Source organism: Lagopus muta, chromosome 10, assembly GCF_023343835.1.
Source record: "Lagopus muta isolate bLagMut1 chromosome 10, bLagMut1 primary, whole genome shotgun sequence".
NCBI classification, from domain to species: Eukaryota; Metazoa; Chordata; class Aves; order Galliformes; family Phasianidae; genus Lagopus; species Lagopus muta.
In genome coordinates this window covers 11,518,103-11,804,294 of record NC_064442.1, presented here as the reverse complement: position 1 = coordinate 11,804,294, position 286,192 = coordinate 11,518,103, and the positions used below count along the sequence as shown (strand labels likewise).

The following is a 286,192-nucleotide window of genomic DNA, read 5'->3' as shown; positions in this document are numbered from 1 at the left end:
ATGAGGCTCTGTATCAGCATTTTTGCCATGAGCAGATCAGTCTCTAAGGAGCTAAAGGAGCAAAAACTCTGATGAATCCATACCTGGACTGGGGCTGTCCCCAGAGCCAACACAAGGAGGCCTGGAGACACCAATGCCAGTTGAGGAGGCCTGTGACCACCAGCAGTGGAGGCTTCCCAGCATCATGGGTCTCAGAGCACCACCTTGGAGCCAGGAGGAAGAGCTGCCTCTCCTCACCAGGGCCTGCCCCTCTGCACACAGCGATAAGCCAGATTGCTTTTTTGCGATGTGGACATCTGTCCACTGGGAGCTGTCTCACAACCACACTAATTTCATGTAAGGCTCTGAACAACCACCAGCTGGGAGCAACTTTCAATCACTGCTGACCTGGGCTGCATTTGGACTGGCAACTAGAAGGTGGAAGGCAGTCTATATCCTTGCCATGATTCAAATCTCCTGAGCTACCCAGTCCTCCGCAAGGCTCTGAAGTTCATAAAGCGCATGTCTATTAAAACATACACAGCTTTGCACTCACAGATGTGCGTGCTGTTGTTTTCTTGATTGACTCAGGAAAGAAGAAATTTCTCTGATCCTGTAGAAATCAAGGACTTGCAGCTACAAGCAGTGCTCACGCACACATCAAACACCTGCTAATGATAAGGAAAAGATCTGGCAGGGAGAAGCAGCCTTAGCTACCAGCAGCCCGATGGATGGTCAGAGGTTTGCCTGCTTCACCAGGGCAAAAGGCACCAGCGGAGAGTGGGTGTGGGGGTGTGTGCCAGGCAGGGAGGGGAGAAAGGCCTGGCACATCCACCAGCAGCAAATTGGGCTCCCGCACGGTCTAATTCCTGCTTCACCACAGACTGCTAGCACAGCTTGGATAAAAAGGGAAAAAGGGAGAAAAAAATCTATGCAGGAGGCTGCAAGAGCACATAGAGTCTGTTCTGAGCTCCTTCCACAGGCAGACAGAAATCAATAAATCAATAGGAAATGTTCGCTGGCTGTAAAATGGGTAGAGAAGCCAGTGTCAAGCTGCTTTAAGATGGATGGACAGTAGGTTTGCAGTTTGCAGAAAGGCTAGAGGTGACGATCACCTTGAGATGGGATCAGCGGCCAGCAGCCCAGCAAGGCTCTGAACCTCGAGCTGATGATTAAGGGCTGGGGCATGGACTGAAGCACCCCTGTGAGGTGCTGCCCGCGCCTCCGGCTCCTCCTCACCACGCGGGGCTGTGGCTGGGCAGCAGCTGCCGGCACGGGCCATGCTGAGCCACTGCATTGAAGTCAGGGCCAGAGAAGACTGAATAAAAATTGACTAGATGCCTGGTGGTGGTGAGGATTGATTGAAGACGGGCAGGGGTTTTTCACCCCAGTCAGATTTTTTCCTTTCTATGAAGGATTTAATAATTATTAGACAACAATTCCTATTCAGAGCATTGTACCTTAGTAAAAGAAGCACAGGGACAGAAAGCGGTGCCAAAGATGCTTAGGAAAAGCTGGCCAGAGTGGTGTTCTTCATTTTTTGTTAAAGGGAGGATACTTATGAGGGGTGGAACAGCTGTACCTGCAGCTGGCCACCTGTGTCCTCCAAGTGCCCGTTCAGAAGGTGGCTGCCACTCAGTCACTGTGTTTCAGAAGCAGAGATGAAAGCCTTTGCTGGGACATGGCTCCTGCACAGTCAGACATGCAGCGTGGCCTCAGGCTCCCCACTGCCACAGCTTCCACTCCAGGACTTGTGTTTCTTTCAGTTTCCATGAACTGCTGCTTATCCTCTTCTCTGAGGAAATACAGCCTCCTAACCTCTTATCCCCAGTATCCTCCTCATCCCCCAAAACAATGGATTTGGACCCTGCTTCTTGCTCTAGCCAACAAGGCCCTCTGCAACACCTATGCTGGTGCACGCAAAGCATCACTGCTGCTCACACAAGGTGTGCTGGCAGAAAGGTCCCTGATTTATTTGCCTGCGTAGTGATCTGACTTCAAGAACTGCTCCCCAAATGCCCACTCATTGTAAGAAATTCATGAAATAATAAAATAAATTCAGATTTACTTAATCTCTGTTGGACTGCCCAGTGCTGCTGTCAAAGTTGTTGATGATGAAGGAATGGAGGGTGCTGGAAATGAAGCTGGCCTTGCCAACACTGAGCCATTGCACTGCAGAGCACTGAACCCCTGCAGAACCCTTCTGCAGTATCTGGACCAGAATCAAACTCCACTGATGTCAATGGGAGCTTTAGATTTGAATGGACTTTAACTCAGTCTCTATAAGGAAATCCCTGGTTGGTCCTTTTTCACTCTCACTTTAGTACCCAGAACAACAGGTACAGCACATTGCAAACCTATTTCACACCAGGTACACCAGTGATGAGAAAAGCCAGAATTTTTCACCTGAATGCCCACTCCTTGCTGCCAGGAGGGCATGGAGCAAACCACAAAGACACTTCAGTACCAATTCCGCTTTGCAGCACCGCCAGAGGCGTCAGCGATGTGCAATAGCTCTGTCAAATACTGAACCTGAAAGTCGTTCATTTACATGAGCTAATTTCACTCTTGTACCATGAAAATTTGGAGATTAAATTGAGAAGAAGAGAAGGTTCAGTTCAAAAAATTACATATATATGTTATATACATACATATATTTGGTGAAGGAGACCAAGACACAGATTAGATGCGTACTACTAGGATCCGATATCAGTTTGGGTTTGCTTTTATTTTTTAAGCTGCTGCCCGTTATGAGAATCAATACACACAGAAGGAGAAATTTAGACCTGTGTGTCTGAACTATCAAACAAAGCTTTGAGCAATGGAATAACTGGCAGGCACCTCAGAGTTCCAGTGCAACCAGTGGGTGACACAGGACTGCACGAGCTGCACTAAGTAAGCAGAGCCTTAATGAGGGCTGCAGCCTTCCCGCTGCTGGGGCTTACCCAGTGCCAGCAGCTGGGAGCAGCTGCTCCTCAGGTAAGGAGGATTTTCTCTCTCTCGAGCACTGCACGACTGTTTTGTAGAGTTTTTAGTTCATCTGTGGCAGAGCAGAGGACCTGTAATGAAAAATTCATTAAATTAGTTACTTTCGTTCTGTTTTCAAATCGCTTGGAAATAGATGTTGACTTTGATTGATTTGTTTGTGCCTTGAAGTGGTGCTGTGTGCTCCGTGTATCCTGGCATCTCCTTCTGCTGGCCCCGTTATTAAGTTTGCTTGGTGAATTCATACTGAAAACTGTAGGCTGTGTTTTCTGGATGACTCGCAAGAATTTCAGTTCCATCGGTACCTCTTACAGCAAAATATTTAATTGATAAGAAACTAAGAAAGAGAGTAAACTTCCATCTGAAAGCCATTCAAATAACCATAGAATCCTGCCTTTCCTCACCCAGACATAGGTGCTGCTCAGATTTGCTACAAACATTACAGCTTTGGGCTTAGGTCTTGTGCTGAGCCTGCAAGGGGAGCACTGCTAGGAGCTCGGTGAGTAGTTCTGTCACTGGTGGAATCCACCCACAAAATCCATTAGAATTTTTCCGTTTGTTGCAAATTAGCTGTAAATCCCTATAAGGCACGCTTTGTCTCAATTTGACTAGAGCCTGATGCCTTTATATTCTTAGGTTAAATTTGAGTAAGTTGGGCCTCTTTCACCAACCCTTCATTCATAAATCTCATCAGGAAATTGGTTTTCCTCCTCAACCATCAGAAAATACTGAATGGGGTGGAGGGGAGAATTTTAGATTATTATATAAGTTATTGTTACGACCTAGAGGTTCTTTTTTAAAATCTCTTTTTTTTTTTTTGGTAGAACACAGTTGCTTCCAAATGCTTCTGCTCTGTTTAAAAATATTGCTCGTTTCAATGATAGCTATAACAAATGAAACATTTCAGTTGTTTCCTGTTAGTTGCTAGCTGTCTGGCATGAGAAAACGAGGTCATGTCTCTGACTTCACAGTGGCCTGGGCACCACCTTCAAGTGGAAACAGATTCATAACACAGACATAGGTAGCATCCCTCCCCAGCTCTTCCTGCCATCTCAATGCCTTTAGTGCCTGAGCCCTGTAAGCAGCAGCTCCAGGCTCGGCACCAAAGCCCTGATCAGGCTCTGCACTGAGCACAGTGTGCCGCTTGCTCGTCCTTGCCCATCTGCACTGTGCCTACGTGCCTGCAGACAGAAGCAGGGCCTGGCCAAGCACTGCCATAACCATAGAGAGGTGATCTTATCGGGCACCTCTTGCTGATAAGTGCCCGCTTCTGTCTTACAAGCAGACCGGCATGATGTGGGCACACAGCCAGGCAACAGCAACCTGCCCACACTGCTTGGGCCAGCAGTGCTCAGAGCAGCAGAGCTCAGAATGGCAGCACAGGCCCTGCCTTGCCCCCGCCACCTCCCTCCCTCTGCCATTTGCTGACGCCATTTGCCTGGGACTGGAAGTGTCTGCAAGCTCTGAAAATTGGATCACAGGGAGAGCTCTTTGCCGGCCCCGGTCACGCTGACGGCAAGACTTGATCGATCAATACTCTGTGTGACACTTTCAGAATTCATTGGAAATGATGTCCTTTTTGAATGACACCCACATTTTATCGAGGGCAGCTCCACCGGAAAAGCACCAAGTGTGTTTTTGCAAGATATGTTTTGTTAGTAGTAAACTTCACTTTATTTGTACAGTTCTCTGTATTTGGGATTTCTCCTTCCCTCCCTTCAACCTCCCTTTTGAAGAGGGCAGAGATTTAATCTTTAAAGGTAGCTTTGTAGGTTGACATTTAGAGTGTGAGCCACTCCTGAGCCTGATGTTTATTATGACATATGGCCTCTTCATGTAAAAAACACTGAGCTTTCGGGGAGAATTTAAAAAGTGGCCTGAGGCTCACCACGCACAGCTAAAACTGATTCACAATTTTAGCCAAAATATTATGACCTCTGGGTAAAACTGCTGCTCTGTTCTGGGTCCCCACAGGACTGCTTGGCGCTGCTGTATTTGAGCCTGGTTGTGGGGTGGCTTGGGGCATCCTGAGCAGCGTGGCAGGGCAAACATTACTCCTATTGACAGGCTGCAGGAAGGATGGTGCTTGCAGCTGGATGCTTTTGGAGAGATATGGCGAGAAAAGGGGAAATGGTTGGGAACCTGCTTGGAAGGGTTCACAGAGCGCTAGGTAATGTTTCCATTGAATGTACATGCCGAGGAAGGGATGTTCAACCCTTGTATTTTGTTACTGAGAAGTTAATAGCTCTGGTTGCTTGCTAATGGGGCCCAAATGCTGCATCCTTGGGGTTCTATCTGGGGTACATCTGGGACTCGGAGGACTCAGAATGGCTTGTCATTAAAAACTTAGAGGCCAGGTGTATCACTCAGATATTACTAGTCAAACTAACAAACAGGCACAGGAGATCAGCCCCAATCCTTTTCTCAAATTCAGTGAGAGAAAAAAAAAGAAAAGCAATTTCCCAAACAAAATCCTGTATAATTTGGGACTGGCTACATGGTGTCTGCAACAGGGTGAGGCTGTAGCTGCTGTAGTATGAGGGTAGTCCCACAAAGGCAGTGTTTATGGACCCAAGACACATCTATGGAGTGTAGGTACAGAACTGATGGTACAAAGGCAGCTAACAGAGAAAGATCATTCCCAAAGGCATTTGGGGCATCACTCCGTGTGCACACAGAGTTCACCCTACTTTGCTGGCAGTACTGCTCCAACATAGGCCTCTGGCTGTGCTTGGGTGCAGCCTCCCTGCCCCGCAGCCCCGTGCTGTCTGTGCTACCTGAGCTGCCCCAGAGAGCAACTGAATGTTGCAAGGTCCAAATCTGGTGATAGGAAGAAAGAGAATATCAGAGGAGAACTATGGACTTATTAATCTGCCTGTATGGTTGCCAGGAAACTATCAAACCTGTCATAAATTATTAGATAGCCATTTACAGGGAAGTTTTCAGTTGCTAATCTTGCCCTCGTAATAATACCTAATAGTTTCATTTACTTTCTTCTTAAGGAATCTGACCTGGCAAATTGGATAACTACTACCCTGAATTTTAATATGAGGCTTAAGTGAGAGATAGCAGATATAGAGATCAGAGTGACTCCAGCCTGTTTTACTGCTCCTGTGGCTGGGTGTGCAGCAACGACATGATTCCTGGCAGGTGTGTCGTGTGAGTCCTGCAGAGGGATAGCTTGCTAAGCTAAAAAGTCTGGGCTTGTAATGCAAGGCATAGAGGCTAGTGCTTCTAGTTCTGGTGGCTGCCAAGCAAATTGAATTTGTCCAGGTGAGGATTTCATTTGCTCCTGGACAAGCGTCCTCTGGCCAGAGGCAGCATCACCCTTCCTGGGCAGGAAGCTGGAGCTCGTTTCTCAGAACACAGCCATGAGAGTGAGCTTAAGGCATCCCTGTCCTTAGCCGTCACCTTTACTTCCAGGTCAAATTTTGCTGTTAGTAACTGCAGAAAGCATTTGCAGAGTAGGGACTCATGAGCCATTAGAGCTTCTCAACAGAAAAGTATTTCTGTTGTGGCAATAGCTCCTGCATCTCCCTTAATTGAATGTTCAGTTTCTGCTGTGACTTCCTTACTATTTTTGCTTTGATTTCTTACCAGTTTAATTTAAAGCAATCTAAACCCCTGAAAAATAAAAGCTTAAAAACATTCTCATGTAAGAAGTCTGTCCTGCAAGCCAGCTTATAAACGAGCCCGGAGACTGGTGCTTTCCTTGTGGGCAGACAGACAGCACTGCACTGTGCCAACACCCGGTGCCAAAGTCCTGCTGAAGTCCTGTTCTGCAACGTCTTGCTGAAGATCTGGTGAGAAACTCGGTAGCAGGAAATGATGGTGGTGTGCTTCAGGATTAGATAAGGCTGTCAGGGTTACAGATTTGTATTCCAACTTTTCTTTACAGAGAATTCAGAGTGATCTGTGGCATTCCTCTCTAATTGCGCAAATGGCCTGAATGCTGGTCATGGAGGCACCTGATACCCACGCTTTTTATGAGGGGATTAATGAGCATAAGTCTACAAAGGTCCCAGATGGGCCATAAAAGCGTGGGAGAGAAAAAGCATCTCACAAGCATCCTGCAACCTCCAGCTCCCACATAATGGTTGGGCAAGAGGCACCATGCTGTTTGCGGGAAACGAAGGGGCTCTACTACTACTATGTCACTGGGCTGGCAGCAGTTTTTTTATTGGTATGTTGTTGATCTTATCTCACTAATTCTTGTTTATGGCTTTCTGATTAAAAAAAAAAAAAAGCACCTCTTAAATGGTGGACGAGTCCTACATTTGTGACAGTGGCTTGGTTCTGGTGCTCACTGCCTCAGGTGATTGGTCAGAAAAAGTTAAGCTGGAAGCACATGGGGTCAACAGGCTGACTGCAGTGCAGGGGCTGATATAAAGCAAAGCTGAGCTAGCAAGCAAAGCTAGCTAGTGTGCTTTGAGTTTTTTGTCCAGTAACACTGAGAGGAGCACAAATCACCTAGAAGAAACACTGTGCAGAGCAGGAAGAAAGCAAGATACTGAAGAAGCTATCATACTCTGTGTGCTTTAAAAATATCCAGGAGTCTTGGAAAAGCCTGGTTACTGGAAGTAAGCTTTAGTACTTGGGGAGATGGGTATGGCATCGTGTTCTGTGAGCAGTGGCACAGCCTCTGCAGGCACTGAGCCTGCATTTCAAAGCACATCCTCAGACATGGGCATGTCTATGCTCAGGTTGGCTGAACTAGCAAAGCAATCTGAGTGGGATCTAAACAGGACTGAGATCCCTTATATGGAGGCTCCTTGGTTACGCCTTCCTAGATCTCAGATAAAAAACCTATATTCTAATTGATTCCTGATTTACTACATAGCCTACAGATACAGTGTGGTGTGCTGATGGCTCTTACACCTCAAATGCTTGAGGTACATCCATGCTGCACAGAGGGTGCCTGTACCATCCACATTTCCATACCCTGAAGCATAAACCCAGACTGCTTTCCAAAAGACCCTCCTGCCTGCTGTGGCTCAGGCTTTGCTGTGCTGTGCTGGTTGGTTTGGTAGGGTTTTTTTGCTCTTTTGTTTGCTTGGGTTTTGTTTTTATATTAAAATAAAAATAAAAACGAAAATTAAAAAATGAAAGGTTTATAAAGAAGCTGTCAGTGAGGAGCTAATGGACTTGTCGGGCCCCTCCTGCAGATGCCGAGTCTTGCTGCAGGTTCCTAAATCCCTTATCCATGATCAGCTCTAACAGCACAGCAAAATGCAAAGCTGGCAGAAGGAAAGGATGTTTATGGAGGTTCTAAAGCAAATATCTTAGGTCACTCAAAGTGTATCAAAGGTAAAAGGTTAATGAATGTTCCTGATCGAACACACTGGGTGTTGAGAAGTAACAGAAGATCTCTAGAAAATGTGCCCACAGGAGAAACTGCTCAGGGGAGAGCTGTGCCAGTGCCCCCAGGGTCTGGAGGCAGCAGCTTTCTGCCTGCTGCAGGGAGGAGCAGAGGCAATGGGATTGCAGTGACCAGCATGTGCCACCTGCCCAGCGCACGCAGAGCTGCCCTGTTCCAGCACCTACACAGGGGCTGTGGGGGTTACTTCTCATACCTAAGGACAGCATCAGGAATTTTGTTCTCAAGCCATAACTGATGAAGCAACGGAAAGAAATCCTGAAGGAATGTTCCTAAAGGATGTTCCTAAAGCAGAGATGTAGGGGTGCCATACTTTGTACCAAACCAGCTAATTTCAAGAAAACTAATGGATTTGGTCTGTGACTGATGTAAATTGGAGCACAGCACAGACACCACTGTGGGCTCTGCAGACAGACAGGCTCACAGAAACGCTGTCCTTCCATATCTTCTGTTGACTTCGGCTTCTATTAAGATCAAGAGCAGTTTTACTGTTAGCTTAAGCAGATGCAAGGAAAGGTTCAGCATGACAAAGCAGGTGCTGCAGAGACAATCAGGCTGGCTGTGTGCATGTTACATACCTCTAAGTATTTAGACACCTGGGTGCACTAGAAGCCTTAAGAGCTCCAGAAGTGCTTTTAGTGAAAAGTGCCTTAAATCTCCCCTTGGTGTGTCCTGTACAACTGCCCAGAACATTGTCAGCAAGGTGAAGCTTTTAGCTTCAAAGTGCAAGGAATCTTTTAGTCCTGCTGAGGTTTAATGAGTTGGGATTCTGAGCTGATTCAGCTCTTAAACAGTCTGATCATTAGTGCTGTATCATCTGTCACCTTTGGGTGATAATTAGAAAAAGAAAGTCAATAACAATAGTACATAACACTACTTTACCAAGATTTAAACAAGTTGTAATATTGTTGAACATCTATTGATGAGTCCAAATGTGCCACAGGCTATTGAGCACAAAGAGTGCTTTGATGTGATGTTTTCCATTATTAATTTGATGTGGTAGAGTTTATAGAAGTGAGAACATTTGTTTTCATTTTATTACACGTGGGAAGGGACTGAGATACTTTACATATTCATTTTCCTTTTTTTCTTTTCTATTGTTTACTCCACTAAGGCTGTTGAGGAACAAGCACAGAAGAAAAAAGTAGGAAAGTGATCAATTTGACTCAGTTAATAACATAAGGCAGTCCATTTACCATATCTCTGGTTTGTTTCAATTTTTATTGATCCTATCTGACCTCCAAAAGGTAAGTCCTATACATATATATGATAGCAGCTCCTGTATGACAGGGAAAAATTTAAGCGGAACTGTTTTTACCCAGAATAGAACAAGACATCAGAAACTTGCCGCAGCGATAGCAGCGTGGGTCAGGATTCATTATTGCAGTACTTTAGCCATCCGGATATGGGCCTGATGTGTGCGAGATACCCCAGTAATGCAGTGGTCACTTATTGTTTCTCATTGACCACTTCCTCATCTGCTAGTTGGTTCTTCCTTTAGGTGATTAAACTCATTTGTAAGGAGCACAATTATGGAAATCTCTAAAGAGCAAGCGTTTTGGAGTCTCTTTTATTGCCTTCTTTTGTCTAATTAATCCCTTAATGAAAATTCTTTCTCTTCCTCTAGTCTGTCCTTTTATGCTTTCTGCGACCACAATATGTTAACACTTTGTCTATGGATCTGCAAAATGCAATTCTGCTTAGCTGATATTTTGCAGCGATATAAACAGGAAAGTTGTTAAGCCAAAAATAGAGCAATGTGCACAAAATATCCAAGAGTAATGCCTTTGCAGATTGACTTAGGTCTTTTCAAAGAAACACAGCTGAGACGAGCTGTTTTCATCTCAGAAGTATCTGTATGCAGCACACTTGAAAGAGGCTTTAAATCACTCAAAACTGCGAGGCATGTTTTTCCTTAACAGTTAAATGAAGATATTCTGCTCCTCCTTCCTCCTTTTTGGAAAGAGCAGTATCAGCGCTGTTGGGGACGTGGCACATCCCCAGATAGTCCTGGCCAAGTCTCACTGATGTGGGGTGCAGAGCAGGCAGCAGCTGGGACCATGCGGGTGGATGCACTGGCAGCCACACCACAGCTCACACTCTGAAACAGGGAACCAGACTGGGGTGTGTGAAATCCAGTCTGCATTTTGGACACCAGCCATGCCATGCTTCACCTCTGTTTCAGGGCTGTGCAGTACAAGAGCAACTGCAGCTAAGCAATTAAACAGTAACACATGATGTCTCAGGCTAACATTAATAAAACATTAAAAACAGGAATTGCTCATATAAAATATTGAGGCCCTACATGCTGCCATTCTCAGCATGAGGTAGAAGCACTTTACACGGATCAATTACTTCACTATAAAATATAAAGGGGAGCCCAAGATGCAAGTTAAAACTCAAGTTTGGCCCTGGCTTTAGAATATTTGGGAGTTTTCAGCCCAAATGTTTTGAATGATTAAAATGGAAGTTCCCTTACAGTTGCATCCCTGCTGTAAACACAGCGCAGATTATAGGCACTTGGATGGAGGTGAAAGATGGAGGTAAAAGCTACTCGGCTTATTCCAGTCGCCAATGTCCGGATTTAGTGAATGGAGATCAATGAAAAGCAGGAACTTGCATTGGTAAAATACAAACCATACACTTCAGGCTTTGGTCACCTACAAATCTCTGTGACACTCGGCCCGTTCACCTGTGCCCCTGCACTCACTGCCTCCCAGCACTCAGCTCGAGGAGCCGCATTCATTACTTGTCCTGCTGAGATGTTTCCTAGCTGAGGTACCCACTGCTGAATGAGGCTGCAAAGTCCACTGTGGAGGCAACGGGCAGAGGAAGGTAACTGGGTTCTCCCTTTGATCAGTGAATTCTACATAATCCTCAGAGGAGATAAAATTTGTCTAAAGTCCAGAATCTGGGTCAGATTCCTGTCTGCCTCTGCAGCAGTCACACCGGTAATACAGTTGGACCTCAGACTTGAGAACTTCAGATATTCTTTGACATACATTACTTAATTTTGACTGGCACATTGAAAAGAAATCAACTCGACCACCAAAGGTCTGTGAAAATACACAGCAAACCTTTCAATAACCTGAAGCACTTCCATGCAAACCAGACTTAACCATCTAAAAATAAATGGAACCATACTTTAAAATAATAACGTGGTAAGAACTCTGCAGAAGAACTGGTCAAGGTGTGTGCCATTAGTTCATGTAATGTAGCAGTCTTCTGAAGAATTGGTTAGAAAAAAGCTTTGCTGTTCCGTATCTTGGATTTGGGCCTCTGTGTCAATCAGCCGTGCAGAACGGCTGACCCATCTATTATTCTGAACTCTGAACAAATTATTTGGGGCTCTCCTGTGTACCAGCCTGTCAACTTGCTGTTGGATGGCTTTGCCAGCAAAGGCTGTAGAGCTGTGTGGTGTGAGAGCGTGACAGTGCCTGGCCGTGCCTCACTGACCTCCTGCTCCCCACAGCTTGGCTGAGAAACAGCCACATCCACCTGCAGCTGCTCCTAGTGCTGCTTTTCCAGCACATCCTGCAGTGTGAAAGCTGAGCCAGCTTGTAGGACAACCAAGCCCTGGTGCAGCAGTGCAAAATGTCCCTCACCTGGCTGTGGGTGGGCCAGCACCCTTGGAAAGCTGCTGCTGGATTTGCAGTATGCACAGCAGCTCCATTGCCCTTCCCAGAGAGATGGAGAGCTGGGCTGGGCAGGGCAGAACCTAACTGCCCCATCTCAGGCTGCTGAACAGCACTGTGCAGCACAGGGCTGAGCACCTGGAGCACATAAGCTCTCACCACTCTGCTTGTGGGAGTGCAGCCTGTAGCACTGGCTGGCAAAGCAGCAATACCCACGTAATGTGAAGTAGCTTGCTAGATAAACCGGAGTATATCTCATTAAGCAAACGTCTCGTGCATATATTTAGTGTCATTAAGATAAGAGTGGCTCTGCTTGTGTTTCTTAACTCCTACTGCTTTTGCACATTGCAAACTTGCAAAAGGAACTGCCTGGAGCCTGGTCAGTACTGTAAACTCATTGCATGATGGTTCACAAGGCTGCAGGTGCCATGTGGTGCTCCAGGACAGGCGCTGCTCGCAGGGTGCCGCCTGAAGCCCTGCAGCTGCACAGTTCCAGCACTGCCTCAGCCCACTGCTGATTTGGGATCTTGAATCATTAATTAGATCATTGATTAGTTAGCGCTTGTACAGCACGCTCTATTTTGTGTTGCGTAAGAGCTAGGAATTGCTGTCATTAGTAATAAACAACTTGTTTATTGATGGCTGTACTGGAGCTGTTGGAGCCATCCCCACATCCCACTGCATGCCCGTCTCCCTCCCTCAGCCCTCCATGAGGCATGGTGTGTCCAAGTGGCAGCTGAGCATCACTGCTGATAGTGGGAAGTTGGGATTCGATCTGCGTGTGGCTGCCAGACTGCTCCTCACCCAGGAGCTGGGCCGGGACACCAGAAGGCACAAGCCAACATTAACTGTGCCTTCTGATCTCTGCACAAATTGTTTGGTATCTCTACAGACACAGCCTAAAAGTGAATCTCTGCAAGATTTTCTCTTCCTTTTATTCAAAACAGGTCTGTGTCAGTGCATGACAAACAGCAGCCCAGGTCAGAGTGTTTTGGGCTTTGCACAGCTCTGTGTGCAGCAGGAGGAATTTCTTTCCTTTCCTTGTTCCTGGTGTCCTTTTTGTTGCAGATTTTTCTTTTAGAACTTTGTGGGATTGCAGGTTGTGTTGTTTTTGTAGTTTTCCTTGTAGTTCATTGATCTGCTCAAACCTAAACCCCGGAGCCAACCTGTGTGGCTTGTCAACCTCTGGCTGAGGAAGGAAGTCTGCCAAGCTGAGCAGACAGAGCAGACAAAGATGGGCACAGCAAGACTGGGCACTACCTCCAGGCTCCCCAGTGTTCTGCCACAGCGCAGGGCTGCCCCTAGAACTGCCACAACCTGCCCCATGCATTGCACTGGGCAGCCATTTACACCACATGGTGGGGTGGTCCCAGACCCTCACCTCCTCTTGCTGCAAGCTCTGAAGGATTCCTGGGATTGATCCACCTTAAAATCTGACAGCTTAAAACAAAGCCACTGGCCAGTATTTGCACTTTGATCCTTTTTTTTTTTTTTTGGAAAGTAAGTATGGTTAGAAACACCAAAACAAGATTTGATTGATGAGTTGGTTGTTCCAGCGCTCAGAAGATCCTGGACTAACAGGGAAGCAACAAAGCTGCTTCGCAGAGTTGGCCTCATAACAGTAATCATTTCTGCTCTGTGGCTCAGGCTGCCTGTGGCACAGAGGAAAGCAGCTGGTGGAGTGCCCCGCTCTTTGTGTCTGTTCTCACCGACAGCCCTCGCAAAGGCTCCCAGCGCAGACCTGAGACCCAGTGCAGGGCTGGGGGCTGCCCACACAGCAGCCACTATGCTTCATTTCCCACTTGTGCCACTTCAGAGCCTTTCTTCTTGCCATTAGCAAGCTCACAAACCCCAACCGCAGCCAAAATGCCTGCAGCAGATGAAAGGAGGTAGATCCATTTTCTCTAAACTGGCTTCGTGACATTTTATGAAGAGCCTCTTAACAGGTCCAACACTAAGAATATTTTCATCTCTTCTGCTCAAGAATACCTTTTGAAGGCCAGCAGGGTCTGTAAGTGGGACTGGGATTAATGTAATCCCCTCCTCGCCCCATCTGGGAGCTCTCCTGGAGCAGCCTTATCTGCTACCTCGATTGCCTCCTGCCCAGCCCGTGGCTCCATGCAGCCACTGGGCAGAGCTGCCCCTTCCCCCTGCACAGAGCTGCCCCTTCCCCCTGCACTGGGGTTTCTACAACAGCCAACACTCACACATGTCTACAGGAGAAACACGGGGCTTTGTGCATCTGTTGGAAAAACAATGCTTTGTGATAGATCATCCTTACGTGAAGAGTGGCTTAAAACTCAGGAGAAATCTCTATGCTTACTTCCCAATCTTTACATTGATAACTGAGGTTTCTATGACTACCACATAGCGATATTCTGCTTTATTCCTCTGTGCTAGTGCATCACAAGGCAGAGAATGAAGATGTCTGTGATCCGTTCTGTTATGCACGAGCTGTAGCCATTAAAACACAGGGAAGACCGTCAGCTTATAAAGCCATAGGTGATGCTGCTGTCTTGTCCTCATCCCCGAGCAGGCAGGTTCTAGAGGTAACCAAGTGGGGAGGCTTTTTACACATTATAAATAATGTATATCCCTGCGCTTTGTATATAACTGTTTTTCTTAGAATGCCTTTTTCCTGGACTGCCTTTGCTGCAAATAAAAAAATGGGGAATTTGAACAGATCTCAGGACAGCTCCTACTGTGGATTTTATTTCTCTTCTTCTGTAGAGGCAAAATAAATTCTTTAAAAAAATGATGTATACTTTCTAATACCAAATATGAAACATTTGTCAGCAACCTCACTTTTTTCAAGGCAGTGTACACATGTCTGGGAATGGCAAAAGAAAGGAAGGGTTTCTCATGTTGAGACATCTCGACTGAGACATGCGGGCTGCAGGCACAGAGAGGCTGATGCTGGCAGCTCCCAGGTTCCCAGCAGCAGACAGGACACAACCTGCTCAGCTGGCCATCAACCTTCCCACCCAAACCAGAGCTCTGAAGGGACCCAAGTGGGATCAGGGTTCCATTTGCACCTGGGACCACAGGGGCTGGCTCCAGCACCAACATGTTTCTAATCTCCTGGCTGATCTTCTGATCGCTTTTGGATGGAAAAGGGTTCTTTCTCACAGGTAATTATTATGTGGCAAACTGAATGCAAACAATTTTTGTTCATTACATCTTTGTAGGAAGAAAAGGAACCTGTAGCAACAGAAATGGCCCCACAGCACCTTCATACTTCATGGCAAAATCCCATATGTATAACCCCTTAGGATATATTCATCCAGCTGCTTTAAGTCATTCTCAATGTCTCTTTCAGTTATCTCAGTTTACTTAAGAAACTTAGCCAAAAGATTCACAAAGATGGTCTACGTGGAGGATATCTACATGAAATCTGCTTTTAAAAGTTGTTTGATATTTGATAAATGTAGTCATATTTCCAGCTTTACCAGCTTATTTCCTTGGCTTCAAGAAATAAGTTAACTTCACATTCTTGATATGCCTAAGCAAGATAAAAATAGGTTTGTTATTTTTTCTTTGCATCTCATAGAGAAGTTAAAATCTGCACAGACTGTTTCTCTGTAATCCTTGAAATTGCATCTGCGACAGCTGAGGAGTAAAGTTCAGTGTGAATGCAGGGAGCGGATGGGAAGCACATGTCACAGCCCTAGGGAAGCAGCTGTGCAGCCAGGCCCTGGCACAGGGCAGCAGTGCAGTGTATACCTGCGGGTGGCTCTCCCAGTGGCCCCCAGATCCTCTGTATACATCTGGGTGCCCACCAGCCCTGCTGCCCTCAGGAGGTGCCCTGCTGCCCTCAGGAGGTGCCCTGCTGGGACCAACCTCCAGCCATGCCCAGCTGAGGGCTCTGATCCCACCTCCACCTTCCCAGGGGCATCCAGGGATAATTCAGGAGGGAGGCACGGAAGAGAAGGGACAAAAGCTAACATCTTCTCAGAGCTGGAATTGGTATCTGATGACAACTGTCTTCATTTAAAACTAAATGGTGGTAATTTTATGGGTATACATCTGTGCTACATTGCTTTCAATTCCTGTTCTGTGTTAATGCACGCAAGCTTGGCTGCATTTGCATTCTGCAAAAACATGCTGCCAGAAGGTGGAGTTGGATTGGGCTCCTGTTCATCCTATTTGATATTTAACATAACACCCTGTTGTGAGGAATATTCCCAATTCCACGGGAATCCCGATGAATGGTTGCGTTTACCTGGAGTGAAATGCATCCTAGGAGCATCATTTGTACCAAATGTAGATAAAGACCAGAGAAACTACTCTCAGGATCATTCAGATTTCAGGTTTCTCCATGGCTCCTTCGGCCAGGAAAAGTACAAGATCCAAAGGGTGGGCTTCTCCTCCTGCCCCTCTGCTCCTCCCTACTGGGGTGGGAACTGGGTGCCACACAAACTCACTGGTTGGCACTGCAGTGCAAGGACCCAGGGCTTTGCTTACCTCTCACCCCAGAGGTAACTGCCCTAAGCAATGCTCTCAGTCCTTCATGCAGCGTCTGGCCCGCCATGACACAGCTTCATGCCCTCCTCTTGGTTCTGAAGCAGAGTATGAAAAGGAGGTGGTCAGATCTCAAATGAAGGGAAAAAAATTAAAGGGGGATGAATCAATTTATAGGTGTTCTTTTGATACTCTTCCCCTCCATTTCCTCACTTCTCTTTCCAAGCTCTCTGCAGCAATTTCAATGGGGGAGCTGCTAGCCACATGGTTAAGATTCAGCTTGCAAAAATGTATGCTTGCAGCAAGGAAGATTTACCCTTTAACCTTTAGCAGCCATTTCCTCTGGAAAGCACAGGTTTCATTTTCACTTACAATGAAAATGTGTGGAGGGGAAAGGCGGGGAGAACCTCATCTCTTTATAAAGCAGCTGAATGGCCCCATTTTCATCCTCCACACCAAACTTTGCACATAGCTCTTTTTGCATTATGCAGTGTGCCCTCAGGAAAGAGATCTGGCAGCAAAAGCAAATGCAAACTCTCTCGTTAGTCTTGAAAGACCTGTTCATGAGCATTTGGGGTCAATCCCCTTCAGCAGGTTCATTTTTCTTCATTGTAGTTTCATGAATTTGGCCATAAGCAAAAAACAGCCATATATATATATATGGTATTTGTTAAACAAAGGTGGAAATTTCGTGGTGAGTGGAAGAGTCAGGAAGGTGGAAGAAATTCCACATCCCTGCAATTTATCCTGAAGTCTTAGAATGAACACTTGCATCACCAGCAAACGGGGCCATGCTTTCACCTGGGTAGATCCATGTAACTGATGCTAGCAGTTCTGAAAACAGGACAAAAGATATATTTTCACTTGAATTTCTCTCGCTTCGGTGCCTTCCTGCCTGGAAAACATGCTCTTTTTCAGGTTTGACATGACTTGAAAGATGGTTAATAACGTACCAGAACTATCAGCTTTATTGCAAGTCAGTGATTTTGAATTCAGCTTGTCTTTCTAATGGTCAGAAATTGTGTCCAGAAGAGAAAGTGCAGTTGCCTGTTTGCTGTGCATGCAAGGGATGGCCCAAAGCTGCCCTGCTGCCTCCTGAGCAATGTTCTTCAGCCCTGAAGGCTCCCAAGACCACCACAGTGGCATCTTAGAAGCTTCTGTATGTTTTTAAGATGAGTTACTAGATGCCTTCTTTCCTCCAAAAGTTTTACAAATGAGTTCCATGTGCGAAGTCCATGGTCATATAAAATTTTCAAGTTTCTTTCTCAAGTCATCACCACATCTTCTCACTGAAGGATGGTCTGAACAGAACCCTGTTCCCCTGGCTCTCAGGATGCAGCTTGGTCCCCAGCCTCATCCCACATGCCCGTGCTGGGGACAGCAGCTCTCCAGTGCTATCTCCAGTGCCTTTCACAAGTGGTCATTTCATGCCTAAATGGAAGAAATAGCAAGGTATTACAGTAAACAAGATGAAGAACTTTAAAAGTGAAAAGGTAATACATGAGTGCTGGTAATGTAGGGATATTAGGGAAATTCCCTTGGTGTTCTGTGAACTGAGAGATAAATGTTAATTCTTGCAAATTTGTTTCTAAAGGAAAATGCAATGGGTCAACTCTTGTCAAGGATAATGTAACTGAGGCAACTGTGTAGGGTAAAGATACCAGGGAGGGGGCCCAGTGCGTTGGAACGATGCGTGACATGCTGGCAGCAGCACACAGCCAGATGGGTGGGGGCTCGTGCACCACCTCTGTACTGATGGGTGCTTCAGCCAGCAGTAAAAAACTGCTCTTGACACTCATCTGCAGGGAAAAATATCCATGCAGCCCTTGCTGCAGGACCAATTAGCCTGTGAAAGCCATGTGGGGGAGGGGGAGGTGCGGGATATGAATGCGGGATGCATCCACACTTGATTACTCTAATGAAATGTCCATTGATTCCTATAGATTAATGTGAGAAGAACGGCAGCTGCGGAGTGGCTAACACCTCTAGGTCAGCAGCTGCGCGTGTGGACGTGGGCGATGGAGGGGCAGCACCAAGGTGGGAGGAGAGGGGCGGCCCGGCTACGGGTTGAGGTGGTCGAGGTGCAGGGATGGGAGGGGATCTGCGGGGTGGCTTTGCTGCAGGGCAGCGTGGCTGTGGGGCAGCATTGCTGCAGGGCCACTACCACTGCTCCCTGCCTCGCTCGCCGCCACGGCCCCTCGCTCCCATTTGACTTTGCTGTAAGGCAGGCTGAGCTCACAGGTCATCTGTTTTTGTTAGATTAATTTGATTCAGCATGTAGGAATAGAGGGCTGAGTGGGCTAATGGCTCTCCGCAGGTGACATTGGGAATGGGCAGTGCTCTCATCTTCCTCCCCCATTTCCCCAGCTGGAAAGAGAAGGCAGCAGCCAGGACTGCCCCCACACCCCATTCGCTAGCATCATCAGAGCCTTTCCCACTCCTCATGCCTTTTCTTTTGCCATGCCATGTAGGAGGAATTAATTCTGGTAGGGATGGAGGGATGTGCTAAGTGAATGCAGTGTTCAACACGAGGTTGTTTTCATCACATAGAAAATGGGTTTATAAGGCACCACAATCATCACAGATGACACTGCGCATCCCATTGTGGGGTGGTCCTTGGACCCATAGCCACATCACATTTTGAGAAGAGTTTGATGTCTTTGGCTAAGGACATGTAACAGTTGAACTTATTGCAGTTGCTGTTTCGGTTGTTCTCAGCACATGCTTTACTGCTACTTTGGTACTTGGTCTTTGAATGTTAGCTGAAAATGGAAGACACAGTGTTCCTTAGCAATGTGTACAAAGGGCTCAGACAGTTCTAGGGCCTCTACAGTGCTGGAGTACCACAGTCCCTGGAAAGGGCAGGGTCAGAGCTCTGGGTATTAACATTACTGCTGTGCCTCACTAACTGGGGGAGCTGGGTCCTACCCCTAAAGTCACTGCTCTGAGCAACTTATCACTGTTTGGACAATATCTGTGTCAAATCCCTGAAAGCAATGCTGAGGGATGTCTGTGCTGAAATTTTCCAGAGGTTTCCTTTAACTGTGCAATTATACAGCACAGGCAGGAGCTGCCCAGCCTACTCCTCAAACAAGCACAAACACCAGGGTGTGGGTCGCATACTCCCAGGCATGGCCATGAGTCGCTGACATGACCAACACTGGCTCTCAGAGCCGCAGACGCAGCATCCATAAATAATCACTCTCTTTAGTTCCAGATTTTCTGTTGTTTTGACTACCTCTTAATTTGCTGTGTTCTCTGTGGAAGCACCATGCCTAAACACAGGTTTTGCCGCGCCAGTCCCTCAGAAGGACACTCCATCAGCCCATGCTGGCTGTGCCTTTCAGCCTTCCTGCTGTACTTCCAGCCAGCACAAATGGGCTGTGTTCTTCTTGCTTGCTGTCCAAGACACAAAAAGGAAGGGCTTTCTGCTTTCTTCAAGCCTCCTTCCCCTGCTGGCACCATATATGTCTGTCTTTTAAGCAGTACAGGTCCACAGCTCTTTTTTTTATTGAGGAGCAGCAGAACTCTAACTGGTGGTTCAATAAATTGTATTACATCCCCTTCGTACTGAATGCCCTACAAGCTTTGGCTTTCCATGTGTAATTGCAAGCTGTTATTAGCCCAGAGCTTTGTCCGTTACTGTGCCACACTATTGCTGAGCGGTCAATTTTTTTCCCCTGCCATTTCCTTTGCTCACACCATGCTGACCACGTTGGCCAGGGGCTGCCCGAGGTTTATAGTGCAGCATTGATTTTTCTTTTCTCTCAATACTGACAGAATCATAGATCCAAGGCAAATAAAGAAATGCATTCTGTGGTGATGAAATGTCTTTCGTTCAGCCTGGATTGAATCAAAGGCCATCACAGAAATGTTCTACTCTAAAATGCTAGTGAAGCTTAAGGCATTGTTGGAAAATGAATTTTCCATTTTCTTAGCTGTAATTTGGATTCTCAAACCGCTGTGCTAAAAATAATCAGATAAAAATGAATATAGACTGCAAGCCTATGTAAAATGTTATTTGTTGGGTTTTGCAAGCTGCTGCTGATATGAAAGGAATCTGGCAATAGATCAGAAAAGTAATTGCTTAGGTGGGTTTCTAGTAACTACATTGGATTACTCTGAATACCAATGTGTAAGATGACTACTCTGTAATTTGTAAAACCATAATAATACCATATAATTTGGTAAATAACCAAACCAGAAAGACACATTTTGCATGTCTACCAGAGGTAGAAACCCCAGTGAAAATAACCCCGTGGTATCACCTGCACCTCAGTGACAACGTTTCTGCTTTCTGACCACGGCTGTTCTGGACAGGCAAGGGTCACCATCCCTGCCGCACAGACGGAGGCAGAGCTGTGCCAGGTCGGGGACAGAGGGCAGCCAGGTGAGTCCTGGCAGAGCCTGGAGGAGAACTTTGATCCCCAGAAGCTAAACGCCATTTGCAGCGCAAAAGGAAAGTAGCCGTGATTTCCCTGGTGTGCATGAACAGGGCTCGTTCCGTACTCCCACTGCCACAGGCTGCTGCGGAACAGAGACTGTCTGCAGGCTGCTGCAGGCACCTTCACTAATTTTTAGGCTTGGGCGTTTGTTTTGTTGTGGTAATTTTTCCCTCCGTGTTACTGCAATTCGTGGCCTAACATCCTGGCCTATGTGGGTACTAGAAGCCTAACACAAATCAACATCAAGGGCTTCGATACTGCCTTCCCTGAAATACTCTGTCAGCCGTGCAGAAAGACAGAGCAGGGAATGCTGGTGTCCTCTCCCCCACAGCCCCCTCTGTGGCCCTGCGAAGGTGAAGCTCAACTTCTGTGGGTCCCACCACTCACACCGGAGCTCCCCTGGCTCCACGCCTCAGGGAGGCGCCGCGTGTTTTGGTGAGGTACCAGCAAAGACGTGGCAGCACAATGGAGCCCGGAGGATGGAGAGAGCGAAGTATTTATGAATGAAAATAACAGATGGGTTCAACGAAGTTAAAACTACAAATTGAAAAAATGAATGTATCTGAACATAGCCCTTGGGCAATACTGCATTAATTCCCAAGCTTTGGACCTTCCTTTTCCCTCCTTCTTAATGACTACATATCCAATATCAATATACGCTGTTTGCAGCTATTCTTTCAGCATCACATTCCCAGCAATGCACAATAGGTCTTTACACTGCATAATAAATCAGATTGTTTTTCTTCACTGATGAAAAAAAAAGAGAAAATCTGAAACAAACATAAAGCCTTTTGGGATCAAATTCATGTTTTACTCAATCTGAAATGCTTTCAAATAAGACTTTTTTATGCAAAAATCTGCTGAAAAATTGAATATGTTAAAATAGGAAATATTTCAAACTTCGAAAGGCTTCCAGAACCCCAACTGTTGCAGGAACTTTCCCCACTAAAACTCTCAGAAAGTTAAGGTGTGAATGAATTCACATGGCTTACTGTGAAAGACTTTGTTGTACCAACTGCTATGGAGCATTTGTTTGTAATTTTTAAGAACACTTCTCAGTGGAAACACAATCAGAGTTATCTTCCTCCTGTTTGTCTTCCCTGTGTGATTTCTCCCCTGAGGTTTAGAAACATTCAAGAAACTCCTTACTTTCCCCCATTCTGTCTCACTGCAGACTCATGGCATTCAGTTTTACGTAAACTATAGCAAAGGCTCTGCAGAGTGACCTGAAATCTGCTGCAGACTGGATTAAGTCTTGCAAAATGTAGATCCATCTGATGGCCTCCACATGGGGCCTGCAGGGATTTCCAGGGTGCTTGCACCAGCAGTGATAGCAGTCATTATAGCTGCTTCCTTTTTCTGGTCAGATCCTTTGCTTGCTGGTATTCCTGCTACAGGTAAAGGCAGACCTTGGCAGCAGCCAGAATGAGGAAAATTAACTGCTATTTAAGTGTGCTGAGACCTTTTAAAACAATGCTGCTCTGGTGCGTCTATCGTTCGATGGAAAAAGCTCTTAACCAGAGGGCTGGCGGACTCTGGAACAGGCTCACCGGGGCAGTGGTCATGGCCCCAAGCATGTGGGTGTTCAAGGAGTGTTTGGACAGCACTCTTAGGTAAATGGTTTAACTCTTAGGTCGTGCTTTGTGGAGTCAGAAGTTGGACTTGGTGACCCTCATGTGTCCCATCCAACTCAGGGTATTATACGACAGTGTGGATTTGCAACATCACTTACAGCCAAACCCTTCCCAGTTGTGCCAAGTGTGCCAAAGCCACTGCTCTGTACACAGTGCAGGCAGGAACCTCCACAATGACTCCCAGGAAGAGAGAAGCAAAGAGAATCCACAGAGAGGATTAGTGTCAGGCAGTGCAAGCATGGTGAATACTTCGTATATTACCAAGTCACAGATAATAGCCTAAGTGTGTAACAAGTCACTGTCAGGGAAAAAAACCTGTTAATTGGATCACATATGAAATGTGCTGTTTTCTTAACGTCTCAGCTGGTGAATAAGTGCTTGTTGACTGATGCGTGATCTCTGTTTATATCAAAAACCCATCCTAGCAGGCAGCTTTGGTAATTAATTTTTAAGGTGGATGAAAAATATCAGCTCTGCTTGCAGTCCCAAATGGGTGCCTTCTCTCTGATTCACTGGATTCACAGTCTTAAGTGTAACAGGCAGAAATGGTTGAGCAAGCAAAGAGCAGAGAAGACTAAGTGGCATCAAAATACAAATCAGCTCCGTCGTACAAAGCAGTTTGGAGTAGGGGGGAAGCCATTTGCACAAAGGCCATCTGCTATTCCACACAGAAAGCATCCATCTATCTGTCTGACCTGTTCTGTCCTGAGCCCACTGTTCTGGCATCTGCTGCAGGTGTTCAGGAGCTGCCCTGCAAACCCAGCCTGCAGAAGCTGTGGCAGCAGTATTTAAGCATTTGGCGGAATAGAAGGTTGTTTGTTTGGTGAAGCACTTTATTTGGGAAAGAAGAGCACTGCAAGTGTAGAGCCAGCTCTCCTCTGAGGAGCTCATCTTCCTTGGCCTCTTTGAATGTCAGCTTTCAGCCAAAGATCAATGAGGATTCCTTGGCTTATTTGTGTTCTTTTGCAGTCATCACCCTACGAATATTGAACCTGTACAGGGGGGCTGATGTCTGTTGCCCTCAGCTCTGGGCTGGGACATCCCTCGGCACCTTGCCCGGCCTGATGGGTGCGTGGCTCTGAGCAGCCACCTGTGACCTCCGTGTGCATGGAACTTACAGAACACTCCCGACTTTAGGATGTTCCTTGGTATGTTCTGTCTAAATTGAGACTTTTAAGCACTAATAATAATTAACTACTTTCTTAGCAACGAAAAAGTCTTAAATGCCTATTTACTTAACGGTCCCCTAGGGTGTCTTTGTTCTGAATGGGCTAAAAAATCTTAGCTGCAAAATAAGCAGGCGATTCCAATCAATAGAGCCAGAGGACTATATTGATTACCAGAACTCCATTCTTTAGTCATTAACCCTGTGAATTCTTTACAAAAGCTGTACAGGACAATCCCTAAGCACTGCATGGATGGAGGAGCCATTCAGGTATTTAAATGTCGTTAAACTTTCATGGCTTGTTTGCAGCCCCTTCAGCCACGCCTGAAGGATTGTGCCGCATGACTCAGCCACGCCACGCTCAGCCCAGCAGAGCTGACAAACAGCATTAATCAAGCTGGGGAATTTGTCCTGTGGATATGCTCTTCTTTTTGGTTATTGCTAATATTGCTAGGGAGGCAGATCACAGGAGGGGTGAAATAATATCCTTAATTTTTCCACATTTCAGCTCCAAGCCAGAAGGCGCTCGCTGGTGGTAAAGGTGTCTTTTGCTCATCTTTGTATGGAAAACTACCCCGCATCCTATAGGTCCCTGCCTCCATGCCAGTAGGGAAGGGTATGCCACTAAGCGAGGCTATGGGAAGGGCCCTCAGTGAGAGGTGGGAGGAGGAAGAAGAGGCAGGGATATTAGGAGAGCTGCAGGTCTCCCCAGCTCCCTCCCCTTGCTGAGTCCTGTGGGACCTGCCCTGCAACACCTCCTGCTCAGCAGCCCCGTATTTAAGAGAAGATTCTCACATTTCAGATTAAGAAAGTTCATGACACACTGTAATGGCTCTAAATGGTAAATTGAATCACGCTGCCACCAATTGAATCGCAGTGGCACAAATGAGCCAAGCACCAGCAATTGCAGGGGATGCTGAAGGAACTCTGGTCGTCGTGGGCGCACTGCCAAGACAGCAAAGTTTGCATGGTTCTAAGAGTGTAAAACATGCAGTAAGCGCAGCTCTGTCTTTGCTATGGAAACTGCTAACTGGTCAGGTCTTTGTAAATACATGGAATGGGAATGGTTATTTCTGAATATTTTCAAAGTGTTTTATACAACTTTCAGCCCCTGCTCATGCCTGGGTTATTTGCTCCAACTGTTCTGTATTGCTGATGGCTCTGACCCAATGCCTGGTGGATATGGGGCTTTGGCTTGCACTGCTTTGTGCTGGTTACACAATACACACATGGGATTGTTCCTTGCCCCCCACTGTACAATGGGGATTTTAGCCACAATGCAGCAGATCAACACTGAGCAAACAATGGCATGAATTGAAACTGGGAATGCTTTAAAATTAAGGAACGCTTTGAGAAATACTCAAGAATCTGCCTGAACACTTCCAAACAGGGGATGTAATGTCACAGTTATAACTGAGCAATATTCCTGCCTTTAGTTGCAAAAATTGCCCTGTGTCTTTTTTACAATTAGTACTTGATCCACTCCAGTTTCAGTGTTCTTTGCTTACCCTTATCTATTTGAAAACTCCCCAAGAGAGCTATAATGAGCCAGGACCATTCTCATGACTATCGATTTCATGGCTAAAATTATAGCATTTGATTGTTATTTGACCAAACTGAGATTATTGCATGTTTTGAAAACAAGAGCAGTGACAGCAAAACTCATGTCCCCAGAAAAGAGAGGTGTTGAGAGTCACAGAACAGCAGAGCTTGGATCCCGGTGCTCCAACAGATGCAAGCAGAAGGTGCACAGAGCTTCAGGAAACTTCCAGAATTGCCCCATATATTGCAGGGCAGCTCTGAGCCTTCTGGACGTCTCCTCGCCTCCAGCTGATGCTTGGCTTCATGCAAAACTGGTGAAGACTCTCTTAGGGCTGGAATGCCTGAATTGTGTTATAGCTTGTGGCTAAATAACTATCCACTGGACAGCCATGTACATAGTTTATATTTCACTGCCATGGGATATTTAGAAAGCATCCCTAAACCTGAAGGCTCTTGCTCCGGCTTCTCACCAGAATAAACTGATGGCAATTAGTAATGGATTTCAGGAAATCCAGGAATGCTTTAAGCAAGTTCCTAAATGTGATGAGAATTCTGGGTGCCCTTCTGAAAAGAATATTTCAAAGGACTGTTTGGACAAAATGGTGCTGGTGTATCGTGTGGCCAAATCCACTGTTTCTGTTTAATTTTTTCAGGATGAGACCTCTCTGTATTTTATGCCACTGGGGACAGATCCCACCACCCTTCCCTTTATGAGCAGAATGGCACAGCTGTTGATCTTCAGACTGTGCTGAGCCGTGTGGGAGCTGATGAGGCTGTGAGCACTGCATAGAATGGGCACCGTGGGGGCCAGGCAAGCACTGAGCCATTGCAAAGAGAATGAAGCAGATACTGCAGAACTGCAGACTGCAAGATTTTATCTTTTTCTATCAATGCAGTGGAAATAATCACCAGTTTAACAAGTAAACTTAAACATCTTGACTGCAATAAGCACTGCTCTCTGCATCTGCTGCCCACTGACGTGCCCAAGCAAAGGGGGGGAAAGGACACAACCTTCTCTGTGCTGTATGGTTGACCCTACTGCTTCTGTTGGCAGAAATGCTCCAATATTTGGTAAGGGGGGATGGAGGAATGTATGCCTGGTGCTGTGCACACAGCTCAGCAAGGCACAGGGATGCTCCATCTGCTTGCAAAGCACCTGTGCTGCCAGCCCAGGGAAACCTCCCCTCCCGAAGCACCCTGTCCTGCTCTCCGCTCCAACCCGCAGGGCTGTTCAGCCACCCCAAGGCACTGCCACCTCCTGAGCTCCCAGCCCCGCAGGAGGAGCAGGGCTTAGCGCCCGATTACATCTCCGCGCACAAAGCACGGCGGCGCAGCTCCAGCCAGCAGTCACCCGGCACAGACAGGGCCGTGGCAGATCAGAAGCCGGGTTGTAATCCTCTCATTGCCCCAGAGTACATTTTCTTCCTGGCATCAGGGCTTAGTGTTAAACGTTCAATCTCAACTCACGCTCAGCTTAGGAGCGCACGTGCAGCACTGTGAGGGCTGCCTGGCACTGGGCAGTGGCCGTCCTTCCACACGTCCCCACAGCCAGAGCCAATGATAACTGCATTCCAGAGGCTTCATGCTGGCTCCCATGCTGGCTCCCAGCTGCTGGCCATGCCATGCTGAAGGGAGTGGGACAAAGCAGCTCCCCTGGAAGGGATGGCTCCACAGTGGGTTTCTCCATCACTGTCACATCTATCTCTGATAATATTTGTTTACTGTTTGAAAAGAAAATGGCTTTCTGCAGCCATTATTTCTTTCCCCCGTCTGCTGTCACAAAGATCTTTATGATGGAATGGTGGAGGATCCCTGTACTAAACTGAGCAGAGCTGGAAAACATACCAGGACATAATGATATCTCAGTGTAGGGTAACGTAAAATCACCATGTCTGTAAGCAGCGGTCACTCCCATTGTATCTGCAAAGACAAAAAATATGACCTAAAAGAAGACAGGGAAGATAACACTGATAGCTGAAGGAGTTGGAAACTGCGTTTTAGCTTCAATGGAAACTGGGTTTTAGCGGTTTTTATTCTTTTAATGTTGATGTTTTATCTCACCCCTTTTCCTCTCTTCCTTGCTGTCAAGTCTGAACCCCAGCCTTAACTCAGCACTCCCTGTTTGTCGCTGGTGGAGGCAGTGTTAAGGCAGCAGCAGCACTAAGTCAGTCACTGTGTACATCACAAGTTACAGAGAAAATAGGGATCCTGTTTTACCATGCTGAAGCTATAAAGCTTACGCTAATACAAAATATTGCTGGCAGTTACCTTGTTTTATTCTTCTTTTAACGACTTACTAACAGCGTGTAAATATTAAAGCAAACTTTGATTTTTCCATCCGGATACACTGAGAACTCTTTCAATAAAAATGCTCGGGTGCATTTAACACTGTGACCAGAAATATTGAAATTTGACAGTTAGGAGGTTAAAGGTTTCAAATTTATACACAGAGGTGTTTTGCTCCTGTCATGGTCACAGCAGCTTGCTCAGGATAACCCCTTTTGCTTACTGAACCTTTGAAAAGCAGAGAACATTAAGCAATACATCTTGGCAGATGCCCTGGGATTTCATACCACCAGCAGCAGCCCAGATGCACACAGAAGTGAACCTGTCAGGGGGAAGCTGGTCGAGAATTTCTCCCTCTTTCTGTTCCTGCACTGCATCTCAGCAACACAGCTTTCCTGCACCGCTGCCAGCACTGTCCTTGCACTCAAATTAAGGCAGAGCATCTACAACATTTTTCAGCTGCAAGGTGCTGCTGCTTTAATTTTGATGTAGTTTGCTCAAAAGGGTGGCATCGAGAGCATGTGTACAAAAGCTGCTCCTGGGAGAGCTGAAATGAAACAAATAGGTCATCTGTGTTCCTGCCATGAAATAGTCACATAAGAGGTAAAATAAACCTTAAATGCACCTAAAATGCAAGGGATTTAGGTATCTTCTTGTCTTTATTTTGGGAATTTTAGCCTGTGGTGTATGTGAGTAATCCAACATTTGCTTCTTTATTCCCATCTGAGGTAAGAGATGCAGCACAGAAGAGCAGGCAAAGTATCATGGTACATCCAAGCGGGTTTTTTAATGATATTACTCAAACTCTATTAGAAATAAAAAATAGAAAAAAGTGTTGATTTTCTAAGAATTCATCACACATCGACCTACTTGAAACATCACAGCTGTTCACATCAAAGCACAGTGAGGTTGGGGTGCACCTTGTCAGCCTCTCACAGTGGGACTGTCCACTGAGGCTGGCGCCCAGGAGCACAGCTTTCCACACCACTGGCACAAACATAGCGCATGTCCTGTACGGCTCCTCGGAGCGACCGCTGAGTTGCAGCACTTGTACCACTGGTCACAGTTGAGCCATTTGCCTTCAGAAACTTCAGACCAGATCAGAAATGTCAGTTAATGACATCAGAAACGTTAAACTCCTCTATTAAGGCCTCCATTGGTCCCAAAGGCTTTTGTTGTGCCATTTGAGTATGAGAACGAGCCTGCTGTAAGCTTCCTGCACTGGGTGAATCCCCCAGGCTGTCTTCAGGACACGTATCATCCAGGCCTCCAGAAATTCAAATTGAATACTGTGAGGTAAATAAATGTATTCTCCTGTCTCTAGTCTTGTTATAGCTGGTTTGTTTGCTTTCTTCTGATGCTTCTTTATCAGCGTGTTTACCTCTCTGACACAGAGACCAGTCTGCACAGCCAGCAGCCTTCGGGGTCCTGGCTCACCACTGGTACAATCATGCAAAAGAAGCAATTTTTCATTATTGATAAAATGTAATGTCATAATGTCATGGCCTTTCAGGTCATCATCTTTGTAAGTCAGCCATGACATTATCACAATTTATAATGATAACAAATGACCATAATGTTTGCATGTAATTTTCATTGGCTATTGCGGAATTTTAAAATCACTCCTTCACAGGATGGATTTCATTAACAAGCAACTGCTATTAGAGGGCACTAACTGCTTCTACTGGATTTTCTTTGCTAATGTGAACCCCATTCTCTCCAATATACAAGATTTGAGGAGTTAGTAGAAAGTTAGTAGAAAGGTTTGGAGGTTTTGTTAGTTAAGTACTGATGCAAATTCAGAGAACGTTTTTGCCTTTTTATCTAAATAAGTGTTTTATAGTATTCCTGAAGGCTAATGATTTTAAAGGATTGATGTAAATATGTACCCCATGAAGAATGCTGGCTGTGAGGGCTGGTGAGTGTCATTCCTTCCTGAGTCTACTGTTGGCTCTACTCATTTAATATTTCATGATAAACTTAAAAGATTTACAGCTTCAGGAACTGGTGAGAATCATAGGACATTCATTTTCATGTGATATTTAGAACTCCAATCCCCAAACACTTCAGCCATATTCTCAGCTTTAACGCCTGGACCCAGAACATCAGTGTGCAGGTTCCCCTCGCTCTGTAGGATCAGGACCTCGGTGTAAGTGCATCAAGTTCAATAGAGCTGAACCCAGAGCACTTGCAGGGAGCACTCTGTCAATCTAATCCATAAATAAATACTCTGCTATTTCTGAAGCCCTCCGAAGCTAATGCATGAAAAGCAATGAAACGCCTGGGCACTCCAGGGCTCTTGAAGGAGCAGAGCTGGGCTTTGTGTCTGTGCGTGCACATGTGCATAAAAAAATTAAAAGAACTAAAAAACATGAATGTTTCTGAAGGAGCAGCTGTGAGTTATATTCCAGCAGCCTCCACGATGGGCCACCAGGCAGAGGGACTTGAGCTGCACAATTGGTCCCCAAGGGACGCCATGCCTCAGCGAGGACAAAGCATGTGCGGGGACTCGGCCGTGCTTTGTCTTGGCCTACGAGGCCATCAGACCCGTGCCGGGGTTCATTTGTCACCTGCAGCAGGAAGCTCGCAGGAACGTTTTCCCTTTTCTTTCATTTCTTGAAGCTGTTCCTGTTTTCACTGAGAAGCATAAAATGGCTGCCTTGGCCAGATTTGCTAATTCACATGGCAGGAGATACCCAATCTTCTGTGCCATTGTCTATATGATAAACGAAGATAACTTCTCCATCCGCTTTTATGGCGTGGTCATCAGCAGAGTATGCAGAAGTGAGAAGGAATTGATGTTCTGTCTTGTGTGTATTCTGAATTCATGGAGGTTTTCTTATGGGAAATAATAGACTAAGTTTCTTCCTTCATCAGCATGACACCAAGAGTGTCTGGGGCATTTTGTATTGTTTTAATATATGTAAATAGCAGATTCGCTTTTCTTTGAAATGGGTTGCATATAAAATATCTCACCATTTGGGGGGTTACACTTTGTGGGATGTTGCCCAATTATATTCATGGCCATTCATTTTGTAGTGCTTCAACATCTGTCACATGGGGATCTCCTTGTTACTGTCTTGAAATCTCTGCCACGAAGACTGGTTTCATCAATTTTCCAAGCTTACTGGTCTACAAATGACCCGAGAAGGTCATCCTTAGCAGTTCAGTCTCCATATTGTAATTGCTTGGATAGACCACAGACAATCATTTTGTATGCTTAAAAGAGTGTCTTCATTCTTGGCAGCAGAGGAGGCTGAGCGCTCATGGCAGTGTGCAGGCACACTTGAGTGGAAAACTGCTTGAGCTAAGAAACTTAATGCATGCTGCAAGCAGCCAACACTAACTGAGCCTTGGGAGGCACTGAAAGCAATCCAGGTGTCCGTGTTTAATTGCCCTTCCTGAAATACCTTTTTATTACTCTTCCTTTCTATTCACTTAATTTCCTCAAATTGTTTTGGGTTTTATTTTCTTTCTTGGATCTGTTGGAAGCTCAAAGGCTTGCTCAAGCTTAGAGCTTAGGGAGATGGGGCAGGTTACCAGCACAGCTCAGGTTCTCACAATGTTCCCAAAGATCAGACATACAGGGGGGCAAGGATGTTTGGATGAGTTCCTGTTAAATTCTTTATTACCCCAAAATACTGTTCCTTCATATTTCGAAAATTATGGATACATCACACCACTTAATTGGTGCTTTAATGATATTTTATTTGATGACACGTTAGTGAGGTGTCCGTGAGCTCACGTGACCCCACTGCAGTGGTCCACGTAACTCCCCAGGTGATTTCCAGTCCTCCATCACTCTGTGCTTTCTGGCAGCACCGCCTCAGGTCAGTGCTCACCACATAACGAGCTCCCTGATCAAGCCTCCTTATCAGCTGTTTGCAAAGGCACCCCACCCTGGGTTTCCTCCTGGTGCTGTTCTAGCCAGCTCTTGTAGGTCTCCTCCCAGCAGGTGCTCGTGCCAGGGCAGAGCAGGCACCGAGATGCTGGAGCCTCCCGAGGCACACTGCCTGCCTTCCTGACAGCTCGGTAAGGAGTGTTGGAATGTGTAGAATTAGCCCAGCTTTGCTGCGCTGTCATTAACACGGTTCTGCCGAAGCAGCAGCCCTGCTGCCGGGGGAATGGCTGTTTGTACTGCTGGGCCTCGAGCCACGCTGCGCTAAAGCAACCGAAAGGGGAATTATACAATATTGAATGTGGAGCTGTCTCTAAATGCATTGAAAATGTAGGTTATTGTCTTTTGGCATTTCCTAAAAAGCCTCTTGAGCTCCTGTTGGCAACCGCTGATATTGAGGGTACTTTTAGCTGTTTAAGTCTTCCTGTTCTAACAGGGGTCAAAGGGCTGTAAAGATCTTCTCAAAAGGATATAGAAGGAATCATTAAAAGGGAGGAGGAAGAAAGTGACAGAAGGTCAGCCTTTTTTTTTCTAATGGGTGCATCCCCGAGGGGGTCAGACACAGTTGTGCATTATACTCCAGCTCCAGTACCTGACTTTTAGAAACCTACAGCAAATCTTATTAGCGCTTCCATAAGCATAAAATACAGGGCAGAGCCCGATGTTCCAGGCAGAAGCAAAAGACAAAAACCGTGAAATAAATCAATTTAGTCTTTCGGATGAATTTACATCAACATAGTGCGAGGACATGACCAAGATGCGGGCAAATACTCAAATATGTGCAAGGCATTTTATGGTCCCTGGAAGCACATGCGTGTGTCTGTGCGTGTTTAATTCTCTTGTTGATCTTCTTTTCCTTAGAGACAAATTTGCTGTATGCTCATTGCTACAGCGTGTCATGTAGCTTTTTGTAAGGACTGGCGTAGGGCAAAAAATTTACCTTTTTATGTGACACAGCCAAACAGAATTGTGAAGGTTTTCAGTGATTTCTAGACAGCAAGCAATAAACTGCGTTTGCACCCACACACTTACTGCCTAACACCCCATCTGGTAACATTTCCACGTCTCCAGGAAAGAAATCAATAGCAATAATCTGTGAGGGCCTCATAGGGTGTATATTTTTTTATCGCACTGCTATTTGGAATTTTTTTCCTATCTGCTTACAACACTAGATTGTTCTTTTTTGTTAGCTAACGTTGAGATCTTGGAATTATTATTACATTTAATAAGAAGCGGTAACTAACACAGGGGTTGGAATAGTATGTTCTAAACATTCATATTCAACAATATCACGGTGTTCAGACAGCAAAGTGCTGTTCAGTAAAGGCACCGCAAAATCCCGTACGGTAAGAACGTGTGCATTTAAAATGATATGCTAGCACACTTCAAAGGCTGGCGTCCTAAAAATTCATGATTACTTAAAGGTAGTTTATATTAAAAGGGAACATACCTCCAGCTTTCATTTAGCTCCAATGCAGAGGAGAAATTGTCCTTATATTCTGAAATTTAGAACAGTGTCACTGTTGGTTTTCTGTGTAAGGAGGAAATATGATGCTTTGTTACTGGTCTTATTTATTGCAGACCTTGTCTGGAATCTAGTATTGAAGCTGTGCTTGATGAGTTGCTGCCTTGAACTTTTCCACTGATCAATGCTGGTGCTATGGCTGCATGAAAGAATAGCTTTCCTGAGGAGAAGCTATCACATGGGAAACACGCTACACAGTAAGCTAAGAAATCTGCTATAATCTTGTATGCTTAAGCTTAGAAACGTGTTTCCCAGAAGAAATGGTGATAGTGAATGACCATTTAAAAACTGAGATGTTACACAAGCAAGAGGTCAGGTCAAGAACAGTGAGGTATTAAAAAAAATGAGAGAGAAAGAAAGGAAGATGGGGGGGGGAAGAAAGAAAGGAGCAGAAACCCTCCTCTCACTAACGTGATAAGACACAACTGGACAAAATGCATGGCTGGAGAAGAGGGCATTACAGAGCCAGAGCCAGGAATCGTATTTCTTCCTCTTTCTGCAGTGACAAATAATAGGTTGTTTTGATTTTTGCTGTACAAATAATAAGCTTTACTCAGAAACTGTAGCTGCTGAGTTCTTCTCCCCAAAATATTTTTCTCTTTCTGTATTAATGGTAACATTAGAAGAAAAAAAAGGGAGCTACTCTGCCATCAGCATCTACTGTACTTACTCCAGTGTTGACCTATGCATCTGCTAGTATGGGTGGGAGTGACAGTCTGAACACAAGGCACAAGGCATGTCCTTTTGAAATGGATTTTCAGCAGCTTTCAGCCAGGGCAAATCTGGATCGGCGCCTACCCAGCCTTTTCCTTTGTGCCAACAAGGCTGTCAGTGGTGTAGCGCTTCATTTTCTGGTGTTGTGCTGCACCCACTGAGCTCCTGTCTTTTAAGTCTCCAAATCTCTTTCTCATTTGGTTACCAACAGGGCACACAGTGGGTCCTTCGCAGGGCAGAAGATTCTGTTTCTGCCTCCCTCTTAAAAAAAACAATTGGAGTGTGTTTACAGCTCTGGAGCACTGTTGAAATACAGATCTTGTAAAGACTAATTAGGTAGATGTGCAGGGTGCCTTTACTAGCAAGCAAAGATTTAGATATCATTTTATTTTGGAAGTTAGCTCTTCTAAGCACCAAACCTAAACTGTCTAGGTGTGCCAAGCTTGCTATTGCTATAACTGACTGCTCAGACCTTGTGCCTGCCCCAGCAAGTCACACCTTGCATCTGCCTTCACTTGCACTGGGAGAAGTTGGGAAGCCAAGTCTCAGTATTGAACAAATGATTATGAGCACTGTGCATAAGGATTCAGCAGGTTGCATCCTTGGTGGAAAGGATAAATGGTTGAGAATCCTGGTCAGCCTATAATAGCGCAAACAAGAGCTGCTGGTAGGTTCACACAGATAGATTTGGGCAGCTTGTCTTTAATTTCTATTTGCTTGATTTTTAAAATCTTACCCTCGCTGTCTTTGCTCTTGAGTTAGGTGGAAGGAGAAAAGTAGTGCTCTTCTAATTCACGTTGCTGTGATAAAAATAAATCCACGGTGACTGGGGTATTCAGGTACCATGGGAATGAGGGCTATGTAAATATCTCCAACTGTTTTTTTACCTGTGGTGCAAGGACTGTGAATGAGGGCACTATAAAAGATAAACAGGAATAGCAAACCTATTGTCAATTGGCTTGTTTGGAGTATAAAGGTCCCTACCTCCAGAAGTAGATTTTAGGTGTATAAACATTAAAGATATTGAAAACCACACACGTAAATAGGCAATCAGGACATTGGAGGCATGGAGAACAGTATGTTCAGTCATCATTATCTCAGTTTGAACATTTGAACCTATTTTTCTAATACGACTGAATTTAATTTGGCAGTCTAAATTAAAACACAGGAGTGAAAACGTTTTCAATAAAGTTATATCTGAGCTCAGGCTTTGATGATAAATAAGCCATTCACTTATGTACATCTGCCAGAGCATTCATAAGAAGCACTGGGCTTAAATGAGTTGTGACCTTATGAGACAGTCTACTGTTTGGAGACTATATAGGTGACTGCTGGGTTTTGAGTCTTGACCTTTCTGTTTATATTCATCATGAATGTGCAGATACTTTTATTCTTTCCGGAAAAAGGCTGTCAATCTTCACACTAATTTTAATGCCTGTGCAATGCAGAGCAGTGGTGGATCTTAGCAATAACAATCACCAACTGACTAAAATTAACTAATTCAGACCGCTATGCTAAATTGAGTATGAGCTGGTTTGTTTCAGGCTCGGCATGGAAGCACAGGTGCAGTCAATAAATAGGGACACATACGGTGCCTAAATACACTCTCCCTCATAGTGACCTCCCAGCAAAAAAGCTCTGACAAATCACTTGTGACTTTCCGGAGCTTGTCGAGCTGCTGTTCAGTTGATTCGTGTTTCTCTAGACTGGAAGTGACAAGAAGAGGCACTGATATTTGTGAGCTACGAAGCAGACTTAAATTCCTATCCCAAATGGTGGTGCCCTCCAAGGAGCCACTATGCGAGCAGCCTCTGTCCTTCATCGCAGCCTCTGTCCTTCATCACGTCTCCTTCCTTCTGTCCCCAGTTCTCCATTGCTGAGCTTCCATCTAGAGAGCACTTAGGCTATCAGCCCCACTGGGTGGTGAGAGCCTTCCCTCCACCGCTTGTCTCCTCGGGGACACGTGGGGGCAGACAGCCCCTTCCTCTGCCCGGAGCTGCTGAGTGGTCCCATTACCAGGGGATCCCATGCGGAGCCACCCGAATGGTACAGCAGAAAACTGCCTCGAGCTATGATGATCCTGTGGCAGGAAGGGGGTGTGGAGCTGCCCTCGAGGCTCTGCAGCTGCTGCCCCCTGCCCTGCTGGGGTAGGGGTAGGGAGAGGAATGTTGGTTTGTAATTTTAACCCAGCCTAGTGCTGAATCAAGTAGGAAACTGCTACTGGGGGTTTGGTACCACGAGCAGAAGTGCTTTTCACAAGGCAGATGCAGATTCTGCAAGGCAGAGCTGTCCTAGGCACTCATTTCCCTGTGGTCATGGGTACTGCTTTGGCATCAGCTGCTCTTCCCCTAAATCCTCCCTCTTTTTGCCACCCCTCTGGCATTTTCACCCTCATTCTCATCCTCCCCAGGTGTTTTCCTCACAAGTGGTATCTTCACATTTAGCTTCTCTATCAGAAAAGTCTCTCCATTGTTCTTCAGAGAAAGTTCAGCTGGAGAAATTTTTTATTTTTTTTTTTTAAAGAAGGAATTTTCATTGGCTGACAACTTTGCAGGGGCCAGGTCAGCCCTAGCCAGGATACACAAAGGTATTTTTCAAGCAAATATTACAGTGCTCTTTCACTAAAGGCATATTGGCTTAAAAGAACTCCAACCCTACTGATGTCTGAGCTTTGTTCCCCCAGAATTGCTCAAATCGATGCAAGTTATATTGTTCCCTTCTCCCACGCTAACCCAAGTGAGCTCTTATTGCTTTCCCTGCCCTGCCAAATCACGGTGATCCCAGCCCATAACCAGGCTCTCACTGCTGGCAGTGCTTCCCTACCTGGTGTGCCCTGGATGGAGAATCATGTACAAGCAGTTTCTTAAGCAGGGTGAGAAAAACACCACCACGAGGCAGCTTCAAACCACTTTGATCACTTGTTTCTGCCAATATCCTTGTCCTTGTTTGGTTTACCAATGGAAAAGGGTAAATTAAATTATAGTAATATCTTCCTAAATATGCTTCCTCACTCCTCCTCCACATATACAAGCACCGCAGACATGGCGAAAGATTATGTATCCCAAAGGAATTTGGTGCAATATTTTGTAATTCTGATTGAAATGTGTTCTGTCTGGTCCCCATAGTTTAATTTAGAACAATTAAGGTTCAAAGTACATGAGCTTGCAAAGCACATTACAAACAATGGCTGCAGAATAAACTGCAAATCAATCCACACTAAATCACCCTGAAAATCCCTGCAAACACAACAAAGAGAGCTAGATTCACAGTCCTTTCATACAATCTGCTCCCTCTTTGTAGCCATAAGTAGTTCAGCTTCCTCCTTTACGGAAAAAAATGCCATCAAATTATTTCAGGTTTGGCTTTTTATTTGGTTGCTCCCTGAAATAAAACAATTAAGAATTGTCTATGCGTGCTTATGCCAGCATGTCAAATCGAGCTGGGAGAGAGGAGCTGAGCTCCATTCCCTGCTCTGCCTTGCGACGCCTCTGTGCAGTGATTGCCTCACTGCTTTTATACAGGATATAGATGAGCAGTGGGCACTAATGCAATTAAACCTGATAAGAGGGTGTGCTGAATATCACGCATGTGCGTGCGCAGCCTGTGTAATAGGGCTGGTACCTGCCACGCGTCAACTTCCCATGATTTTTACATTACTTTTATTGCACTGGCTAACACCCACGTTCTCTGCTTTTATGACAGTCGCTTTTCATTAACGCTGTACCTGAAAGATTATTTTAAGTGGGGTGAAGCCAGGTTAAAAAAAAAAATAAAAAAAAAAAACAATAAAGCTCCTCTGATTTTTGGAAAAGTACGATTTTATACCAGATTAAGTCTCAGCAGCAGGGGACAACATGATGTTTGCGCAGCGTATTCCCGTGTTCAGATGCACACATAGGTGACACTGCCATCACACACAGCCCTGGGGAGACAAGTGTGGTTGTGTCAGTTCCGAGCACCAAGAGAGCTGATGGGGACGCACGCAGGGTCTCCCTGCCAAGACAATAGCCTGCTCCTCACAATCAAAGTTCAGTGAAGGGAAATGGCTTCCAGGAGAGCGCAGCAGCCCCGCCAGCCCCAGAGCAATCGCCCGGCGTGACAGAAGGCGAGGCAGCAGCCATCAGGGTAATTGCCTCTGGAAATGACCGCGGGGGAGGGCCTGGTCCGAACCCCCGCCGGTCAATAAGAGGCTGTGCTGATGTGGGCTCACATCGTCACCGCTACAGCCAAAAGATTTTTTTTCCAGAACAATGTTTCTGATGGGAATGTGCTTTGTGGCAAACCACGGCCATGGATAGCTAGGGTGCAGAGGTGCTGGGCTGGCATACATGCCTGACCGGTTCATCAGCACCGCCTTGGGGCGCACATCCCTCTGCACAGCCCCAGGACTCTCCGCACTCACCCTGGCCATCACAATACTCAACACTGCTGCCCACACAGCACGGCCATGTTGGGCACTCAGGTGCAGTCGTGACACCTCGGTGCGCCCTGCACAGAGCACAGCCCTCAGCCCCAAACCCCTCAGCATATTGGGCACATCCCTGTGCTCAGCTCAGTCTGGGTTTCATGTTTTGCAGTGAGGGCAATGCACAGCCTCGCTGAGGCCAATCAATACGCTCCAGGACCATTATCCTACAAAATGCCCACTTATTTAAAAAGAGGGTGGGGGGCGCGGACCTTCCGAGCTCATCCAGCGCTGTTAAAGTGAATGGCCAAACTTCCATTGATTTTCAGATGCAAAGAGTTGGCACGAGCTTTAAAATATTCACAACCCAGGAATAATAGCAACAAGCAGAAAAAATAGAGGAACAGCGTCCTCAATCCATATGCCATGGTCCGCATGATACTGCTGTCATTAGAAATAAACAGTCCAGTGCTTGGCAGAAAATAAGGGTGCATACGCAATTGTGCAGCTCAGAATCCCTCTGAGCACAGGCGGAGATTATAAGGGCACGGCACAAAACCTGGCAGGTGCTTTATTTGCATGTGCTCACACTGCTTTCTGAACCACTTTTTCCTTCCCCTCAGCTCATCCTCGCTGTTGTGCTCATTAGCTTGGTTAAGCTGCTCTGCAGGACTCGGGTTGTTATTTTAAGTGAAATAATTGAATTAATCTGGGATTCCATAATTACTCCCTTTTTGGAGATAAACATATTTAATTTGGGTATTTGTTCCTTAGCCTGGGAGCCCTGTCTTTTACCCAGAGCTTGCAGATGATGTCCAGAGAAGTGTGAGCCCCGTCTGTGCCGGGCCTTAATCCCACACTGCTGCTGCGCAGGAGAAGCAGCAAGCACTCAGTTCTGCAGGCCTTTAGGAATTATGCAGCTTCCTCTTTATGGGGTCATTACGAGGTGATGGGCATTATAAGGTGCTGGACATAGCATGTGCTGGGCATGTCCTTGGGAATGCATGGTGGTGATAGGATGTGCAAGCTCCAGATAGAGAAAACTTGTCTCTTTTGCTCTGCAGCCGTTCCTATAGATGTTTCTCCTTGCTCCACTCTCCAAGCACTGCTCCCTCTGCGTTCTGCCTCCCTTCGCTGCATCTTTCTGGGGCTCTGCTGCAAGGAAACATTTCTGTCTTAACAGCCAGTGACCCGGGAGGTTTATATCTATATGGGAGGACACTAACCTTTGGTCTAAATATTTCATCCTTGTTCTCAGCTTGGAGAGGGATTTTTATTTCCTCTAAACATCTGTGAAATACTTCTTGGCTGTTATAGAGCCCTTCACATGTGGGACTTGAAAAGGCACTTCCTCCTCTTCCAGTAGCATTTCAGACACTTCACCCAAGCGTTGTCAGCAGACGATGACTTGCATGTGTCCTCTTTAATTACACAGCCCTGGATGGAGCACACAGTCAGAATTTGGTGGAGCTTCCACATGGTCTGAGAGTGTTGTTGTGTGAGAATGGACAACAACATGTGCCTAAAACATGAGCATAGGCACAGATGCTCCTTTGAACAAGGGGCCCAAGAACACATCGAGGCACTTCTGGCCAGGCCTGCACCAGCAGAAGGGGCACGGGGCGGGCAGCAGGTTGGGATCTCCCTACGAGGCACGGGGCTTCTAGCAGAACGCAGCGTTCATGAGGGATTGATTGGAAACAAGGCTTGGGATTGAATTATGAGGTAATTATGAACTGTTTTCTTGTGCTACAAGGCTGGGCAGCTTGCCACCGGGCAAAGCCGCTGCACATCGAGCAACCGCGGGAGGAGCTGCCAGTGCTGCCAGCCCTCCCCCTTCAGTTAAACCCTCCTGACCGCCCGTTACACAAATTAAACTGTTTTAGCCTCATTTACAATATCAGAAGTGAAGAGCGACAGGCTGAAACCATCAAACACCCTCTGCTTTCAGCAGCCTTACTCCTGCAATGACCATATGCTTGCACACTGTTGTCTTTCTCAGCTGATTTGATACAGAATTAATTGACACTCCGATTTTAGCCTTAACATACCAGCTGTTAGCTGCAAAACAGCAATCAGGGCCACTCCTTAACCACAAACTGTACGGTTCCTTAAGCATCTCCTATTTTTGACTGCTCTGAGCAATGCCTTATGCCTACATCCAGCCATGATTCTAGACAAAGTTAAATACTGCTAAAGGCGCTGCTTGGAAGGCGCATCCCCCCTCCCTTCCCCTTGGATGGATGATGTTTGGCAGTTGGCAGAGAGGCAGAGGTGGAGCCGGAGGATAAAGGCTGAGCCACACGGCAGGGCTGGGCTCTCAGCAGGAAGCCCCGCGCAGCCCTTGCCGGCCCTGGTCCTGCCAACAGGCGCCCGCCAGCCCGGTGTTTCCGTGCACATTTGGGAAACCTCCTTGGACCGATTCTCAGCTGGTATAATTGAGCACGAGTGATTTCCCCCAGCTGGAAGGCTGGGCTCGGATTTGGCAAATGCGTTTAACAAAGAATGACTGCTCTTAAAAAGCAATTGTATCACAGGATAAACTAAGCCGCAAGGGCACAGATTGGATGGCAATATGGAGTTTTGCGCTACTTGGACATCTCACGTGGGCAGCTGATTGCTGAACTTGGGCATCTACATCTCAATGTATTTAGAAATATGATATTTCTTGTCTCCTTTCATTTTTGCTTATCTTTCATTCCGCTCAGAATTATATCTTTCCTCGAGTTCTAATAAAATGAGTTAAATAATTAATGCTACAATCCAATAACTGATTATAGAATTTTTTTTCAAAATTGCATGTGGTGCTGTTCACATACTAAATCTTTTTGATTAATGATTTTTAAAGAAGGCTTGTTGCATCCATAATGTAAAAAAAGTCTAGGGATGTAAGCTGCTGGAGTAACATTCTGAATTTCTTTCGTGAACAGCAATTAATTTTAAAAACTTGATTCTGATGTGTAGATAGGAAATATTACCAAGGAAAAAATATTCTAAAGAAACTGGAAATAGAAGCTCTCTCTTCCTTACCCCCCTGAAATCTAGTTTATGTCCATAGGTGAATTGCTGCTGTGAAGCCACTGCAATTTGACTTTGTACAAAAAGGGTCATTGAACAGAAGGTCAGGCAGCTGGCCATTTCCATTTCAAAGATGCTATCAAAAGGGCAAGAGGCAGTTCATCCAGCAGCCCTTTAGCAAACAAGATTTTCTGCTTTCTCATTTATGATATTTTTTATGCTAAAATAGTTTATAGGCTACCGAGAGAGGATCCTTGATTCATTTTCTTTGGAAGGAAAGTGGGCTAAGAGGAGCTTGGGAAGGACTTTGGTTCAAGAAATCAGAAGATCTTTTGAGTAATGAGGAGCCATTTGGTGTCCACTTATCAAGAGCCTGGCAGTAAGGCAATAAATCATCATGGAGAATCCCGGTTTCAGCTGAAGACAATTGGAAAAGGTAGCTCTTTTATTACAAATTATGGCTTATCGGCTCCTTAATGGCAGGCCTCAGCCTCGTGAATACTTGCTTTTATTAATGAAGATAAACCCAGCGAATTTGGAAAAGTTTGGGGATGCTGCACGCCAGTGTGCAATTGTAGAGGAAATTCCACGGCGAGGTCTGCAGCAGAGCCGCCAGAGGCACCATCCATCCCTGCTGCTGACAGCTGCGATGATGCCGCTTCTGCTGGGACTGGAGAATTGCCTCTCGCCAAGGAGCAGCTCCCATTCGCCCACTGCAGCAGTTAAAAACAGGCTCTTCATCCCCACATATTTAGTGGGCTTCCATAGCAGGAAACACAGAGTGCGAGGTTCTCAGCAATGCTTCACCCAGGCTGGAGATTTCCACACAAGTGTCCCAGTTCAGGGAAACTTGGCTGCTAGCTGACAAAAATGTATTTTGCCCCACGCCCGGCCCCCAGGAGAATTTAAGCTCAAATATTAAAACCTGTGGAAAGAAAATGAAAGAACCTCTCTGTAGAAACTGCAGAGAGAATTTAGTGTTTCGGTGACTCATTGTTTATCAGCGGAATGAAGGATGATGCATAGGGCAAATTTTGAAAGTGGGTCCCCACTGCAAACAGAGTCCTGACCTGTGCTTGGGCTCATACATGCAAAACAACTGATAACAGCCCAAGCTTCAGTGAATCTCTCATTGTCCTCCCAGCCCTTGCCATGTCAGAGATAACCCAGTGAGCTCCCAGCTTCCTCACCAGTGCAAATATTTTCAGAAGCGTGTCAGTGAAAGTCCAAAATATGTCATTGTAAAATGTTTATAAAACATGGAGCTGAACACCTATCGATGGCTCTGTGCTATACCAATACATTCTGATAATAACAATGCTTCGTCACAGTGGGTCAATATTTATTGGAGTAAATCAACCCCTTGCCAATGTGGAAATTGAGGTTTCCGTTAGTGAAACTGGAAGGGTCATATATTCAGTTATAAAAACTAACAAGCAAAGGCTGTGGCTGCCATGCAATGCCATCACTCCATTGACTTGACAGAGCTTACGGGAGATGAGACTGGTCTTAAAAGCCTTCCCAGAGCATTGGGGAAGGGCAGAGAGGGTCTATGTGCCATGTGATCACAGGAAGCCCAACATGCAACACATGATGGAGGAGGTGGCACTGCTGCTGTGTGAGCACTGCTCCTGCCTGGCTGCTGGTACAGGGAGCACCCTGTGCTCCTTGGATGCACACCAGAGAGTGGGACTGGGGATACAGAAAGGGAAGGCTGGGAGAGACTGCACTAGGAGGAATTGGAATCATCCCTCCATAGCTTTCGCCCTGTTAAAGGTATTGAGTGTGGAAAGTGAAGGTGAAATATAGAATTTTAATACAGCTGTTGCAAGTCATGATTCAAATACGAAAATTTCAAAAGTGTCTTAAGTATGGCAGCAACCATCAGCAGCATGGGGCCACTTGAAAATATGGCTAACAGTCTTCTGAAAATCTTAAGGTAAATTGCCAGCTAAAGGAGAACAGCTGGAGTGCTACAGACTGGCATGCTTCTAAGCAACGAGTGTGATCACAGAGCCATAGAAGTACGGCAAGATGAGGGGAAATGGTTTTAAGTTAAAGGACGGAAGATTTAGGTTGCATATCAGGGGGAAGTTCTTCACTATGAGAGTGGTGAGGTGCTGGAACAGGCTGCCCAGAGAGGCTGTGGATGCCCCATCCCTGGAGGTGTTCAAGGCCAGATTGGATGGGGCCCTGGGCAGCCTGATCTAGTATTAGATATGGAGGTTGGTGGCCCTGCGTGTGGAAGGGGGTTTGGAGCTTCATGATCCTTGAGGTCCCTTCCAACACAAGCCATTCTATGATTCCATTATTCAATAGAATGGATTCAATTGGAAGGAATGATTCAAGGCCTTCTATCCCAACTCCTCTGCACTGAACAGGGACACCTACAGATCCATCAGGCACTCAGAGCCCCTCCTGCCTGACCTTGGGTCTCCAGGGACAGGGCACCTACTCCTCTCTGGCAACCTGTGCCAGTGCCTCACTGCCCTTATCCTAAAACCTTTTCCTTATTTGCCATCTAAATCTCCCCTCGTTTAGTTTGAAATCATTTCCCCTTGACCTGTCACAACAGACCCCACTAAAATGTCTGTCCCTTTATCTGTCCCATTTATTGTGGTGCTCTTTGGGGAAGGAGCAGTGCTTCCCACTGCCCAGGTCCTCCCAGACAACTGCTCACAAGCCACTGCCTCCAGGGACACGTGCTTGGCATTTAGGTTATCCCCAGCCCCATCAGATCTGAAGGTGCTGTGAACATCAAACTGTCACCTTCAATGCTTAATAGCGTCTTCTCCTTAAAGTTCACCTGTGGTTTTTGTACCCATCAAAGTCAAGGCGAGGTCTGTCTGCTGGACCGAGCTTATGTAAAAATACTACTGAAGGGGAGATCATTTTGAGGTTTTGTATTTAAAAGGTGTAAAACAGAAAGACCTTCCTCTCTACAAAGCAGTAACATGTCAGAGAACTGTAGACTTATAACCGAGGATCTATACCAAAACCTGTAAAGGGAAAAGATAACAAGAGGCTGTAAGAAAAGGTCGATGAAGCTGCACAAAAGGGTAAATATTCTGATGGTTTCCCCTCTCAGATGCATTGGTATTAGGTTCAGAAAGAATTCTCCAGATATGTCTGGTGCTCAGTTTTCCAAGTAAATACTGCTTATCTCTGCTTTTAATCCAACGTAACACACTGGCTGAAGGTCTGAGCAGTTTCTTAAATTCCACCTAAAATTTTCAATCTTTTTCAGCATGAATTCATTCAGCCGCAGAGATGGAACAATTGCTATTTCGTTACATAAAATGAGAACATTAAACTTGACAGCAATTCCAGGGCATACAATTTCATTGGAGCCATGGAAGTGCTGGAGCAGCTATCTTCAACCTTTGGTCCATCATAAATGGGAAAAGAGATGTTTGTCTGAAGGGGAGCAGCATGCCCCATCACTGTAGGGGAGAGTGGGGGAAGCTGGCTGAAGTGAATTTAGGGCTGGCTTTGCCACCAGACCTACAAAAGGAGGAGTCGTGATCCAGTTCCTCACCTTTGTGCCAGTTGTGTCAACTCTGAAACAGTTGAATTTGGCCCTTCCTGGTAACGCATCACATATTTCATGCAGCTCTAATGACAGATGGAATATCACAGTTAAAATAAATAATTGGCACTTCTAAAAGCACTATGTTATTTCAACCGTGTGCTTATGGCTCAGGTACTTCTATGGAATAGCCGTATTTCCTTCTGACACCTTTACAAGTTGGGTTCAAAATGTATCACTACAAAATATGGTCGGATGCATTAAAATTATAATTAAAAAATTGCTTTTCACCCTGACATAAAAAATTTAAAGCTGGTACCAAGGAACAAAGTACTTTAACCTACTAGATAAAAGGAAAGCAATGTATTATTTTTTAAATGAATTATTTTTCAGGAGTTTATTTTATAATGGTATAACGACATCTGTGGACCCTGAAACAGAAATATTAATCTCAGCGGTTAATTAGCTCTTAGTGGGAGTTTTGCCCACCTACACTGTGAGTTATGGCTCCAGGTTTGCTGTGAGGGCACCAAGAAGAGGGGAGCAGCTCCCAGACCCATCCGGAGCTCCTGTGGGGGCACCCCAGGGCAGGGCTGGTTTGGGGCCCTGCCTGCTGTGCTGCGGCCATCCTGCTGCTCTGTGCACACACACCAACAGCCTCGGTTCTACCTCTGGAGAGCCATGGCCGAGGCCACGTAACATGTGCAAAGTCAGGTTTCTTTTTTCCGTGATCACCCACTGAAAAATAAGAAAAGGAATTTTGCTGAAAAAAGGTTGCACATAAAGGTTAATTGTGAAGGGGCTCGGTGTGGGCAGGAGGAATGGCTGGATCCCAAGCACAGCATGAGGCCGCAGACAGAGACAGAGCCACCTGTCTCTGGCGGGAGCTGCTCCATGCACCCGCCATGGTGGGCTCGTGGGAGAGACGGCCGCAGCCAGGGGGAAGCCAGAAGAGGGTGCTCTGGGATCTGACAATGTGGGAACTTATTTTGGTAATTGAATTTTTCCTGGGCAGAGCTGAGGAGCCCTCATCCCCTGTGCACGCAGCACCACGGCTCCCAGCTGGCTGCTGGGCAGAATTTGGTGCACTGGGATCGGACCCAGTGGGGCAGTGTGTTATGGGCCAATGTGCTTCATGATCCACTTAAACTCATCCAACTTAAAGCCTCACCTGACCACGAATGCCATCAGATGTACCTTAAGAGATGTTGTTCATTGCTTAGAAAATAGTTGATCACAGGAAGGTGGGATGGTCCCCTTCGCAGCTCAGAAACTGTCTGTGCCTGCTGCCTGCTGGGAGGGCACAAGAAAGGATATGGCACAGGTCTGACGTGCTCCTCTGCTCGGACCTGGCATGGGGCTCAGTTGTCTTCCAGGAGAGGAAATCTGTCGTCATTTCGCAGAGATAATTCTGGTGGTGCAGAGGGCCAGCTGAGAACAGTGCACTGCACAGTATTTCTGGGCTGATGGTGTATAAGTGGATGATTTGGAGATAAGGTGAGATAAGCTCTTCTTGCAGGACATCATGATGGTAACCCTGTCTGATACAGTTCACCCTCAGATAAATGTGGTCTGATGCATACTACCTTGTGAGGATGGTGTGTTACACCATATGCTCAGACACCTGAGCAGAGGCATTGCAGGCTCTGAGGCACCCAATGTGCTATGTGTGGAGGTGAGGCAACCTGCAGCCACAGCCACAGAGTAGCACTTGTTGCTGGCAGATGCAGATGGACAGATATGTAAAGATGATGCATCATGAGCTCCACCGAGGAGCTTCCAGCAGAAGCCTCTGCGTTCACATCAAACTTGTCAGAGGGTGACAGAACCGCATCACACAAACTCTGGCAGTTTAATTTGGTGTCAGCTATTAGTGTTGACTTTCAGCACTGTTGCCGCTCGGTGTTTCTGCCAGCAAGGTGACACAGCCTCGCAGATTGCTAAATTTCTTTGTTGTAAGAAATAGGGTTTGCTCACTGCGCAGCACTCCGCTAATAGAGGGAATGCAGAAGGTCAGAACACTGATTTTCCAGGCTGCAGCACTCCATTGCGTGACCCAGGTTTTCATTACATTATTTTTGGTTAAGTATTTGATTGTGTTGCTACAGAGAGAAAATATCTTGTGGGGTTTTTAATTACTCTTCATTGGTTGGAAAGGTCCTGTTGGCATGAGAGGCTCTGCTCAGCCTTAAGGGAATTCACAGCTGTATGGTAGGGCTGCAGAAGTGGGGAGGACCCAGGGAATTGTATTTTCCATTCAGAACATTTTCAAGGCAAAGCAGTGTTTGTAATATGTTTTGCTCATCAGTGGGCGCTGCGGACATGGTTTGGGGAATAGGATCCAAGATAGAAACATTGTAGCCCTCCTTTTCCCTATCCCTTATTTGCTTTTGATGAGCCTTGCAAATGGTTGAAAAAACAAAGAGCAAAGCAGAGTGAAAGGGGCTGAGGTGGGAGTACTGGAGAACAAACTCTCACCAGACATACCTGGAAAATTCATCTGAATCTGATGCTGTTGGGTCTCTTGCTTGTGCTGCGGTTGAAAACTGGGAGAATTCCAAACACCAGTACTGTGACCATCAGTCAGCTGGGCTCCAAGACACTCCTCCATGAGTTATACCTAGAGCCAACTTACTTCCAGCCTAAGGCTTCCCCTCTCAGCACCATCTCTCTGGCAGCACCGTGCCCAGGCCTGGCGGGCTGCAGCAGCCCTGGCACAAGGATTGCTGTTGGGCCACACGGGGCCGCACTGTGCTCCCAGAGCTGGAGGTGAGAAATACAGCTGCAGCCACAATGAGGTTGTTTAATACATACTCTCTATCATTCACCAGTGCAAGTTTAAGCAGCACATAAGCCACTTTGACACAGCAATATATCACTCAAAAACAAAACCTGTGCACTCTGCACCAGGCATGGGCAGATGGATAGCTCATCAGAGGGAGAGAGAGTCTTTCATCAGCTGCCTTTCACCGAGTGATGACAATAATCATTTCAACATAGAGTACACAACCTAGAGTGATGAAGGCAGCAGAACACATCTGGCCTGATCTCTTTAATAGCGAATATTTTAAAAACCTGAGAACATTTGTCGGCACGGTTCAACACAATGCCTAAGCCATAGGAGAAAAGGTTACATTTATTAAAAGAGCCAAGAAAAAAAGAAGACGGACTGCCCACAGCAGGGAAGAGTGGCCCACACTGCTTCCAGCTCAGAGTGTGCCTGTAAGTCCACTCCAGGGGTGCCCAATGGCAAAAAGGATTTCATAGTTGTTAGCATCCGATCCAAAACCGGCTGTAGTCGATTCAGCACTCCCACCCATTTCAACAAGCTTTGGCTCTGCTCACCATAGCTACAGCAGCCAACTGCTGCTCTGCACAGCAGCGCTCAGCCTCCAGGTATGCTCATCCTCAGGGTGCAGCAAAGTGCTTCACGGAGGCAGTCAGCAGCGTGACCACAAGTCACTGAGCAGAGCAGTGAGTGTGCTTGGCCACCAAGGTCACCCAGGACACATTCATGCCTGGAAACAGGAAAGCCGAGCCCCGAGGCAACAGCCAGGTGCCTTTGGGCAGTTTCAGACCACAGGCAGGCGGCCAGGTGCTGCAGGGCTCTGCCAAGCAGTGTTTGATGCCAGCGGCTCCGGGCCCTACAGGTGTGTGATCCCACGCGTCACAGCACAGGGACAGCCCCCAGCCACTGCCGTGATCAGCATTTGGAGGCCCCAAGGCCAGCTCCCTGCCTGTCCCCTGTGTTCAGACCACACACAGGAAAAGTGGGGCAGAGACACAGTCCTTCTGCACCAGCCTGCGGTGATGGAGCAAACGCTGCCTGGGGGGCACGGCATGAGCTTCCGCTCCCCGAACTGTGTGAGGCAGGAGGGGCAGCCTGCCAGCAGCTGCTCTTGGCCTCCAAAGGGACAGGACAGCTCTTCTTGCACATGAGGTAAAATATTGCCCCAAAGAAGCTCATTTGTGTGCAATTAAGTGGCAGTGGGCATCAATCAGGGTGCTGAGGGCCTGCTGGCAAGCAGGAGAACCTCAGCAAGTCCAGAGATGAAACACTAAAATAGAGTAAAATGACCTCCTTGAGTTTCTCGACAGAATTCTTTAAAGCATCATCTACAGACCTGCTCTGCCCATTCATTTTCCGTGTTCAATATAAAGCTTTTCCTAAAAATCCTCTGCTATAAGTCTCCTAAAAGCACAGTTAAAATTGATTAAAAATGACTTAGTGTATTAACATGTTGCTCAGAAAGAGGAAAAAGGGATGGAGAAGGGCACAATAAACAGGACAATACGAGCAAAGGCAGCTAATTGCCAGCCTGGGAGAGCTGGGCGGCACACTGCTAGTAAGCTGTCTGTCTTAAACCCTCTGGATCAAAAAGTGATTAATCCTACAGACAAATGTAGCCTTGATGGTAGAGATACACCAAATCCCCTACACAGGGTGGTGCAGTGTTCTACTTACTGCTCTGAAGGCCTCAATTAAGGGAGGTTTAGCTCAGCCTTCCTGCTAGGATCCCTGATGCCCCCGGATGGGCACAGCTCCTCACCCATCAGCACACATCCCCCACAGCCCAGCAGTGAGGGGAAGAGCAGTAACATGGGGCTCCAGGCACTGTGTGGGTTTCAGAAAATTAGCTCTTTTCTAGAGAAGAATCCTTTAAACAAAGCATGGCTATTTCCCTCTTTAAAAAATACTGAGTTTATCAATGGACGCTGCTGGGTTTTTACTCAGGGCATCTCCTGTCTAGCTTATTAGCCATTGTGTTAAGTGAATCCTTTTAGACTCATCAGTACATCGCTGGTGCAGTGCACTAAAAGGCTTTGCAAAACGTATTGCACTAAAAATACGGGTGCCAGAAAATGCTCGAGGCACTGTATGGCAAAGCGCAGCCCTGAGAGAAGCCCGAGCAGAAGGAGCCCTGAGTTCAGCTGCTGTTGCTTTGCCTGGCTGCTGCTGCAGGCATAGCACTGATGGAAATCCTGAAGGGAAGATGTAGACTGTGTATAAGGAAGAAGTTTTTACAATAAGGGCAGTGAGGCACTGGCACAGGTTGCTCAGAGAGATGGTGGTGCCCCATCCCTGGAGACACCCAGGGTCAGGCTCTAGAGGGACTCTGAGCATCTGATGGAGCTGTAGGGGTCCCTATTCAGTGCAAAGGAGTTGGACTGGATGGCCTTTAAAGGCCCCCTCCAAGTCGAATGAATCTATGATTCTATGTTAAAGCAATTCACACAGAAGGTATGGGGTCATGCCAGAAATATGGGGCTCTTGTGTCCAAGGAAACAGCCCTAAAATATGGGACAAGTGCATCCCATGTACCCAGTGCCAGGGCTGGGGATGATCAGGGTGAAGTAAGCATATTGTTCCACTCCACGTGACAACCAAAGCAGGAATTTCCATGTGTATAAATAAGGCCCTGGGTTTGCATGAGACCCCAGTCTGTCCCACAGCACTGTGTGGCCACACACCCCAGCCCCACTCAGCTGCTGTGACACTGGAAGGCGGCTCCTGGGGGAGGAGGGCAGGCAGGCAGGCAGCCTCCCTGACCCCTGCAGTTGCTCGTTTTATGCCGTGAAACATGAAATTTGATTACTCTTATCATTAGCTTAGCTCACATAGCTACAAATGTTATTAGTAGCCATAAAATTATTGAGGCCCTTTTAAAATCCATTTTTAAAGAGTGTGTGACATGTATTAGCAGATCTGAAATCCTGATTTCAAATACCCTCACTCAGACTTCAGAAACAAAATGTGGAGCTAAGCAACAGTGACAGGGCTGGAGAGCACTAATGAAGAGCAGTGTCATTGCCTAAGAGAAACATTACACATTATTAACACATTAGCCCACTAAGGCACTGTGCCAGCTGTAATAAGCAATGGATTTGGCATGTGAGCGTAGATACACAGGGCCATTCAGAAAACCTCCCTCCGTTTTTTCCTCCTTGGTGGACAAACACGCAGTGCAACCCACTCCCTGCTACAGCCAGAGCATCGTCGTGAAGCGGGCCTCAATTCTGGGCACGGCACAGCAGCGCGCTCACACCTCCACACCCAGCTGTACGCTGCGAGGCCTGGCCTGCAAATTGGCCACATGCATTACCCCTGCGTGGGAGCGTGGGAGGGATAAATCATATTCATTATTCACATTCATGAAATTCCAAACGCATGGGAAGTACTGATGGCGTCCTTGGGGAACGAGAAACAGCTTGTCAGAGATACCCAAGTAAAAGGGGTGCAAAATCAATTATGAAAGGAGGTGTTTCCTGCTCTAACAAGCTAATTACTGTACATCAAGTCAAAAGGGAAAACTGATGCTCTTTATTTTTTTAATGGAGGCGCTGTCAGATTAAATCAACTCGGCAGGACCACGGGGTTTAATGCATTCCCTCAGCTGATGCTCAGTTTAACACATTTACATATGCAAACACATTAATATTCTGTCTGAATCCATGAAATAAGGCCGACGGGGCAGAACCTAACAAAATGCTTATATGACCCTGCCCCTGCGGCTTACTTACAGCATTTACATACACGGCAACTGCAGCTGGAGCCTAGTGATTGCCTGGGAGCCACTGCAGTGAGAGCAGGAGCATCTCAACAGGGAATTGACACATCCTTACTGCTGGAAGGATCCATTTTAGGAGGCAAACCAAACGTATAAATTGCTAATGAACTCTCCCTTCCTGTGCATCCCAGGCAGTAGAGCTGCAGATGGCTGATTGCCCCTGGGATGGGAAGCAGGTGAAGCTGGGACTTACTCAATCCTCCCAGCTTGCTGCAGGAGCACAGCATGCAGCTCGCTGCCTTTGGCCGAGCAGGGGTTTCTCCCTCAGCACACACCCAGCTCAGCTCAGCAGTGCAGCCAGCCAGCTCAGCGTATCAAGGAAAGTACATGTTGTTCTGCGTGCCTGCAGGACAGCCAGCCCTGATCTTGGGTCTCTATTGCTCAGGAAGCAGCTGTAGCACTTTGCCTGGTCTCCCAAAGCTGGAGGACAAACCCCCATGGACAAAGAACTTGAAAGGGAATGGTGCAGGCAGTGCTGAGCCCAGCACGGCTCTGCCTGGCAGCATGGCAGGCGACGGCGGGATGGCAGCACCCAGCTGTGCCGACCTGCTTCCACCTCCCGTTGCCTGCAGCTGAAAGACAGATGACCTGCTAAGTATTCTCTTACCTTTAACTATTCCCACATGATTGGAGTGTTTCTAGGATATAGATAATAGGTCCAGTCTTGAAGTCTTTATCAGGGCCAGGTTGTCACTGGTCCCTGCAACGCCAGGTGTATGGGGGAAGATTAGAAGGAGCGGTCAGATTTCCCTTTCTTCAAAGCAGAGGCAGGAGGAATTTCTATGCTTGGAGAAGGTGGCGAGCTACTTTCTGCAGTACTCACAGGAACTACTTTGCTCCAAAGGAGCTACAGCATCTCCCACTGCCCCTCATCATCCTGCAGGGCAAGGCAGGGGGGAATGTCGCATTTTCCAGGAGGTGTTCCCACTTGGACACACTTCTCACATTGCTCCTTCTGAAGAACACCAAGATCTCTGCTATTCCTTATTCAAGCAAAACTCCCAGCATAGCTCCACCTAATTGCAAAAGTGCTAAAGGTTCAAAACCTGGTCCAAGAGGAGCCAAACATCTGTTTATCTGCCTGTTGCCTTCTCTCCTACTGTGTAAGCATGGGCAGCACTAAGGAAACCATGTCGTTCGTAGAGTGATGGCCTTGGAGCTGTTCAGTGTGTTCCTGGGAAACAAACAACCTGTGTCTTACACTCAGATGGATTCACTCACTTGTGGAATTTATCCCTTGATACCGTTGTCTGACACAGGCTTTCCTTCACACACATCTGCAGACAGCAATTTCCTATTACAGATGCTGCCCATCACCTCCATGTTCTTTTCTTCCACTCACAAGGCATTCAGATGTGGGCACTTCAGTGCAAACCAGGGCAGTCAAGGGAACCAGGACAGGGGCCACTGGTGGCTCGGCAGCGAGCAGGGGACATGTCCTGTGGCCTGGGACAACGCACATGGTGCTGTTGAGCCCAGCCCTCAAGGCTCCACTCTGTGGTGCTCCCTGCTGCCCCAGCACAGACCCAAATGAGGAACAGAGGTGGTGGTGCTGGGCAGTGCTCACAGTGAGGTGTGATGACTGAGGCCTCCTGAAGCGGCAGCCCTGCACATGTAGTCAGATGGGAGCCAGTGTTGTCCGGGGAACTGCCCGAGGGCAAGTGGGAGAAGAGAAAATGAAGGACAAGTGGTCTGCAGGGCATTCCAACCCCTGCTGCAGTGGGCAATGCCCACTTGCTCCTCCACAGACACCAGAGATGAGTTTGGCCTCTGGCAGCACTCTGTAGAGCTGTGTTGGCCCCACACACTAAGATGCTCTCCAGTGAAGTCCGACTTCTCAATAAAGGAGAAAATGGAGAAAATGGAGACATCTGCTGGGAAGCTGTCAGCTTTATTAGATACATGCGGGCTTGGGGACGGAACAGCAATAGAATCTCAAGGAATCTGAGCTCAAAGAAATAAAGGCAACTTCAAAAGGCACAAGCAGACTAGAAGAATCACTTAACAACAATAATTTTTTGCTGGCAATACAATTGAAAACACCTGAGAATCGAATCAGGATTCGGCTTATCCTCCTCCCTGGAATTGCAGCTGCTATCAATTCTGGGCGCTAGATCTTAAGCAAGCTCCTCTGTAAACTCCTGACACTGATCATTGCAAGCGGTCCCAGATGTGGAAGGATTTATGGGATCCCCACACTTTAAAATATGCACGGATTGGAGACCACATTAATAGTAAAGCTGGAGGGCACCAGCGCCCGGTGCCAGAGCTCAGTGTGGGCACTGCAGGGCCACGGCAACTCCTGGGTTGCCTCCAAGCATCCTGGAAGGGGACTGGGACAGATCAGTCTGTAAGTGCTGTACTGCAGTCCACCTGAAATGGCTGCACACCTCCTCCAGGGCAGCTGGAGCCATTCACAGCGCACCTGCAGCCAGTAGGCCCTCCTCTGCGGAGCTCTTCCCAACAGCTCACACCACATCACCGTGGCACAAGGAGGGCTTCGTCACTGCGCTCTGTGGGCATCACTGCAGTGTCACCACAGGCAGACCAACATTATGTAGTTTCCTCATCATTTGTCTTAAACAAAGCTGCTGTGTTTAAAGCAAAGCAAAGACAAGCTGCCTGCCTGGGAAGCGACGTATGCAACCACTCAGTGAGGCCTGGTTTTGGGCAGTGAGCACAGCCAAGCTTGCTTGTGCTCACAAACATCTCTGAATTGTCTGTGAGGCCTCAAAACTGAGGATCAATACGTTGTCTGTCACAGCAAACAGAATTTTTTTAACAGATTCCTGCTTCATAGTCCACAGAAGTATTTGATTTCCATGCCTATTGAATAATGATAGATTTTATGACAGCAAATGTAAGATCTGTCATGTGACTGAGATTAACTTTTGTTGATAATCCAATATCTGACCCTATAGCAAAGTAACTGCTGCCACACGCCTCCTCTGTAGTACTCAGTCCCTTCTGCTGGCTCCTCCCTTCCCTGCAGCCTCTCCAGCCTGCCTCTTCCCCGCTGGGCAAAGGAGGAACGAGCACAGCATGCGCCAGTGCTTCCACATATATGGAATGGCTACAGGAGGGCAGCTGGCCTTCCAGTGGGCAACATCGTCTTGCATCCATGTGTTTTTTGACATAGGGATCAGCATCAAGCTTGTGCTATGCTCAGGTAGTAGGGCTCAAAGTTATTGCCACAGCACACACAGCCACCCAAGCTCCAGGGCCCTTCTCCTCAGGGCAAGGAGAGAAAGACTACATAGCAGGCACCACAAGCTTCTCATTAGCAAATTACCAGAGCTCATAATAGAAAGGCAGCTTCCTAATGCCTACTTCCCAGCGTGAGTGGCACAGCTGCCATACCAATACTGTAAAACTGCCAGGCTGACTCCTCCTGAACTGGTTGAAACCCAAACGTTACTGCACAAGTAACGTTTTATTAGTAATTTAATGATTTTATTATTTTATTTATTATTAACATTTATGCTGCCTTCTAAGTTGAATAGCTTGTAAACCTGTCATGGCCAACACAATCCAATAGCTGCTCCACAATTGCAATCAAATACCTGTGGTGTGCTACCACACTGATGGAGAAAACCCCTCCCCTTCAGCAGGGGACATCAAGGAAACCAAACAACAGGGTGTATCAGGTGCTGCCGAGTGAGAGCTGTGCCATCTGTCCCCAAAACAAAGGCCATGGGGTTCTCTCACTATGTGCAGCCCTGATGCAGTGTCACTCGTTGCAGGCTCACTCAGAGTAGAACAGCTGTGGGGTTGGGCTGCTGGCACTGTCACTGGAGCATGGCACCTCCGGCCAGCTCACAGCTCCCCATAGCTCTGCAGTGTGAAGGAAGGCAAGAGCCAATTCCCCTGGAAAGGAGCAGAATGCTTCTTCCTCCTGGCCTGAACCCCAAGTCAGGAACCTCTCCTTTACCAAACAGAGGTGAGATTTGCCACTGGCAGCCAAGCAGCCTGGAGGCTTGGAGCATAGTGTGTTTGTGTCCTCTGGGATGCACCACATCTCTGCCTCCATTTGGCCTCTCTGCACAGTGAAGGCGAGGAAGCATCAGGGAGGCTCTCAGGAAGTAGTCTGATGCAATGACCCCCCTCTTCTGGACCCCCCGGGGCTCCCCTGGGAGAGGACAAGGCAAAGAAGGGGATGCTAAGATTGCCCCGGCCACTTCTGGGGCAAACATTTACTTTAGATTAAGTGGCACGTAAAGCAGAGAGGAGCCCTCTCTGGCTGGCTGCTAGGGCAGGTAGTTAAATATTTATAGTGTCCAAATTAGCATAGTGAAAGCTCAATTAATCAATTTGCTCTGCTCCAGCAGTGGCAGGGGAGGGTGGCACAGAGCCCCACAGGACCACAGCTGCGAGCGGGCTTGGGCTGGGGCTGGGGCAGGTCTCCCCAGCACTGGGATGTGCCCGTTGCAGCAGGGCTGGGGATGATGTGGGGGTAGAGATATGGAGATGGGCCTCCCCACCCCAGGGGCCACCCCAGGCCCAAGGATACTGAGGGCAGTGGGAGCAACCTGGGGCTGCTCGCCTGGGGGTGCTGTGAGGGTGTGGGCTTCCCAGGAAGGGTTAAGGCTTTTCAGGCCAAAATCCTCCAACAGAAGGCAGGGTCAGCCTCAGAGCTGAAATCTAAGCGCTAATGACTGATGCCCTTCACCCCTCCATCGCCTCCAAAGGCGACTGCCCTGGATGAGCCGGGGCCGGAGAGCATTTAACATTTGAACTTCTTCACGTCTGTGAGGCAGCAGGCCGTTGTGCACGGGGTCGCTGACCCCCAGCCCCACTCCCCAGCCCCTCAGCTGCCTCCCAGCCCTAATTGAATGACAGATGGTCAGCGGCAGCGAGAGGGCAGGAGCCAGCCCCGCGCCCCCCGCACTGCTGCCCACGCGCCCCCAGGGCCGCCTCGGCCGCCCACTAAGGGACGGGGCCTGGGGCAGCGCAGGCCAAGAGCCCGACGGCCCTGCCCATCTCTGCCATGCAGCAAAACACCACGGAAATCACGGCACAGGGCTGCCAAAGCGTCCTGTCCGGGCTGGCAGAGCAGGCAGGGGAGGCAAGGAGCTGGCTGGGGCAAGAGGCCTGCTGAGCCTCTAGGCCCCATGTGCCACCTGGGCAGGGGCAGCAGCGTCGTGCTCTGCTCCGAAGGAGAATGCGAAGGGAGGGCATTTACGCCCAGGGTTGGGGACATGAGGTGACAGGAGGGCCGTGGTGCAGCCTCAGAGGGGCACCCCATGGTAGGGCAAGGTCCTGCCTCGGCCTCCTGCCCGCTTCCATGCAGACAAAGCCGTGGCCCGTGGTGCCGCTCCACACCCCGCTGCAGCCCGCTGTCCCTTTAACAGCGAGCCGTGATTCCCACAATTACCGGGATTACAAGGAAGGGGTTATCGATTGGCAGCCTGTGCCGTGTGATCAGCACCCACACAACCCCCCCCCCCCACAGCCCACCTCTCCTACTGTAAGCACGGAACCATTTATAAATGTTTTATTTCGCTGATCGCCTCACCCTTGCTGCATAATAACAACCCGGCAGCACGGCGATATATCCCTGCGCTCCCCCTTCGCTTCCCAGCCCGCAGCCAGCAAAAGGCACCGACGTGCCGCGCAGCAGCCCCTGATTTGTGTGTGTGTGTTAATTACCGCCGCAGAAACCTGTACACAAGCATAAAAAAGGGCGAGGGAAGGGGAGAGCAGGCCCAGCGATGGCAGCCTAATGCGGCGCTGCCTGACAGCGACTTCCGCTCAGGCACCTTCTCCAGATCGAACCCTTCGATTGTAACCGAAACAATTTGCATACTGATTCCTCTGTAGCCTCCCGATCCATAACCAGGCAGCAGCTATTCAAATGCAAGTAGCATCCCTAAATGCAGGGCTACACTGACCAAAATGCGCTGTCCAACGCGCAGAAGGAGAAGAAAAAAGCCCTTGATTATGATTTCTCTTTTTGCTCCTTTTACCCGTTAGGAGATGCAGCTGGAGGCTGTTTGTTTATGGCCGGGGATGGAAGGGAGAGCACTGACCCCGCACTGGACTTAAGGATGGAGCAGAATGGGGCACTGTGGAGATTTTTGGCTGTTTTTTTTTTTTTTTTTTTTTTTTGATGTTTTTTTTTTTCCTGTTTTTGCTTTTGCCCAAGCTACAAACTGAGGCTCTTTGGGGGTGAGAGGCTCCGTCCTCTCCCACTGCCGCCTCCGCCAAAAGCAGCTCCTGCGGAGCCGGGAACACGCAGCCCAAGGCTGATGAGGAACGTGTAATTCTGGCTGTAAATTCTTGCATTAAGTTGGTCCAATAAAAGATGTCTCCTACACCTTGCGAGGGTTCGGTGCTTTATTTTTGAACGGGACTGGCGCGGCAGCCACGGCGCTCGCCTTTTTTTCTTCTTCTTTTTCTTCTTTTCGTTCTCCTTTGCAATTATGCAGATAGAGTTTGATTTTGATTCTCTCCTCCTAGGGGGCCAGGCCAGGAGGCGCCCGCAGCGGATGCCCGTCCCGGCGGCGTGCGGCGGACGCGGGGTAAGCGTGCCCCGGGCCACGGGGCCGGGGCGGGGCGGGGCGGGGCGCGCAGGGGCCGCGGGCGCGCAACGGAGGGCGGAGGGGCGGAGGGGCGGCGGCCGCCCCGGGGGGAGCGGCAATGGAGGGCCCCGTGCGGCACTGCGGCCTCTCCGCGCCCGCGGAGCGAACTGCGCGCCGAGGGGCCCCGCCCGGCGGCTCCGCGTTGCGCGGCCCGGGGGTCCCCGCTGCCGGACCGGCCCTCGGCCCCGCCGCCTCCCGCGGAGCTGCGGCCGCGGAGCGGGGATCCCGCCGACACCCGCAGGTCTGCCCGCGGCCGCGGCTCGGGCCGCTCCTCTCTGAATTCTGTGCGGGTGGCCCCGAAATCGATGCCGACGGTTTTCGTGCAATACGGGCACGCTTTTGTTTTAGGTCGGGCAAACGGCGGTAACGCGCATATCGCGGGTCCCCCCCCGATCGATCGCGGGCGGTTCCTCCGCAGGTCCGCGCGGGGCAACGAGCGGTGGCACCGTTGCGTGAGCTGTGCCCGCAGGGCCGCCGCCCGGGGAACGAACGATGCCGGTCCGCAGAGACCGTATTATTTAGCGGCGGCCGAGAAGAAGCGTTCAGGGCTCTGAGGAGCCGCCTGGCCCTCCGTCTCCCTGAAATTCCCACTTGCCCTGAGCTACGACCCGCGCGGTGACCTCTGGACACCCGAAGGGCAGAGCTCTGCTCTCCGGCACCTACAGCCCCAGCGGTCGGTCCGCTCCGCGCTGCGCGGCCCAGCTCCAACCCAACCCCATCCTTATCCCCAGCTTCATCCCATCCTCATGCCATCCCCACCCCACCCTATCCCAGCCTCCTCTCTCCCTCCCGGCCGCTCTCGGCCCCACGTGTGCGCGGAGCCCCGGGGCAGGGATGGGGCGCGCACGGCGCCGCGCGTTCATTTTGGTTTCATTCGAAGCCGTTCGCTGGTTGTAGATCTTTCTCTGGTTTGTTGCATCACCACAGCTCACCCCTTAAAACAGTAATTCAAGATGTAAGTAAAAGTGTTTTCATTTTTATTGATCCTGCTAACATCTTTCATTACCCAACGTGTAACCACAACAAATGATTGCTCATTTGATACGCACAATTATATCGACGCTCTCCCTCCCGGTCGGGGCGCGGATCCCAAATCCCGGCGGCACGGGGCAGGGCTACGGGGGCAGCTCGTCCAGGGCCGGGGCCGTCCCAACCGACGGAGCCCGACGGGGCGCACACGGGTGCGGGAGCGGAGCCTGTGGGGCCGGGCTGCGGCTGCTGCGTTCGTTCCCTCGCAGCGAAACTCAGAGAGGAGCGGGGACGAAGCCGCCGGCCCGACACCGCTTGGGCCACCGCGAGCCTGGGGCCGGCTGCTTCGAGTGCCTTACAGAGCGGGGCTCCCCTCGCTTCTCTTTCTCTCTTTCAGTTTTCATTTTACTTCGTTTCAGTACGTTAAAGTGACGCCGAAATAACAATAATAGGAATAATAATGGTAACAGCTAAAATATTTTATTTAATTAAAGAGAAAAAGAAAAAGAAAAATGAAAGGAAAAAAAAAATAGAGCGAACCAAGTAGCAACAAACGAGCCGTTCGAATTAATGAGGCCGCTGCACAATTCGAGGGTTCCAGGCGATGGGGACCGGCGGGCCCGTTCCGTGTCCGTGTCACCTCCCGGCTGACGGCGGGGTTCCCCTCCGAAGCCCCGCACCTCTCGCTGGGAGCCGTGCTTCTGCCCTCGCGGAGAGAACGCCGGGAAGGGCGGCCGAGCGGTTAGGTTCGGTGCTGAAGGCCGACGGCGAAATTAAACCGGGCGGATTCTTTATTAAATGATTTTCGTCTTCTGTGTTTTTATGAAAATAAAAGGCAGCACTTTGTCATTTTTAACAATGTAAGGAGCCAATAAATCTAATTTTCACATTGATTTCTGTAGGAATTAAGTGATATCCGCACTATCTGCTGTGAATTGGTTTTGGAAACAAGTGCGACTTTCTCCCGGAGGAAGCTGGTTTAAAATTCGTAATTACAAATATATTTTCAAATTAAGAAGGAAAGAAGGAAAGAAGGAAAGAAGGAAAGAAGGAAAGAAAGAAGGAAAGAAAGAAGGAAAGAAAGAAGGAAAGAAAGAAAGAAAGAAAGAAAGAAAGAAAGAAAGAAAGAAAGAAAGAAAGAAAGAAAGAAAGAAAGAAAGAAAGAAAGAAAGAAAGAAAGAAAGAAAGAAAGAAAGAAAGAAAGAAAGAAAGGATAAGAAAGAAAGAAAGAAAGGATAAGAAAGAAAGAAAGAAAAGATAAGAAAGAAAGAAAAGAAAGAAAGAAAAGAAAGAAAAGATAAGAAAGAAAAGATAAGAAAAGATAGATAAGAAAGAAAGAAAGAAAAGAAAGAAAAGAAAAGAAAAGAAAAGAAAAGTGCTTACAGCCGGCAGATTTTTAGAGCGATAAATAGTTCTACCTACGAGGTCTCTCCGCGCATAGCGGCTGCACCTCCGCCCCGCGCCTGCAGCCGCTCCGGCCGGGCAGCACCGCGCTGTTCGCAGCCGCCGGGCCGAGGTGCTTCTCCTGCAGCCCCCCCAGCCGCTCACCGCAGCCCCCTCCTCCCCCTGCAGGGCTCCGGCTCCGGGCCCTGGCTCAGAGCGGGGGGGGATCGGCCCTGAGCGAGCGGGGCCGGGAGCGTCCGTCTCTGAATAATAAACCTGAGTAACAGCGCTCGCACGAGCGCCGTTGATCCCCGTCGTAGCGCAGCCGGGGTAGGCTCGTGTGTTCCAACGCGCACGGCTCCGCGGGCGGATGGACGCAGTCCGGCCCGGGCCCGGCTCACGGCTCCGCGGGAGGAGAGCAGAGCCGCGGGGCAGAACCGGGACAACCGCAGCCCGGAGTACGAGTGGGGCCGGACGGGACGAAACGGGACGGGGCGGGCGGCCCCGCGTGTTCGCGGTCCGGTGGAGTCGCGCTGCGGAGTGAGGGCTCGGGCCGCTCCCGGCCACCCCTCGGTTCTGCCCGGGCCGGACTCCGCGGGAGAGAGAGGGGCTGCGGGGGGTTGCGGAGCGGCGGCCGTCGGGGCCCCTGCGAGGGTCCGCGCGTGCCTCTGGGCGGCCGGGAGCGCGGAGTTAAAAGCGGCACGCTGGCAGCGCTCGTTTATCCGGTTTCGTAAATAACGTCCTTATTAGCTGCGGCCCCCTTAACTCACGCTCCCGTCCGCCCGATTGCGGGGTTTCGGCAGATAAAAAGTTTATAAGTCTGTCGGGCTCTTGTTTTCCTTTTTCCATCATTAACATCATTAATATCAGCTATCAATAACGCTGTCGTTGGGAGCATAGCTTCACAGTATTGATCCGCGCGGCTATTCATCTCTGCCATGGAAGACACGGAATAATTTTCGCATTACAGTAGCTCGGATTTGCTTTTAATTCATATTTAAAGCTGCAACTGGCTCTGCGGAGCTCTCTGCGAAAGACTGGAGGCGCCTAATTAATAATAAGTTAGAAACGAAGGAAGGCACCGGCGGATAAATAATTAATACAGACATCTCTGTCTCTTTGAATATTGCTACTTTAAAAATTCAGACTTACCAGGGCCATACTGTAAGGCTGCAAGTTATATTGAGGAGATGATTTAAGAAAGCTGTTTTTTTTTTTGGGTTTTTTTTTTTTTTTTTCCTGAAATACGCCGCTAAATTATTTACGGTGTTTTGCAAAGCTTCTCTAAGTCCCTTCATTACCAGCACTGCGGTCGGCGCGGGGCGCGGCGCGGAGCCGGCTCGGGGCGGTGGGGCCGGGCAGCTCCCGCAGCCCCTCCCGGTGCCCCCCCTCGCCCTCTGCGGGTCTCCGGACCCGGGGCTCACACCCAGCCGTGGGGACTCACACCCAGCCGAAGCTCACACTCAGCCCGGGGCGCTCACCCAGCCCGGGGCAGCCCCTCTGCCAGAACATTCCGTTCGGTGCACGGGGCGTCCGGCAGCGGGAGCGGCCTTCCTCGGCTCGACGGCAGCGAGCGGCGGCAGCCTGGCACGTGGTGGAGGGTCTGGGGGGTGAGCCCTGCCCTGTGCCCGGGTGGACCTCGGGCAGCACCGTGGGCCGGGCCGGGCCGCCGAGCGCCGTTCTCCCCGTCGGGGCCGAGTGCGTGGCTGCGGCCCAGAGATGCGGGGGCCCGGATCCACGGCCCGGCCCTGCTCTCTCCTGAGGGCACGGCGGCCATCCCCCCAACCCTGCGGCCCCCTTAATGCCGCCCCCCCGCGTGCCCCAGCCGCTAAAGCCCTCTTTTCTCTGCCTGCCCCGCGACAGATGTATATGTTTTTGTCGCCGAGCAAGTTTCCAAGAAGCTCAACAGGGGAAAGTCTGGAAAAGTTAATCCCCCCCTGGCAGCTGTTGGCTTCGGGAGCCTCCGAGCGTCACCTTTGACACCGTCCCCGTGCGGGGGGACCCGGGTGTCGCGGCCGCCGCAAGCTGTCACCGCGAGGGGGGGGGACGGGAGATCTGCGCCGAGGTGGCGGCGCGTGCGGGGCAGCGGCACACGGTAAAAGGAAAGGAGGAGGGGGGAAGGAAAAGAGTGGAAAGAAAAAAAGAAAAAAAGAGAGAGAAGAAAAGAAGAAGTAGGGGGGGGGGGGGGGGAAAGAAAGAAAAAGAAAAGGAATGAATAAGGGGAAAAATAAAGAAGAAAAAGGAGGGGGAAGGAAAAGTAAAGAGGAAAAAAGTAAAAAAGAAGAGGAAGGGAAAAAAAAGAGAAGAGAAAAAGGAAAAGAAAATGAAACGGGGGAAAAGACGGAAAAGAATGAAAAAAAAAAAAGACAGCCGCACAGCCGCGGCCCCGCCGCCGGACACCCCCAGTTGTCCCAAGCCCGGCCGCCCCGTCGGGGCTGCGCCGTCGCAGGGCCCGGTGCCCGCTTGTGTTGCTGTCAGCGGGAGCCGGCGGCCGTTCCGTCTGTCGTCGCACGGATTTAAAAAGCACAACACGCGGCGCAATTCAAACAACCGAAGTTGCGTTTTAAGTCCGCGCTGAGTATCTGCTGATCAAATAAAGACTTAAGGGCGGTAACGATTATTCTGTTAAATATATGGTACTTGACTGCAAAGCGGTAATTGATTAAAACACCGAAATGATGCGTCCCCGGCACTCCCCCTCCGCCGGCAGTGCGGGAGGCTCTGCGCCCGGGGGGGCCGGTACTGGGCCACCCCGACGGCTCCGCAGTGTGCGGGCAGTGCGGACTACGTGCGGGGTGCGGTCCCCGGACCGTTCCGGGGCGCCCAGAGGGAGTCGTCGAAGAGCCACATCCTCCCCGCACCGGGAGCGTACCGTTGCCAAGATCTCCCCGGGAGCTACGGGAAAATATTGTTACGAAAAAGCGGCGGACGGGCGGGGTGCAGGGCCCGTGACCCGCGGCCGTTACTCCCCGAGCCCCGAGCCGCCCCGGGCCGCGGTCCCGACGTGGGGTGTGCGGGGACCGCGTTCCTTTCTCGAAGAAAAATCGGATGCTGTGATTTTCCCCAAACTCGAGCAGGTGACTTCCGCGTGGCCGAGTTCGCGTTGGCAGCTGCTCGCCCAGTGTTGTACAGAGGAACTTTTGATTAATTTAAATTTAAATATTTAAATTGTACACAGATACGGTTATCGAGAAGCTGAGCGTCCCCATCAGATCCGGAATTCCTCGCGTTGGCCCGAAGAGCGACCGCAGCCGCTCGTCTCGCTCTAGAAATGCTTCGATGATTTCATTTTATTTTTTTGCCCGAGGCCACGAGCAGCTTTGGGTGCTCCTTTCCCGTTCTATAAGGAATGGGGCAGCGCCGTTCGGGCCGCGCAGATTCGGGCGTTGGGACGGCGCTGCGCTGCGCGGAGTTCGGTGAAGGGACAGCGGAAGGGCTTCAGGAAACACTCGGCGGTGGGCAGCGGCCGTCCCTCGGAGGCGCGATTCAGCGACTCTGAGTTTTGCCGTAAACGCACGCAGAGGTGCGTGGGGTTTTCATTTCAGGGAATCGTGTTTTTTTAGGGATAAAGACCCAAAGGCATCACCTTGGAGGGCCGCGCACGCAGCTCTGGGCACGCAGCGGCAGCGAACTCGAAGTCCCCGCACCCGCCTGGGGCACGAGGTCAGTGCCCCGCTAACGCCGCAGCGCGACGCGGGGCCGGGCCCGAGCGCGGGATGCGCCGAAGCGCCCCGTCGGGCTCCGCTCTGCGCCGTGCCTCGGCCCGGTGCTCCGTGACGGGGCGACGCAGGAGCGGCCCAGGGTTCCCCGTGCCACGCACCGCGCTGACAGCGCCCCGCAGCGCGGCCGGGGCTGCTCGTGGAGGCAGAGCCCCCCGCCTCCTCTCAGGGCTGCCCCGTGCCGGAGTGCTGAGCCCGTCCCCACGCGCCGGCTCTGCCCCGACCCTCCCGGCCGCGGCCCCGCGGCTCTCCCGCAGCGCGCCCGCCCCGCGCCGCCGGCGGGGTCCGTTATTGTTAATGGGCGGACAATGGGCACATCTGCCCGTTCTGCCGGGATAAAGGCACCTCCGCTTACGAGGGGCCGGCGGGGGGGGCCGCTTTTCTCTCTCTCCTCCTCCCTCTATTCTTTATTTCGGGGGGAAAAAAGGACCCAGCGGCCGCGCTGGGGCAGCTGCTCTCCGGGCACGGGCACGGCCCCGCAGCGCCTGGGGGAGGGGGGCGGTCACCGCAGGGAGGTGGGGTGGGTGGGCTGCTGCAGAGTGGGGGCACGGCTCACGGGGCGGGATCCGGGGGGAAGCGGGAAACCCCGCCCGGGCGGCGACTGCGGGGCTCCGGGTGGCCGCGCGGTACCGCGGCTGTGAGCGCCGCGCGCGGGGCTGGCCCCCTTAATAGGAGTGGTGACGTCACGGGGCGGGGCGCGCGGAGGCGGGGCGCGGGCGGGCGCGGGGCGGGGTGGGGCGGGGCGCGCATGCGCCGCGCGGAGCGCCGCGGCGCTGCAGCAGCGGAGCGGCGGCCAAACGGCGGAGCGCAGAGAGAGCCATGGCTAGAGATGGCGAGGGGCGCGGGCGGACGGCCGCCGCGGCTGCGGAGCCTGGCCTGAGGGAGCGGGGGCCCTAGGACCGAGCCGGCGTCGTCCCGCAAAAAATAAGAAAAACTCAGTTAACCACCAAAAAAAAAAAAAAAAAAAATCAAACCCAAGCGCCACCAACCCAGCGGCGACGGCACCGAGACCCCTCCAGAGCCGCCGCGTCCCGCGGGAGGAGCCGGCCCGCGCCCGCCGCACCACACGGATGTGCGCGGCCCGCGATGAACGCGCAGCTGGCGATGGAGAGCATGGGCGACCTGCACGCGGTGAGCCATGAGCCGGGCGCCGAGCTGCTGGGCGGCCCCGCGCACCCCCGCGCCGCCGCCGTGCCGCCCCGCGGGCACCTGGGCGGCCCCGCGCGGCCCGCGGGCATGGCGCTGCTGGACGGCGGCGACTTCCACCACCACCACCGCGCCGCCGAGCACGGGCTGGGGGGGCCGCTGCATCCCGCCATGAGCATGGGCTGCGAGACGCCCCCCGGCATGGGCATGAGCGGCACCTACACCACGCTGACTCCGCTGCAGCCGCTGCCGCCCATCTCCACGGTGTCGGACAAGTTTCCGCACCACCACCACCACCATCACCACCATCCGCACCAGCGCCTCCCGGGCAACGTCAGCGGCAGCTTCACGCTCATGCGGGACGAGCGGGGCCTGGCGCCCATGAACAACCTCTACGCGCCGTACCACAAGGACGTGGCCGGCATGGGGCAGAGCCTGTCGCCGCTGTCGGGCTCGGGGCTGGGCTCGGTGCACGGCTCGCAGCAGGCGCTGCCGCACTACGCGCACCCCGGCGCCGCCATGCCCGCCGACAAGATGCTGACGCCCACCGGCTTCGAGGCGCCGCACCCCGCCATGCTGGGCCGGCACGGCGAGCAGCACCTGAGCGCCCCGCCCGCCGGCATGGTGCCCCTGGGCGGCATCCCGCACCCCCCGCACGGCCACCTGGGCGCGCAGGGCCATGGGCAGCTGCTGGGCCCCGGCCGGGAGCAGAACCCTGCGGTGGCGGGCTCGCAGGCGGGCGGCGGGAGCAATTCAGGGCAAATGGAAGAAATCAATACCAAAGAAGTCGCTCAGAGGATCACCACCGAGCTCAAGCGATACAGCATCCCCCAGGCCATCTTCGCCCAGCGGGTGCTGTGCCGCTCCCAGGGGACCCTCTCGGACCTGCTGAGGAACCCCAAGCCCTGGAGCAAGCTCAAGTCCGGCCGGGAGACCTTCCGCAGGATGTGGAAGTGGCTCCAGGAGCCCGAGTTCCAGCGGATGTCTGCTCTGCGGCTGGCAGGTGAGCGGAGCCGCGGCGGGACGGGACGGGCCCCGCGCCTGTGCCCGGCCGTGCGGGGGCGGCTTGGGCCCCGTTCGGGCCGCGCTCGGCCCCGCGTCCCCGCGCGGTGCCCGCAGTGCCCGCGGGTTGCGGAGCTCACGCCGGGCGCCGACGCACGCGGTGGCCGCAGGTGCGGAGAAGCGCCTCCGGGAGGGCCGCAGTGCAGCTCCGGGCAGTGCCGCTGCCGGTTCCGCTTTGTCCCGCCGTGACTCGGGCCTCCCGCAGCGGAGGAATCGGCGGCGTTGCGCGGCCGGAACGGGGCCCGGGCTCTGCGCTGCCCAACGCCGCGCCCACGGGCTCGGGGACCGCAGCGAGGCCGGAGCTCGGAGCGGGTCGGGGCTCTATGTCCGCCCGTGCCCGGCGGGTGCTGCGGAATGAGAGTCGCGCACAGACGTGCGGGCCCGGCGTGCAGGAGCAACGCCGTCGACTGGAGTCGTTCGGTTTTTAACGGATTGCTGTGGTGATCGTCGCGCGGAGCGTGGTGGCTTTGGTGTGGGGATGAAAGGAGCGCCCCGCGGCCGTCCGGGCAGGTCCGGGCCGCGGACAGGGCCCGGCCGGGCGCCGTGTGCGGCGAACGAAGCGGAACGCGTCTCCTTTCCCGTGGCCTCCCCGCGCCTTCCCACCCCCGGCTTGTGCGGGACACGGGTTTAATATGCCGTGAGCAAGGGGCTGTTAATTAAGTGATAGGTCTCCACTAATTTGTCCCTGGAGAACGCGAGACAGTCGATCCGCCGGGGTCACCAATCCGTTCCGGAGAAAACAACGAGGGAAGCCGCTCGTCTCCCCACTCGCAAACGCACCGACGCGCGGTGCCGGCAACCGGGGGACCCCCGGGGTGCGCTCGGCCCGGCTCTGCGCTCGGGGCGGGGGGCGGAGCGGCACCTCTGAGACGCGGCGCGGATCCCTGTTCCTCCCGCGCCACCCCGGCTTCGGCCGCGCTCGGCGTCCAAGGTCCGAGCTCGGCAGCGCCCTTTCCGCCTCCTGCGCTCGTTGGGAGCCGCGCAGCCCCGTCCCGCGGGCGCTGAAGAGAGGCGGATGGGGGCCGCTTCCGACGTCTCCCAACGACCTCGGGGCCGAACCGTACGAACCGTGTCGTACGCCCCGAGCCCCGCTCGTGTGCGCGGATCGCTGAGGAGCGGCTCCCCGCGGGGCCGCGCGGCCCTTTGTTCGCTCCCGGTGCGCCCCTGCACCCGGGCGGCAGAGCGGGGCGGTCCCGGCAGAAGGACAAAGCCTCGTCGTTTCGCGTCCCCTTTCCGACTCTACTGGACGGCCGGCACCGCGGAGAAGCGGCCTGCCGGGGTCGAGCCGTTCCGGCTGCCCGGGGCCGAGGGGACGCGGGGAGCAGCGCCCGCCCCGCCCCGCCCCGCCCGGCCCCACCTGGGCCGCCCGCCGCACGTGCTCATTTGCATAGCGGCGTATCGCAGCCAATGGGGGCGGTCCTCGCAGCGCTCCTCCGGCCCGCAGGATTTGGCCCGCGCGCTGAGCGCCGCTGGCAGGAAGGGATGCAGGCGGGCGTAAGAGAGGCGGGCGGCGGGCGACCTCTGCGAGTGCGTCAGCTATCGATCTCATCTCGTGCAGGTTTTACATGTGTGATGACCTTACCGAATGGTAAAAACCTGCCCGGACTGATAATGATGTATGAACGTCAATTCAGAATATCATAAATTACTCCAGTCGGCGGCAATTAAATTTCACGTCCCAATTATAGCTCACTCCCGGGCGTTTACGGACAGTTGGCGGCGGAAAAACGCCCGGCTTCTTCCCGCCGGTGTCCCAGGGCCGCAGGCGGTGGGGGGATTCGGGGGGGACCCTCCCTGTGTCTCCGCCTCACACTCCAGCAGTCAGAGGGCTCGGGGTCTGCGTGGAAGCTGCTCTGGGGCCCCGGCGCTTCCCCGGGCTGCGTCTCGCAGCGTGAGCAGCGCTGACCTCTTTCAGCCTCCATCTTATTCACCCTATGTCCCCTCTCCTCTCCATTCTCTCTTTGTCTGCCCTTCCACTCCCCCCCATATCGCTCAGTATGTCTCCGCTCGGCTGTTTCTCGCTTGCTCTTCCTTCGGCCCCACACCGCCACCGCTGACACCTGGAGGGCAGCGAAGGGGCTCCAAGAAGAAACGCGGTTCGAAGGAAGCACCCGGCACCGCCGCGGCCCGTCGGCATTTCCGAGCGGTTCTCCTCCGCAGTATTTCCCAGTGGTGCGGGCCGTCGGGAGGGGTTCGGGGGTGGCCTCTGCTCCGGGGGTGCTGAGCGCGGCGGTACCCTCTCTTCTCCTTCTTCTCCCCACCCGCTGCATTCCGGTGACCGGGCTGTTGCTGTCTGTACCTACGCATCTTTTCTCTCCTCCCCGTCTCCTTTCTCTCTCCCAAACGAAATCTCGGCCAAGCCAAGCTCTGGGCAGCCTGCGAGGGTTTCTCACCAAATTAACTCTAAAGAAATCAATACCATAATCAGAGCGTTCTCCGCATTTATATGGAATCTGACGAGGGCCGCCCGCCCCGCTCCGGAGCCCGGTGCCGCTGTGGGCCCCGTGTTCTCCAGCCACGTCACTGTGGCGGGACCGACTCCCAGCCGCTTGCACGCACCGCATTCGCCCTTCGTTAGTGTCGGCCCGGCGGCTCCCGCCTCTCCCTTGTTCGTCCGTTCGTTCATTCCGATCCGCTGCGATTTTGACGAAACGGCTTCGGAACCGCTCCGTCCCTTCTGCTCGCGCCGCCCGGGGGCTGCCGTCGAACTGCCCCGGCCAAGTGCCTCCCGCCGTTCCCGTCGGCTTTGCGCCCTCTACTGACCGCCTCCGCGCCGGGCGGCGGTTGCCCGGGCCGGGACACCCCGACGGGGCGGGCGGACGGATGACGGCGTGCGGCGCCGTGCGGGCTCGGGAGCGGCCCGGATGGCGGCTGCTTCAGCACTGCGGACAGTTACCGGCGGCGCGGGGCCGCCCGGGGGACTCGGCCGAGGGTTCGTGGGAGCGCGCGGAGCCGTCGGGCGGTGCGGCTGTGCGCACGTCGCCGGGACTGACCGCGCTCGGCTTCGGCTGCGGGACCCCGCGGGCCCCACGCAAGGACGGAGTCGTTTCGAGCGCGGGAGCCGCGTGCTCGTGGCCCGCCTCGGGGCAGCGCGGTACCGGGTGTGGCTCTGCCCGGTGAGCTCCGGGCTCCCGCTGGCTCTCTGTGGCTTCCGCACCTCCGCGTGCGCAGATCCAGAGCGGCGATTTCGCCGCAGACATCGATGTCTCGGGGTAGATCACCTCCCGGCGGAGAGGCGACGGTCTCAGCGAAATTCTTCTGCAACGAAGCTCACTCGAGGCGTCCCGCTCCCGAGGAGGTCGGCCCCGCGATGCTTCTCACACCGGCACCGCTCGGGCACACGCTGCGGGGGACACCGAGCAGAGCGGGGGCTGCGGGGGTCCGCCCGGGGCTCGGGGCACGGCCGCAACACGGCAGCAGCCGCACTGCAGTGCTCCGGCGTGGGGACCCGGTGGTGGCACAGCCGTCTCAAGGACGCAGGGCAGCTCTCGCTGTTTGAGTACTGTCGGAATTGACGAAGGGCTTTCCAACTAGCGGGGGAGAAGTGGGGTCGGGCCTCAGGAAACAAGTCCGAGTGCCGCCCGCTCGGTACGTGCCTTCGAGGGCCTTTAAAATCCCAGCGAAGCTCTGGGAGCGGAGCGCGTCACTTCCACAGCCCGGAAACCCCATCTCGGCGGCTGCGGCGGAACCGGGGCTGGGGCGCCCGCACGGCAGCGAGGCGAGGGGCTGCGGGGGCGGCCGCAGCCGGGCGCTGCGGGGCGTTGCGGAGCTGCACGGCGCGGAAGCGGCGATCCGAGGTCGCCACCCAGGGGCCGGCAGCCGCCAGCGCTCGTAGGAAAGGAAGGGCTAACGTGATTAACATATTGATGGAGTCGCAAAAATCATTCATTAAGGCAATTTAATCTTTGCTATTAAATGTCCTTTCAATTCATTTGGGGTAATTAAGATGCCGTTAAAGTGATTAAATTCTAATTACTTATGCTAGACAAAGAAATATTTGTCACAGTAATATGGTTAACTAAAGACCCGGCTCCAGAAATTCAGCATTTGCTGTAAATGATATAGCAGGAATATCGGGTGCTTCCCCCATTGATCCACTTAGCGGCAGGCCCTGGGTGGCCGTGGCAGCTCATGCAGGTGCTCACGGGTCTGTCAGCACTGCGGGCATGTGGAGCCCGGAACCCCACTGCAGAGTCATCACGCCTGAGCCCGCCTCGCTTTGTTATTCCACTGGCAGCAAATTAAGGTCAGATTTTAATACAGTGCAAGCAGTGAGGTGTTTGGCACTGGCAGTCTCAGCTGGGATCCATGCGTTGGCAGGGTGATGTTGGGCTGTGAGCTTCCCTTGCAGATACATCCTTAACTCTTCTCATGTTGTGGAACAGCAAAAGGGGCGTGATGGCAGAGAAATAAGATCCAGAGCAAGTGATGTAAATACAGATTCCCAGAGAGACAAAGTGCTGGATGGTACCGGGAGGATCTAGAGAAGAGAACTGCCTGCCTTTAGCTCATGTGGTGAGGTCTCTGGCAAGGTAGCTTGTCAATTGTAGGCCCCTCATCTTGTCTCATATTCTCTCCAAATAGGAGGTTTTAGCAATTAGGAAAGATCTCTCTGCCTGCTCCAGAGGTGTTATTCCCATGACAAGGATGGAGCTTATCACCCTTAATTGTATGTTATCATCACTCTGAGTTTGCCATATACTTTTGGCTACTCACTCCCAGCATGTCCTGTAGCCATGTGACTGGGACCACCTCTGATGTCTGAACCAGGCTCAGCCTCTGATGGAAACCCCACTGGCCTGCCAAAGGCAGCCCCCTCTGGAGGAATTTCCCCCCAGGATACTTTCTGGGCTGTACTGCTGAAGGCTTTTCCCTCTCTGAAATTGCTGTTGGATGTGTTGCAGCGTTTCAAATGGAAAGCAGGTGATTTAGAGTCCCAGGGTGTTGGTGGGCCCCATTTGGATTGCCAAGGCAGGTGCCAGATTCTACAGATGGAACGTGGCAAAGATCAGAAAATGCATTAAAGAAGGGAACTCTGACAGGGTTTTGATGTCTGTGACACATGCCCTGCACAGATGGAGTCAGAATAGCAAAAAGATTTCATTTTGCCAGAGGAGGGGGAAAAAAGGGACCCTCACAAAACTTGTGAGAACTCTCATGTCAATCTCCCGCATGCCTGCTTGTGTTTCCTGCAGCATCCTGGTCTGCAGCACTTTGGCTGGTTCCTGGTGCAGCGTGAACTCCACACTGCTTCCAGAGAACCCTGCACTGGAGCCTCTGAGAGAGGCATAATGCTGTTTCGTTTTTTTTTTTCTCCTGCCTGTCTGAAGGAAAAATGCTGTGCTTATGGACAGTGACGTTTTGCTGTGCTTTGTCCCAGTGGCTGTTCCCCCACACCAGCAGTGTCTGGTGTCTCAGTGTTCATGGCTGTCTTTCCATCTTGAAAAGGAATCATGAAGCAGGGAGCCCTCAGGGTGCTGCGTGCTCCCTTGCCGTTACCCGCTGCACCTGCAGATGTGTGTGTGCCTCAGCTCCATCTCCCCTAGGTGCTTGAAAGCGGCTGTGCCACTGAGGGTTCCTATGGCCTCCTCCTGTGTGTAGTTCCTGGCTCAGTCTCCTGGACACGGCTGTGGTGGGACTGCAGGATAGCATGCTCAGAGCAGTGAGGAGATGTGCAGAGCTCCCCAGCGCCAGCAAGTGAGCGCAGCCACATCCCTCAGGCGGCTCGTGAGGAACAAAGGGAGACAAAACTGGATTGATGGGCTGTATCAGGAGAATTGCACGTGTCAGAAATATCTGCTGCTCAGGGCACAGGAAGATAGAAGTGACGGGGAGAGGCCAGAGTTCAGCACTGGATTTATAGGGCTCCTTCTAGCACTGATAATATTGCATTGTCATATCTGCACCTGTGTTGCCAGACTCAAAGGGACTATACTCTGCTGTGTTGTCTTTTTTAAACTAGGCTTTCTTTAGGCTCTTTCCAAAGGCATCGCGAGGTGCTGTGCTGTTGGGCGGAGGGCAGGGCTGGCTGCGCTGTGTGCTGTGCATGCTGCGCCGTGCTTACATCCGTGCATCAGTGTGTGGTAAGCAGTTCTAAGATGGGCTCTGGCGTTTTACCAAAAGAGGTGCCAGCTGGTGTTGGTGAGGCCTGTGCCTCCAGCAGCTGCCCGTGCCACAGGAGCTCTGGCTGCAGCGGGCACTGCTGCTGTGTGGGCATGGCCTGGGCAGCGCTGCCTCGCAGCAGGCTTCACCTCACTATGCACATTTGTTCCCTGGCAAGCTGGAAGCTATAATTTATTATTAAAATTGATTGGCTCCAATGCAGGAAAAACGATCGTCAGGAAACCCTATTACGGTTTTTCATTATCACCATTATTTATTTTTAAGTGCTATTAATATTCCCGGGCCCAGACAAGGCAGAAGATGGAGGCGGGAGCCGCCTTCCCCGCTCAGGCAGAAGCCTGGCAGCCCTGCTGTGAGCTCTGTGAGCCAGGGAGCTTTACCATGGGCCAGGCCTTGGAACCAGCAACCTGTGTGATAGTTTGTGAAAGTTCCACGTCCCCGCTGTTCTGTTTTGGTCTCTTCCCTTCATCAGCCAGCATAACAGCTCATAGGAAGTCAGTCTCAGCTTGTATGGTATCACCGGTCACCTGTGAAGTGAGGTGCTGGACAAACTGAAGAGAAGCAGGACATACTGAACTCTGAAATCTCTGACATACTGAGCTCAGCTTATTTGCATCATGGAACTGACAGAATTTGTTCTATTCTGCTCAGCAGTGGGCACTTTTTTCTTACCCATGGGATGTTGCTAGCAGTAGTCATACAGCTGAACTTTGAGAGCAAGGTATTGGGTAACTGCTGAGACATTTTCTAGGGAAATAATTATCCAGGAATATTAGATCTCAGAAGCAGAAGCTCAGGTAGACATGATACGCGAGTTTCACAACATGTGGCTGTTTTGTTCTCTGTGATTTCAGAGAACCCTTGTGCTCAGTGGTGATGGAAGCCCCGAGGTCAGCACAGCCAGGTGAGCCAGCTCTGTGTTCCTGCTGATGTGGGCCGCACTGCTGGTGTAATTGGGGCTGCGTGGCAAATGATAGTCTCTCTGCACAGTCTGTCCAGGTGAAAACTGGGATTTGTGTTGTCTTTGGAAAGGTGTAAAGCAGTGTGAGTAGAAATGAGCTGTTGGGGGCAGCTAATGTGGAGTGGGTTCAGCTTGCCTCTTTAGCTTCTCCCTCAGGAGCTTCTGACCTCAAATGTTGAGGGGTATAAAAGTTGAGATTCCGTCTCTCTCTCCTGCACTCCTCATTTTGAATACCAACTGGTTACTAACAGACTATTCCTGCAATAGTATTTTTAACCCACGAGTTATCCATGTTTACTTCCAGTTGGGACCCAGAATTATTTCTGAATTCAGTGTAACTATTTCACTGATCCCTGCAGTGGGTTCACCAGCTTAGTTTCGTGAGAAACCTGTTGCATCAAACCTGTTTTTCAACCCAGAAGTGATACCATATTTTAGAGGTTAAGATGTAACTTCAAAGCACTCTTCAAAGGTTTTCAGATAAAAATAGCCATAGAAGATGTGAGTCTGGCACATCAGTCCTTATGATCATATGGAGGGGTGCGTGGCTGAGACCCACACCATTAGCCTCTGCAAAAGCATCTGCATGGATGGGGCTGGAAGGCAAGTGGAGGGGCAGACGGTGTGTGACCGTTCTTCTGTCTCCCTCAAGCAGATACACCCTCGTGACAATGCTGGCCCTGGGTAACAATAAAAGGTGGAGGAAGGATCTTTGTAAAATAATTTGTTGTCTTCATTCTATATCCATGAGATAGGTGGTTTTAATATGATCAGCACTGATCTCCACAGAAATAAGGGCTAGGATCTCCACAGAAACAAAGGCAGAACATCCATATTCTTTTCAGAAATACCTCCCTAAATCAGCATTAAAGGACACTGTTAGAGTGGAAAAAAAAAGAGGAAACAGACAACTTCAGACTCTTTTGAAAGTGAGGCAGACCAATCTGTCCTCCCAGGGAACCTTTTTATCCTGGCTAAATGCTAACAATATGAGCTGGCAGGCGGTCAAAGGCTGCAGGGGACTTGGAGCTGTGCTCCCAGCTCCCTGGTTTCTGCCGAGCAGGTGATCTGCAAGGCAGATCTGGGGTTGTATGGCCTGTCAGTGGTGTGTGGTGTAACAGCTCTCTGAAAGGGAGCAGAAGGGAGAGAGAGGACAGAAGAAAGTGGAATTGCGTAAGGAGGAGTTGGTGTGCCATTGTTCTGTGTGAAAAGATGGTTCTTTCAGTCATCATTCTGAGCTGTGAGGTGGTATCAGGGTCCTGTTTTCTCCCAGTTCCTTATTTCTCAGCCAAAAAAAAGAGGAAAACCATCAGCAACAACAAAACAGAAATGGATTCGCAACAAATAGGGAGGATTAAAAATGCAGGAAAGATTGGCTTAAGAGCTCTGTGAATTTCCACTCTACGTTCGAGGGATGTTGCATAGTTCAACCATGTCAAAATTTAACCTCTCAGGGACAGCTTCACTGAGTTTTAGCAGACAATGGCAAAGGCATTTTTTAATTTATTTCCCTTAATTTTTCACAGCTTATAGTGTGTTAAAAAATAAACCCTTAAACTTGTCTTTAAACTGACTTGTGCAAGTGCCTGTCGGTGGACCCACAAAACCTGCATGTAAGTGCATGTCTTATCCCACGCCACACATCCTCACCAAATGTAGAAGCCAAAGTGAATGCTCCTTTTATTCTGGTTGTCTTTTACCACTCTGCCAGACCTCTAACCAGTGCTCCGCTTTCTTGCAGCGTGCAAGAGGAAAGAACAAGAGCACGGGAAGGACAGAGGGAATACCCCCAAAAAGCCTCGGTTGGTCTTCACGGATGTCCAGCGTCGAACTCTACATGCAATATTCAAGGAAAATAAGCGTCCATCCAAAGAATTACAAATCACCATTTCCCAGCAGCTCGGGTTGGAGCTGAGCACCGTCAGCAACTTTTTCATGAATGCACGGAGGAGGAGTCTGGATAAGTGGCAAGACGAGGGCAGCTCCAATTCAGGCAACTCATCTTCATCAAGCACTTGTACCAAAGCATGAAGGAATTACCACAAACTAAACCTCGGTGGAAAAGCTTTAAAAATAAATAAATAAATAAATAAAGACAGACCGGGACCTCAAGATAGCAGGTTTATACTTAGAACTATTTGAAAAAAATGTTATTTATAAGTCCAAAGAAACCAAAGACTTATTTCACCTGCATTATGACTTTGTTCTAAGACACACGCTTTAGTAGGATGACAACTTGCAAAAAATAAAGAAGAGAGTGAAATGGAATGAACAAAGTGGAACACGGAGAGAAGAAAAGTAGACCACTGGCCTCACACCTTCATCCATGATCATCTCCACCGTCCTTGGCTGTGTAGTGGTTTGGAGCATAGTGATTTCTTGTCATTGAATGGACATCTTGTCAGATATGGCTCTTCATTTCCACAGCGATCGCCATGAAGGTGTGCAGTGTGTCCGTGCTGTGTACACACCGGTGGTAGGGACTGAATCAGAGCTGGTTGGCAGAGAGGGTCGTGCGCGGCATGGCCAGCAAGGCGTGGAGTCGTCCGAATGCATTTGAATGGTAGTGTGATTTTTGCTGTTTTGGTGTTTGAGCTTCCCCGGCGCGATGCCCGGACACGAGTTCAAACTAGGCAGAGAAATTTTGAATGGTACCTAAACCAGTGCATTCTCTTTGTTTGTTAAGGAATGTTCAGATTTAAAAAGGGAAACTATTCCATCCATAAAAGTTGACTAGCTACCAAAGAACACATTTAATAATTATATTGCAGGTATTTTATTGCAATGATTTTAATATTCCAAAGCTATTTTTACACAAAATACTATGTAGAGTTATAGGTATAAACTAATCTAACTGTATAACACATAAAACTTGTAATCAAGACTGTTATTTGCCATTAGTAATGTCACGTTCTTGTTTCTTTTCACGAATGGCAAGAAAGAATGGCACAATGGGGCTGGGGCCCAACACCTGGTCAATGCTCATTGATGTTAGGGAGCTTTTTTTCTTTCTTTCTTTCTTCTTTTTTTTACCTACTGACTTCTAGGCAGAGGAGTAGCGATATATGTGAAGACTTGGGGGTCTTTTCCCACTGAAAGCTGGTAGGACATCGGGTAGTGTGGATGGCAGCAGCTCTGGCAGGAGCTCTGGACGTGCCATCGGGAAGCCAAGTCGTGGCTCCTCTGAAGTTGATAGCAGTGTTCCCATGACACAAAGGCACAGCCTATTGTCATGTGGCTTCCTGTCCACGTGCATCAGGCTGAGCTTTCTTCCGTGCATTCTTTCTTGCTCATCTGTTAATCCAAATACTGCATGAAGTAGTTTAAAATTCATAGTTGGAAAGTTTAACTGCTCTGTTGCTGATAGAACCTCAGAAGATAAACCGTCCCATCCCTACTCTGATAAAAGTAAAAAGAAAAGCATGCAACATCTGCAAACTGAATTTTAGTGTAAGGGGAAATTAGACTTTAAAAACCAATTGGACTTTAAAAACAAATTTTAAATACATGTGCTTGTTAGATTTCTACTGGTGTCCTGAATTTCTGTCATAATTCTACTAGGCATATTAAATTCCAGAGTAACCAAATACGCAGGTTAGGCCCAAGAAATAGGCAATCTTACACTCTTTTTTATTTCTCTTCTCTTCTCTTCTCTTCTCTTCTCTTCTCTTCTCTTCTCTTCTCTTCTCTTCTCTTCTCTTCTCTTCTCTTCTCTTCTCTTCTCTTCTCTTCTCTTCTCTTCTCTTCTCTTCTCTTCTCTTCTCTTCTCTTCTCCTCTCCTCTCCTCTCCTCTCCTCTCCTCTCCTCTCCTCTCCTCTCCTCTCCTCTCCTCTCCTCTCCTCTCCTCTCCTCTCCTCTCCTCTTCTCTTCTCCTTTTAAGGGAAATTAAAATTCTAGGTAAACTAGAATTCTTCCAACGTGAGCCATATACAGATTTTTGTGATGCAGCCCCTCAAATACCAGTGGCACCATTTATTTCCCAAGATGACAGGGTCTAGTCAGGTTTCAGGGTACATAGGTAACTTCCAGTAGGTGTTTAGAATTAAACCAAAGTATCTCTTTATTAAAACACAGTCAAGTAAAACCAAGTAAAACAGATATTTCTCCCCATTTTTCTATGTTAAACCCAGTTTAAGAATGTCAAAGCAAATGCCTATTTAAACACAATCTCCAAGGCTTTAGAACTTCTAGCTTACCTTAAAATTTAGAGAGCTCTCTTTTAAAGTGTTCCATTCCCACCAGAGTATAACTGACAAATACTAACAAGCTCACCTATAAAGCATCTTATGAATGCAGTTTCATTAGTGTGAGATTAAAAAAGGACAGTGATAACTAATGTTTTAGGGTTTTTTTTGTTTTGTTTTGTTTTCCCAGCAGAACACTGCTTTGTAACGTACCTATAGTTTAGAAAAGAAAGCCTTATTTATTTAAAACTTGAGAATTTAAAAATGCAGGGAAATTCAAAGTACATTGCCGCATTTTTTAGCATTTCCATTGTATTGTCCTCAGAGTCTGCTTGCTGAAACCAAAGAGAACTTTCATACCAGCATTAAATTTGCACCCAATATGCAATTTCAGGATCTCTGATACACACCCACCCGAGCCCCTGAGTAGATCTATGTGTCCATATATGCACGCACATGCCCTGTATATGTGTGTATACATGCACACGTATCCACACACACCAAAACTGATGCACAAGTTATAGATTTTAAGTGTTGTTTTGTTTTGTTTTTCTACATGCCTGTTGAGGTATCTGTAAACCTTTTGATTTTTTTATAAGCCATGGAGAACAAAACCACCCTTGCCACAAGCAATACGCGCTTCGTACTCAGAACAGACCAAGAACTCACTTTTCTTTAATCGCGTTCAGCCCGCGCAGTGGATCCCTACGGGACTGCTCCCCTGTGCCCAGGCACGGCACAGCCCCATCCCATCGCTGCTGCTCGTGGCTGCCGTCCCTTCCCTGTGCCGTGCTGAGTTCACACCCGTCCTGTTCCCGTTACGTTAGTGTCCGTCTGTCCACCTGGATGAGATCGGGGCTTCACGCCCGACAAACTGGAAATTAGTTTCAGATTCCAAACCCAAAGGACCTGAAAGTCTGCCAGGAATATTTAGGAGAGGAGCGGAACCCAGTCTGCCATGGCTCCATGGGGCTTCGTGGCACGAGGGTGTCAGGGGCGTGCGTTCGGCCCATGGGGGCTGCCAAAACCGTGCCGACCCCAGGCAGTGTGGTTCAGAGGTGAAGCAGCTGTCCCACCCTAAGGGCGCTGTTGGCTCTCTGGGGAGCAGGCACAGCCCCGGATGGCAGCGCTGCTCGGCTGGGCCCCAGGAGGCTTCCCAGGGCCTTGTCCTCCTCTCCTCACTCAGGTAAAGCCAAGCGAGCCAGCGGGGCCGTGCCGCTGCTCCTGCAGGCGGTGCCGACAGCTGCCTTGGGTGCGGGGCTGGCAGTGGGCACAGCCCTGGGTGCTGCTGGAGGGCACAGCCCAGGGGCGCTGCTGCTGGGCACTGCCCAAAGGAGCCCCAGGGCCTTTCTCCATGCCGTGAGCCGCCTTCTCGCCCCTTCCTTCCATCACTCTTCCTCCTCTCCTCCTTTGTACATAAGAATGAAAACTATGCATTTAGCAAACAAAGAGAAAGCACTTACCCTTTTCTATCCAGCTGCGTTTGGGTGCATTCAAAGGTCCAGAGGCTAATTTTGAGACTTTGCTTAGCCTTCTGGTTTATTATTGTGGTGTGGTTAGCTTTACAATACATTTGGTAACTATTTGCTAAAGACAAAGAAGCAAAAGGTAAGGAATAGCTACTTCCACGTGTTAAAAAAAAAAGAAAAAAATGAAAAAAAAGAAAAAAAAAGAAAAAAAAAAGAAAAAAAGAAAAAAAAAAAAGAAAAAAAAGTGTGTAAAGATCTACTATTTATAGTGTGAACCAAAGACGCTACCTCACTCGATTTCCATTGGTGATTTTAATCACATTGATGATACCAAAGAATACCAAAGATTTTTCATGCACGGCCTCGGTCTGTGAAGGGAACTCCTCCCCCCCCTCCTCGCCTCTCCCAGTGCGTAGATGCGTCTGCTCCTTGTAGCGATGACGGTAACCTGATGAATGCTTCTCTTACTACAACTCTACTGCTGACGATGATAAGGATAATAATAATAAAGCTCTAGGCAAACATGTTGCAAACTTTGTAAACTCCTAGGACGAGTGCCTTGCTTGAACCAAAGTGTTAAACCGCTGTTGACCTCTTTATCTCTCACCTTATACTCTTTGAATACCTCAGCCTGTTAGAAAGGCCACTAATGAAAAAAGGAATAATTCTTCACCGTGGTGCTTTTTGCCGTGCAACCATGCAATGAAACTTTCTTTGATACCAAAGGAAAATGTTTTTTTCCACTTTCTTGCTGACAAACCAAAGGTTCCTTCCTCCTTCCCCCGCAAGCAGCGTGAGTCCCTCAGCCCAGACAGGCCGTGCATTGCTTTTACCAATTCCTCCAAATACCTCATAGTAATAAATCGTTAGGGTTACGTTGTATAGAGAGTCTATGTGATAAGGCAGAACTTACTAGTTTGATAATTGTTAAGGTTACTTAAAAGAAGCTTTATAATTCTTATTTATTTTGTAGGGGTTGTTTTGTTTGTACATTCCTTTTTTATTGCTGTGGTCGGGTTTGGGTTTCTTCTAATTCTCTTTTGGCAGAACTTCTCTGTTATACTCAAGGAAGATCCTATTCCTGGAAACGCTTCTAAGTGGGTAAAGATCGCTGGTTGCAATGAACGCGAGAAGGGGAAAAGCGGCTTTGATTTCTTTTGTTTGGGTTGGGATGCTTTGTGTTTGCTAGTCGACGTTCTTTTCACAGGGTAAAAAAAATATTATCTGCTGTGATAAATGGTTCCTATTTTTTCTCTATAATGTGCTGTGATTTTTAATTTAATTACATTTTGTATACACTTATTTAATCACTGCTTTAATTTATGACTATGTAGTTTAAAAAGAAATTGTATATAGTAGATTCAAAAATGGCCAAAGCTTTATGTTACAATCTTTTCATTCTCGATGCCGAGATAAACTGAAGGAGAGTGCTTCTCTTGACTGCAGGGTGTGTCTTCAGGCTTGTCTTGGCATGCACTTCCACGCGTGTCCCAAACACTGCCAGGTTATCCCCCAGCCTCCCTCCCCTCGGCCCTGTTCATGCCAAAATGAGTGTTCCAAGGTAGTGCTTTTGTCACATAGAGAGCAGAAAGGCATTATTTAGCACATTCTCCTTTAATTTATTTGTCTTTTTTTTTCTAGAAAGGTTCCTTAGGGGGTCAGACCCGCGTGTCCAAAGCATTTTGGTTGGTTAATGCTTCGAGGCACCGGCGTTTGTGAGACCCGGGGCACCCGTGGGGCGGGTGGCTGCTGCCAGCTCGGTGTGTGCCCACGGGCTGCACTCCTGGGGGGCAGATGGGGGCAAATGGGGGTGGCAGGGATGGCAGGGATGGCTGCACCCAGCTGGCAGTGCTCAGGCCCTGGCCGCCGCCGGGCCACCTCAGTGCCACCCATGGTTGTGGGCTCCTGGAGGGGGCAGCTCGGGGCCGCAGCAGCACTGTAGGGCCCCGTGTTGGCCGATGGGCAGAGGTGCCACCATCCCGCTGGGGGACCGCGTGCCACCCCGCTCAGCTCCAGAGGGAACAGCAGTTTTGAGTTGAGGAGAGTAATGACAATGATAATTCTGCAAAGCTGACGGTGGCATCACGGCACAGAAAATAGGATGCCGCTCACTTGTATTTTATTTTGCGTAAAATAATAGGTTCTGTTTCAACTAAATGTTGTGTATGACATGATTTGTGACGGATGTAAATATTTCTTTCCATGCACAGTAGGTGAGCTCCAGGTGTACGTTGTTTTTGTTCAGGGGATGTCGGAGGGGTTGAGGGAGGGAAGGACGAGGGCAGGGTTTGAGCTTTTGGTCAGAAGTTACACTTTCTAGATACATTTTTATACTTCAAGTATTGAAATGGGGCAATAAAGATGCTCTGAAATGCAGGATCATTAAATGGTCTGTTGGTAAGCATTGGCTAAATGTCTGCTTTTAATACATAAACCGATGCCGTGCAATGACTTATGTGTCACGTGGAGGGAGGAGACAAAGTATTAGTCTGCGAATCCAGCATTAGCTATTGAACACTGGACAGAAGTATACTTAGGAAAAAAAAAGAAAGTTTCCTTTTTCTGTTTTAGTCGTTTGATTTCTCATGGTATGTTCTGCATTTATTGCATAATCGTTGTGGAATCATTTTAGTTTCGCAGTACGAACCGAACGGCAGTATTAAACGACAATAAACTGACGGCGTTGTCTCTCACTCGCTTTGCTACTTGTCTTCATCCCGTGCCCGCTGCCCAGCCCGGCCCTGGGTCAGCCCGGCCCCGCCCCTCCTAGCCCCGCCCCCCCCGCCCCCCTTAGCCCCGCCCTCAAATTGAGCCCCGCCCCCTTCGGGCCCCGCCCCCTTCCCGTGTGGCCCCGCCCCGCCGCCAGCCCGCCCGCGCCGCGCAGGGGGCGCCCGAGACAATCAGCGGCTGCGGCAGCGGCGGGGCAGCGCCCACCGCGCGGGCGGGGCGGGGCGGGTGGGAGCGGGCGGCCGCGGCGCCCTGCTCGGTTGCCCTTTAGGAAGCAGTCGTAGTTTATGCGTCGTATCTGCATTTCAGACCGATTATTGTACCTAATGACGGTTGGTTGCTAATATTTCCTCAATCTCTCTCTTAGTCAAGCGCTTCTTCTGTATTTTCGTGTGTAGCGACGTGTAATGCGCTAGGCATTATCGGCTTTGTTTCAGAGTATCTCCTGTACTGCGTTAAATTTCCTTACGTTCCTTTTTTTAAGCTTTGCTACTGTTCTCACTTTATGCCGTGCAATATCATCTGCTGTGTTTGCTAAGCAAAAAAAAAAAAAAAAAAAAAGGAAAAAAAAAAAGAAAAATGGAAAAAGAAAAAAAAGGAAAAAAGAGCAAGTGATGATGTCATCATGCTTTTCAGTGTTAAAATGTTTCAGCGTTTATGTAGTCACAAAAATGTAGTAAATAAAAGGTTGGATTTTCCAGCACTTTACATTTAGCCATCTCTTGCCTCCTTTGTGTGTGCGGGTATGGATGTCACCACGGTAATCGGCGGGACGGAGTCCACCTTGTGCCCACAGGATGAATGGTTCATTGCAGGAAGGGATATCGTGTTCCTCCCCCGTCACTGCTGTACTGCCCCACGGCCCCACAGGGCCCATCACACACCCCATCACAGGGCACTGTGCTGGGGCAGCCCCACACCACCCAGCCAGCCCCTAATGAGGGATCAGCATCTGCCACAGAGGTAACGGCGTTATGGGCAGTGAGCTGTGCTGCCGAGACGAGGATTGGCCCTTCATCGTACTCCCCTAAATCACAGCATCAGCTGCCTTTATCCCAGTGCACGGCCTAGGTGCCGCTGGCACGGTTTTCTCTTGGGGCTCTGCAGGTTGGGCCTACTGTGAGGTTTCTTGGTGCTGCGGAGTGGAGGAGGTGTGGGGCTCCTGTCGGGGCTCCCCTGAGGCTGCTGTCGTGAGGCTGTGCTGGGAACCAGAGCAGTGCCCATCCAGGGCAGGCACAGGGGAGAGGGAGGACCCCATTCCCAAATCTGCCCCTCATCACCAGAGGTGATGCCGTAGGACCTGCCCTCACAGCATCGCCTGGGCCAAGCGATGTCCCCAAGGGTTCCTTGCTGCTGGGGACACCTGGGGGCCTGCACAGCTTTTTGCATGTCTCAAGGCAAAGTGATTCCAGCACACGCATCCCCTATGTGAGTGTGCTCAGGAAGGCTCAGTGGTGCATGTGAAAAATGCAGAAGCCTGAGTGTCACAGGCTTTGTCTGCTGAGCAGGGCCACACAGCAAGGAGCAGAGGCAGCAAGAAGGAAGGAGCAAAGCAGGTATGTGCTGGGCTGAGCAGCGTGGTGGTGGCAGCTCAGGTGCCCTTGATGCTCTGCTGGTGATGCTGGTAGTTAACCAGCAGGGCTGATGTTGCTCAGAGGAACAGAGCTGAGATGCTATAGGAGCGACTGTGCTCGGCACAGACACCCTGGTGACGTGGGGACGAGGCCAACAAATCTCCCCAGGGACTGGAACCTCCCCAGCGATGCACAGAGATCCGATCTTGGTGCAGCATTCAATCAAGTCGGTGACACGGATCAAAGGATACTGCCTTAATCGCCCGGCTAGGCCGCAGACATCGTTAGTTACTCATTATGATGTGTTGATGCCGGCGCGCTCACTGCCGGTTGTGTACGCTCACTATCAGACATTTTTCTCATCAAATGGGATGTCAATAGCTTAACATCTTAATGAGTTACAGTCAATACCCATTGCAATAAGGCTGGTCTGTTCTCATGATTCTATCTGCCCTCAGGGTTTTCATTACAATGACTGCTTTTTCCAGGTAACTGATAGAGGAGCTATGGAAATTCCATGTAGGAAGGAGCATTTGCGATGCTTCTCACAGCGACAGGCCCAGGGCTGGAGTTTGGGATGCAAAAGCCACATCCAAATTGTCTTTTATTTTAAAAACCTCTGTTACTTAGGAGAGGACAGTAGAAGCTTCCCAGCTCCAAGTTAAATCCTGGATTTGGCTTTTTTTTTTTTGCTGTTTATGGCAGTGAAGACCTGTGTGGTTGCTGGATCTACAGGAAACAGAAAACTTGTCATATTTTTAGAATAGCAAAGAGCTGCTGTGATTCACACAGGAAAATGCCATGTCCTAATGCCCTTCATGCTGGAGGTGTACAGGTGAGAACTGTGACCCCCAGCCCAGCAGTGAACTGCCAGCCAGGCTCCATCTGCAGCAGCAGCAATGGGTGAGTGTTCCCTGTTATCCCCATTATTAGGGTATGGGTAGCATTAAAGATAATGCACTCTGTGTTAATTTAAAAGGGTTGTTTCAATCTCAGTCTTGCTGAGTGGGGAGTCATCAGTGTGAGGATACACATTAAAAACAAATCCCAAGTCACTGAAGAATTGTACAGCCCTGCTTTTTCAGAGCATTTGACCTTCGTAGTGCTTTAGCTTGCTCCTTCCTTATATCCCGTGTAGATTTTTACATTACACCTCACTTGGCAAACACGAATTGCAGGAAGTCAGGAATTGCTGGGAACAGGAGCACTGTGTTCGGGTGTCGGAGCTGCGCCCCACGCCTCAGGGAAGAGAACAGCAGTGCTTGAAGGGCTGGAGGGACCCAGAGCCTCAGCTCTCCTTCTCCAGCACAGGGGAAGAAGTGTTTCCCTCCCCCCCTGAGTGCTGACACATTTAGTCCAATCTGACTTGCAAAGAGCGTTGTGGGCCTTATGGAAAAGGTGCTACAGAAATCACAGAATATTTTCCTGCTCTCCCTGGCAGGGCAGCATTAGTGTTATGGATGGTCCTGCTGCCATGCATCTCCCTCTGGCTGACAGTGGGAGCAATTCATGTATATAAAGCTAAGGGGACCATTTAGAAGGCTCTTGCTCTAAATAATCTGCTAACACTTGTGATGTATTGAAAGCTGAAAAGCTGAGAAGTTGCTGTTTTCAGGGGATTTTACAGCAGAAATGTGCACACGTGTGGCTTGGGAGCTGCACAGGAAAAGAGCTGGCTCTCAAGCAGTGTATTTTCTTTACTCCTCCTTCTATTTCACAGCCCCCATTATTCATTTTTCAGTTTTACTGGTAGTTTATAAGTTAACCAGCTGTTCTTTAACACTGTTCTCTTATTTCAGGTTTTCTTGATTGGATCGGAAAGAATGCAGACCCAGCCTGGGGCAGAGGGAGCGGGGTGGCCAGAGCCAATGACACAGCCTGCACACAGTAGGGTTAGCAGGCGCCTGTTTTGGGGAAACCCAGCTTATAATTTAGAACAAGCCTCTAATTCTGATTCGGCATTTATATTTGTGGGAAATGCTCCCCAGGAGAGCATCCAGTGCAGCACAGCCACTGGCAGCCCAGCAGCCAACACTGATGCTCCAAATCTTTTTTGTGCGTTGAAATAGAAGTGTATTCCTGCCTACTCCTTAGCCAAAATGAGGGTGTTGCTTCAGTCTCACCAGACTGGAAATCATACAGGCACATCATATGGAAAACAAACGATTATAAATGTGCAGCCCTTCACCAGCAGTTACAGCTCATCCTTCCTCCCTGCCTGATTTCTGTATTCTGCCTTAACTCAATGGTTTCCCTTATGTTTGTTTGGTTTTTTTTTTTCTTTCAATGGCAAATGATGCTTAAAATACCACAGTCAGAACTGCTCCTCTGGCATTGTTGGTGTTTGCTGTCTACTTCATCTACAGTTTCTGAGGATGAAAATGAGTCTTAAACATCTCAAATAGCTGACAAGGTAATACTAGCAAATCACGAATGAGTGACTGATTTATGAATTTGTGTAAGTATGGCCACTGGACACCTCCCTGTCTGTGTACGTGTGTGCCCTGCCTTGCCAGGTACAACCTCACTCATGGAATAACATTTTTTCTATGCCTGCTGCAAGCGCCACACAGAGGAGCCTCATTGCTCTGCAGAGACTGTGCCATGAAAAACAAACACTGACACCCAAACTCTTCCAGCAGGTAAACACAGCCTAAAACACTGCATAAAGCAGCTGGTGTGCTGTGGGGAAGGGAAGGGAAGGGAAGGGAAATAAGAAGGGAAGGGAAGGGAAATAAGAAGGGAAGGGAAGGGAAGGGAAGGGAAGGGAAGGGAAGGGAAGGGAAGGGAAGGGAAGGGAAGGGAAGGGAAGGGAAGGGAAGGGAAGGGAAGGGAAGGGAAGGGAAGGGAAGGGAAGGGAAGGGAAGGGAAGGGAAGGGAAGGGAAGGGAAGGGAAGGGAAGGGAAGGGAAGGGAAGGGAAGGGAAGGGAAGGGAAGGGAAGGGAAGGGAAGGAGTCCTCACTGCGGCCTGTACCATCCCTCTGGCACTTCTGTTATACAGCTTCTATGTATGCTAGGTGGGCATTCGTGTTTTGCTCCTACATGTTTTCCTCTAGTTAAACCAAGCGTGAGTTTATGGTAACTGAGCTTCCAGGGGCAGCAAGCACCATGGCCCAAACAGGAAATTTGAAGTCTGATTTTGCTAGGCAATGTGTGAGTACAGAACTGATTGACACCTGGGTACCTCTGCTCTCTGAGCAATGATACCAAAAGGCCAGTGCTTACATTCAGACATAATTTCTATACCGTGCCTTTGACAGGCAGATGAAGGCAGGTGTGCCCATGAGACCGGCTGGCTTCCATTTGCACTACCAGCTGCTGCCATACCGGTGCAGTGGAGCCACGTTGAACTGGTGCTTGGAGCTGTGGCCAGGTAAGGCTTTCAGCATCGGCTGTGCAAGGGGAGGCTGCTACCAGTCTGGGAGGTGCTGCGTGCAAACAGGTACTCTGAGGGGAATGCACTGCTGGCGTGTGGGCACACATAGGAGGTGTGTGAGGCTGGGGTGGTGCATGCACTGCTGGGGTGAGTCCTCACTGCAGCAAGGCTGTGCTGGGACACCAGGGAGGCATCACCATGAGTTAGAGTGGTCCCAAGGATGCTGTCACTTGCAAGCTTTGGATGTGTCCTCTCCCATCTTTGCCCTCAGTCCCCTTCACAAGCAATATGCCTATTAATTTAAAAGGAAAGAAAAAAGATTGCAAGTCCTGATATGATGTTTTTCTTTACCAAGTGAAATGCTGAAAGCATTAAATGTGTAAAGTGAGGGATGTTGTGAAACAGTTGAGGAATGGCTTTACGTGCAGCACGTATTTGTTGTATTTGTTGTCAGCAGTAGCCACACTGCTGACAGCTGATGATGGTTTGCCATTGGCTCTGGATGTGGAAAAGTGGTCTCAATGACAGCAAACAAATAGATTCCTTACAGTCAGATCAGGGCCACGGACTCTTAGCATGATTGCTGTGACAAGGCCCTGTTTTTTGCAACATGATCCATGTATACAAATCCCACATGGAGCAGAAGACAAAACTGCAGTATTTATTTGACATTTCAATTGAGAAGGAGAATAAACGTGTTCTGTACTCATCTTTTTTTTTTTCAGCAAAAACAATTAACTTTGGAACAAGGGCTTTGATCGCTATCTCTGACATCACCTTTACATTGATGTGATCCTATAGGCTGCTGTGGGTCATTGCTGATTCACACTGGTGTGAGCAGGGAACAAACAGGCTCTGTGCTTATGGGGCAGTGAAGGTGTTTATGTTCTGTGAAAAGAAAGAAAATCGGTTACACATCTTAAGGGGTAAATAAGTTAACCAAGAAATTCAGATGGAGCCAAAAGCATTATAAGCAAGGATACTGCAAGAATGTTCTAACTGTACTGCTAGTTTAAAAATATACATAGCCTAATTAAGTAAAGATTGACTTAGCTATAAATATGTACAGTGATCTTTTTCGTTTTCAAGCTCTAATTGACATCCAAAGGTGAGCAGTGGAATACCTCACTGGAACTTTTGGGTTTCAGTGTGCCGTACCTTACTGCCTTTGTTTGAGATCCTTGCATGAACGTCAGTTTCCTTTCCCTTTCAAACAATGTTATGCAGCATGAGAATAAATGAACTCTAAGGACTACAATTACAGGCTAACTGGTGTGAAAGCAGCAGTGAATGCTCACCCGAATATAGCCACAGTGAAATCCTAGCTCTGTCTGTGTGAAGGGGAGCTGACCTTTGTACATGGGCCAAGGATTTCACCATTCATGACATTTACCAGGCACAGATGTATTTTTTTACATGTCAATGTAGAATCAAGTCTTTCAATGTCCTTCTCTTCGTGCTCGTTTTATGCTACTGTTGCTATTATACCCTCAGTTTCCAGAGGATGTCAGACTCCCAGGAAGGTAACTTGTTTTGATTGGCGGTAAAGTTTACCAACATTACACTTGAGGTGGTGTGGGCCTAATCATATCACAGGAGCTCTGGTGTACTCAGCACACAGCTGGGAACGGGCCCAGGCAGCCCTACCAGCCAGCAAGGTGAGCCACTGCATCGTCCCTGCGAGCAGTACGGCCACAGGACAGCAGCCAACAGGTGGCATTTTAGGGAGTGCTTTTCATCCAAAAAGGAAAGAAATGGGGAACCAGTGAAACCTAAATCTGGGTAACTGTCATATGTCTATACTGAAAAATTCATCCTGATGACTCCATGTGCAACTCTTTCTGTTCAGTGCCATTTCTATTTGGTCTTTACTAATAACATGTGGTGTGTCTTACCGAGTGGCCAGGAATATATCAGAAAGGCTCTGTGTAATAACTAGGCAACAAAAACTTTTAGAACCAGGCCAGTTTTGCAATAGCTGCGGCATTTCCCTAATAAACCCCAACTCACTGCCTACTTTATTAAATGACAAGCTTCTCCTGTAAGCCACGCGTGTGGTTATGTTAAATATTGCCCTGCATTTAACAGTGTGCTACTTTCCTGTCCTACTCTCCCAAGCATAATAGGAGCTGCGGCATTCATTTAACCTGGGTGGAACTGTCGGCTGCACTTGTTGTTCCAGAAGGTAATCGCTGTGCTACGTAAAGGATTTATCCTTTTCATTTGCAATGCTCACAGTAGACTGCCTGTAATTTGAATACAGTCAGTGGGGTGGCTGTAGTAATATTCTTCATGTTGTGGCTGTGCTCACTGCTGGTGTTCTCCCAGCTGTATTTGCGTGGTGAGATGTACAACACAATGATATTTTGCAGGGTGCTGGTCCTGCTTCACCTGTGCCTGCGGAGCTTCCCCATGAGCAGCCAGCACTGGTGGGGCATGCAAAGATGGAGGACATGAGATGGGAGCTGCACAGATGGGAGGAGGTGGCCAGAAGGTGCCAACCCTTCTGGCAGGGTGGGAAGCCGTGAGCTGGGAGCGATGCTGCCTGCTGCTGCAGATGGGCAGGAGAACAAAAAGGGCTGAGGAGGCATCAGAGGGTGAACCCAATGAACTACCAGATGGAGTTACACCAGTGATTAATTTTGTGCAATTACTTGTGCAGAGCTGCACTGGAAATTATTGCAGGATGGATCAAAGCATTAGCAATAGAAAAACAGCATTGCAAAAGTCCAAACTCCTCCTTCCAGTGTTACTCACTTACTTTCCTCTGAAATTATACGAATAGGTGCTTGGATTCCTGCCAGCTCACTGAAGTGGGTAACCAAGGAGTAGCCTGTAGATATACGTGCTCAAAAGTAAACTGCACTGAGTGGTGTGAGATGATCCAGACTGGACACAGTCCTTGTGCCTCTCCTTTCCGCAGAACTTCTGCTGCTGACAACATCTTGCCATTGCTCTTGGCGAGCAAATGTCTCTAGCTTCTGCTCAGGGAATGTTGGGGCTTGCTGCTGCTACACAAACTCCAGTTTTCCTATGGAAATGTATACATCTTCTGATTAATGTTTCCGTCGAGTTTAGTCCTGGATAAACACGGGGTAATGTCAGAATTCATCAGCAAACTTGCACAATCCCCTTGAAAAAATATTGAAGAAAAATTGTTCCCAGCTTAGAATGAACATTGCAGCAAAAAAAAAAAAGAAGATATTCTATATAAAAAGTAATTTCTCTCTCTTTCAGAAATTAATGATCTATTCACAGACCTACAGTTTACTTTTCAGTGTCTTATGGCATGATTTGTCAAGTGCTGATTGAATGAAGCCAGCTGCTGCAGTCTTACCAACTGAAGGAATCTGCTGCATGTGAACAAGGAGTAGCAGCAAAGTGTTGAGTCCGGGAAATGATTTCTGGCAAAGAGTATAAGCTTTCTTTTTGAGAGGGGTGCAGTTATCACCCTGTTGTTCCCACAGTTCCATCCTAACTTAGCTTGGGCTGCACCTCCAGAAGGACAGCGCTGCTTGGGAAATAAAGGCATTTGAGAGCATGTGCGAGAGAAAAGTAATCAGATGCCATTTTAATAATTTCAATAAGGGCATCTAAGAGATCAGAACACGGTAATAGCTGTATGATTTTTACTTTAAAATGGCTGAACAGAAGGGAAATTAAGCAGTGGGGTTGTTGGTATGAGCCATATGAAAAGATAAGTCCGTGCAAGGTGGCAAACCCGTGTCTAACAGCAGAGTGCCTACTGATTTGCTCTTGTGTTTGTTTACTTCTCTTCATAATATTTAACACCAGCCCAGCGATTTGTACTTCTAGGAAAGACAACAACAAAAATTCCTGTTCCTACTCTGCCATAGATCCCCATTTCCCAGACCTGGGGCAGGTTTCCTGTGGAAATAAATCCATTTACTCATCCAAAGCATTTATACCAGGGAGAGCTGATGTAACAAGCAGTGAAGCAAGCCCACTGGTCAACATTTTCAAAGAGTTCCTAAAATTAGGTACCTAATTCTATAGTTGGGAACCCAAACAGAGGTAGGCAGATTTTCAAAAATGCAATAGATGCTGCCAAAGTCAGCAGGAGCTGGAGATTATTTTTTCTTTGAAAATCAGGCATTTATTTAAATGCCAAAAAATAATTACAGGCTGATGTTGGACATCCTGGGCTGAAGGGTTTCACTCCTTATGCCTGCGTGTAACATAACACTGTATCAGCACTGAGTGCACAGGGCTCTCATGCCACATGGCTATAACCCATCTTGCCTGCCTTAGGTACAACAGCCTATTTGGGAATTCAAAACAAGTTTGTTTTCCTCACTGGTCTTGAGACAGGCCCCAAATGTACACAGCAGAGGCCCAGGGGCTGCTCAGACTTATGCTCAGAAGTACTGGAGGCTGAAGCCAATGGCTACAAGACAAAGGAAGGCAGACATAGGAAGGACAGCTTTCTCAAGCTATCCTTGTTATTATGGTTATAAATACCTCCAGAAAGAATTATGAGAAAGTCTGTTCTTCCTTTCAGCTACACTTACTTATGTGTATACATTGAAACCAACCCCAAGCTGATTATAACCCCTAAAACAAAACATTTGGAACATAAGGCATTTTAATTATATGAGTTCATAATTCTCTCAGTAACAGTTGGCTCTTCTGTTCCTACAGATTAATAAATCCCTGTAAGCACATAACTCATTTCTATTTTAATGCTCTCTCCAAAGCAGTTACAACCTGTGACAAATTACAGTTGATTCTTCACAGTTTGGTTGTTTGGCATTTTTTAGCACCTCTCAAGTTTATTGCACTGCAGAATGTATCTTCAGATACTATTCAGATTTTCTAACTTCATCTTTTGGCTGCAATATTCTCCCAAGCATGGTGGTTTTTTACCACAGAGGCAACCATGTCAGAAGCAGTTGTGCTGCATCACTTAACAGGCAGTAATTACCTGCAGGAATTGCAGGAATCTCGATCTGCTGCATTAGACGTCATTTCTGTGACAATTAATGCTGAAAGGTCTCTTAGAGGTGTCACTAAAAATACACTTTGCTCCAGGCTGCAGCAACAGCACCAAAAGCGTAAAGCGCTGAAGCTCTGAAAGAAAGTGCAGCTATACATTTGTCTCGAAGAACTTTTTTTGGAAAACTTTGTGTAAAAAACAAGGCTTGTTCCTATTGCTATGGGAACAAGGCTTATGTGACAGCACTGTGTCACAATGCCCCAGGTAAGGATTTTTAAAATCCTGAGCTCTTGCAAGTGTTCCTACTGAGAATGAGGCTGTGATGGAAACTTGCAGTTTTAAGCACCAGAGACTGAGTGAGAGCCTCCATGACTGCACAGACACTGCAGCACGCACTCTCACCTGTGCAGACACCGAAGATAATCAGATGTAAGATACAACCTGATAAGAAACCAAGTTTTGCTTGTGCTTGTGCTCCCGGAGGCAAGTGTTGGTTGGGGCTTGGCAGTTAAAGATCTCTTAGTGTTTCTAAGATAATCCTGCTTTTGTGTGATGTGTAACAGCCACACAGTTTTTTCCACGCTTTAAGTTTGGTTTCTCAGGTCAGAAGCACATTTATGGTTCTGTCATTGTTCTCAAAGAATTTTCAGGTATGCGTAAGCAAATTCTCATGGCTGAACCCCCTAGTGCCATATTTTCTGTGTGTGTTCACATAATGTACATCATTTGCTTGCTGACTGAGAGGAAAAGTATGAGTCCAAGCCATTTTTAGCCATGGTAGCCAAACGCAGTCCACATCTTTCTTTGAGCTGATCATCCTCATTTTGTTTTTAGTATTATTCATGAACTATTGTATAATTAGATTCTTCCTGTCAGTCTCATTTTTCTGTCTGTGGTGTCTTTGGTTGTTTGCCTGTTTGTTTTAGTTCTGTTAAATGTCTGTGTGGTCAAAAGGGAAAGAATCTTTCTGTCTTTCTTTGTCTGGACCCAAAGCATGGATCTCAAACATTTCCCTTCCTCAGTGGGTCCAAAAATTATCTGAGTCAACAGGAGAAGCTGACCCTGAAATCTCCTACACAGGCATGTACATTAGGAGCATCATATCACAGCCGCTCTGCTCTCGTCATATCCCTCACGATTATCTCCTTCTTGTGATAAGAGGTTTTCAGGCTGGCACCTACATTTCCAATTGGCCTGAATGCTGAAGAAACAAGAAACTGTGCTTAATATTTGGCCCATTAATTAAGAAAACACAGTGGGAAAAGTACTTGGCGGAAGTGCTTTCCGAGAAGCAGGGCCTGTTTGTGTCCAATGATTTGTTTAAAAAAAAAAAAGAGAGCCAAAGAGAGATTAAGACTTCAAAAATGATTAAAAATTAAAACCTATGTGACGCATAACAGCGTAAGGGCTATAGTTGTATTTAAACAGTAGGAAGATTGATTTGATTTTGATTGCAAAGCCAATATTAGAAAGAGCTACAAACTACGTTGCAGTTTTTTACAGCAACAGTGAGTGGCTGAAGGATGTGATCTTTCTTTCAGATGGCAATCACCAGCGGGAGGATCTGAAGGTGGCTGAATCATGCTCCGGGTAGTCATGCTAAACTTCTCACGTACGTTTGTTCACTCTACTTATTGCTCAGTCAAATTCCTCCTTTTCTAATTCTGGATTGCCACATTTGCAATTATGCTGCATCCGGGGAGAGCTCCTGGTCTGCAATAGCCAAGCAGGCCTGCAGCAAAGACACAGGGCAGCAGTGACACAGGGCAGCAGTGACACAGGGCAGCAGTGACACAGGCAGCAGTGACACAGGGACCATCGCAAGTCACTCGTGGAGTTCGTGCTGCTCTGTGTCTGTCAGGCTGTGACTGGAAGGACAGGTGTTTGCAGGGCAGATTATCCGCCCCGCATAGTGATGCCCATTTGATAAATGATAGAGGGTAACAGGCGAAGTTTACACAGACCGAATCGCGTAGAGTAGAGTCGTTCTGTGTTTTGTACGTTTAGTAACGACGCTGCCCGATCATCTCTACGAGAAGGAGCGGTTATGCTGCTCCTCGGTGCCTCCGTCCGCAGAGGTCCCGGCAGAGCTGGAGAACGGCCTTCAGAGCCGTCGGTGCTGGCACGGACGGGCCGCCCCGGGCCCGACAGTGGAGTGCCTGGCTCCCGGCAGCCCGAGCCGGCGCCTCGTTGCCACGGCAACCGGGCCGCTCGGCGGGCGGAAGTGGGCGCAGCCTATTGGTCAGCACGAGGCACGTGATGCGGGCGGAGGGGCCCGACCGGGCCCGGGCGGGATGAGGGCGGTGTGGGGTGGGCCGGGGTTCGCCGCGCGGCCGCCGCGCCGCCTCTGCCCACGGCAGGGCGAGGCGATCCTCCCCGCCGTGCCGGGCGGGCTGTGATGTTTGCGCCCCGCGGGGCAGGGGGAGGGCAGCGCCCGGCGGGGCGGAGGAGGAGAAGAAGAAGGAGGAGGAGGAGGGCAGGCAGAGGCGGGGCGGGGGCCGCGGCCATGGGGCTCGGCCCGCGGGCGGCGGCGGCGGGGCCGGGCGTGGGGGGAGCGCGCAGCCTTCCGCCGCCGTTCGCTCGCTGACGGTCCGGGGGCGGCCGGATCCGCGAGGCGGCGGTGCCCGGCTCTGCGCCGTGACTCAGAGCGCTCGGCCGGCGGGAAGCGGCTGCGTTTGCGGGCTCCCTCCCGGCGGTTATAAATAGCTCGCCCGGCGCCGTGTCACGGGAGGACACCCGGCGGGAGGCGGGCCCGGCTCGGATCGGCACGGCGCAGCGAGCTCCGGGCCAGGCTGCCGGCGGGGCCCCACGCAGCCTCGGTGCGTCCGGACCGCCCGCCGCTTCGGCACGGAGCGGTGCTCCGCGGCTCTCTTGTCAAGGAACGTCACCGACGTGCGGGTTCGTCTCGGAGCTCCGAGGAAGCGGGGAAAATGAAGCCGGAACGAGGTAAACGATTTGTCGTGATGTAACGCTGTGTGTTTGTCTGTGGAAATAGCGGCGGCTCGCCGCTTTGTTTCGGTGTCGCCGCTCGGCGTCCTCGTCTCCCCCCGCCCCGCTCGGGGGACGGGAGGCAGCCCAGCCCTCCGTTCGGCTCCGCCGGGCCCGGGCTGAGGGGCTGCCTGGCCGGCCGTGCCCTGCGGAGGGGCGGCGGACGCCGTAGCGGGCCGCTGTCTGTACGGATGGTGCGGTCCGCGTGTCGGACGCAGCCGCGGCGCTGAACGGCTGCCGGGCAAGGCAAAGCGGTGGCTGGCAGCGCCCGCACGGGCACACGATGGGCGAAGGGTCCCCCCCAAAACGCCCTGAGAACGACCAGGACTCGGATTGGGGTGGTTGGGCTGGGTCTGACAACTGCCTGAGCTCCGTTTCCGAAGCAGATGCAGCATAACGAGCGCACTGAAATACTGTTTACTCCGCGCTGACCTTGCCTCGATCGCTGACACCTGGTCGGACAGAAAAATAGCCTGCCGTCTGCCTGGGTGTTTATAGCAATTCGGCTCCTTGCGGTGCTGCAACAGCTGCTGGTGCCCCTAGAGTTGGAAATAGGGCATGGCTGCTATTTTGGACTGCGCCAGTTCTGCTATTGATTTCTGCCAGGTAAAGAGAGATGGTTAAAAAATAAATATTTGTAAGTGCTCGCTGTGTAATTGTGAACGTTAATTAAAATAAAGCCTTGTGGAGATTTTTGGGTTTCTTAAAGTTTTGATGATTCTATTGCTTGCCTGGCGGATTTTGTGTTACAATTTCTTTGGTGTTCTGAGAAACAATATAGCTCAGATATCTGTCACCTAAATGCTGATGCTAACGTGACGTACCTGTGTTAATCAGGTTTGTTAATGACATGTTTGCTAATAGAGACACCGTACAAGTGACCGCTGTCAGGTGGATTAGATGGATGTATAAGCTGTAATAATTACATGCTGTGACAGGAGCACGTGCGTGGTACAGAACTGATCTTCAATGTAGTGCATACATTACTGTGATTTCAATACTGAGGGTGTTGAAATAGGCTTTTGTTTCCTAATTGCTTACCTTCATGTGACCAACTGCAGCAAAGCAGGTTGTGCTCAGGATCTCGTGGGGTTTTAATATCAAACATTGAAGTTTGAAAACTGTCTTGTGGCAGAATGGGAAAAACTTCAAAATCAGATAAAATCCCAACTTGAAAACGTTCTGCTCCAACAATCCAGAACCTCTGGATGACCTTTGTTCTGTTGTTTGTTTATTTATTTTTAAGGCAGAAAATGTTAAAGCAATGAAAACAATTTCAGTTGCTGTACAATGGCTTTTTTAACCAATCTGCTGTAGAGGGAAGCAAAATTATAAAGGCAGCAAGTCGCTGCAGTTTGTTTGTCCCTCCCCCTGGAAGCTTCCTGGCAAGCACTGGAGAGCACCTCCAGCCCTCGCTCACAGCAACTGCCTGCAGCCGGGCTGTGCTGCTGCCGTAGGGCCATAGCAAGCACAAAGGGCTGTGGCAGCGCTGCCTCGGTGCCACACGCGGCTCATGGAGGCACAAATCATGCAAATGTTCACACGTGCTGCGCTCTGCATAGCAGCTGCACCGCAGGATACAGGCAGTCGAGTGTGCAGTCACCTGCTTCCACTCGTGGTGAATTAATAGCAGAGGGAGGCAGAGCGTTGCTCCTGCGGTGCGTGCTTTCCTGCGGGCCTCGGAGGCCCTGCAAGGACTGCAGCCCCACACGCTCAGGGACGAGGAAGGAATCTGACCTGGGAAGACGTGACATCAGTTGGGATTTTTGTTTGTTTGTTTGCACTGGTAGCTGTATCAGAATTCACTTGGAGCTGAGGTGCATGGAGATGCATGGTTCTTGTGATTAGAATTACTCTTAAAACTATAGTTAGTGGGATTGCAATTTCCAGACCTGTTGGGAGGAGGTGCTGTGTGGCCTTTGCTATTGTACTGCCCATAAGAGCCTCATTATCAACAATAGAGATGGATGGTACAGGGAGGAAAGGGGTAACTTAACATTGTGGCCACACTCCTAGCAGTGAGAAAATGTTACAGAATATTTCCACTCAAGGAGATGGGAGGCATGAGCAGAAATGAAAGGAAAAGGGTCGTTTTTGTGAAGTAAAGGAGTCTAGTCCAAAGGTAAATTTATCTGTTATAAGAAAGTGTGAAAGCTACCGTGATAAACACGTGATATTTGAGAGCAGTGTGGAGGAAGAGGGTGAGGGGAGCTGTAAGGCAGCCCCAAGGAGCAGCGCTGTGCGGTGACGGCTCTGAGAGCACAAGGAGTGCAGGCTTCCTCCTCTGACCACGGAGGCACAGGGCATGGCAGGACATGCCGCACGGCCCCTCGGGCAGCTGGGGCAGTGGCTGCTCTGAGCACAGTCATGGAAATACCTTCATTCCAATACTGCTGGCTGCTCAGCCTTCCCTTTTCTACACTGGCATACAGTGGGCACGTTGCTTTAGCTGAGGCTTCACCAGTGCCAATGCAAAGAAGGATTCAACACATTTTACTGTTTTTGGAGTGATGTTGGAATTTTTTGTCTTTCTGCAGTAACAACATATCAGCTTACTGGGCTTTGATCCATGATATCATCACGGTTTGGTTTGTGCAGCACAGCTGCCGAGTCAGCTGCTTTGTGTTGCATGTTTGGATCTCTGTTTCCTTTCTCAAGTACAAAGCTGTGCTCTTACTTCTATTGAACTTCGGTCTAATGACTTCAGATCGCTTTGCCTGTTTATTGAGCTTGGAGGACAGAACTAGAATTCACAGCAGAGTGCTCGCAGACTCTTCCAGTTCAGCTTTGTTCATAAACTGTATAAACATGCTGTTTCACCATCGGAGTTAATGAAAACATTGCATAATGTCAGGGTGATAGCATACTGCCAAACTCGGATGGCTTGTTTTGTACTCTGAGTACACTTGGTGCACAACTGGAAAAAATCTTGTGGTTTAGATGAATCTACAGCACAGCAGTATTTGACTGTGGGAATGTCACACAACATCAACAAGTCCTTGCTATGGACTGCATAGCTCTGAGTGGCTGCTCCCCCACCATCCCAGCCCTGCAGGAACAATCAGTTACAGGAAGACAGGCTTGTTTGTCTTTCAGTTCTTCATGGCTGGTTTTAATCACCTCGTTTGAGTCTTTTCTTACTTATTACCTTGCTTTGTTTCTTCCTCTGCTACATTGGCTCATACTTTCTGAAGCATCACTTCCCTCCTTGAGACTATCTTGATTGAGGGAAGTGGCATTCTCCATTCAAGAAAGGAGCAGTCAGTCCGAACATTGCCTTTTCTCCTTTTTTTGCAAGTCAAACTCAGATATGTGCCTCTGGCTCTGTTTGTAGCGATCTGGGCAGACTGTCTTGGCCTTGTTGGGTGAACTGTTATGGGAGGAGCTCCCTCTGATTCAACAGCAGTCTGCTTGCTACCTCTTGTTGGAAATGTGTCTGATGGAGTTCTGGGTTTATCTATGAGGAATGCTGAAAGAGAGCATAAACTGAGGAGTTGATTGGAATGTTCTTTCTCCTCAGCCTCACAGGAGGAGGAAGGCGGGGGCACGTTGTGAGGCGTGAGGGTGGTGAGCTGAACTGCGTGGTCAGGGTGGTGGAGCTGGTGGTTAGGCCAGGAGGTTGGTCAGGTCATCAGCTTTAATGGAGCAGACTTATTTCTAGGGCCTGCGTTAACTCTGGAGTAGTATTTTAGAGCTCTGTATGGCGCTGTGATAGAGCCGCTTCAATTTTATAATCCCTTCTCAGGGAAATGTCACCAGGCACTTAGATTTTCTAGTGGTGAAGCGATGCAGCCAGTAAACAAAGTAATGAAGTGGAAATGAGGTACTTCCTGCTCAGAGGAGCTGTCATCCCCAAAGCGTTCCAGCCACGCTCCTGGCTCAGCTGCCGCAGGTGAGTGCAGGTGGGGTGGCACTGAGCTGGCTGACAGCTTCCTGGCCCCTGAGGAAACTGTGAGGAGCCGTGCTGTGCTCCGGCACGTTGTGAGCACCGTCAGCCGGGCAGGAGCAGAAGCAGGAAGGGGAGGGTATATGCCTGCTTTTCTGATGGAGGTTGCTTTCAAATGAAACAGCTTGTTCTTGAAAAGAAACTAAAACTGTTCGGGATAAAACAAATAAACAGCAGCGCTGACAGGTGGTCAGGGCGTTACACTCGTTCTGTTTGTGAGGCACGAAGCCATCTAGCCCTAATGTTTTTGGGGAACAGATTTGTCCTGATAGCACATAATGTGTGGGCACAGTGGGGGAGGGTGAAAAACTGGGATGTCGGCCTTTTTTCCTTTTTGTTTAGGGGAGAGTCTAGATTCTTTCAATACAACTCTATCCTTGTGCCTATGATGTGGGAATATCTGCTGTGCTAGTTTTAAAGGAACTCTTAGCTCTTAAGTGCTTAACTTTTTTTTTTTTTTTTTTTTTCCTTCAAAATATTGATTTAGGGATACTCATTTGTAGAATTAGAAAACCTTACATTTTGGTGTGAAATACCTGCTTATGTTAAGGCTTACTTTCCTGTTCTGCAAGCTGTCCCTAGATGTCAATGGTGAAGCAAGTCCTTGCTGCAGAACTAGCTCATGCTTTGGAAGAGTGCTTCAATCAGTGTTCAGTATTGGTAGTTCTTCACTGTGCATCTGTTTCTCAGGGTTTTTCTGGTTGTCTGGTTTTGTCCATACTGGCCTCCTTCACAGGGGCTCCTGTTGATAAAGCTGACACTGAGTGGCACTAAAGTGGGAGGTTTGTGGCTGCACCAGCTCCATGGGCTTGGGCTGTGCGTCTGACCCTTCTGGCTGTATTCTTCACTAAAGCAGAGGTTCTGGCCTTCCAGGTGAGCTGCTGGGGCTGAAGCACATCAGATGTGATTTCCACTGTTAAGGGTGGTGTTGAAACCATTATTGGACCTGAGGTCTACAAGCTTCTAAATGTTTTTAAAAGTAAGCTGATATTTATAATTTTTGTGAGAGTTGTGGGTTTGTAGCCAAATGAAATACTGCTTAATCAAATTAGAAATCTGTGAAAATGCAACCAAAAGGAACAAGCCAGCTATATGACATTTATTAAAGTAACTTGCTGTGCTTCACTATTTACAAAAAGTTCCTTTGTTATTTTGACAAATGTCTGCCAATAGCAACTGTTAAATGGTGGTAAAATAGGCACAGCCTTGCACGCAGCAACAAGTTTCTGATACTGGTCAGTTACTAGGAACTCTTTTAGTCAATTAGGTCTTCTGGTTTATCTGCAGTTACAGCTTTAATAAATATTTTCTCAGTCCTGATATGATACTTACAAAGAATTTGCTTTAGATGTCAAGGGTGTCTCCTGTTATCTTTCAAGCTGATGGTAAATTAAGTCTTTACAGGTCATTTATATTTAATATTTAGGCAGAATATTTTATTAAGCCTAAGATGTCTTAGATATGCATGTACAACTGCATGGTTGCCTTTGAACCACTGCATGCGGAAACTTCATGTGTGAGTAGGCAATAAAGCTTGTCTGTAAGCCTGGGTGCAGATGCAGTTGGACTTTGGAAGACTTCATGCTAGTTATAAAGTCCTTTTTTTTTGCTTGTCACTTGCGGGCTGGGATGGATATAGCTACAAGTGCGCAGACAGGTTTTCTTCTGAGGTATGGTAAAAAAACAACGTCCTTTTGGGATAAAGAGAACTTATCTGAAATAAGGCCTCTCTGCTTGCGCATGTGACACGTCATCTGTTTCATGTTCTGCACCCTGTGAAGCTGGGGATTTTTCCATTACGATTGGTGGAACCAGCAATGGGTAAGTAGGCCCATTTTAGTGTGTGAACCTCTGAAGTGAGATGTAGCTGACTGCTTATGCTGGTGTAACCCATTACATACAGGTGCTGTGCACACAGGGTTTGCTTTTGCCTGCTGATAAGCCTTCAGGATTTCTAGGGCACATTTCGTAGTTCCCGATGCTGCAACAAATGAAGCTCCCTTCTCAGGCTGTTGTGCGAGTGTCATCTTGTCAGTAGCTGTAGTGGGGAAGGAAGGGCAGAGAGGTGAAGGGTTGGAGATGGTATTAGCTTGTGCTCACGGTGTGTCAGTGCTGCTGTGGGAAGTGGTGGGATGGTGTGCCAGTTTGGTGACTGCTGGGGTTGGGGAAGAAGAGGTGCAGGAAGAGCTGCCATGGCCAGTGTGCTCTTGTTGCTGAGCAGTGAGAGCCCTTCTTTCTCCCCAAGCAGGTATTGTGCTTCTTGGCTGCTTGCCATGGCACTGGCCCAGCAACCTCACTGAAACCCTGGTTCAAGCTCCTACTTCTAAGCAGGCTAACAAGTTTGGTGGAAAGCTTTAGCTACGGATTTGGAGGAGCACAGGTGGTTAAGGGTAGCATTTAGGTAAACATCTGTGGCAAGTGGTCACTGACATAACGTCACGTTAACATGGGCACGTTGGGTTGAATCTCCCCTAGGACTTGTATGAAGTCTCAGGTATCAGTGCATTTTGACTACATGTTAGCAGTGAGCATTTGTAAGACAGGTTCAGGAAGCCATCCTATTTACTTGCCCATTTTTATCACAGCTTTTAGTTAGGCTTTTAATTCTTATCAAGTAGCTTAAATTGGGGGCAAGGGAAAGAGAACAGATGGATCAGGAAGAGAACAACTTCAGTAAATATTCTGATGATATGGAGTAAAGGAAGGGGAGTTTCCTACTGGTGGAAGCTGAATAGGGAGAAAAGATCAATATGAACTGAAAATGCAAAGAGATTAGCAACAGCTCTCATACTGCTCAAAAGTCAAGCTCTTTTTTCCCTTGTGTTTTTTTTTTTTTTTTTTTTTTTTTTTTTTTTTAAGATTCTTTAAGCAAATTTCCTATGCAGACTTTCCCACTTCAAGATGCCTTTTAATGAAGCGTGGCTTTGTTTTGCTTTATTTTGAGGGGGAAATTAAGCTTCTCCCTTTTGAATCATGTTTTATTCAAATGGATGAAGGCATTCTGCTTTCTGCGAGAGGCTGTGAGAACCAGAAAGTATCTGGAGAACTGGAGTACTCACTGCCAGCTGTTAGGGCAGAAATGCCTTCAGCAGTTTAATGAAGGAAGGTGTGGAAGGCCCTTAGTAATGTGTGTGATGTCAAAAAGTGAATGAATATAACCAAGTAGCCAGTTGAGGAAGCTGAAACAGGACAAATAACGCCAGCAAAGTTTTAAACTAGAGATCAGATTTGCGAGAGTGTGGGATGTTTAAATCCATTTACACAAGTAAATGGGGCTGTAAGGCTGAGGAATGTGAAGGGGAAAAGGTTGAAGGCATTCTGAGAAGAACTGCTGGAATACACGCATGCCTTATATTGAGTGATGAAGTTCATTAAAATTGGCCATTTTCCTTCTACCTTTTATCATTTCCAATGGGTAGTTTTACTGATTGTGAAGAGTTTCTGTGAGAAAAGATGGTGGATCAATTAGAAAAGGTTAAGTGGTGATGCTTGATGCAGTATGCTCTTTCATCTTGTCCTCATTCAGACAATGTATTGTGGCTTTCAGGTCTGTGAATGTTGTAGGATGATTTTTATAAGCTGGCTCTGCTCATCCTCAGCTAAGCTCCTCCTGTGAAATTTTGAGCAGCTTTACAATATGTGTTGATATTTTTTTCCTTCTTAAATCAGAGTAGTGAATCTGTTAGTATCTGCTATCAGCTTCTCCAAGTGGTTTATAGACTGGGTGTAGTCTTTCTTACCTGTTAAATTTAACTTTAAACATCAGAAAAAAAGATACACCCTAAATTAAGACTGGGTGGTGTGTGTTACTGAGCTCTCACCATGCATTGCACCAAGTGTGGTCACGAGCTGACCTTTGTTCTGAGGAATGGAGTCCCTGGGGGAGAAGGAAGGGAAATGGGGCTGTCTGCATGAATGCTTAATGCCATTCCCCCAACAGCAGCAGTATGCCAGTGCATTTCACTGCATTTCTGCAGTGCATTTCTCCCTCGAGGAGAGGAGCTGTAGGCCAAATTGCTGGAGTGATGGTGGCTGGGAATTGGTGTCAGAAGGGGCAGAAGCAGGAGGAGCTCATCCAGGGGCTGCGTGTGGCTATGGAAAGGGGGCCAGCATCAGCGCTTTTGGAATTCTGTGGCTGAATGAAAACTCGGGAGGTTGAGCTCTGCAGCACAGGGCAGTGCTGTGATGCCTTGGGGCTTCTGCAGGCTGCCTCCATTTGGGCTCTGGGGTGAGAAGATTTTGACATTCTGCAGATGAATAATTTAATACAAGAGGATTGTTTTAAACAAAAGGCGTGCTGATAAGAGCATGCTTTTGTTTTGGCTTTGTCTCTGTGACTGCCAGACCTGTGTAAACACAAAGTGCCCTGAAGTCCCTTACACTCAGAGCCACAGGAGCCATGCATTTGTGTCCTTCTGGGTGGGATGGGGAGGGCTGGAGCCCCAGCTGAGCTCTGATCCAGCTGTTAATGGGCATCCTCTCTGGGCCAGGTGCTCTGTCATGAGGGCTAGTACAATTATATCTATGCTGAGTGCCTTGAACTGATACGTTGCAGATGTGATGCGTAGCTGAACTATGCTTGGCTGAGGTTTCCAGCTGTGTGAAATGCAGGGGCTGCCTATTCACAGAATCACAGAATTGTAGGGGTTGGAAGGGACCTCTAGGGATCGAGACCAACCCCCCTGCCAAAGCAGGTTCCCTAAACCAGGTCGCACAAGTAGGCGTCCAGGCGAGACTTGAATATCTCCAGAGAAGGAGACTCCACGTTCTTGCCGAGATCTTTTCCATTTTAGTGACTGTTGCCCTGTTTGTGGCAGTGGCAGGGTTAACACACAGGCCCTTTATCTGGCTTATTGCTGGCTGTTTTGCACAGTATTAGAACGGCAAGGGTATTATTGGTGTGCTAAGCGCAGGCCCTTTCCGATGGTGTCATGTGCAGCTCAGGATGAAGTCCTGCATGTATCTCTGTTTATTGCAGCGTGTTTGCGTTTGGCCATGCAGTCGCTGTCCTGTTACCATTCATCTCGTGTGCCTCTCAAGCAGTGTGTGGAAAAGTGTAAGATCGAACCAGTACATGACCGGCACGCACTTGGGGAATGGGGCTTATCATGCGACGACTTCTACACGGAGCTGGCTCTGGGCAGCGGGCCCACGTAAAGGACTGGGAGCCGGCATCGCGGCTCGGCCTGCCCCGCGGAGCAGCCCCGGAGGCGACCTCGCAGCCGGGCGCGCTCCCGGCGCCGCGTCCGCGCTTTGTGCCTTCAGCCTCCTTTCACCCCCCCCCCCCCTCCGCGGCCGAGAGGCGGAGGAGCCGCCCGCTGCCAGGGGGCCGGCGCGGCCGGAGCCAATCCGCGCCCGCCGCTGTTGCTATGCGCGCCCCTACTCTGCCCGGCGGCCGCGCGCCCCGCTGCGCGCCCCCGCGGCGGCTGGCGGCCGGTATGGACAGAGCGCCGCGCGGCCCAGGTGTGTACGGAGAGCCGGGGCTCGGCAGCGGGCGGGCTGCGGGGCCGGGGCCGTGCGAGCGGGGCGGGCGGGCGCCGTGCCGGGGGTGGCTCCGCGCGCGCCCGCTCCGGCTGCGGGACCGCCCGCGAAAAGTTAACCCCGCGCGGCTTTGTGCGGGAGCCTGCCGAGGGCTTTGGTCGGAAGGGATCGCCGTCGGTGCCGCGGCAGCAGTGCTACGCCGCCCGCAGCGCGAGGGGTGCGTTTGGAGCGGTGAAGCCGGGCGGCTGGTGCCGGGCCTGCCGGCGGGTTGCCGACTGCGGCTGCCGCTTCCTTGCTGGGGGGACCGAGCCACCCCTGCCCGGAGCCCCGCGGCCCGGCTGGGTTCCTGCCCTACTCTGCCCTGCCACGGAGGTCATGTCCTTTTTTCTCTCCTCCAGCAGGAGGAAACTTGCAGTGTTTTCTTTTCTGCTGGAAACAATGCACGAAAGCATTATCGGTCCTCTGCCACTGCTAGGTTGTCTGGGGGCGAACGAAGCTGATGCAGATGTGTCAGTGTTGGGGACAACTACGAACGTATATTTTCAGTTAGCAGCTTAGTGTCTGCTCGAATCTGGGCTGTGGAGGAAGGTAATTAAATAGCATACTGAATCCAATGCTAAATCGAGAGTGAGCCATCCCTTTTTATTTCGAATGCCTCTCGGGATGCTGGTGCTGCTGGGGCTCGGTGGGTGCCTGCATTCCTACCCAGGAGCAAGGGCTGTCCGGCAGCCCCTGAGCTCAGGTGTTCCTCTCCTGGCATGGGACAGGGGACTCAGGTGGCGTGTGTGGGAATGTGGTTTTGGCTCACCCAGACATCGCCCCTAAGTACTAGTGAGGAGTTTTGGAAGAGGACAAGGGGAATTTCACTACTGTTGCACTATTTTGCATTTCAAATGCGTTGATTTAATGTGTGCTGTTTTCCACCCTTGTAGAAAATGTTCATGTTTTTGGGGGAGGCATACTTACAACGTTCTGTTAAGCCTTTATGTTTTGGTGCTTTGTGGCATTTTAATTTTTGGGGTACCGGAAGACCAGTGAAGCTCCATAGCATGACTTAGTTGTGTTGGTAGCTGAGCTGTGCTGTGTAACCAGTTCTAAAACCACCAAAACCTTCTCTTTTATGCACTCAGGATTCGGTTGCAGACTCTGGTGTCCATTTTAAACTGAGCAGTCTCCTGCACAGCTGTAACGTTCCTGGTTATCCCCCTAAATAAAGCTTAAAAACAATTTATGGGCTTGGCTGCTCTCCCAGACATTTTTCAAATGAGAAGTGTATATTGTCTCTTTGTAACTTTTTTACTTTTGCAGGTTACTGTTTAACCACTTAAGGGCAGGCCTTGTAGGTGAAGGTTAATAGCGTTGGAAAAGTTACCTGAAGAGCTTCGTGCTACTTCATCGTCAGTTTGGTCTCTGTCCTTTCCAAGTTCCTTGTCTTTCTGATGAAGAAGCAGTGCTTGCCTTTGGCCTGCTGGCCCTGCTTCTTTCCCTCCGTCCTGTGCTCTGAGTAACCTGGACTGCAAGTACTAAAGACACTCCTGAGGCTGAAGGCAGCCCTGCTAGCTAGGGGGAGGATTTGGGGTGGTCAGGCGTGTTCTGACAGAGCTCCTTGGGATACATTACCCACCGCTGAGATGGCAGCGAGCAGACTGTAACATCAAAGAGATCTGTGAGATGGAGTAGAAAAGTGTAAAGAGAAGATGAATGCAGAAAGGAACGGCAGTTCTACAGGTCAGATTTTACATGTTGTGAAAATGGTTTCCTGTGGGTTTCTTGTTTTGTCTTTCTGTATTTCAGACAAAATAATTGGATTCACAATCTACATTCTTCACCTGAGCACATTTTCTAACAAGCCCTCTTTTTTTTTTTTTTTTTTAATTGTGTGTGGTTTTTGGTTGCTGTTTTTGTTAAGTACCCCTACAGCTAGTTCTGTTCTAGCAGGAGTGCTGCTCAAGCTTTAGGTTAGTAAGAGCAACTTCTCTCTGACTCGATGGTTCTAATAAAGTTCTGAGGGTACCAGCTCCTGCTCAACCCGCATTCTACATGCCTCATGTTTTGTGTGTTGTCCATTCAAATAAAATTCTTGAATTCTTGAATGTTTCTATCTTTTTCCTCGTAAACATTCTTTTAAAGCCTTGTTATTAGCAGTGCATTTGCACTGTTTGGTTTGTTTCTCACTTTCTTGTTTTTCAGGTATTCTGGGGAAGAAAAAAACAAAACAAAACAGCTCAGCAGCATTAGTAAGTGCCTCACATGTAGACAGAACTGTGCCTAACAATTCTTCCTCAGTGTGCCTGTATTTATCTTGGGCTTAGATGTGCCATCCGTGTTTGGATAGCTTCCTGGACTTGAACCAAATCTGTGGAGCTGGCGGGGTTGGACAGTCAGAGAGCTGCCCTGGGTGTAATTCATGGAGCCCTCCCTTGTGAAGCTGAGTATTTCTGATGGATACATTTCCTGAACATGGCAAAAGAAAAAACCTTTTTATGCACACTGGACTGTTTGACTGCATCTTCCTCTTTGGAACCAGAAGTAAGGAAAGGTCTGTTTTCTTGTTTTGACACAGTATCACATGAGTTTCTGAGCCTTTGCATTATACTGAATCTGTCCTACACATGTGCAGTGTTATCTGCAAAATCCCTCATCTCAGTGGAGTCAGAAAAGGCATCTTAACCATGGCTCTCTGCTGCAGTTCTTGCTATGGTGAAACTGTGCATATAGCAGGCTGGTGGTGTGCATGTCATCCAAGTGAAAGACTAGATGGAAAATATTGTGTTGTTATTCAGATGTGTGATTTGGTCTTGTGATGCTCTGCAATGCTCTTTCCATCTTTTTTTTTTTTTCCATCACTGTAATTTTAGGGGTCTGACCTTTACTGGCTGTACCTGTAAGCAGAATGTTTCAGCGTATATATAATGCAGCACTTCCTTGTTAAGTGACAAACAAGGGCTTCTTGCCAATGGCCTGTTAGATGTTCCTAATCCTAACTGATTTTATTTTTTTCTGTTGAGTAGTTTTGGTAGCAGTAGATGAAAAACAGTCATGTTGTTCCTTTTTGGCAGTGTGTGGCTTCCCACTTGCTTGTGAGAGCAGGATGAGCAAAGAGCAGCCAGCCTGACCAGCTGTCCCAGCACTCAGTCAGTGCTTTGCTTTAGGTAATGGATTTGAATGAAGATACTGAGGCCAAGGTAAAAGATTTCAAGTTCCAAATGATGAGCTTGCAAGTATGACAACCAAGTTTTTGTTTTCTTAGTATGTAGAAATAGTAGATGAATGTATTTCAGATCCTCTTTGGGGATACAAGGCAATATTTCCCTGCTAGTAACACATCGTTGAGTCTACACTGTTCATATTCTGGAGGAAAGTTAAAAACCTGGTTTCTTCTGGGAAGATGAGACACTGAAGATCAGGAGATGGTGTGGAAGTCGAGAGTATAAGTGGGGTGTGCTTAAATGGGAGGGATACAGCATGTCTTGCAGTTCAGCCATGTACCATCTTTCCAAATTGAAGTTTTTTGAGAAGAAAGCTGCTACTTCCAGTGTCTGCATAAGCATATGCCTTTTCCTTGGTGAGAAAGGAGAATATTGACCAGCAGGCTAAGTCTGGCAGTGGTGCTCATTCTACCTGGAAGAAAACTGAGCTCTTAGTTGAATTTTCACATTCATTAGGAGTTTACAAAAAGGCTGAAGGTGGGGCGATGGGTTCTGCAAACTTAAATGGCAGGCAGCAGCGATAACAAGCAAGACTGTTGTTAAATAGTTAATAAGAGATGGCTGAACTTCTGATGGAAATGATCAGGCAGAGCAAGAGAAGTTCTCTGCATCCTGACCCAGTGACTCCTTGCTGTTCCTATGGCAACTAATACATTTTTCCAGTTTCAGCAAAGTTTTTGGAACCGAAGAGGACTTGTTGATTTTACGGCTTTAAAATAAATTTAAAAGGCAGAGCGGAGCAGCTGGAGAAGAAAACATAAACTAGGAGAACGTGGATGTGAATTCCTAGAGATCTTGGTGTATTTTTGTTCCCGTAAGATCTTTTTAAAAGCATCTGAAGTACTGTGCATGTTAAGAAGCCTGTCAGTTAAAGCATACGTTTAAATGTGAAAGTTAATCATCTGAACAGATCCACCTGAATCCTTTTCATGTAACCTAACATGAAAATTACCTATTGCTACAGGGAGAGTGCTGAAAGGGATGAAGTGTGGAGGAAGAGGTTTTTGGTGTGGTACAGAGAAGCAAAGTAGGGCTGTAGCTCATGGGATGGATGTGGCTTTTTGTCTGTGGCCGTAGAGGAGCTGGAATCTCTGCTGGCCACTGCACAAGGTAGGGCCTTCTCTGCTCCTTTTGTGGGGCAAAACTGTGGGAGACTAGAAGAGCGTTCTGGAGAAACACTGCTACAGCTTTCCTCTGTTCATGCTCTTCTTGCAAATGTACCTGTGCCTGACTGCTAGGAGCAGCATGTTGGAAGGACCCCAAGCGTTAACTTTCCTATGTGTGATAGCAAAGCTGCTGTGCAGTTGCTGTACGTGCTGTGGTTAAATTTGAAATAGAAAGTTGATGATCTCTCATCAGGTCAGGACCCCTGAAAAGGCATTTGTGAAGGCTAAACTACATGGCACTGAGACCACTGCAGAAAAGTGCTTCTGAAGCAGGTTTTAGCCTGTTCCCCTGGGAAGGCCATGGCCAGGGTCTGGGAATACTCCTGAATGTGAGTCATTTCTCACAAAGCATAAACAATCTATTGTAAGCCTGCTTTATCAGTGTTCTCGAGAACAGTTTCTTCAGCTGCTGCTGTTCCTGAGATACATTTATGACTGCAGGTCTTACACTGTGCCAGAGGCTTCTTTGTAGAGTGAAGAAAGTCCTTTACATACAAGCATACTGAACCTGGTTGCTTACCTTGATGGATCAAATCATTCTTCAGCCACACTATTACTTCTAGAGAGAAAGGAAGCAAACTTCTGGAATTCTGATCTGGTGATTAGCACTTGTTGTCTGTGATACAAATTAAGAGTCCCATTCGGGTACCAGGGCTGTGTTTTGCTGTGCATTGTACAAATGTGGAAAAAAAAGACTGTCCTCACCTTGGACCTTATGCAAGTATCCAGCAAGGAAATCAATGCTTCCAAGAGAGGTCTGTAAGGAAACAAAGGATGATACTGATGAGGCAGATAAACTGATCTCAGCATTGTTTTGCAGTTTGTACTTCCCATCTGTGGGTAAACATGGGAGGGAGGGAAGCACAGGTAATTGATGGACTTGAAGCTAACGCCAGGGTAGTTGGCACCAAAAGTTTAGAGCTTCAGTGAGTGGGAGACAACAGGAATGTTGGCAAGTCCATGGAAAATCTTGATATTTTTTTTCTGTCTTTTAAGTGACTTGCTCATTACATAGAAAGATGTCATCAGAAAAACACAACAAGGTGTATTGAGAATCAAAAAAGACAACAGGAAAATAGGGTTTCCTGTGAGGCACCAGCCAGGCGTACCTTCCTCTTCAGGTTGGCTGCTGGTGAGGCGTAATCTTTTCTGTCCTCTGCACACTTGTTTCCAGTGGTGGGTCCCATGGGGAGGGTGGGCCCTGCTGGTGCTGCCTGGAGCAGGAGCTGTGCTGGCACTGGGGCTGCTCCCACACGCTGTGCCCAGCCAGAGCCTGGGCTTCCAGCTTTGTCCTCTCATACTGCACAGAGCTCCTGTCTGAGGAGCTCCAGGGTTCGTGCACTGCTGTCAAATCCATGCACTGGAGATGCAGGCTGGTGTGGCAAGATCCAGGGAGAGCCCTTTCTGCACATCAGGGAAAGGGTGATGGTTGGTTGTGAAATCCACCCGTGTGAAGCACTTCATTCTTTCTCTTTTTTAAAAAGCATCCTCTCCAAACAACAAAGCTGTGTGTTGTGGTTGCTTGAAAATAATGAAACATATTTTCTTTATAGATTTGTATCAGAAAATCTCCATGTGATCTCCTGGTGAAAGAAAAGTGGCTGTTGCATACTTGGGGTTGGTGTTGCTTATGGGACTTCTTTGGTCTGACGCTCAGCTGGAGCATCTGCAGGCATTTGTGTCGGATGAAGCGATGGGTGGGCAGAGCCTTCATGTTGCTTATGTGCAGTTGACAGTGACTCTCCAGCATTTCTGAACTGAAGACAACGTGGGGCAATTTCCCCTAAAAGTAAAGAAAGTAATTTTGGCATCTTCTGTTTGAAGTTTAATTGAATACTTAATTCATGTGTTAGTGTATTTTCTGCTGGTTTCAAACTCAACACTTTTTCCCCATTGTGTACTGTTGATTAAATATAATTTATAAGTCATCGAGGAGAATCTAGGTTTGCTTTTATTTCTTCATCACTCTTTGCTTCTGTGAATTGTTTTGCACAAAATACAGAAGAGCTGCTGGAGGATCTTGGGCCTCAACTGGATAAAAACATTTATTCTCCATACACTGCTTGCTTTGCTATTTTTAGCACGCTGTTTTCCTTTCCTTGTGATTCATTGCTCTGTGCCTTGGCTTGCAGGTCACCTGGCTTTGGATGTGCAGAGCAGGGCCGGATCTCCGCTGGCACAACAGTGCTGCGACCCGAGGTGCTGGGTGCTGCTGTGCTGTGGAAGGGGTGGGGAAGGCTGAGCCCTGTGCCTGAGATTCTCTGGAAAGTATGTTCTAAGAATAGGCGGTGCGGGGCGTTACAGACCCACGTGCGGCGGGGAGCAGGGCTGGGCTATGGGTGATGTGAGGTCAGAGCCCACGGGGCCGGCCGGCCCCTGCCTTGCCTCTGCCCTCGTGGAGGGACGGCTGTTTTGGACGGATGTGCTGTGAGTGCAGCGCTGCTATTCTTGCTCTAGCGGTGTTAATTTTAGCTTTCAGATGAGTGTCTGGGACTGTCAGAAGGCTGTTCTGCCCTGTGGGATCTGGGTGGTGCTCCTGGGAACCAGCCCTCAGGCCACAGTGTGCTGCCTGAACAGGGGGCAGAGGGTCAGCAGGCGTGCGTGTTTGTAAGGCAAACAGTTGGTGAGATAGCAGCGCTCATGTGGGTTCTGTTCCTAAAAGGATACTTTCCAAGGAATGTATGTGTGGAAAGCCTGACTGTGCTGGGAGCATCTCTTGTGCTGGTGGTAACACCAGAGCTGTAGCAGCGACCCGTTTGGGTGAGGATCAGAACTCGTGCCCCTGAAGAGCTGACATACTAATCATGCACATGGGAGGACTCAGCTTGTAATAGCATTTTAATAGAGCTGACTGCTTTAGCCAGAAAATTGGACCAGGTCATCAGTGTTGTTTTTTTTTTTCTCCCCAAAATAACTAATTTCTCTCATCCTCCCCATCCCACATCCTTTTCTGGCTCATAGGTTTGCTTTTTGATGCGTGCCTCAGTAAAGCTGAGAAGTTGCTGTATTTATTAAAAACACGTACTGATAGGTAACTTTGAGAGAAGTTCATCATGCAAGAGGTCCCTCGGTACTCTTGGGAAACTGTTCCCATATCTTTGCTTTGTGGGCCGAGTGTTGGGTGCTGGTTTCCCATCACGCGTGGCTCACTGTTCAGAGGGATTCCCCTGGCTCTTGCAGCTGTGGCATCCCTGTTGATTCCACCCAAAGTGAGTCAGCGTTGGGTGTTTGGATTTCACGTTGCATTTTCCAAATTTGCTCTGGTTTATTTTCGAGAGTCCTGGCTATGATCTGAAGCACATGTCACGTGTTGTAACGGTTCTTTTCCTTGCAGTAACCTTAGGGAACAAAAACACCAGCTTGTGTCTGTGGTGCTTTTGTCTGTGTTGCAATACCAGGTGTTTATGAAACAAAGTGGGACCTGTGCTCGCACACCGTGCAGCTGGCATTCACTGAGGACTTCTGCGTGCTCCCACTCCAGGTCTGTTCAGTTCCTTAATGACTCTTCAGAATCACTTGCTCGGTCTTTGAGAACTGAAGGCTCTTTACATTCCTCCTCAAAAAAGAAATGCTATTTTATCCGTGTTAGCAGTGAAACAAGCACAAGAACACTTGAAATTACGTTGTCAAAGTTTCTAAGTACTGTAATTATCTAAGGTGATGAGATAAAGTCTGAAATACCTCAAAGACACTAACATTTAGTGTTTGTGGGAAACCTTGACTTAAAACAAAAGAGGCTTTTTTTGGCACGTCTGTATTGCTGTGCATGCTGTTCCCAACTACACTGACATATATTGTAAAGATGTAAAGGGACAGAACAATGAACTGCAGAGGAACTCAGGCAGCATGGGATACAAACGTGTGGTTTAAGTAGAGGGCTGCTCTGGCAGCTCTTATAAGCACTAAAATACCTACTGTAGGGTTTTAAGCAACACTCCACAGTTGTTTTTTTTTTTTTTTTAAGGCACATCTGAGACTGATTTATTATCACAAATTGTTGCTTTACATCTTCAGACCAATTCTGTGTAAAATATTGCAGAAGTCTGCAAATAGTTGAATCATTGTCAAGCTCGATTGTTAAACAAATTAAAGAGGAAACTTATGTCTGCGGTGCTGAACTGTATTGTGTTTAAGGTCTCACATAAAATTTCTGGCATCCATTTTTATTTATATATTATAAAAATTCAGTCACAGCCAGATCTTAATGCAGAGCTGCTGCCGACCTGTTTAATGGAGGGATGCGGTGGCGTCCAACTGGAGTCAGACCTCCCAGTACTGAACTGCTGCAACTGCTATATGGTGTTTCGCCTGCACGAAGAGGTGAGTGCAGCCAAACACGTGTAATTTTTCATTGTGAATTGTTAGGCTTCCATTGAAAAGAAAGCAGCAGTTGTGGGGCTGCAGCAGTGTGGTATTCACAGCTAGCTGCAGGTCAAGCAAGTTGATGGAAGCTTTCAGTCTGTACATGTGGCTGCAGCCAAGTCGGTTCTCAAATTAGCAAGTTAGAGCAATGAAGCTCCTCTCTGCCTTCCTCATCTCTGCACAGCCCCTGCTGAGGGATGAGACTTTGTCCTTCTAAGAGGGCTCCTTCAGAATCAGTTATTGAAGGAGGCCTGAAAAGATGGTTGAATGGAGATCTAGAAGTCTCATACAGGAAAATCTGTACTCGAATATAAGGATGCTCGCTTGTTTTCTGGAATAAACCTAAAGAATAAGGAATAAGCTTTTGCATCTTCCATAAGCTTAAGGAGGCTCTGTTTTCTGTCCTGAGGTGATGTGCTGCCTCATTCCCAGCTTTGCTGGTTCCCAGCCCACCTGGGGGCTGCAGGTGCACACTGCTGGTGGAGCTGGATGCTCACCTGGGGCTCGGCTGTGCACCCTGCTCCTGTGAACCAGCTAGGTTCACAGAACAATTTTAGCAACTTATTTTCACTATAATCAGGCAAAATTTGTTCATTCTGATACAATAATGTAGTAATGTAATTGTGCAGATTTTTTCGTGCGTATCACATTTAACCAAGTGGCAATCTAGGAAATCCTAATGTAAAGGAAAACACAAATTGATGTGTTTTTAATTAAGTGCATTACTCAGGCAAAAGTCCTTTTTGCTTTCAGTGCCTGCCTGGTTATAGCATGTTAGTACAAGCAGCATCTTTTGTAACTCCTTCTGTCGAGTGCTAGCTGTGGGATCAGCAAAAAGTGTGTGTTGCTCCAACCTGCTTACATGTGAAATGCTAAACGTCTTTTCAAATGTCAGCATTGAGGCTCTTACAGCTTCACAGTAACATTCCAGCACTCGTTTACCTGGGTGAGGATACAGTGCAGCAGCTGTATTGTGGAATAGAGAGCTTTTCTTGCAGCTCAGTGAATGGAGGGTTGGAACTGAGTTTGAAACTTGCTGCCTGTTTTCAGGTATAGTCTTCCATTACATAAATACAGACCATGAAATCGTAACGACTGCTCTGCTTCTCCATTTGTCATTTCCTTGTGGAGTGAGAAACAATTTGGCTCACATTGTTTGTTCTTAAGTGTTCCCCTTCTTTTCCCAGTTTAGTGAAAATAAAATCAGTTTCCCTGACCAAAATACTGACGTTGGATCTGGAGTTTGGTTTGGTGGAATGCCAACAAGTCAAAAGTAGCAGGCTAACCTGATGTTGCTAGGTAAAAATAGAAGGCTACAGTTGGGAAGAGCAGTGACTCAGTGAGCAGTGTGGTGATGGCAGAGTAGGATGTCAGCCAAGGCACAGGAAGCGGGATGGGAACACCCAGAGCAGTTCACAGTCTGTGTTTTGCACTCAAAGGGAGTGGTTTCTGAGACTGCTGCCGAGCGTTTCAGCTTGAAATGAATTAAACTGCTTTTGTTCTGTACTCACTGAACGGTTTGACCCCGAATAGATTTCAGCAAAAACAGTTCATGTGAACTGTACTTTTTTTGTCCAGCCTGATTCTAAGCCTGGTGTCTTTTCAGCGACTTCACGTGCTGCACAGCTGGCTCTGGGTGAGTTCCAAGGCAGAGGTGTGCCCAGCAGAGCTGCAGCAGGTGGGCAGTGCAGTGATGGGGTCTGGTGGTGCTCATCCATTTGTATGGCTCTGTAGTAGCTTCATTGGCTGCCATGGAGTCATGTCTCATTTTTTAAAATTACCTGTTAGAAGGTGATGTTTTGTTGTTCCTTCTTTTTTTTTCTTTCTTGAGTGTAAATGGTTGTAAGATCACCAAGGCATTTGTTTGCTGTTCTTCTATACAGAACTAAGTAGATCCAGCACTTGCATAGCTTCTAGTCTACTTCATTGAGCATCAGTCCCAATTTAGTGTTCTGTGCTGCCATTTCTTGCCTGCATCTGAGGTGCTGCAGTGAGCAGGTCATGGTTCAGCTCGATTCTCTGGGAAATGTAAAGAGGCAGTAGAAATGCCATGAGGTACTGCACTTCTGTTCCAGGAGTCAGTCTACCGCAGGAGTCAGTGCTGGGGGGGAGTCTATAGAGCATTCCTCAGATAAGGTGAGTCACCAGTTCATTGCATTTTCTAGAATTTAAGTAAACTTAGCTAATGGCTTGTTTCATGAAAGGCATAGGCTGGCTTATGGTTTTGACTCTTGATAGCTTAAATTATACTTAAACCCTTAATATTGCAAGGCCTGTGAGCTCTGTGACTTCAGACGTAATTACGGGCTTGAAGCGTGTAGACACAACATCCAGAAAATGACGGATTTTGGAGGTTCAAGTGCAGCTTTCTTTGAAGTAGAGCACAACATGGGATTAGTTAACTGAAGCATCCATAGGTCTAATTCCAGAAGAGAAGCTATTAGTCAAATGTTTACATTGTGTTTCATTTCCTTTACAGTAGTCTTTTGAATCCCTGCCTTACTCTTAAAACGCAGAGCTACCTTTAACCCAATTCTTGGAGGAATGAGATAATAAAACCCATTTGTTGGCTGTTAGCAGGGAGGGCCATAGAGCCCTTGCTGAAATTTGAATGTGCCTTGCAGAGCCTCTGCTAGGAGGAGATGGGAACTCCTTGTTCCGACCCTTGCAGAGCGGCCACTGCTTCCTTAGTGTACCTGATATCTGTGGCCTGGAGCCTCAGACTGAGAAGTCTCCTTACAGGCTGCCTGTAATAATAATTACAAAATAAGAAATCCACACGCTGGAGCAATATTTTTAATCTTTCCAAAAATTGACACTGGAGTGGTACCAAATGCACTGGAAAATAAATGTAATGTGGAGGGATGTCAGTGGGGGGTTGGAGAGGTGCGGGGGAAGATGTGGGGCTGAGCAAGCAGTGGGGCCAGCATCCAGCTGTGCACCTGAACTGCACCAGTGGGGCAATTCCTGCTTGGGTCTGCAGTTTCCTTGCTTCCCAGTAAGTGAACTATGAGTCTGATTATACAGGTGGCCTTCAGAATCTATTCTGGATGCCTACAGATTTTTCAGGGATGCTCTGGGCCATCTTAGAGCATATTTAAAGCTTTTACTAGCTGTGCTTCATGGACTTCTAAGAGTAGCCTAGATGACAGTGTGGGGAGGTCCCTGCGGCTGTAGAAGAGCAGGGTTGGCAGCAGGCATGGTGGAGCGCCTGGGTGCACGATACCAGTGTCTGCTTTATGTCTCAGCTAGGAGAGAGATTAACTGCTCCTCTACTGCACATTTCACAAAAGCATTTTCTGTAATTACTGCAGAAAATACAGCAATAGGAAAGGGAAGGGAGTTGGTCTGGGTGGCTGTGACCTGACTGGGGAAGAAGTCGCTGGGCAGAGCTGGCTCAGCTGTGTTGGGAGAGTCTGTCCCAGCTTGGTGAGATTAGGGCTTGCTTGTGAGCGTGAGTTCAAGAGATTGCACTATGTGTGCTTGTCCTGGCTTTTCCTTTGTTTTTGAGTTCTTGTCCTTTGCTACAGTGCCCCTATGACTTGTGCATGCGTGCAAAGACAGGGGAGGGCAAGGATCTGAAGACTCTTCCTGATATTTCTTGTTAAATGTGCTTTCCTGTTTGTCTGAAAGATGTATGAAAGTAGTTCTTGTTTGGTGTATGGAAGAGACAAAGGAAGACAAAACACTGCCTCCAGGTCTAAGTTCTCAGCACTGTGTGCCTGGTTCTAAGTATAGCATAATAGCTTCATTCAAAATTTATATATATATGTATTTTCCCTCCTACAGCAGTCTGTTGCTGTCTCCTGTGACTAGCTGGTCAGTACACTTCAGTTTCAATTAGCAGTGAAGGGCAGTCGTGCCTTATTACTTTAATTCCCATGTACTTGTGTCAACCAATTGAAGTTTTATCCACTTTAAGGGCAAGAAAATACATGCACTGCTGGATCACTTATATTATGCATTTGCGTGTTCTGTTGCTAGAAATGAAGCAGAATAAAATATACTATATTCATAGTGAAGTTATAGGCTGGAGGTGATTCTGTGCACAGTGTGTCGTGTCTTAAACAGGGCTGAATTATAGACAAAAGCAAACTGCTGCAGCACACATAACCAGGAATTCTTTTTCGCTAAACACTGAGTTTGCTGTTTCTATAAATGCCTTTCCACCCTTGTCCTCAATTACATCAACTTGCATCATCTGTGTCTGTTGTGTAGGAACAATTACCATGCTTCTCAGCATTCACAGGGCTTTTTTCCTCTACTGAAACTATTACAAGTTGCCAAATAATACAGAAATCACGTGGAGCTAAAAAAGTCAATATGCCACATGGCATTTGTAGGAAAGCACATTTCTCAATAACCATTGCTATTTGTGCTTCAAAAAATTAAAATTCAGGATCGGATGTCTTGTTTGTTACATTGCTGACGTTATTTTTAACTGTTGGCCTTGTGTTTATAAGCTGTTAAGAGAGCAGTAGCTTCTCCTAGCTCAGTAGCTTCTCCTAGCTCAGTGCTTGGTGTTGGCCATCCTTTAAGGACTGCCATTTGCAGTTTCCTAGTGTAAATTTTCAGGTATTGCATCCCACTCTGCTCATTTCTGTTCCATAAGCAGCTGGGATCTGTCTGTGTAAGCGCATCTGGATCTTGATGGAGTGCTTTCATTTCTTTTCATTAAAACCTCAGTGCTTTTACATGCTTAACTACATGGATTTCTCTGATGTTCTCTCAGGAAGCAGTGTTTCTTCCCCCCTTTTTTACCTGCTAGGCACAAGGCCGTTCTGCTTTAGTTTGTGCTGGCTGCCACTGAGTGCTTCTGGGTGTTGGCAGTTCCTACAGCCAAGCAGGAGAGCTGCTCCCATGGTGATCCAGCCTGCTGTGACCACTTTAACACCACTGTGACCTTTGGACATACGGAGTTGAGCACGATGCTTGTATTAGCACCAAGGCACCATTTCAGTGCTTTTCAGAGATTTTCCATGTCCCATTCCCTATTCTCTGTGACTTACCTGTTGTTTGGGCGTATGCCTGGAAAAAAAAAGTTGCGGGTGCCTCATTTTGTCAGTGAGTCACATCATTGTAAGTGACTTGTTCTCTCTGTTATTTACTGTTCCTTTAATCTTTTGTGCCCCCTTCTTTAGTAATTTTCTGCCTTCCATCAGAGGAATGGCCAGTTTAACTCGTGCCAGGTGACTCGAGGCTTGGTGCACGTGGGGTCCTCTGGGAAACTCATCTCACCTCGGGCTTTTGGTGGAAGGCAGGTGGTGGCTGTGCCTGGTGCAGGCAGCACCCAGCCCTGAGCTGCCACCGAGCGGGGGCTCCTGCTGCCTTCTCTCCTGTTTGCCCATAGACAGAAGTGCATCCCTTCAGAAAGAGGAAAGAAGTCTGTAAAGATGTGGACTCACAGAATCATAAAATGGCCTGGGTTGAAAAGGAGCATAATGATCATAGTTTCAATCCCCTGGCCATGGGCAGGGCTGCCAACCACCAGACCAGGCTGCCCAGAGCCACATCCAGCCTGGGACTCGTCTGTACAGAGTGTGGATCCCTGGCAATGGAGCCGGCTTCTCCCACATACCGTGTGTAGATCCCTTCACATAGTCTGCAGGCCGTGGAGCACAGGCCTGGGCTCAGCAAATACATCCATGCAAAAGCTGGTGTTACACACTTTGTAGTTTCTATATGCAAGTAATCGGGCATTTCACTGGTGTTCTCACGTAATGTGTCCCTTCTGTAGATTGTTCAGGTCTGCCTTACCATGTTTGCTAAGTGCTCAGGTACTGGGGCATAAAGGCAAAAAAACAAAGCAGCAAAACCTCTTGAACAGTCTCTTTTCTACAGGAGGAAAGGCATTTGTGCATGGTGTTCAAAACCTGCGCTGAAGTTAACAGTCCCTCCTGGCAGCTCTGTTCTGGGGCACGATGCAGGATGCTCACACTAGAGCGGTGTAGCTGTCACCTGCTTTTATCCCCCAGAAGCATAAAACCAAGAACTGCTGCCGTGCTGCAGAACTGGGGCCTCTGCGTTGCGCTCCGTGGGCGCTGCGTGTGCCAGCGTGGCTCGTGAGGAGCCGTGCAGCTGCTGCTTTGTTTAGGGAGACTTGTTGAGGTTTGGTTCTTTGCACAAGTTTGGACTGAGTGTGGTACGAAACAATGAATATTCTGTATGTTCTTTGTGAACCTTGTCTCTGTGTGAAAGCTGTTAATGGTAACTATAAATGGACCTCTCTTAAATAATCCCGGCTCCCAGCAGTAGGAACTTGCTATAAAAATCTTAAAGAACATTGTGTCCCACTTTCTCTAATATAATTAACTCTTACTATTTTTTCTCTATTAGATTTTTTTAATGTATTATGTGATGCAGTGTGTCTTCTTTTTATCTGTTATGTGCTGTTAAGGATGTCAAGTCGTGCTGCCATCAGACTCCTTCCATTAGGACCCAGGAGAGAGTTTTCCTGTAGAAAGGCTGTGATTCAGCTGTGGGTCGCAACACAAACTGTTGTGCTTTGTGATGGTGCAGCCTTACACAGCCAGTTTACTCTGTGGAGCTTTCTTTAGAGCGTTTCTAATTTTGTATGCTTGCAGCGGCGAAGTTATAGGTAGAAGAAAGATGAGTTTTGGTGTTGTGATGGCTCTCGGCATGGTGGGGAGGCAGGCAGTCTGGTACATCCATTTCCCATAGCTCATGTTTAAAGCGTACCTTGGAACAGACCGCAGGACGGCTACAGTTAATGCTTGTTATACAGCAGTTGACATTGATTTTTGTCTTTTTGAAATGGCAGATACTTTAGATGAATACTTCGAGTATGAAGCTGAGGAGTTCCTGGTCTCCTTGGCCTTGCTGATCACCGAGGGTCGGACGCCTGAACACTCGATAAAGGGCAGAACAGAGGGCTTCCATTGTCCTCCAGCGCAGTCCAGTCAGCCACCAACAACTAAGCATGAATGCAGCGACAAGCTGGCTCAGGTACGATGGTCCCATTTCATCTGAAGCGTTGCTACCATGTGAAAATCAGCTGAGAGCCCCTGGTAGATTGGTAGCTAAGCACAGGTAACAATTGCTGTCTGTGAGCTCTGCATTTAAACAAGCGTGTAATTTGGTGTCATACTAATAATAGATCAGATCTGTCCTTAAAATGAGATTGTTAAGCCTTTTATCCTTGAACATGAAGTTCTGCACAGCTACCTGAATACAGTACCTATTTGAGTCTTTCTTATGCAGATTGGCAGTGCTATTCTTAGCATTCGTGGTTTTCTTTTTTTTTGAGAGAGAGATGTAGGCTGACTTGCAGAACTTTTTTGCTTTTTCAGGTGATATTAAAAAGTTAGTGGTTCAAAAAAAAAACAGGAGCACCATCAAATGCGCCTCATCTCTTTTGGATTGATGTTGGAGCATCTCTCAAATGAAAGATACAAAGTGCTGCGTGAGTTTGCAGTTTATTCATGCAAAAATTAGTCTGATCCAAGACACAGTATTTCTTAAGGTATTGCTGAGGATGGCCTGTGGAGAGACTAGTAGAAGTTGCAAAGTATGGTAGTTAGGGAAATTTCTATGAGCTCTTTATTTTTGACTGAAGTTGCTGCAACTGCTGGCATCAATGATTTATTTGTTATTTGATAGCACTGGGATCTTATCGCTGATTTGGTGCAGTGCAGTCTACAGAACTCGACCCTTACCCTTTTTGAGGTCTTTGGAATGTGATTTTTAAAGCAGGTTTAAATGTGGCTAATGTTTTTATGGCTTACATGTGTTGACATTTATTCTCTCTTAGTGTCGTCAAGCCAGGCGAACCAGATCTGAGGTTATGCTACTGTGGAAAAACAATATTCCAATCATGGTTGAAGTGATGTTACTTCCAGACTGTTGCTATAGTGATGAAGGGCCTAACACAGAGGGGAATGATTTAAATGATCCTGCAATCAAACAAGATGCATTGTTGTTAGAAAGGTGGATTTTGGAACCAGTTCCTCGACAGTAAGTTGGATATTGGGATCAGTTGATAGTTGCTTGACTTGTTAAATTCTGTAAATGTTTACAATAGATGGGAGCCAGTCAGGCTCTGTAATCTTCAAAGTGTTGAGGAATTTTGTTGTTTTGCTTGAATCGCCTGTTTTACTTTCAGAATGAAAATCTGTAAGTAGATTTCTCTTCCTGTATTTAATACAGAATATTCTAACAGTGCACATGTAATATATTGTATTTATATATATACATATTATATTTTTATGGCTGTAATTTCCTACAGGACATTTGACCTTTTGCCTGAGAGATGATAACGTGTTATAGGAGAGAAGGCAAATGGGGAAAGGGAGCAACAGATCCTGTGAAAGCTTAGTTCTGTTAACAGCTTTCCATGTCCTGGTTCTCTTAGTTCTCTGTGTATATTCTGACCAACATCTGTGTGTTTCTTTTAATGCTTTTCAGAAGTGGAGATCGATTCATTGAAGAGAAGACACTTTTATTGGCTGTTCGCTCTTTTGTTTTCTTCTCCCAGCTGAGCGCATGGCTGAGTGTTTCACACGGTGCTGTTCCCCGTAACATTCTGTACAGGTATGTTAGAAGTGAAAAACGCTCTTGCTTTGCTGTTTGCAGGTTAAACTCATTCTTCCTACCTGTGGTCCACTTTGCTTTCAGAGGGTGCTGCGTTGTTGGCCCAGTTCAGTAGTGTTTGTATCTGGTTCCTATACTTTATGAAGTGTGGCAGTTGCTGTGTGACAATGCTTCAGTGTTTTGTTTTTGAAATTTGCCTCACGAAACAGAGTATGAAAGGCTCCCTATTTAGGTATGTCTATAAATGCACTTCTGCACTGTTTCAGGGTGAGCGCTGCAGACGTGGACCTGCAGTGGACGTTCTCCCAGACACCGACAGAGCACGTCTTTCCTGTTCCTAATGTTTCTCACAATGTGGCCTTGAAAGTCAGTGTCCAGTCCCTACCCAGACAATCGAATTACCCAGTTTTGACCTGTAGTATTCACACCAACCTTAGCTATTATGAAAAGCAAATGAAAGAGCGTAAGTTACATCAGCACAGTGAATCCAGTACAGCAGAGCTGTGCAGTACCTCCAGTCCGCAGCGTGTCTGTGGGAAACAAGCATGGACAGTGATACCCGAAGGCCTACTTAATGTAAGAAAGACACCTGAATTCACTTCATCTATCAGAAATTTAAAGCTTTATCCATCTACTGGTCTTGGATCTGATTTTGCAGCATCGCAGTCTAAAGTTCAGTGCTACAATGCTGCAGCAGACAGTAAGACACAATCTCACGAAACAGCTGTTCGAACTTTTAAATCCCTTTCTTTGGTTGATTCCCGTGTTTCGAATGGTCATTGCTCTCATCAGTCCACAGGAGAAACCAATCCTTTGATAGGTTCCTTACTTCAGGAGCGACAAGAAGTCATTGCAAGAATTGCTCAGCACTTGATTCACTGTGATCCAGCTACTTCCCCAGTTGTTGCTGGACGTCCCTTCAACATACATGAAACCAGCACAGCTACACCAAAAGCTTATCGGAGTAATTACGAAGATGAAAACTTGCTGAGGAAAGGCAAGGAAACCTCATCTGTCCCTACTGTCAATTTAGATCATGCAATACAAGATGATGGTGGCGAAGGCAAAACTAGAGCAATACCAGAAATCCCACGGCTCGATCCCCGTGCTCCAGCGAACCACTGTGGCCGTCCATCTGCAGGAGAAGGTAACCCTCTCATTGACTCTCTGCTCCAGGAGCGGCGGGAGGTTATAGCAAGGATTGCCCAGCACTTGATTCATTGTGATCCAGCTACTTCTCATGTCAATGGTCGTCCGTTCAAAGTACATGAGAATGGCCCGGTTTCATCAAAAATTTTCCGAAGTACATATGAAGATGAAAATTTGCTGAAGAAAGTCAAGCAACCATCTTCTGTTTCTTTTGCTAAATCTAGTTTTTCTTTGCTAGAAGACAGTGGTAAATCAAAGTTGAAAACACCTGATACTCCTATCAGTCCTAGGTTTGATGGTGAGTCGAAGGCTTCTCTGAAACTTCAAGCAAGAAGAAAATTGGTGTTAGCAAAGCCTAGTGATGCTGTCCAACATGCATTTCATCAGACTTCAAATAAGACTTCTCACTCATTTACTAACACGCGCACGTCATCACTGTGTGTTAAAGAAAATAAATCCGAATTGCCGGATAAGTTGGAAATGATGCAGTCTGATTATGTGCAGAAAGACCAGATAACCAATAGAATTAAACAGTGTTCAAATTTTAGCAGCATCGATGAACAGATTTGCACAAATAAACTTAAAGAAAGAACGGTTGTTAGTGAGAGTAACAACACGGGCACTTTTAGCAGTTTGCAGATAGATAAATGCAGAATACTTGAAGGTACAAAAAAAGCAACTGTGATGCAGGCATCTGACTCTTTGCACAAGAATGAACTCAAATGTTCAGATAAAGACTCAAAAAAGCCAAGTATTTATGAGCAAAATACCCAGCTTATTAGTATTGAAAATTATTTAAATAAAGACCACGACAATTTCAAAAATAAAAACAGACAAGATAAAACGAAAGCTGCACATGATGAGAATGAAGAGCCAGTAGGCCTTGATTTCCAAAGCACTTCTCAGAAGAAACCTACAGAAGATGGCTCCATTAGGTGTGAACGGCTGAAGAACCCAGAGGTGCAGGTAAGCAGAGATAAAAAGGGCGGTTTCTTTAGCTGCTGGCAGTCAGGTAACTTGTAACTGCAGCCTATATTTGCTAAGGGTGATAGGAGGAAGGATTTTGTCTGGCTGTGTGAAGCAGTGTTGGACTGTTGTCTGCTTCCAGTGAAGTGCAGTTTGGCCTAGCGGTGCTTCCCTCCTCCCTTCTGAATTAAAAGTTTAACGTGAGGAAGAACACTGCCTCATCCTGCTCACTGTGACAGCATTAGAAATGACCTTTTCTGCAGTCAGTTAGGTGTCACGTATACACATGCTGTTGTCTCACTGTCGTGTGTGGCCATTTACAATCAGTTGTTTGTAGTGCTTGTAGATTGAATCAAAGAGAACTTGAATCTATTTCGTAATACGTTAATATGATGCAGGTGCACCAGCTGCAGGAGTTCTTTACACTCAAGCAAACAAATGATAGCTTGATAGGCTGTTGAAATGGCCCAGTAATATCTTGAGTCAATCTGTTTTGCTGACAGAAAGCACCATCTCTAAAACACACAAATATATGGCGGAAACACAATTTTCGGTCCTTGGATGGAACTTCAACCAAGGCTTTTCATCCCCGAACTGGATTGCCTCTGCTTTCAAGTCCTGTAAGTTTATGGTGAAATTATGGCTTAATTGTGACTCAACTTTTATGTGAGAAAGGGAGTATTTTGAACATTTAGTTCCTGTGTAGTGTAGAAACTTTGACGAGATACCTAGAAGTTGTTTTTGTATTTGCTTTCGGTGTCAGAGTGAATGCCTTTACAGCAGGGATCTTCAGAGTTAACACTAAAATGAAGTTGAATAATTCTGAAAAAGAATACATGAGAGGTAGATTTTCAAGAGTAACAAAAGGTAAAATAAAACATTTTACGGCAAGCAAAAGAAAGCATTTTGAAGTTGACGTGTTTAGTCACCAAGGGGTTTTTGTGTGTTATTAATCCCTGGTGGCCTATTATCCTGAAGTTTTTGTTTCTGTGAACAGTTTGTACAGCATATTCAATATGCAGAGATATAGCTGAGTAAATGATACAAGGTTGCTGTGAAAAGGCAGAAACACATATTTATATGAGGGCTGCTCTGAAAGTAATGCCTCGTGTTTTATTGTGTTGGCTAGTCTGACATGGAAATGTGTGTGCAGCAATGGTGTGGAATTGAGTTCCTGCATGTGGAAAAAAATGGCACCCATTGACATCTATTGATGCTTGCTGAACGTTTCTGGAGACCAAACAGTGGGCATGAGAACAGGAAGGTGACTGGTTGTGCCTTTCAGCGGTGGCAACGGTAATGCGAAAGATAAGTCACTGTCCAGGCCTGTACCAGTTTGAAGTCCATGGAGCACGTGGCTGATCTTGGCTGGACTGTTCTACCACACCCACCATATAGTCCTGGTTCGGTGCCTTTTGATTTCCGTCTGTTTGGATGGTGGAAAGATGGACTGTGTGGGTGATGTTTTCCCAGCAGTGCCACTGTTATAGCAGCTGTCAGACAGTGGGGTCATCTCTGCTGGTGCAGATTTTTCCAGTGTGACAGGCAGACTCTTATTCATTGCTGGCAAAAACGCACAGCTAATGGTGGGGACTGCGCTAAAAAATAGCATTTTGCAGCTGAGAATTTCCTCTATCAAGTAGTGTTATTGTGCTCTTTGTATCTGTTGGACTTTCCATGGTCATAAACAGGAGGCGTTACTTTAAGAGCAATCTATGTAGTTCCTGGTTGGTTGTTTGGGGCTTCTAAAGAGAAAGGCATTCCCAATTAGAACTACTGACATACTTTTATTACCTTTGATAGCACGTAGTGTGTGTTGTTCTTTGGTGCTTATGGACAATGTCATATTTTCAGGGAGCTCAGATGGAAATCGGTACAACTTGTTTATTTCTAACACTGCGCTGTTCCAAAGCCTCCTGAGTGAGCTGCACAGTGATGTGGGAGCATATTTAGTTCCTGTTGCTTTGTTCATGTATTCTTCCGGAAGCTCCTGTTTGTGTTGATCAGTTTTTCTTCAATCTTTTGAAGCAGTTCGGTCAATCAGAATCTTTAGTAATTTTAGAACAGCTTTAATAAGTTTAGAACAGCTTTCTTCTTTGTTTTCATGTTTTTGTAATGTTATGCAGATTCTTGGCAAACCTGAGCTTACTGTCAAATTTGTGCTTACTGGAAGTACAGTTTTTAAATTAGAATTTCTTCCCCTTTTGAGGTTCCTCAGAGGAAAACACAGTCTGGGTGCTTTGATCTGGATTCGTCACTACTGCAGCTGAAATGTTTGTCAGCAAGAAGGTACGTTTTATTTACCAGAAACTTTGAGCTTTTTCTTTAAACAGAACATATGTAACAACAAAGATCATTAACAAATGCAGATGTGTGGGTGCCTTTTCAAAGAATTCTTATTCTGAAATAATTTTTTTAAATTTCATTGCAGTGGTGCAGGCAGTGGTTTGCAGCCCTTGCTGCGCTCATCAGTTGATGGCTTTTGTCTCAGGTCCCAAATCAGCCACTGCTGAGATGAGCTCTGTCCCATCGAAGACTGGGATAGCTGTAGGATACACTTGAGCTCTCAAACAGAAAATTGATTAATCATTGATTCTTCTTTTTCCCTGGAGTTTTTTTCTCCATTATATGAAAAGCTTTTTTTTTCTTTTTTTTTTTTTTTTTTTGAAATGTTTTGTTCTTAGAGTTGGATGGTTAAATAGTTTGCTTTTATATCTGCTCAGGGAGCATAACCTTTGAAAGGGACTAGTCATGACTTTTTACACTTTAATGTGCATAACAGCATAACATGAACAGCTGTCAGTATGGTAGCGTGGTGGAAACTTCAGGATAAATGGCTACATACAGGAGAATATTGTTACTTTATTCAGAGCTAATGAACAATGTAGATTTGTTTTGTCTCTATCTCTTGGTGGAGGCATTCTTCAGTAACCTAGAAAGTGTTCTGTAAGAGTATTAACAGGCAGTGTTCAACTGGTATTTCTTTAGCACAGTATTTTGCAATGCAGTAAGTAAATCATTCTTTTTAGACCAGGTTATACCCAGAAGAAATGTGTTCATCCTTTATATTTATTCTTTTTTATTTAATAGCCCACAGCAATGTATAAACAGAGAGAGTGATCCAGAGAGCCATGGAAAACCATTTCTAAGTTCTAGTGCTCCACCAGTAACAAGTCTTAGCCTTCTGGGAAACTTTGAGGTATTGCATATTGTCTAGAAGTCTTGTGGTATTTTTATTATTCTTCTGTACTGCTTTTAGAGCACATTAGTGTGGATAATTCCAGCCTGATTACAGTGTAAAGATTCATAATTAAATTGAATGAAATTTGTTTTAATTTCCATCTAATAAGGCATGAATTTCATTCCAAAGAAGTCTTCTCTCTCAGATACAAAATCAGAAATTTTAACTTTTACTTTAAACTATGGTTAATTTAGGAGGTGTTCTGTTGGCTTAAATGAGGTTCAAACTGTTATTGTTTTTGTCATATATAAACCTAGGAAAAGAAAAATCTCATTTTTACTCTTGAAACTTACTCAATGTTTCACAAAAGCCACATGAAATCAGTGTAGTAAACAACATATTGGAAGTGTAGCCTCCAGCTTTTGGTTTCATGTAGCACATCAAATGCCAATGACTAATTGTAGCACTTCTGGATTGCACTATGCCTTGTGAAACATGGAGTGAATATGCTGAGAAAAGCTGCAGGTTACAGTCGATTCTTTCAGACAAGTTGTGAATAGATCCCACTGCTCTCTGAGAGCTTTTGTGCAGGTCTGAGTCAGATTAAGACAGGGTTGCATGATGCTTTCTGTTAGACCACTACCATCTTGCTGAATGTTCCTCTGTTTGTTGTCATTTCTGCCTCGGTTGTGATTTCTGGTATGTCACCTCATGGCACACTTAGGACCCAGGTTCTCATAGAAACTTGCTTTCTTGTTTCCTCCTTTTGATTTTGTGCTGTATTTTGAGGCAGTCTCAATCTAAGCTGTATGTTTCGTTTTTCAGGAGTCCGTCTTGAACTTTCGCTTAGACCCGCTAGGCATCGTCGAGGGCTTCACAGCAGAAGTGGGAGCCAGTGGAGTCTTCTGTCCCACTCACATGACCCTGCCAGTTGAAGTGTCATTCTACAGCGTTTCAGATGATAACGCACCCTCTCCTTACATGGTGAGTGTATGGTCCAAATTATCTCTCCTCTGTTAAAAACCAGGAAGGTGGAACGCAGTTCATAAGCTTGTAGGCAGGTGAACTTGCCTAACTCGTGCTCTAATACAGTAATCAGACATACAACCCTAATGCTTGCTGAGATGTTTTGTAATTAGCACAGAAACATATGTAAACTACCCAGAGCTATTCGGAGTTTCTCAGCTGATCAGGTACTTCTGTGGTAGTAGACACAGTATCCTCCAGGAGGATATTTTAGCCCTCATCCTTTGGCATTTCAAAGCCCTGCAGTTTTTACATAAGGACAGAGCTGGCTTCAGATGATTGGGGAATTAAATTCTCATGGGTGGAGATGGAACCCAAGAGCTAAGAGTAGAGTTCAGGCTCTGGGGCTTTGGAGGGGTCATTTCCAGCTGCTTGTGATCAAGGTCCTTTCCTCCCATCCTTTCTCTTTTCTTAACTAATGCGTTTTCTCCCATTGCTGTGTCCAACATCCAGCTGTTCTGGTCATGGAATATCACTGGAGTGGTTGATCTCCACCATCTCTTTTTATCCAACTTTCTTAAAATAGGCAGTGAGGCAATAGCTGGACTAATAGGATACATTTTGTTTTCCAAACAAGCTGCTGTCCTGGGGAACTAAATGCTTTCCCAGTAAGTAGCTTGGGTGGTAGGCCAAGGTACAGTTGTGGGTGGAAAGGTTAGACTCGTTGTTGGAGTTGCTTAGCCCTTCGTTTTTAGGCAGTTGCTGTCTGAGCTAGTGTCAAGCACATCACTCTCATAAGCTGCTTAATCTGTTGGTGTTTACACCAGCACTGCAGTACTAATTCTGTTCTGCACTTCTGCAATGACAGAACAGGTTTGAATGCCTAAAAATTGCTACCCTGTAAAAAGCAAAAGTCTGATTCGACAGTTCAAAGCATCCAGCTGACAGCTGGATTCATTTTGAATGCCTGTTAAGTAACCTGGGTGTTACCTGGGAGACAGATCTCATTTTGAGAGGTTTTACTGTGTATATGTGCATTTAAAATACAGTAAGTAGTTTATTTAAACATGTAAGCAGGGCTTAATATCTGATTATCTCAATGTGCAGACTTCGAATTTGTACCATATTTTGGTATTCTGCTTCTGAACTGATTCAGAAAATGAAGTTAAATGGCTTTGCAAGTTAAGTTTGCATAATACAGTTTAAGCTTGTATGTATCTTTCTTAACTACAGAAAAGTAGTATCAATTTTCTTGCTTTCATCTTTTTAGATTATTTCACCTAATTTTCCAGAAGATGAAAGGATTCTGATGTTCTTCAAATGGTTAAAGTAGCATTGCTTATTTCACTAGCAGAGTTTCATTGTTTAAGGCTTTCCCACATGTTGTAAATACGCAGTTATGGCTGGGTCTCACAGGATTAAGGCAGCATTTGTATCGTGCCTCCATCATCAGAAACATTGTTTCTGTTTGTTTAGCTAGTTTCTTTGCTGTGCTTTTCCTGTTGTTTTTTTTTTGTTGGATGTTTTGTTTTCGATGTGTCTGTATCAGTGCAGTACACCAGTTGTGCACAGAAGCATGATGGAGTTCGTGCTGAAATGCAGAGCCTCAAGGGTGAGCTCAGCAGTGCTGGAGCAGAGTGCTTTTCCTTCATGGGTGCTGCTGGGATGCTCACACTCTATAGATCCCTGTTGGTACTGAAGCAGATGATATTGTTCTGGAGTTTTACATTAGAATGGGAGATTAAGTGCATCTGCTGTCTTTGAAAAGCAAGAATTAATTCTTTGGGGATGGAAGTATTATTGGTGCAATTGTAGGCCATACAGAAATGGACAGGCAGTTCTTTCATTTTTAACTGAAGGCTTTCTTTCTAGAATGTCTTTTTATTTTTCTGTAGCTCCCTGACTGCTAGTCTGAACAGGTGGAACCTTGAAAGCTGTTTTGAGACCAGAATGTACTCCTTATTGCACAGCTTTTAATGGTCTGCCAAAGCTGTTGATTTTTAACTTCATCTTAAATATTGTGTTATATTCTTTAATTTTTTTTCTAAAAATAAGCAGCAACGAAATGAGTAGAGCACTATGATTTGTATTGCACCCTGCTAACTGTTTCTTTATTTTTTCCCCAGGGTGTAATTACTTTAGAGTCCCTTGGTAAAAGGGGTTATCGGGTACCGCCTTCAGGAACGATACAAGTGGTACGTATGCAGCATAGAATAGAATCATAGAATCATTTGAGTTGGAAGGAATCCTTAAAGGTCATCTAGTCCAACTCCCCTGCACTGAACAAAAGCACCTACAGAACCTGATGAGATGCTCAGAGTCTGGTCAGCCTGACCTTGAGTGTATCCAGGGACGAGGTACCCACCACCTCTCTGGTCAACCTGTGCCAGTGCTTCATCACCCTTACTGTAAAAACAAAAAGCAAAACCAAACCTCTTCCTTATATCCTGTATAAATCTCCCCTTCTTTAGTTTGAAACCATTTCCCCTTGTCCTATAACAGCAGACCCCGCTAAAGAGTCTATCCCCTTCTTTCTTATAGCCCCCCTTTAGATATTGAAAGGCCGCTATCAGGTCACCTCGGAGCCTACTCTTCTCCAGGCTGAACAGCCCCAGCTCCCTGAGCTTGTCCTCATAGGGGAGGTGTTCCTTCCCTTGGATCATTTTTGTGGCCCTCCTTTGGATGCGCTCTAACAGGTCCACATCTCTCCTGTACTGAGGACTCCACATCTGGACGCAGTTCTCCAGGTGAGGTCTCACCAGCGCAGAGCAGAGGGGCAGGATCACCTCCCTTGACCTGCTGGACACAGTTCTTTTGATGCAGCCCAGGTTACAGTTGGATTTCTGGGCTGTGAGAGTACATTGCTGGCTCATGTCCAGCTTGCCATCTCCCACTAGCCTGAGGTCCTTTTTGACAGGGCTCCATCCTGGCAGTCCCCCAGCTTGTGTTGATAGCAGGGGTTGCCAAGACCCACATGCAAGACCTTGTGCTTGGATTTTTTGATCTTCCTGAGGTTCTCCTGGGCCCTCTGCTCAAGCCTATCTAAGCCTCTTTGAATGGCATCCCATCCCTTGGGTGCATTGACTGCACCTGGCAGATTGGTGTCATCCATAAACTGGCTGAGGGCACGCTCAATGCTGGTGTCAATGTCACTGATGAAGTTGTTACAGAGCACTGACCCCTGAGGGACACGACTCGTCACTGATCTCCGTCTGGACATCCAGCCATTGACCACCACTCTCTGGGTACAACCTTGTAACTGGTTCCTCATCAATCAAACAGTTGACTCATGAAATTCCTATCTTTCCAATTTGGAGAGAACGTTGTTATGGAGGAGCGTGTCAAAGGCCTTACTAAAGTCCAGATAGATGATATCAGTGGATCTTCCCTTGTCCACTGACACTGTTACACCATGTAAAAATCAACAAGGTTGGTCAGGCAGGACCTGCCTTCGGTGAAACAGTGTGGTTGTGCCACATCACTTCCTTCTCTTCCATGCCTTAGCATAGCTTCCAGGAGGATCTGCTCCATGATCCTACCTGGTACAGAGGAGAGGCTGACAAGTTGGTAGTTCCCTGGGTCGGTCATCTTTTCTACCCTTCTTAAAAGTGGATGCAGCATCGCAGATGCGAGTGCATTAAAAGCACTATATCAAGAAATTAATGCAGAGGGAATTAGGTTATTTACTGGAGAGGAGTATAAAGCTAGCAGTGGAAACGTGATTTTCTCTAGAAACTTGTAGAATTGTGATTATTTAAAGTATAAATCTGTCTGGGACAAAGGAGACTCTGAACATTTGATCCCATCCAATGCTGTGAAAAGGCTTCAGATCAGTTACTGAAGATTCAGGATAGTTGGTAACAATTATTTCTTCAGTGAGGTAATTGACAAATGCAAATTCTGAAATCCTTTGAAAAGAGATGCCCAGTTTAAATATTCAGTCTTACCTACATTTTGCAACACTTCTAAAGTACCTACTTTCCATAGTAAAATCAGAAAGTAAATCACAGCCATTGCTTAGAGCCAACATCTGCCTCTTTCTTTTAAGAGCTCAAGCTGGGGTGACACATTGCTAATTCTAGGTGTCAAAGTGGAGCCCACTTCACCTGCTGGATGCACAGTCTCAAAAATAGTGGAGACAAAAATCTGCCTAGAAAAATAAAAACAGAGGAGCAGATTAGAAGAAGAATAGTAGTCTTGTGCTACAGTTTCAGATCAGAAAAATAATTATTATATTTAAAAAATGAGAATTTCTGGAAGCTAAAGTGTTGAAGTATCCAGAAAAACCACACATTTTGGCATAAATATTTCTGTCTTATACAGGAACAAAGTGCACAGAGGATGGTGACTATTTTCACAAGTGATTTTCTTTTCCCCTAGTTTTTCATCTCTAAAGAGTATTGCACTGAACCATCTGTCTTTTCAGACCTTATTTAACCCTAACAAAACTGTGGTGAAGATGTTTGTGGTGATCTACGACTTAAGAGAGATGCCAGCTAATCATCAGACATTCCTACGGCAAAGAACTTTCTCTGTTCCTGTGAGACGAGAAGTCAAGCGGACTGTCAGTAAGGAAAACAGCCAACAGACTGAAGAAAGGCTGCTACGCTACCTCATCCATCTGAGGTGAGCTGCTGGGAGCTCGCAAGAAAAGGTTGAAAGGAGAAATCCAAGTACCTGCCAAAGCACCTCTCACTGCCTTTGCCAGCAGCCTGTCTGCCTGCAGGCTTATTTAAGAAAAAAAGAACGCTGTTGATTTGGTATTTCAAACAGACAATAGAGGGTGAAAAGCTAATAAACAGTTTGGCTTCTGCTTGGGAGGAACAGAGATAAAATATAAAGTTCTTTCCTGACATTTTTATAGTCTTGTCAAACTTTTGAGTGTTTTCTCCCCAGAAGAGACTGAGTTCTGGCTGGATCACAGACCTGCTGTGAGGTTACAAGGAGTAGTGCACGTGCCGTAACACGGCAGGAGCCAGAGCAAGGGTCAGCGTGGAGAACGTTGTGTGCACACAGGCCTGACAGGAACAGGTTCTGACATGAAAAGCATTTGGAATCACTACTAAATGTGTAGTGTTTAGTGGCAGAAATCTAACAACTTCTTTTGTGACTGAGTGCCACTGAGGCACCTTTCACTTTATGAAATGTTCACCACATCTTCCTTACAGGACATACAAAGCACTGCCTGAAACCAGGTGTGGTGTGACTGCTTTGGGGTGTTCTGAAGGCTGCAACTGGAAGTGCTTTGTCCTTCATCAGTTTGCAGACTTGTGCCTGTGTTACTGCATTGAACGCACGTACACAGACCTGGTGCTTACATTGCAGCTCTTTAAAACCCGGTGGCTGCTGATGTTTTAAAGCTAGCAGGCTGAACAGTCAGATCTCTTAGTTTAACTTGTAGAATTACTTGGGAAGTTTTCACTACTTAGTGGCATTAGCAGGCTTGAAAGCACAGTTGTATCTAACAGTGATCCCAGACCAACGTTTCCTGTTAAATGAAAGTCAGCAGGCAGAAAAGATGAGTGTTGGCATTGAACTGTGCTTTCATTCTGAATTTTAGTCTGGAGTGAAATTTGTCCTGTCAGGCCACACTAACTTACTGTACCTAACTTTTAGTTTCTGCTTTCATGTAGGTGGTAGGTTTGTTTTACACAGACCCAAAGCAAGCCTGCTTTCTTCTTTGTAGTCTCTTACAGCCCGTACGTCTGCAGTCTTCTGCTGAGACAGACATGTAGCAATTCTGCTGCTTTTAGTGAAATACCTGAAATACCTGAAATATATATATTTCAGAAATATCTGCAATACCTGTATGATTTAGTCCAGCTTTCTGCATTCTGATGGAGGTTTTTAATGTATAATGTAAAACACATAATTGCAAATGTAACCATTTCTGGCTGGAAAAACAAAAGGTGTGAGTATCTTATCGTTCATATATGTTACTTTTAAATCTGTAATAGGATCAGAAAATGATTAAAAGTAGACAAGTTTCCTCAAACCCATCCTGCTGAAAACTTGCGTATAAAACTAAACAAAGCTAAATTACAAAGATTTTCTTAATACTCCTTAAAGCAGTCTTTCAGGTTCAGTTGCAGTACTTTCTGAAAACATGCTGCTGAAGTTCATGTTGAAGTTTTGTTCAGAGAAAACCAACCAACATAGTGAAGTCCCAAATGTTAATCTGTGCTGTGGTAGGATCTGCTTGTGAGGCCTCAATTACAGCTGTCAGCACTCACATTATGAACACCTTCTTTGCAAGTGGTAATTTTATAGATCTGGAACTTTAAATGGGCGGCCAGAATCTCTGCAGCGCTCTTTAGAGCATCAGGTACAGTGCTTATGCAACTTCTGCTCACATACAGTGCTTATGCAACTTCTACGTACACCGTTTTGTACATTTGAGATTGTTCAGCATGCCATTAGACTGCATTGTGCAGCTGCAGTCCTGACATAATAGGCAATATGTTCAGAGAGCAAAGGATTCTTATACAGCCGTCAGGGGTTGATACAATTTTAGAAGTCTCTTGAAGATGCTTTGGAGCATCTTAAAAACAACAGAAAAGTTGTGTTGCATGCCAAACAAAGACTTCTGTGTTGTAATCAAGTCTGTGTAAGCACAGAAGTGAGAGCCCAGCTGTGCCATGATGGCGACAGTCAGCTGGTTTCTGGATTGTACTCTGACACCCCCTGGAAAAAGCAGTTGAACAGAGAACCTGCCCACAGCTCCATGCTTTTCAGGTTTCTAAGGCTTGGTCAGCTGTTGTAGCTACTGACATGCTATCTCTTAATTGGACGGAGCATAATGGCTGTTGCTCAGTGGCTGATGGGGCTCATTTTTTTCATTGGCTGGGTGTTACTGAGTTACTGAGGTGGGGGAACTCTTCAAACCAATGCTTCAATGCAGCAGTTCCACAGGGTGCTGAGAAATTTCTTTTTTTAATGTTTTCCTGATGTGGCCAAAGATGTTGCTGATGGAAACTGAAGATATCTGCTGCTCCTGACTTAATGGTTTCTTTCTGATCTTTCTGATCTCTCAGCATTTTTCCTGATCAGGAAATGTGTTATTTTCCATTCTTTGTTCACAGCTTTATTTAAAGATTTTATAGATTGTGCTGTATTGTCTTTTCCTCCTGCAAAAAGAAAAGATCTTCCAACGTCCATTTTTAGGGCTGTTCTGCTGCATCCTGTTCCTGTGGCTGACTCTGTTCTTTGTGAATTCTGATGGCCTGTTGATACCCTGAGGTTTTTGAGCTCATTTGTCATTTCTCCAGTCGTGTTCATCACTTAGCTTCTTTTCCTCTGCCAGTCTTCCTAGCTCATCTGTTATTTGTGTTTTTAAGCCTTCCTATATTTGTACATTGGTGCTGTTCCTAGGACACCATCTGTCAGAAATGTCTGCTGTGTTTTTCTTGATTCCCTTACACAAAACCACTGGAACTGCCACAGCTCCAGGGCCAGTCCTGTGCTGGCCACTGCGCTGCCACCCGCAGGGGTGTGTGTGATTGTCTGCTGTGAATTCCCACGCACTTGCACATGTGAAAACCTGAGGCCACACATCCCAGTGACTGTGAAAAGTACTTCTCAAAAAATAGAGGCAATGGAAGCATAAATCAGAAGAATCTCCCAAACTTAATTACCATCTCCCACTCATCCTCCTCCGATCTTCGTGAAATGTCACGCTCAGAAAAGCCCAGTTGCAGGGGAGCCATATTTACTGAGCAAAGGGAATCTGACAGGATTCGTACTACTTGAAAATAACAAGCTTGAGATGATTTAAAAACAGACCTTGATAATCTCCTTATGGATCCCTGTGTAAAATGAGAATAATTCAGGCATAGTTTACAATAATGCTCTGATAACTAGATCTATCTATTCCATATGAGCTAATGTAGTCCATCGTACTTGTGCTTCGGAAGATCTTTCAGTAATGTTTTTAATTTAAAAATGCATTATGTGCTACATGCTGGCTTTTTGCAGTGTTCAGTTGGCTCCTCATCTCTTTTACTCTCTTCCTTTGTTTGCTGTCCTTCAGAATTTCCTCTCAGGATAGAAACTTCTCTTCTTTGCCTGCCAGATGAAGGCTTTCGTACTGACAACACGAAGCAACTAAATGATGGATGGGAGCACTTTGGGGCCAGTAGGGGCATTCTGCTAGATCTCACTACTTTTAATGCCCTTGGCAGCGTATCTGGAAGAGCAGAAGTTTTTTCTGTCTGGCTGTATGGATGGTTATGGGCTGTTCTGCCTCTCTGCTGAGTGAAACTGTGGCAAAGAAAGCAGTGATTCTGCAGCTCCTCTGGGTCTGCTGTTGTCTTTCTCACTCCTCTCAGAATTTGAATCTGATTGTCTGCATCTATGATAGAGATGCTGCTCTTGCTTTAGTATGGTCTGTGAGTAAATGCTTATTAAAAATTGTGCAAATTCTATTCAAATTGATGTGATAGTGCAGAGTGTGGTTTTATGTGAGCATTTCTCTGTGTTCTTTCTTTTCTCTTCCTAATTCCTACCACAATAGCTGTTCTCTGTGACTGTGGCATACTGATAGTGATGTTCAGCTGCCATAAGAAATATTCCTTGATCTTCTGTTCTTCTTGGGTGAGGAAAGGGAATTAAGGAGTTCTTAAGCCAGATGAAGACTATAGACTGCTGTTCTCTAAAATGCAAATTATGTCTTACCTATAGCTGTTAAATTTTAGGCCAAATGATACTGGCACATTTCTGGCAGGTTTGGATAGAAAAAATAGATAGGAAACGTTATTCTTTCTTTCATTTTAACCTGCTGCTTACTTAAGAGCTCATTTGATGTTCACGTGGGTTTTTTGGCCTTAACTTCTTAAAGTTCCGCATATAATTCATCAGTACTTGAAGTTAATCTTTTTCAGATTGGTGTACATGCATGTTATACATAATATATCTGTCCATGTCTTTTCAGGTTCCAGAGTTCTAAATCTGGAAAGATCTACCTCCACCGAGACGTTAGGCTCCTGTTCTCTCGGAAGTCCATGGAAGTTGATAGCGGCGCTGCATACGAACTCAAATCTTACACTGAATCTCCAACAAACCCTCAGTTTTCCCCAAGATGTTAGCAGACAGTGGCAAACTGAAGTATTCGTTTTACTGTTGATTGCTCCGTGCAAGAGAAAATTGGTAAAGCTGTATAAAATTAAATCTGAAAAGCAATGAGGATAGTGCTGGAGAGAGAAGGTTCTTGTGTGATCCCGGACCAGTTTTGTGACAGGTTTCTGGAATGAGCTTTGTGTATTCCATGTAGACTGGAAGCGTACTTCTAATCTTTTTGTACTGTTTAAAACCACTTCATTGGATGTGTTGCAATAGCAATTTCCTAAGTTAGCTTAGTGTTTACACTTTTTATTTTATTTTTCAGTTATTTAATATTTAATGTTTCATTTAATACTCAAGTGATGTTTGTCTTTAGTGTTCTAATGTAGCATAAATCCTATGTAAAATCATACTATGTATTTTTGGCATTAATATTGAATCTGAAATATATACAGATGTCTTTAATCTGTGTGATGTTTTAAGTGATATTCATTTAAGTTATTGAAAATGGGGACAACAGCTGAATTTCCATAACATTTCATACTATGCAAGCATTCAGCTTTCTTTTTTCTCCTTAATGGTACCCTTCTTTCTTTTTCCTCTCATACAGATTTAATAACACTTGCAACCATGGTGTGGAATGTTTGTTTACTTACCCTTGCATTCACATCTTTGATTCAATTCATGTTTAGCTCCCTCCATTCCTTTCTTTCCAAAACAGCCACATTGACTTTGCTGTCTGTTGGTGTTTCATATAATTCCCACCTTCCACACTTGATTTCTCAGATTGTGCTGAAGGATGTACTGTGCAAACAAATTAGCATTTATATCTTAAATATATGCAAAAGCTATGGAACATGTACTTTGTTTTATTTTTAGATAAGGAGGATCTTCATGTAATCCTAAATATTTTTAATAGGTCAATTCCATGTAGGCCACTAGGTGGCTATATAAAGTTTTACTAGAGATGCTATGTTGGGCATATAAATGCTTTCCAATACATGTATTCCCAAAACAAATCACAATCAGATAAACAGTTTATGCTAAGTGTTAAACTGTGTAACTGAGAGAAATAAAGCTAGAAGCATTTGACTATATTTGAAGTATATATTTCATAATGAAAATGAAGCTTTATAACGCTTGCCAAAGATCTCGGGGTTTCTCTGCTGTCTTACCTTGGATAATGTTTTTCCTTATATCGCTGTGCTTTTTCGTAGTGTCAGTAATGTGAAAGGTGACCTTCACATCTGGGAGTGTAACATCCTTATCTGATGAAGACTGGAGAACGAGTGAATGTGTGTGTTGTATGTTCAGTGCTGCTCTCAGATGGGCTGAGAAGTCAGAGCACCACAAAATCTCCAGGAAGTCTGCCAGGGACAGTAAGGGAGACCAGACTTTCCAGATGATACTTATCGACTTTCTCATGTATTCAAATGACTGCTGCTATAGAAGGGCAGAACCCAAATGTTACTGAACCTGTTTCAGCTGAAGCAGTATTTTTCCCCGTTACAGTGGGTTTTCAAAGATCAGCATTTGTTTTAATGAAACTTGGGAGAAATTGTACAAGGAAATTGCTTGCAGTTTCTAGTCATTTGGGTGTCCTGTAGGGCTGAGAAAGGTTTCTTGGTAGCAGAAGAATCGAGTACACCTGCAGTTGTACTGCATATGTAACTGGGACCTAATGTAGTATAATGGGAGTGCATCCTAGTTTCTCTGTGTGTTCAGTCACGAGCAAACAGCATGTATCCTAGAAGTACTTGTCTGTGTCATGGTGCGCATCTGCTTGTGTACCTGATGGTACAAGGGGACAGGAAAAGGACACTTCTCATTAAAAGTCATAATTCACCTTTAGTGGATTAACCTTGTATTTTGCACTGACGATGTGCAATGATTTTATGTCTGTATCTTTAAATGACTTGTTCAATCCATCATTTCCTCTCTTTGGAGTAATATATTTATTTGTCTTGAACAGCAGAGAAGTGTGGGTTTTGGAGATACAGTCACTACAAGTCATGTCCATGTAGTGACTTTGTATTGACTTAAAGAGTCAAACTGCACTGAGTCCTTGTACACTGCCATTCAGAATGAAAGTGGCCTCGGGTTATCCATGTGCAACTTGAAGTAATTTTCCATTCACAGTTGAGTTGCACAACTCATTAAAGACACACATGGATAAATGTTAAACGTTTGCAAAACGTGAACTCTGCTCCATGTGACTTTCTCTGCATCAGTCAAGAAAGGACTGAGACTAGACTAATATTAAGAGGCCATCTGCTTTTTCTGTTTGCTCTTCAATAGGTTCAGCCTTATGAAATTACTTTTTTACAAATGTTTCCAAGTGGCTTGAGGGCCTCTAGTGATGGAAGTCACAGACATCCTGTCTAGCTGAACTTCACTTACTGAGAGAGTTTTTTCTAATGTCCAACTTGAGCTTGCTAATGAAGTCAGGTACTACTTGTTCTTTTCACAGTAAGCAAAGAAGAGTTTACTTCCCATATGCTCTTCCTCAATTTTATTTTCTATATCTGAAACAACGGCAGACTGCTCAGCCAGCCTTGCTTTGTACATTTTCTGCCTCGTCATTCTGGCTCCTCGTTTCCTCCCTTTGGGCTGAATCTTTTGAAATGCCTCAAGCTGGACAAGCAGGGCCTCTCTGTGTCCATTAGTGTAGAAGGATGGGTAGGTACGTCTCGTTATGAAACTTCTCTTAATGATGCCATTACAATACTTGTTTTTTCAGTATCAGAGGGTGTCAACTTGTTTTCATCTTGCCTCATTGCACAGCTTCTGTCGTGCCCGGCTCTCACTCTTGTTTGAACTCAGGGAAACGGGCCAGCTGTCAGTCATCTGCGATCCTACACATTCCTTATGTGCTCCTATATCATGCGAAGCGCTTGTGTAGTTCCTGAGGTTTTTAACTCACGGACATCTTTGTGCTGGATGCTTTACGTTTATTCTCTTAAAGCACAATTTCAAGGAACCGCTGTGGTTTCCTTGATCGCTGGGCACAGCGCGGTAACGCCACACCCACAGCCCGCGAGGACGCGTTTAAGCGCCTCGCCGCCACCCGCGCTCCTCCCACAGAACGCCCGAACGAGCGCGGCTCCGAGGAGAACGCGGCAGCACTTCCGGTAACCCAGTACGGCCCGGAAGTCGGCGTGACGTAACGGAGGGCGGGGCCAACGCCGGAAGCTGCCCCCGAGAGACGCCGGGCGCGTGGCTCCGCGCGACGGGAGGCTGAGCGCGGAGGAAGTGTGGTCCCGCCGGCGCGCCGTCCTGTGAGCCGCCGCCATCTTGTGCGGAGGCGGAGGAGCGCTGTGCTGCGCTGCGCGGAGGAGCGGCGCCCCGCCCGCCGTGCTGCTGCCGCGGCGCCATGTCTGCTGAGAGCCCCGAGCCCGCCTCGGCCGAGGAGCAGAAGGTGGGTGGCGGCGGCACTCTGGAGCGGAACGGGCCCGCGCGGGGCGCTTCCCTGCCTCCGTCCGCGCCTTGCGAGGCGGAGCGGAGGCGCCGGGGAGCGGCTCAGAGGGCAGCGTCGGGAGCCCGGGGGGAGGGGGCCTGAGCCTGGGAGCGGATGAGCGGTCGGTCCCCGTTGCCCTCGCTCGGCGTCCGCGACTGAGCGGCACCGCCGCTCTGGGCCCCGCGCTGCGCTCCGGGCGGCACGCGGCGCTCCCGTCCGCGCTGGAGGGCCTCGGCCCGCGGGAACCCCGGCGCCGCGCCGTCCCTCCATAACCCCGTGCTCGGCCCGGCCGTGCCCCCGGCGGTGGAGCTTCACAGACAATGGCCGCCCGCGGCTCGCGCTGCCGAAGGCTTTCAGAGAACGGCGGCCGCGCTGTCGGCGCTCGCGACCATAGATGCTCTCGGCCACGCTTCGCCCTCGCGGCGGCGGCTCCCGGAGCCGTCCGTGCCATGTGGGCACCGCTGATCGCCGGCTGCCGGCCCCACAGCCGCTGCCGGCGGAGAAGTTACGAAACACGGGTGCGCCGCTGTGAGGGGCTCCGGAGGGAAAAGAGCCGTCCGTCCCGGCGGTCTGAAGTTTTTGTTTGATAATTCACCGTCTCGATACACGTTAGTCACGCAGGGGGGGAAGGTTCGTGAGTTGGAATGGAGCGGGGCCCGGTTCCCTCAGCGCGGTGTTCTCCGCACTGGCGGGAGAAGCTCCGAGCGACGGCCGGGCTGCGCGGCGCCGCTGGATAGCGCTGTAACCGGAGCGCTCCGACGTGCGGCGGCGTTCGTTGTGCTGCTGCCTTCTAGCGTGTTCTGGGGATGTCAGCGGGCCGGCGCTGATGCCGACGAAGTTTGGGTCTGAAGTCCTGAAATGCGGTGCTGGTGTGCTGCTCTGAAACGCTGCTGTCTGCCGGACAGATAGGATCCCGTGCTGACCTGCTCGTTTAGTTGTAGTCAGGGCAGCCGCTCAACACAATTGAAAGTCAATAAAACTTGATTTTCTCTGAGTTCCTATCCTGTGATGTCGGAGCTACACATTGCTACTGTGGCCTTGAAGCGTTTGCCTTCAGCATTTGTCTGGATAAGCAAAATGTCGGATTGGTGCATTTAATGCTCAGCTCCACAGTACTTGTCTGACCAACCCATTCTGCAGTACCTATTAAAGATGAATCCCCAGAGGAACCTTGGGGCAGCAGGTTGAGACTTTCCTTGTGTTCTCGCCTGCTGCAGGAGGCTCACACATATGGTCAGTGAAGGGTGATGTCGACTGGAAACTTTCCATAAGAGCAGTGCTTCCTGTTCTCTGTGTGAAAACTTGGGATAGTGGCAGGAGGAAGTTCGGCAACAAAGAAACCTTCAGATGGTGGTGAACACGTGCTTGTTAATTGATGCTGGTTTTGCCATACAAGTCCCTGTTTTTCAGGAAGGTGTTAGCTGTGGTACCTCTTGTTTCCAGACTGGCTTTTCCCAGTTCACCGCTGTAATGTTTTTTCTCATTTTCTACTTTATATTCTTATCTGATGTCGTTCACTAAAGAGAGTGAGCTTTATTCATAACGCTGATTGACAAGGCTTCTTCTTAGTAGTGCAGTTCAGCTGTCCAGCAGAGAGAAAACCTCTTGTTTTTCATAAAGATTAAAAGCAGAAGCCATCTTTAAATGTGTTAGATAACTACTGGCTGTGCTGGTAGCTCATTTTAATGAAGTGAGCAGACCTCATTAGCTGTGCAGAAATTCCTATAGAGAACTAAAATTACAATTTGTGTGGTTGTCACTAGGAAGAAGTGCGTGGTACATCTTGATTTTTCTCCATCAGTTGTCAGTCATTTGGTTGCTGCTTCTATAATAACTCAAGGGAAAACACTGCTAATGTACCATTGATCTTGTGGGTTTGGGTTAACGCCTTTCTGTAGCAATGATGCCTCTTCAAGAGAGCTCAATGCCACATAGTGCACAGAAGATAGAAGGTCAGGACAAGCAGGCAGTGATCTTCTGCTGAAAGCTACCCCAGGTCTCCTCAGTCAATGGTATAAAGGCCTTCTGAGCTGCAGCTGAACGCATCCAGCGCCTGTCTGAATTCATCTGCATTCTTGGTGTCCCCTGCATCCGCTGGTGAGGAGTTCTGGAGCTTGACTGCTGGTTGTTTGTAGAACTGTTTTAGGTAATTTTGAACCTGTTTTCAGCTGGTTGTGTCTTTGTATTGCCCTTTGTCCTGCTATATAGTTTTAGCTGTTTCGGGTCATGAAGAGAAGTTGACTGCAGTCTGTATTTGTAGCTGTGTTGATACACAATGCAGTATTTGGTGTTTCGGTTGCCTGCTGTGTCATGATTTGTCAACCCTGCGAGTCTGCATAAATGCCTCCTTTGATGTGTGTGAACACATATTTGTGTGAGCTCTTTATTGTTGACCCCGTTCTTAAAAATATCTCCTTTGGTTGGTATTGGCAAAACATGCCCCTTCAAATGCCGTGCGTGTTGGCTCAACAGCAAGTACCCGGTGATTCAGCATCAGATGTTGGAGTGTTTAGCTGTAAGGAGCTGAACACTCTTTGAGAAGGTCCAGAGTCAGAGGTCAGGGTTGGCACGTTAGAAAAAAAACTGCCATGAACAAGAGCAGCAGGTGAAGAATGTTTGTCATACACACATGAAAAGTGTGCACTTCCCTAGTGTGATATGGTGCGGTGAGAGACAGTGCGTATAGCTCTGTGTTGTGTCAGGGAAGGTGCTTATTTGTTTATCTGCATCTTGCATTGTAGTGCCTGACTGTTTTTGTCCAACTAAAAAGCATTGGTTCCAGTCCTTGTGGAAGCGTCTCTCAAGCTGCTGTAAGGATTTCTGTCCTTCCTTGGTATTACTGTTAATTCAGATTCCCGCTGTGTTGTGAGATGCTGTCTCTGAGAGGGTCTTGGAGTAATGGAGCAACCAGATAGACATCATATTTTAAGTCTGTTGTAAACATTGCTTGCAAGGTTTCTTACTGGGGGATGCTGACTGTTAGAGAGCTGGGAGCTGTTGTTAGTCAGGGCAAGCTCATGGGTCGGCTCCCAGCTGCTCCCCTGTCCTTGTGCAGCTGCTTGGTGATCCTGAGGGGGACATTGACCCCAATAAGAACAGACTGACAAGAAGGGAAAAGAATTGGTGCGTGGTTATTTTTCCCATGACTTTGTTCCTGTAACTCACGTTGAATACATGCAGTCATGCTGGTTGGTGCAATGCAGAGCACGCAAAGTGGATGGAAGGGGGTCTGAAGGGGCTGCCTGACAGCTCAAAGTGAAGCCTTGGTCACAGATGAACGTGAGGCCCTCCTGGTTTCAGCAGCAGTTCTTTCCTGACTAAAAGTCTTTCTGTGACTTCAGATGATAATTGCTGTTCAAGAAGTACAGCAGTCAGCACTGTCAATATACATTTTTCCTGAACTTGCCATGGTTTGCATGCAAAAAAAACAGCCGTGGCTGAATACTGGAAGGCAGTGTAACCATTATTTTGAATGGAAAATATTTTTGAAATGACAGAGTACAAAGAATTGTGCTTTCACATCTGATTACTGCATGAACCAGAGCAAAGGACTGTGAAGTAGAGGTCAGTGATGAAAGGCTGATGTACCAACTACAATTTTTCCACACGATTGTATTCACATCATCTATTGGAACATCTGTATTTTGCACTATTCTCATAAATATGTGTATTCTTTGCAGAAATGTCTTCATTTAACTATCTCTCTAATGACAGATAGTGTTGGCCTCCCATAGAAGGCCAGTGTGGAGAAAGACAGTAATGTTTATTAATATGGTAGCAGAAATGTTTTTGAGCTACTTTAATGCTATTTCACAATGGATATCAATGTCTTAAAGTTGCAGCAGAGTCATAAAAACTAGATTGTTACGAGAGTAATATGTTGAACCTCGTGATGAGGCAGGTAATTGAGAACTCCCATGGTCCTTACCCATCTTTCACACTTGTTCCTGATAGAACCTTTGTTTTGTTCAAAACTGATAACAGATTGCTTTTAGTAACAGCGAATTGTCTATGAAAGGGAGATGTGTTGAAGAGATTCCAATACGTGTCCAGAAATCTATGTGTTGGTAAATTACCTGCAGATGCATTCTACATAAATAATTCATTGTAATATTTCTTTAAAAGTCTTGCTAATTTTGTTTCAGGAAATGGAGGATAAGGTGATCAGCCCAGAAAAAGCTGAAGAAGCAAAATTGAAAGCAAGATACCCTCATCTGGGCCAGAAGCCAGGAGGCTCAGACTTCTTGAGGAAGAGGCTTCAAAAAGGAGTGAGTTCTTTATTGTCCACAGGGTACAGATGAGAAATTCCAAAGTTATGGTATCTGTGATTCTCTGCGTGAGTAGAAGCACTGTGAATTTATCTGTGAAAGCTCAAGGGAAGGCGTTCACAGAACAAATGCTGAACTGACAGGATAGTCGCATACAACACCAATGGCTCAGCTGCCATTTTAAGAAAGACTTAGCTTAGAAGCTGGCTCACTGTGGCAGTGCTGGGCTTCCACAAAGAAAATGCAGTAAACACTGTGAGACAGAATCCCATCCTGGTTTTGTGCTGACCTCGTGTTACCATTCCTGCGTTTTCAAGATGTATGGCCACTGTTAGTGTTCATGTTTGAGCATGCGACAGCTTGGAGTTCACAGCAACCAGCTGGCATCCGTGGCTGGAGAACGGCGGTGTAATTCTGAACATACACACAGGCAAAAAGTTAGAATGAAAGAAGGGAGAGTGAATTTGGGTTTCAGTTTTGCTCCACGTTTGACCAGTGTCTCTTATGTTCTTAGTTATTCAACTGTGTTTCTTTTCTCATTCAATTATTCATGAAGTGATGACGTAATCCTTTTCAGGCATGTTAAAATTCTGTTCTTAGAATAATCCTGGTCTGTCATTATTTCTGAAGGTACTTTCATTGCTGTTGTGCTGTTATTTACTCTCATCTAGGCCTTTGAGTGCACGCAGTGATTCCAAGTCTAAATCCTTCACAGACCAGCTGTTGGAGTTCAGTGCTGATGTAATTCTGTGCTATCTGGTAACATCTCTGGGGAGTGGTTACTGTTGGCAGGTGTCTGGGATGAGCTTTCTCTCACAAAGTAGTGCATGTGCACTGTGGGTAATGGCTGCTGGGGGTGGGCAGGTGGGAGATGTGGTGATGACTTCTGTGGTCAAAGACAACCCAAACGAGGCGAGTGGTTCAGTGTCTGTGTAGACACTCCAGAGGCGAGGTAAGTGTGTGCTGTACTGATTGTTCAGGGAGACAGACCAGCATCCAATCCAGAAGGATTGGGCACGAAGGAATTGTGATGACTGCTGGCACTCAGTGCAAATGTGATTTAAAAAAAAAAACAACAAACCAACAAGATAATCTGTGCAAGATCTTCATCTTGGTGTAGCTCTGCTTCATGCAAAGCTTGTTACAGGCTATAGTTTTAAATGGGAGTATTGGGAGGCCAGTGGGCGTCTCAATGGCCTCAGCATTTGGGATTCTGCTGGTATGATGAAAGATGGCATGGAGGTGTGGGTTCTGATTTTTAATCTGCCTTCTTCAGTTCTCCATTTGGGACGTGTTGTTAATGCCTTTCTTCTATGTTTTATTTTCTGTTATTTTTGTTTAGCATGCTCTGTGTCTTAAATGAGGAAACCTTTACTTGGTGTAAGACCCCTAGATAAATACTTCTGGATTACTGAAGTTCATAGTAGAGTGACAGTAGTGAGCGTGTTGTCAGATAGCTTTTGTGTCGTGAAGACACCTGGATATAAGTAGAATCAGTTTGAAAGGGAGGCCATAATACAGGCCACCCGTGAGAAGCCACAGCAAATCAGAGGAGAACACAGGAGTACTGCAAACAGAAATGGGCTGATATTTCTGAAAGATGGAAAGGTATCTTTTCCTGCAGATATTCTTCTCAATCTATGTAGTTAACTGTAGCCCAGATTTTTCTTTAATTTGGTGAGTGGGACATGCTGCCCATTGCTGCTTGCAGTCCAGAAATGTTCTACATTGTGTGCATGTGCCATGATTAGCACACTTTTTCCAGAATAATACTAAGAATGGATGCTCCTGTAGAGGGATTCTGTTTGGAACTGTCTGCTATACAGACAGGGTGAACAGTTAACACATCTGAAGATTGAGGAACTCTGTTATTACCTAGTTCCTGTTTAAAAGGTTTTTTGTTGGTTTCTTCAGTCTTGAAGAACAAAATATGAAAGCCTGTTTCCAAATCAGGTTACATTATAACTAAATCCTAGTCTGCAGATGTACCAAGGTGCTCTAGCACAGTAAAAACAAACAACAGCAAAATTGATTATTTTGTCAAAAGGGCTGAATTGTGGGAAGACAGGCTGGTAAAATATGGGGTTCAGGTGCACTGGTTGCATGGAAAAAAGGTTCAGTGACTTTGAGGTTCTAGCAGGCTCTAAAAGGAACATTTAAAGCCACCTTCAGGGGGCCTTGCTTTGAAAACAAACCAGCCCTGCCTCCTTATCTTTGGTAGAGACTCTTCAAGTTGGGTGTTGAAATAATTTCCGTTCAGCAGCTGCTGCTGGACGTCTTGCAGCTGATGTGTGCTAATACAAAATGAAGAGTGTAGTTGCAGTGCTGCCTGGAAGTGCAGGTCGTGATGGCTTTTGTTCAGCTGACTTTGAGGAGTGAGTCCGTGTGAAGCTATATGGGGAGTGTTCTGTCTGAGGTGATTATCCATTGTAAGCAACAGTTGCTAGAGTAAATCTCTGTCCCAAATCTGGTTTTTGGCCTCAATTGACAATCTGTGCAAATCATGGTTATAAGCACGTTAATAGGAGACCTCGTAGTAAGATGTAAACAAAATACAACCATTTCCCTAACACTGAGCAGTTAAAGACTTGATGGGGGCTTTGGATGAAATTCCATGTCTCATCTTAATGCAGTGCTGCTAACAAAGAATATTAAAGATAATGCTATTAACTATTAGCCCAAGTACTGAGACGTGCTGTTATACAAATTCAGACACTTCTGTTCTGAAGAATCCTGGAGCCTGGGATAAGAATTTCCTTCACACAATGCTTTGTAGCAGGATTGCATGGTAGATCTGGCTTAACTAAATAATTGGTTTGGGAATTTCAGGGATTATGGTTTCACTGTTTTAATGTATGCAGAAAAAAAGGTTTTCTTGTTAGCATGCGGTTTCATGGTGCTTTGATCTTCTGGTATGATAAAGCAGAGACTGTTCTCCAGCTTTCCTTCAGATATTGTTTGGTTATTCTGTCTAGAAGAACTTGTGCACTGCAGTGTAATTTACAAACCCCAGGTTTCATTTGCAGTAGAGCAAAGCCCTCTGAGCAATAGGATTAGAATGATGTTCACATATGTGTATGGTCAGGGCCCTGCATATGTCACTAAACTTGCACCATAACTGATGTTTAGAGTTGTGTTCTTAAGTCTTGAATTTTTTTGAATTGATGTAGAGCCCTACCTTGCTAAATGAGATCATTTTATAACTATTAAGTTTTAACGAATCTATAGAACCACAGAATTCAGTTTATGTATCTGATAACATTTCAGGCTTTTAATCATGTGTGTATTTTGTCTTCTAGCAAAAGTACTTTGATTCTGGTGATTACAACATGGCTAAAGCAAAGATGAAGAATAAGCAACTGCCTACTGCAGCTCCTGACAAGACAGAAGTCACTGGTGACCATATTCCTACTCCACAGGATCTCCCACAGCGGAAACCATCTCTTGTTGCTAGCAAGCTGGCTGGCTGACAAGAACGGCTGAACTGCATGATAATTCTCATTCCTGTTATTTCTCCTTAATAGTTATTTCTCACCCTCACATCCCCTTTTTCTTTCTTACACTAAGTCGTGAGACTGACAGCTTTGCAGGTAGCGGTAGCATGTGCTGCTATTGTAAGGGAGTACTGTTTAGAGTAAAACGTGTAGTGTTTGGACTAGTTAAGAACAATGCACTGATTTAAAAAGAAAAAAAAAGGACAAGTTTGGTTAGAGCAATGTATTCTACTTGAAAATGTACATATTGCCCATTTCCTAGTGTAGGACTGGTTCCAGCAAGTGACATCGCAAGTTTTACAACTTCAATGTTTCTGCTTTTGTTATTTCACCTTAATTACAGCATATTTGTATTTAATATAACCTCCAGTTGTGTTGGGTTTTTCTTCTGTGTTTGGGTTTGTTGTCTAAAATAGAGGTTTAGACCACAAGTTGCTAGATGGTAAAGCATGTATAAAAACAAACACAGGGCTCTGATTGAATTTTGTTTCTGCTCTTGAACTTGAACGGCCTTAAACCTGTTTCAGCTTTAACAATAGAGTTTTTACTTGGGCAATATTTGCCCATTCTGGTGTAACTCTTGTGAATCTAGTGCTTATTGACAACTGCCTGTTGAAGCTGGTATTCTTTTCAGCTCCGTAGCTTAGGACACACTTTTGTTGAAGATGTGAATGAAGTGTGCATGTGCATAGACTGTTGAATTCACTCTTGTGCCATTTTTGTAAATACAATAGTTTTGCACAACCTTTTGCAAATGTCTATTAATTTTACCTTTTAAAAAGCAGATAATGTGCCAATCAAAGCACAAGTGATTCTGTATCTTTCCAAGTCTTGGCCTGAAACTAAGAGCCCAGACTGTTGCTACTGAAAGTAAAAATGACAGACCTGAAATTTGTGAAACACTTCTACTTACACTTGACTCAGCCTTATGCTTTTGCAATTGTACACTTTGTTTGGCAACAATGTCCAGCATTCAAATAGAAATCTGAAAATTGTACTTAAAGGCAGGTGCCCTTTCTGTTCAGCAGCTCTTTAAGCTTTTAAAGGTGAAATGCTCAGTAGGGTGACATGGAAGGTAGTTAGAGATTTTCCCTTGTGGCAAATTCCAGATCTGGTCTTGCTGAGATTTGATATGCAATCGTCTCTGGGCTATTTTAGACGTCTGGAAGTGAAAGGCTATAACTCTGTTTGTTTGTTTGTTTTCTTGAACTCCTGAAGTAGTAGTGGTAGTAAACTAACTCTTTTCTTTCTGTAATGCAGCAGCCCCTCATTGGCTTTGGGAAATGAAAAGAACTGGAACGTATTTAAATAGTGACCTATTGAGAAATTATCAATTTTTCATTTTTAGAAGATAGAAACAAACATGGTTTGTTTGTATGATACAGATGGTGAGTACTAGATTGCCAGAGTAGGCAGTTGATGTTAGATAGCCTGATGCAGAGTATGATTTGTTCAGTGAAATTGGGTATATGAAAGCGTAGTGATCCGTAATGTAATTGGTTCTAATAAAGGCAATCATGGCCAGGTGCTGTTTGGGAGTGTAAGAAACCCTTTAAAAATATTGGTGTATGGAATCCTATTTTCTTAAAAGAAACAGTTCTGTTAAACAATCCAATAAAAACAAAGTACCTGTGCAGGTGTTGTAAGGGAAACCACTCTTGAAGATGCATGTTTTCAGAAGGATGCACTTTGTGTTGATATATTCAGAAAGGTTTCGCAGGATAAACGACTGCTAGTCAAAAAGAGGACTCCCTGTTTTCTGCAATGCTTTCTAATGGTAAATATAAGAGAATGATCAAGATGGGATGAATAATCTTAACTTGGTCCTGCTTTGATTAGAATATGAGTAAAGTATAGCAGTATCTATATAATGTACACTCTTCAGTTTAGAGGAGTCATTCCAGAGGATTTTTGAAATTTCTAACTTGGTTCTTATCAAGTCTTTGTGGCCCTTTGCTTGTGATTAGAGAAAGCCCTTTTATTCCTTATCTTCTACTAGCATTGTAAAGAACTTGTGATTTTTCACAGAACAGGTCGAAGAAATGGGCTGACTGGGTTTAAGGAAGAAGTTAGGCTGGAAGAATAACAGGCAAACTGGATATATTGAAACAGACTGCTTTCTGTAGATGTTTGTCCTAATGTGAAAATCCTTCTTTATTGTTTTATGTACAAATGAAAATCGAAACTGAACGATAGGACTGGGCCTGAAGCACTCTTGAACAACTGAAGGTGACTTGCTTTGTGTTGTCTGGTTCCATTACTCTGTAGTGGATGCTTTCTTGATGCTTGGGAAGGTTTAAAAAAACAGCCATTTAAATTCAAACATTCCTCTCACTTAGCTACAGATCAGCTTGTCCTGCTGGTTGGATAACACAAGCTCTTTCGCTGCTCACTCAGTGACTTGCAGTTCTCAAGGTTACTACAAATTCAACTAGAAATAGGTTATTTGAAGTACTGTAATACTAACAAGTTTGACGACTGGTTAATGAGCCTTTCCATCTGACTGACCTCAAGCAGCAGGCACAGCTGTTTTGGTTCTAAACACCATTTGAAACTTAGGAAGTCCAATAATCATGTAACAGTAAAGCAAATGTGACTGCAGATTGATGCTTACATTCAGCTTGCTCCAGCAAGATAACTCAGCTATCCAAATGTATGTACATAATGTATTATATGAGTTTTACCATTTGATAATGACCTTTTTCGAAGAAAACCTGCCCATGCTGTAGACTGGCAGTCCCTTTCATATTTTGCCTTTAAACATAGACAGTGTTTCGTTATTAGACTAGTACTCATCTAGGCTTATCATAGCAGATAGCACCAACATCTTATTCAAGGTAGTTAAAAGTGAGTTAATTCCAACCTCACGGATACACCCCAAATTTGTAGCACCAAAGGCTTCCCTCTCATTGTACTTTACGTAGTAGGACAGTGTTTGTATAAAAGGAGTACATTTTGTTGGACATAACTACACCCAGTCAAAATGTTAAGGTGATAAAAATGTCAACTGTTCTTTACAAACTTACACATTGTATAGTATACAGAATAAATTGATCTACTTAGTTTTTATTGCAATGTGGAGAGTTGTCTCGTCTTTACTGTGGTTTCCTAAATGATCCTGCATACTTCCCTGTTCTCTATGGAAAGTTTCTAAACCCTAAATCTTGCTACTCTGTACCGTGAAAAATATGACTGGGTTTTGGTTTCCTAGTATGTTAGACTACAGAATTACTTTAATGTAATCACATTTATATATATTTCAGTGCTTATTTTTCTAATAAGGCAATTAAAGCTTATTGTTTGAAAACTCCGTAACAGGTGATTGTTTTGGTCCCTTATACTGATTGAAGGGGATTTCTGGGAGCTAAGCTGGCATTTGGAGGTTTGCATCACTGTAGGCTGCATTAACCTGAACCCAGCAGTTTCCAAGAAATCAAGATACTGGGCAAAATCCAACTACTTTTAAAGTCGCATACAGTGACTGAGGTACTGGTCCCTGTGCAGTTTCAAGATCCACGTGGTATAAGTACACAATTAGATGGCAACCATGTCATATTAACACCCTCTGTACCCTGCATCTCTAACAACCAGAGGTGTCCAATGTGAGTAGCAACATCCAGATGCTGCGCCAAGGCAGAGCAAAGGAATACAGGCATTAGTATCCTAATTCTAGTGGGGAGGGGCATCAGTTGTCAGGCAAAGAGAAACCAGGCAAATACAGCTTTATGCCCAAATCTAATTAAATCAGTTGCACAAAACAGCCCTCAGGAGCTTGGTGTGCAGTCACTGTGCTCCTGGACATCCACCAGGCGGAAGGTGAAATTGCAGTAACGTGTTGTTTGATGGCTGGGGGCATTCTGTGGGCTGGAAAGAACAGACTGGGGATGGTGTAGAGCATGTGAGCAGGATGAATACGTTTTAACTAAAAGTGGAGTTAGACTGACTGTGTTGTCTGATCATTCCTCCTCTAGTAGCAGTGATACACCCCTTACAGATTCAAGTCTAGATATGTCTGAACGTAGCAGGCACTGAAGCCTATTTTTCACACTGACTGGTGGGAAAAAAATAGTGACAAAGCTACCCACTTCAGACATAAGTGCTTTAAAACTGGGACTAGTACTTTTTGTTCTGATTTTGTCTGAAAAACAGATTTCAGTTGGCCTTAGTTTATTTTATTGGAGAACAATGTTGCTTTCAATAAAAGAGGTATGTTTGGGTAATGTATCAGCATCCCTAGGCAATAGTACAGAATAGCTGTTGACATTCCTGGTACGACAAGATCTGTAGAGTTGTTTCCTCAATAGAGTTGAAGAAGAAACATCTGTGCGAGTCTTCCTTGAGAGCATTTTTAAATGTGCAGTGCTTTCTTGGAATTGAACTCTGAGGCTGAAATTAGAGCCAAGCGAGAGCTGTAGGTCCTTCTGAACATCAGTTCTCAGGTGATGGTTTTAAGCCTCTGAAAGAATTTCTGTAAGCTGTTGAAGACATCTATGTGATGTTCCAGAGCAATCTGCCTAGTAGAATTAGCAAGTTAACTGGGGCAAGATATCTGCGTGGGAATTTCGAAGAGTCATATAATCATAGAATGGCCAATGGAGAATCTGCTCCTTATGTAAGGCATGATGTGACAACAGCCAAGTAGGAAGGCTAACAGGTATGAGATGGGAACATCATTAAAATCTTACCATTAGATGCATGATGCAGGAGGTGCTTCTTGAAGTAACAATGAAGCTAGCAATCTATCTACATTACAATCAGGTTGTTTCTTGTCAACTCTCAGTGCTCCCTATTCCTGTCCTTAATGACAAGTGTGAAATCCAGCTTTATGCAAATTGTGTCAAATCATAGCGGATTTTGTATTCACACCTATTTTCTGCTGGTGCTTATAATTATGTTTTGCTCCTGAGCTCCAGCTGAGATGCAGTAATCACAGGCCAGGCAAACTCCTGAAATGAGTGTCTCTCATAGAATAGATGCTGTCCTGAAAAAGGGCATTGAGTATCAGATGTGGAGCAGCATACATAGGTGTGCTGTAGGATACCTGTAGGATAGTCTTAGTTGCTCTGGAGCCCAAGTGATGTGTTCTTTTGTTATGTCTGGAAGCAGACTGATAGGTTTTAGTGTAGATCTCTCTTTCGCCACAGGTGCACATGAAGAGCAGCTGTGCAGACTTCTTGGCCAAAAAGCTCACCCCTCACCTGCATGTCCATTCACAGGAACCAGTTATTGGTTTAACTGTGAAGACTGTACAGCTGCATCTAATACAAAGAACACAGGTAGGGCTCCATGTTTTCATCTTACTTGTCCTTATTTTTCCTTCGTCTCTCTCCCCGTGTCCTCTCTTTCAAGTAACAGTGAAGTACAGCCAGACCGCAGCAGTTGTTGGGAGTGCCTGCTGACAGTCACGACTCTGTCTTCATTCCTGCAGTCACCTCTTGAGGCGTGATTTGGAGGACCCCATCTACCCCGCAGCCAGTAGTCTCTATCTGCGTAGCGGGTCTGTCTGTCCCCTGTGACAGACTGGGCAGGTTGCTGGGGAGTCCAGATCCCGGCGGAACGCAGAGCTGCTGCTGACGCGGCCGGGCTCTGCAGGGCTGTGGCGGTCACAGGTCAAAGCACTTCTGTGCCTGGGCGCGTTCCCAAAGGCGAAGGGCGCACATGGGAGCGCTGCAGTTCTGCCATCCCAAGGACCCGAGCTGCAACGCGGGCTGAGGGAAACCCATTAAGGGCTGATTAAGCGAGGGTGCTGCTCGCATTCCCTTCCGACGAGGGAGCTGCATTTTCTGGAGACGTTTATTTCTCTCAGCCCCTCAGTTCGGAGCTGCGCGCGCCGCTCTGGGCCCAGAGCTCTTCAGCGTTCTGCTTACGAGCTGGGCGGTACTGTGCCCAGCTACGAGCAGCCGGCAGCGCAGGGCTGGGACAGGCCGCCCGGCCCCCTCGGCGCAGCCGGGTCCGGGGGCGGGCAGGGCCGGGCCGGGCCGGGCGCGGCTCTCGGGGCGCTCCGCACTCCGCCGCCCGCCAGCCGGTGGGAGGCAGCGCCGCCCGCCCGCCGCGCTCCCACAATGCACAGAGCGGGGCCCCGCAGCCCGCCAGGTAGCAGCAACATGGCGCGCCGCGCCGCCGCCTGAGCATCCTCCCGCCGCCGCCCGTCCGCCCGCCGCAGCGCGGCCGCGCCCCGCGCCATGGCCGCCTCCGAGCTGTACACCAAGGTAGGGCGGCGGCGGGCTGGGGGTGGCGGGGAGCGGCGGGGGGCCGGGCGGCCGGGCCGGGCCTCGCCTTAAGATGGACCCGGCGGCGCGGCCGAACCGGGGCTGAGCGCTGCGGGGGGTGGCGGCGTGCGCGTGCGGGGCCGAGCGCGGCGCTGTGCTGGTCGGCGTGCCGCCCGTCGGGGTGCGGCGCCGCGGGGTCGGGGCGCGGGCCGGCGGGGCTCCGGGGCGCTTTGCCGTGCGGAGCGGCGTTCGGTGCAGCCTCGCCCGCGGGATGACGCTGCGCCTTCGGTCGGCGTTCGGCGGCGACTCGGCGCCCCGCGGGCTGCTCGCCCTGTGTCTGCGGCGGCCCGGCGGCCCGTGTCCCCGCGGGTCTTCGCGACGCGTCGGCACCGTGGCTTGGCCTGCGAGCGGGCAGCGGCTGGGCTCGTGTCTGTCCGGGGCTTTGTTTCCGTCGCTCAGCCGCACCTGGTGCGGGAAGGCTGGGAAAAGCGGCCGGCGGAACAGGAGGGAGCACGGGGTCACCGGCCCGAACGCCATGAGAATCTCCAACAGCTCTTTCGGGAAGCTGCTGAAGTCCACGTGCGGCCCTCTGAAGGCCATCGTCCGTAGCCACCTGTACTGCACCACCAACCCATCCCCAGGGCGGGAGGTGCACGCCCTGCATCACGATGAGTGTCTGTGGGCATCTCCATTCCGTGTCTTGTGGACATTTATCTCTGCTAACTTTTTGCAAAAAGGGAAGAAAAATTCAGGTCAAAAGAGCAGTGGAGCTGCAGGGTTGTTCCCAAGCACTCAGTGGTGCTCAGCTTTATGGGGAATAACTTTGGGAAGTTACTCTTGATTTCCCTCTCTGTGGAGGTTCTTACCATGACAGTTAAAATCTCTCATGAGGAGTTAATCAGAAGTATTTGTCTTTAATGTCAAACACTGACCTTGGATTCACTGCCCTGGACAGCGAATGGCTCTGGGGCCACACTGTGCAGGGCAGGGCACAGGCTGCAGAAGCACGTCCCTCTGTTCTGCCTTCCCCAGGCAGGGCCATGGTGCTGCTCTGTCAGGTTTGGTTCCTCCGTAAGCAGTGGCAACAGAGCTCATTCTGGGTTGAGTGACACAGATGGTGGATGTAAGGTCATAGTGTGCAGAGGTAAGAAGAGCAAAAAAGTAAAATGCGTTCATCTTCCGAAAGCGGTGGTGCTGGATGACTGAGGACAGTAGAATTGCTCCTGTAGTTCCCTGTCGCACGAGGCTGTGCCTGTCCTCTTTAGAGCCATATGCAGGCACAGAAAGAGTGACTTTCACATCTTTTCTATGCTGGCAGGCGCAGCCGGGATTGTCATTCAGGACAGCTCCTTAAAGTACCAGAGCTTCCAATACAGCACCACACCCAGCACGTGGCGTTGGTGGCAGGTGTGCCTTGGTGGGTGCAGGAGGAAATGCATTTGCAGCACATCACTGCTGCCTGTGTGCTGAGTGTGTGTCTTGGAGCAGCGTGCCGCCACCATCCACCATCCAGTGTGTGTGCCAGGTGTCACTGGTAGTGGCTGGGAAAGTACATCAGTAGTGGGGATTGCTGTGCAGAGGGCTTGTTGGCATCTCTTGAACTGTTGTCTCAGGGTGTCTGTCCGGACTCAGTGACCACGTAGCCAGCCTCGCTACTCTGCGTTGCTGGTAGTTAATCTGGACATGTGAATTCAAGTTGGATGGAGAGCTGGCAAAGCTAAATGTGAGTAATGGCCTGAGCTGTGCTGTGCTGTGCATTGCCGCTCCCAGCAATGCTATGAATACAGGTTCTGCTGGGAGGTGTTACCATCAGTGTCTGTGCTCCATGGGCTGTGTCCCTGGCATTCTTAGTGTGTGTAGTGCCCCTGGGCTGTGTTGTCCTCCTGCCGGAATGCTTTCAATGGCAGATCAGTAGTCCTTCAAAAGTAGTTTTCAAAAGTTTTGGAACTTAGGAAATCGAGTGGAATTGTAATGTGCTTCATTCTAATTCCTTTTTTTCCACTGATTTGAGTTGTTCTTGCTTTATGCTGTTTTCCTGCAGCCCACTGCTTTGCTATCTCAAGGTATTTCTGTGTCAGTTTTGTGTGGCTGGGTTCAACATATTTATTTATTTACCAACTCATTTGTTCATTCACTTTGATCCCTGCTGCAATCCTCCCTTTCCAGTATCTTTCAAGTGAGCTCACCCAGTGTTGGTGACTGCAGCAATGTCACTTCTGAGCCTTCCAGCAAGCAGCACCCAGTCTCCCTGTGGACCATAGGCGTGAGTGAGCTGAGCTCAGCAGCTGACCTTCACTTCTGGTGAAGAAGTGGTTCCGTCTGAGGGTTTGTAGCATTGGGTTGACATAAGGAAGTGTTGGAGGGAACTGCATGGAACAAAAACCCACTGGTGTGGTTCCCAGCATTGCGAGAGTGCCTTTCTTGCTTACTGTGCTGTCTGCAGGCAGCTGCTTGGCTCTGAGGCCACAGCATTCCTAAAGCTCGTCTCCCTCTTCAACGAGACTCATCGTTTAATCTCTACAGAATTAAAGAAAGCATTTTTGCTATTGAAGTTGCTCACTGAGCGGGTTGAATTGGTTGAAGTCACAGAATCATCCCATATCACAGGATCTGATTTTGGTGGTCTGTTCCTAATGGGATTAAAGAGATAAAAGCAATAAGTGTCAGTAAACCCAACCGTGGGCAGTAAAGCTGCTGAGGGCAGAGTGGCACAGGGCCAGTGGCTGCAGGGTGCAGAGAAACCAGAACTCAGTGTGTACACATGGGACTCCATGCAACTCAGATTTTGTGACTTGAGCTTATGTTCCTGGAGTCATGACACCCGTGTGTGTCTGGGAGCACACGACCAGGCACTCCTCGTTGGGATGTTTGATTTGTGTGCTGGACACGTGGAGGTTATCTCTGGTCCAGTTCTGTGCTCCATGGAGCGCAGCAGTGTTTACTGCCGTGGCAGTCAGGCTTCACTCTGCTCCGTTTGTACAGTGGGACCGGGGCCAAGGAGCAGCATGAGGACAGGCTGCTGCTGGTCAGTCATGGTGGTGATGAACTCAAGCAGTGCTATCTTGTGCTCTTCTCCGCTGCAGCAGGGAAGAACTTCGTATTTTCCCTGAGAAATAGGTGGTTTTTGCTGCAGAAAATACAGTCTGGGTCAGAGCCAACCCGCATTTCTCGGGAGTTTCCTTCATGTCTGCAACTTTCACTGTTTCCTCTTCTGATGGTCTCTTGCTTAAGTAATTGCCATAGACTGTAGTCTCACTCATGGTACACCACAGGTGTATATTTTTATCTCGGAGGGCGATGCTCCTTAGAATTTCAATTTAAATCAGGTTTAAATCTGTACCAAAACTTTCAAGTAAGTGGGAATGCATCCGAAGGCACCCAAGCTGTGCTGAACTCAAGGGTTCTTTGTACAGAGCTTTTTCCTCCCACTGGCTTCAATCTGAGCTGCAGGATGGAGTCTGATGGGGTTGCTAAGGGCTCGTTTACCAATGCTAGCAGGAAGGCTTCCAGGGACTTTATGGGCAGAGCCCAGTGCCAGGGCCGACCTTTGTGTTTGCCTTTGCTTGGGACTGCATCATTTCCTCCATGTTCTCAGAATGCTTTGGCTTTGCTTAACCCAGGCCTTGCTTAACTCTGATCCTCCACAAAGCTTTATCTTTACTGGTGTGAGTAATCCTATTGCTTAATTTTACGCTTTGAAGTCAAGCCTGTGCATCTGCAAGGCTTTGACCTTCTATTTCCTCTTATTGCTGAGAAATAATTTTGCCATCATTTGCCTGCCCAGAATAATTGGTGCAGGAAAACAAAGGGAAGCATATGATGAGGATGCTTGCCTGTCAAGTTCCTGGTGTTAAACACTGTGTATGCAATGTTGCACTAAGTTGTGACCTGCCCACTTAAAGCCCAGTTTTCACATCTAATGGGAAGCACATATTTTCAGGGAGAGCTTCCACATTCTAGGCTCCTCACCATCTTGGGGAGATAAGGGGGCTGCCTGTCTCCTCAGCATTGCCCTCTTGCTGCAGGCAGCAACCTGACACACAGTGCTGGGTGAGGTGGGTCATCTGAGCTCCCCAGTGCTGCACATCTATTTTCCTTACTGGCATGGATTTGATTTCTTTGTCCCATTAGTGTGGGACAGTAGCTGTCAGAGACATTCTTTGAGTAATAGTGGCATGGAGCTACTCCAGGCTGGGGTAAAACTTCTTAAAGTGTTAGGTGGAAAAGGAGATGAGCAGATATCAGTGAGAGGTCACTGCAGCGATGGTAGGTCTGAGGGAAACAATATCAGGACTGAGCTGGAGGACAAGCAGTCAAGATCATTCAGGTATGGTTGTCCGTAAAGCTCTCAGGTTAATTCACTTCAAATAAAACCTGCCACCAGTAATTAACAGGATAATTGGCTTGCTGAGTTCACTTAGCTCAGAGGAGACAACGGAGATGGCTGAGAGCAGACTCTTCCAGGCTGCTTATGCTTTAGTGTGATGAGAGTCTTGTTTTTAAAATTAAAGATAATGGCTAAAGCAGCACTGCTTTGAAGAGCTCTCATTCTTCCTTTATAGTAAGTAGTTACACAGGAGGAACATACGACTTGACTTGCCATGTTTCGTAAGACTGCTGTGTGGTTAGATGCAAACTGCGTGCTTCTAGCCTACTTCTAAATATAGAAGAAGAGATGCTTATTTGAGGCATTAGCATCCCCATATGGGCTTTTGTAAATGGCTGAAAAATCATGAAGTCTCACTGCAGTTATTTGCAGTGCCTTTGAATTCTTTGATTTGATTATCACAAGCTGAGAGAATTTTGCAATTGCTCACTGACTGATGGGAGGACACTCTTTGTAGAGCTGGAGAGAGAAACTAAAATATTATGGGTCAGCCTAACAATGAGGGAATTCATTGCCCCAGCATGGCGTGTCACACGTTACCCTGCAGACTGCATGGGTTATTCATACATATCCTTAAAGCAGATGACCTCAGCTGTTTTGCTCAGGGAACCAGTGAGATTCTCAAGTTGCCTTATGAGTTACTGTGCAGCAGGACAAGAGAGACTGAAATATTTTCCATGGAGGTTAAGCCTATTTTGCTTGGAAAAGAAACAGCAATTGCCTTGGAAAGTGCTGAAAATCTGTGTCACAAGAGATACAAGATGGAAATAGATGGTCTAGAATATATGTATGTTAAAGTAAGTAGAATATGTTTTTTGTTTTATTGGTTTTAACAGAGGTGAAGATGACAATCTAATCATATAAGAGCTTATTAATAAGAGTTTGAAGTAAATAGAGTTTTGGTTTGTTGTCTGGAGATATGTAAGGAAGACTATTTGCAAACATTTCAGACAATGATTTCATTTGCTTAGGATATTCTCCTTTAGAGGAATAAGAGAAGTACTGGCAGAAGTTGTTCAGATTTGATGTCAGAGTGCATCTCTTTGTGCTAACAGTCATGAAATGGAAATACAAGGGCAGCATAAATGATGTACAAACAGTCAGCTATCAGTGCTTGCAGAGAAAAGTAGTGGAACATGCCTTTTTCTAAGGCTAAGTATGGTGCAGAAATCTAAGCTGTGGCGTAGAAGGGCTTTGATTCCTCTCCTCTCACCAGCACAGCCACATCTTATGGAGTTTCCCGTGCTGACTGAGGCAGGCAGTGGTGCTGACTGTTCCGGGACGTACAGCTGCGGCTGCCCAGGAGCTTCCTCCAGGCTCTCCTGTGCAGGCAGAAGCGCCGTGGTTCCCCTCTGAGCACCTCTCAGCCCCACTGTGCCTGTTGGGCCCAGTTCTGCTTTCAGCTTCCCCAGCCCTGGTGGAGGACATCTGGCAGATGTCACCCTGCCTGCCGGCTCTGTGCTGAAGCATGTCGGGTTGCTCACACCATTTCTAGTTCCTCGTATGAAGACTTGCTATTAATTACCTATGGAAATATGGTGAGACTAAATATGGCTCCGTTAATGGGCTCGCTGACATCAGGTTGTGATACGGTGTTGCAGCGAGGCATTGGTGGTGTAGACTGGGCTGCAGTGGCCGAATTCTGCTCTGGGTTAGCTGAGTAAAACTGGTTTTCCCTGAGTAAAGTGGGCCAAGGCAGTGAAAGCTGTGTTTTAGTATAATTGCATCTCAAGCTGGAGCTTCTGTACAGTCTAACAAAAAAAAAAAAAACCCAAAAAACGGTTGCATGCTAACTGAATGCAGTGGTTTGCAGTCATTCATTTTTTGTTTTTAGAATGCCCAGCAGGTATTTTACGTTTCATGTGACTTTTCTCATGTGAAATCAGAAGGACCGATCCCAACCTTATTAAAAAATGCTCAGAAAAGTACAGCCTTGCCTACTGTCAGCATTTGTACCAAATGCCTTTCCTTCCCTTTTTGCTGCATGTCTCACAGGTAAGTCAGCAGTTGTCTGCATTCTGGATGCCTTTCAGATGAAGATGTTCACCTGTCTGTGCCGCTGTGTACCAGGTGATAAGCTATGGCTGTGCTGCTCCTCTCTCAATAGCTCCTTGTCTCAAACTCCAGTGCCACAGCACAGCTCAGTGCATCTGCCTGATCAATGCAAGCATTATTTCTCCTTCCTGTCTGGGCGAGTACTAGATACACCAAATAATCTCATCGCAGAGATGCAGATGGCTCTCTGCTGAAGCACTGACACAGACAAAAGACAACGCTTCCTCTCTCAGTGCCGATGAACCTAAAATGGGCATCCAGCTGCAGTCAGCACTGGGAGCTCCAGCTTCCCGCGGCACAGCTTGGGTTGTGCGGTACACTGCATGAAATGGTGTGGTTCTCCTGCCTGCTGTAGGTGAGCCTTCCAAGGGCTTTGGGGAAAATCACTGGAAAAAGCTGCTGTAAGATAGTAGAGGAAATGAAACAAATGTTATATAAAAATCAGCATGTAAAAATTCATAAGAGACATGATGGTCTTCCATGGTCTGGAGACAAGTGTGACATCATGCAACCTTTTCCTAATATTCCTTCTTCAATACAACATGTTTCATTAGCTTAATATTCAGCTTTTCATTTGCCCTTAATTTTTTTGTGGCCGCTATTCTGTAACTCTTGTAACGTGTTTTTCAGGTTGGTTGTTCTAGGAGGTATTTTAGGGCAGACTTGTAATTAACTTCTTTTTGAAATTGCCAGCATGTAATTCCGTGTTGGCCTTCATTTTGATGGCAGAGGTTGAGGTGCAATGCACTGCATACCTCTCAATGTGGGTCTGAACCAAAAGTTCAGTTTTACCAGTGTCAGAACTCAGCAGTTTGCTGTTGTGTAGTTGGAGATAAGTGTCCCACTTCTAATCCATGTTTTTGATGAGATTATTGTGCTTATTCAGAAAGTTGGTTATGTGTTTATTTGTGCCTCAAGCAATGACCTAAACGTTCGTGCTTCACTGGGAGCAGTGTGGCCGTGCTGGGTTTCCAGTGTCTGCATGGACACTGCAGTTAGCTTTGTGTAACTGATAACACAACCTTAATTAAACGTCAGGAACATCATGTGGTCAGACTCAAAATATACCAAAGCAGGACTGCGTGTGACTTCCCTGGGCTGTGTGGTGGTGTTCAGCTGTGTGTGCTGCTGGCATCACAACTGAATAATGCACAGACCAAGGCTTCAGAAGCAGCAGCTGGCTGAAGATGGCAGCTGCTGGAGGATGGGCAGCCAGGTGTGGAAGGAGAGCTGGGGAATAAAGCAAAGGCTGGTAAACGCTGCTACTGCATGCGGCACTTCAGAGGCTTTTTTGAATGGGCAACAGTTTGATAGCTAATGTGTTGTGTGATATAGTAATGACTAATTATAAACCGAATCTGTCTGTCCCTATGACGTTAAAGAGAAGGTCAAGAACAATCAATATGGAATTAGAAAGTAAAGCTTTTAAAGATGAAGAAAAGAGATAGATTCACTATTTTTCTATAGATTTGGCAGTGCAAATAAAGGTTTTCTGGTTTGATATCACTCCCAGTGTGTGGATTTCCAGGGGGATCATTTTATCTGGACTTTATCCGAAAGGTTGCTATAATTTTAATATCTAAATTAAAAAATAATAATAAATTTTTTTTTTTGGTGACCAGAATTGCTCATAGTTACATTCTTATATTGCCTGGGTTTGGGATTTAGCTTTTTTCTGGCATCACTTCAAAGTAAGGCAGAGTTTCATGTAAACTGATGTAAGTTGAATTCATGTGAGTGGATGGACATTTCCCCAATGGCTAACCAACAGTTTTAAGTTGTACTGCAGTGGTTTTTCATAGGATACTCATAGTTAAGGCCCATTCTGGTTGTACCTTGGACCAAAGACACGCTTGACAAAGCAGGAGTTGTTACAAGTGACCAAGTCCTAAATACAAAGCATACTTTAAATAAATATTAAAAAAAAAGACCTTTGGTAGAAGCAGTTTCCCTGAATGTAAGGAAGGGCGCAGTGTCTTACATCCATCAGGCCCTGTCCCTGCCGCAAGGAGAGCAGAGCTCAGCACTGCCCTCCACTCCCTGTGAGGAGCTGCAGCCTGCTCAACCTGCTCTGGGCTGAGCAAAGCCAGGGACTCAGCCACTGCTCACACAGCACGCCCTGAGACCCTTCTCCATGTTCACAGCCCTCTGGTTGCTGGAGCTGTGGCAGAAGGGCAGTGACTCCCTGCTGTGGTACGGCTGCTAGCTCGGGGCAGTTGTTTAGCGGAGAGGGAGATGCAGGCATAACGTGTTCACCTATGCATACAATTACATATTCATGTGTCAGCTTTTATTTCCACCTGGAGCAACCTTCAGAAGAGCCTGCCATGCTGATTGGTTCTGCAGTGACACAGCCAAGCTGCTACCCTTGGTTTATGTGCCCCAACTGTTAGGTTGTTCTTTCTGAAATTCATCTCTGCAGTGACTGTGGTAGTTGAACACAAGGAAACCTCTGGCATTTATCAGTTCGTGGCTGTGCTGCTCTGTTCGTTGGAGTTCACTCTTTGTTTGCACTTGTTCTTGAGGAGGAGAACTGCTGTTCTGCTGCAGTCTCTTTTTACATACAGGTCTGTCTCTGCATTTGACCTTTACCAGCGTGGAGGTAACTCAGAGGCCTGGCTTGATGACTGAAACTGTTGGTGGCATTACTTGATGTTGTTGGTGACTCGTTTTCTACTTGTTTATCTCAGGATGAGTTTGTAAGTCGCTCCCTGGGTGCATTAATAGTCACAGCGCAGCCGCCTGCGGGCCCCAGGGCTCCCATCTGCCATGCTGGTCCCAGGGGCACCGCGTTGTCCCAGGGCTCTGTGGTACATTGTTTTTCCGTCCCTTTCCTAGTTCTGCTTATGTAACCATTAGGATGATGTCAACCTATGGAGTTCAGTGAAAGCTATATGTAAGAGCATCTCAAGATATCAGTGTAATTTGTTCCATAGGAAGAAGTCTCAGGCTATTTAAACTCAAAGACGCATCTTCTTTCAGCATTTTGAAATTGGCCTTAAAATGTGTTACAGCGCTGTCAGCAGAAGGAGCTGCTGGTCAGAATGATTCCTTCAGACACTGGAGTTTACCAGTGTAGCAGTCCTTGCTTATACAGAAGGGCTGACTATGCAGAGCATTACAAACAAGCTGTATGACAAGGCACCAGTGAGACCTGACCTTCTGTTTCATTTAATTTACTGATCTCATAAGGATAGAGCAGTAAAGTCCAATAAAAACTAAGAACTCTTTTCCTTATTTCCTACCATAACCATGTGAGAGTAATGAGGTCTGGGAGGAAAGTGAGGATTTCTTAGCCATAAGGCAACAAAGAACTGTTAGAATGCAGGACTGCTTATTCTCCCTGCAGGCCTGGGATGAGACCTGCAGAAGTTTCAAGCAAAAATATTTAGCTGAATTCTCTTTCTCTGAGCCTTAAAAAATATGCAAAATATGTTTTAGATATAAAAGAAAATTGATTGCATATTAATCAAGATATCTGCAGAGTTCACAGTTCTAAGAAACAGATATTAATAACAACTGAAAGTTTGGGGAACCTTGGGGAGATAAATTTCTCTTCCTGAGTTAGAGATTTATTATAGTCTTCCTATTAGAAAAACAGCTTATGTGAAATTATTTGTCAGATAAAGCATTAATACAAATGGTCACAGATGTTCTCCCCACTATATATCATATTAATGTCTTTTTAAACTAATACATAATAAATATTAGGTCTTAAACTGTATGAGAGGTGTAGAAATGGCTGTTGCTGAGCAACGAGACAGAAAATACTCTCCATGCCAGAAGAATGCTGCTACTGCTAAGCAAATCAATAATTTTTGTTGTGATTCTCTTGGAAAGTTAATTATGCCATTTCCCTCAGGTCATAATAAGGATTTAGAGAAGTTGCTCAGAAATTTTGCATCCTGCTTGTCATGGCAGCGAAGTCTTTGGCTGCTTTCTGATCCTTCCTGGTTACCTGCCGTTTCTCTAATAGGACAAAGTCTTGTCTTTCTTTTCATACTGCAGCCAGCAGCAACACTGTTACTAGAAATGCAGTGCTTCCTCAGGCCTGTGTCTGTATGGGAGTAGTGCAAAAAATCATACTGGTCTCAGCACTGGGGGAACTGGGACCTGCTGCTGCTTCCTGTGTTACCGATCAGGATCTCTGCATGGGATCTAGGCTGGTCAAGTTAAGACTTGTGTTTAAGCCTGTTACTCACCTAGACATGCATCTGCTTGTGTTATTAGTACAAAAGGGAAAGTTTTTCTCAGTGGTTTTAGGTTCAGAATTGCCACCTGTGGTGTTGGCATTGTGAGATCATTGTAAGGCAGAATACAGGCTGAAAGCTAATTATTCCAATCGCATCAATTGATGTTTTCAGAGCAATCCTACCCTCAGCTCAGGAAATCTAATAAGTAAGCATTTTGCATAGGTAAGCTCAACTGTTTCACCCAGCCTTTCACAGCTTTTGGACTGCCTTGTAGCTGTGCCTTGCTAACAGGCGCTTTTCCTTTTCCAGCCTTAATGATGCAGACTGTTGTCTCCAGGTGACCATGCTCAGAGTTAGCAGCAGGCTCATGCTGCATGAGTTTGGTCCAGTTTGGGCTGTTGCTATTCCGTCAGCTTCCTCAGCTTGTGCTGCCGGTATCTCTTCAATCCAGACATTAACAAACTGCTTTATTCCTACCCAAAAATAAGGTCATTCTTGAAGGAGAGAGAGGTGATGTCTGTCTTAAGTTCTTCATGACTAGCACCTGAAAAGCTGTGGGTTTTAAGGCTGTCTGTAAATGAAAAACTGTCATCTTTGCTAAAGTGAAAGCCATAGGAGCTCAAGGGAGGTCATAAGGGCAGGTCTTCGGTGCTAGGGACACCTTTGTTGGGTTTAAATTTCTTGTTTCTTTTTGTTAGGTTGTAGATCACCTTGTGAAGTCTTTCAGGGCATCTCAGAAGTGCTGCTGTGCTGGACAAATATCTGCATCTCCTGTAATTGTGGTTATGCAGTGGAAGTGGAAAACCGACTGCTGAAGCCAGTGCTGGGCCGCTTGCATTTCTAATTCTGTTCCGTCAGCAATGTCAGTTTGTGCTTCAAGAGGTTAATATCTCAGAAGAGAAGCTTTCTGAGTCATATGGTCTCATTTGATAGATAATTGTTATAGTCTGCTGATTTCTTCATGTGATCTAAGATGAAATCACGAGGTATTACAGAACGCTGCAATTTTCTATTATACTTTCTTATTATATGAAATTCTGATAATCCAGTGAAATTTCTGAGCCGCCAGTGAGAAATGAATATGTTGCCCTGTTGTTTCTTCAGGGTCATCCTACCAGTAACTATCAGTGACACTGAGCCCCATGTACTGCCTCACAGCACTTGTCCTTCCAGCACAGAGCATGGTGCTTTTGTTCGTCCCTGGGACTGTGTAGCTAATGGTGTTTGACGTCACTGCTGAGGCTGGAAGAGTCTAGGCAAGAAATGTAATTTTGACTTACCCCTGTTTATATGTATTCTTTCTGAACTCACAGCTATCTCATCAATGTGCCTTCTATTCATTCTGACAATTTCTGAAGCTAGTTTAGAGTAAGCAACAGCCGTATTTTCCTAAAATGTCATTCACTTACTTTCCTTGAGTCAGTCTAACTGTTATCTCCCTATCAACGTTTTCATCCTGGTTCATTGAGCACAATGTCAGTAAAGTTAATCTAATTCTTGCTGTCATTTTTTACTGCAATTTCAGTGTTATTTTGGGCTAGAAATTCCTACCCCTTTTTAGAAGATTGATTTGAAATTCATTGTCTCTAGAAGTTTATCGTGTTTTAGTCTTATTTTAATGTAGGCATAAGCTTGCTTTTGTATATTAGTCAATAAGGATGAATATTAGGCATACCAGAGCAAGGTACCCAGGTGCAGACCCAAGACCTAGATGACCTTGGTCCTGTTTCTGCCAGTTACAGTTCTTTGCTTTCTGCTTAGGCTTTGGAGCACACAAAAGACTTTATGGCAGTGGAATTTTACCATCAACTGATTATGCAAAAGATAGAATGAAGATCTGGTTTGGCAAACCATTCTGCTAAGTTGGTGAGGTGAGAAAGCTGGGAAATGATTCACTGCTTCTGATTAGGACTATCTCTCTCTTTACTCCTACTTGCTCCTTCTACCAGGTGTTTCTTTGGCAGCAATTTAGGGTTAGGCAGTGATGCTACAGCTTAGTGCTCTTAGGATGACTTTAATATCTGTGAGGTTATGTCATATGGAAGATTCGGCTGTCTCTAGTAACCCAGTTTCTATGGTGATCTGTTTTCTGCTTTCTCCTTCCTTTCTGCAGACAGTAGGAAATGTACAGTTTCAACTGAATAAATTAGAGGTGCCTATTTCATTCTGGCATAGATCACATAATTAGAAACTGCTGTGCAGCATTTGCTGCCTGAAGTTAACTTGGTATCTTACAAGATTGCCTTTCTAAACTGGAAAACAGTGCATGACCAGCGTGCTGGCCCTTCTGTCCTGACCGTCTTTATAGCTTACCTCTTCTGTCTGACCTTTTCTTTGTTCCTGGTGGAAAACCACACTGTAGATGAGAAACTACTGCTTTAGCTGAGGAAGTAAGAAGTTGTAACAGTTGGGCCTAGTGCAGTCCATACACGTTTTGTCTTCAGCTGTGACTGATTGGGCAATGTCTTTGTGTTAAACTGACAGATTTCCCCAGGCTCTGGGGAATAGTTGTTTAGTAGTTTTCAAATGATAAAGAACTTACTAATGCTGATAACAAATTTAACTCTCAGAACCATCTGAACTCTTTTCAGCCCTTTATCTGTCAGTCTTGGTGAGGTTCTTAATGTTCTGTCAAAAGAGAACTGGGGAGTACTGCAGCAGCTGGTGTCAGAATCACAGAAGTTGGATGGGACCTTTGAAGGCCATCTAGTCCAACTCCCCTGCAATGAGGAGGGACACCGACTGCTTCACCAGGTGCTCAGGGCCCCTCCAGCCTGACCTTGAATGTTTCCAAGGATGGGAAGCCTGTTCCAGTGCCTCACAACCCTTACTGTAAAAAAAACTTCTTCATTTACCCAGTATAAATCTCCTCTCTTCTAATTTGAAACCATTTTCCCTTGTCCTATCACAGCAGCCCCTGCCTTCTTTCTTACAGCCTCCCTGTAGATATTGACAGGCTGCTCTCAGGTCTCCATGAAGCCTTCTCTTCTGCATGCTGCGCAGCCCCAGCTCCCTCAGCCCTTCCTCACAGAGGAGGTGTTCCATGCCTTGGATCACTTTTGTGGCCCTTCTCTGCACGTGGTCCAAGAGGTCCATGTCTCTCACATATCTCACATACTGAGGACTTCACAACTGATTTTTTTTTTTTAATTTCTTCTGGATGTTAAACATAAGCAATGGGAAAATGTGCTGCTTTTTTTTTTTTCTTTTTCTTTTAGTTTTGGACTTTTTTTTGTTTGGCTTGGTTTGTATTCAAGGATGTTTCCTAAAAACCGTCATTAGGCATTGTTCATTTCAGTTCACACCAAACGGAAGCCATCCAGATGAGCCACCCTTCTTTGTTGTGGCATTCCCAGGGCTTAGCATTGGAGAACACAGCCAGGCAGCTGCACGAGTTTGGTACACGTGTAGCACTTCTAAGAGCCTGGCAGCAAAGCCCGTATCTTTGGCTTGGGTGAAAATGATCACAACAGGAATTAGACTTTTCTTCTCTATTGTTTGGAGGGACTTCAGAATCTTCTCAGAAGAGCTGCTTTTAAGTAATTTTTTTGGTAGCCAAGTTTTTGACCTCTGAACACATAGGTAGTTTATTTTGTTGATTTTCAGCAGTGAATGTGCGTCTTAAACATTATTTTATATAGGAAATAGCCTTTTCTTACTGCAGAAAGGCAATGAAGGCAATGCATACGTAGCTTTGTGCCAGCAGAATAACTTAGTCACTTCCTCTGTGCTAGTCAACATATCTTTTGCTTAAAGGTTTGGCTATAGACAGATGTATTAAAAAAGGAAAAAAAACCATTTTGGTATCATGTATGTTGATAATTTAATGATATTGCTTCAAGAAGTCACAGATCTTTTGCTGTTGTTTTTATGTTGCAGTATGCCAGGGTTTGGATTCCTGACCCAGAGGAGGTCTGGAAGTCAGCAGAACTTCTGAAAGATTATAAACCTGGAGATAAAGTTCTTCAGCTTCGACTTGAAGAGGGCAAGGTAGGTCTACTTGTTAAATCTGATGTTGTTCTTGGGAGACTGGTGTATCTAACACATGAAGCTATATTGTAAAACTGTAGCCCTATTTTTGTGTGTAGCCCTATTTATGTGCTATTATTCTTGACCACAGAGTTTGAGCATTACTTTTTGTGTGAATTCCATTTTGTCTAATTTTTTTTGAAGTAACTAAGATAACAAAAATGTTGGTTGTATCCAGCTGCCTGTATGATTCAGTTACATATATGTATCCTTTTCTACTTACCCTGTTGAAGTATCAACCCTGGTTGATACTCCAGGGGGCCACAAGGAAAATAGTGTTGCAGAAAGAAATGGTGACTTTCAAGTTCAGCATTGCTACGAGGAAGTTAATATCAATAGGATGGAGCAAGGATTAAGAGCATTGCCAGAATGGTGCGAAATGCAGCATGGAGAAGGGATGACATCTCTCTGAAAAGATCACTTCTTTGCAGTGAAGGCCTGTTTGTATTTTCTTATGCCATTTGAATGGTTATTTAATGTCAGTGTATAATGGAAGTGGTCCTTCATGTCTTCTCATAGAAAATAAAGATCTGCAGTAATCCAAAGATTTATTTTTAATTTCTTTTCTTTCTACCAGTGGGCAGCTTACAAGCCTTTTTCAGATGGAGGTCTACATAGTAATTAAGTAAAATGAACAGATTATATGTATAGAGTAGTTCCTAAGTTAAAACACTTTAATTGAATGAATTTCATTCATTGACTCACTCACATCTCTGATATGGCAAACTGAGCACAACCTTTTCAATCAGGCAAGGTCTGTTTTGCTCCACCCTCCACATTCCAGACTGTGCAGTGGTGCTGCACACTGGTGTATTGAATGTAGAATGCAGATGTTTGCCAGTCAAGACTCATTGTGCTGGGACAAGAGAATGCCAGGTAAATAAGGTACTGTTTCCTCCAGAGACAGATGCAGCTAAAATATCTACATTAGAGATTAATTTGCATAAATCTGTGTGAATTATAAGTAACATTTTTTTTCAGTTTGTGTTTTCATAGAATTCCCGTCCTTGCCAGCATTCCTGTGTAATGTTGTTGTATATATGGCTGGCTGTAGGCTGATGGAAAATTATTTCCTCTGTCCTGCTCAAGAGGAGAATAATATGGAAAACTAATTAGATTTGTGATAAAACACATTTCAGTTTATTTAATAAAAAGATTTGGCAGCAAAAACAAGGCATTTGTTTAAGTAATAGTTTAAAAGGATGAAATACATTTATTATTGCCTATTGCTTGTAGAAAACCCCTTTGGGAATTTTTTAATGATACTTTTGGAGAACCCAAATCACCAGACCATGCAAGTGTTATCTTGTGTTTTTATACCTTGTGAATCTTTTGCTGGGAAGAATGGTGGGAGGGGTGGAATGAAGGGATCTAAACAGCAGTTCTTTCAACACGTGCTTGTATTTAATTTTCAGGACCTAGAATATTGCCTCGATCCGAAGACTAAGGAACTCCCCCCACTGCGAAACCCTGACATCCTTGTTGGAGAAAATGATCTCACTGCACTCAGTTATCTCCATGAACCCGCTGTTCTACACAACCTCAAAGTTCGATTTATAGACTCTAAACTCATTTATACCTATTGTGGCAAGTATTGTGTCTTTTTATCCTGTAATCTTCACAGAGACTGCAGCAGACAGGAAAAGTTTGTTATTGATATTTGTACTTTTAACTTAGTGGTAGGGTAGGTTGGGCTGTTCTTGTGAAAGTCCCTTTTTTTATGTGGTCAGTAAGTGCGTCAAGTAGGCTTGAAATTATTAAGGCTCAAAGAAAACTGACTTCACTTTATGTTCTTCTAGCTTCCCAGTGGGCTCTGTTTATAAAATTTTAGCCATGGACAATTTTAGCCATGGGATTCCTTGCTGACTGTTGTTCCCCTTAGGCATGTGTAGATAGGCATGGGCTGGAGGAGAGCTTCACACGCTGAGGATGTAGGAGGTTAGCCTTGCTGTTTGATGGATTTATTGCTTCCTGCCTTTGATTGCCTCCATCTGTACTGAGCTGCCATATCTGTGCTGAAGATACCCTTTTATTTTCCTTTTTGTTTTTTCTAGTCAGTGGAACTATGAGAGTGCGTTTGTAACAGTGTGTGAGCTAGTGCTTGTCCATTCACGAGCATGAATAGTGTGAATTTTAAAAATACTTTTTAGCTCACAGTGGATGTTACCTAAAACTGTAATCGCCTGTAACATTTTCATACAGCCAAACTGTGGGGAAGTTACTTCGTTGTAGGTACAAAATTGTAGCTGAGTTGTCTGTTTTAAGGACGCATTGATAGATAGTTTAGGCTTAATGCTTTTGGCTTGTGTGCATGTGTTTCTTTTAAATTTTAGTTTTTAGTAACTTTTTAATGTAGCCATTATATTATAAACAGCCTGTTAACTTTTTGAGTATTTCTTTGGTTTGCTTATTTTTTGGACACTGTGCTGGTACATAAGGAGCAGTTTAAGTCATTAGGGTTTTGTTGTCATTTGTTGGTTGGTTTTTTTTGTTTTTGTTTTTTACATTTAGGTCTGAGTAAAAGAAAACATAATATGATGATGTGATTCCTGGAAATCAAATACTAAAAATTTCCTTCTTGTGATTGTCTGATTAAAACAAAGACACATTCTTCCCATACATGTAGTCAAATTACAATTTGCATATTCATCAGAGCTTAGTTTATGCCAGCAGAAAACATACCCCATGATTTCTTTTTAAGTATACAATTTAGCTTTGTTTCTAGTCAAGTGTTTGTAGGACAGTTCCAGTTCTTATTACCATGTGCCAGCGGTTATTGAGCCCTCTCCATGTTACCGTACCTTAGACTTGCTATTTATGATTTCCTTGTGCTTTGCACTCTTTGCATACTGTAGAGTAGACTTTCGCAAAGCTGCGGATGTCATGTTGCAGGATGGCCCTTGACAGATAGCAGCAAATCGTGGCTGCTGGTATCTGCAGTAGAAATTTCTATTTTGAATTATAAGGCCTTGTTCTGTCCTGGTCTGCAGGTGGAATGTACCGTGTGTCAGATTTCCCTATTCTGGATATTCTTACAGTTCCACTATGGTGAGGGATGTGGGAAATGAAGGCAAGCAGCGTGTTGGGCACTTCATGGTGGCCAGAGCACAAGCATTAGTGTTGTGCTACATTTTGCTCACACCAGCAGTTCTCAACCTGCGGGGCCCAGCAGAGTGCATCTGTTCCCAATCCTGCTCTGAGCAGTGCCTGGACCATGCAGGCCTGAATCTGACTTTGCCTCCCTCTGCTTGCAGGCAGCCTTCATTCACATAAGTTTGGGAGATGATGCATACCTGTATCTCATCCTGTCACACAGTTAGAGCATGACCACAGGTACCAGATGGTTTAGGCTAGAAGAGACCTCTGGAAGTCTTCCAGGAAGCTCCCTTCTTACAAACAGATCTGACGAGACTGAGTTGCTCAGGGCTTTGACTAAAGACACCACAGCCAGTCTGGGCAGCCCCATCTAAGGGTGTGTGTTTTAATCCCCAGACTTCTCAGCTTCCCCATCTTGGATATAGTCCACATGTCTGTCCCAAGTGCCTCCATGGCAAAGCTCCTGAGGGGGGAGTGTTCAGTGAAAGGGCTTTTGTGTAACTGGAGTCTCACAACCCGACCTTGTAAATAGTTTCCAGTGTGGTGTCTGCAAGTACAGCCATGCCTGTCCTGTGAGACAGTCTGCCCGGTTTGTGTTTTGTTTGCTTCTAAACATGGATTATGTTTAGTGTTCTGTAAAGGAGTGTGTTGTCTGCTGGTTTTGTTCTCTGTTTGAGAAGACAGGTTGTTTTTATGTTTGTCCTAGTGCTGCTTTAGTTGTGGGTATGGCTGATGTTATACAGTTTCTCCTAGGGCTAGAGGGCTTTTAGCAGCTTATGGAATTCATTGATTTGGGATTGCTGAGCTTGATCAGCCCTTCTGCTTCCCAATAAGTGATGCTTCTGTGAAATGCATGCTGGGTGAATTAGAAATACGTAGACTGTGCACTGTGGCAATTTCAGCTGGTCACAGTGCAGGTGAGTGAGTTCTTATACCAACTGGGGGACCGAAGAGTACAGTATGGCATGCATTTGTTGTCTTGGGTGGTAGACATATATACATTGCAGTGTAAGCTAAGTAAAATAAAGCTAGTGTGTTAGCCTTTAAAAACCTGATCCTTTGGCCAAGGACATTCACCTTACAAATCACTATCAATTTCTGTCCTAAGTATGTGTTATTTGCCTTCTTCAAAAGATTATTGTCTTAGAGTTCTGCTCACAGAAGGAATTGCATGTGCCTCCTTATTCTGGTTCAGACATTAGTCAGGTTAAGTTAAATACTCAGTGAAGGTGATTTGAGCTAACCCAGTTGATTTAGCCAGAAGGAGATTAGAAAACACATTAATCCACCAAGAGAGTTATGGTGACGCTATTCCCAACCAGCAGAACTAGACTGGGAAAGGATGGATTTCCATGGCCCCAGAAATTAATTCAATTATTCTTTTCTTAGAGTAATGGGTTGAATGGATATTAAATTCTTTATAATTTCACTTTGAGGTAAACCAGACTTTTAAACAGAAGAACTCCTGATTTCTTAATTTCAAGGCCAGCCTGTCACCAGAAATCCAGAGCTGATTTATTGTTTTGTTTTGCTGTTGAGAATATGAAATGAAGAGTTCATGACAGAAGCTGAAGGGTTATAAGGAAAAATAAATGGACAACATGCTATGACTGTGATCAAAACTCAGTAAATATTCCTGGCTAGTTCAGATGTATAAATACTGCCTGGTACGAAGGACAGCAAACTTTGACAAGTTAGTAAAGTGTTTGCATTAATATCTGGTTTAACCACAGATGGTGAATACATTCAAAATGAAAGAATTGACCACATTTACTTCGGATGTATGTAAGAAGAATGGCAGAAAGTAACAAAAAGTAATAAAATTTCATGTGACTGCAGGAATGAAAGCACACAATGTGGGAAGGGCCATGATATTTCTTATAAGAACAGCAGTACCGTTCAGTGGAGGTAAAAATAAGTTATGTATGAATTATTCAGAATTATTATCCTGGGAGGTAGACTGGTTTAAAAGTTCCCATAGAAAGCACATAATTCCTGCCTTGCTTGTTTTGGTTATTTCCAGATGGTAGCAACTTGTTGGTTTCGCAAGCCACTACTGCAATTAAGTGCTTTAATGTGTTGGAGATTTGTCATGGAGCTGCAGTCTTGAATTCAGGGGTTCATTTTTACCAGTGCAGCCAGAAGCAGGAGGGAATTGTCTGAAGTTTTGCACGGCTTTTTTAATGTCTCTTTGAATACATGTGCAAGCTTGAGAGGCTTTAGGAGTCCATCCATCACAGCCTCAGTGCCAACGGCTGTTGGCAGCCAGCCTGTTGGCATGGGGTGGGCTGAGTTGTCTAACACGTCTCTTTTTCTCCATGGCAAGTCATGGAGTCATAGGCTCATAGAAGCATTCGAGTTGGAAGGGAGCACTAAAGGTCACCCAGCCTACCTGTCCTATAATGAACAGTCCCAGAAGGACTCCTCAGTTGCAGCTGTGCTATGCACACTTTGGTAATAAGCAGCACTGCACAGAAGTGCTGACAAACATCGGCTGTGGAACAAGTGCTGGTGAATTAGCAGACCTGGCTAATTAGCTGAGCGAGGCACACGCATCCACTCCCACGGGAGCACTGCTGCAGAGAGCCTCATCCGGCCCTCAGCTCCAGAGCTAAACCTGCAGTTCTGCTGCTGGAGAGCCAGCTTAGTGGCTTGGACTGAGCGCAGGTAAAATGCAGTAGCTCCTCATGGCTGTGCCTGGCAGCTCATTATTGGTGAAATCAGGAATCGTCACGTGGCTCACGTTCAGTGCTGAAGCAGCCTGGGAATCCTGAGGCTGTGTGACTCCACACGTGCCACTGAGGTATGCTGAAAAGAAAGGATTTAGTGTTTCTGTGTGCAGGCAGATCCCTATGGAGCATCGGGGTCCAGAGATGCTTCCCAGTTGTTTATACTGCAGAATTCCTGCTGACAGCATCACCGGGGCCCTGGAACACCACCAGTTCCCAGTGTTTGCCCTTACAGCCATCATTTGTAGCCTCTCTGATGTCCCAGACTGAGCTCACCTGACTTTGATCTGCAGCCTGTCCTGATCCACACACGCTGCCGTCTTTGTGCTGCAGGCACGTTAGGGATGTTAGATCCTGTGGCAGTCCAGGCTGCAGCTGCTGGTTTGGCGGCTGCTGCCTGCTGCTCTCCTGCCCCAGCCTAACTCCTTGAGGCCAAGGGATGTGGCTGGTCATGCCAGAGCAGCTCTGAGCACCTTGGGTTGCTCGCAGGCCCTGCTCCAGCCCCCAGCTCTGACTCCTGCTGCTGACTTACACCCCCAGCTGCTGACTCCCAGTGTAGCTGATGGGCACTGCAGTGTCTGCCAGCACTGAGCTCCTGTATTCCTGTATTCCCACCCCCCTTTTATTTTTTGGCTTGTCATTACAGCATTACACTTGGCACACATTTTTACAGCGACTTTTGAGTTACTGAGTCATTTGGGTGAAGTCATTTGGTGGAAAAACACTGGCACTGGTTGGATAGGCGTGCCCAGACGTGTAACTGCCCTTATATTTGAGGAAATAAATGAAGATTTCTCCAGTCTCTTTGTGAAAAGTGTTCTGTCGTTGTTTAATGTTTTTGCTACGGTCAGTGCTTGATTTATAAATACATGAAAGGATTTGAAAATGGGATGATACTCCCAGCAGCAGAGGCAGATTACAGATGCTTTCACTTCCGTTCTCCCAGCTCTGCATGGAAAGTTCCTGAGATAGAAATCACAGCACTAATCTGCACATAGCAGGGAGCTGGGCGCCCTGAGGAAGTGTGCGCCTGTGTGAATTTCTAGGTAAATTTAGAAATGCACTGAATGCTGTGGAAATGCTTACAGCACACATACTGAGGGATACGTTGTCCAAGGAGTGTCGATTGCATGCTTGCTGCAGACTTTATGCAGCCACAAGAACCTTGAAATACAAATGTAAGAAGAGATTCTATTTTTAAAGTTAGCTGCAGTTAAAATTAGTTTCTTTTTGTTTTTCTTTTTTCTTCTGCTTATATCACATGTTAAGGTGAGGAAGAATGGCCATGTCAAGAAAGCAGATTTTGCCTGGAATGACCAGGTCTCACGTGTCCGTGGTCAGTGATTTCACCTCTGTGTGGAGTAAATAAGAAGTGTTCCCTGCCTGTAGTAAATACTGCAGAAAAGAACAGTATCAGTAGTCTTCATTCAGACCCTCCCTGGGGGCAGAGAAATCCTCTTTTCTTGTGGAAAAGAAAATTGGACCAAGGCCACTTCAGATCTCACTTTGTGGATAGGAAAGATGTACAGATTAAGACTGAGCTTTTCTGTAAAAGAGGAGGGGATTGGAGGTGGTCTGTTTTGGGAGAGCAAAAGGATGGTGTGAATTTAGAAATGCTGTAGTGATGATTGGCATAAAAAGATTGGAAAACTAGAAGATGGAAGGAGAAGTAGTTTCACATACAGACATACAACGTGAAGATCTTGTGGTGCCTTCTAGAGGTGTAGTTAATTTCCTGACTCGACTGCATGCCTCTGTGTGTCAGCCCCATGTGATGTATTTTTTGGCCCCTGTCAGATGTGTCCTGCAGGCAGGAGGTTGTTTCTGCTGCCTGTTAAAGCCATCCAGGTCACACTATGGCTCTACTTTGTTGTTTGTATTAAAAGCTGTCCTGGGTTCAGCTCCTGAAAGGTTAACACACTGTACATAACAAAATGCTCGTGAGGCCTTTTAGCAGCTATAGTTCACCAATCCAGGTACTTTTACAGTTAAAGAAAGGGGAACATTGATAAGGCATCATACTAATGTATTAGGAGCTGTCCCTGATGTATGCCCTGAAGTAGGATCGAAGGAAACGCATTCTAGCTTTTGTACGCAAAGCCGAGGTCAGACTAAATATCTAAATTTCTATCAGACTAAATTTCTATTATTTAGAAATCAACAATATAAAGTGTGTGGGTTATTCTTCTCTAGTTAATATTTTTAGAAAAGTTAGAGCAGTAGTTGATGTTAAACCCATTCTTGTTTTATTTTATTTTGGGACAACTATTACTAACTCCCTTTGTTTCATTGTCTTTGTTTAGGTATCGTCTTAGTGGCCATCAACCCTTATGAACAACTGCCTATCTATGGCGAGGATATCATCAATGCATACAGTGGCCAAAACATGGGGGATATGGATCCACATATCTTTGCAGTGGCAGAAGAGGCATACAAGCAGATGGCCAGGTTTGTAGACCACATGAGTTTTGAATTCATGGATTTTATGAAAGGAATGAGGTTTAAAACTTCTGGCCGACAGACTTCTCGTTAATTTATGACTCATGAAGTATTTTCAGGATCTGTTTTTTATCCAGTGTTCCAGTGCATTTCACAAGAGGGTAAGTTGTCCAAGTTAGTGAATATTAAAATGTTAAAAATGCCCTGGAGATCCTGGCTGCTGACAGGTAACAGGAATAGCTGTGGATCTCTTTAGAATTTAGGTCTAAAATTAGCGTGGTGCTTTATAGGATTATGTCGTTTTAACTTGATTAGCAAACTGTGGAGGTAGTTTTTAATCACTGGTGGATTTTTAAAGAGAAAAATGCAAGATTTTTAATTGTTTTGTATTTGGATAACTGACAACAGAAAGAAAAATCACTGGGCTTACGGATGCTATATGCTGTTACAGACTGCTAGTTCTATTAGCAGAGTCCCAACAATGTAATCTCCTTTTGACTGCTATGGACTAGAATTAAGAGGGAGGAAAAGGCTGAATGCACAGTGTGTGCCCCAAAACAATGTCTCTAAGGACACTGTAACAGCTGTGCAGGAAGTCCTCATTTCCTTAATTATTGCATGAAAACAAACTTGTCACCCAAGGAAAGTTGTTGTTGGAAACTGTTCTTCCCCTTCACCCCAGTAACCTGTCAGTTTGAGAAGCTTTTTGAAATATTTAGTTTCTAGAATGAGCCTTTTGGGCTACCATGTGGTTTTTGGTTAGCAAAATGGGCACAGGTATCCTCATTGTTTAGCTATAAGCTATCCATACAGTTTTCCTTGTTGATAATACAGCCCATGATCAAATTAACCTGGTAAAATGTTTGAATTAACTGTAGTGGACCTGCAGAAGGGGGAGCAAGGCAGAGATGGGCTGAAAATGATGAAACGTTCAGCTTTGCAATTAGCTACCTTTTCATTAAAGAATTCATATGAGAGCTGGAATGAATACAATCATCCGTTTGATATGAAGTCAGTTGTGTGAGTACAGTGATCCACTTAATACTCACATAATAGATCATTTCAAAAGAGAGAGATACATACAGTGCAACATTTCCTGATGTGAGATAATTGCAAAATAGGCAGTGTTTCAGGAATGCCACACTCTTGCATTGTTGTATAGCAGAGGTGCTCCCCTTACTTTCCTACTGCTAAAGGAAAAAGAGATACGTAATTTGGTATGGAAATATAAAGACAAAACTGTGTGTCATGACAGTCATATTTGCACGGTGTGCCTTTTTTAACCTACATCCACATTGTTCTACTACTGCTGGTCAAGTCCCTCTAAAAGCTTTACGAAATAAGAGTATGGTAGGCACACGTCACATCTGAGGCGCAGTCCGCACTTGCATTGATATGGCAGTGGGGGATGCAATCCAAATATCCACAATTTTTGTTCGTGGCATTGATCAGTGAGAGGCTGGAAGACGATCTGTCTGCAGGGGCTGCTGTTCAGTACTGGAGGGGACATACTGCTTGCCTGGTCAGAAAGTTCAGATTTCTGCATTGCGTTCACTTGTTAGCTGAAGCCTGTAGAGTGAAGATTTCTATCTACCACCATCTGCACTATCTGCTATTTCCTTCTCTGACATCAGACAGAGATTCAGAGGGGCTGAGATTTGGCAATAGTTTCTTCTGTGGTTATTTCTTTTTGTGTTAATTGCCTGCTCTTCAGCTCTAGATGCTCCCTCCAGCAATTCTGTGCTGCTGAATAATAACAAATAAGATGTGGAAGTTCCTTTTGAAACAAATGATGAGAAGTTATATAAGCATGAAAATGATCCTAAATAATCTTTCAGCATTAACAAATTAATTCCTTTGTGTTCTGTGCCTACAGCATGTTATAGACACTGTTATTTTTTTATAAAAAAGAATTTGAAGATCTGCAGTTCCTCTGTTGGTCATGTAAAAGCAAAAATGAGGTTGTATCTGACCTTCACTAACAATAATTACTTTAAATATTCATGTAGTAGCTATGTTTATGGCAATTATCTGCATTCATGCATATATTGCTGAGATTTATTTTGCTGTTGCTTCTAATCTGTCTTAATTCCCTGTTTAAATGATGACTGGAATAATTACTCATGATACTCCTATCCATAACGCTTCAACACATGAATATTTACTCTTCAATTCTTGTTATTTATAATGTAATGATTTAAAGTTTGTTCTTGCAAGCTGCATTACTTCCCTTACTGTGACTGAGAGATTCTTTCTTTGCATTTGGTAATACTGCGTGATTTCTGAGATCTTTAGCCAAACAAAATGACCCCTGAAAGCTAGTCATAATAAACTAAGTGTTTGCATTGTGTCTTCAGTATGTACAGTGCAAAAATATGAATGATTAGTTAAAAGCAGCATGGCTTTTTACCCACAGTTGGCTGTTAGATAACTGATTATCATTAGTTTAGCCCAGGAAAATGTATATAACTGTTTAGGACTGCTCTTATTTTGGACTTCTATTTCTTTCCCTTTTTCCAGCAGAGCCAAGTTTCTGGGCAGTTAGTCTGCAGTGTAGCAGGGTGGCCCCTTAGGGCTCACTAAATGATGAGTAGTGCTCACTCATCTGTAAGGTTTGACCAAGTATGTCTTTTTATTGATAACTTTATATGAGACTGGGGACTTGCCTTTGTCTGCATGTGTTGTATTTCAGTTTCTATTCATTATTCTTAGATTCTTTCTTAGATTGTAGGTAGCCAGTGTGTGGATGTATGTTTTGTGACTTCCATGGATAGCTTGCTCAGAGAGCTTTTGGACAACTTTGGAAGACTAGCAAGTTAAAAGGAAGTAAAATATTACTGAAGCATTTACTTTTTTTTCCCCTTTGAAATATAAACCATAATATCTGCATGTGAGTATTTGTGTGTGTTGAACTCTTTGAACTACAATGCATACCACTTTTATAAGTCAGCATTTCTAACTTTTTAACAAAAAATATTATTTCCTTACAGCTGATAACTATGAAAACTGAGGCATAGCATTAGCTGATAAGTTTCCTAATTTATTTTTGTTTTTTTGAAAGCATTACAACTTCGGTAGGAATCAACCATCAGCACGTGTGCCTTTCTTTCAGTTTCTTTTCAGTGTTTGGTAGAAGCCTCCAGTTTTAAACCCATGGCTCATGATAAGAGGAAATGTTTATGGTTACACTCTTGTAACTGGTACAAATTGCATGAAACTACATGAGACTTAGATTATTCATTTCCTTACACTGTTAGGGAAAGATGTTCTAAACCACTCTTACATGGGATCCCTTCTGTGTAGTAAGGGCACATTACATAATTAAGATAATGTGTATTTTCGTCAGTACCTAATTGATCTATTTTGTTTGTTCTTACTGTGGTTGATGACAGATAAAGTGAAGTTGTCTGCTTAGAGTGCAAGTTGAGAATAATGTCTGCAAACAGTCATTATGTACTGGTGAGATCAGTGAGTGCTAGAATGGAAAGCAATACTGTCAGTCTGCAGCATTTTGCTTTTTCTATTTGGACGAAGCATAATGATTTATTCAATGTTAGTGTGAATCTTCTTCGTTAAATTACCTTTAATAAGCAGGTTGCCTCTCTGTTTTGTAGATGTGTGGCATGCATCTGATGGCTCTCAGCTACATGAAGTTTTTTTTATATCACTTTTAGTTAAGAAAGAAGCTTGGTGAACTGTTGAGTAGGTGTTTTGAAAGCACCTTGACTGACAGCCTCCCATTATCGCAGCCATCTCAAGATGATGTCCTGTTATAAAAATGCACCTTTGATCAGCTGCTGCTTTGCTTCCCAGTATCTCATTAATGGATTCTCTATTCACCCCTTTCAGAAGTGGGTAGGGAGATGATGAACAACATATCACAGATCTGCATGTGGTTACAAAGTGAGAGTGTTCCCTAGTAGGCACCGTGCAGGCATACAGCAGCCTGCTTTGACACATGGCTGTGACACATTACTTTTCCACATGAAATACTTACCTAGTTCTTTTAGGGCTCTGCTGTTAAAATTAGAATGAAAAGGGAAATTGTCCTTTCTGGTATAAACTGATGATTTTGGAATAAGGAATTAACCCTTGCACTTCAGGTCTGGCATTTTGTGGTACTGAATACAAGGCAACAGATGCAATATTTAAGCAGATGTAATGTCAAGACCTGAGCAGTGATTATTTTTAGGCAACAGAAGGGTTAATCATGGCCGTAGCTGGAAGCTAGGGTTCATGTGAGGTGTCCTGCTGGTAGCTAGGCAATGAGCTTTAGTAAACTATTATGGGAGTGACCTCTGACTAATCCCTAGATAAATCACTTCCATAGTGCTGGCTCATCTTTGTGCTCCTCTGGTGTGCAATCTGTCATGATTTTACAGCATGTGCTGACCTCAGTTTTCTTCATTTGTATGTGTTGAGAGACGCTACCATCAATTCATTATCTTTTCACCTTTCGGTGTTTGTAGAGTCAAGAGCTGTGTTTCCTGTCTGTCTCTGAAGCCAGTATGTCGTTTTTGCTTGTACAGTAGAAAAGCTGAGGCAGAGACGTGCCATGCATCTGTCACTAAGGGCTGGTTCCCAACACTGAGCTCCTAGCTCTCAGTCCTGTGCTCAGATCGTTTTGTCCAGTGGCAGAACAGGATGTCAAGAAAAAAGACCATTACATCTATTAAACAGTTGAACTAGAAATATGTTGAGAAATGGGGCTAAAGACCATGGTTTTGCTGGACTAATGTTTAATGCCCATTAAAGTTAAGTCTTTTACTAAGAATGGATTTACTGACTAATCACTGCAAGTTGTTGTGACTCAAGGTGCAGCTGAAAACATCTCTGAATTGTTCAGCATGGCTCCTGCAAGGACTGGGATGTTTCCAGTCAGAGCACGTTAGATCCAGATAATCAAACCAATGGGTACAGGGCACGCAGGTAGGACAGGCCTGAAATGTGGCTGCTGTTCCTATTGGGGAATAGCACTGATAATAAGTTGGGTTTTTTTAACCTTTTCCTCTCATCACGTTGCCACATTCAAAGCCCTTTAGTCTCTAACCAATCCCTTGCACTGATAGAGCACTTTGCACGTTCTGGGCGTTATACAGAATTTGGCTTGTTAACCCGCACAGCAGCCTTCTAAGGGTGGAAAATGCAATTATCTGTGTCAGACCTTTTGGGATGTGCCAACACAGACCAGTCTGTAGGCTTCACCAAAGGGAATGTGGGGATGACGTGGCTCTGCAGGAAGCAGGAGCCATGTCCAAACACAGAAGAGCACTGAGAGAAGGAAACCATTTCACAATAAGGGAAAAAGGTTTCTTGAGTTTGGCTGGCATTTGTCAGTGTTGGCTGGGTGCAGGGGAATCTTGTCCCCAAGGAGGAGGCCTTGCAGGGAGCTGGGTTCAGCAGGCTGAGCACAGGGAGCATGAGCTTTCTTTGGGCTCTTGGAAGCACTGGAAAGTGGGAATGCAAAACCAGAGTGCTTTTCCCATATAGCAAGCCAGAGAGCTTAGTGCAGAAATCAAGGGGATAATAGAACTTATTTAGGGCTACAAAAGTTGTTGTGATGAAAATAGTTTGTTCAGAAGGTCAGTGAAGGGCAAAATGTCCAGACAGGCTCCAGCCTGGCACCTCCAGAGCTGTGGCTCTGTTTGTTGGAGAGCACTGGAAAGCTGCCAGATGAATTCTTGTTTGTTTATTGAATGGTTCTGGTGGAAAAGCAAATCCAGGGCTTGTAGAGAGGCCAGCTTCTCCAGTGACTCCTGACAGACACTGTGCACCCTGGGCTGAGTGTGAGGCCTTCATGGTGAGCAGGAACTGCTTGGCATATACGGCTTTTGCTGCTGCACAACACCCTGTGCAAAGGTGAAGCTAAGTGTATTGCATGGACCTGTAGTAAACTTGCCAAAGCACGTGAGTTTTACAGCTGCCTTTTGTACTGGAATAAGTGCAAAAAGCAGCTTTTGTCTTTTAAAAAAGCAAGTAGTTGTAACAGTGGAAGCATCACACAGAGCTGAACTGTCGTTGACCAGGCAGCAAACTTGGTACAAATTGAGGCTCCTATGATGCAGGCACAGGTGCAGACAGCATACCTGTGAAGTGCTTGGGACCTGCAGGAGAAAAGCAGGCTGGAAGGGGCCTCAAAATGCATATAGAGGAACTCTCTTTGTCTCGGACGTTGTATACAATAGAGCTATGTACTCATAGAAGTACCTAAAATCTTCTTGTACTATACTTTAAAGTACTATTTGTACTATCACTCTTAACCAGAACCACACTGAAAACCCTAGAAATTTGCTATATGTTTGGATTCAAAGAAAGGCACATAGTAAATACAGGCATTACACGTACATGTGTACAGCTGGCCTGTTTCACGTTGCTTTAGACGTTGTGCCCCGTACTGCAGACACTGACAAAGCTATTTGCATTCACAGCTATGCATACTGAGCTGTGTGATGCAATAACTTGTTCTGAGCTTTGTTTGCATTTCTCTCCTGAAAGGCCAATGTGACCAGGGTTACCACATTTCTGTCTACAACTTCCTGTAGAGAAATGCATGGGTGTATACTGTGTCTGTCACCTGCACACACTCTTTTGTTAGGCCCAACAGCATGGTGGGAGCAATATCCTTATCTCTCTCTTCAAAGCCACACTTTATGCTGAAGAAAATTGGGCATTCTAGGAAACATGGATACATTTTGATTTCAGGTTTGCCATTGCTGGTGTTTGAGGAAACACTGTAATTTAGATTATTGGAGGGAGATGTACATGGTGAGTCTTCAGATGAGACAACTTGTGTAAGAGACAGTGTGTCTTATACCACAGATTTGTCCTTCTATTTCTCTGGTCACACCCCAACGCTTTATTCTTTTCCAGAAGTTCATTTCATCTACTTTGCACTGTGTTTCGGGTGTTGGAAAATGCCTGGTCCTTTGAAAACTGTGCTCCCTTCAGCCTGCTGGGGCTGGGAAGTTCCTTGCTAAATTTCTTAGTGAGTTCTTGAAGTTGCTTTCTGTGAAGGTAGGAAAGCATTCCGTCTTGCAGAGAACTCTTACTTTACACCAGTAGCTGATGAAAGTGGATGGATTTCACAAGGAGTTTGCAATCTTCCATGCTGGTAATTATTCCAACACAAACAAGGCTGGAAGAAGCTGTTTGTAATGGGTGGAATGTTGGATGTATTTCTCTGTTCTGGTAACACTGACACTTTGAAGTTATTTGGGAACATCAATGAAGCAGTTACGTTATTTTGCACTTCCATAATGGTTCTGTTCCTGGTGTGTTATATAAAGTTGTTTTACTTAATCTTATCAATGAGGAAGTTAGTTGGTAAAACTTTTCTGGGCTCTTTTTTGTTTTCATATAGCTGTCTTGTGGGAAGAAATTGATCTTTAATAAATGTATTTGTTTAGTCATGCTCTCATATCCAAAGATGTATGCCTACTTGATTTAGTGTCGAGGTTGCTTTGCTGGAGACAATCATGTCAGCTGCACATATGTACATGTATTCTAGCACTGTTTGAAAATCTGCTTAACAAGGTAAAAAGTCTCACTTAAACTAGTTTTATGTTGGTGCCTATTTAATCATGTGGCTCTTGGAGTAGCTGTAGCTAATAGAAGTACTGCTAAATTTCAGACATGCCAGCCTTTCTGAGTGAATCCTATCTGACCGTTCATCAGTGTCATTACTTTTGAAGTTATTCTCCTGAGTTGTTTTTCCTGGTGCTGTAGTTCAGCTGTAGGATGATGTGTCACTCAGAAAGCAAATTCGAGTTCCTTTTCTGTCTTTGATGGACACGACTCACGTTGATGTTAGTGGTAATTACATGTGCATGCTTAGAACAGAATCTGCCTCAAATGTTCCCTGAGTCACTGGTTCCTTCCCAGGAACTTCGTATCAGGTTAATTGCAAACTTTCTCTGATCAGAGTTCACTGTTTTGAAAAATCTGAAGCGATTTCAAGCTTACCAGTCTACTCCATTACTGCAGAAGAAAAACAACAGTGAGATCAAGTGGACCAGACTGTCACTGTTGGATTAAATACAAGCTATTCATTATGTTCTTGGTGTTGTGCTGAAGCAGTAGGAGATCTGGCTGTGTACAGATTGCAAGATAAGGCCTTGAGCAGCAGTTTGTGCAGCGTTCATTTAAATAAAAAATGAAACTGTCATATGACATGGAGATGGTGCCCTTAGCCATTACCTCAGCTTGTTACTCTTAAGGAAAACAATAAACCAATATCTATTCCACACAGACATGCACACACAAAAAAACCCGAGAACAGTAGATTTAATTAAGTTCTTAGCTCTGTCTGCCTTCGGGCCATCTCCTCTCATACTGTGCTGAAAAGAAGCTTCTGTAAAAACAGCACCTTGTCAGTGTCCTCATTTCTAGCAGACATAGATGATTTGGAGTGAAAGGCACAGTAAGTCCTAATGCTGCTCTCATCAGATCACTCTGTTATTTGGTCTTTCTGTTTTAACTATGAAGGTCTCAGTCTGATCTCTCTTGCCAATCTTGTCTATGGTAGATGGCACTGAGAGCTCAGCTTTGAAGTAATGCACCACAGACAAGTGTTTGAAGTTCCTGTCAAAATCTTTTAAAATCAGCTGTTGATGATGTACATTTGCCAGCTGGAGATGTTGATGGCTTGGGTAAGGATGGATTGATATGAATATTGAGGCTCATGCTGATGATTCTGTATAGCTGTTGTTGGTTTTTTTCCCAAGCTGATGTTTATATGTTGTGTTTCCTTATATGCATGTATTTGACATTATTTGCCTGAGAGTCACAAGAGTAAAAGACAAGATCAAGTGATTCATCTTATGCATCAGTCATGGAAGGAATAAAACATAAAAACAATGTTGTACTTTGATGATGCAACTGAGTAGCTCTGAGCTTCTTTAATCCCGTCTGAAATATGTATTGATGGTTTTTTAGCTGTTTTAGTTTTCCTGTTTCCAAGAGGGACTTTCTTTTGGTATTGTATAGAAGAAAAAGGTAAACAGAGATTGGTAGAGGTTTTTCAGTCTATGTGTCTTGGTTATCCTGATGTTTGGACAGTGTGCTATGAAGTAATGGCTGTAATGTAGTCTGTTTGTTTGTTTGTTTGTTTGTTTGTTTGTTTGTTTGTTGTGGGAAACAGCTTTCGAAGGTACAGAGATCTTAAGGTAATAAAATTGTTTGAAAATTGGCAGCCCTGCCTTTAATAACTTTAATGTTTGTTTTATTGCAGTTATTTTTCCTTTTTTTTTTTTGCCTCAGTTTTTCCGTTGGTCAACTGAAATTGTTAGAAGTTGCCTTGGATAATGAGAGCAATGATTAATATTGTAGCAGCACCTTGTACACAGTAGAGGAGCCCAATGGCAGTGTTGCTCTTGTTTCCACTGACGCTGACAGCTGCGACTCGGTAGAATTTCTTTCTTTCTGAGCCCTTTTAAAAGCCTCTCCCTTATTTCTGTGATACACAATTTAAAGTTAAGGGCAGTCAATGCTATTAAATGTATTGATTTAAGGTGTATGTGCATCTCCAACAAACATTTTTTCATGTCTCGAAAGAATGTTTTTTTCAAACCGCTTTTTGGTTTCTTCTGCACTGTTATTTCATTAGTATTCCACAAAAACCTCCTTTGCAAGTAAGGTATTTCAAGTCACTTTGCAGCACTCTTTATTCCAGTGCTGAATCCCCTTTTAGCTGAAGCTATCTTCAGTTTTGAATTTTGCAGTGCTTTTTCAAAGCACAAAAAAATCAACCTGCTGGAATGTAGGTTGTGATCTCAAGCTTGCAGGAGTGAGGTAAGTCTTTATCTGTTCTGTTCGGGAGTTTGGACAGTGAGATTCCACATAAACATACTGCCTGTCAACAGAACTTTGTGGGAGAGCAAAACCTTTAAATCTTTAAAATTAACCAGCCGATGCACAGATCTTTGTCTTTTCCCAGAGTTATGATGATGAAAAATTTGTGAGTGACATATACTGCTCATTCTGTCACCATTACTTGTCACAGAGTGGAGCTGTGTATAGCTTGGCTACAGTGTCTGAATATTGCCTTTCAAAATTAGGCATCATTTTTGTGATAGATAACACTCTTTTCATTATTAGTTTTTTATTCCACAATGTGTCACTCTTCTATTTGACAGCTGTTATTATTAGTGTTTTTTTAAGGATAGTCCTGAGTGAAGGAGACTTGTAAGATTTCTGAATGAAGTGCCCTGTTACTGGAAGCAATCTCAGCACTTTCCTTTTGTTTGTGAGATGACCAGGTCTGTCATCTTAAACCCTGAGTTTTTGTGTGTTTTTTTGGTCGTTATCTTATTTTTGTGCTCTGCTGAGAAATGGCAAAAACTGATGCCTGAACATAATGCTTCATGTTTCCACGAATGGTAAATTAGTCACTCTCAATCTGTTCCAGTCTGCTGTGATTAAACACGTGCCAATAGTTCAGCATAGCATCATATCACTGTAGCAAAGTTCTGCATCACAGGATGTGATCATCATCCACCTTTGGGTGAAAAAGGACTCTTACAGTCTCATCTTCTGGCTTGTTTTTCCTCATTTCCTCATCAAGAGGAAGCATCAGGAAGATGAAGAAGTATTGTGCAGATACTAGGTTGTGTCATCAGACAGCAAGTGGTGTCACACATTATTGCCCTGCTTGCATGTTTTATTGGCTGGAAGCTTTAACTGTAGCTTCTTTTCTGACTGGTGACATGCTAAGTACTCAGAATGCCAGGTCAGTGGTTGAGGAACTAGTGATTTAACTGCAAAATTGTCATTTCTGTCTTTGAAGAACTCAAATGTTTTTTGTATTTTCTCTTCTAGTTTTTGTTGGTTTGTTTTAATATGGAATGAAAATTTCATTTAGCCTAAGCAGAGGTTATATATTAGACTGACCGTCATTTGCACCAAACTGGCATATACTCTCCCATCACTTTATGCACTGTCCAATACATTTCAGTTCTATGTTAGCTGGTATTTTCCCTCCAAAATACATGGCATTTTGTTTCCGTAAGGTTTAATGATATGAAGCCCTCTCTGCAGAGCTGCTGGGGAGGCCTACCCCTCCTTCCTTCCCTGGTGCCAAAGTGTCCAGCTGCCTGTGGTAGGGCAGCCATGTGCCAGGCATTTTCCGGGGCTGTGGTAGTAGCATCTCACCTTGCTGCATGTGTTGTGGATGCTATGTGGCACTGTCCTTGCACCTCCTCCACATGTCAGGAGTGGTGGTAGGCATTTTGCCAAAAAGCAGAAAGAATAATGTGCTAGAGGAACTCCAGTGTGTTAAATCTAAACAATGGACTAATGTACTTGTGAGGACAAGAGCAGTCTGAGCATGCATGGAGCTCTGGCTGCAAACAGGAAGAGAGAGGCCTTTGTTTCTCTTGACTGCCATAGCTTCTGCAAACAGAGTATTCATTGCAGACTAGATGGCTCCATGTGCCAGGGAGCTGCTGCTACATCTTCTCTGGGCCAATTTATAAAACGGTGCGTGTATGTACTACCTGAACATAATAATGGTTCCTCTGTTATGAGAACACACGTGTGTGCCACGGAGAAGAACAAACCGTCGTGTCCTGAGATGTGGAGAGGGGAAACTCCAGGCTGATCAGCAACAGTGTTCTTACAGAGCAATTGCTTCAACTTCGTTTTTCTTTATTGTCTTTGCAAACATGGGAGGCCCTCCTGTAGTCCTCTGACACTTGCTTTCCTGCTGTTCCTGAATGCCCACACACCAGACCAAAACTGCACGCTCACACATATGTGCTGGATGATCTGACCTCTGGCTTACTTTTAACTAATTCTGTTTGATTTCTGCTAATTTTCCCACCTTTTTTAAAAAGTGTAATGGCTGTTGTGCAAAGAAAGAAGCAATGCACATTGGTTCTGTTATTTCAGTATTTGGATGGATTGAAATAACAAGGGCCTCAGGGCAATGTTGAGGCAGATTTTAATACTCACTAGGCTGGGCAGCAGATGTCTCCTTTGGAATTAGCTGTTGGATGAAGAGAGCTGGAGCAGTGACTGACAATTTGGTACTGGTAGCTTTGGAAAGGCTGCAAGATGAGGCAGAGGTGTGAATTTGTGCTTGAAAATGAAGCCTTTTTTCTGTACATGAGTAGTGATGCATCAGTTTGTCTTGGTAAACAGAAAGATGGAACAGTTACCATGACTTGCTTGGATAAAGCATTAATGTGATATTACCAGTTTCCTGCTTAGTACCCTTAACGTGAGGATCCTATTTCAGAATTGTTCCAGAAGATTTTTGTGTAAAATCACCAGATGATTTTGGAAAGTGTTTCTAGAATTAATGATAATAAGCTGTGTATATCCAATCCTACCACTTGCACTGTGTATGCCTTTAGGTCTTGCAACTGGAGCAGTGGATGGAACTGATGTAGGATTCCTCAGCTATTGGAACAGATCCTTAAGGGATGTGACAATTAGAACCAGACATACTTATTTTGATGTTCCTCCCTTGGCAGCAGAGTGTCTTTTTGTTGACAGTTTTGTTAGAAGTGTGCAGAACTGAGGTTTCACTACTTTGTTTTGTGAAAGCATTCTTTACTTTGGGAACTAGGTTATAAATATCTGCAAGCATCAGAGGATCCATTTCATAGCTTCATGAGTCTTCGTGTATTTAATGATATTTAATATGTGAAACAGAGCTGATCCACAAATTAAAAGCTTCTTATGTCATTGCTGATCTCCTGTGTTAGTTAGATCCTGAAATCGTAACAGAAGTTTCTGATTTTATAGTGGTATGCTGGTTTGGTTTTTTTTTCTGCATCAAAGAGCACTAGAAAAAGAAAAACTACCAGTCCTGTGAAGAAATTATTCTGCGTTTGACTCATTGCAGGGACTGTCTGTGTGAGCAGAAAATTGTTAATGGTCCTTTGCCCCATTTAAGCTTAAATGCCATGTCTTTGGCTGGACTTCTCCCATGTTCTGAGGCTCTTTTTGGATGTGCTCTTCAGCGTGAGTCATGCTGGGTCCTGATGTGCAGAGCCATGGGTGTGTGCTTCTACCTTAGCTGCGCTCAGGGAGTGAAGAAGAGGCAGAGCTTTTCTTGTTCCTTTCCCTAATGGAAATCTTCATCCCTGCTGCTAGCTGCCCCACCACCACAGACCTCACTCCGGTGCATGCAGCAGGCTTGGTGGCCTTTCTGAAGGAGCTGTCTCACCAGACAGGTGTTCTGACTTCCCCATCTCTGGCAGTGCTGCATGCCTGACCTGGGCTATCTGCAGCCTGGAATTAAGCTCGGTAGTTACCCAACTTCTCCCACTAAGACTGGCAGTTTGATGTATGCTAATGTGTGAACTGTGCTGTAGTCATTCGCACCTATCATGTGTTAAATGGAAGTTTAAAACATAAAATTAGGTTGCTTTGATCTCCTTAACACTTTCATATTCGATTTAAAGCAGCACCCAACCATTTCCTCTTACCAAAAAACCTGCTTTAACTGATGACTTCCTTTGGTTAGATGAATCACACCTTGGCTCTCCCACAGATGCCAGATATAACCAGGAGCTGCCTTTAGCCTGCTACTCTGTAGTACTTCTGAAGCATGAAGTAGGTACTGGAGTTGTGCTCTTATCTGGGTGCTTGGGGATGTTTTTGAAGAGGCATAACAGCTTGAGAGTAACCATGTGATCTGTAATTGAGCTTCATAGTTTCAGCAGCACCTTGTTTTGAAGATGTCAGAGCAGAACCCAACACCACCTGGAAGACCTTGAGGCTACAGAAAGCACAAATAGATTTTTCTTGCGTGTTTCTTCACTGCATAGCATTTACTGAGGGCTTCAGTGCTTACTCAGGCATTTAGAGGCTGTGCAGACTGCTTATACGATTACAGTGCTGTGTCTGTGTTTTGCCTACACTCTTTAGTTCTGGTCCCTCCCAGCTCTCTAAATCTTTGGGGTAAAATTTTGTTCCTTCTTTCTCCATTTTCCAGTAGTAAGATAGTTACACTCACCCAACTCATAGAAGTATTTTGAATTAAAAATTATTACTCATTAAAAATTATGACATGTAAGTTTTGTTAAATATCCTCTACGGTTTTTATTTTAAAAAGAGTCAAACTATAAAAATGCTAATCTCTCATAGTGATTCTTTATCTGTTTTTCAGTCATACAGTTGGAGTTTATGGATTGAGGCCTCTGTCAGATGAGAGGAAATTGCTTTAGTTAGAAAGTGGTGATTTAAAAAAAAAATTAATGAGATGACTCCACAACAAAGGGATCCTCTGCTCCAGAGCTGCTACTTGCATCAAGTCCTGCTTGAATTTTTCAAATTCAGAACAATTCTTGGAAAAGCTGGTGATTAGATTGAAAGGATGAAAGGTTTCTGTTGCTGACTCTGACGTTGATTTCTGTCTGTAAGATGGCATCAATGATCCTCACAAACGAGCACTGATAATTTGGTGGTGCTTTACCACACACTCTGGGTAGAAGTAGCTGCAAAAGTACGTAGTGTTAAAGTAGTAACAGGTGATTCACTGTAGTCAGGATTTGTAGTGAAGCTCTGATGGCTGTTTAAACTGTAGTGGCAACACCAGTCCTCTGAGCATCCTGGTCACCAGCAGTCCAGTTAGCCATTCAGGCAGCTTGAGCACTAACAGCCTTCCTCTGCTACGTGCTTCTACGTTCTTGCTGTATTGCTAATATTTGTGGTGGAAGGGTTGTTGCCAAGTTGGGGGCACAAAACACACGTGTCCTTGAGGCAATATCTGGTAATCAGCATGTCTTTGTGTTTCAGAGATGAGCGAAATCAGTCAATCATTGTGAGTGGAGAGTCTGGGGCGGGAAAGACGGTTTCTGCCAAGTATGCCATGAGGTACTTCGCCACGGTCAGTGGATCTGCCAGTGAAGCCAATGTTGAGGAGAAAGTCTTGGCTTCAAACCCCATAATGGAGGTAAGCAAGCTATTGCACTATCTCCTACCCTTCTGCTGCAGTAATTATTCTGAGACTAACATAAGCATTCAATACAGAGATTGATTGTTACTTTTATAGGGATAAAAAAAAGCTGGACTGAATATGTTTTAAAATTTCATTTTTAAGCCATTTACCAGGAAGTGCTGTAGTTATTATGTTGTGTAATATTTATGAAAGGTTGAGAGAAGACATGAGGTAATGTTACATTACTGTTAATGTTTTTCACATAACAAAGTAATTTTTATATTAATACTGCTATAAATCTCTTCAACTTTGTAACCACCGTAGTTTCCAGGCTGCCAGCCCAATGCAAGTGCAGGGGGCTGTTTTTGCATGTACAGTTCCAAAATGGATGGAAATTTCTTGTCTTACCTGTAGAACACGTTGAAGAAAGGTTGATTATATGTTGAGGGGAAGAGAGTCATTGGATAAAGCAAATAGTCAATTTTAGCGAAATTTCAACAGGGAAGATAGATGAGAAAGTAAAGTTACATGAGATGCACACAGTTTTGGAGAGGAAAAATGGCAGAAAACATAATTTGGAAATAATTAGCTCAGATTATAATATTTCATTTGTATAGTAATCTCCATGTTATTGTAGTTAGGTTCCAAAGCCATTGGCTTAGGAATGATGGATGTCTTGGTAGTTGTTTAGCATCTCAGTGAAGTAGTATGAATGGACAGACATGAGCAAATGGAGAGCACAAAGTGAGATGTGAAATGCAAGATGCTGCCATTGTTTTTTTCCTCAGGTATTTTAAAAAATGAACTCTTTTATTTCTTCTTTCCTCCTGGCATGAGGAGTTCATGATACTCAGACTATAGCTGCCCCATCACAATTGTGTGTGTTCTGTCACAAGGTAATTGTGCCTGGTTTGTGGTGCTGTGTGCTGTTTTGAAACTGTTTGTGGGGTATATTGATCAGCAGTGGGCTCTGCTGTCGAGTAACCAATGTGCCCAGTGATGGCAAGAAGCCAGGACTGCTGAGCCTTGCCTTGAGCTGCTCCTACCCAGCACAGGCAGCTTGGGTCCTTGGAAGCAGTGGCAGTTTTGCATGAGTGAACTAACCCCAAAGTACTACTTTCACTGCTGCAGCTGTGGCAGTAAGCATCGTGTCATCCTTGGCTATGTTAAGGTGTGATGGTGCTGTTATTTTATTTTATAGGGATAACAACTTCATGAACCTGCATAGATCTGGAGTTAGAATCACTTTAAAAGTTTTTGTAATTGGGTGAAAGTTACCCTTTCACTTCTAACACTTGAACTTTAAATAGGCTTTAAAGTGGGTGTTATGTAAAGTTGTACATAGAACCTAGCATAGCAGAATTAATGTTCTGAACTTTTCAGCTGATAAATCAGCAGAAACAAAAATTAAACTATGTAGGTTAGGAAGAATTCAGCTTAGAAGTGCTGAACTTCAAATTTGCGATGTTGAGCAGAAGGTAATTTTATTTTTAAATTTCTATGTCAAAATTACTGTTAGTGTCAGAATTTGCCCACTGAATATCTAATATCAAATGACCATTATACACTGACATTACTAGCAACTATTAGAGTAATTAGTTTTCTAGTTAATGGCTATAAACATTCTGCCAACTGCAAGTCAAGTCTTGAAACAAATCCTTCTATAAGTACCCTCTGCTCATTATTTGGTACCCTGTGTGGCTATGCAAATTGTACAGCCTACTGTGTACTGTGGTCAGCAGTCTTTGTAACACCAAAGGCTTTCTTTACTGTTTGTATGTGTACAGCTTAGGACTTTGGGACAGGCCATTTCAAAGTAGTAATTGGTTTCTGAAGATATTGTAATGTTACAGTGCTACCTACAGCAACAAAATATATCACAGAGGCAATGAGCTTAAAATATAGGAATGAAGTTTGAATGTCTTCAGTTTGAATGCATTCAGTATTTCTTAGAACTGCAGAGATGCAATTTGTTCTTTATGGCAACCATTCGTCTGATAACCACTTTGACATCTGCTTGGACAGGCACGCTGCTGCTGCCCTAATGGGGTTTCTCAGCCTAATCCCAGCTTCCAGTGCTATAGCTGCTAGTGCTTACAGATTCACTGCTGTTCTGCCTACAGATTTGGAATACTGAGCTCAGTGTGGCTATTGGTTCTCATTTGCTTTTCTCAAAATTTATTTCAGTGCAGAGTTCCTATAGATGGCTACATGAATCAGAGAACGACAACACAGATACAGCTCTGCCGCTTTTTATTTAAGTGTGCTCCTAAGTTACTGGTTAGCATACGCATGGTGGCATATGGATACAGACAGTGTAACTAACTGAGTTTGCCCACATTCAATTCCTTTTGCTTTAGAGATACCTTTAGCATTTTTGAAAGTGAATTGCTACATGATGACTTTACTATGATTTTGTTTAGAAGAGAAACTGCTTTCCTTTGAAATTCAGTGTATTGTAATTTGCATGTCCCAAAGTGCTGGTATTTCCAGTCTGGTACCAGCAGTAGTGTGAATCCTAACACTGATGAGGTGCTGCAAGTCAGAGGTGCACTGAAATGGCTTTGCTGCCATGGCAGTGTTGAAGACTATCCCTGAATCTACAACCAAGCTGCTGTGGCAAGAATTTAATTTCAGAGTAATTACATGGGTCTGTACATTTTAACTTCTAGATTATGTTTAGGCACACAGTAAATATTCTATACAGCACATTTGTGGAAGTAGTTTTGGAGTGTGGTTGGTTGTAAAATAGTAGAAGTGTTAGCCCAACAGGGTACAGTGGCTGTTTGCTGGCTTATGGCTTTGTGATACATAGATGCACAGAGGTTGCAAGTACTTTACATGTGTCTTTATACATGTGTATGTGAATATATACAATGTGAAGTAATGGGCATGGTTTTATTAAACCCTTAGAAGAAACCAACGTATATGTAAGCATTCTGTTAGAATCTTTATTTCCTTCTAAAAGACTTCAGGGAGCACTTAATGATACTTAGCTGGAAAGTTACTCTGTGGAAGAGAAATCATTACAAGAAGATCAGCTCCAGATCTCATGTCAATGAAATGACAATATTTGGATGTAACTTGCTGACCAGGCAGAAGTTGTTCTTTGTTAAATTCTTGATTGTTTTGAAAACTGAACAAACAAGTGTTTTATGCATTTGTGAGCCAGGGTCAGATAGATACGATCATTTCTAAAAGCTGTTTTGCCTTTACAAAATTTCCTCTTTTCAGTCTATTGGAAATGCCAAAACAACCAGGAATGACAACAGCAGTCGCTTTGGGAAATACATTGAAATTGGTTTTGACAAGAGGTATCGAATCATTGGTGCTAATATGAGAACTTATCTCTTGGAGAAGTCAAGAGTGGTATTTCAGGTAATACTGATGCAAAGTTGTTATCTATATGTATATATTTTATGACTATGCTAAAAAAGCTATTGCTTGCTGATATCAGGTGTTTCTTGTAAGGAATGGTTGTAATGTATTTTCACTGTACTACATGTGGAGAGGGAAGAGAGAAGGAAAGCCAAGTAGCTCTTTAATATATGAATTATCCACAGTAGTAGCATGCGTATTTAAAAAGATGTGCATTTTAGGAATACTTTCAGTGCACTACAAGGTATTGGTTTGTGCTAACCATAGTGTTATAAAATTGGACTTCAAAACCTAACAGGAACACCCATGCTCAAGAAGAGCTCTCGGCTGTGGTTTGTAAAGCTGCCATCTTATCTCACTTTAAATCTCTTGTTAAAACCCACTGCTATCACAATGATTAGAAATCATACTTTGGAGAATATGTAATTTCATCTCTCTTTATCTCTCATCGTATCCTCTCTATATTTGCTTACCAGTCTAGCTAGAGCTTGGTGAAAATTGACTTACTCTTGACTGGCTGCCTAAAGATATAGAGCAAATTATCACAGTTTGTACTGTGTAAGGGTGTTACATGAAGTACTGCCGTTTCAAATATAAGATAAATTTGTTGCACATAATATAGCAAAAGCAGAGTGTTTTTCTAGTTTATTTTTTAATTTGAATTTACGAAGTTTAGTGCCCTTACATTCAGAATTATGGTGTTATTCATGAGTCATGACCTTCTGAGCTGTGTTTGTCTTCCATTTTAAAATTCCGGCTTTGCCTTGGCAGGAAAGATTCTCTCTTCACCAGCTTACTATAAATGCTGAAGCAAATGGTATTAGTTATTTTTGGAAAATGAAAAGCCTTTAAGTATGATCATTTTGCTCACACATAGAATCCTGATCTATATTTAATAGTAATCTACAATTCTGAAAAGTGAAATCATGCATTTTTTTTAAACGTGAAAATGTCTGCATGCTTCTTGCTGTTGAAAATGGATTATATTAATAAAGAAGGAAATGACAGAGGATGAGATAGATTCCTTTTTCCTTGTGACTTCCATGCTTTTAATGTAGTGCAGGAGAATGTATTAAACCTAGAGTATTTTGTCTGATTGTTTTTTGTGAAATATAACCAACCTCTTTCTTTTAAAGGCAGAAGAGGAGAGAAATTACCACATCTTTTACCAACTCTGTGCCTCTGCAGCATTACCTGAATTTAAAACTCTACGATTAGGTATGAAATTCACAATTTTGTATTGTGCAGATGTACATGCAAGGCAGTATCTCTGAGCTTTTCTGAGCCCTAGATATGTTGAAAATAACTAAAATGGCACATCTCATATTTTGTTGGTTTTGTTTTGTTTTGTTTTAAAGGTAAAATGAAAGTAACAGATTTGTTTCTTCAGCATACTCTAATGCACTGTGGTTGTAATCATGCAGACTTACTGCGTCCGGATTTCAGAGTATTTTTCCACTTGGAAGGGTGACATTCCCTTCTCTTTGTCCTCTAAAACCTTTCTCCTATGTCTCCACAGAGCAGCTGGAGAATTCTTTCATTTTGGTACAAACACCTGAAAAGCTGACAGAGTATTTTGTATCTGCACATTGTGACTTGCGCTGTTGCCAACAGTTATTCTACCATTCCTGTTCATCCAGTGCTCACAAATCTGCTGACATTTTTCGAATAAAAAAGTTTTTCAAAGTTAGCTGTGTAGTGGGAAGGCTGCTCAATATGTCAGTGGTGATTTCTGAAATATCCTTCTGCTTTTTGAGTGTTGCTCTAATCTTCTACACCATCCTAGCACATTTAGGATTCACACCTACTGACACAGGGAAAGAGGAACTGATGTAATTATAGCTAAAGAAGCCATGGTGCAGACTCCTCTTTCAGTTTTCTTGAAACATTAGTAGATCAGAAGAAAGAGAATCTTACTGCAGCTGAAAGTGTGGCTACAAAAACTGTAGAAATGTATATAATATCCAAGAACTACTTCTCGCAGTGAAGCCCATTGCTCTGCCCAAATGATATGAAGCCATCAGTTCTCCAGTTCTCAGCCAGAATGGATCACAGATACTCATAGACTTAACTGGGCTATAAAAGAGAGATGAGAAGATAACAGGGACAAAATAGATTTTTTAAAATGTCCACATGCAATAATAGCATAATAATACCTGCCAAATAACTCCAAAGTGCTGCTGCTGTCAATTCTGTACCTACCTCTGAGCTGGTTGGAATAATTGTTTGCAAAATTACTATTCCACAGGTGTGGAAGTGTGAACCCACGTTAGGTAAAGGGTATGCTTGAGGGCCTGCCATAGGAAATGTGTAGCTTAAAAATACTCACTTGCACTGTTAAATCTAGGAAAGAAATGTTCTCCAGATGAAGTGGATGCTAAGAACCAGGAAACAAAAAATATACTGAGATATTTCAAATCAGGTTTCAATCATTTGTCAAGAGCAACTTAATTTGAGTTTCTGCACCGGTGTGTGTAAAAGAGTTGGTTTTTGTCTTACAGGGAATGCAAATTACTTTCATTACACAAAGCAAGGTGGAAGCCCTGTGATTGATGGCATTGATGATGCTAAGGAAATGGTGAACACCAGACAAGCCTGCACTTTGCTAGGTAACTAGTAAATATAATCATATCCCAAATGTGATACACCAGCAGATGTTTTCCATGTTGCCTGGGTATGTTTTATTGGTATTTGATACTGTTTAACTAAATTCAGGGATTGAGATATTTTTATTGTCTTTAGGTGATACTAAATTGCAGTGCAATCACATATCTAGTGCAGAAGAACAAATATAAACATACATAAATGCTGGGTACCCAACATACGGTGTTGGAGGTCTCTGAGAAAGCATTTTGAAACAGCAAATTAAATAGTTCATTTTTCTGGATCTACTTTGCATCTGGTAATAAGGTGGTTTTGATAGAATTGGAGCCAAGGAGCATGTTCAAATACCAATTTCTCTTACAAAATCCCACACATACTAGTATAGTTTTTCTCCTCTTCATAAAATTTTTCAGCCATGACTCATGATTCTTTACTTCTCTCTCCACTCAAAACATTTTATTCATCATTTTTTCAGGGATTAGTGATTCCTACCAGATGGGAATTTTTCGAATCCTTGCTGGCATCCTTCACTTGGGCAATGTGGAGTTTGCAGCTCGGGATTCAGACAGCTGCACCATTCCTGTAAGTAGTAGATGAGCTCAGGAGCGTGCTTTCTCTTCTGGCAGTCCTGTCTTTCGCTTGTTTACAGGAATCTCTCCTGGAAAAAAAAAGTAATAACATAAAAATGCAAACTGTGTTGTTTCTAATTTGTTTATGTTCTTTTTGGAAGTGGATCCAACTCTTCTTAGTTTACGACCTTTAGACAGTATTCTGTGTATTATAACTGTGATTGTCTTAATTTCTTTTCAGTATTGTAATTGGTCTGTCCTAGAAAGGTCTTCTAGACAGACTAGCTTTGAAATCCTGGGCAGATATCTAGATCTTTATATTCCTACATGAATACATTCCCTGCCAACAGTAAATGGTTTGCAGGATGGGCTGCTTTATGTTAAATACCAAACCAGCCAAATAATTGCAAAGCAAATGTATTGCAAAGTCCTCTGGGTTGTCTAGATGGGAGCCAAGGATATACAGATGTGATTCATGTGATGCATTTAAGATTATCGTGACTTTTTCAGTCCTTTATTAACTTTCTGGAAGTCCACATTGAGAAGTATGAAGTCTGATAAGGGCGAAACTTCTTTACTCAGTAAAGACCAAAGCTTCTTACTGAAGTTATTATTCTGGAGAAGGGAAGCAAAAAAGATCTGGCTTGTTCTATTCTTGTCACTCTTCTTTTCCTTGGATTCACAAGTGAGCAGTTTCTCCTTCTGCCTTTCCTTGAATGCCTACTGCTGTACTACACAGCCTTCATCATTCTCTCTTCAAAGAGTAGCAGCAGTTGCAGGCTTTATTTTCACCTTGCTAGCAGTTGATTTCTCAAGCATCTGCAGTAGCAGTTTCTGGAGACAACAGGTCCTCCGTAGGACCACAGCTAATTAGTGTGCCTGCTCTGACATCACCTGAGGAATCTAACAGATAGTTGCTGTGAAACCACAACCATGGTCTAGCTCTTTGATGTGTCTTAAAAAGGTTTTGACTACAAAGGAAGCATCATTTGATGATCGCAGGTGGGAAGCAGATGAGGCCCAGAACATGATGAGGTAGCCTGGATTGTAATGAATATCCCCGATGCAGTAATCCCACTGAATGAATAATACAAAGCTGAAAGTTCCTGTGCAATCCTATCCTGATGTGGTAAGCATGTAGCAGGCAGAGACAAATGTCTGCTCCCTGCCTTCAGCTACCTGAGCTGTGTTGTTCTCTGACGATAGCTGTGTTGTGCAGAGCTCTGCCGCCATGCAGATGGGTCTGATTGCAGTGATGCAAGGGTGTGCTTTGGAGAGCTCAGTGAATGTCTCCACACCATGCTGTGTGAATTAATCACTTTAATGTCACTTTGAGTAACCCTAATGTGGAACTCTTGTGCAGTTCTTGTTATTTTTGTTGCTATTGCTTTATTATTGTTTTCTGAGCCAGTTAAAGTGGTGTGGCTAAGCCCAAAGAAGATGTGCTCGGTTAACTGGATTTTAGGGGTGTGACAGCACTGCCTTGGGGACTGTATGCCCTGAGAACTGCAGTAAGCCCCAGAGAAGCAGAAGGACATAGAAAAAGGAAGATAAAGCTGATGTACTTGAAGTTATTGGGCATGTAGTAACGGTTCCCTATAATCTGTTCTTGTCAAGATGCTTCACGTCAGCATGCTCTTGAGCCATAGAGTGCGAGGTGAATATGATGAGGAAGTAGTGTTAGGGGAATTCCTTCAAAGGAAAGACCTGTCTGTCCTTGATTTCTCTTCTGGTTTGCTCGTTAGTAACGAAGTATGGTGACTTAACTCACTGAGAAGTAAACCCTCTGCACTGATTTTTATGCAGAAATGTTATATACCCATTCCCATTTCACTGTGCAAACCACGCCAGTTGGTTTGACATCGTAAACCAAAGGTCTTTTTTTTTTTTTTTTTTTTAATTTAACATTTTTAAGTCTAATCTGAGAGTTTGGCAACATCCTTTCTGTTCTCTGATCTCTTAACATTTGTCTCCAGACTTCAGCAGGAAAATACTCCTTTAAATTCTGAGACCAGAATGCTAAATCACTTTGACACTTCTTCGTATTCATTCTTAGCTTGAGCTGTGATCCCCCATTACCTGTCACTCCCTGCCATGGTGTATATGATTAGAGGAGAGCACTACACAGAAGCTGTAGTCCGTTCTGTCATCAGCACATAGCTGATGCCCTGTCCTCTGCATTTTACTCAAAACTAAGACAGTTAGAGGTATTCAAAATGCAAAGTCCGTCCCTGGGAAGCTAGATGATTCATTTTTGTGGGGGTTGCACGTTGCCTGTGTGGGACTTTTTACGAACACAGGTACAGGGAAATGCCTTTGGGGAAACTGTTTCAGTAATTTACTTCAGTGTTGTGAATGTGATATGTGGGTAGGGAACTTGTGCTCTGCAGAAAGATAAGCTAAGGGAGCTGCACTTGCTGCTTATGGTTAGATCACCGCAGGCAGGCAGTTCTTCTGATTGTGACTGCATGTATGCTACCAGTAATGCTATTTCAAGACCTAATGATTTTGTTTTTATTAGCCCAAACATGATCCCCTCACCATCTTCTGTGACCTCATGGGTGTGGAGTATGAAGAGATGGCTCACTGGCTTTGCCATAGGAAGCTTGCAACTGCCACTGAAACCTACATCAAGCCAGTTTCTAAACTCCATGCCATCAATGCCAGAGATGCACTTGCCAAACATATCTATGCTAATCTCTTTAACTGGATTGTAGATCATGTGAACAAAGCCCTTCATTCTACTGTAAAGCAACATTCTTTCATTGGAGTGTTGGACATCTATGGGTGAGTCTTTTTGCTAGAGGTGCATTACCTCTTACATGATTATCTACCACAAATTATTTTGGTCTTTGTCATGCTGCACTGTGTGGATTAAACAAACAAACACCAACCAAAAAGTCAAAACACACAAAAAAACCCCTAAAACAAACCCTTACCTGTTGCTTTTTCCAGGTGAAGTGAGTAGATGTTTAGTTTTGATAAGCCATCCAAGATCTTTGTCTTGACTTTTAAGTTTGACATCTACTGTGGGATTTCAAATTTTTTATATTGGTTGTTCCATTATGTATTGTATTGGAGAAGGTCGTATGCCAGTTGTCACCTCATGGTCAGAGTTGACAGAGGTAACTAACGTGCTCTCTAGGAACATCAATGTCTTCCCTGTGTTCTTCATCCCTGCCAAAAAGAGCATTTCTGAACTTGCTCTGTGACTTGCTATTTTCCCATGTGCTTTGTTACATGGTTATGGTTTTTATGCCTAGAATAATGCAATGAATTCGATCACTGGGAGGGAATTTAAAGTTGTGGAATCATTTAATCTGTCTTTTCACTGAACAAATATTGTTGAATATTTACTTTCAGATTTGAGACATTTGAAATCAACAGCTTTGAACAGTTCTGTATCAACTATGCCAATGAAAAACTGCAGCAGCAGTTCAATATGGTAAGAAGGAAATTACTGGCATTTCCTCTTCCCTTTCCTCTCTCCAAAGTCCATTCTGCTAATTGGGTCCCCAGTGGTTAGGATGAATTCCTTCAGTCTATTAACCAGCTGTCCTGGCCGTGGGTTTTAGGGGCTGGGGAAAGATTGACTATCTCCTGAAAATAGATTTTATGACTAACTGCTGCTCTGGGACTATTTGAAATTCTGATCACAGTAACAATTGTAAGACAGAAGCAGTGCCTAGCAATTAAGACCCTGAGATTGCCTGTCAATGAGAACACTGTATGGATGAAGTTTGAGTTAGTTGTGTCTTTATAACCTGCAACAAGAGTCTCTACACTGACAGCAGAGAGCAGAACTTCATTGCTGGAAATCTGCCTTCCTCACTTTCTCTCCTATTGCAAATGGCATTATTTTTTGAGGGTTTACAGTCATGTCCTTAAGATGATCACTGACGTGTGGCAAGAAGTGCCTCTTCTCCCTCCTTCAGAGAGATCATGATTCTCTCTCTCCTGTCAGCCTCAGTGACATTTTTAATTATATATCTTACCTGCATAATGATGAGGCAAGTTATTTATGCCAGGCCTGTTGCTAGGCTGTGCTGCAGTGCTGGAATAGCTTTGAACTATATTTATAAGAGCACTTCAGTGGTGGTGCGTATTTGCAGAACTGGATCACCCTTAGCAATTGTTTATCCCAGCGGCAGGGACACGGATTGGGAGTAAGCAGCATGTTGGATCTGAGGTTAGCTTCCCAGGTCCGGAATGGTGGTTCTGTATCTATAGTGCTGCAGATGGCTTCAGCTCCATAAGCTGCATGTCATAATTGCTAAGCATAAGGTATTTCAGAGTTTTCTCAGCTCTACAGAAAAAAAAATCATTCTGTGAAAATAATAAAGGTTCGTTTATTATTGGGATGGGATCACTGCTCCCATGTTCTCTTTCCCACGTGTTTCACAAAGGATGCAGTCAAGAGGTGTTTGTGTGATTCCTTTCTAAACTGCCAGACTGGCCCTGTGGACACGGACCCGTAGGACTGCAGCCTTTGCTACATGCAGTGCAGCAGGCAGATGTACTGGTTGCTGAAATCCCTGTGGGATGGTGCTGGCAATCAGCAAATGCACTGCCTGAGATGCTGAAGCAGCACGTGGGCTGGCCCTGCACCCCATCCTCTCCCTCATCCAACAGCTTGTCTCTTGTCTCTTACTTGAGGCAGGAGGATGCAGAATGATGGAAGAGGCAGCTTCTGTGCTGCTGTTTGAGAAAGCACGGCTTTGGGAATTGGGATAATTAAAGATGATGTTGCTTTGACAAATGTCACAACTTAGATAAACATGAAACCGTGACATCTTCTCTATCTACAGCATGGCTTTATTTTATGATGCTGTGATCCTCCCCTTGTATCCAGCCTTTTGATTTAACAGCTTGGTACTTTTGTGCTGGCCAGGTTTTTGATAAGTCTTTGATCTGCTTCCCTACACTTTGGGGAGAATGGAGGAGGTGGTGCTGTGGATTAGTGCAGCAAGCATGATGTAAGGGCCCCTAGGACAGCACGTTGGCCAACCCTTGCTGAGAGAACCATTCCACAAACTGCTAATTTTTTATAATAAAGAAATGGGTTTATGTGTAGATGGCTTAGATACGATGCACCAATAAAATGTTATCATTTACTTTCCTGTCAGGAATTAACTTGCATGTAATGCAGCTGTTAAGTGGATGAGCATGGAAGGGCTCCCACGGGCACTGTTAAGGAGCGCTGTTTTGGAAAGGATCATGTTAAGCTAATGAAATAAAAAGGATAAACTGCTTTGTCAGGGCGGCTTGTGCTGTCTTACTGGTGTGTGCTGGAAAACTGCGAGTGTTTATGGACTTCTGAGCTGAATTAAGGGGGCAATTAAGGCTGATTCCAAAACTATAGGTGTTGCTGGCTATCCCCTATATAGTGCCTGTAGTGCTGCTCTTTGGTGTTGCTTGGGATATGTTTTGAATTTATTTTTGCATGTTACAGCAGTTGGTATGCATTAAAATTTAAATAGATGATAAAATATAATTTAAAATAAGTGGAATCAGCAGTATTTTTAATTCTTAAAAAGCATGCTTGTGCTGTTAAGACCACAGTTTCCTTGTTTAATATTTTATCATGTATTTTTTCCTGAAGTTTATTTCCTATGCACATTTTTTAAGCTGTGCAGGGGCTTTTTTTTTTTGCTTTTTTTTTCAGTAATACATTTTTAAAACTATCCAACACCGTTTTTATTGATCTTGGTACCAGATGCATTTTCCACAAAATTTGTTGTGCTAATACTCTTAGTCATTCTTGCAGGTTTTTGCTGGGAGTATATTTAGTGTAATACGTCATCTCCGGAAAAACTTATCAGTCATTTGAGAGAAAATGGAACGGCTGTTTTACAAGAAAGCACAAAAGGTTTATTGTGTAATTTTACTTGAAATAGAGCAATATTCGTCAATTTGAAATCATAAGTGTGTGTCAAATCACAATTTAAAAGTTGCTGTTCCTGTTCTTGAAGCTTTTTCAGGGTCTTGTGTTATTTTTAGAAAAAGAAGCTTATAGTAACTGTGGAACAATGTGCGAGAAGGAAAAGCAGACCTTATATGCACAGAGTATGGATGAATGCATTAATTCAGTCTGTTGTTTTTAGGCCAGAAAAAAAGGTTAATTTGTCTTTCATACACTTACTTGTTAAAAGGTTTATTCAGTTTAACTTGTGCACCACTTGACAGCCTGGATTAAATGTGCCAAGGTGAATTCAAGTGGGAGTTTGATGTATTTATTCTGCATTTTGTTTCATGGAAAACTGTTTTCTTTTTGCCCCATAGCACGTGTTTAAGCTGGAACAAGAAGAATACATGAAAGAACAAATACCATGGACCCTGATTGATTTCTATGACAATCAGCCTTGCATCAACCTCATAGAAGCCAAAATGGGAGTTCTGGATCTGTTAGATGAGGAATGCAAGGTGTGTTTTCAAGGGCTTTCATAGAGAAAGAAGTCATCATCTATCCTGCTACCTGGGGCCTCACAGGGAAAAATAATCTGTATGTAGCCATTGTTTTGATGCTCTGCTGTTTAAATACTTTAAGGAATGTAGAAACAGAATTGGCAATCAGAGAAGGAGAAAAAATGATTTTTAGTCATGTTTTTCTTTTTAACCTTAATGAGTCTATGATAATTCAGTGGGAGCTCAGCCTGGTGGTGGTAGATAAATTCTGACCCACTGTCAGTCAGGTACCATTTCTCTGGGATCCTCACCGGCGTGCTCACTGAAAGTGCTGTGAGCATCGCACATGTCGCGTAGCAGCGATAAGGGCTGTGCCGAGTCCACAGTGTCTGGAAAGCAAGGACGTGGCTACTTGCTCAGGGCAGTGCTGGAAATCCGAGGAGCCAGAGTTTGAAAGCAAACTGAAAAATATTGTGCCCACCTCCTTAGTTTCCTTTGCTACTGAAAAAGTTTGCAGGACATTTTAAATGGCTTTGTGTTCTCTTATGTAGATGCCAAAAGGCTCGGATGACACGTGGGCCCAAAAACTGTACAATACTCATTTGAATAAATGTGCCCTCTTTGAAAAACCACGTTTATCCAATAAGGCTTTTATCATCAAACACTTTGCTGACAAGGTAAGGAGTTTTCTGCTGGTTAGCTCTTTTCAGATGTGCAGGTGGGGGGTGGTGAGGGAGAGGCTGAGACAAGTGCTGCACCAGGGAGCAGGGCTGTGGTGTTCCCAGCCTGGGGGAAGCTTGTGCCTAGGAACTGTTCAGATGTGTATGGGACAGATGCTGGGCTGTCCCACCGCCTGGTGAAACCTGTCTGCAGCTTGGATGCAAAACTGGGGCTGTGAATTGACAGATGTTTCTGTATCTCATGCCAGTTCATGAAGTTATCGGCTCTGTGTGCCTGTTACAGCACCGTTCAATCTGCTGGAGGCTTCAGCTGATTGCTTTCTCCCTCAATTCAGTCAGGGTGAGCCACTTCAGCTGGTGTGATTTCAGCAGCAGTTTTTGGTTAACGCCGTTCAGTGAGATGAGGTGGGGTAGGGAGTGCCCAGGAAGCATTCCCACTGGCCACGAGGCAGAAAGAACAAGCTGATGGGCTGACTGGTGGACAGCAGCCTAATTTTCTGCTCGGCTTCTTGCCCGCCTGTACACCAGCTCCAAAGAAAGTTGAGCTGGCAGCTGTGCAGAGCCAGGAAGACAAACAAGAGCTCCTGACTCCTATCACATGCTGTAATCACTCACCGTCCTTTGTTCAAAATGTGCATTTGCAAGTCACAACATGAATCCCAATTACATTAGGCAAAATAGAAAATCATGAATCTATCCATAGTGTTAGCTAGACCAACAACAAATGAATGCCAGCTTTGCTGCAAACAGGCAACAAGCTAACAACACATCCTGCTGTTATCGCTGGAGTCTCGCTCTTCCCACCTTTCGCCTCTTCTGGTCAGTGAGCAGCTGCTTCTGGCAAACTCAGTGGAGTGCATGTGCTGTCCAGCCCTGACAGCACACAACCCAGCTGGGTTGAAAGAAAAAAGATAAAATCCAGTTTAAGATACTTGTCCTGTTAAATAAAGAAGCTGGTTCAGAATTTTGTCAGCTTTGTCAAAAAGCTGTGGCTGCAGGCTTGGGCAAGCTCTGGAGTTCGTATCATCAGTCTGGATGTGCTGACTAGAGGGCCTGGAGTACTTTATTTGCCTCCTCTTGATTTCTCAGAGGTTCTTCAAATTACAGAGGAGAGATCCTATTCTTGTTGTTTCTGGTGTTATCTTAATGAAAGCCCTGAGAGCTCTGTGACCATACACAGGTTTGTGAGTTCTGTTTCATTTGCTACATGAGAGAACAAGAAGGATTTAATTCATGTTTCTTATACCATTCAATAGTCTAAAGTTTGATGTTTGAAAATTGGATGTTCCTGTGCCTGCTCTGAGAATCGTGGTCCAAGGAAGGCTAAAAGGAGCTGCAGGCAGGTACTGGCTGAGCTCTGAGCCCCAGTGCATTGTGTGTGCCAAGCAACGTGTGCTTTCCTGTGTGCTTATGTGAGGACAGACAGACATCTTGAAAAAATAAGACTGTAGCTGACATGTGAGGGAGCTGCGTGCCTTGTCATCTTTTCTGGGAGAAAGCAGAGATCTTGCTGCCCTCTCGTGGCGTCATCTCCGCAGTAAGAACATAAGTGGTACCTGAAATAACGTGCAGTGGGCTTTGAGTTATGGGCAGACCTTGGAAAATCCCCTTGTGTTCCTCCTAGGAATATATTAGATGTTGTTTTGCAGCCTGGGGGATAGTGTGATTGTGTAGGAATTATTAAGTGGCAGTACTGGAAGATGTCTGCTGATGGACGCCGGTTTGTCTGCTCTGAAAGAGCAGAGTCATTTTAAGGGCTCGCTATTGTGTTTTTTTAGCCTGCACTTCTGCTGAGACAAGATCAGAGCGAGACCTGAAAGCAGAGTTGCCATCCTTATGCTGTCTTTGAATTCTAAGGTGTAAACTTGTGACTGGAACTTTGAGTTTTTGTTCAGCCTGGAATTAGGACTGTGGAATATTAGGTTTTTATGTGAAGCTCCGGCCGGTTTTTGATCAAGAATCTGTGGCCCTGTGATAGAGGAAGGCCACGTGTTCTCACAGTGTGTTGTCACAACAGGCATACTTACTGATTCTCAAACAAATAATCTTTCTGAGTGCAAATAGGCATTTTCCTAACAACTTGCAGGCAGATTTACTTATTGCCTGTCAGGTAATGAGATGAGATATTTCGTTCTCAGTTGTACCCAGGTTTCTCACAATTTTGCAGTCCTGATGACTTCAGTATAGACATGCTTAATACAAATTTTGATTCTTCGCCTTTACAGTAACCATTCAGTCATGCTGTCTTACCACAGGCACTGCTCTGCAGAGATATATCAGGTCTACTGCAATAGCAGTATTCCTCTCTATATGTTTTGATGTTTAACAGTTACTGGAAAGCACTGTCTTTGAGCAAGATCTGCATTTTCAGCAGATAATTTCAACATCCAGAAGAATTATATTTTAATGTGAATGTTATAGATGTAGATTCTGTCCTACTTATTACATACTTAGTTTTGGGGTTTTTTTTTAAACAATTCTTTTCAGGTGGAGTATCAGTGTGAAGGCTTTCTGGAAAAGAACAAGGACACAGTTTATGAAGAACAAATTAAGGTCCTAAAATCAAGTAAGGTTAGTATAAGGATTCTTTTTGTTTCTTTCTGTAGTTATAATGCCTTGAGTTAAGCATTATAAAGCCTTAAGTTAAGAAATCTTTCATAAAACCAGGAAATTTTTCTCCCTTGACTGAAGATGAACATAGTTTATATCACATTTACTTGTTTATCCATTTGAATTTAGGAAGTCCTGTAGCCTTTTTTCCAGCTGAGAACTGTATTTAGCCACTGATTTCAATAGATCAAAATGTTCCCTTTTTTTTCCCCCTCTAATATACTGTAGTACCATAAGAAGGCTTAGCAGTTAAGGCTTTTTTAATCTGAAAGCAGAAACTGCTTGCTTATGGCCTGACAATTGAGCAGAATAGTGTTGCAAGAGACAAGTTCTGTCCCAGAAGCAAAATGAAAGGAAGGAAATCTACAAACACTGAGGACATGAACCAGAACTTAGTGAGCCTCACCTTCTCAATGTCTATGACAGATAATATCTGAATGGAAATACTTTGCATGAAGTAATATTATAGAACAAGCCTTCAGTGGCATTATCTGCTTTTTTAATGTAAAAAATGCTGGTTGTGCTCTTTTGAAAGGTAAAGTCAATTAACTTAACATTGTGGTGTGATGACCCTTGGGAATTTGCTAGCTCTAGTGCCCCAGGAAGCTTGGTATCAAGGACAGACTGCTTAAAATTATGCTATTCTATCAAGAATTCCAACTTTCTTCTTTTGTTTGTATCCTGAGCTGATTTATGAAGTTAAATGATTAAAATGTGTAGTATAATGAAAGAACTACAGCAAACTTTCCTCTGAGAGAAGCACTGAAACATGTCAGGTAGTTGCTTTGCTGTAGGGAGCGCTGCAGCAGCTCGGGGGCTGCCAGCTCACTATAGTAAGTCAGTCCAGTCTCAGTGATAAAAAACAAGACCAATTTTTCCCAATGGTAAATTTTACCAAAATGTTTTCCAAAATTTGAATTTGAGAATGTCTCATTTTTATTTTTTAACAGACCCTATTTATTAGTAACTTTAATATGATTATATTGCTGATTTTTGTTCTTTCTTTGTTGTTGCTCTTCTCTGGGTTTGCTGTGCACATTCAACAGAAGGTAATTCTCAACTGAGTGCATCATCTGTCATCCTGCCCATGCCCACTCTCGCTGCTAGGGCTTTGAACATTCAGCTCAAATGCTTCTTTGCTCTCTGAAGTGCATGACAAACTCTTCTCTTGGCAGGCAGTGTAGTGTTGAATTATATATTTTGGCTTTCTCTTTAAATCCACCCACAGCACCTGCTTGAATCAGTTCAGTTTCTGTGCATGTATCATGAAAGTACATGCATGTCCTCAGCTTCTGTGCTTGCTACTGGCATGTTGTTAAGATCTTCTATTGTGGATCTGTATTGAAAGAAATTGTCAGTAAGATTATATCAGCAGAATGTCAAGTAGTTGGAAAAAATTACAGGGGAAAAATGCTTGCTTTTTTTCTACCCTGTGAATTATCTGCCCTTTGATCAGTGTTTTCCCTCTCTTTGAACACTCCTAGTGTTCTGTAAAACAAAGAAAACTGATAAGATAGGAAAAAAACCAACCCAAACCAAAACAGAAGTGCCCCTACAGTGTGGATCTTGTCAGCAGTGCTCTCCTGTAGACCTCTGCTGCTGTATGTTGCACCTTTCTTCTGTATGCAGTAACTGAAAATTGTGATTTTGAAATGTTCTTATCCATTTTTGCAGACAGGCTTTCTCAGGAGTGGGAAGAGGGAGGGAATGTGTAGCTTAGAGCTCATCCATCCAGCACTCAGACACTGGGAACCTCTTCCTCACCTTCGCCCTTGTTGCATTAAAGCATCGGTACTTTCAGACAAAGCGCATTGCATTCAAAAAAGTTCCTATATGGAATTAAAGGACTCAGCTATGTAATTTAGATGGCTACAAACATAGCTTCATACTGTCTGACTGCAGGCAGCTGAATGAGCTTTCCAGACATCCTAAAGTCTTTGTCCAGTCAGTGGAAGGAGACAGGCTAAATCACCCTCTGGAGATGTCATTCATCCAGAGCTAAGGCGGTAATTTAAGGGAATCTAAGGTAATAGTGCTCTTGACCTGTGAGACTTAGGTGAGATAAAGCTGAATTGCAATACTCCTCTTTAAATCCAGTGATTTAGGATATCTTTATAACATTCAGAGCCATTATGTTAAGCTAGAGTTCTGTGCTAGATGCTAGCACAGAATTTTTGTTTGATGCCTTCTGCTAGCCCATCTGGCACACAACAGAGCACAAATACCATTTTGTTGCACAGCATGTTTTGTTGGATATCATGCATGCTCACCAAAAGGCAAAAGCAATTTTTTATTTTTTAGGTTGTACTTAGCCCAAGCACCTTTAGCATTATAAAGTGAATGTTCCTGTCTCTTGTGGGAAAGTGCACAGATGCTATGAAAGATTATTCACTGACAGATAGAGAAGTTCAGATTTTCTTATTTTTGTAATGCTTCTGAAGTGATGCCATTTTTGGTAGAAAGACCTGATGGTGTTATTTTTAGTTACAAGTTATCTCAAGGCAGCTATTATCTATGGGTGTATTTTGTAGTCATTAGAGGAAGGGAACCGGAAGATCTGAATGATAGGTGGAAAGATTTTTCAGGTTTTTCTTCCACTCCCACAGTTCTGATAGCAGCTCTTCAGTCACATGAATTTAGCTGACAGCTTTTTAGCTGATGATTCCTCTTGTTTCAATTTAGAGTGATAGAGAAGGAATAATCTTTGTTGCTTGCAGGGTTATTCAGTGTCCTATATATTGCACAACCACACAAAGAAATTTTATGCACCACTGGAATACGAAAGGACCTTGTTGCTTCCCTCTGTCGTCAAAGCAGCCATATATAATTGCAGTTGGTACTTACAAAACTGCTGTCAGTATCTGACAGTTTCATGTGGAAGCTATTGCTGGCTCTTTGAAAAGAAAACTCAAATCAGAATTTTATCTTCAGAAGGAGACTCACTGATCAAATCCACACATTTTTAGTATTAAACCATGACCCATTCACTGTACTGCTATCTTGAATGCTATTTTACTTTGTTTGCTATTTATTTTTAAATATTTTAATATTTTAAATTTTAAAATTAAAGCAATCAATAGTTTTGATTGCTATTTATTTCTGTTTTCCTATGTGGCATTGAAGAAAACAGAGCCTGGTTTGTAACCACCTTAAGCACAAATGTGTGGCATCACTTGCTGCATTCTTACTCTCTGTAATTTTTTTTTTGCTGTTATACCAGTTTAAGCTGCTGCCAGAGTTATTCCAGGATGAGGAGAAGGTCATCAGTCCCACATCAGCCACCTCTTCAGGCCGTGTGCCATTGTCTCGAACTCCTGTAAAACCAGCCAAGGCCAGGCCAGGTCAAACTAGCAAGGAGCATAAGAAAACTGTGGGACATCAGGTGAGTTTAAGGATGCAGCTGTGCGAAATAATCTTGCTTTTTACCTTCCTCTGTCCAATAGGTCTTTGGGCAGGCTAGTGATTCCTGGGGTCCCTAGTGATTTTGGGACCACTGCAGTTGTTCGTGACATACAGATAATGCAAATATACCATAATTACTAACATAATTTGGGCCAGAGTTTCAGGGAGCTCAATTCTTAATGTGGTGCCAAATCAGAAACTAATGTTTTTGCGAGGTAGGTTTAACAGGTTGGATGCTGAGAAGCTTTGAAAATCTTGTACAGTGTCTTTTTGGTAGTTTTCACATTCATTGACTCAATTCAAAAGTATGAGTTCAATCCTCAGAAAACTCACAGAGGGCTAAACATAAAATATCCATCTGTATGTGCCAGAATTGTATTAAAAGTGAGTAAATCGGTATGGCTGAATTATTTGTTAATTTCCAATCAACATATTTAACAGATGTTTTCTCAGGATGGATTTGTCCTCAGCTAGCGCTTTATGTATGGTGGATTGTCCCTTGGAATATTCATTGAAGCCAATGAGAACATTTTGTGACAGTTTGGTACTCAGTTTTAATGTACTTGCCAGTCTGTACCACTGTGCTATTGAGCAGTTCCATTTTCCTTTGGGACTTCTAGAATATCATCCAGAGTTCTCATCAGTAGGTGTGACACTGGAGTCACTGGAGACAAAGCAAATGATAATTGTTCTTTTCTGTTGATTTTAAATTTTATTTGAAGTTGATATAAAATTAAATGGCTGTTTAGTAATGCCATGAAGTTCACTCATGAAGAGATGGATTGGACAAGTTTTAGCATAGAAGAGATAGGCAGAAGCTGAAAATAAATCAGTTTATCACATGTTTTTGTAATTTATCACATGCCTGTAGGGAGTTTTACTCCCATAAAGTCTAGCATTTAGAGCTCTGGCTGTAATGTAGTTCACCCCAAAATGATATCTGGATCTAGTATCTGTTGCCATAACAAAAACAAGTTGATGTTGTGTTTTCTACCAAAAGCACTATCATGAATAAGCAAGTGTTGCTCAGTCTACTTCCTGAGATTCTTTCAAACATGGCAGTTGAGATTATTCCTTGATGTTTTCCCCTTCTTTTTCAATAAGTTTCGAAACTCTCTTCATCTGCTGATGGAAACCCTGAATGCTACAACTCCACACTACGTGCGCTGTATTAAGCCTAACGACTTCAAGTTTCCATTCACGTAAGTTGGTTTGTGTGTGGTTCATGTAGGCCTGGGATTCGGAGGGAATTCCCCAAGGACTCGGGGTCGAGGTTGTGCTAAACATTGCTCAGTCAGGAGTGCAATGGTGTGCCTCATTTCTGTTGTTATGTGCGTGCCGATGTGTGCTTACAGCAGGGCATGTTTTGGAGTAGAGGGTTCTTTCTGAGCTTTTTTTCTTGCATGGTGATATGTGAGAAATACCTGCAATTTCAGTTTAGCTGTTTTGAATTTGACTGACAGCATATCTTACATTTGCTGGAATTTGCTTTTACTAATTACGTTGTTTTCTTATTTCCAGTTATTCCTAATCTTTTTTCATATATGAATTTGCTCAGAGCTTTTCTCAAATGCCTGTTTAACAGCTGGGCACAAAAAGACCTCCATGACCACGTGTGTCAGGCAGGCTGGTGAGAAATGGGACAAGGCCTCTGTAGATGAGCGTCTTGAAGCAGCTCAGGCAATTCTGAATTCTGTGATCAGGCTGTTCTCTGTTATTGCTGAGTTGTGGAAGCACTACCTGTACTTGCTATCCAGTTGTCAGATCCCACGGATCCAAAGGTACTGGGTAACACTAACCCCACACCCACAGGTTCTTTTTAATCCCACACAGATTTGACGAAAAGCGAGCAGTGCAGCAGCTGAGAGCTTGCGGTGTCCTGGAGACCATCCGAATCAGTGCAGCTGGTTTCCCCTCCAGGTGTGTTTGCTGCTTTTTAGATTGTTTTCAGCTACAGTTATTTTTTGTAAGAGAATTGTTTGTTGTTTGAGCTGACACCATCTCTGTTTTATGGAACAGGTGGACGTACCAAGAGTTCTTCAGCCGTTACCGTGTTCTGATGAAGCAGAAAGATGTCCTGAGTGACCGAAAGCAGACATGTAAAAATGTCCTGGAGAAGCTGATTCTGGTACTAGATGTAGTCCTTAAAGCATTTGGAATCTGAAGGAATAAAGATAGGTCTCCTTGCTGAGTGCCATCAGCCTTTGTCATACCACAGCAGCCCCTTGCTTTAACTCTTACCTCCTTTTGCAGCCTTGCATTTCCAGACTATGCCATTAGCACCAGAATTGCACCTGAACTGATATGGTTTCTTGGGATTTTTTAAGAACCAATGAGCAGTGGAGGAAGTCAGGCTACAAAGAGACAGTTCTAAGTATTGCCCAGGTAGAGGGTGATTAACTGAGACTTACGCAGAAGAGAAAGAAATAAAGTTTTCTAAAGATACAAAAGCAAGAAATTCACCTTGTTGAAGTACAATGCCAATGTTAAGATGTTTATGGAAATAAGAAAAATAAGTATTCTGCAGACAGGTTGGCTTTCTGAATTCTGTGTCATTGGCTGGACTTAACTAAAATCTTTTGCCATTCATTTCAACTTGGCATCAATAAATCAACAAAATAATTTTTTTATCGTACTTTTCTATGGTTTCTGTTGTCTCAGGATTTCCCCCTAAGGAGGGCAGCAGCCATGCAGAGATAAAATATTATTCTCTTCCTGCTTTAGTTCTGAAATTTCAGATGTGTTTCAGGAGCATAGCTGTGTTTTGTTCTGGCTCAGTCCTGGTGTCAGTAAATGATGAGTACACGTTTGAAGCCTGAGCTGTTTCCTTTGTACTGTATAATATGGTTGAAATTGGGCAGTTTCCACTGCTTAGGCAAGAAATTTCAAATGTGCATTGCCTGTATCACTTTCATCCTCTGGGCCTCTTCTTCATCTCTTATAGCCTTCCATGTCATTCACAAACTTTGTGGCATTCTTCTTTAAGCAAATACCTTGTTTTATTTCTTCAGGCCCTGCTTGTGACCTTTTTATATTAATTTGTTAACAGAATCATGCAGAGAAAATACTCTCCTTCACTAGCTAATTCAAGTCTAGATTTACTTTAAATATTACACAGGTAAATTTGCCTCTTTACTAATGGTACCTTCATTTAGCCTTCATGTCTTTTTTTTTTTTAAATCTGCTAACATTTAATGCTCTAACTGATCATCTTTTTACCTCTGAAAATAGGACAAGGATAAGTACCAGTTTGGTAAGACAAAAATATTTTTCCGGGCTGGTCAAGTAGCCTATCTTGAAAAAATAAGGGCAGATAAGTTGAGAGCTGCCTGTATCCGCATCCAAAAGACAATCCGGGGCTGGCTGATGAGAAAGAAGTACATGCGTATGAGGAGGGCTGCCATCACCATTCAGAGATATGTCAGAGGGTACCAGGCACGATGGTAAGCAATACTCTGGGGAAAATCCACACTAGCCTCAATTCAGATACCTTTAAGTAGGACATTTAAATGTGATATATTTGCTCTCTCCTTTCTATGCTGGCTGAGAGGAAATGATTTTACAGGAAAATTAAGGAAATTGAATATAATGAGTGTGTCTCTCCTGCCTGTTTTTGACCTTCATAAGAGGACAGTAGCACCCTAGCCAGATGATGCTTACAACAGTATGTTGTTAGTGGGAGCAGAATAAAACTAGTTCTAGGAGATATATCTGAAAGTGAGGTAAAGCAGGACTTCTGGTTAAATTGTCACTGACCAGTTTCCATATCTGCTCCTGACTGGGTCTGTGCAGCTAGAGAAGTGATTTGTCACCCAGAATGCAGCTGTGAAGGGAATTAGGTTAGCCAGAGTCATTTGTTTGGATTTACTCCTGAGTGATGGCCCTGCATGAGCTAAAGAGTAGGAGTGAAGGTGGCATCATTAAAGACAAGATGGTTTTGAAAACTGTAAGCATCTACCTTTGAAGAGAGGCTTATGTCACAATGCTTTGCAATTGTCTTCCTGAGAAGACCAGGAGTGAGCAAACATCTTCTACAGGTTGAGTTTAGGAGAGGAAGTTTGGAAGCAGAAATAGGTTTAAAGCTGAAGAAAAGGTGATGAGAAATGAAGCTGAATTTATTTTGCCAGATCTGTAGCACAGCTTCTAGAACAAGTGAAAACAACTCCTGGAAAACCTTGCAAGGTTTCTGTTCATCGTTCTGTTGTACTGCTGTATGGTAAAATAGCAAGTCAGTACGTGGTACTGCTGACAGCTTTCTGAAGGAAAGTGTGCAATTCCTGAGAAAGCGAATAAATTTACAGGATGTAAAAAACAGTATTAAAATATTGGACAACAGTTACAGGTATTATTGCAATCTTTCTTGCATAGCTATGCCAAGTTCCTGCGCAGAACACGGGCTGCCATCATTATTCAGAAGTTCCAGCGCATGTATGTGGTCCGCAAAAGATACCAGTGCATGCGAGATGCTACTATTGCTCTGCAGGCTCTCTTAAGAGGTTACCTGGTCAGAAACAAGTACCAGATGGTAAGAAATAATGTTTTACTCCTTTACTCTAATTTTATTTCCACGTACCTTCAGAATGAAGCTGCTCTCTGGTGTCCCCTTGGGAACCTGCATGCTGTTATGCATAATGCACAAACAAATGGTTGGAAAGGCAGCACCTGGAGATTAGAAAGTTCTGATACTGTAATCAGTGAATCACTCATTTCAGAGGTATTCACATTGTCATCTAATATGAATGCATAGACTTTCCATGCAGTCAATGAAGCATCTAGCAAGGATTTACAGACTTGAGAAGATGTTTTTTGTTTGTTGTATGGAATGTAGAGGCACTTAAAATAAATAGTGAAAATAGATTTGTGTGGATATGCCATATCCACATATATGAGTCCAAATCAGCACTGCTCACATCAGTATGCATATATGATGTGGTAGTATTCCTATTCCATTCCTAATTTCAGTGAATCTGTAAAACTATGGAGGGGTTGAGAGAATATGTGAAAGACATGAATGTTGGCAAAGAGATACCTGGAAAAAAAAAAAGAAAAAAAAAAAAAAAGAGATTGAAACTTTGACAGATTGTTGTGTTTTGGTTTTTTTGTGTTGATGTTGGCTTCATTTTGGAGATAAATTGCTATAATTCTGCCCTAACAAAAATGATAACATTTTCTTGACTGTCTTTGATTAAAAATAAAAATTGTTTTAAGGAAGTTATAATTTCCTTTTCAGTGGTTATAGAACTGGAAACAGAATTAAGATTCAGATGATTAGATTACAAAATGCCAGCTTGCATGGCACTCTTCTGTGAGAACAGTTTTAAGTAGCATCCTTACTAGGAAGTAAGGATCCCTGATCAGAATTTCTAAGCTCTGTTTACTCTGCTTGACTCAGCAATTTTGTGAGGGTCTTTGCTTTTTTTGATTAGAATTCTTGACGTCTTCAGTATTAGAAGCCATATTTTATGTTGTAAGAATATATGTGTTTATAACCATGGTCTGACAGATATGACTGCTGGCAGATACAACAGCAAGATGCAGGTCACAGCATAATGTGGGATAAAGGCTATCCTTAGGAAATGGCTCATCTGCAGGAGATGGTTCTGTAGACCTGAAGTTAGTCATGTCAGTGGTGTATACTACATCTGTCCTGTAGCATGATGTTATATAGATCTGTTTTATTCCCTGGTAGTAGAAGTGGGTCAGTGGGCAGGGTGATGGTGGGTTGGCAGTTGGACTGAATGATCTTGGTAGTCTTCTCCAACCTTAGTGATTCTATGAGTCTGTTGTGGATTTCTGGAGGGATCACCATATGAAGTGTTTGTATTTGCCTGTCAGGGAATTCCCCCCTTGAGCAGTGAATTGTTCACCACAGTAAAACACAAAGTTCACAACGCAGGTGGAAGGTGCATTGACTGCATCTGAGTTGTAGCATGTAGATATCATCCTCATAAAGGTGCTATTTTACAAAAGCTGAGATACAGGGACGTCCAGAGACAGAAGCACAAGCTCTGCAAGCTGTGCATGCAGAGGTAAACACATCTTCTGAAGTTCATGGTGATTGCGGGTGAGTGAAACTGAAAGGTCGTCCTGTGACTGCACCCTTGGCTGAGCTGTGACTGTACATAATATATGGTGCCTGTGTCGGTAGTTAGGATTGTGAAAGGTATCTGTTGTTGTTTTTATAACAGAGGGCACGGGTTGGCAGTCACATGACTAACAGAAGGAATTTGAAATGGTTGAATCATCTGTTTCACACATCCCGGGGAAAGCTTCTGCCTGAGACTTTGCAATGCGCTTGTTCGCTGGAGAAGGAATTTAGTTATCAGGTTATATTTTAAAATCAGGTTATCAGGTTATATTTTCCAGGAGAAAATACCTGATAAATTAAGTGACTTTTCTGATACTCTCACATTGGAGCGTACTGTTTCATCACTGGATTGCATGGGTGTGAGAATTCACTGGCAGATGAGGACCATCCCTACACAATGGAGGTATTCTATGGGACTTACTGCTTTCATGCTCCAGGTGACAGTGCTGCTTCAAACTAGTTGTATCTTAGTTATTAGGGCATCTATGGGTAAGCTGGAAGACTATTTCAGGAAGCACGTATGGAGGAGGCAGGAGTGCTAACTGTGTTACTTGCAGTCAGAAGGACTTTGGCTTTTGACCTTGCTGTAGTTTCTAGGGATCTATTTCCTGCTTTTGAATTGAGCACTGGTATTTCAAGTCCTCGCTTTTTTCTTTAAAAATGAATGCTAAGGCAGAAAGCTTCTATTTCTTAGAATATTGCCACTTTGCCAGTGAACCTTTCAAATTCATTGATCTGAAAATGTAACGCTTTTAACACATTCCAGTTCATTTGCTAAGAAGTGTAAAATACAATAAAATTTGATTACAGTGCTGGTTTGCTTTATCACCTTTGTGGTAAATCATTGTAAGAATGTGAAATTATGTGTGAACTTTAAGCTACCAAATCCAGTAAGTAACACAAGATCTTAAATAGTTTTGCTCTTTAGAATAAACTGTTTAATTTGCAGAAGTTTTATTAAGTGAACTCTGGAGTTCTCAGAGTCCTGGAAGTCTTGTGGGTTTAGACATGCTCTCCCAGCATAGCTGTGGTCTACAGGAATTCAGGTGCTCCAAACCTGGGGGATCACTGTTTGAATCCGTGGGTGAAGGATCCAGAAACACATAGTAGAATCTTCCTAGTGGAAATCTCTGGCTGATTTCTTGATTATGTTTCATTAAAGTGACTTTTTAAAAATAGCTACAACTAATTTTTCTTTTTTTTTTTTCACATCTCAAATCTATAACTGAAAATTCTGCCATCAAATGCATTGGAATTACTACAGTCTAAAATTTCTGATTAAAATATATAGGGAGGAAAATATTTTTCCAGCTGACAAGTATAAGGAATGGCAAGCAAAAAGAAAAAAAAGAAAAGAACACATCCTGGAACGTGTAGCTCAGTCATCTTAGGGTATGGCTGTTCTTACTAACAGCTGCTGTAATGTTCTTTGGGTTACAGTATGTAATAGCTGCACTGTGTGTCAAGTGCAGTGATTTTATGCTGTGCATTGATTAATTCTGTGCTGCATATGTCAGTGCTTTTAAGAAGTTTAAAAGTAAAAGAGACAATAAAAAAACATTCGGTCATCTGGATTGTATTTGTAATCTTGACAAAGGGTATAATGTATTTTTGTAATTTGCTTGATCTGACATCAGCAGAAAGGAATGCTTGCTTCTTCAACATGTCTCTGGTTCTTTCTTTCCATGTTCTTAATTCTGTTTTTTTATTTTATTTTATTTTATTTTGTCTTCCTTATTCCTGTCTTCTTTTACTCTTCTGTTTTTAAAAAATTAATTCCAGATTCATTTCTTTTGCATTTCACCAGCAGTTTCTCTTTTCAGACTAAGGTGTCTCTATTTACATCATCTTTACACCTTTCATTATGGAGTCGATTTAACTGAGCAGATGTAGCTCTAATAGCACTTGTGGTGTTTTTTCTGAACTGTAGATGCTTCGAGAGCACAAGTCTATTATTATTCAGAAACATGTAAGAGGCTGGCTGGCTCGAGTGCACTACCGTAGGACCTTGAAGGCAATTGTTTACTTGCAATGCTGTTACCGGCGCATGATGGCCAAGAGGGAGCTGAAGAAACTGAAGATAGAGGCTCGGTCTGTGGAACGCTACAAGAAGCTTCACATTGGTTTGGAGAACAAGATCATGCAGCTGCAGCGGAAAATTGATGAACAGGTAAAGCTCTGGGAGTCTTGTGTTTCCTTCTGTAGCACTGGGCATTCACTGCAAATCTCTTCTCTGCTGAATAATGCTGAGAGAAGAGAAAAGTAGACAGCAGTTGAACTGAAATCTTAAAACATCTGTTTGTGTCTCTCAGAAGCACTGAGAGAAAGCATCTACTCCTTTAGCTTCAGTCTTTCGTTGGAAGCACTCCAGTTGCTCAATTAAAGGGGAAGGTGATATGATCAAGTTTGGTGTTTGTTTGATTTTAGTTCAGTACATTGATGTGTAAACTTAGAGACCGGACTGTTCTGCCACCTCTTTGAGCAATTCTCCTGCAAAAAGATACTGAAAAGGAGGGAACTGCTCTCTTGTTCCCCTGTCTCGGTATATTCTGTAAGCAACCAGAAAGCTTCCTTAAACCAGAACTTCTCCAACTGCTACGATGTCTCTTTTGTGTTTTGCAAAGAACAAAGAGTACAAATCTCTGCTGGAGAAGATGAATAACCTGGAGATCACATACAGCACAGAGACAGAGAAGCTTCGGAGTGATGTGGAGAGGCTTCGTATGAGTGAGGAGGAAGCTAAGAATGCAACCAATCGTGTTCTCAGCCTCCAGGAGGAGATTGCCAAGCTCCGGAAGGAGCTGCAACAGACTCAGACTGAGAAGAAGACAATTGAGGAATGGGCAGACAAATACAAACATGAAACTGAGCAGGTAAGTATGCAGTCCGAGGTGCATGAGCAGACTTACAGGAGCCTGGTGTCCACTCACGTTTTGTCAGACTTAACTGCTTTGGTTGTATGTCTGGTATTTTAACAGTATTTTTAATTAGTGTTATAGCTGTACAACAGTAAATAGGTCTGATATCTAAGTAATTGCACCTGTGCTTGAAGAATATGGTAAATTTACATATTGTGTGTAAGTACATTTACTTGGTCTATTCAGATTTTTATATTGAAAGAATTTGCCAATCTGAATACCCAAGCTCACTCGATTAGTGCAAGACAGCACATCTTACAAAGAAATCATTTTACCTACCTAGAGAGTACAGTTGTATAGATGTCTGAAATCAGTTTCATGCATCGTATTCAAACAGTACCTACTTATATCTTGTCTAATTTAAATAATTAGCCTGCTCAGTTCCCGTATGTATGGACACTCTAGTTAAACAGGTTTTGACTAACTCCTTATCTGTGCTTTAAGTACAAATGTAGCAAACAAGTTGTTTAATGTTACAGTTACTTGTTGATATGGAGCAAGTTTTGAGTATTGGAAGAGCCATTGTATCATTATGTGGTGCTGCCATGATGCATTTCAAGGCCAGTTGAATGAAAAGAAAAAATATTAATTGATTAAACAGAGTGACTCTGATATATCCATAAACAGGGACAAATGAGTAACTGGCAAACCTGAGCATAGTTGAAGTGGCACAGCTTTTGGGTGGATGTTAGATTACTGTATTAACAAATGCAAGGGAATAAACAAGAGAGCTAGCAAATCTGTTCCTGTTTTAGGAAGATATTGTTTTAAGAAATAAATTACATCTTGGTGACTTCATTGGAAAATGGCATAATGGAGTAGTATAAGGCAGTTTCAGCATCTGATCAGAAATGGAATAAATGCAAAATGAATGGGAGAATTTGAAGTGAGGTGTACATAGGAAAGTAATTTGAGAAATGAATATGTCACAACTTAGCTCCCAGATTTAATTATCTGAGAGACCAATAAAAGCCTAAATATTTGTACTCTTACAACAAGGATGTAATTGCTGTTAGAGCTGTTGATGGAAGATGAAATGCATTCTGAGCCAGATATTTTGTTATCTCTCCAGCTGGTATCAGAACTGAAAGAGCAGAACACATTACTGAAAACAGAAAAGGAGGAGCTGAACCGCCGCATCCATGACCAAGCAAAGGAGATAACAGGTTGGTGCTGTTCTCTTTGCTCAGATTTTATACTTCATGTTTGCTTGTAAAGCACACTCTACTGGCTAAATTGAGATAATATGCTGTTTTGTATTCCTCATTAGATTAATAGTTTAATTTCTTTGTTGTAAGAACTCTCATATGTCAGAAATATTTACCGTTTGAGTTTTTCACTGTGAGTTTAGGATCTTTTAGGTGAGGATTCTTGTTGCAAAGTTTTACGTTGTAAAAGAAGGCTCTGATGTTTAATTCAGTGAATCTACTGCAGCATAGTTTTCCAGTGTGATTTACTGATTGTGAAAGCAAATGTTGTGGTCCCTGTGTAGGCAGACATTTGAGTGCCTGATGCTTTCCTCATTAGAAGGTGTAAGTTTGATCCAAAATTTCTGAGCCCTACGAGCTGCTGTGGCAACTGCTGCTACCACTGTGCAGACAGCAGCCAGAAAACCATAGCTCTAGATGTGAAGGTTATGGTGGAAGCAGCTGTGATGAGAAGTGCTTGACTTGCAGAACATCTCACATCTTGCTTTTGAAATAATGCATCATTGGCCTGGTGCCTCTTCCTTCTCCCTCCTGGCATTGCTAATGAAAGCCAGAAGCAGGAAAACTGACTGAGTGAACCATTCTGTGCTTATCACAGTAAGTCTTTGGTCTTTAATATATCTAGCTTGATTGTCCCTACAGAAGCACAAATACCACAAACCAGCCTCACATAACAGGATGCATTCAGTATATGTTCCTAGTGCAGTCCTGTACCTACGGGATGGATGAGCTGCATGATAGGTAGAAACTGGAGTTCTCATTTTGGGTTCCTGTTCTCTGTGGCAGAGACAATGGAGAAGAAGCTGGTGGAGGAAACGAAGCAGTTGGAGCTAGACCTGAATGATGAAAGGTTACGGTATCAGAACCTGCTGAATGAGTTCAGCCGCTTGGAGGAGCGGTATGATGACCTCAAGGATGAAATGAACTTAATGGTGGTAAGTGGCGGAACGTGGGAAGTCAAAAGCTGTTCACAGGTGTGTTTAGGCAGAATCTATGGGTGTAATAGTAACTAACTGCTCTCAACCATCCAGTTTTTACTATACCTGAAAGCAGAGTTTGTTGTTTTAGTTATTGATTAATTAGATTTGCTCAGGCAAAACAAATGCATTTAAAATAGTTGGGTTTTTTTTTTTTCTCTCATTTATTTTCATTTCTGTGGTAAAAGACTAAATTTCTGCTTGGTCTTTGCTAGGGATAATGCATATGCCCTCAGCCCTTACTTTGCCTTGAAGTTATTCACACGTTTAAGGCTATTTGTACCACATTGACCTAGTATTAAATTGTTGATAGCTCTACGAATATTGTATGTGGCAGGACAAAAAAGTGTTCCTCACTCCAATACCTGGAAATCTAAAGAATTCCTGCTTGTGTTTTTCTACCCTGACTGAACCTTTCCTGTGAAATGAGCTTTCCTTTCCCACGAAATGCTGCACTGCTGCTTGATACTGCTGCTTGATTCTGCTTCCTGCAGCAATACTTGTTAGCATATCATCTGATCTGTCTACTTAGATTTCTTTGTGAACTACTTCTCATAGATTTAGGTTGCACAAGAGACCAGAATCAAGTACATTTACTTGTAAATAGTGGTAGCTGTGGAATAATAACCAAATATATTACAAGCTAACTTTTAGGTATGAAGAGACAGTCACAGGAAAAAAAACATACAGTGGTATTGATTTGTTTAATTTGCTCTCCAGAGCATCCCCAAGCCTGGACACAAAAGAACGGATTCAACTCACAGTAGCAATGAATCTGAATATACTTTTAGCTCTGAGATCACAGAAGCAGAAGACTTACCACTGAGGATGGAGGTAATTTTAAAAAAAAAAAACCAACACAACAAAACTTTTCATTGATCAATGACTGAGTTCATTCCTATCTCTTTTTTTTTTTTTGGTATATGTGCTTGTGAACACTATATGTTGAGAAATCTAATGCTAAATCTGTCTAGTTTCCATTTCCTTTTTGAGAGTAGCTCATTCTGTAGTTAGCTGTAATCCTATTTGAAAAGACTTTGTGAAAGAATGCTTTGAATTCTTTCACATCACAGAAAATGCAGACTAAACACTTGGACCTCCAATTGTTTTGCATCTGGAAAAACATTTGCCTGCCAGTGTTTATAAGCACAATCAACTTTTCACCACAAAGTAGGAACTCAGAAAACCAATGAGAGTTCCTGAGAAGTCTGTATGCCAAGTATTTCGAGGATGAAAAGAGACAAGGTGGCAGGCTGCACTCTTAGGGTGTTCAAGAAATGTACTCCCTGTTTGGGGTGAGAACCTCACATCAATTCGTATTTTCTCCGTTTCATACAGACAAATAAAACTCAGAAAATATACTATCCCTTGGAATATGGAGCAACACAAATCACAGATTATTTTAAAATATTCAATAATATGATTCTCTTTAATGAATAATAACCAGCAGTAATTGTTTTGCATCTCCAAGCCTTCTCTGTATATTCCAAGACAACTGTACGTTTTGTCCCTCTCAGTCCCACAGGAGTGGGACTACTAACAGCAACAAGCTGTCAGGTTTGTGCTCTGGCTGTGCTTGGCAGTTGGCAGATGCATAGTTTTTTTGTGCATACCGGAGATTTTTATAACTGTGAGCAATCACAGAGCTCCCTCTGTTTGCCCTCTAGGTTAGTTATCTCCACAATTTGTTTTACAGGCTGTTTTTGAAAGCATCCATGGAAAGTGATTTTCCATCAGGGAGGCAAACACCACGACACATTCCTGCTGACATGTGTTCTCAGCAGTGTCTTTCACGATTTGCTTTCTCATTTACACTTTCCACCTTGCAAAATTATTTCAGAAAGATGCTCCCATCTTTATAGGCAGTTCAGAAAAGGACAGTGCAACTGTGTGTGATTGGATCTCACTTGCAAGCCAAATAGCATCTTTTGGCTAATAGACTTATTTAGTTGTTATTCTAGAGCCAATTTTGGTGATTTTATTTTTAACATAAATGGTAAAGAAAAAAAAGTAACAGTAGCGTGACTAAGTGCAGCACTGTTAAGATTAAATCTATATTCTCTTTAATATATGCTGTTAATTTTAAGGGGGTAATGACACAAAACCATATCACAAAAACAGACACTATGTCATTATGAAACAATAAAGCCAGCAACCTGAAAGTCCATTTTCTTTTTCCTGAGCTGCCAGTGTAGTTTATGAGCCTTCCTCTCAACAGTGAGAGATGAAATGGAAATGGCTGTACTTGCTTATCTGCTAAGTCATTATTATTAATTTTCTAGTTCCTTTTCTAGGCTTCAAAATTTTATGGTGCACTTGATAGTAAATGCTTTAATCTTCTTGCTACATAAAGTACAAAATGGCTGATGAACAGTTTTTTATGGACCTTTGGATGGCAAATGCTGGTCCTTGCCCAGAAAATGGTGAGAAAGCTAGTGGATTAGTCCCAGAACAGGCTGTTTAATTAGCATAATAAAAGCAAAAAGGCATGAAATACATCTCTTAGTACCTTTTTATGTCATCCCACTAAATTACCTTGGTTAGTCATGGACCTAAATCTATACTCATCAGAGAGAGTTCTCTGTATCTGAAGAACTCACAGGAGAGATAATTTGAAATGGGGAGAAAAAACAGAAAAAGCATTGGTTGCCAGTTGCTTTCCAAATGATTCTAACCACAGACATTTTTTTCTCCTTCCCCTCCAAACAAGTAAGATTAAAAGGTATGCTTAATTATAGGCTACTGTCTGCTAGATTGTCCCTGGTGCTTCCTTTTGCTAGGCTGTAGGCATAGATATGTTTTATGTGAGTAGATCCTTTTTTGAAATAGCATTCTGACAGCTGATGAAACGTTTTAGATGCCAGTAGTGAACTCTCAGAATCAAGTAACATTTCTGTGTGTCATTTCTTTTCCCCAGTCTGTTTTCCCTTTTTTACTTACAGTAGTGCTTCCTTTAGCTCTGGAAGTGGAATACGTCTTGACTTCCTTCTGTTCTTCCTAAAGCAGGAGCCAAGTGAGAAAAAGGCACCATTGGACATGTCTCTGTTCCTCAAGCTGCAGAAACGGGTTACGGAGCTGGAGCAAGAAAAGCAATCCCTGCAGGATGAACTGGACAGAAAGGAGGAACAGGCTCTTCGTGCCAAAGCTAAGGTGTCCTCCTTCTAGCTGATCAAATGCTGACTCCAGAGTATCTCTGATGAAATATCAGCTGTGCAAATGCTGACTGGGTTTTACTAAGTCCTTGTCTTCCCCTAGTACTTGCTTTATTTTACCACACATTTTATGCCTGGTACTTAGTACTGTCAGGACTCAGTACTAGCTACTGATGATTTACTTTTCCAAGGTTTCTGAGATTGTATGATGGAAGTTAAAAGGAACCAAATGCACTGGGACTTTGGTGTTTTGTTTATTGAGGAATGAAAATATAACAACCAACTTAAATGTTGGGGAGAATAAGTAATTGGTAATTTTAGGCAGAATAAGAAGTACTTTAAGCAGAGCCAAAAAGCTGAGATTAGACAAGCTTGCTTAGCAGATTTTAACTGTAATTCTCTCATATGGCATCCTTAAGTACTCGTAAAAATACTAAACTAGTTTTGGCATTTGTTTCAACAGTGAATATATTAAACATTCTGGCATTCATTGGCTCTGTTTCATTACCTGTGACAGGTACATGATTTTATTTACATTAACCAATTATGTGCCTTCAACACACAATTAAGTGAGACCATGCCAATATTCAACTTAAAGTGCTCAGCAGTACCAGAATGAGCATTTTCTATAGGAAAAAATTTTCAGCTCTCTTTCCTTTTCCTGCCCCAACTAAAATAAGGAATAGAAAGGATTGCTTATTCCTTTGTGTTTTTCACACTAATCTGTATTCTTTCACAGGAGGAGGAAAGGCCTCCAATAAGAGGTGCAGAGTTGGAGTATGAATCGCTCAAGGTAAATCTAAGAAGGAGTTCTTTGCTATTTTCTAGTGAATATATTGCCACCAATTATATGTGCTGGTGTAGTATGTTACATCGGCTCTGCTGTTTCAGAATATTAGCTAGAAAAACTAGAATTAAAGTTCTCCTGGAAGTATTTTATCGTAAGAATATCTTTTTTTTAATAAGGTATAGAGTGTATGATTGGGGCTTAGCGCAGCTTGCAAGTTAATTTGGGCAAAGATAGAGTGATAAATGTAGCTCTGTATTTGAAACATTCTTTAAATTGACACATACCTTAGGCCACTAACAATTAAAACATTTCTTAGCAAACCTGAATGATGCACGATCTTCTTATCCTGTTGGCTGCTGTTTGGGAAGCTTGCTTTGTTGTTGTTGTTAAGGGAAGAATAGGAGAAAAAAGGATTGTTGCTTCTTTTTTCCTTTCCCTTCAAATCTACATGTACTACAGTACACATGTGTGGGTTCAGTCTAACAGTAGCCCTATCTGTGAAACCTGTCGGGCATGCAGCTGGGGACTGGGGAGGGATTGTTGGGTTTGTTGCAGATGCTCAGCATTTCTGCCATGCTGTTGGCTGATGGGATTGTCTCCATTTTTTGCAGCGTCAAGAGCTTGAATCTGAGAATAAAAAACTGAAGAACGAGTTGAACGAGCTGCAGAAGGCCCTCACAGAAACACGATCTCCAGAGGTAACTGCTCCTGGTGCTCCAGCATACAGAGTTCTCCTGGATCAGCTGACTTCAGTAAGCGAAGAACTGGAAGTACGCAAGGAAGAAGTGCTTATCCTGAGGTCTCAGTTGGTTAGCCAGAAAGAAGCTATTCAACCCAAGGTAAATTACCAGTCAAGAGGTTCACTGGGTAGTGAAGTTATATTGTGTAACTCGCATGCCTTATTTAATTTATCAACCTGCTGGAAAAGGCAGAAAAAATTATCTACATTTCAAAGCCTTTCTAAGTGTTTGCTATTCATCCATTACTGGTGCATAAATTGCAGCAATCCAAATTGGGAGACTGTTAATAAACCAACCTTGGGATTATCTACCAGCATCTCATGAAGATATGCAGATCATAGCAAGCTGTCAAATACAGACTGTCTGGCCAAGATCTCCCCAGACTCTTTTAATGATGCAGAAATGATTCTCATTTGGAGCAGTATTGTATTTCTTGCAAATTATGTAGTTTGACTGGGAAATTTACTGTGTTGTCAGGAATTCTTTTTAATTAACAGTCCAGCAGGAGGTGCGAGGATCAATTTCTGCTAAACCTAGGCAGGCTCATAAATGACTGCACACAGAAAAACAATAAAATCTTGTAAAGATAGCCTATGAAAATATATGAAATCCATATTATTGCTTGATAGGTGACATGTCTTAGAAGAATAGATCACATTCCCTGAAGTGTATTTTCTAAAAAATAATAATAAAATAAAGCTATAATTCTGATGAGATACTTAGCAAAGTAATAGCTTTGAATATAAGTTACTTAACCTGAAAAGGTATCAGTTAAACTAGTAACTAATCAGTTCCATTAAACTGAACTCTAGCATTTGCAACTGCAGTCGGAAATTAACAGATACATCTTCTCTTTCCTTCATTTACTGCAGAAATGTGTTTATAGTTGTCCAAAATGAGTTGAAAGTCTGTGATGCATAGAGGTGTATGTACCTTGTTTCAAATGATTTAATTATAAAGCAAACAAAACTCATTTTCCTATGATATTTTTAGCACTATAAGTGAATTTTTGAATAGAAATCCTTGAATAACTTATTCTCAGTGATGGTGGGACCAAATTGTGATTTTTTGCATTAGTTATGAGGAAAATGTGAAGGTGACCAGTGGGATGGCTAACAGTTTATTTATTAGATTGGACAGCTGCAGCTCAGACAAAATTTTCTAATGTTTTGTTTCTCTTCTTTCTTGCCCACCAATTTGATTGCCAGGAGGACAAGGTACATGTTATTTTCTACAGTTGTTAACCAGAACTATTTAATGTGATCAAACAAACAAACAAACAGTGACAAATATTTGAGATATCATTTCCCTGCCTTTTGTATATAGCCTACATGTATCAGAGAATCATAGAATGGCCTGGGTTGAAAAGGACCCCAGTGACCACCTAGTTCCAACCCCTTGCCGTGTGCAGGTCGCCAACCAGCAGCCCAGGCTGCCCAGAGCCACATCCAGCCTGGCCTTGAATGCCTCCAGGGATGGGGCATCCACAGCCTCCTTGGCAACCTGTTCCAGTGCGTCACCACCCTCTGTGTGAAAAACTTCCTCCTAATACCTAACCTAAACCTTCCCTGTCTCAGTTTAAAACCATTCCCCCGCCCATCACTGTCCGCCCTTGTAAACAGCCATTCCCCCTCCTGTTTATACGCTCCCTTCAAGTAAAGGAAGGCCACAGCGAGGTCTCCCCAGAGCCTTCTCTTCTCCAAGCTAAACAATCCCTGTTCCCTCAACCTTTCCTCGTAGGAGAGGTGCTCCAGCCCTCTGATTATCTTAGTGCCTTTCTCTGGACTCCTTCCAAGAGCTCCAGTCCTTCCTGTGCTGGAGCCCCAGGCCTGGATGCAGTGCTGCAGATGGGGCCTCACAGGAGCAGAGTAGAGGAGGACAGTCACCTCCCTCTCCCTCTGGCCACCCCTTTTTAATGCAGCCCAGAACACAGTTGGCCCTCTGGGCTACAAGCACACACTCCTGGATCATGTCCAACTTTTCGTCCACCAGGACCCCCAAGTCCTTCTCAACAGGGCTGCTCTCAAGGAGATCTTCACCCAGTTTGCATAAATACCTGGGATTGCCCCGACCCAAGTGCAGCATCCTGCACTTGGCCTTATTGAACCTCATTAGGTTTTCATGGGCCCATTTTTCCAGCCTGTCCAGGTCCCTCTGGATGGCTTCCCTTCCTTCCTATGTATCGACTGCACCTCTCAGCTTGATGCATTTGAAGTTCTTGAGCTTTACTTTGCTGTCATTGAAAAACCATTCTCATTATCCTTTCTTTGTCTCCTTTATCCCTATCTTCCCCTTCTGCACAAGGAAATAAGTTGCTTCAAAACAAGCTGATTTAACAACTTTGCACTGTTGGTTTATGTTAACCTGGACATGAAAGGAAAGATCCATGAATCAGTGTGGTTGGCTCAATCAGTGTATCCTGCTTAATGTGTTTGAAGAGCAGGAGCAGCGTCGTGATTTACAAATCAGATCTCTACAGCAAAATCTATACATTTCACAAAAGAGTTCCTTGATAGGAAGGATTCCTTTATAGTGTTTGTTACCTTTGACATGCAGTGAGCGCAGTCAGGACTCAAGTTGTAATCTGCAGATACTAGACAGGAATTGCTGAATGTTTGATTAGAAAATTTAGTTGAAGACAGAGTATTTGGGAAAAAGAGGAACCAAACTGACTTTAAATGAGAGCTGCTAAGTGTTACAGCTATAGCAGTTAGAGTAGTCTTGAGGATGTAAGAGTAACTAGCATTTTTTCCATTAGCACAGAAGTAATAAATACGTTGCAAAGGCAATATTGGCAGTGTACAGTATTTTTACAGAGTAACAAAAGAATTGTAGAAAACTGACAAAGATCTCACTGTAATCTTGGGAATAATTTTTTGAGCAGCTTATGTGTTTTATTATTAGATAACACCAATTGTATTAGGCATAAGAGAGCTGTTCTCCAAAATTTACGCCCTCAAAGTTGTTCCTTTGAAAAATTTTACTCAGGAAAATAGCACTTAATTTTTTTGGAAGTCAAAAAGAAAAGTCAGAATTACAGCTCTTGAATTTGTTAGAGCACTGTGGTAATTATCCACGGCGGTGACTAAGATCAGACTGGCTTAGCTGACTGCAAACACTGATTATTTATTTCAAGTTTTACTGAAATACTTTTACTGAAAAGTTTTACTGAAGGTGAAAGTGCCATAGTAACATTCAAAACTGAAACAAAAATTGCATTTTGATGATATCTAGCTTAAAAAATTTCCAGTCCTTGTAAATTATTGCCTGCTTTGTCAGAGCATTGAAAATATGCAAAGACTTTATTTATGAGATTTGGAAATAAAATTTAAAACAGAATTAAGCTGCATTTGTAAACTTGTTGCAAAACCACGCTGCTTGAATTTCAGTATGTAGTAATATTAACCAAATGCAAATCCATGATTTCCTTTTCTTTTAGATGATAAAAAAAATAATGAAACAAGGTTTACAGATGTACCCAATCAGTAGATAGATGATATTTCAGCATGTTGTATGTGGTCATTTTAGAAGATACACCAAATGGTTTTAGAAGTTACAGACTAAACTCTTGTTTCTGAAGTACCCAAACTCACTCTAGCATGCTGCTTAGGTAGGGAGGGTCCCATGTGAGTAACGTGACAAAAATATGGATTCAAAGAACAATTACATTGTTAAATTTACCCTGGCAATCCTCATTCTTTTTCCAGAATACCATGACAGATTCTACAATCCTCTTGGAGGATGTACAGAAGATGAAAGACAAAGGGGAAATAGCACAGGCATATATTGGACTGAAGGAAACGAACAGGTACATGTTCTCTGTATTTCATTTACAGTCATTTGCAGTGTGCCCTGGTACCCTGAGCATATCATGTTCAGTAGGTTATATCCACTTAAGTGTAAATGCACAGAGAACACTTGTATTTGGGGTTATAATTTGATTTGATTAGTAAAACTGCTGTGTACAGTATTTGAAAGGATTAAGAAACAATGGGGACATGTCAAATCATGATTCCTGGACTTGCACCTTCTTAGTCTTTAATCAACAATATTGCTCAAACTGGGTTCTGTTCCACATGCTATTTTTTTATTTTTGTCCAGTAGTAATCATGGTAGTCTGTCATAATATGTATATTGTAACAGCACGAAATGAGTAACCACTTGGGCTAATGCCACAAGCTAAATTTCATTACTAGGAAGAAATACATGTAAACAGGAGAGGTATTTCTCCAAGTTGCTTTATAGAATTGTTTCTTTCTCTTTTATTGTAACTATAATTAAGTACGTAATGTCCTTAACATGTCATCTCATCACCATCATGTATCTCTCTTGTATTTTTTTAAACACTTTTCTTGGAAGGCAATCTCCCCAGGACTATCATATGCTGAATGAGGACGGAGAACTTTGGCTGGTTTATGAAGGGTTAAAACAAGCCAACAGGTTACCAGACTTCTCAGAATGGCTTTTTCTTCATTTGCATCTTCTCTTCTAGCTAACTGTGCCCCTTGCTTTGGCTACAGTATTTCTTTTTGCTTAGAAAAAAATCTTTGTTGGATTTCCTCAAAGTTAGTTGCCAAAGTTTTTGGCTTTCCACATTCTGTTATTTGAGAAGCTAAGATGGTGGCAACAACTATAAGTAATTCTCAAGAATACTTGCACAAAAGTAGACTGTAAAATGCCAGATCTGCAAGAGGAGGAGTTTTTTAACTGTGTATCATTTGTGTGCCTTTACGTTGGATATCAAAGTTAATGTACTGTTGGAATAATTTCAGCATATTCTGAATAGCTATGTCTTGCTCTCTTTATTCTGACTTGGGTTCAATAAATGTAACATTATTCTCCCACACCTCTCTATGCAAGAATCAGAGTGTAGCAGACAAGAAGGGGAGCCCACAAGAGAGAAGCAGTTGTTAGTTCATCGTGGTGCTGGCCAGACCTCAATACAGGCACTGTGGCTGCTGCAAAGCCGCGTGCTGGTCAGGTCATTGAGCAGCTCACCTGGTTAGGAAATGCAGTTCTGGGCTGTGTGTGTGACTGGGCCTCTGTAACATATTCTAGACTTCCAAAACAGTCATTAGTCATGTCCTGGCACAACAGATTTGCAGTCCTGATTTTCTTAAATATACACATTTGGTAGCAGTAACTACAGAAGGAGCTGTTTTGCAGCGAATGCTACTAACTGAAGTCTTTCCTTCCCTTGTGCTTACAAATTCTAATCCTAACATGGTCTGTGAAGGTGTAACTTAGAACAAGTGTTCTGCAGAGCAGAATGCTCGTGTGAGAGTGAGCGCTCCGCGCCTCGGCCTTTTCATCCTAGCACTGTAGAGACAACAAGCTTTGTCTTAATAGCAGAGCAGTGCAGGTAAACGACTGTTTGCCCTCGCGTGCTTGATCTGTCTGGTTACTAATAAATGTGGCTGCCTAATGCATATTTAAACCCTGAAAGATTGTCTAATTGAACACTAGCAGTCTCCAGTAGCATCACTTCCTGTGTGTGTATATTTATGAAATAATGAGTCAGAGCTCTTGGACAGTACCTTGCAAACATGAGTTAATCCACACAGCACTACTTTGAAGGAGGCTCTTACATCTTATTCTCATTTCACATAAGAAGAATTTGTGACGTGAGTTGCCCAAGGGAAGAGAGCAAGTCAGTGGCAAGGGTGAAACAGAGCTCCTGGATCCTGGTCCTGAGTTTGGTTCTTTAGTTAACCGTTCCCGCACAAATGGCAAGCTCTACAATTCTGTGACAGGCCTCTTCAAAATGTTTACTTTAGTGTAAGAATATAAAGATGATTAATTGTAGTTGAATGGTTTCTGACTGAACAAAGTTAACTCTAAAAAGATTTGCCTTTGTTAATATTGCAGAAACCTAGCTTAAGAGTATAGACTGTCTTCATTTTACACAACTGATAGGATTTGGGTAGAGGTAAGACCTCTCTTGCCCCTTTACAAGCAGTAGCAGTCTGTGAAGGCGTAGCAATACATTCCTTGCCACATTCTCAGCTGTACCATGCACAGTATGTGCTCCATCACAAAGGAAATGCAAAACATTGTTACAATTAGTTTCTCTCCACTTTTTGATCACACAAACTTAATTTAATTAGAAGGCATACTGAAGGGTTTAAAGAGTACTCTGCCTTTTTCATTTTCCTTTGCGAGCCATTGCTAATTGTTCCTGAGCAGCAGCTAAACTCCCTCTGAGAATTTGGGATGTGTCTTACCAAGTGTGATCTTACAACTGCTGCTCAACTTCTTCAGGCTGCTGGAGTCTCAGCTGCAGTCACAGAAGAAGAGCCACGAGAATGAGCTGGAGTCACTGCGAGGTGAGATCCAAAGTCTGAAGGAAGAAAACAATCGCCAGCAGCAGCTCTTGGCGCAGAATCTGCAGCTGCCCCCAGAGGCCCGCATTGAAGCCAGTCTGCAGCATGAGATCACCCGGCTGACAAATGAGAATTTGGTAAGGGCAGTGATGTTGTTGGAGCAGGCATGGGGTCTTACAAGCTTGTCTGTGCCTAGAAGTACTCATTGGTTTTCAGATGGCAGCCTCCTGTAAAAAAGCTGCTTGAGTGCATGGATTTTATTTTTTTTAAGATAAGCTAATGGAAGAAAGAAACTAATGACTACTGATTAAGTCACATCATTTTAAGGACTTTCTTACTTTGTGGCATAGAAAAGCTTGTGAATCCCAGTATAAAAGTGCTGGTTTCAACCAATGAGTTTAATCATTCCTAAATAGAATCATTGATATGCATGAAACTTAAAAAAAAATATTATTGGTGAGCAGTGGTGTTTCCTCTGAAATGTTATTTTGTTGAAAAATGCTGATGTAGTTCTTTAATTCTTCAGTGTAGCTTTTCTTCCTCTTTCCCTTCCTGCCTGAAGCTACACAGGTCGTCCACTGTGTTATGAGCTCCAGGTATTCAGTGTTTTGCTCCAGAAAAAGAAACTTAGTTAGGAGTTACTTGGTTGTCTGGTGTTCCCTGTTCACTGTACCTCATTTTTGTATGAAGGAGAGGTCAGGTGAAATACCTTTTCCTGTGAAGGCGTATGTTCATCATGTACAGGATAGTTCATTCCTGGGGAAATTTTCAGCCCATGCTGAGAAATCATTGTCTTATCACTGTTCATTAGCTTGGAGTTCCTCTGTGTAAGTTCTTCTTTTTAGTAGAATGCTCTGGGCTACATAGGTTGCTCTGAAAATAATGCCTCCTATTTATTTCCAGGGAAACTACAACAAATATAAATAGCACAATAACACTATTTGATAGAGCAGATTTGCAGCTTCAAAACACTATTTTTCAACAGTCACCACCATTAGCTATGCATTTTTGCCAGCAGTAATGAACAAGAGCCTGTATGCTTTGCTTGTAAAAATCTGCACCTGTGGAGGAGACCTACTGTGTCACAGCTTCAATGATAGTGTTGTTGCTACAGTGTACCACCCAGCACCTCACTGTGCTCACATCCACTGTTTGGTGTCCATAAAAGTTCAGCAAGTGTTGATGAGTGAAGGAATTCAGCTCCACGCCTTTGCTTCATATGTAATTCCATGTCAGACACCATTCTGTCAGACTGCCCCTCTGCTGCCATCTGTCACACAGCAACAAAATGTAATGGAATATTGGTGGGAAGGTTCAACCTCTATTGCTGTACCACCAACATCAACCTTGATGTCATGGTCAACATAATAAAATAAGAGGCATTACTTTTGGAGAAGCCATTGTACTTCAGGGAGAAAATTCAGAGCTCTGAGTGCCATTGCTTTCTCTAAACAAGCCAAGGTGCTGTTTAGGGTGTCTTTTCTGCTTACATACGTTACAGAACTTTTCACTGTAAAGCTGTTGTCTTAGGTCCGAGGTTTAGAGCAATATCCAGTTCAGCTTAATAGCTCTTGGAAAATCGATTGAAAATATGTTATACATATATCTCAGTAGGAACTGACTCCTCCTGGAAAAGGTAAATGGAGAATGTTTCCATCTTGGACAGATCCCTCCTGCTGCTTAGTCGCGTGTTCTGAGTTTTAGCCTTTTTTCCACCCAGAGAACAGCTCATCACATGCTGTAATCCGAAGACAACAGTCACGTAATTACATCCCAGAGGAGTTTTCTTTCTTTACAAATGCAATGAATGTAATTTTCCTTGTTAAATATAGACTCATTTGTTAGTATTTCACTACCAATATTTGAGTATTGCAAATCTGCTTCAAATTGGGAATAGGCTTCTTTTCCAATCGTAGCCCCAGAGTACAAATAATTTACAGGTTTCCCAGGTGTGATGTTAGAATAGCAGTACTTATTGCAATCCCATCTTTACTTGCACAAGGAAGTGTTCTTTCCAGAGTCTTGAAAAGATTATATCCCAGACTTTCACCGTGTTATTATTGCCCATTTTTTAAAGATCTGGCTTGTGTGCCTCATCTGCATTAGCTTCTGTCTGGGAGAGGCTGGAGTCAGCACCACACCTAAGAACTGAACTGCTTCAAATTAGAGATCTTTGATCTTGCATTGATCTGATTGCATTTATATAGTGCTAAATGAAGTATTAGTGCCTGAAAGGGAGGGGGAAAAACAATCCTCTACCTATTTTTACAGTTTTATGAGGAGTTGTATGCAGATGATCCCAAGAAGTATCAATCGTACCGGATTTCCCTTTACAAACGGATGATTGTATGTAGATCACATCAATCCTGCTTCCTTGTTGTCTCGTTTGCTATTTATGGAGCACTAATTAAAAAGCAGGCTGCCTCCCTTTCTGCCTTCCAAAGGAAATCCCCTGCAGAGAGCTTCATGATGCCAATTATATCCTTCACTGCTTTTTTTGTTAGTCTTAGTGTCCTCTGTGTCATCTGTGACTCTTGTTGATGCACAGTTTTGCTACTAATATGTCTTGCACTGTGAGCAAAGCAGTTTCTTTTTGAATTCTACTTAATTCTGCCTCTACGCCCTGAAAAGGAGGTACGTGATGCAAAAGATGCTCAATTTTCAGGTCCATTCTTTGCTCTAAAATTTCGACACGTTTAAATACAGCTCAGCAAAATTGAGGCCTGATCATACAGGTACTTCTAAGGTTAATAATGCCTGAAAACGTAAGTACTCAAATCTTGGCCTTCATTTTTTTAGAGATCTCCTTACAGTGCTGACAACTGGAACAAATAAACCTGAATTAAAACACTTACAGAGATCTGTAATTAATATTTTTCGAACGTGAAATCTGACGGACAGCATTGGAAATACTAAAAATAATTTATTTGCATAATAATTAAAAATGATAAGCAGAGGTAGCAGCATACCTGAACTTGAAGGAATATAATTTATGAAATTCCAGATCTCACTGAGATGTGACATCTGTTAATTTGTATAGTGGAGCCACGGTGCTTTTAGGAAAGGTGCAGTATCCATGGTGATACTCCTGATGCAAGGGGCTCGTGGTCCCCTCTGTTCTTACTAGTGCAATGAAGAATCATGCTTACAACAGCATGTTTTTTAAAAGCTTCTTTCAAATGCATATTCTGGAATGGCTTTCAGATTTTTTGAGCTGGAGGTTTTGCTTCCACAACAGCTTACAGGAGTATTCACAGGTTTCTGGGGAGTGTTCCTTTGAAAGAAAAATACTGCCTTATTGCAGTGTAGGTCTTTTAGGTACCAGGTGTTGTTCAAGAACAGAATACAAAGATGGTTCTTTTAAGATCCCAGCTTCAGTGTAAGGAAATGTGGGAAATGTGATGATGCTAAGTGATAGAGAGCATTATAAGATCTGTCGTATATTGAATGTTTATGATTTTGGTGAATGTGAAGGCAAGTTAAGTTCTTTTTGCAGATAGCTCTTTCAATGTTCTTATAAAATGAGTAAGTTTGAATAATGAGTCAGTCCTGAAGGCATGAGTAAATGATGCAGAAGTACAGGACAGCTGTTAAATAATAAAGAAAAGCATGTCAGTGAGGCGTTTGGAAGAGCAGAGAGGAAGCTTTAGGGAGATGAGTTTGCAGCCAATGCCTTTTGCTGTGAGAACTGACCTAGTTTTGAGTGTTTGCAGAGTATACCTGCCTCTGAGCTTTGCCTTTGTCGTGCTACACAACTTAATAGCATTTGCAATATTTGTCTTGTGTTATAGGCAGTGTACCAGCTTGTAAACCTCAGCCAGCGGATGGCAACACTGTTCAGCTTTCCTCACCACCTTGTAGATTCTAACAACGCTGATTTTCTGTCACATTATGGCATTTTCTTATATCTTATCTGTCTCTGATTTTAATTGACAGGATTTGATGGAACAACTTGAAAAACAAGACAAAACTGTTCGCAAATTAAAGAAGCAATTGAAAGTATTTGCTAAGAAGATTGGTGAACTTGAAGGTACTTTTGAGAGAAAGATTTTGTTTTACATTTTGTGATCCCATTGTCATTATATCTAGCTGTCTTAGTGGCAAGGAGGGTGTGAGGGCTTCAGAGCATTAGCCTCTGCTGATTGATTCCAGAAGATCCACTCAGGGCTCCCTTTGTTCCTTTATAAAGCTGCAGAAGATTTGTCACCATTTGAAAGCAGTGAGTAAGAGGAGGTTGATATTTCTCTGAAGATGGAAACCATTTAAAATAGTGTTACCTGGCCTGTTTGTGTACTCAAAGATAGTATCTGTTTTTGTCAAGATGAAAGCAGTATTAAATAAGAACCAGATGGAAAAAGTACATCCAGTTTTTCTTTGATAGTGAATTTCTTTATCACTGGAGCCAAGAATGCTGAGGTTGTCTTTTTCAGATTGAGGTTCCATTTTCAGGAGCTGGCGAGACTTGGGTATGAGAGTACTCAGATATGGACAAAGTTAGTTCTATTTTTATGAGCTTCAAAGTGTGTTGCCTTAGGATCTCATGACTGAAGAGACTGAGAGCTTGCTATGTCTCTGCATAAGTAAAACCATTGTAATTGTTAAAAGCGATGGATGATGTTAAAAAGATAAAGTATTTGTTTTTAAATAATTCAGATCTTAATCTTTCTAAAGCTTTTTATGGCTGTCTGCATTTTCCAGAAACAAGCTCAGTAACTTATCAATTCTTCAAAGGAAGAATGCTAACCCCAAGATATGTTTATAAAGAGTGAATCTTCTTGTTTAATGGGTGTTTTGTTGCTAAGTGTTACCCTTAACCAAAAAATCACACTTTTCTTAGTTTTATATTTTACATTTCTTCACTAGAAATGTAAAAGTTTCTTCCAGTATATGTTGGAAGACATTGTAATGTTTCTTTTCATTTCCCTTCTGAAGTTGGTCAGATGGAGAACATATCACCTGGACAAATCATTGATGAACCTATTCGTCCAGTTAACATTCCACGGAAGGAAAAAGACTTCCAGGGGATGTTAGAATATAAGAAGGAGGATGAACAAAAACTAGTCAAGAATCTTATCTTAGGTAAGTGTCTTTCTCATTTGCAGCCTTCTTTGCTCTCACATACTCTGACAAATAAAGCAAATGATGAGAACACAGAAGTTGCATAGCATGTTTTGGTGTTTAGTTTATCTGAAACTCCTAAATGTCTGTTGTAATGAAATGTCTTTTAGTCTGATTAGAACAGAGCATATTAATATGTCCACATATTTTCAGCAAGCAGATATGTTTTATTCAGCTCTGAAATTTTACCAAGAAAGTGTCTCATGCTCGTAGTTCTGCTGTTGATTCTTCACTGGCCACATTCTGGCACACAGGTAGAATTAACTTGGAAGTTGCAATTACTATGTTAACACTTTCCAGAGAGTTACCAGTTAACAAAATAATGTGTTTGTTTTTTCCAAGAGCTGAAACCACGTGGGGTAGCAGTCAACCTGATTCCAGGACTACCAGCATATATTTTGTTCATGTGTGTACGCCACGCAGATTACCTTAACGATGACCAGAAAGTGCGCTCATTGTTGACTTCCACTATCAATGGCATCAAAAAAGTGCTGAAGGTCAGTATGCTTGGTTTAGGAGAATGCTAAATGCAAATTTACGTCTGATTGCATGTTAGATAAGTGAGGAAAGGTCTATCAGTGAACTGACTCTGGATTTCTGAGCAGAGAATTCTCCCACAGAAGTTACAGAAAGTTGGGCTAATAATCAAAAAATTACAGTTGATAGCATTTTCTCCACATAATGCCATAGATGCTCTGAATGAATTAAAAAAGGATGATCTTGTTTTTATTTTGAATAGTCTTCATCCTCTGGAGCTATACTTTTAAAGCTTTAGATGCAGTAGCTTGTTGGGTAGTGAGTCTTCGTAAATCTTCTCCAGAGCACGTAATTAAAATGTTTCATTTGCAGTGTTGGTTCACAGATTTCCATACTAGCTTCATCTGCTAATTTTACTGGTGATAAGTTACTGCCTGAAGTCTTTGCAATGAGTTGACTGGAAGAGTATAGGCCAGGGAGTGTTGTGGAGGCAATATTAAATGATAAAGATGCTTCATGCCTTGTGGAGTATTCTTACTTTCTAAATAAAGCAGATTGTTTGGTAAACGATCCTGCAGGAGCTTAGGTATTCATAGAAGTATTGGACATGTGTCAGTGAATGGAGTAAATGCTATAGAGGTCTAGAATTACAGAAAACAGATGGTGTTTGAGTGTATTTTGTCAAAAACTGTACTTTTCAAATATGTTACTGAAATACACAGTTTTATAAAACATCAGTGGATTTTAAGTGTTCACCCAGCATTTCATTGTTTTATTCCTCTTTCTAGTCTTTGTTGAAATGTTTGTTTTCATCTTCAGAAAAGAGGTGATGACTTCGAAACGGTGTCTTTCTGGCTGTCCAACACCTGCCGGTTCTTGCACTGTTTGAAGCAGTACAGTGGAGAAGAGGTAAGCAGTGCTCGTGCTCCATTTCACTGCTCTATAATACCATTGTCAGCACTACACTTTAATTCCTTAATAGCTCCAAGTCTATTCAGAGTCTCTTAAAACAACTGCACATTCTGGAATGATGGTGACGACATCAGTGGAAAGTAGTAGGAGATGAAGTCTGATCCCGTTTCACTTTATTGCAGGTCGAGGCCCCAGAGGTTAGATAGCACTGTATTCCTGAAAGTGCCAGCTCAGATTCAGTTGAAGAATATGTTGCTATTACCATTTTTTGTAATGATTCGCTGAAATTCAACAGGCCATATTGAGTGCTTTAACTGTAGTATGACAGACCACTTCAAGTTTGGAGGCTACAGTACGTCTAATTCCTTCTTCAGACTTACCTGTGATTTTGGCAATAAATGGCTAGATTATTATGTCCGTGTTGGAGTGGAAGGGCAGAGTCTTACCAGCTAGAAAGCTGACACTTTGTTCCTATGTCACATGTTCAGAGTTTCAAGTCAAGGAAACAGACATTGCATAAGTCAGAACTGAAAATAAAATCCTAGTATTCAATCAGAATTTCCAAATTAAAGTTTTGAGAGGTTGCAGCCATTACTTTGAAGTATTTGCCAGTTGTGTTAAAAAATCTAAATACTGGTTTTATTTTATATTCTTTTATTTGACTGAAGCAGTTGTTTCTGTGATTTTATTAATGCAGGGGTTTATGAAGCATAATACACCTCGTCAGAATGAGCACTGCCTCACTAATTTTGACTTAGCTGAATACAGACAAGTCCTGAGTGACTTGGCTATTCAGATCTACCAACAACTGGTCCGTGTGTTGGAGAACATTCTGCAACCAATGATTGGTAAGGCAGGGTTGAATTCCTTAAGCTGTAGTACTGAGAGGAAAATTGTGATGGCAATAATATGTTGTATCTTATGTTTATTCCTGAATGATACAATTTTATTCATAGTTCTTCTGGTATTCTGTTTATAGATGACAAGGACTGTACTGAACAAGTGGGATTAGAGCTGGCTGGTTCGTCTGGCAATGACAGAACGAATCAATTTGCGTTGTAAATGTTTGTCATAAGTCACGTGTTCACAAGAGAAACCACTGCTAGGACAGTCTGATATTTGTGTGTTGGGAAAATTGGAGTTTTGTTATATGAGAAATCATAATTAAAATGAATATGGAGGAGAAAGTGGCTGGCCATTATTATGGGCAGCAATCAGCAACTAAATAGGTAGCAGTGGTGAAGCTCACATTCAGAGAGTTTTTCATTTCATTGTCAGACAGTGTTCTCTCTAATTTTCATTACACTTTCTGATCACACCTTTTAGAAGAGTGGAACAGCTCTTGGTGTGCTGACTCTGCTGCTCATATGGCCAGGTGGATGAAAAGAGTATTTTGCTAAGCTACAGTTACACCTTCCTTTCAGACACTCTTGCTGGAATATCTGTTAAAATGCTGTCAGCTTAGATTTTGCAAAACGTAGCGGGACCCTGAAAGAATTGCTGCAAGTCATGGTAGTGTTTAGCAGAAAGCCCAATGTGATTTTTCTGTGTAAATAGCCAACAGGATTTTTCTGGTTTGCACAGCATGCTTGCACGTAGACTATTTGCAGTCATTCAAATGTTGTCAATCTTACACAGTTTCTGGAATGCTGGAGCATGAGACTATCCAAGGTGTCTCAGGGGTGAAACCGACAGGGCTGCGGAAGAGAACATCCAGCATTGCTGATGAAGGAACCTACACTTTGGACTCCATTATTCGCCAGCTGAACTCTTTCCATTCCGTGATGTGTCAGCATGGAATGGATCCAGAGCTGATCAAACAGGTTGTCAAGCAGATGTTCTACATCATCGGAGCTGTAACACTGAATAATCTTCTCCTGCGCAAGGACATGTGTTCTTGGAGCAAAGGAATGCAGATAAGGTGGGAGAGCTTTTGTCATGCTTTTCTCCAACGTGCTGCTGAAAATGTTAGTGAGCTCTTGGCTGTAATTTGCTGCTTCCTGTGGTAAAGCCACCTTAGGCTGTTCCTGCATTTGGCTGCAGTTGTCCAAGGTGTTCTACTGGCATGTGCCAGGAAACGTAGCCAAGGCGTTCCCTCCCTTGGGTAATATTGTAAGGTGTCACTGTGCATTTGTATGAACAAAATCTCATTTGCCTTTCCTCTTACGCTTGCCTCATCTCCACAGTTAATAGGAACAGAAACAAATGGGGAAAGGCACTCAGTGGAAGTCGTCAGCCATGGTTTCTGGCTGTTTTGAAACTCAAAATGTCCTGCCTTAATTGAAGGGAAATAGAAAGAAGATAAAATTACAGAAAACTACAAGTGTGAAGGGAAAGCATATAAGGAGAAAGAAAAACTGAAAGAGAAACGGACATGCTTTTGATTCGGCAGTAATTAAGCACTAATGTTTTTGTATTCTAAACTCATACAGGTACAATGTGAGTCAACTTGAAGAATGGCTACGTGATAAAAATTTGATGAACAGTGGGGCCAAAGAAACACTGGAGCCCCTCATACAGGCTGCACAGTTGTTGCAAGTGAAAAAGAAAACAGATGAAGATGCAGAAGCCATTTGTTCAATGTGCAATGCACTGACTACTGCCCAAGTAATCAAACTCTCATTCTCTTTTTGCTGTCCCTTTTAAGCAGTTCTCTGTTCCACTGTGTTTGCAAGACCTGCCTGCATTGCTGTCACAGACAGGTCACACATTTCTAACATTGCTTTGAGTTGTATAACTAAACAGATTAAATTGGAGGGGTGAAAAAAAGGACTAGGTCTGATGAACAAGATAAGTTTTGACCAATTGAGAGGAAACTCAGTACATTGTGCAGTGTGTAGCACTATACTTAGTCTCAGGCTGCAAAAATCTTCAGAGAAAAGCCTTCACTGGTATCTCTGTTCCCCAGGTAGCTCCGCCTAGGATTCTAGGAAATTATCTTTCTGCCATCTGAGTTGGCATCCATTGAAGATAATGGACAGTTCAGGCAGATCTGTTGTCTCAGGGTTTGCAAACAAGAGTATTAAGTTCCTGTACCCATTAGCCTCAGAAAGGCTGAGCCAAGTGTATCTCAGTTGGCAGCACAGCTGAAGGCTTCTCTGTAGGAAGCTTAGGTTTTGTAAAGACAAGCTGCCCTTACTTTAACTGTGCAATGTATGCTTAGAATTTTTACGGTAGTAACAGGATCCAAGCATCTTTGGTTATTACTGAACATTCTTATCAGAAAAATAAACAAATTTCTGTTTCTTTCATAGTGGTGTCAGCAGTAGCAGTGACATTGGCACAGCTGTTTTGATTTAGTAATGCACTGATTTAGTTCTGAACTGAAAGAAGGTATAATTCCATGTGCCTCAAGTGTTTTCATTCTGTTGAAAAGATTTTTTGTTTTTTGAAGATTGTTTGTTTTTTGAACAGAAAAAATGTAAAAGACCAAAGAAATGATTGATTTGTTTATGTAAGTTTTATATGTTTAATTCATTACTATTCAAAGGCACTGTGTTGCAGTTCAGTCTTCCAGTGACTGTAGCCCTGCTTTCAGAGCAATTGCTCACTCCCTTGAAAAACACTGAGGCCATAAGACTCTCTTGAATGGAAGCTACAGAAAGCCATAGGGAGTCAAAGCTAGGAGGAGAAGTGCAGTGTGTTTCCAGGGCATGTAGGAATGCAGTGAGCTATTTATCATCTGACTTTCCCACAGTTTGGTATTTTCCCTATGCATGGAAGAACTGGGGTTTCTACCTCCAAGGAACACGTGTTCTAAGGGTGCAGGTTTAAAAATAACTTTGAATAGATAGTGACATTTTGTGTGAATCAATGAAACAAACAAAAATAAATGATTTAAATTTTAAAAGTAGCTCATGTATAAAGTGTGTCAGTAACTGTAGACTTACTGATAGAATGAAACTGAGGATGGTTGTTCTTCTTCACAGATTGTGAAAGTACTGAATCTGTATACTCCAGTGAATGAATTTGAAGAGAGAGTCTTGGTATCATTTATACGTACAATACAGGTATGGCTGTATCTTTCCATTAAACATCTTCTGGCTGTTTCTAAGAAACCTTTAAATGATCCTAACAGATTGTGTCCTGAAGCTTTTTAGGCTGATTAGTCATCTTTTTCTATGCTGAAAAAGCAATGTTAGCCTTAAAATCTTAAGCAGTCACAATGCACTGCCTCCAGACTTGGAAAGGAATGGTAGTTTTTCCCTCAGTGTGTATGAGATTTCCAGAAGGTGAGAGGTTTTTGTGGTTACCTATCTGTGTATATGCAAACGCATTTAAATACCCACTTTTCAAATGATAACATTTGCAAATGCAAATTTACTTCTGTCAGACCTGTGTCTGCAAGAGAATTTCCAAATGCTTTGAAAAGTGAGGCCTATGTACATTCCAGAGCTCTTCATTTTGTCCCTTTTAATTTTGTGTATATTTATGAAAACAAAGAATTCCCAAAACTCCAAAACAAAAAAGCAAGTAGAGCAAAAGAAACGAAACAATGATCTTTCTGGTTTGTTGTAAATCTAGTTGCATTGCTAGCATGATAAGGGAAAATTAGAAGGTAGAACTGAGGCAAAACTGTAATTCTCCTCAGTGAAAAGATGTGGTTATCAGCTAGCACCTCAGTTTTCCCTTTTGCAAGGAATCAAAATATCTTCAGACCGTATTATAAGGGAAGGATATGCAAAATTAACGCCAAAATTAACCATATTTTAATCATTTAATTCTTACAAGTGTTGCAGATGACCACAGTGTATGTGTCTGTATACACACACATCTGTGCACGCAGATGGAGTAACACCTCACCGCAAGGTGATGGTTGTCAACAAAGGGGCTAAATGCTAACACAATCCCTTTCTTATCTTTACAGCTGCGTCTGAGAGACAGGAAGGACTCTCCTCAACTGCTCATGGATGCTAAACACATCTTTCCTGTTACTTTTCCATTTAATCCATCCTCCCTGGCATTAGAAACCATCCAGATCCCAGCCAGTTTGGGGCTGGGCTTCATATCGCGTGTCTGATCCCAAGGATGTTCTGTCAGTGTTAGATGGAGAATTGTTTGCCTGATATCGTTACCCATTAAAATGTAGGGAGCCACTGAAAACACATTTTTGAACAAACAGTCTCTATATGCTCAGATTTGTTGTAAAGGTAGCTGGGAAACTACGCAGCAGCACCACAGATTGAAGGCTGGTAGAAAGATGTGCATTTGTGTTCAGTCACTGCACGTACGAGGACATTACTGCTTCATATGTTTCCAGAAATGGAAATTGGGTTTGGACAAAAATTGTGTCTTCAGCTGTTTAGAGACATTTTTAGATCTTTAGTAACATATTTAAATAGTGTAAATTAAACTCCATGTATAACCTTCTCATGGGCAGGGACCAATGGGGACAGTGCCAGTCCTCACATGGGAGACGTAAAAGTAAGGCATTTTGTAGTAGAATATGCAGTTACCTGGGAGCCTGTTACTTTTAATTTGTAAAAACTGGAATGGAGAAGCAAAAACTTGCAATATATAAAATGATTTCTTAAACCACTTATTTATGTCAGTTTGACATAAATTCTAGTGATAAGTCTTATAGCTTACTGTATGCTATAACATAGATGTTCATTTGTTAGTAATGTGGTTTACCAAGCATATTAAATTGCTGCTGCATATTGAATTCTTTTAAATGTATGACAGTATCATGCTAGGCACTAAAAATAAGATACTTCATTTTTGGTTGTCAACCTTATTTACAGTCCAATGCAGTCTGTTATTCTAACTGGATTTTTGCAGATGTTATCAAATATCACCTGTAAAGGAAAATGGTAACTAAGCACAAGCAGTACACTGGAAATTACATGTTTAGAGGTTGGTTTTGTTTTTTTGCTTTGCTTTTTTTTTTTTTTTTATGTAGTTATCTGAGAATACAGAATCTTGAAGCAGATTATCAGAAATGAGTCATGATTTTTGTATTTATTTAGATTTTGTAGCACATCCAATGTTTTTCTTTGTAGACCCCAGAGATGACAGTGTGTATTTTCAGTATAACGTATTTTGTTGCCACCTCTAAAAAAAAACAGAAACCTTAAGAATATGTATGTATGTTTTCCTTCATATTTGTATTTGAGAGGAAAAGCTAACAGAAAGCTTCTGTGGAGGTGCAGGACTCGTTCCTTGGAAGGTTGGCCAGCAGAGGCGCAAAGTACGTTTTGACTCTGATGCTGTCACTGACTGCCATTGGTGCTGATTTAATGGTTGGAGATCCAGAGCGCGTAATGAGAAACAGAGTTAACTGGGATCTCACACATCCAATCGGCAGGGTTTTCTGTCTCACACTCCTTGGATGTGTTACAGAATTCACATTTCACAACGTGCAACTCCGTGAGGCTCCAACCCTGAACTTACACCGTGCCCTTTGTGGTGTGCGGCTCAAATACACGTGGGGAAAAAAGAGACACATTACTCTGTTGCATTGTGCAATATTTTTTATCTATTATAAAAATTAGCAACTTTGCATTGAAAATATTGAGGAATAGTCCAGAGGTACACTATTAGTCTGTTTGGTACTTAGTGTCTGCCTGCAAACTCACAGAATAAAGACTGCTTCCAGGCAGACAGAAACGTTTCAGCCGTGTTTGACCTGGGAGGCAGACATACTGCTGATGCGGCTGCTAAATGGGGCACAAAGGCAGCCTGAACTTTGGCAGTCTCATCTAAAGATGCTCAGGTTGTCTTACTTTCAGAGGCGTAAAACCCATGCTGTGTTTGATGGGCCATGCCAACGTTGGCACGAACTGAATATTTCATTGCACAGATATTTGGAATGATCCTTGCTGACGGTTTCGGTTGTCTTTCCACGCATGGTACACCAAACACTCTTGTTTTTTAATATTACTTGATTTCTGAACTACATCTGCTGCTGAGTGGCTCCAAGTAAGATCTAATGTACTAACAGTGGGGTATGGTGGCTTTCAGACTTTAGGGTACTGTACTTGAGAGAATGTAATGGGAAGGCCTTCACATCCAAGGTAGGGAGGACAATATATCACAACGTGCTGACCTACACAATTTTCTCCTTATTGGAAAGCATAGAGATTGGCATTACAGTATGCTCATACTGTCTATCAGGAAACCTATCCACTACATAAGCATTGGTGTATTAAAACGTATGCCTAACTGTATTTTTGTTGATTTCTAAAGTTTGTTTACCTGTAAAAAGCCTTACTGTATCTGTTTCCTTAAGAAAGTAGTGGTTAGTAATTTATAGATGTTATCCTTGAACTCAGTGGTTTGACTGGTATTACTTTTATATCACGTTAAAAGTAGATGCTGCTCAACATGTTTGGAAGGAAACTACTTTGGGGTTGTAAAAGATGTGTAATTGGTAAATCATCTACTGTTTTACCTGGCAGTATTTTACACGCACTTTTCAGAAGTAAAATTTTAGTGTCAGTGTATAATGTAACTTTCACCTTAGGACTAATATCTCTTTAACCATTGAACAGGATGCAGAGTTATTTGAACAACTATTTTTTTTCCTTTGAATCACGGTTATGTTCTTTTCATGTGGACATATCTTTTATATTTTAATTTATTATCTATTGCTATAGTAGATTCTATTGGATGCTGGAAAAAAAGAATTCTCAAAGAGCCCTTAGAATGATAGAGAGTTATTCTAGAGATTTTGCACAATTACCTCATTCTGTTTGGTGTACCTTTCTTCCAGTGATCGTTTTATTCGATGCTTAGCACACGGTCTTCTATCCAAATTGTGAAAATTGTTTCTCAGACTTCAGTCTGGGATGGAACACGAAAGTGCTTAAGTCCATTAAATGTGAATAATCTGTTCTACTTATCAGGACAACAAAGTGGGATCAATCTCGGCGTTGAAAAGTGGGCTGATGAGCAGTAACATCTGTTCCTAACTCGGAAACACCAGCATTTGCAATGGGAAGGTCTCTGATTTAAACTGAACGCATTTCAAATACCATACAAGTACTAGGAGTAAACACGTTGGGTTTTTTTTTAAGATGCCCAGACTTCACCTGGTAAATCAAAGCCTTGAAACACAGATTTTCACTCAATACCACTACAGTACATAGATGAAACCAAAACCTTGTCAGAATGACCTGAGCTCTGATCTGTCGTAGTGTCCGATGTTGTACTTAGTAAATGTATGCATCATAAAAGCTGTAGCCTAATAGCTATCACTGGAAAACGTCCAAATAAAAATACAGCTGTAAGATTTACTGTGGTCGTGGGGTGTTTGTTTGTTTATTCATTCGGGTCTGTTTGTTTGTTTCTGAGCAGGTGGCTGTCAGGCTTTTGGCTGAGCTGTGCCCTGGTCTGGTATTAAATGGGGAGGTTGGTGGCCCTGCATGTGGCAGCGGGGTTGGAGATTCACGATCCTTGAGGTCCCTTCCAACCCCGGCCACTCTGTGACTCTGCTCGGTGCTCAGCTCTTGCTGGGGGTTGCAGCTGTGCCTCCTGCCGGCTGCCCGGAGCTCCCGGAGAGCCTTCACGGAGGAGAGGCAGCAATCATCAGCCCAAACCAAGTGCTGTACTTATTCAAATCCTCCTCCTCGTAAATAATATTTGCATACACTACCTGTATACGAACCTATTCGTTCTATTTTCTAATCCTAGAGTAATCCTTGGTGGCGTTTTATAGCGAGCTGATTCTTGTTCTCGTTGGTTTTCCTTATTCCGGAGGGGCGGGCTGCTGTGCGGGCATTCCTCATTCTCAGCTCCTCAAGCTCTACTCCAGGAGCCCTCGAGGCACAGCGCCCGCACGTCATCACCGAGCTTACCCGTTCCCCCTGAAATCACACACCTGCGTTCCCCGTGCCGCCCAACACACACGCGTTTAAGGATGCCTTAACACACGGCAACCGCTGTGGGAGCTATCGGTGAGCCCGAGCTCGGCCAGGTGAGCGGCGTGGCAGCCTTGGGGCGCGCTCCTCCCCGGGGCAGGGCGGGGATCTGGACGGCGCGGCCCGGGGCGGGCGGAGGAGCGGTCGGCCGTCCCGGCAAAGCTGCGCCCATGGCGCTGGCCGAGCTGTACACACAGGTGAGCGGGGCACTGCGAGGGGGGGGGCGGCCCGAGGGCAGCGGGGGGGGGCTGCTCGTGCAGCCATGTCAGGTAGCGATAAAGTTGGCCGAAGCGGAGGCGGAGCCGCTTCGGGTCCCCGCGCGGTGCCGGGGGACGCCGCTTCTCCTTCTCGCTGCTTCAGCATGTGTTTTCTGAGCGTGGCTGTATGGGTTTGGGGGTTAATCTAGCGCCCTTCCTCCTTAGCGCGGCTGGGGCAGCGCTTCCCACTTTTCCCGTCGTCGGCGGCGCGGCGTTGTGGGGTGGAGCTGTTTGCTTAACTCCGAATAACAAACAGGGGGCGAAATCGCAGCCCCGTCGACCTCCTCTCTCCTATCGCCCATCCGGGTGCCGTCCCAGCCCCGCTTTGCCTTTCGCTGTGCCGCGCGAGCCCCGCTGCGGACGGCCGTGCCGGAGGAGCGGGGCGATGCGGGGCGGTGCGGGAATGCAGCGTTTACCTGCGGGGCAGCGCCGCGCTGCCTGTTTGCCAATGGAGGCTCCTGCCTCCACCGCGGGGCGGTTCCCGATGGATCGGTGCTGCTCTGACCTGCTTGTCGTCGTCGGCTGTGACCCGCTGCGGTCCGTTCGCTGACTCGTAAACGTGCCCTGTTCTGCTGAGGGTCTTTGGTTCCGGTGTTCTTGATGCGTGAAATGGCAGCAAAAAATTCTGTGTAACAGCTGTGGATAGGTACGTATGTGCCTTTAAAAGTCAGGACTGTGCAGGAATGACGCAGAGATCAGCTTGTCCATCAGTAAGCACCTCTCCTATGAAGACCAGCTGAGGGAGCCGGGTTTGTTCCGCCGTGTTCAGCGACCCCATATCGGCCTTCCAGTACTCAAATAGAGCTTGTAGGCAGGAGGGAAATGAACTTTTTACACGGGTAGATAGTGGTGGGATAAGGGGAAATGGATTTAAACTAAAAGGGGGGAGATTTGGGTTACATGTTCCAGGGTAAGTTCTCAATGAGAGGTGGTGAGTTGGTGGCACAGGCTGTGAGTGCCCCATCCCTGGAGATGTAGATGCCAAACAGGAGTAGAATGAGTACCTGTGAGATTGACTCTGTTCTCTCACTCTCTGTTTTCTCTTTTCTCTTTCACAAAGAATAAGTAAAGCACAGCGGTATACCCCAGTGAAACGGTCAGAACAAAGAGTGATCCCACAGAGTCCTGGCGTCCATGGCACCATTTAGGCTGCTCTTGCTCGAGAACTGCCTTTTTGTAGTCTGGTGCTACAGCAATAGCTGAGCTGGCTGCTGTCTTGTTTTTCTCTTTCAGTACAACAGGGTTTGGATTCCCGATAGCGAAGAAGTCTGGCAGTCTGCAGAAATCACAAAAGACTACAAAGCAGGAGACCGTTTTCTCCGTGTGCAATTAGAAGATGGAACTGTAAGGAGAGCAGCCTTAATTGCTGTGGGATTTGCTGTGTAGAAACATAGGGTGCACCAGGTCTACATGAATTGTTCCTACTTCCCTTTGTGCCAGCTGTGCAGCAACCAGAATTTAATCATTCAGAAAGCTGTTCTGTAAATATCTATTGCCTAAAAATATCTGCAGTCCTGCTGCCTCTGTCACATTAGTATATAAGACTGATATTGAAGTAGAAAGATGACTTTGGAAACAAGTAAAAACTCATTCTTGAAGTAAATCAGAAGAGCAAGGCAAGAATAATTCATCTCACAGAGGCAGCTGCTGACTTTCTTTCCCCTAAAGTTATTGCTGTATGGAAGAACTCTTACTTTTGGTCTCTGTGCCCTGTACTGATGTAGTATTTTGAAATAGGACATCTGTATTTCTGCACTGCTGTTCTGTAAGCCCAAATATTAAAGAAAAGTGGTGTGCGTTTTTAATAATAAAAAAATAACAAAATCACCGTCTTACTTTCATGACCCTCTGCACCTTATGTTCAGTGAGATGTATGGAACTGATGGAAGAAAAGATCAGACAGTGCTCCATCAACCCTGTACCTACATGTAGAGATACCAGATCCATTTGTACGTAAGCAAGCGATGAATGTTGTGCCATTTCCAGTCCTTTCTGCTTGCAGGAGCTCAATTACCCTGTTGATCCATCTGCTTTGCCACCTCTGAGAAATCCTGACATCCTTGTTGGTGAAAACGACCTGACAGCACTCAGCTACCTCCACGAACCTGCTGTTCTGCACAATCTTAAAGTCCGTTTTGTGGAGTCTCGGCTCATCTACACCTATAGTGGTAAGCAAAGTCAACTGCAAGGCTTAAAAAAGCACAGTAATATTGGCTTACCTGACCTACTGGGTGGCAGCCCAGCTCCACAGGTTGGAACTGCGTGGTCTTTAAGGTTCCCTCCAACCCAAATCATTCTATGATTAGTTTGCAGTGTGATGTGAGTAGCGTTTTCCTCAAGTGCCTTTTAATTCGTTCAGTGGAGATTTGTATGAGTGTACAGTCATTTGTTGATCAGAATATTATACTGGGTTTAGAAAATACTGTAATCATTGCTACCACTTTTCACTGCACTAATCTGTGTTTTCCTTTTGTTTTGTGCACTTGGTTGCAGGAATAATTTTGGTTGCAATAAATCCCTACAAGCAGTTGCCAATATATGGAGATGCTATTATTCATGCGTATAGTGGGCAAAACATGGGGGACATGGATCCTCATATATTTGCTGTGGCAGAAGAGGCATACAAGCAAATGGCAAGGTTCAGTGTGCTGTTTTACTTCTATAAATAACACTTAGTTAATTGTAATTTGGGTTAACTGTGTGTGTGCCATTGGCTATTGTGAATATCTCTGAATGCGTAACTTAACTAAACTAGAGAAGGAATAATTCCTCCACCAGCTGAGGAACTTTGGAGTTGGAACTAAATGATCTTTGAGGTCCCTTCCAATGCAGGCAATTCCATGATTCTTTGATTTCTATAGCTTGGAACCATTTTCATTGCTGACAAGGGCCAAAACTGTCATAGCTGTGTGAGTAGCAGTGACATTGGCCTAGAGATTACAGCCAAAGAGGTGTGAAACAGCGGAGCAGATGAAAGGTGGAACTCATATGAGTTGACCACAGTTGTGTTTTCATACCTTTGTTTCATATGTTTAACTCTTTCATATATTTGCATATATTTACATGCATTTTAGACACTTCTGCTTTAAACTCTCTGATTATTTGGTTTTAGAAATAGCAAGAATCAATCTATTATAGTCAGTGGAGAATCGGGAGCTGGAAAGACTGTGTCTGCAAGATACACTATGAGGTACTTTGCCACCGTGAGTAAGTCAAGCAGCAATGCACATGTGGAGGATAAAGTTTTGGCATCCAATCCGATAACCGAGGTAAACTTCAGAGAGCAGCTGTCAAATCTGTACTTATTGAGGAGAGGATTCCAAGAGCTGCTCAGCATCTCTGTTTGAAATCACGGGGGCTCTTTAGTAGCTGACTTAGATATCTACGTTAGAAATTGAGCCTTTGAATGCTCCTGATGGGAAGAGATGGTCGGGCCAGGAGCACTGATGTTCTGCCCAATTTGCCAGCAGCCCTCTGCAGGCACTGGGATGCAAAAGTTTGATCTGACCACATCCTGTTAAATAGACGATAGCACAAAAATATTGAACAACTTGTTTTTATTAGTTGGAGTAGAAAATGGCTCAGGTGGGGGGATGTGTTTCTAATTCTCTATCTTTACATACCATTGTATTCTTTGAGACTTATTTTCAAACCTGGGCCTTAAAACCCAAATCTCATGTCCGAATGCTGGGATTGATTCTTGAGGATTTTAGCAACTTGCGGTCGGGTCACGTTTTGAGAAATTTATTTTAATGAAATAGATGGGTAAAACAGACTGTGCAAGTTGATAATCTTGTAGGCTGTTGGCAATGCAAAAACCACACGGAATGATAACAGCAGTCGGTTTGGAAAATACACTGAAATCAGTTTTGATCCAAGTTACCGAATCATTGGAGCCAACATGAGGACGTACCTGCTGGAGAAATCCAGAGTTGTCTTCCAGGTGGGCAAAATGAGGAGACTCAGTGTCAATGTAGCTACTAATCTTTTGGCTCTGCTGGTTTCATATAGAAAATATGAAAAGATAAAATAGATATGTGACATTTTACGTAGTATGTCTAATAAGCACATGATTTCTTTTTTCATAGGAGCTAACCTCGTTTAAGGCAGGAAAGTGATTTGTTCCGTATGCTTCCTTATGCTGAGTGGAGTACACATTTCAGGAGCAATTCCCTGTGGCAGTGCTAGAAGTATTTGCAGATTCTCTGAATTTCAGTCACAATAATGGCATGTGCCAGTTGTGTCTGGAAAGAGGCAGAGTTCGTGGAGCACAGCGATTCTGTGGTCAAAGCTGGCTGACGATTTATAAGGCCAGGGCTTATCATGTGTGACCCATTGCAGTGTCAGAGCACAATCAGGATAATCTACTCAGGGAAGCATTAATTTTATGAAGCTGCCTTTGTGACATTTTAGCAGTATTTTAGTAGTACTGTAGCTTTTAAGTACTATGAAAAATCCTTCTTTGCATCTTCTCCCTGAATGGTGGGTCACAGCGTTTCGTGAATGGCTGCAGGACGGTGCTGCAGCTGGACTAAGCTGCTCTTCCTGTTGTTTTCAGTTCTTATTAGTAGGTGGTTTTTCAGGCAGAAGGAATCGTATCAACAGCTCAGCAAATGGTCATGGAAAAACAGTATACTTGAATGTATTGCTTTCAGAACTCTTGCTGAAGTCGAAAGTGTGATATTTGAATTTGGGGCAATTGCTTTGCTTTGTGTTGTGGTTGTATTTAGCCTTCTTGTATTGCCATCGTTTTACAGCAGTTCAGTATTGAATGTTTTTCTTCTGTAATGCTTTGTTTTGTTTTCATTTGCAGTCAGAGAATGAGAGAAATTACCATATATTTTATCAGCTCTGTGCATCTGCTATGCAACCTGAATTCAAGCATCTTAAGTTGGGTAGGTCTCAGGAAGATGAGCTCCTCTTCCCCTTTGCAGTGTATTATATCAAAAACTGCATTTTCCAAAGCTAGCACTTCAAGTGCTTTGTATCATAAATCTCACAGACTTACAACTAGATGCAGCTAGTAAGTCTGCTTGTATTAAACGTGGTAGCAAATCACTTGGAACTTGAATGCTGCGTTATCAAGTGCCTTTGAAAATATTGTTCTAGTATTTTTTGTGGTGGCAGGTGCTGTTATGACAATGTGGGGGCTTGATTCATTTACCCAGGGAGAAGCTTTAATGCCACCTGGGAGAATGAAATGTTGGCTATACGCTTCATCTTCACGTCTTCGTTCCTGTTTGCTTGTTGGATCAACTACTGAGATTGCTAGGAATTAAGAATGCTGGTTTGTGTCAATTAAACTGAGTTGTGCACATGGATTTCTCTCCAGAGAAGGGGACCTCCAGCTCACTGCATCGGATAGCACTGTCAATTTTCTAGTGTTACAAGCCTTTAACAAGTGGCTTTCCCTAGTCTTGAATTTTCCAGCATTATGAGTTTTGCTTTTACCTCTAGGAAGCGCGGAAGAATTTAACTACACGAGAATGGGTGGCAGTACGACTATTGAAGGAGTTGATGACAGAGCAAATATGATTGAGACTCAGAAGACGTTTGCCTTACTGGGTAACCCCTTGAGGATACCTACTCTCTATATATACATTCTTTTTCTGAAATGAACAAAGGTGGATTATATCTCACATGTTAATATTTTTTGTCAGTATTACTAATTTTTTTCCCCCTTAATAGCCTGTCCTTTACACTGTTAGCCTGCTTTAAAAGCACTAGGCAAGTACAAGTGACTGCTAGCCATTTGGTATTCATTGTTAATCATCAAAAGCACTAAGGGCTGAGGTCTGCTTAGCCACTGAGCTAACATACTGCAAAAGAAATAGAATTGGAAGCTTTCTTAGCACTAATGTGGCTTATGTGAAGACCATATGAGACTAGCTGGCACTGGTAGGCATACAGGAATTTATGTCTAATCTCTTACTGAATCAGACAGGCTGAACCAAAGCTTTTCACAGTAGTCTGCAGTGATGCTATATACCTACTGACTACACAACAAAGCAAGTAATCCAGCATTGTGCTATTTTAATTCATTCTACTGTATTTGAATATTTAAAATAATCAGGAATTGATTTTTTTTTTTTTTATTTATTTTTTTTTTTTTAGGTCTGAAAGAGGATTTTCAGATGGATGTTTTTAAAACGCTGGCAGCAATCCTGCACTTAGGCAACTTGGAAATAACAGCAGTTGGAGATGAGAGGTCATCCGTCAATGTAAGGAATTAACTCACTGAGATACTAGCATTTTCTTTTCTACTCTGTGCCAAAAGGCCTTTAGCAATGTTTTTCTCAATTCTGAGGCTCAGAGCGGCATTAGATCTGGTATACTGAACTTGGGAGATTTATCTATCTTTGTGTACAAAGTGAGTATTCGTGTGATACCTACTTCTACCTTGCTGTTGCTGATAGAGCCTTTGGGGACTACTTGCAGGGTAAAGGAAACAACATTGTCAGAACAGCTTGGAGTGTGTTTCAGCAGACTATGCTAACCAAAAAGGAATGGCATCTAAACATAGAGTAACTTATTCTTGCAATGTCTGTGTCCAGTGCACCTCGTCCAGCCTAAGGTTTTATTTCCTATGTCATTAGCTCCATCCACTGTCACTTGGTTTAACGCTTCTCAGTGTTTTGCCAGGCTAAGTGAACAGAAAATAAAACCTGTATCTTGATGTCAGTAGTGCCAGGATTTCCCTGTTTAGACAACGTTTAAGGCATTAAATGTAATATTTGTTATCTTCTGTATAGCTGGAAGACAATCATCTCAATGTATTCTGTGAGCTTCTGGAATTAAACAGTGACAAAATGGCACAGTGGTTGTGCCACCGAAAGATTATCACTACTTCAGAGACTGTAATAAAGCCAATGACAAAACCTCAGGCTCTTAATGCAAGGGATGCTTTGGCAAAGAAGATCTACTCTCATTTGTTTGACTTTATTGTGGAAAGAATTAATCAAGCTTTGCAGTTCTCTGGCAAGCAACATACTTTTATTGGTGTTCTGGATATTTATGGGTAAGAATGTTTCTGGAAACAAATTTATTAGATTAATTAAGCTTCTGTAAAGTCAGAATCCTTCTATAATCCTTCTATAACTTGAACACAGTTCGTTTTCCGTGGGGTTGTGGGCACTTCTTAATTTGTGCTGCTAATAAATCTGCAGTGTTTCATCTACTAAAAGATAGCAGTTGTGAGTTCTTTTGCATCCACAGTAATAGGAATGTTCAGCAAATACAGGTATTAGCATCTCTCATGAGTGGGGTTTAAATTTAAATTTTGATTTAATTCTTTGAGATTTAACTCTGGATTTTTATTTTTTTTAGCTCTGTCATCTTCAATAACATTATGTTCTAGGGAAATCTTGAAATCCCTTAGCAGCCTACATTAAGATTATGGCTATTAAATTTTCCTAGAATGATTGGATTGGTTCTGAACTCTTACCAGATTATTGCAATCTGTATTTGAATCTGAAGGCTTTTTGTTTTCAATACAATTGCATTGCTTTGTCTTTTTTTTTTTTTTTGACATCTCAGCTTTGAAACATTTGATGTGAACAGTTTTGAACAATTTTGCATCAATTATGCCAATGAAAAACTACAGCAGCAGTTTAACCTGGTATGTTCATGTGTTCATTTATTTTTACCTTTTTTTTTTTTTTGTAGTATCATGTTATTGTTCATTGTCTTATTTTGCTTCAGTTTTGAGATTATCAGTTGCATTTACCATTTGGATATTTGTATTTGAGCAATGGCTATTTCTGCATAACGACTATCCAGTAATAAGGAAAAAAAAGAGGTATTTTATGTATTGTTTCCTTAATTCTAACCTTATGTTTTCATAATTTTCATATATCTAGCATGTCTTTAAACTTGAACAAGAAGAATATATGAAGGAAGATATCCCGTGGACTTTAATAGATTTCTATGACAACCAACCTGTCATTGACCTTATTGAAGCTAAAATGGGAATTTTAGAGCTTTTGGATGAAGAGTGCTTGGTAATGTGAAAATGATTGCATTTATGAACTCATATAAGAACTACAAAACATTATGAACGTTTGTCCTCTGTTTGGTGACTTTAGTTGTATGCTAAGAGCCCAGCAGAAGGTTCTTAGCTAGAAGCTGACTCAGCAGCTCAGTTTCTTTACCATGTGGTCAGTGGGGCACTAGAGCAGTTTAAGCAGAAATGCACTGGGATCCCATTGCTTGGAAAACTCTTTGGACTGAACTTTGTAAATGTATCTCCCTTCTCTTTTTTACAGTTGCCCCATGGAACAGATGAGAACTGGCTTCAAAAGCTGTATAATAATTTTGTCAACAAAAACACGCTCTTTGAAAAGCCGAGGATGTCAAACACGTCTTTCATCATTCAACACTTTGCTGATAAGGTAAACTGTAAAGAGACCAGCTTTATTACACCCTGCTTCTAGCAGAATCTCGTGCAGAAAAGGAACTACTTTGCAGCGGAAATATTAACCGCACCTTTTTGAAACTGCTGGGTAATCTTCCTTTAGTGCTTGTTGCTATTCATTTACTGGTAATGCTACCATGTTCATGTGTTGCTGGTGTTCATGATTTCATGCCTTTGCACAGGTAGAATATAAGTGTGAAGGATTTCTGGAAAAAAACAGGGATACGGTGTATGAAGTTTTGATGGAAATTTTGAAAGAGAGCAAGGTTTGTGTTCAATCAGTTGTGATTAATTTTCTGTGTATGTGAAGTCAGCAGAATTAATCCAGATCTGATTTTAAGATCTGTACTAAGGATAGGATATATGCTCTTCATAGGTTGGGTCGATTAATTTACATCTTAATTTGTAATGAATATTCTTCAGATGCATATATTGAACATCACAATCATTTGCTAGTTACGTTACTGTGGGTTTCTATTATCTTCCCCTGGATAGCGTTTTGGAATCCTTGAAATTGAACAGTTCACTAAACTGCAGGGTTTTGTTTTCATAGTCTCTGCATGGCTTTGATAGGTGGCTTAGCATTAACAGCTGCCTTCGTTTGTTTTTCAGAAGGGATTAAGGAAATGCCAGGGCAGAGAAAACCTCACCTGTCTCATGTGGGCTTGTCTCTTCCCACCTGCTTGCAGGCCCTGCTCCTTTCATGTTCTAGATTTGCTATTAAGAAATTAACTTAATCTGACTAAAACTCATATTCTTAATGTAAATTAAATAGTATGAGAATAAAAGCTTTTATATGTTTAATTCTTAGTTTCTGTTCAAGTTTGCTTACTTTGAAATGGCCTTTGCAGGCATGCTTCACAGTTGTCAGTTTCTATCTGTGAAGTGCGTAGGCGCTCTGTAGCAGGTTTAGGATTGTTGCAGTGTTTCTTTGATTGCTCTTGCTTTGTGGCTCAATGTGATTCTTTTACCATGCTTCTAGTTTCATCTGTGTGCAAGCTTTTTTCAAGACAATCCAGCACCCATTTCACCTTTCAGTTCAACTATAAGCATCAAATCTGCAAGACCTGTCCTCAAGTCACCCAACAAGCAGCTCCGGATGACAGTTGGCAGTAAGGTACTGTGTGTACAATGCTGCTCTGTGATGCTCCTACTTTCAGGGTAGTCTGAGACTATGTACTGTATTCTGCTGTTCATTGAGAAGCATCTGATTTCCAGTACAAAACTCAGTGACAGTGCTGTTCTCTGAGTATGAGTTTAATTTCAAAGTAGGAGACAATTGGGTGCAATAGGACATAAAGTTTCTCATGTTTGAGATTGAAACCTTAAGAAAATCTCTCGGTGCCCATCCAAAACCTAGCAAAGAATTAAAGAACTTAAGATTAGACTTACTGAGCTGTAAACATCTCAGCAGCAAAACTGTTGTCTGATCTTTTCTAGTTTCGGAGTTCTTTGTCTCTACTCATGGAGACCCTTAACGCAACCACCCCTCACTACGTGCGATGCATAAAGCCAAATGATGAGAAGCAGCCTTTTGAGTAAGTGTGGTGCTTGCTGAGCATTTGTCTTGTCTTTAAAATGGAAGGACTTTTGTGTTTCACATTAGCTACCTGTTGTTGAGCAGCTTCGTGTAGAGAATGTATTTTGCCTTTCAAGATAGCTCAAGTAAAAAGGATGTATTCTTACTAAAATAGAATAATTCAGTAATTATTATTGATATCTTAGGAATAACATTATGCTGAAGATTTTCTAGTCAGATATTGTGTATTTATCGTAATGTTTGGGGTGAAAATACAGTATTCTGTATGCTTAGGCTTGCTCTTGGCTGCAGCGGTATGGATTACTACCCAATCATATTTGGAGAGTAACAGCCACTGCAATTCTTTGAGTTTCCCTTTTGTCTGCAGAAATATTTATAAGTCAGAGAAGGTCTGAGCAGCACCGAACGTAACTTTGGCCTTTTCACACATGTTTATTTCACTTCAATGTTGTAATACAGTCTTGCATGCTAGATAACTGTGTTTGCATAACTCCTGTGTTCAACCTGATAACCACTAACTGTAAGTGGGAGCTGACCTTGCTGCAGCTGTTGGTTTCTATGGGTGAACACAAACTAGTTCTCTAGTTTCAGGTGTACAACTTTTAGTTGGAATGTAACGTGCTGACAAGTGAAATACCTGCCATGTATATTCTACATATCTGAGCAGGAAGGAAGAGACCAAGTCTGTGTGTTTCTAAATTAATTTTTAGTAAGATAAGCTCATTTTCATGGAATTGGACAAAATCTCTCTGTGAAAAATACCTGATGTGTGTCACAGTTTCACTGTCCCTGTACTGAAACCTGATTGTTTTGTGTAATAGCAATAAGATGGAAAATAGCTTGGATAACATAAAGCTATGTCTGAATTAGACTAAAAAAGCATGGAAAGAACAGTGCCACTAGCTGTGAGTCACAGAAATCTCTTTGATGATAATGGACTGATTCTGTAGCACAGTGCTTTGTGCACCTTGGTCCAGAGTTGGAAATGCTCTTTCCATGCCTTTTGTTGTCAATCTTGAACCGAGATCGATCTGTATACACCAATCTTATTTATAATTGGTGTGCTGATGAGTACCTAGAGAGGGTTACTTCCCAATAGACTGCTGAGGAAATTTGTTTTTCTGTGTATGTTCTGCACCTCGGCATGATCCTTTGCCTCCTGGTGATGGGAACAGTCATGCTTAACATAGAAAGGAAAAGGACTTATCATAAGACAGAAATAAGGGCATTCTTCCTCTTTTTTGAGGAAGAAAACTTAAATACTCCCTCTTAAGCCCTGAAAAAAGCAAACAGGTAAGATACCGTACAAAACACAGGGAGCCCTTTGTCCTATGAGCAGAAATAGAAATCCAGTTAGTAGAATTGTTACAGTTATTACAGTGTGCCAAGCCTAGCACGAATATAAAGTATAACTCTGCTTTTTTAGGTTTGACTCAAAAAGGGTGGCTCAGCAGCTGCGAGCATGTGGTGTTTTGGAAACCATTCGAATTAGTGCACAGAGCTATCCGTCCAGGTAGGGATTGACAGCAGGTCTCCATATCTCAAAAAAATGTATTTCATTTTTAAAAGAGTTGCATTTGCTAACTTTCAATTTTTCAGATGGACTTACATTGAGTTTTTCAGCCGCTACAGCATCCTTATGACACAGCAGGAGCTCTCTTTCAATGATAAGAAACAGATCTGCAAGATTGTTTTGCAGCGGCTTATCCAGGTTGGTGCACGCTGCACTGATCCGTTGCACTGACACATATGCACTGATCCATTGTGTGTCATATACCATGTTATTAATGAAAAGGCACTTTTCCCAAGAGTAGTATCCTGCTTCTGAAGTAGGAAAGATAACGTTTCCCTTATTGCTGTCTTTCCTGGTTTAGTTTGTCAAACATAGGCTTGTAAGTCAGTAACCTGTTGTTGTGATGCTGAGTCATGACGTGTTCAGAGGCAGATGATTTCACCTCTGTGTGCTTTGTGTGCTCACTTGTTGGAGAGCCTGACTTTAAAAGTTATTTCTTCTGTGAGTTTTTGCTCTCACAGTTCACCGATTCAAGACTAAACGTGTGCTATAGGGTAGTGTTGAGCTCAAGGAACTGCATTCAGTCAAAGGACGTTGCTTTCATGGTGATAAATCCATGATCCTCCTTTTAATCTGAGGCCATTGGAGTCTGAGTTTGGATATTTAGATATTTTGTATTCTGTTTCTTTCCTGTGTATTGGATTTCTCCCCTTGCCACATAGCCTGTCTATATTGAAAACAGAGAAGATATGCTTATTTGGCAAGATGGTGTCATTTCAGAATGGGTTGGCTAAAGTGATGCTTCATAAAAGGAACAGAGCGTTTTGCCTAGAAAAATAAAAACGCAGTAAATCTACTGTGTTATTTTTCAGGATCCTAACCAGTATCAGTTTGGGAGAACGAAAATTTTCTTCAGAGCAGGACAAGTTGCTTACTTAGAGAAACTGCGCTCAGACAAACTGAGGCACGCCTGCATCGTGATCCAGAAGAGCGTTCGGGGCTGGCTGCAGCGCCGCAGGTTCCTGCGCATGAAGCAGGCGGCCGTTACCATCCAGCAGTACTGCCGTGGGCAGCGCGCCGTGCGGTATGCGCTTCTGCCTGATCAGTTCACTTGTTGTTCGGGTGCTCCTGAAGGGGTCCGGAAAGTCAAACTTAGCAAAAGTGCCCAGTGTGAATTTGGAAGCGTGGTTTTTATGTAAAAAATAACTTGTCCAAATTGTGGGCTTTTTTTTTTTTTTTTTTTTTTTTCTCTCGTGATTGTAATTATCTTGAAAATGTTCATTTGTTTGGGTGGTTTGAAGAAAGTATTATGGCGGACTCCAGATGTCTCTCAGATTCCTGAGAGGCCTTTTCCATCCAGCCAGGAAATGGTAGCAGTCATCCACAGAGCAGGTGGAGGAGAAAGATAGCTGTATCTAGGCTTTGAAACGTTCAGGAGGGCAGCGTGAGAATAATGGCTAGTGAGAAAAGGTAGGAAAGGTTGTGAGTTGCTCCCCCTCCTTGGCACGGCTTCACTTTTGTTATTCTAGACTAGTTCCACTAGTTTCCGTAAGTAAGATTGATGCCTCTGTTTCGCTAAAAGGAAATAGTCCTACGTGGTGTTCATTGTCAACCAAACTGTTTTCGTGTGTGTGATTTGTCTGACTGAGGGAAATAAGCATAAAACATCTCATTTGGCCTAAGTAAACATTTTTGTCTTTTGAATTAAGGCAAGCCATAACTGCACAAGCTCTGAAGCAAACATGGGCAGCTATAATTATTCAGAAATACTGCCGAGGTTACCTCGTCCGTAAGCTTTGCCAGCTCATCCAGGTGGCTGCTGTAACAATCCAGGCTTATACCAGAGGATTTCTAGCAAGGAGGAAATACCGGAAGGTACAGCCTATTGCAAAACTCAATTTCAGTAACTGGAAACAGCAATTACTCTGCAAAAAAAATGGAGACAAAGGCAGTGATGCCTGTTACTTTTCCTTGCATGTGTTATTCTTCTACTCATTTCTGTACATGTATTGTAATAACACTGACACGCAGTAGCTCAGATCTAAATCTCCTGGCTGTTAAACTGTCTGATTTGTACTTGATGCAGATCACTTAGTGTGATGTGCAGTTGTTCAGGTATGTGTACAGTCTGAATACCTTGCTATGTTGGTACTTCTGAGAGCACGGAGATGCAGATAGCTTCACGGATAACTGATGTCAGTTGAGCCACAGATAGTTACAGGCAGATGTTCCTGCTTTCTTCCAAAGATGCTTGAAGAACACAAGGCTGTGATCCTTCAGAAATACGCCCGTGCGTGGCTCGCCAGGCGCAGGTTTCAGAACATCCGGCGGTTTGTACTGAACATCCAGCTTTCGTACAGAGTTCAGCGGCTGCAGAAGAAGATAGAAGAACAGGTGAGGGTCGTCAGTCACTTTATGATTTGTACTAATTTTACAATAAATATTGTATCAGTTTTATTCTGAGCTCTTGTGTTGACTGCGGGCTTATGTGAATTACAGTATCAATAGTTTATTTGACAAGACAGAATTTATATGAACGATATAATCCTTGGTAACCTGTATTCTTCCTATATCCAACATAAGAAGAATCTTCTGGGATTTCCTTGTATTTTTGAGGCATGCGTTACTGAGATTTTGGGTTAGCTGTGCTAATGAGAAGAGTTAACCTCTTTAATGTTTCATAACCTCATGCAGAGATTGGACATTTGTTATTTGTATTAGAATGAAGTGTGTTACATACTGCTCTAGTTCAACGTGACTTTGGGGAGTTCTGTCTTAAGTTTCTTTCATAGCTTATTTGTAAGAGCTATACAGTTACCTTTAAGATGGTAGCTTTAATCTCACTGATGGAAACAATCTCTAATGGAAATAACCATGACGAACCTGGAATGGTGAGCAGAAATAGGTCAGGTGCTTCCTTGGTAGCTGGGCAGAAGCAAAGCACTGATTATATTGCTCACGTGCTTGAAATTGGTTCTCATGGCCCCTGAAGAATTCTACACAAAAAGCAGAGTTTGGCTGATAGAACTATAGTGCTGGGGTTTCTTTGTGTTTTTTTTTTTTTTTTTTCCACAGTAATTTTTGAGGGGAATACGTAAAGGCAGAATGCTATTAAACAGTCTCAGTGTACATTTCCTGTTTTATTTTAACCTGTCCTGCTTGTTGTAGAGCAAAGAAAATCATGGCTTGCTGGAACGATTGACTAACCTGGCTTCAACTCATATGAATGACTTGGATACAATTCAGAAACTTGAATCAGAGCTTGAAAAGTTAGCTGCTCAAAAGAGAACTCACGAGGAGAAAGGGAAAAAATATAAAGAGGACAGTGAACAGGTATATTTTCCCTACCTTTGTGTGGTGCTTGTATTATAGTTCTGTTTTTGATTTGCTGGATTGACCAAATGCATGACTGTGAGAGTTACCAAGTGAATTCACTTTGAGTCTGTATGTTCTTGTTGTAAATGTGAGAACTTGTGACCTATTTCTTCTTCCATTCTTAACTTCTGCATTTTGCTTGCTTTTTGTGTGTACAGAAAATATTGAAACTTGAGAGTCAGATTAAAGAGTTACGAGAACAGAAGGAGACTTTAGAAGTAAAGCTGCAAGAGAAAACAGAGGAAATGAAAGGTACAGTAATTAAAAGGAATCTCAAAGAAATGAGGGCAAGTCATACAATCAGGTTGTCAGCAAATTAAAATGAGTTTTGGTCTAATAAAAAACAATTTAAGTGCTTAATTTACAGTAAATTGAAAGTTGCAGCTAAGCATCTCTTCCATGAAATGAGTTGAAAATGTTTAGTGCAAGTGCTGTTAATGTCATAAATTAAATCTGTTATTTTAGTAACAAAAGCTTTGCTGTTATCTGTTTTTCCTGTCTCAGGGGCAGCACTTTGTCTTCCTTTAATTAGCTGTTTTTAAGAATCCAGCTTCATGGGAAACAAGCAGTATGCGAAGTCAGCTGTACTTCAGAGCAGTCACATTCTGGTGCTTCAGAAGCGTTTTGTTCTGTAGCATTACTTACCAAGTTTATTGGGGTATTCTTGACATTTTAGACAGTTTCACCTTACGAATTGCTATTAAAACTAAAACTTCTCATTGTGATAATGCTTTTTTAAGTAATGCTCATCACTGCGTGAAGTTCTTTGAAATATCACAATGTTTTTTGGCAGAGAAAATGGATGACCTCACGAAGCAACTTTTCGATGATGTACGAAAAGAAGAAAGTCAGAGAATGTACGGAAGCAGAATTTCATTCGTTTGAAGCAACTTTTTTTTTCTTCTTTTCCTCTTTCTCTGCTTTTCTATTTCCTGCTGTAATTATGATTTACGCACTCATCATTTATGAGTCTACCAGTGTTCTTGAACAGTGATGCTCGTTCTTACATACTTTATGTACCGTTGAAGATGAGTGCATGCTTGCAGGTCAGTCAGATGCAGGAAAATATATTGAAGGTTTGAGACTCTTCTTGCTTTATTTGTGTCATTGAGAACTGATACGTTTTCAGTATTCAGTCAGGGTCAGAAAAGCAGCTGATGACCATACTAGATTCAGCTTGAAGGAAAGGCAGTGTCTAAGTGTTTTAGATTAAAAAATATAGAGGAGAAACCATTTTTTCCCTTTGGAATGTTATTTTGGAGTGTTAACAATCATGCTGTTTAGCTACGTGTGTCTGATGGTTTGCAGTATGCCAGATATGCAGTATCAGATCAGATGTTTAACTCTTTACAAGACAGAGAATCTTAGGTACCAAATAAATGCCGTCCTCAGAAATTTGAAGAGTGTAACAAATCACTGTTAGTGAGGATTGGAAGCTGTATGGGACTTCAGTTCCATCTGATTTCAGTTTGACTTCAAACTTTTTTGTTAGTTTTTCTGCATTTCTTACTGGCTCTATTACATTGGAAGCCAGTCCATTCCAGCAGGGGCCAGTAGAAAATAATAGGGATTTCTGCTCTGTCTTTATTCAGTGCTTAACATGGGCATAAACATAGCAGAGAGCTGCTCAAGTGGGTGGACTCTCAAAGAGTTAGAGAATTAGCCTTTAAGTGGAGTGTTCCATCTGCCTTGAATTCAGTCTGAGTAGAACGTAGGGAAATCCAGGGACATCCACATCCCACTGTCATCCATTTTGTAGGTTGGTTCTGATGACCCAGCCTGGCATTTTCAAGCAGTCGCGTTTCCTTTGAGTGTCCTTTGCTGAGGCACATCCTTCATGTTAAAAGAAAAACAAAGTCCACTCTATTTCTTCCAAATGCCTCATTGTCTCATTTAGGATACTTGAGAAAAATTTCCAAAGTCAGAAACAAGACTATGAAAAGGAAATTGAATCGCTCAAGGGAGAAATAAAGGTTCTCAGAGAAGAAAAAACGCAGCTACAGCAACAAATGCAGCAAGAGATTGCCATTCAGGATGACCTGAAAATAGAAGTAGGACAACTTACAAAACAAGTGCAGGTAAAGCATGACTCACTTCATTTTGGAGTCTGTCCTGGATAAAGCAAGTAGGCAATGGAGATGTTTTATTTATAGATTATTTTCTTTTATTTTTTTTTCCTCAATTTTGAAGAAATTGTAGCTAATAAGTTGTATTTGATCCAGCACTATGCTGCATCCTTTTCATGTACTTCTCAATATAAGTTACTGTTCACATAAAAATTTCAAGGATACAACTGATTGCACCTGAATGTTTATGTGTGGACCTTTTTTTTTTTTTTTTTTTTTTCTTTTTCCCCAAAGGCATTAATTTCTTTAGTTTGTTTCTCATAAATATAGTTTATAATCTGACTGTGAAAATACTGTTTTTGTGTAAAGTCACATTTTTTCCTGTGAGTCATGTCCATGACGCAAATACATGATTTTTCACTGCATCAAATTATTGTTTAGCAGTGATGCCTAAAAAAACCAGACACTTCTAAAGACATTTAAAGTCTTCTGGCTCATGATATTGTTGTTACTAATAGTTTTCTCTATGATTTAACTGTTACTTAGCCCTTCTCATTCACTTTCTGTCTGATTCAGAAAATACCTGAGTTGCAAAAGGAAATTGAACTGCTGCAGATGCAGAAACTGGATGTTGAAAAACAGGCCCAATCACAGAAGAGAGAGATGAGGGGTAAGCTACGTGCTAGGTAATTCAGAGAATCTACCAAGCACAGTGTAAACTGGCTGGTTTAAGTTGATGGGTTTTAAAAAAATATTGGCTAGCTTTGACCAAAAGACCAGGTATCCTTCTCGTCCTATAGTGATGTCATTCTGTTCAGAGCTTTGTTTGCAAGGTGCAAAGCAAAAAACAAGTGAGTTTTTGTGAAGCAGTTGCTGAATACCAGATCTGTGGTATTATCCTTTTTAAGAATCGCTGATTTCAACTATTGTGTTTAAAAATCAATACTGGAGGTCTGAACTTCACATGGAACTTAATATCTCATAAAGTCTCAGAAATATGGAAAGAATACATCATCTGGCCTTCATTCAGCCTGTCTTTGGCCTCCGGTCTCGTCAATAATTTGCTGAGCTGGGGTCCCTTTGATGAAGGGTACCTAGTCTGAGCACTGCCGTTGTGCACTTAGTGCAATACTGAGAATGCATCTTACATGGCAAACCTGGATCATTTCGTGTGGTAAGCCAGCATTAGGTGACAAATCATCTGTGTAACTGTAGCAGTTGTCTAGATTTGAAACAGAAAGAAGTAACTTGACAATGAAAGTGTGATATGTTTAAAAAACAACAAAGATCAATGTACAAATAAACCAGCTATGTTGGCAGTGTACCTAAATAGTGCTCCTTCCTTGTTCCAAAGTACAGCCGTGTCCCTTCTTGTATTCTGCTGGTAAATGAGCACTGAGTAACAGGGAAGAACCTCACAGATTCAGGAAGAGGTTGGTTTGATTTTTATAATTATATGTGATTTGAAAAGTGAGGAGAAAGTTATTGGGATCATTATTTATTTATTTATTTATTTATTCATATATATATATATATATATTTATTATTTTTTTTTCCTCAGAAAAGATGTCAGAAGTTACAAAACAGCTTCTTGAAAGCTACGATTTTGAAGATGTCAGAAGCAGGTAATTCAATAAGTTCTCCTTTAAAAAAAAAAAAAAAGATAATTTAGAAATGCATTTTGTTCACCTGCCTGCTATTGATACTGCCTTGTGTTTTAGGCTGTCTACAGAGGATCTGGAACACTTAAATGAAGATGGAGAATTGTGGTTTGCTTATGAAGGCTTGAAAAAAGCTACAAGGTTAGTCAGTGTCTATGTTTTCGTAACTCCAGGCTGTGATCTAGAAGATAAACAGAACAATCAATGAGTAACTTGACAGTGTGATACTGAACATCTGCCTAACAAACGTTATCTTTTATGATTGTCTCAGTAGCTCAATCTAATTAATGAGATAAATATTGTATGTGTCTGGGAAATATTTCCTCAAAGACAGTATGCATGACCTCCATCTCCTCTAATGCCTCTGTGATGTAATGGAATATCTGTATGTTGAGCACAGTGCTTTTTTCATCTGTATTAAACTTGACCTAATGCACTTACATCATATTGCATCTGTAATTTTTCATTTTTCCTTTTGTTTTTAAAAGAGTACTGGAAAGTCACTTCCAATCTCAGAAGGAAAACTATGAAAAGGAGATTGAAGGTTTGAACTTGAAAGTTGAACATCTTAGCCAAGATATTAATCATCTACAAAAACTATTTCGAGAGGAAAATGACATAAATGATGGAATTCGGCTTGAAGTTAGCAGGCTAACTTCAGAAAACCTGGTAAGATCAAGATGTAGTCAAGCAAAGATTGTTTCAGGTACTTGGCAGTGCGATCCAAAACTGTCAGTGGCACAAAGCCCTCAAAAACTCAGCATCAAGTCTTGACTTTACAAGGCTCAATCAGATGTGGCCATCTGAGGTTGCACATCCACACCAACTTTTTCCCAAGTAATGCCTTGCTCAGCTATAAGAACTAAAGCAGGGGAAGAAGAAACAAAGTCTGTTTTGCTGCCAAAGTGGCTGTTGTTTGAGTACTGGTATGACTGTGTGTTTAGGGTGAGTAACTGGCTTTGCTCTGCTTGCTGGTTTTGGCTTGTTTTTTCCCTTCATGTATTAAATAAATTTTATCTTGCTCACAAGCTTTCTCACTTGTGCTCTTCCTATTCTCTCCTTTCTCTCCTTTTTTGCATTGTGGTAGGAGGAGGGTGGTGGTGGTGGTGAGTTGGCAGCTCTGTGGTTGCTTGACTTCAGTCTGAGGCCAAGCCACACGAGGAGCTGATTCAGGGTTTAGGTATGCTCTTCTCCCCTTGTGGTCAAAGGGTAGAAATTAGCATCTTCTGGTCTGAAGCCTCTCTTTTCTCTCAGGTTGAAAAGTTCTATGATTTGATTGTCAGTGAAAAAACAGATGCGTGGGGGATGTAAGAGGTGATGGGTCTGTGTAGCTTAGCGGTGCTCTCCACCAGAGGGCAGCTAACCACGTAAAGTTGCTAATAAATCACAGGCAAGGCTTCAAAGTCAAGATGATTATTAGTGTTGTGTAAAACCTGACTCAAGGAAGTGCTGTTATTCCAGAAGATCATACATACCATGTTATTTTCCTGTTAAGTATAGCTATAGAAATATTTTCAGAAAAAAAATTGCTGAACTTGAAAACACAAGGAAAAGCGTGATATTATTTTTACAAGATGATTTTATAATGTATAAATGTGTGTTTTTGTTTTCTTCCCCCAAAGTTAAGGAAAAGCTAGGGCGATTGGAGCTAGGAAAATTAATTGTGTAATTCCCTTTTAACTGCAGAACGTAAAAATGGCAGTATTGGGTCAGTTCAAACATTTAGTTAGCTCACTATTTCAATTTTAAGAATAGCCCAGCAGCAAATGTCTCTGGAAAAGTTATGCAAGTTGGGCAAGCAAGTAGCACTCCCTCAGTATGTCTGCCTGTCTTTTAACTACTTGCAGTTGAAGGTCTTAGGTATTATTGGAGATGTTTCAAACTAAACGTGCTGAGATGCACAAATGTCCTTTTTTCCTCTGGAAGGTGATCCCAGATCTTAAACAGCAAGTTTCTGAGCTTGAGAACCAAAAATTAGACCTTGAAAATCGTCTTCAAGAGCAGACTGCAAAGTTGAAAGGTAAAGTGCCATTGTAAGGTGCCACTGTGGTCCACAGTCCTACAGTTGAGAATGAATTGAGTTATGAATTCCATAGACATAAACTTATAACAACTGAAATAGTGTTACTTCTTTGCCTGTTTACGTGCTTTCTTGCCAGTAAAATGCAAGAAGCATCATGAAGAAAAAAAGTATTGCGTAGAGAATAGCTCTGCTAGTGAAGAAAAATACATGTAAATGTGTACAATTCTCTGTTCTGCTTTTGAACTTTTTTTAGGTCATTCAGTTCTGCAGTTTAGATGTCTACAAGTATGTTCAGTAGGGCTGTGCTAAGAATACCTGTAATGGAGTACGCCCTTTGGAAGCAGTCATAAAAAGAAAAGATGTACTGGAACTTAAGTTGTAGTCCATGAAATAGATTCAAGGAGTGAAAAAATCAGAGTTGGAGACAGAAGGAAAACTTCCTGCTAATTTGCTTGTTTCAGAGTTCTTCTCTGTTCAGGAAAACATAAGTCGCTGAGGATTCTGTATCTCTCTAACTGTAGTGTCCTCTGAGGCAACTTTTTTAGTTTGCAAGTAGTTTTACTGCCAGCTGCAAAAAGTGGATAGTGTCAGAATTCCCTAGCACATAAAATCTTCTGTGTGGTGTAATCAGAACATTTTCTGGTACATTATATGGCATCATTCCATTTTGTTAAATAAAACTACGAGCTTAAGAAAAAGCTTTACTAAATACTAATACAGAACAGTAAGCAAATACAATCTTGTTTTTCTTTCGTTTTGCATTTTATTGCTAAAGAGATGTCTAACCGGCTGCATCATGAGCCAGAAGGGGACAGAACACTAAGACGGTAAATAGCTTCCTTCTCCTCTTCCTCCTCTCCTCCTCTTCCTCCTCTCCTCTCCCTCATACTGTAAGAAGTGCCATGGGCTGGGAGTAACAAACTCACAGTTGAAGTTCTACATCCAACGTATGATTCACCCTGTAACAGAGTACAGCTAACAGCTGTAACAGGTAAGCATGATGTGATTGTGCTTTAACAGAGGAAAAGTATAAGACAACGCTTCCTGTCTGTTTCTAGAACAAATGAGATCCAGAATGAAATGGACGTAACAGAAAAAGGGAGGTTGAATGTCATAACCCAAGAAATGGAGGGGCTGAGCAATGGTTTGAAGCAAGATGAAATCCAGGCTGAAGTAAAAAGCAAGATGAAGCAAGAAACAACTCGGCTTACTGTGGAAAACATGGTGAGGAAATGAAATCCTCGTTAAGAAACTGAACTGAAATATAGGATAAAAAGAAAGAAATCATGATTTTATGGTATGGGCGGGATGTTTTCTCAGTTTGTTGGGGGATGAGAAAGGTACAAAGGTTTTGTGTTTCTTCGGCACAATGTAGAATATGTTGTAATGCTCTTTTTGTGACAGTAACATGTAGCACTAGAAGGGATTTCTTTATTTCCATTGCTCTGAACTCACCAATTTGGATTATTATAGGACCTTGAAGAAGAACTAGACATGAAAGATAGAATAATAAAGAAATTGGAGGATCAGATCAAAACTCTTACCAAGACTATTGAAAAAGGTAAGATGTTGTTATATCACCTTTTCTCATAACTTTGAATGTTCAGTCTGTTTCAGTGAAAGTAGTTTTACAAAAACAAAAAAAGTAGGCTTTGAAGGGATTGAGACACAAAACCTCAGGAAGCCATCAACAGAAATTTTATAAAAGCCTGTGTTTTTTTTCCAGCTAAATAATGGGCATACGTGGGACCTAGACCATATGATAAAGTTTCATTCAGAGGCATCAGACTCTGTCAGCAACAGTTAATATACACCCCCACACAAACTGTCTCTCAGCCAACAGGATGTTAGCTTTGCAGATGAGTATATCCTCCCATTGGCATTCAGGTGGCAGATGGTTACTGACAGGAAGTAAATTTGTACAAAGTTGTTACGCAGCAAGTAGTTCTTTACCACAGAATACACTTCAGAAGGATGCAGAAGTGACTAAGGCAGAGGTGTGCCACTGCTGTTTGTTTTCCTTGTTTAATGTAAGTAATTCCACTGAATCCATTGAAACTATTCACATAAGTAATATGAATGTTATTTAACTCAGTGTTTGGAACTGTAACTTAACAACATCCATGTGAATGGGCACTGTGTTCTTTATCATAGAGGAACTGTTTTTCTCCAATAGTTTGTTCTCACACAAATGATGACTTAGCAATTTACCTGCTGTTAATACTGCTTTATGTTTGACAGGCAATGAAGTTTCTGTGTCAGCTTTGTCCAAAGAGTACATTGGAATGATGGAGTACAAAAGAGAGGATGAAGAAAGGATTGTTCAAAATCTGATCCTCGGTATTTTAGTAACATTTGGAATTTTATTGGTCTTCAGTGATATTCAGCATAGAGCACAACACTGCAGCGAAAACTACGAGATGCCATATTTCATTTTTGTTCAAAGTTGGCTTTATCTCTCTTCCCACCAGCACAACTTGGAGATGCTACGTTGCTTTTTTTCCTACTGACAATCATTTCAAATACAAAGTGATTTATCTCTGACTCTACATAATTCTGACTCTAATGTTTTCCTTACTCTTTGTTCACTTATAAAGCTGTAAGTCTCAGGAGCGCTCTTGGAACTTCAGTTTACTTTCTTCCTAGTCCTCTACAAAGATGTAAGTCACTGGGTGTCTGTCCATGTGTGGTGTCTTAATCTTATCTGTCCTCTGCATATAATTTCATTCGCTGATGAGAACTGTACTTTTGAGTTCCCCTTGTAAGGGAATTTTGCTCTTCCTCCGAGTTGCTTCACAATGCCAGTCTTGCATTAGCTTGCCATTAGTGGGAACTCCAATGATTTCTCCATGCACATCAGTACTCTTATTAACTACTACTTGGAAGTAACTTCTTCCTTTCCTCCTCACCTACTTCAACCTTACTTCAACGTTTGAATGTCACCTTATTTGTGAAGGCAGGTGTGTCTTCACGCAGTGCCAGGGAATTGTGGGCCTTACTACAAATAGCTAAATACAGGCCAGTGTATTTTTGAAGCTATGCTATCTCACATAGCCCATGCTATAGCCCAGAATTTGCTGCGATGCTCTCCTTATTTTCTGGAGTTAATTAATGCTTAATTAATGCTTTCACATGAGCAAAGCAATACTATTATACAAGTTTTCAGTAAGGAGCAATTCATGACTGTAACAATTATCAAGTGGCTCATTGCTGAAGAAATGAACCTAAAGGTGCTTGTCTTTTTCAGAATGATGCATTAAAGCTCTGTATTTTTATATAATGAACCTGATGGCTCTCCTTTATGCAGATTTAAAGCCACGTGGAGTTGTTGTCAATATGATACCTGGCCTTCCAGCTCACATCCTATTCATGTGTGTGAGGTATGCAGATTATCTGAATGATGCTGACATGCTGAAATCTTTCATAAATGTAACCATTGGTGGTATAAAACAAGCTGTTAAGGTAGGAATTATATTTGGCTGTACTTTACTTTTTGATTTTCATGTAAAGTTTATAAGATGCATGCATAGTACCTGGGAAATACTGATACTTGCATCTGCTAGTATTCCTATAACAAATTATTATTATTATTAGTTACGATCTTTTTGGTGTTATTAGTAGGATCCTTATGAAGCCTACAGGTAAGGTTTCTTGTGCTGAATATGCTAACATCTTTATCCAAATTCAGATATGTGGATGCTTTGTATATTTGTGATGCAATAAGACATCAACTGCACTTGCTAGGAATGAACCATGCTTTAAGCAGTTGCATTTGTTGTGTAGAAAATGCTTGTATTTTATCCACAAATTTATACCACATTTTACCCATAAGAAAAGCTTGTGCGTGTATATCTAACAGAAAGAAGACATACTAAAGCGAAGTTATAACTGTGCTTCCAAATAGTTCAGTTTCATTTCTGTGTGGACATTGCTCGTGCTTTGGCAGGAAGGCCTCCAATGCACTGCAGTGCTACAGATAGAAATGTGTAACACCGGGTCAGACTGATGTCTTTAGCCTGTCCCTTACATAGACTTGAACTGCGTTTAATGAGTAAAAGAGGGGTCTTTGCTATACATTCACTCACCTGAAAAAATCCCAGAATGATTTGTATAGCTGGCACGTTTCAGGTGCTGTGTTTCTTCTTCTGTAGATAGGTGGTGGTATTGCTAATTCTGTGATCTTTAGCTCGATCTAGTGATCTTTAGCTTCAGTTTTGAAATGAAATTAACTTCATGACAGTGCCATAATAAGATTGCTTTGTCTTTTTCAGGAAAATTCAGAAGATTTTGAGATGTTGTCTTTTTGGCTTTCCAATACATACTATTTTCTTAACTGCTTGAAGCAATACAGTGGGGAAGAGGTAGGAATGATTTCATCAAATAGTTTCTTTGCCTTACCTTTGTCAGACTTCAGTAAGTAAAATGGACAGAGATAGTCAGTAGATAATTATTTGCCAACTCAACGCTGTTCCTTCAGGATATGTATTGCTTTGCATTGGTGACATGTTTTACACATATAAGAGGACAGTATAGAAGTAACTGATAAAGTGAAATCAGAACATGAAAGTGCTGAGGTTAGTTGAAGACATAACATGATAACAGTTAAGTAATTTGAATCCTTGTACACGAGCTTAATCTGAGCTGCATTTGCTTGTTTAAGCTGGTTTCATCCTGGAATCCAAGACTCTTTTAAATTGCAAACTCCTACTGTATGATATTTTATTAATACATTTTGTTAACTTATATAGGCTGAATGAAATTGAATAAGTAAGAACGCATTCCTCAAGATTAAAACAAGTAGAACTTGGAATTACAGTAACTGTGCACAATCTAAACAGCAGTACTCCCCCTCGTGGTTCTATTGATAACATGTAATGCACAGTGAGAAATGTATTTAAATGTAATAAATAACAGTCGTTTGTAATTTAACACTGACAGGAGGGAGAAGTCTGAATCCAGTACTTTTGAGTGTCAACCTGTATTTGAAATGAGCACTTAAGACTTCACATAAGTTAGCATCCAGTCTATATTTTTGAAAGCAGAATTCTCCTGATGAAAAGTCAGTATAATAGATATTGAAAATAAAGTAGTAAACTATTTGATTTAAAAAAAAAAAAAAAGTTTAATTTTCTGTTTAAGTAATTTAGGAATTGCTCCAAAGACCACTGGAATATGTGCAAGCCTCTCTTTTGGGTTTAGCAATCTTTTAGAACAGGGTAATCTTAAACATTAACTGGTAAACAAGTAAAGGAAGCTCAGAATTAGGAGCATCCATTGAAGTTAGCAGATGCTCTGACTCATTCTGAGACTGGCCAGAGATAGAGTGTATAATTTAATGTATGCATTAGTATATAATAGCAGTTTACAAGAATAATGTTTATGTGATTTCTAATATTTGTTTTTACAATGTAATATAGGAATTTATGAAATACAATACCCCTCGTCAGAATAAGAACTGCCTGAAGCATTTTGATCTCTCAGAGTACAGACAAGTTCTCAGTGATTTGGCCATTCGGATCTATCACCAATTCATTCTTGTAATGGAGAATAGCATTCAGCACATGATCGGTAAGACAGCAGAAGTCCAATTGAAGATAAATGTAGCTTATGAAGAACTTGTGTAAAGCCTATGCACGGAGGCAAAGGATGGAACTGACTTCTTCCTCCTGTTGATTTACACGAGTAGCTGCATGCATGTTTCTGCACACTTAAGTGTGAATGTTATATCCTTGAAGGGCTTTCTCCTCTCTACGCTTTCCTTGTGTAGGATAATACATTCAAAAAGACCAAAATTCTATAAAAATAGAAGTTATTTTCTTAAAAATATGTGTGATTCAGAAGCCCTTGTTGGGTATTCTATCTATATAGTATTATTTAAATTTTAAAATATCATGAAATTATGTTTTGTTCAAGAATTAAGTTAATGTAACTGGAAGGAGCTATAGGAATGACTCCTATAGTCTTGCAATTATTTTCTGTTGTCTTTCAGTACCAGGTATGCTGGAATACGAGAGTCTCCAGGGAATTTCTGGCTTGAAACCTACAGGGTTCCGTAAACGTTCCTCTAGCATTGATGACACAGATACCTACACAATGACATCTATCCTGCAGCAACTCAGCTACTTTTATAGTACGATGTGCCAGAATGGCCTGGACTCTGAGCTTCTCAAGCAGGCGGTGAAGCAGCTTTTCTTTCTCATTGGAGCGGTCACCCTCAATAGTCTCCTCCTCCGCAAGGACATGTGCTCTTGTAGGAAAGGAATGCAGATAAGGTAAAGCCAGGAAGCTTTCAGCAAGTGGTTGCTTCAGAATGAATGTTTAACATTTTTTTGTAACCTAGTCCTTTATCTCTGTGTCACTGGATGTTCTGTGACCATTCTGTTGGAAGCAGCCAACTGTTTTTCACTGTTTTGGAAAAAATGCATCTTTGCCTTACCAGCTAAGCTTTCTGTGCTTAGCATACTACAGCATGGAAACACTAATGGAGAAAATATCAGTAGAGAGCTCGAAGTCAGTCCAGTGTTTAGCATTCTTCCTATGCTTGTTGGCTCATGATGATGACTAGTATTCTTAGTAGAGTAAGCAGGTACAGCATCCCTGTCTGGCAGACAGACAGAAGCAAACTTGCACTGTTTGTGCTCTGTCATGAGAAAAGAAAGCACTGAGACAGAGCCATTTGAGGGTTCAGGTCAGACATCATCCATCTTATAATCTTGAAGAGCATATGTTCCAAACAGTTCTTGCAAAATACACATAGTTCATTCCTTCTCCATTAGACAGTCTGCTGGCTAAGATGAAAGAAAATCAGTCAAATGTTGACCCATTTCAGAATATTACTAAAAGAAAGCTGCTTTAACTTCTAGAATTTAGTCTGATTAGTAATGTGTAAAGATTATTCTAATGTCTTATATAAACTTAGCTGTAAGTTAATGTTTTTAACATATACAGTGCTGTGATATAGTTGCCAGTGCTAGCAGATACTGTTATTCTGATTCTTCTGTAACAGCTAAGCTAGTAACTTGCTTTCTGTTGGTTGACCTTTAACATATAAAGTGAATAAATTAAAAGGATTAAAGTATACAAGAGATTAAACTTAAAAATCAGCAGACTATTAATTGTTTGATATTTATGATGTACAGGAATGGTGGTTTTTATTATTTAAACTGTATGAATGTGAACATTGAATTGGAGGAACATTGCTTCTGTGGAAGACTTCGGTGTAATTTGTTTGACGGAAGGAACCTGACATTTCTGTTGTCTGTTCATGGTATAACCTAGATGTAATATCAGCTATTTGGAAGAATGGCTTAAAGACAAGAATCTTCAAAGCAGCAATGCCAAAGAAACTTTAGAGCCTCTGTCTCAAGCAGCCTGGCTCCTTCAGGTCAAAAAGATCACTGATGATGATGCCAAAGAAATATGTGAACACTGCACATCGCTTTCCACTGTGCAGGTAATGAACCATTTGTTTTATTCTGGCACCAACCTTGCTAACATAACTTGCTGCAAAGAGCTATTGGCCTTTCATTTGATAAAAACAACATTTGTCAGCTTTCTCCATCACCCCTTGTTATATTCAGTTATTTAACTCCTTATTTCCAACTCTTAATGCTTTCACTGCTTCTGTGGTGAATACTTGTCTGCCTTGTTCTATTTCACTTCATGCCGCAATGATTATTTCTTTTTGCTTTGTTAGAGGCATTTTTGTTGTTTTCTTTCATCAGTTCCGCATCTCCTTGATCCTGCTGACAGATTTGGAAATGGCTCACAGCAGTGATCACGTGTGCAAGAAATAATTAGGTTCCAGGTTGAAATTCTCACTTTATTGTAAAATTTCTTACATAAAGTTCAATTAAATACCAATGAAGGTGGCATTTTAATGCTTTCTTCACTTTTTGTAGCATACTAAAACAGTGTGTTGTGATTTGAGCAGATAGTGAAGATCCTCAACTCATACACTCCGATAGATGATTTTGAGAAAAGAGTGACTCCGTCGTTTGTTCGCAAAGTCCAGGTAAGAGCTGCAGCTCTTCTCTTTCATGTTGAAGTTACAGGGTATTTCAAACGCACAGTATTTGTAGCTACCTATTTATACTTGACCTGTATGTCAAGTAATGACTGCACTGTTCAGCTTTTCACTGGGAGACTGCACTCAATTCCTTAAAATTACACGAAGGCAAAATTTGCAATGAGAAAAAGCAATGTCTTTTATTTGATTGGAGTACACTGTTATCTTACCCATTCTGCTGTCATTTCAGGCTATGCTAAACAGTCGCGAGGACGGACCGCAGCTGATGCTTGATACCAAATACCACTTCCAAGTGACGTTTCCTTTCACACCCTCTCCACATGATTTAGAAACGATACAAGTCCCCAGCAGCTTCAAACTTGGCTTTCTCACAAGGGTTTAGTAAAACCAGTGCTTTGGTATTTTCTCTGAGACTGAATAAGGACAAGTAGACTTCCATGCTTCCTTCCTCTTGCTGGAGGATGGTATGGTAGCTTGCCATGAATTAAGCCATTAAAATCTTGTTCTAAAGTCAAGACTTAAAAAATAAGAATCATTTCAGCTTGTGATTTCCTTCTCTGTTTTTTTTTTTTTTACTGTTGTTCATTCCTCTTTACAGACCTATAATAATGACATCAGCTGGATGCAATTCCACACAGTTTTTTAGTCCAAACCTGAGGAAAGAATTTATCTGACAAGTTTACATTGGTTCTCTGTCAGTAACATTAAAGCACTAGTCATAGGGAAAAGGTTATGCTAGGATCAATGTACTGTACAGTTTTCCTTGATTTGCTTTTGTACCAAAATATTTTTTTTTCCCCAAGATCATTGTTGTCTTGTGCTCTACTGAATTTGTTTGACAGTAGTATTCACCCTTCTATACTTTCACTGCCTTTATTCCTTTCGTGAAGTAAGTTGTTCATGAACGTTGACAAGAGGACTGTAAAGAAGGGAATAGAAAGTCCTCCTACATTTGTTTGGATTTTTTAATGTATTTTGTTGTTGTTGTTTTTTTAATACAGATAGCTACATTGAACCTGGGGGGCTGTGGTCAGTCTAAGAGCATTGCTGTAATAAACACATGCTGTCTTTGTAGGAATGCTGGCTTGGCTCACTCAGGCTGTGTGCATTATAGTTCAGGCACAGCAGACAGCTCTTCAGCCAGGGGAGTAATTTGGGCTCTTCTTTTGTAGGCAGATTTCAGCTGTGTTCTCTGCAATGCATCTGGATTTTTGTATCAGTTGTCGGAGTAGAAAAGTCAGATATGAAATTCCTGTTGTGATCCAAATTACAAGTTTATTTCTTTAAAAAACACGAGTCCTGTTTTAGCGCCATTTCTAATGCAATGTCTTTAGGAACATACACTGAGTATGCACTTATGTACAGATATTTCTTTCTCCCATTCGTTTTTGCTTGTTTCCGTCCCCTAGTTCAGATACTGAGTAGGAGCTATGGTCTGAAATTACTGATAAACCAATCTTAATTCCTTGCATTTTTAAATTGCAGGATCCTTAGAAACAGAAGTGGTCTCCTTTTTGTTTCGTTCAACTTGATTCCTGTAGGCAGAACCAAAGAATAACAACTTTCTTTAATACTAGATCCTGTCAGAACAACTGGAGAATCAGCATGCACCTTGCTGCAGTGATGGCTGTCATTAGAAATTCCTAAGAACATACTGCTAGTTTTCTGGTTAGGCTATTGTGGAAATATAGTACTAAAGCTTAGAAATATTGAAGGGATTCTAATTGACTTAGTTAATTTAAATATTACTGGAAGAGACATTTGATTTTTGTATTACATAATGTTTAAAAGTTGTAAATATAAAGAAGAATATTTTTGTTATATTGTGTCCTTGATATTTACTATGAACAGTGTCATATTCATAGTGATAACTACAGAGATGCACAAAGAATATATGGAGGAACATTTTCGTGTTTTGTTCAAAAGCTGTAAAAGTACAAAATTCAGAGATGTGTGGGTAGGCTGGTATTCTTATCTGTTAAATAAAGCAGCTTCTAGATCAATTTCTTGTGTTCCGAGTGATGCAGATATTTTCAGTAAACAGTTATTAACAATTTACTTGGAATTACGTTAACATTGGTGGATACTGCCTTGTGTTGTACCCTGAGTGTTTATTTACTGATCCGATTGCTGTGCTGCAGCACTGTGCATCTTCCTATGGGAATGGTTTGCTGCTCCTGGTGAATTTCTATACTGATTCAGTGAAAGCAAGTTTAGTTGCTGTAGTTTGCACATGGCCTTTTTTACACATATGGAGCTGTATGTCACCTGACAAGGAATGAGAAAAAGCACAGTGCACTCTTGCACTGACATCACGAGGTGTCTGAAGGTGTGTATGTATGTATGTATGACAAAAATTGTTGGTGGAGGAATTGTTCTGACAATTTGAGAAGTGAGTTTGAGAGGAAATTTACTGTGCTTTTGATGTTAATGTCTTCAGCCAGTGTGTAGGTACGGAATTCTGTCTTTTGTTTTCCTTCTTGGAAGGAGTGGTATTAGTGAAGGGCAGATACATGAAGAGGCGTTTCTGAGGTTCTCCTTCCTAGAATGATACTAAAGGAGAAAGCTATTGCATTCAAATGGAAAAGTACAGAATGATGATCCTTCTGCAGTGCAAAGCGCTGAAAGTGCTTAATGGAATGTGTTTAGGTGTGTGACTGCTGTGCTTCCTGCCACCTTGAGCACAGGTGATCCCTTTCTGTCCTGCATTTCCATAATATTTGGGTTAAAAAAATTAGGATGGGTTAGCAGATGTGAGTTTCAGCACTTCTAAAATTTTTCAGTAGTTTTCATAGCTTTCCCCCAAGTTTTTAAAAAATCCAAGAAAGCAGCAGTTATTGATCTTGTTGATTTTCAAGTTATTGTCTTAAAATGAGTGAATAGTAGACATACATCCAAGGAAGGATGAGCACGGTCACCACTCGGTTTTTGACTTAGAATTTTCTTTAAGAATATGATGTAAATTCAACATCTATTAGAACATCAGTTTGGTAAGTTGGAAAACACAAGAGCCAGTCATCTCCCCAGTATGTTTCAACTTTGGAAAGATATCAAGAAATGGTTGCAGCATGGAATGGGCAGACGTTATCTATTTTGCTTAATTGTTTATATTCTCTGTTCTATATTCTGAAAGAAGGCAGCTGAAATAAAGCCTCTCAATTATGGTTGTCAGTACATAACTGACCTGAAGGGACACAACTGGAGAGGCTGAGCTTTAAATACCCTTTAAGTAGCCTTAATAGGGAGGTTGTCCATCTGCGTGGCAGTTGCACACGGCTTCTTTGCTCATCTTGAGAATCTCCAGGTTCTTGCTGTTGGAAAAGGTAGGCAATTTGGGGTATTTATCAACAAGATTCATTGTAGCATATTAATGTTTTTTATACTTCTAATGCAACCTTTAAAAAGCCTGTTATCCAGATTTATGAATCTAGCACAATTGAGCCCTGCTGTAGACACTTCAGTGCTATTAGAAAAACTACTACAGGGAAGGTCCCTGAAAGAGCAGCAGCTTGGGGACTTGGGCTCACTGTTTGCAGAAGAATGCATTAAAAGCTTCAGGGTGTATTTATTGTTGTTCATCCGATGGGATATGAAACCTCTGGTTGCATATAGCTGGCTGAAAGCTCCGTGTGGATTTCGGCTTAATATGGTGCAGTTTGTGTCAGGGCAGATTTCTTCACGCACGCTTTGGGATGAAGGCACACAACTCCTGGATGTAACAGAGAAACTTCTGATGACTTGACAGGATTTCTGAGTTCCTCATTTCCTGTTTCAAGCAGTCCACTGAAATACGTAAGGATAAGCAGCTGAATGGAGGCAACTGCACAGAATAAAATTGTGTTATGTTTTTATCCAGCCAAACACAGTCTGAAATCAGCATAGTTCCATTTACTTTGCTTCCCTTTTTAATAGCTTATTCCCTTAACCATAAACTCATTATCTGTGTATTTGGCTAAATACTGATAAATATCTAAATTTTAAAAGCTTTCATTTAAAAACTGGAAAATATTACATTTTTTCCATGGAAAGTGTAAGGAGGAAATTGTCACAGTGATATTATTGTTTGTTTTTCTGACTCAAGGAGTTTAACTCTCCTTTGATTGTTGTGCTCTGATCATTGTAATGCCTGGCTTGAGAACAAAAAGGGGATTCTTAATGACCCAGCATTCAGAGTGCCAAATCATCACTTTTTGCTCAAGCAGAACAGTGTATGAAATGTACGGCTGCCAACTGAATCCAAGGTTATTTGTCAGCTTTAAAAATAATACATCATATTGACTATTTAATAATGCAGTGGGAGGAAAAAAAAAAACAAATATTGATCAGCTCAGATTTCTCACAAATCCAGCTGCTGGACGTTTCTGGTCACTGTCTGATGGCATTAGTTACACAGAAACTGAGGATCTGCATGTCACGCATGTTATTAATCAGTGTGCACAGTGAACATTACAACAGCATGCAATCAGTGCTCATTATAACAGAATGCATATTTTGCTTTTTCTTTATAAAATTCCAATCTGCAGATCATGTGACTGCCTTGCACGCAGTGGCTGTTCATTAAGCTCAAAAGATTAGTCAGAGATTATCCAGCCTCTAGCTATCTATATGCTGTCTAAGCAGAGAAGCATCACGAAGCTTTGCACTGCACTGGAACACACTCTTTCTTTCTTCTCTCTTTCAGCTCTCTCGTAACGCAGAGATGTGTGACCAGACCTTCTTAGCGATTGTGTTTGGTCCGTGTGACAAGTGCTCCAACGAGAAGCCCCTTAGGGCTGTTTACATCAAATCAGAACAGCTCAGCTACTGCTCACTATGTGTGGAAATGGTATGTTATCGATTATATCAGCCGGAATGTGAAGAGACTGCAAAAGGCAGGGGTTGGATGTATTAATGGTCTGTTGTGTTGGATTTTTCTGGACAGAAGCAAGCATTGCTAGGCCTGAACACTGGCTGCTTCTAATTCAAATAAACACCTCTGCAGACACCTGATATTATTCCATAAGCCTGAAACAGATGTGACCCTGGGTTCAAGGATATGTTTTTTGATTCTTGTTTGGAAAGTGGCCCTGAGATTCTTTTCCCTAGGGCACTGCATTCTTTAGCTATGCATGTGTTATGTGCTCATCTGAGCGAGGCTCTGAGGTATACGTGTGTGGGTCTGCTTAGCCTATGATCTTGAGTGTCACCCTTGAATGAAATCTTTAAAAGACAAAACTATTGCAACAAGCTGACTCAGCACAGACTGGGGGATTGGAGTTAGCTGATCTGTTTCAGCTCTCCTCAGACAGAACTGGAGTGCTCTATGCATGGCCCGCCCCAGTCTGAAACCTTGTTGTCTGGTATGCTATCTGCAGTACTTGGGTGAGGAGTCTGAGGGAGCTGGAGGTAGCTGTAAAGAAGATACAGCAAGGGAAGGCTGCATAGCAGTGGTGGTTCTTCTGTGTGTTTGTGGACCAGCACAGAAAGTCCTGCCAGAATACCCACATGAAGTAGGGATGGTGTTGGAGACTTTGATCTTCAGCAATTATGGTGAGGTGATAAACCACTGCTGTAGTAGGAAACACTGGAGTAACTGTTTCATCCTCCTGAACTGTTGTGTAACAGCATTTATAGACGCCTTTCCCCTCTCCTTCCCCAGAACTGGTTACAACCATAATTGACCAGCTTCCAATACAGTGTGTTATATTTGAGCATCAGATGAAGTGATCTCTGCAGGAATGCTAGAATCATTAACTAGCTGTGATTAGAAAATACACTAAGGCAGGGAGATGAGGGCATTGATTGCAGATGTGTGCAGTTCACTGATGGATGCAGCACAGTCATTGTCACACTGTTGAGAAGGAAGTTTAGATGCAGTGACTGTAAGACAAATGATGGTTGCTTCCCTATTTATTCTCCTCTCATGACTTTGAAGCTGCTGCTTTGCTCAGGTCTTTCTTGGCCAGCAGCCTATAAATAGCAATTTATCTAGTACGTTTTTGCATGACTTGGTTAGTGCACAACTGGAGCAGCAGGAAACTGGCTGTCTGCTATGTACAGTTCCTGCAACTTTCTCCTCATTATTTGCAATGTGGAAGTTAGACTGCTACTGCCAGAAACAGCTGCTAAGTGGAAGCAGACGGAGACTTCAGGAAGAATTGCCTCAGTCCCTAACAGCCTGTTAGGTGCTGTATTAGCACTGCAGTAGGATCCCAGCCTTTCTCGTAGATCTGGCTTTAGCTTGCCTCTACATATTTATTTTATAAACAACATTAAAAAAACAAACAAACAAAAAAAAACCCACAAAAAACAGCTCTTTGCATCAGTGCCAAAATGCATGCAGTTAGGAAAGCAGCATCCTTTTTTCAAACTGTTTTTTTGGAGCTGAGGGAATCCTTTGGTGTATATCACAATGCACGCTGTGTCCTTGCCGTGCTCGTGCTGGTGTTTGTGCATAGGCATGCATAATGTGGTGTGCAATCAGCCGAGCCTTTTGCAGCTTCTCATTTGCACTGCCTCTCTTAACTGCAGATGCCAAGTGGACTCAGCTGCACATATGCATTTTTATCAGCCAGTCTTTTTTACTTCCCTAAAACCAATATATGCAGAGGATAACAGTTAGAAATCACTGATTTCCAGCATTGAGATCATCCTACTTCTATTAGGTGCCATTGGCGCTAAAGCATTTTCTCCCTCTGTGGTTTTGCACATTGTGGAAATCGGTGCTAATCAATAGAAATTCAGTGTGTATGCAGTTTTAGTCCTCCCAAAGAAAGTACTAGAAAATTAGCTTACAGTTTTAAAAAAGATCAGCAGGCAAATTATTAATTTTTTATTTTTATTATTCTTTATTTATAAATGCCTACTTTCTGAGATAGGCAACGATCTGTGATGCAGTTAGAACTTCCATTTTCCCAAGTGTTCCTATTGATGGAGCGGTGCTGCCTTCCTCACATGTATTCTCCATGTATTTGCCACGTTCAGAATGTAGGTTTATCATAGTGGCAATGACTGTTCTTGCCACACAGTTCCTGGTGACTGAACATTTCTCTTTGTAGCAGCTCCATAGAGTGATGCTGCATATAAAGCAGACTGCTTTCAGAGTGGTTACCTCAAAATTGTCCTGATCTGCTAGAAGCCAAGGGTCAGCCTGCCTTTGCTCCATAGGGAAGAGTCAGACAGAAGCTGTCTTACACAAACCTGTCCTAGTTTTGGGCAGCATGGCAACTCCCTGCTTCTGAGCACACAGCAGCCAGTTTGGAAGTGGTCATCTTTCTGGGGAATGCTGGTGGTCAGTATAAAGTGACAGCAATAAACAATTTATATGCCAGCCATTACTGCACCACTAAGGGAAAATGACACTGCAAAGTCTAGTTGCTCCTTTTCCACCTTGTCCACATGCCATACCTTCCATACAGGATGTTTTCACAGCATTTTGGCCTGTGCTGATGTGTTTTGAAACTCACCTGAAATCAGAACGCAAGCCTCCATGGTGACAGTGGGAAGCTCAGCAGCTTTGCCTGCGCATCCCAGTCCGACAGTGGCACTGCTGCCAAGCCAGCATGGGACCTGTATTTTATCCACTGCTGCAGATTGAGCTGCTATTTCAGATTAAATGTAGTCAATTCTAATATTGTGATAAGAAATTATATACAACTAAAAAAAATTTTAGGCAATTGCTAATGTATACGTATATCACCTTCAGTATGGTTAGTTTTATGAAAAGGGTGGAACAAAAATATTTGATTGCTTCTCAAATGGTCACGTTTTTTCTTTTGAAGTTGATACGGTAGTATGTTATCCGCTAAATTAACCCAAGCCTACTTTATTTAAAACTCCCAAATGGCCTTACTCTAACTTGTTTGATTATTATGCATGGTTAGCTAATGATAGTATTAGCTAACTTGGGTCCACAAAATATATGCCAAGTATCACACACTTCTACAGCTCTCTCTTCTCAGGAGAGACTTCCCTCCTCATCCCTGTTATCTCAGGAGTAGTATCAAGTCTCAGTCTGAATGTGTAGTTCCCACAAACTGGAAATATGTTCACTGCTTGGTTCTCCAGCTGCGAAATCCACTCCTGTAAAACAGTTGGAGCATGAGACCAGATCTAGGCCTGAATTCAACCTCCGTGATGACAGTGGGAAGCTCAGCAGCTTTGCCTGCGCATACCACACAGCCAGTGTGGGAAAAGACTCTTTTTCTCCAAGCCCAGTACCGTGTCCAGGATGTGCCCCGAGTCCAAACAACAGCTGCAAACCCTTACTTTATTATCTCCCATTCCAATCTTGGAACTTCTCCAGGTTGAACAATAGCCATTGGATTGTCTGTGTTCTGGTGAAAGGGAGACAATGGGAGTCAAAATGAGCAAAGTTACTCCATGTAGATCAAGGACAATTGCTGACAAAAGAGGACGTTTTCAAGGAACTCCCAGGGAACAGAGAGTTGCAAGGCCGCTTG

The 286,192-nt window shown here is 44.2% G+C and overlaps 5 protein-coding genes across 23 annotated transcripts; all 5 read left to right on the top strand.

The window, feature by feature from the left end:
- The first annotated feature begins 64,620 nt into the window (after positions 1 to 64,620).
- On the top strand, positions 64,621 to 76,881 carry ONECUT1 (one cut homeobox 1). Its single transcript, XM_048956898.1, has 2 exons — positions 64,621 to 65,968; positions 74,853 to 76,881. Exons 1-2 carry the CDS (start codon positions 64,906 to 64,908, stop codon positions 75,140 to 75,142), a joined length of 1,353 nt encoding a protein of 450 aa, XP_048812855.1. The 5' UTR covers positions 64,621 to 64,905; the 3' UTR covers positions 75,143 to 76,881.
- Positions 76,882 to 93,953: 17,072 nt separating this feature from the next.
- On the top strand, positions 93,954 to 136,884 carry ATOSA (atos homolog A). 6 transcript variants are annotated; one of them, XM_048956867.1, is made up of 12 exons: positions 93,954 to 94,344; positions 119,332 to 119,516; positions 120,322 to 120,524; positions 120,975 to 121,100; positions 121,367 to 123,215; positions 123,719 to 123,835; positions 125,425 to 125,504; positions 126,306 to 126,414; positions 127,222 to 127,380; positions 129,489 to 129,557; positions 131,789 to 131,988; positions 136,292 to 136,884. In XM_048956867.1, exons 1-12 carry the CDS (start codon positions 94,329 to 94,331, stop codon positions 136,443 to 136,445), a joined length of 3,267 nt encoding a protein of 1,088 aa, XP_048812824.1. In that variant the 5' UTR covers positions 93,954 to 94,328; the 3' UTR covers positions 136,446 to 136,884. The 6 variants fall into 6 exon arrangements, with proteins under 6 accessions (XP_048812824.1, XP_048812825.1, XP_048812823.1 ...); XM_048956868.1 differs by lacking the exon at positions 93,954 to 94,344 and adding an exon at positions 99,796 to 100,153; XM_048956866.1 differs by lacking the exon at positions 93,954 to 94,344 and adding an exon at positions 103,717 to 103,795.
- Positions 136,885 to 139,601: 2,717 nt separating this feature from the next.
- On the top strand, positions 139,602 to 150,953 carry ARPP19 (cAMP regulated phosphoprotein 19). Its single transcript, XM_048956914.1, has 3 exons — positions 139,602 to 139,837; positions 144,022 to 144,144; positions 147,444 to 150,953. Exons 1-3 carry the CDS (start codon positions 139,793 to 139,795, stop codon positions 147,612 to 147,614), a joined length of 339 nt encoding a protein of 112 aa, XP_048812871.1. The 5' UTR covers positions 139,602 to 139,792; the 3' UTR covers positions 147,615 to 150,953.
- A 784-nt stretch (positions 150,954 to 151,737) lies between these two features.
- MYO5A (myosin VA) lies at positions 151,738 to 248,248 on the top strand. 9 transcript variants are annotated; one of them, XM_048956849.1, is made up of 41 exons: positions 151,738 to 152,914; positions 168,362 to 168,472; positions 169,927 to 170,098; positions 176,640 to 176,784; positions 191,521 to 191,677; positions 194,897 to 195,040; positions 196,177 to 196,258; positions 197,542 to 197,649; positions 198,120 to 198,226; positions 200,735 to 201,000; positions 201,577 to 201,658; positions 204,496 to 204,636; positions 205,170 to 205,295; positions 207,786 to 207,869; positions 211,129 to 211,290; positions 212,415 to 212,512; positions 213,144 to 213,230; positions 213,330 to 213,438; positions 214,542 to 214,753; positions 215,679 to 215,835; positions 219,329 to 219,568; positions 220,023 to 220,271; positions 221,389 to 221,482; positions 222,311 to 222,459; positions 223,222 to 223,335; positions 225,508 to 225,651; positions 226,393 to 226,446; positions 227,055 to 227,282; positions 230,891 to 230,991; positions 231,543 to 231,623; positions 233,445 to 233,643; positions 235,778 to 235,852; positions 237,443 to 237,536; positions 238,439 to 238,585; positions 238,967 to 239,121; positions 239,921 to 240,010; positions 240,711 to 240,861; positions 241,652 to 241,934; positions 242,446 to 242,620; positions 243,943 to 244,023; positions 244,881 to 248,248. In XM_048956849.1, the coding sequence occupies exons 1-41, from the start codon at positions 152,789 to 152,791 to the stop codon at positions 245,031 to 245,033; spliced, it is 5,733 nt and encodes a 1,910-aa protein (XP_048812806.1). In that variant the 5' UTR covers positions 151,738 to 152,788; the 3' UTR covers positions 245,034 to 248,248. The 9 variants fall into 9 exon arrangements, with proteins under 9 accessions (XP_048812806.1, XP_048812805.1, XP_048812810.1 ...); XM_048956848.1 differs by having other exon boundaries at positions 151,739 to 152,914; positions 225,505 to 225,651; XM_048956854.1 differs by lacking the exon at positions 151,738 to 152,914 and adding an exon at positions 153,752 to 153,847 and having other exon boundaries at positions 225,505 to 225,651.
- A 321-nt stretch (positions 248,249 to 248,569) lies between these two features.
- MYO5C (myosin VC) lies at positions 248,570 to 279,743 on the top strand. Of its 6 annotated transcripts, none has more exons than XM_048956858.1 (42): positions 248,570 to 249,071; positions 250,365 to 250,475; positions 251,134 to 251,299; positions 251,625 to 251,769; positions 252,244 to 252,400; positions 252,931 to 253,074; positions 253,945 to 254,026; positions 254,589 to 254,696; positions 255,246 to 255,352; positions 255,884 to 256,149; positions 256,668 to 256,749; positions 256,991 to 257,131; positions 257,396 to 257,521; positions 257,727 to 257,810; positions 258,527 to 258,661; positions 258,985 to 259,082; positions 260,511 to 260,597; positions 260,708 to 260,795; positions 261,470 to 261,681; positions 262,307 to 262,472; positions 262,845 to 262,991; positions 263,766 to 263,930; positions 264,131 to 264,224; positions 264,766 to 264,829; positions 265,870 to 266,050; positions 266,615 to 266,708; positions 267,600 to 267,663; positions 267,760 to 267,840; positions 268,188 to 268,368; positions 269,626 to 269,719; positions 270,498 to 270,549; positions 270,781 to 270,946; positions 271,196 to 271,283; positions 271,964 to 272,062; positions 272,320 to 272,382; positions 273,030 to 273,184; positions 273,994 to 274,083; positions 275,140 to 275,290; positions 275,712 to 275,994; positions 277,001 to 277,175; positions 277,656 to 277,736; positions 277,981 to 279,743. In XM_048956858.1, the coding sequence occupies exons 1-42, from the start codon at positions 249,045 to 249,047 to the stop codon at positions 278,131 to 278,133; spliced, it is 5,253 nt and encodes a 1,750-aa protein (XP_048812815.1). In that variant the 5' UTR covers positions 248,570 to 249,044; the 3' UTR covers positions 278,134 to 279,743. The 6 variants fall into 6 exon arrangements, with proteins under 6 accessions (XP_048812815.1, XP_048812814.1, XP_048812817.1 ...); XM_048956857.1 differs by having other exon boundaries at positions 260,684 to 260,795; XM_048956860.1 differs by lacking the exon at positions 257,727 to 257,810 and having other exon boundaries at positions 260,684 to 260,795.
- The last annotated feature ends 6,449 nt before the right edge of the window (positions 279,744 to 286,192 follow it).

Coding starts and splice junctions, on each gene's coding strand:
- ARPP19 (XM_048956914.1), top strand. CDS start 139,793: ATGTCTGCTGAGAGCCCCGAGCCCGCCTCGGCCGAGGAGCAGAAG. Junction 139,838..144,021: donor CCTCGGCCGAGGAGCAGAAG/GTGGGTGGCGGC, acceptor ATTTTGTTTCAG/GAAATGGAGGATAAGGTGAT. Junction 144,145..147,443: donor GGAAGAGGCTTCAAAAAGGA/GTGAGTTCTTTA, acceptor TTTGTCTTCTAG/CAAAAGTACTTTGATTCTGG.
- MYO5A (XM_048956848.1), top strand. CDS start 152,789: ATGAAGAGCAGCTGTGCAGACTTCTTGGCCAAAAAGCTCACCCCTCAC. Junction 196,259..197,541: donor ATTTAAAACTCTACGATTAG/GTATGAAATTCA, acceptor TTTGTCTTACAG/GGAATGCAAATTACTTTCAT. Junction 207,870..211,128: donor AGGTCCTAAAATCAAGTAAG/GTTAGTATAAGG, acceptor CTGTTATACCAG/TTTAAGCTGCTGCCAGAGTT.
- ONECUT1 (XM_048956898.1), top strand. CDS start 64,906: ATGAACGCGCAGCTGGCGATGGAGAGCATGGGCGACCTGCACGCGGTG. Junction 65,969..74,852: donor GTCTGCTCTGCGGCTGGCAG/GTGAGCGGAGCC, acceptor GCTTTCTTGCAG/CGTGCAAGAGGAAAGAACAA.
- MYO5C (XM_048956857.1), top strand. CDS start 249,045: ATGGCGCTGGCCGAGCTGTACACACAG. Junction 256,150..256,667: donor GGTGTTCTGGATATTTATGG/GTAAGAATGTTT, acceptor TTGACATCTCAG/CTTTGAAACATTTGATGTGA. Junction 256,750..256,990: donor TACAGCAGCAGTTTAACCTG/GTATGTTCATGT, acceptor TCATATATCTAG/CATGTCTTTAAACTTGAACA.
- ATOSA (XM_048956864.1), top strand. CDS start 112,427: ATGCGGTGGCGTCCAACTGGAGTCAGACCTCCCAGTACTGAACTGCTG. Junction 112,509..119,331: donor TGTTTCGCCTGCACGAAGAG/GTGAGTGCAGCC, acceptor TTGAAATGGCAG/ATACTTTAGATGAATACTTC. Junction 123,216..123,718: donor TGAAGAACCCAGAGGTGCAG/GTAAGCAGAGAT, acceptor TTTTGCTGACAG/AAAGCACCATCTCTAAAACA.